Source organism: Trichoderma gamsii, assembly GCF_001481775.2.
Source record: "Trichoderma gamsii strain T6085 chromosome Unknown Scaffold_34.2, whole genome shotgun sequence".
Lineage (NCBI taxonomy): Eukaryota > Fungi > Ascomycota > Sordariomycetes > Hypocreales > Hypocreaceae > Trichoderma > Trichoderma gamsii.
In genome coordinates, this window is record NW_020171371.1 from 159,141 (window position 1) to 373,527 (window position 214,387).

Below are 214,387 nucleotides of genomic sequence, written 5' to 3' on the forward strand. Positions count from 1 at the left end.
ACTGAGAACTAACAAGCCTCGGAGTGTGGGCGTCTGCAAGCTTGCAGGTACGAAGTATTAGGTACTAAGTATGGGGTACATGCAAATTATGATGTACTTGATAGATAATAGGTAGGTTTCAAGCATACAATCTAAGCTTCCAAGGCATAGCACTACACGATCTACTCTGTACGAGTATACATTCACCTCGTGTATCTAAAACCACTCACTCCTCCAGCCTCCACCCCGGAACATCCGCTAGCCAATACACTACTAGTGGTATCAGAGCCACGCCCTTGTCCTTGTCCTGGTGTCAATCAAGTTCCCGGAGAGGTCCGTATGGCTGTCTTCCATTTCTGAGGTCAGGTTCGAGATCTAACTTGGACGCATTGGAGCTATCTAGAGAGAGGCTAGTGAGCTCTGTCTTGAGTTTTGCTCCCCTCCTTTGTTTGACCTTGCGTATTCCCTGTGCCTCATGATGAAACACTCACGAGACCCTCCAAGGATTATCTGCAACAAAGAGCTTATCTGTATGTTTATACTAACTCAATCAAGCGAGACTTGGCTTTGTCTGCTGGGTCCAAACCAATGCAATAGCAGTCGTATAATAGCTAACCTGAAATGACTAGATAGTGTGCCTTCTCATATGCCAAAATAGGACGATTGAGAGAAAGAAAGAGGGAGGGGGGGTCTAGCTTTTGATCTGCCCTCCCACTGTTGCCCCTGCTATACACTATACACGTTTTTGTCAAAATCGTCCAATGTACTTCTGCACGGTTGTGACCAAGAATGGCTATTTTGCTTAGCTCGGCTTCCCAGAGAGACGACGGCTACCGGTTCTCCCACGATAGCTATTTCGCGCTCGCCGAACCCCTGCCTCGCTCAGTGTATCATATCGGCGATTATATCACAGTTCTATATTTATTTACTTGTCACAAAGAGAGCAACACGCACTTACATGTCACCTATATATATGGCATCGCTTCTTTCTTCACCCGTTCAGCTTGCAACCACCACGGCCCATTCCCAGGACCTGTCTATCATTCAGAAGCTGTGGGAAGAACTCTAGAAGAAAACGAAGAAACAACCCCCACTCCTTCTACTTCTTTTTTCTTCTCTGCTACGTTCTCTCTTCACATTTCCCCTCCCTCCTTTTTACTCAGTCTCTGAGTTTGGCACCTATTACTTTGCCTAAACCTAAAGTGACCACTCTTAGCCTATCATCGCAGCCGACCCGTGTCCAGCACTCCGGAGTGACTTATACTCGACTGGCCTATCGAATTTCTCTCTCCGCTAGCTCACATCACTAAGGTCATTATCAAGGCCAACTATTGCACTCCCCTCTTGACTACCTTCGTTACACAACGCCTCTGCAACTACTTTCATTATCACCCTTTGCTAGTTCCGGAACTTCTCTGCCAGTTCCGCGGGAGCCAGTGGACCAATATCTGCACGGTTCTTCCGACTCGTTCCTGGCCGCCTAATAGGTCACTCAAATCTGGCTGGCACAGTTTAGGATCCGCAATTGTACTGCGTGGAACATACTGGCATCGTGTGCCCCAGATATTTAATCATTTTCGAGCTCCGGCTGAACAAGTTGGCTCCATCCCTGGCTCGTCTAAGAATAGCATACGTACATATATACCTACCTGGTATCCCATTCCACAAACCAATCTTACCTTCTTTTGTCACAATCATTGCATCCATTTATGCCTCTGGGTATTGAATCCAACCTCATCTGCCATCTTTCGTTCCACACAGCCCCAATTGGCTGAATCACTGCCGCCAGAAGCACTCAGACAGACCAAACACACTTCTCTGATACAGTCGTATGTCACAATGATCTCTCAGAGATTATTGTGCGAGCCTGACTTGCGACCATTTCGCTGCAAATGGGAGTCCTGTACCAAGGTAAGAGGAACAACTCACTGCGCGAGCCCAATTGTTTTACCTGGGTACTAATTTACTTGTAGGCCTTCAAGCGAAGATCGGATTTGACGAGACACTATAAAATCCACACGGATGATCGACCACACCCTTGCACGGCGCCTGGCTGTGAAAAGCGGTTTATTCAGCGCAGTGCTCTCGTTGTCCACACCCGGACGCATACCGGCGAGAAGCCGCACGAGTGCCAATACCTTGGCTGCATCAAAAGATTCTCTGATGTATGTTTCATGCAACCACAAGCCATTTGACGGATCCAGAAACTCATAGCAAGATCAGTCTTCGAGCCTTTCCAGGCATCGTCATGTACATGCCAGAAAACGCCCTCGTAGATGTGGGCATATAGAGTGTCCCAAGGGGTAAGTCTCTTCTCTCTCATCTTACTCTTAAAAGCGGATGCATAGCTGACTCCATTTAGCCTCTGCCGTAGGAAATTCTTGGTCAAGCAAGAAAACCAACTTCAACAGCGTAATTTTTTCCATGCTCCAAGAGGAGAAAGCATCTCTGATTCAGAGTCAAGCCGGTCGCCATCTACAACTGCTCAGCCAGATACACCCAAGCCTCTCCAGGACAATTCGATTCCACAAGTCTCGATATTCCAGGGAAGGGCAACTGCATACTCGCCGTCTGTGGATCCGATGGATGAGCAAGAATATGGCTATGACATGGACAAGTTGTTCGACAACAATGGATTATTGACTGCTGAATATCATTGCTTGACTGAGCAAGTGCGCCAACCTACGATTAACATGACGGGCTCATCTCTAAGCTTCGCCAGCACTTCAAATAGGGGAGCGACAACCCTACAAGGAAATCCACTATTCCATTTTGTCATGCCGCCATATGATGAAATAAGCCATGACTATCCTCTGTTAAACAATTTTAACACATCTTCAATGGAGCAACTTGAACGAGCAATGGTATATCCTCAACAGGCACAACAGTCGCAACATCAAATGTCAATCGCAGCACATCAGATTTCAAATCATACAATAGAAGATTATACTTCGCCTGCGCTAATCAAGTCCGAGCCGTGGTTTGGATTCGAAACTCTTTTCATCTGAGCGGTTTGTCGCCTTCTGGGACTGTACACAGTCTCAAGCTACTTGAACAAAAAAATAAGTAGAAAAAGACCCCCCAAAAAGAAAAAAAAAAATGGGCAACTTTCGGAAACATTAGGAGTCCAGAGGGAATGGCATGAATGTGTATGTTTTCATTGGGCCTCTCAAACGGCACCCTGTACAATCACAAACTTCAATGTTCTACTAGGCGGTAGCAGCCCTGTTACAAGAACATGTATATATACGCACGTATTGGTAATTCTATTCGAGGGGATCTTATGTATGAGTTATAGCTTTATATGAACGAAATGAAACTTATCTGTATTTGATTTCACCTCCCAGCGTGCTTTCCATCAAGTCATTCATTTCGCAGCTGTCAAATACAGAACCATAATAAAGCGCCAGATCAATGCTGGAGCTAAGAATTTCCTAAAACAGAACGACAAGTCGGCTTTCTATGAGCTTCTGTCATGTGACACGTCACAAGGTCCCTTGAGGGCGCTGACTAAGGCGCGGTGAAGGCTCGGAAAAGCTGGTCAACCGATCGTCGCCGAGTGCGCTGGGGCCGATTGAGTGGCAAGTTCTCTTCCATTCTCAAACGCGAGTCCAGGCGGCACGATGAGGACTTGGGGGTAGATTCTTGTATCCGAAAATCCCTTCATCCACGATCAACTACCACGTCCCCTTTCTCAACGATTGGAAAGGGCCACTATTTCAGCCTCAGTCTCCTTCGGCTTTGCTGGAGTAGGCGGGCCTCTCGATAGCGCCAGGTCCCGGCCGGACAGGCTGCTACACCACGTCATACGATAGGACGGCATTGGCTGTCACTTGTCTCTCTGTCTCTAGGTTTCTTTCATCCTGACTATCGCTGGGCTTGACATTCACCATTCAACTCTCGCCTTGATATAGGCGACGTCATTCGTGACGATGGCGTTCCACGGTGGTCTGCTGCCTGTAAGTACTTGCCCTCTCGCCTCTCGCCTCTCGCCATCCATCCCGAACTGAGCGCCCCTGAACTCCGAAATCCGAAGCCAGATGCTGACAGATCGATGAACAGTCAATGGCAGCAGCCGCAGCGGACACTTTGCCTTCGATAACCAGCACTCTCGCGAGGCCCTGGCGACCTTCGGCCGTGCCCCGCCAGCAAATCGATGCGACTGGTACAGCCGAGACTGCGCGATCAGAGTCCTCTGCTGAGAAGGTGGGAATAACCTCTTGCGAATCGTCTGTACGCACTCATAGATCTAACTTTGATTATGTACGTATCTAGTCGACGCGGATCCAGTTGCCCGACTTCCTCCAACAAGCACCTGCGTCCGTTCTTAAGGCTGCCACACCCAGCGTGATGGCGCCAACCGACATTCGCGCATCCGTCTCTGGACTGGGTCGGGTTGGTTTGCTCGCAGCGAATCCAATCCTTCGACGACCCTTCTTCCAGCCCATCAACACCGTCTCGCCTCCTCTGGTCAATCTGTTCATGCGATCTGCCCCCGCCGTCTCGACCCCGCTACGCGCAATGTCCACGACCCGGGTTCTCTCCGGAACACTCGGTATGCAGCACAGAGGCTTTGGAACAGCAAATGGAATTTCTCGCAGTCAATTGGCTTCTGTCGAAGAATCAGCAAACAGGAACCCCGGAAACGCAAATCTTCAAAACGCCTTCTACCAGCTTCTTCTGAGAGCAAACATGCCCGGCATCTTGGTGGAAAGATATCAAACTGGCCGTTTTGCGACGAATGCAGGCACTGACGACGCTTATAAAAGGGCACTGGCTGCTCTTAACAGCGGTACGAGCACCGTGGCTACGGCTACAGCGTCACCTGGGTTTGCACGTGGACAATGGGCAGGAAACGAACAGGCCATCGCCAATGCCGCTCTCAGTGGCTCAATGGGCGTCAAGGGAGAGCCTATCCATGTTGTCGTCCAAGAATCTACTCGGTCGCTTGTCTTTCGCTGGGTCAAGTTTTTCGCTACCTTCATCGTATTCACCTATCTGTGCTTTGCAGCCGTGACAATCCTGATTGAGACGCTGAGCACCTTTAGACGTGGCCCTGGTGCCAAGGCCGACTCTGAGGTCAAGGCTGAAAAACAGACAACTCGATTTGACGATGTCCACGGATGCGACGAGGCCAAAGAAGAGCTACAGGAGGTTGTCGAATTCCTCCGCAACCCCGAAAGTTTCTCCGACCTCGGTGCTAAGCTGCCCAAAGGTGTTTTGCTGGTTGGTCCCCCCGGTACTGGAAAGACGCTTCTCGCTCGTGCTGTTGCCGGAGAAGCTGGCGTTCCTTTCTTTTACATGTCCGGCAGTGAATTTGATGAAATCTTTGTCGGTGTTGGAGCCAAACGCGTTCGGGAACTGTTTGCTGCGGCCAAGGCCAAGTCTCCTGCTATCATCTTCATTGACGAACTGGATGCGATTGGCGGAAAGCGTAACCCAAGGGATCAAGCTCATTCCAAGCAGACCTTGAATCAATTGCTCACAGAACTTGATGGATTCGACACGGATACAAAGATTATCATCATGGCAGCTACCAACTTGCCCAAGCTTCTTGACAAGGCTCTTACTCGACCTGGAAGATTCGATCGACACATCAACGTGGATTTGCCGGACGTTCGCGGCCGCATCGCCATTTTGAAGCACCATGCCAAGAAGATTAGGCTGTCACCCGACGTGGACCTTGAAGCCATTGCTGCACGCGCTCCTGGACAATCTGGTGCTGATCTTGAGAACATGCTCAACGTCGCGGCGCTACGCGCTAGCAGGGCAAAGGCTCGCGAGATTTCTAAGAACGACATTGACTGGGCATTTGACCGGATCACCATGGGGGCAGAGAGAAAGTCAATGGTTGTGACGGAGAAAGAAAAGGAAATGACGGCATACCACGAGGCCGGCCACGCTCTTGTCCAACTATTCGAAAAGGAAAGCTCCAACAGACTCTACAAGGTTACGATTCTTCCCAAGGGTCCGTCCCTAGGCCATACTGCCCATGTTCCCGCCATGGATAAGTACTCTTACACTGCGGCCGAATACATGTCCAACATCCGCGTGCTCCTCGGAGGCAAGATGGCAGAAGAAATGCGATACGGTGATGACAAAGTCACTTCAGGTGTTTCCAACGTAAGCTTAGCTTTTCCCTACTGCCTTGACAAATATGCGTGCTAATCACTGCGATAGGATCTGGAGAGGGCTACTGATTTGAGTTTCATGATGGTCACAAACTTTGGCATGTCCAGCGCTCTGGGGCCTGTTGAATATGGCAGACGATATGAGAATCTCAGCTCCGAGACCAAGGCTTTGATTGAAGGCGAAGTCCAAAGGTCGCTCAGGAAATCATACGAAGATGTGAGAAAGCTATTGACGGAGAAGCGAAAAGAGCTTGATCTGCTGGCGCAGGCACTTGTTCAGTACGAAACGCTGGACAAAGATGAAGTAGAGAAGGTGATCCGAGGAGAGAAGCTACCTGACCGAACAATTGTGCCCAAGGGGCCCCTGACTCTACCAATTCCTGACGACATACCTCGGCCTCCTGGCCTGGGTGTTCCTCAACCTCACCCACCCATTACACCAGCTCCTCCAGCTTCTGCCAAGTCATCTGCTACATAAGAAGTAAGGTGGCATTGATGATGCCAAAGTGAAGATTATGGCCGGGTTGTGGAGGCATCATTTGGCATAGCGGAGCACAATATGGTATGCGATGAAGTGATAGATATCGAGCTGGGAAAGTGGGAAAACCACACTCCTTGTGTTATGTACATGGAGCTCTTCATTTCGCAGTGGCCAAAGGGATTTTGGCTATCGAGCAAGCCGAAGCGATTTATTACGTTTAATTTTTTTTTATTTCCTCAATCGGAATAATTTTCCTCCTTGGAATTACTGAAAAAGCAGATCAAAGCAGAACCGGTCCCAGCGGCTTGGGTGGCTTTGTACCCGTCTATTTCCTACCATGGTATGTGTTTGGAGGGAAGAAAAGAGCTACGTCTAACCGGGAAACGTATGGCTAAAGAGAGAGAGTGTGTGTTGAGCAGCGAGGCGTGGCCTGAAATGAACACATTTAAACCAAAAATTGGCTCTTGGAGGGTGGAGGAGGGTATTTCTTGATGACGAAATGCTACTGTATTGTATTACAAAAATCCTATCTTGTACATTTGATCACCGCCGGGCTTTCTATATACCTCGGAAAACGATGTTTCTCTTTTCAATCTATTCCATCTGTGAAGCATGCAGCTTGAAGCTTGAAGCCCAGTGAGGGCACGCACGTAGATGAAAAATCGATGAAAAATTGATGAGATTTGGATTTCACAAGATTGTACCTGCATAAGGCAATCCTTTCATCTATTACTATTTACTTGCATATAGGTACGGAGCATTGCCGCCGGGGATAAGGACGTTCTTAATCTTGGTTAAAGGATAATCCTGGTTAAAGGTGAGATCGCTCTACTCCTTCAAGATGCGTCCGAAGCGTTACTTTTACTGCTCCATACTATTATTGATACCAAGCAATAGTAACCATTCATCTTTGTCACTTTTATTCCAGCCCCGACGCCCGGATAGATGCCGGATATAATTTTTCTGCCTAGTCCACGGGATTATGTGAACTTTTGGCCCTCCATCCTACGGAGCACCGTCGCACCCAAAGTGGCTCCCCAGCCCGCACGGCTCGGAGACGCTGCTGGGGATCCTGGCCTGTGCAGCTTTCTCTTATACGCTTTTGGGTTGTAGATTCAGTCGGAGGTGGTGCTTGTTGGCCGCCTGTGTGTGTGACTACGTAAAGTCGGAAATATGTGTAGCTCTGAGACCTCGTTGGTTGGAAGTCTTTCCACCCCGCGATGATGCGACATGACGAGACTTGACGCGAAACTGTTTGACAAAACAATTGAAAGATGTGATTTGAAATCAGGAGTGTTTGTTTCTAACAATTCCGATAGATGTTGGAGCGGTAGAGGGAAATGTTGGTGGCTTTTTGTTTTATACCGGGCGTTTCTTCCCCGCTGGGGTTTTTATAAGTGCGAAGCATGCCTTTTTGATGAAGATTCTTTGATATATATATTCGACGACTTCTCAACAATTTTTTCGCGCTCTCCATCTTCTGAAAAAGTCTCAACTATACAGACACTGAATTCTAATTAAGAAAAAGGCATATCCAAAATGACCAAGGTTCTTCTCACAGGTATGTAGTTGCTGCGTATCCCTTATAATCCGTGCGAGTGTGAGTGTATAAGCGCAACTTTGCTAACACGTGAAGACAGGTGGTTCTGGCTTCATCGCCGGTATGTTTATTCCGTTGATACAATTTTCTTCAAACTATCTCAGTCCCAAACACCCTTAGTTTAGAATGAATCAGAAGAAGAGGGAGAACTGACAGATTCATCAAAAACAGCCCACATCCTCGAACAACTCCTCGCCAAAAACTACACAGTCATCACCACCGTCCGCACAAAGAGCAAAGCCGATCTCATCAAGGAAGCCCACGCAGACCTCGTCAAGAGCGGCCGCCTGTCCGTCGCCATCGTCCCGGACATTGCCGTCCTCAGCGCCTTTGACGACCTCGTCGCCAAGATCGCCTCGGGCCCCGACGGCGATCTCGAGTACGTGGTTCACACGGCCAGCCCCCTCTTCTTCACCTTCACAGACGCCCAAAAGGAAATCATCACGCCTGCGCTCAACGGCACGCGGGGCATCCTCGAGGCCGTCAAGCGGTCTGCGCCAAAGGTCAAGCGCGTCGTCATCACATCCTCCTTTGCGGCCATCCTGTCCGAGGACGACTTCACGAATCCCAATGCCACCTTTTCAGAGTCCTCTTGGAACCCAGACACGGTCAAGGACGCCAACCGCTCCATCGCCACCGGCTACCACGTCTCCAAGGTCGAGTCCGAGCGCCTGGCATGGGACTTTATCAAGAACGAGAAGCCAAACTTCGACCTCGTCACGGTCAACCCGCCGCTGGTCCTCGGCCCCGTGGCGCACAGCCTCGCGTCCGTCGACGCCATCAACGCCTCCAACGAGCGCATCGCAGACCTGCTGCGCGGCAAGTGGAAGGCCGAGATCCCCGAGACGGGGGCCGTCGACCTGTACATTGACGTGCGCGACACCGCCAAGGCGCACATCAAGGCCCTGGAGCTGCCCGAGGCGAGCGGCCACCGCCTGTTCCCCGTGGCGAGCAGGACGTCTAACCACGAGATTGCAAAGATCATCCGTGACAACTTCCCTGAGTTTGCGGAGCGGCTGCCTGGCCCGGAGGTCAAGGGCGGCGAGCACGTTGATGAGAACAAGGCGTATAAGTGGAACTGCGACGAGACCAACAAGCTGCTCAAGATTGACTGGATCCCTATCGAGCAGAGCATGATTGACACTGTCAACTCATTGAAGGACAAGGGTATTTAGATTTTACAAACGTGGGAAAAAAAAAAGACACAAGCTAGGACATGGAGCATTATGGTTAAGCTATAAATCGAAAGGGTTATATCTGTCTATCTCAAAGCTCGCTGTATAAGTCGACTTACCTGTTTCATTAGTCCTTCTCCTAAATCCACCCAACGTATATCTCTATGCTTATGTTTTCATGGATGATCTTTGCAATCTCGTGGTTAGACATCCTGTTCGCCACGGGGAAAAGTGGGTGACCGCTCGCCTCGGACAGCTCCACGGCTTTGATAGATCGTACATGTTTTTCTCCTTTTCCCCTAACACATCCTAGCTTCCGAGTAGATACACGCCACTTTATCTAGACGCACCTCATTCAACAACGGGCTCCTCACATGCCTCACCCTTCTCGGTGACTTCAAAGGCACCTCCATCGATCCCCTCGAGCCACTTTGGCTATTTCCTCCTTGCGGCCTCTGAAAGTCTCCATTTCCTTCACTTACACCAATAGATGATTCTGATATAGACTCGATGCTCGGCGAACCTCTTCGGGCCAGGCCGGTGGGTGACAGAGGCGGCTTCCAGGGACTAGCTCGGCCATCCAGAGGGAGACTGGGAAGCGCCCGAGTAGGAGGCGGCCCAGGGCTTGCCAAACGGCCAACGGTTGGCGATACTTCATATACACGCGACGGCAGCCTTGGAGATTCGGCAGCCGTGACACTAGTATAATTATTTGGTGCCGAGCTTGTGGATGCATTCGACGTGGCCCTGGCTGTGCTAACATGACTGAAGACGCTGGAAATGCTGGATTCTGACGGAGTGTCGTCCCTACGCGGTCTGGTCGGAGAAGTAGTAAGTGAAATCGTTGTCGTTGCCGTTATGCCCCGGCGCTCGCCTTCTCCGGGGCTTCTTCTCACTCTGGACACCGAGAGAGGCGAAAGCGGCGTCAACGGCATTCCGGCCTTATCCCGTACGGATACGTCTTGATATTGACGATGCTGATTGGTACGACCAAGGCTCAATGCGCGCGGAAGCAAGAAACGGCGCTCTTGAAGTCGTGCAGGCGGCGTCAATGGGGCCTTTGGCGGTGCGGTATGCGAGCTCGATGGCGAAATGAGCGGCGAGGCGGGAGGGCTGCTGGATTTCATAGGACGACTGATGCGTTTTTTGTTGCGGAAGCGTATGTTCATTCTCAGGTGCCACAGGATGAAGCCAATAATGACAAGAACCCCAACCATGACGGATATTCCGATGGTGACTTTCGTGGTGGAGGATACTTGGTTTGCGACGGTTGACCTCTGCTGATGCTGGTACTTTGAGCTCTCTGTTGGGGTAGCCAAATGAGTGGCAGAGAGGTCTGAAGCGGTCAAATCGGGTACTGCAGAAGGAATACCAGAGAAGCGGTCTTTAATTGTGACCGTATGGAACCCTTCTTTGACGGATTCTGACGGAGTTGCAGCTGGGAAAGCAACGGCTGGTGCAGTGAAAAGTTTCTCTGGTCGATGAATGTGTTCCTGTTCGTCATCTGAGACGGCGTGATCCTGATCTGGCGGTGCCAATTTGAACAGTTCATCGCTACAATCCACGTTAGCAATCGTGTATTTACCACATACATCAAAAGAACTGTACAATACCTTTCACAAACGCTGATAAGTCGACTGATGATGACTAACACAAGAGTTAAATTGATAAAAAGCATTCCTTTCACGTATTCAACGCACATTGTTGATCAGCGTCGTCCTTGCCGTTGATCTTGCATGGTTGTGAGCCGCAATAATAAGGAATATGAAAATCATCTCTTCCGCCTCCGTGTTCATCTGGGAGCGTCTGACATATTATTGTCTTGAGCATCCTGTCGCTGGATGCCAGCACAGTCAAAAACTGAGCTCGGCATTCCGCAGAACAACCAAATACATCTTGAGCGACATGAGAGTCGTCAATGTGAACAGTTTTGTCCATGATGTTTTCGTCTTCAAACCTCTTGAGTGCTTATCTATCTGAATGTCATAGAAGTTGATACTGTCGTCGAGTCGTAAAATTAATTACTGACTAATAAGCAAATTATAAAGAGAAGTCATGAGTCGATATCGTATAAAAGCCAAATGCCGTATATTGTATAGGAAGAAATACAATATTATATCAGTCAGCTCGTAAAGCCAAAAGCATGAATTGCAAAAGTATCAAGGCGATACATGACCTCGAGAGGCTCTGCGCCTACTATATATCCTGGACAAGTCCAAACTCGGTACGAGAAGGAAACACAAGTGCTAAGATGGTCCATGGTCTTTTTGGCAAGGGATACAGAGGAGTTCAAACCGGAAATGGACGAGCACCGGACGGGATCATATGCAGGTGGGTCTCACACGGCTCTGCGGCGTACCGCTCCCGAAGAGGCGGCCTCGTATGAGCTTTGGACTGGAGGCGAAGCTGCGTAGGTATTATTGCGGTTTAAGGGCCTAATAGTGCTCATGGGCTTCGGGGCCCATCGGATACGGCAACAGCGCTAATGCTGGAGTGGAAGCCATGCAGATACCATATTGGATGGCCTTGTTGGAGGGGAGTGCAGCCTAGGGGCCCACAAGCTGGCCAAGTTGTAGATTATTCGATATCAGCTCGCTTCCAGGAATTTGTGTATCGTGTGGAACCATCTCGTAGGGAAAAAAGGACCCCGGTAACGGATTATTGCTTCCTAGTGGCTTTCTCGACCCCTGTTGTCTCATGGCTTCCTCGTGGAAGATCGGAACCTACATGGAAGAAACAGAGATTCGAAGGCACAAACAGCCCTATGGCCAGTAACCCCCCTATTCTTCTGATTGTTCATAAAACGAATCGCTTAGCAATGTCAGCGTGATAGTCTTAGAGCAAACACACTAGACTATTTTGCTCTGTGAAAAGCCTGTGCGTCTTCCCTTTTCGAAAGATTAGCCGCTTTAGTTTGTTCTAGAGCTGAAGTTTTCATGTACCAATGCTGCCCAATAGCCTGGCAGCAAGCTTGTACGACATCAATCTAGTTGAGCTCGAGTTTGTCCTGCAGTTGCCGACGCTGCTTCACAAATCAGGCGACGCCTGGCAGAGGTGGTTTCTCAAACCAGCCAGCAGCATTCTCTCATTCGCCGCAAAATGGTGTATGAGAGAGTCATTATAAAGGAATCCGATGTTGTTCGGTGCAATGTTGGACTTTTCTGCCCCTCTCTCAGAACTTGCAATTGCAATTTATCCTGGCCTCAGCAAAAAGAAAAATCGAGCAACATCTATTCCTCTTCCTCTTGATCAAGAGATGAAATTCGTCGGTGGTAGGAAGTAGGACGAGATTAGTCACGCATCTCGTAATGCCCCAAGTTCAAGTGAGATGATTATTTGCGATAAGCAGGTATTGGTTCAGGAATAGGCGAAGCCTAGCAAACAAGAACCAACATTGCACGCTCGCTTCCAATCTCGCCACAGTCACTAATGAATAGCATGACAAGTGTTGTTCCATATGCGGCTACACCCTGGCAGCAGGATAGAAGCCACTTGGCTCGGACATAATGCAAATAGAATGCTGCCAAGGCCGCAATGAGGGTAATGGCAGAGAAGAAAAGAGTCAAGGTATCACCGACCATCAGGAAAGAAAGATAGCGAGGAACGGTGAAACCAACCCGTGTGCAGAACGACCACCATAACCCATTTTCGTCATCAAGAAATCTATTTTATCCAGCACCACTGAGAGCAAATGGAGGGAGAGACGCAGAGTCGATCGTGTAGGAGTATAGCCGCCCAAGCGGCTGAGATAGCGTCATGGGGGTCTCGAAACTTGCACGATGGTGCAAACAAGCTGAATGAAAAGACTCTCAGCTAGCCACGACAGCTTTCGTATTCGCTCAGCTGGCACTCATTACTCTCCAGTAACTGAAAGTAGAACTTTCGAGGTTGCAGCTAAGAAAAGCTTTATTCGTTGTACCATAGCGACTAAAACGGAAGAGGAAGAGAAGGAGAGAAGAAGAGATGTGACGTCTTCGGTAGCGATTTTTCCCTAGCTCATGCTGTCGGGGCCCGAGTCAAATACGTCTTCATCAAAAGGGCTGTCTATACATGGGCGTAGATGTACCCTGGAAGAGCTGGCGTTCTCATGCTGTGACCCCAATGAACGATGCAGGGCGTCCGTATACAGAGCTTGGCTTACGCGACCAAGTCACAGGCCAATGCATGGAGCCGCCACCGGGGCACACAATCACAATCCTCCAGCGGTGTGACAAAGTATGTGAAAAGGCTTGGGAGCAGATATCGGGCTTCTCAAAGGTGTAGTTGCAGGACGAGCACAACGTTAGCTTGCGCTGTAAACCCTAGCGCAGGCTCAATACGGGATCAGTGTCTGGATGCCCATCCTAGAAGAGTCTGGTCAGCTGAGCTCGTAGGAAATAGATGTGATTGGAAAACGAGCAGCCCTTGCATAAGTGCAGCTGTGTGTGAATCTAATGAGATAGACGGCGCTGGCGTTTGTTATGCACGATTAGGCCCTCGAGGAGCCAATTGGAGGCGCAGCTGGTGGAAGGAAGGCTTATGCTTCTCAGATATGTAGGCACTCTCGTATATGGAGCATTTTTTTTTTCTTTTGGCTCAGTGCATGCGCGTCTAGATAAAGCGTGGAACAAGGCGAATGATGGTGGTTGTAAAGCGTTGCTACAAAGGTTCCTCCTCTGGGTGCCTGAGGCTGATCCATGACTACCTGGTACCTGTACAGAAGATACAGGTCTCGCTTCTGCTACTGTATCCTCATCCAGGCGTCAGATATTCCTATATGCACTTCAGTGCTACTAGTATCTTGGCAGAAACAATACAGATATTTCGAAGCCTCTCTCTCCACTAACATCGCAAGATCTGATCCCCCTGTAGACCGTTTAAACATGCGGGGAGAACCCCATGCTCCACACCGAATCTTCGCTCAGCCAGCCTTAAGTCCTCGGCGCCCCAATGGCTGTGCCTCGGCACTTTGGCGGAGTCTCCTCTGTTCCCCGGAGTTGGATAATGAGCTTAGAGCAGCTTCCATGCAGTTTCGCTGTCAATTGCCGTTTACAAATTTCAATACATCATCTTACACTACCTTCTTTTTGAAACCTCGATTCCGCCCTCATCCATCTATATCTTGAAGATATACTTGCCATATCTTAACATACCCTTAACAACTCTAACGCGCTCAACTGCACTGGCTAAGATCCCACGCAGCCACAACTATCCTGTGCAACCTCTTCTCACTCAACCATGTCCTCTCAGCTCCCTCCCATTGCCAAGGTTGCGGCCGGATCCAGCAAGCCGCGAGCCCAAGACAAAGTCGTCATCATCACCGGTACGTGGCCCCTCGCTGTGTATGACAAGCTCGGTTCTCAGCGCTTTTTCTCACACATCTCTCTATTACAGGCGCCAACTCTGCGCTTGGAATTGGCCGGGCTACAGCTCATCAGTTTGCCGAGAGCGGCGCCCGGGCAATCTACCTTTGCGATTTTGACGCATCAAATCTTGAGGCTCACAAGAAGGAAATCAACCAGCTGTATCCTAATGTCGAGATTCAGACGCGTCAGTTTGATGCCGCGGATGAGGCCAAAGTCAAGGCCGTTGTAGACGACGCAATGGAACGCTACGGCCGCCTGGATGTCTTCTTTGCCAATGCCGGAATTACAGGCCCCAACGTAGTCTTTACTGATATCAGCGCTGAAGATTTTATGAACGTACACAAAGTCAACACTCTGAGGTCTGTTTCTCTCTTATAGAACCACTTCTTTGACATCCACACATCAACGCCTCATTCAGAAACTAACGTTCATTAAACAGCGTTTTCCTCGCAACCAAATATGCCGCCCCGGCAATGAAAAAGACATCTCCGCAGAAACCCAAGCCCAGCGGAAGCATCATCGGCACCGCCTCTGTTGCCGGCCTGCGCTCAAACGCCGGCAGCACCCCCTACTCATCCTCCAAAGCTGCGGTTGTCTCCCTCGCCCAGACAATGTCCTACCAGCTTACGGGCACTGGCGTCCGCATAAATGCCATTTGCCCCGGCATCATTGAGACGGGCATGACTGCACCCGTGTATGAAGCTGCGCGCGCTCGCGGCAATGAGAGAAAGATTGGCCAGCTGAACCCGACGAGGCGGGGTGGACATGCTGACGAGGTTGCCCGCGTAGTGCTGTTCCTGGGCAGTGATGAGTCCAGCTATATAAATGGTCAGGCTTGGGCTGTCGACGGAGGATTAAGTGCAGGACACCCCTTTGTCCCAGGCAAACTGGCCTAGGGTCTGGGCAGAATGCAGTTGGTTACAGAGTACATGTACATTAATTCGAGGTAGGAAATTCTGTATATAATCATCTTGCCATTTTAATATTGATAGCCAGTTGCCGTTTGGAACTGTTCATTGGGTATCATCCCCTCCACCGGCCTCTATAGACGCAGACAGCGCTGAAATGCGCCCTAATATGGCCGCCTTCCACGTCTCGTACTCCGCTCTACGGCTCTCGCTCAAGTAATCATACTTCTCTTGAAACATGGTATCGGCTCGCTGCTGCTGGACTGGCAGCTCACCATCCTCATATTGATTCTCGACCACGCTACCATCATGTTGGATGCCCATATTGATGACGTCTGCGATGCCATCGTACCAATCGGCCTCAAGCCAGCCGTTTTCGCGAACTCTTGACACCGCAGCATCAAAGTCATCGTCGGTAATATCGGCCCAGCCTTCCCAAAGGGCATCCGGCTCTATTCCTTTTACTGTGACGTCCTGGCGCGCTCGGCTCAGCTGCCCAATAATTTCGGTGCGGGTAGGGACGTAGTTTTCAGGCTGAATAGCTTGATCTTGATCGATATCCCTAATTCGCGTGGCGACAAAGAAAATCACAGCTGCGCATAACGCAGTCGCGTGCTCCAATGCCCACTTATCCTTTGTTTTTCGCCCTCCAGGGAGTAAAATCGACTCCATGCCCGCCAGCATTGACGGCGCCAGTTTCTTGTGTCCAGGCTCAACGCATAAATGACGAATGACGGGCTGAATCCAGGGGTATATATCCGACTCCCTGACACTTGCGTGCGCTTTTCGATCTGACTTTAATGCGGTTTTCGTATCTGAGCCGGATCTCTTTCGGAATTGGGCCAGACTGCTGTCCTTGCTGGGCTCGGGCCTTGAAGGGAGAGGTCGTGATTGTGAGGATGCCGGCGATTCGCCAGCATTTCGTTGTCTAGAGCTTGCTGTCCTCGTTCTACGCCCGCTCGCTGATGTGTTGGGGAGGATATTGTCAAGATGCGCATACAAACGCTTGTATACTCGGGGTGGGACCGGTGGGCGCGGCTCAATTGTCGGGAGATCTAGTGTAATCTTGAGTCTATCGCGATTGCAGCTGGTTAGCAGCCAGTAAATTCACAAGTGGCCCCGCGGATGCTATAGTCAATACCGGTTGCAGGCAATGTGGGCACAGGCATAGAGACGGGCAATCTCCTCGTCCGCCTTCAGCGTGCTGGCTAGATGTCGAGATTGGGCCAGCAGGGAGCCAGCGGACTCGACCAGGGTTGGTGGGAGATCGGAGCCATACGTTGGCATCAACGACACAAGAGCGAGCTCGACTTGCTTGCTCATTGTGATTGCCCCGACGCTGGTGGTAATTACGAGTTGATGCGCAATACAATCCTGAAAGGCTGGTTTTGGAATAAGCGGCTGGCTCTCTTACTCGATATTAGCTTGGATCTAGAAGATGAGACGCGAGGCGGGGCATGACGGGAAACGCGAGATCACGGGGTTCAGCTAATAGATGGCCCTTTAACATTAGCCAGGTACGGAGTATATAGCATAACTAGCGTAACGACTTTGGCGCTTCTAGGATTGCTTTACATCGATTGTTTATTACTGCATGTCAGCTCTACCAATTTTCTCATCAAAGGCAACCAAGTGGTAATACGGCTTTGTAAGATGTTATGGCCATGGTTAACATGGGATTGCATCCTTCTAGATAAGCCTAATCCGGCAACTAACTCTAGTGGGCGCTCCCCTGTTTGCGACCACCCCCGCCGCTAAAGCCAGGGCCTGCAGTCACCGCCGTTAGTGATGCCGCTATCACTGTGGCTCTGCAGAGTACCTGGCGGGACTCCATAACTGCGGCGGCCACCTCTCTTCCACCCGACGTCCTCCCATTGACATCCCGACAAGAACAGCACCTTTGTTGCGCCGCTCTCTGCATTGCATTCGCATTTTGTCGCATTGTATCTCAGCCTTGTTTTCTTTCATCGTCTTCTTACTTAATAAACAATCCCTCTCGCGCGACATCATGAGAGCGTTCCTCCTCTGCTCCGCCATTGCGGGCCTGGCCATCGCCCATGGCTCTCATTCCCAGAAGCCAATTGTCGATGCAAACGCCAATTGGATGACGAAGCACATGGCTGGTAAGTTTGTCTGATCACTTGTTTGTCAAATCACTTTGGCTATCTTTTGGGCCGTATTCCTAACAGAGAGATTTACGCACAGAGGAGCATCACGTCGACGGCTGGGACGCGGCCTCCTTTTTCACTCTCCACGACTACGACAGCGACGGCTACTGGAAAGGCGAAGAGCTGCTCCGTACCTACGGCCTCATGGACGAGTCCAACAGGCACGTCTCCTGGGAACGCCGCGACGACATCCTGCGCCAGCTGCTCGAGCTCATGGACCTGAATCGCGACGGCGTCGTCAGCCGCGACGAATGGACCGACTACATCTCACAGGGCAAGACTCTGCCGGACATGGGCACGGGTCCGGGCCACCACGGCGACGACGAATACGAATATGAGATTCACCATTGGGAAAAGTACCACGACGAGAACTCCAAGTTGGAAGACTTGAACCATCCGGAAGACATTGAGCATTTCCGGAAACATGAGCAGATGGAGGAGGAGGAGGAGAGGCTGGAGAAGATGGACCAGATGGCTATCATAGAGGAGAACATCCCTAAGAAATTTCTGCGAGGCAATTAAGGAATATGAAGACGATCTTCCAAGGACAGTGGGAAGAGAGGGATCAAATCTTAAGTTTATATGAGAGACGACGCCGAGAGATACGAAGTTGATGTAAAACATATTGTTCATGTACCATTATTAGATATACTACCGCCTGTAATACGAACGTCAAAGACGCAATGCCAGACCCCCGGCGCAAACGTCTTGACCTGCTCAACGTGCTCAACCTTCGGAGTCCTCAAATTTGCCCCCGAAGCAGCAGCCCACGTCTCAAAGGCCCCTTGAACCGATCCTCGCCGGGACTCAATGTCCTCAGCACCGACATTCTCGTGCAAATGCAACCATGCTTCCGGAGCAAGCTTTGTCACTTCCCAGGCGCTTTTCCAGACCGGCTCACTCGTGGGTAAGAAGCCGCAGTTGACATGCTCAATGTTCCTCGCGTTTCCCGCCTCCTGTATCTCCCCGATCCGCTCCAGCGCCTTCTCATTGCTCTCTAGAAAGACAATGATCCTCTCTTTTCCCGCTAAGAGTTGGTTCACCGGTAGTAGCAAATCATCTCCCTCAATAACTTTGACACTCCACTTGTTAGCCAAAGCACCTCGTCGAAGGCCCTCGACGCTCCAGGGATTGATCTCCCAGCACAAAACTCTCATCCCGAGCGCCGCATATGAAAACACAAAATACCCAATTCCGGCGTACAAATCAACCGCCCAGCTTTCCCCTCGTTCCTCTTTTGTTCCCTTGGTCAGAGAAGGACGTTTGAATGCCAACAGCCGTGCCTTCTCCTTCACGTTGCCACGAGAAAACATGGTCCATCTCGGCGCCCACGTCTGGAGTATCCCATTTTGCTTCGTGCCAACCCAAAAGGCGTCCTCAAAATCACTCTTCGTAGGGTGCTCACCCACACCTTCTGATGGTCCAAAGTCTCCAAAGAGCATCCTAAGCCCGCTTGGGCTCCTTCGTACATTCTCATCCTCCTCTCCTGCCTTGTGCAGTGGTATGCCCTCGTTGACAGCTAGATGTGTCACAACCCCCTGCCCAATTTTGGAGATTTCTTGTAAGATAGATTGCCACAATGAATTACAGGCAACTTCACCACAGACACCTAGAGTAGAGGCCCATGTTTCGCTTGTGAAGCTGCCAGTCGGGAGCAAGGCGAGAGGCTCATAAATGGTAAAACGTTTAGGCGCGGAATTTATAAGACTCTCATTTCGTGAATCCTGGCCAGCAGATTCCAACGGGGGAAGAGATACAGTGATCCAGCTCTGTATTGCCGCATTGATGGGGTTGACGGGTCGGGAGCGTGGCTTGAGCTTTCTGTGCGATTTTTTGTCGTCCAGCTGCCGAGACGCCATCGAATTAGAAGCTAAAACGCTATGCTTGGTCCGAAGTAGAGATTTAAGCTGAGATTGATGCGCATTTATGTATTTTTTCTATCAATTCGCATTAGGTATATCAGTGTGTAGACGGAATTCGTGTGGTGAAAGGTAAGGTAGGAAGAAAATGTTCAAAAAGCTTAGTTTTTTCCTACTCATCGACGCTTTTCATAATGCTAGCAATATGAGCGTAGCTTCAGCACCACCAGCTTCTAAAAAGCCCGACCATTCTAAATCACCGAAATATTGACAAAGCAAGGCTGTAAAACTTCTTTATCAAAATTTTTTTGCCCGCTTTTTTTTCTTAATTCATATGAAGTCATCACTGTTGTTCGTTTCCGCTAGCCAGATCTCCAGCCCATCCTACCTATAATCCTGATGCATTGTCGATTCTTCAAATTCATGGATATCTCAACCCGTGTGCTAGTTTACATGCAAAAAACCCATCCCAACTCAACCCAGTCTAAGTTATACTCTGTACGCTCTTCACGTCTTGTCTGCCTTTTCAGTCGAGGTAGCCAATCACAAAAAGTAGTCGCCCGGTGACCTTCTACTTGCGGGCACGTGTCTCTGGTCATCTGGTACAGCAGAGAAGATGCTAAACTTGGGAGCCAAATCATTGTCCACTGTCATTATTGACGCGACATTGCCGCATCGGTAGCAATAGTTGGGAGCTGACCATACTGTTACGACAGAATTCTCGTCGAAATGATACTGGGTTCCAGCGCATTAGTACAGCACTCCCATATAAGAAGAAGGGAAAAGGCATAGGGAAGACTCCAACTCACTTTGTATCCTTCATTTACAAGTTGATGCGCTCTGGCAATCAATTTCAAGCCGTTGACATGGTTAAACTCCGTAGCAACTTTATCTCCAAACAGCCATCCCGCTCCTCTTGGGCTCACCGCCCACGTATCTATGTCGTCGGGATCTGACCATACAAGGTCGCAAAAAGCACCCTCATGGGGAATCTCCTGAGCACGTGCGACGACTCGAATCTGATCGATGGTTCTAATCTCGGGGCTTAAGCCACCATGAACGCAGAGGAGCTCTCCGTCAACGATAGCAGCGAGAACGAGGAAGTCAAAAACGTGGCAGCATGCCTTCCATACGGATGCGTTGCCGTATTTCTGCTGGCATTCCTCGTAGAAGCCGTATACTTGTGTGATTTGGCGCGATTCGTGGTTGCCTCTGACGAGAACAATGCGGTCTGGGTATCTATACCGGTGTCAGTATCAGCACCAAGGGCATTCCTGGGCTGAGAAAGAGCAGAAAAAAGGGCGTTGGAGGTATCGTACTTTGCTTTCAAGCACATGAGCAATGTAAACGCCTCCAAGCTAAAGTAACCTCTGTCCACGTAGTCTCCAAGAAATACGAAGCGAGTCTCCGCGCTCTGCGAAGACGTAACTGTATTGATCGCGGGCACATCGTGATCTCCCTGCTTCTCGTCCTCTCTGTCCTCGTCCTCGTCAGCGTCACCGGAGCTGGCCCCGCCTCCGGGAGACTTTAGCTTCCTCCTCAGCTTCGGGTTTGTGATTTCCGTCGGGGGCTCGATGTCCTCTGATGTGATGACCGCGGTCATGGACTTTGGCGCCTGCACGTCAGTCTCGCCCGGCATGCCGCCGGCCACGCGGAAGAGCTCGAGCAAGTCGTAAAACTGGCCGTGGATGTCGCCGCAAACAGTGACGGGTGTGCAGACGGGCTGGATGTTGGACTCTGCGGGACTCATCGTGTCAGCGCCTCCATGAACTTCCATGTCGCCCGCTCCCAGCGAGGGCATCGCAAAAGGTCAGCTACAGGGTCATGGGCTCCGTACCCTCCATCAGGATCTCCTTAACCTTTTCGCACAGCTCCTTCATGGCTCGCTCAGGCAGATAGTGGCACTGCTTGGCCTCCTCCAGCCACTCGTCCAGGCCAGCATTTGGCCCCAGGTTGGCAGGGCCGGGTCGGGGTACGTTTGCCGTCATCTTGGGGATCGGAATATGGCAACGGCGCAACGGCTGGGTTGATTCAGCCCAACGCGATGCCAGTGCGTGGAAGGGATGATGCTTGATCAGCGGGCCAGAGATGACGGCGACTGAGGGCTTCGCTTGGTGGGGTTGGCCTCTCAACGCTTGTGGTTTCAGGGCGCCAGGGGCTGCGCTTCAGCGGGAGCCAGGCGCCGGATCTTTCTCGGAGGGGCCTGTGCGCTCGCTGTACCGGCGAGTGATGGCTGCCGCTGCGCTTATCGTTGATTTAGGCAGAGCGTTCTCCGATTCCTGCATCTACCAAGGTACTGGGTACCTATCCAATATGAGCGATACTGCGCAGATATGCCTACCATCAAGATTAAGACGTATGAAAGAACATATTATCTATTTAATGGACTAAAGCCGTCTAAATTAACATAACCTCGCTCTTGGATTCTATTTTCAGCAGATGTTACACATGCCATGATCGGCCTTGCAGTAATCCAACAGAACAGGCGGCAACAGCACGTTCTCAAATTCCATCGCCGCTCCCTCAACTCGGCTGCACGTGACTGCTCCATATTAGGTCGTCAACCGCCTCTTCGCCACAGAAAGGCTCGAATAAGCCGGCACTAACTCCGTCTGCCTCTGTTGCGAATTTGCTTTTTATACTCCAGCCAGCATTCAATACGCTGCCATTTAGTGGGCCCGTGCTTTCTCATATGACGGAAGGCTACGACTCTTTTGACCCTATCAAGCCTGGCTCTGACCTGGGCTTTGAAAACCGCGGCTGGCCGAGCCGGGACACCTCCATGCTCGTACATGCGTCTTTAGAACCCTGACGTTGCCCCCAAATCTGTACGATATGCACAATGTCGACTCAAGCACCGCAGGTCCTGTCTCGCAGGACAAACGGGGCGGCTTCCGCCGCGGCAAATGAGTCTGCCAAGGTGAGAGTTGAATGTGAGACGCCCATCCTGCATGGTTAACTGATATGTCGCCTTGCACAGAACAAATCCGTTGCCGAGGGCGGCGCGTCTCGTCCTAACAAGGGCAAAGGAGCGGCCGACAGGCAAAATGAGGCTCGGAGCGCCACCCACGATGCAGAATCGACAAAGGCTCCCAAGACTAAGACTCCTCATGAAGGTGAAAAAGTCATTATCCGCCGCCTGCCTCCGGGATTGACTGAGGCCGAACTTGTCTCCATTTTGGGCTCTGAATGGGCAGTAGGCAATGGCAAGGTTGATTGGTTTTCTTATGCCCCAGGCAAGGTTTGCAATGAGTATGTCCTTGGGATATCACGGCTAGATAGCCTTAACCCCTCTCTTGAACTTGTTTTGGAGCACTAACATTGGGCCACGCAAGGATTTCAAAGCCATCACGGCCCTCTAGAGCATATCTTCATGTGATGCGTAAAGATTATATCATGCCGCTGAGCGATATTGTCCGAAATGCGACGTGGGAGGACGCCAGGTCCACCTTCAATAGTCCTTCTCTTATTGGACCCCCTTCCCTGGAAATGTCCGTCTACAAAAAAGTCCCGGGGAATAAGAAGCGGCTTGATGCTCGCCAGGGAACTATCGATCAAGACCCAGAGTTTATGGCCTTTCTTGAAGGCCTCGCTAATCCAGTGCAGCCAAAGGATATTACTGAGAACGAAGAGGTCGAGGATGCAGCCGAAACCAAAGTCACTACTACCCCATTGATTGAGTATCTCAAGGAGAAGAAGGCAAATAAGCAAAAGGAAGCTGCTGCTGCTAAAAGTGCCAAACATTCTAGAGAAGGCGCAGCAACTAAGGGAAAGTCTGCGTCTAAAGAAGAAGATGGCTCGAAAAAGAAGGGCAAAGAGAGCAAGAGTTCCAAGTCTGAGAAAGCCGCTCCCAAGGAACCTGTTAAAATTCTTACCAAGAAGGCTACTGCTGTTGAACAATCTGCCGAAGCCGCTAAACCAGCCGCGAGCCAGGCGGCTGCTGCAGAGACACCAGCCCTTAAGAGTCGACGTGCTGGCGTCTCTAACGCTGCCCGCATGCTGCAGCGAGATCTTGGTCTCAGTCCAGGTAGTGCCTATCGGCGAGCCCGACAAGATGCTGCTAAAGCCGAATCCAGCTCTAAGGCGGCCACCACCGACGAGAATAAGGAAACATCTGGGGCGGGGAAGGAGAACCAGCAGGCCTCTGCATCGGCTCCAATAGAATCAGCGAATACCCAGGCGTCTGCTAAAGCTCAGCAATCAACCAATAGCACTTCCAAGAGCCAACAGCCAGCGCGTAAGGCTCGCAGTGGTAAAAACGCTGAAAAGACAAAAACATCAGAAAAGTCTGGGCAGAATGCTGCCAATACTCCGCCTGTGATCCTTAAGAAGAAGCCCGCTGTCAATCATGACACGGATTCGACCAAGGCTACTGCTGAGGCCGCTTCTGCCACTCAACAAAACAGCTCCAAATCTGCGACCGATGCGACAAACGGCCAAAAGGGCGGCTCTGCTAAATCTTCAACATCGCAAAAGAAATCTGCCGCGGCATCGTCTTCCAACGCCACTCGTGGCTTTGTGAAGCACGCCAACTCTTCTCAAGGCATCACCGAACCTGTTTTGAAGCAAGCCTTGGAGGTATTTGGTACCGTTACTTTTATCGAGGTAGATAAGCGCAAGGGCTTCGCGTACGTGGATTTTTCAGACCACTCCGGCCTTGCCAAGGCTATCTCTGCCAGCCCCATTTCTGTTGCACAGGGAACTGTTCAAGTTCTCGAGCGCAAGGATAAGAAACCTGCTCCGGCTGCTTCTGGTAGCAGCAATACTGCTGCCGCTGCCACCCCATCCAGCGCCACGAGCAATAGCGCTGCTCCTGAGAAGAGCTCAAGCAGCGGCCGTGGCAGACGTGGAAGGGGCGGTAAAGGAGCTGCTAAAACCAACAGCAATCAACCTGCTTCTGCTAACGGTACTCCTATTGCGGCAACGAGCGGCGGCTGAGCGATCCGCTGATAATCAACTCGACACCTTCCATCATTTTTCTGATTTGAATCCTCAGCGAACTCGTCAGCGCAGTGAACGTGCTTCCCGTGGTTGGGGTATCTCACATTGGCTTCGCTGAATCTTTTTCGTATGGAAGGAAAATGGTCAGCGTCCTAGCGAATACACCATAAGCAGCGATCTATACGAGCCTTGACTCCAAAAAGCGCATAACTGTATCAGAAATCAAAGGTTCCGTCACTAGAAGCGCAAAGCAAACCCTTTGAATGGACCGACGCCACTTTTTCCACGACCTGGGACCGGACCATTGAAGCCGTCTAAATGAGGCACAGCCCACCGCTCCTGCGACAAGGATTTTGGAAACGTCGTTGAAGCCCTTTGCGGGATAATATTGGTCTTTGACTCAAGCAATATATTATTACACACATATATATCTTGACCAAAAGAAGCATGGAGGGGGAAGATAGACTGTAAAATAAAATGCGTTTGCATTTTTGGGGGGAGGCAAACTCGCCGGAGATGATTAGCTACAGCTACTTATAACGTTAGTTTGGAAACATTGCAATTGCAAACGACAGGCATCTCTCTCGAAGCGGTCTACCAAATGTAGACCCTTGGTACGGATGTTTATTTTGGTGCTAATGCTTAGTATCAATGCCTTACAAGTCACTCGTTTAATAGACAATAAATGATTCTATAACAGATAGCCTTGTTTCACGATATCAATGCCCACTCCGAGCAGATGCAGATTTTGTCAACAGGAATCGTCGAAAGGCTTATCAATCATCGAAATAAAGATGCGAATGCTGTTAATACCAAGTCATTAATCAGCATGCCGCTAAGAAGAGCAAAAACAACAATATATTGCATTCAATATTCAGCGCTACCCGCAAGGGACCATTTTTCATAAATCTATGACTACCTAAGGAAAAGTTTTTGAGGGTAAAAAAAAGATATCGTGACTTGACATAACAGAACATGAGCATAGAAAGAAAGAAAAAAAAGAAATGGGCGAATATCATCAAAAAAAAAAAAAAAAAAAAAAAAAAGAAATACCCAAAGGAAGAAGGGGTATGTGAAAATAGGGTTGAAGAAGTCGAAGAAGAAGAAGAAAATGAAACAGAAGACAGCAAAAAACGCAAGCACAACCAACCCATCCCTCTATCTATCTCATACCATAACATAACGTTACAACACAGCCGTATATATCCCACGTAAATCTAATCCAAGGAAAACAAAATACAACAGAACCGCTAATAAAAACCCTGCTGCGACGGCCTCGCCTTCCGAAGCAATCCTTCGCAGCCTAGCCTTCAGGTCGCCCACCCAAAGCACCTGTCCGGCCTCACGCCTTGCCGCTTTCAACCCAGGAAGCCCATCGAGACTTCGGGTATTGTTCGTAACCTGATAGTCCAGCATCTGATTGCCTTGGGTTTTCTTGGTAGCCCAGGTGTCCAGCGTGGGCCGCTGTTCAAAAACAGAAAGCTCATCAAGTTTTTCGCCGTCCTGAACCCCCTCGCGAAGAATTTCATCAATACCTCTGGCAACGCCATTGCCTTCTTCATCATCTCCATCAAGGCTATAAAGACCTTTCTTCACACGTGGTACGCCAAATCCACAGCTCGTTTGAGTTTGCCAAATATCACAGAGAATGACGGCGCGAGCTCCATCAAAAACCTCTCGCTTGCCTTTGGCAACCTTGCGTATCAGAGCAGGAAAGGCTGGCTGATCCCACTCCACGACTGTAACACGACAGAAGAGTCGTAGGATTCGTGGGGAAGGACCAAAGCTCATAAACATGAGACAGAGGCGTCCGTTTTCGTACGCATGGGAAATTGTTTCACATCCAGACCCAGTACGATCAATGTAGGCGCATTGGTTGGGGCCAAGGACAGAAAAGTGCGCATCTTGTCCTTTGGGAGAAACATTGACGCGACGACCGTGGGTAGCAGCCGAGCCTGTGAAGAAGACGGGCTGTAGCTCTGCCCAGCGAGCAAGGTCATCTGAGAGAGAAGGGGAAAGCTTCATCTTGACAAACGGTCGCGGTGTGATGGCAGGCCAGTTATGTTGGACAGAGACACTGGTACCAGACACAAGAACACCACAACTTACAATAAATCCAGTGAAAAGTCAATCAAACAATTGACAAGAATAAGATGGGCCGTTGAGTTTAGTTGGCCGTTGAAAAGCAGAAACAGTTGTAAGAGGAGAAAAGGAAAAAGAAAGAGAAGAGGAAACCCAAAGGAGTAAAAAGCCACAAAAAGGGTGGTGTAAGCAGAGGGGACGGGCGCAACTCAAAACGCCAGGCCTGCAGCCGACATTGGCGACCAAGCAGAATGCGTCTTGAGAGTCATAGTATTTACTGTTGACAGCAGCCCAAGCGGGTCAGGATTGATGTGACTCCGTGGGTTGCAGTCAACAAAAAATACCGGTCTCGACACAGCCATGCAGCTAATATCCAATCTGCATGGCGCCAAGGAGTAGCCGGGTGGGTAAAAAGCCAAGCGGAGAAAGGCCTGGTCCAAGTTCCATTGTTTATGGGCCGAGAGCGGCAGAGGGCCGGTTGACATCCCCGCTGAAAATCCCGGTGGCGGAGAAGTGGAACCAGGGCTGTAAAGGAAATCTTGCGTGTGGCCGCGTCCAAGGGTCAGAGAGAAGCCAGGAAGTAAAGCCGAATGAGTCAAAGGGAAAAAAAAACCAGTAGGGAACACCATAATACAGTACAGATATAGCAAAGGAAAGAATAAAGAGCAACTAGCCCTGGCAACAACCGCTGCTTGCATAGCATTATCTGGATAGCAAGCCATGCTCCGTATAATCCACAATGGTCTGGCAAGAGCAAGTGGCCCCGGGAGAATAGAATTGTGCTTTTATCGGCTGATTGGGTAGGCATGATAGTTGCCATCCTCATAACTCCCGTCGTCATCGAACACGGCGGCTGTGCTTCCAGCAGCGCTGTAGATACGAGGAGTCATTGGGTTGGTAGCAGTCCGGGAGATGTTGGCATAGGCCGTCTTGTTGACAGGTGTGACAGCAGGCACTTGCGCGTGTCCATTGTGTCCAATGTGTCCAATGTGTCCGTTGGGTCCGTGGGGCACATGGGGTCCGTTGGTGTAACTCCGAGTGGAAGATCCCGAGGCTGACGACGTCCGGCCGGCGGGGCCCCAGCCCTCGATGAAGCTGTTCCGTCGATTTGTGATCGGTGGAGGTGGAGGTGCTGGAGCCGCCGGGGTGGGTGCAGGCGGAACCACACGCCGTTCTTCAAAGCGACGAGAGAGCCGTTCCTTTTCAGCTCTGTGCTCTTTCTTTTCCTTTTCCTTTACATGCTCCTTTTCCCTTTCTTTTTCCTTTTCCCTCTCGCGCTTGTCCTCCTTCTCGCGATCTCGAGACTTTTCCTTGTCTCGGACTCGACTGCGCTCCTCACGATCTTCTTTGCGCTCCTTCTTGCTGGAGGAGCGAGAGAGCTTGGGACGTTCCGGCATCGACCCTGACAAACCGTTGGGAGCGTTGTTGGAGAATGGCGGAGGAGCGCTGTTGAGTGCATTGAACTGATGAGACAGACTGCTGTATTTGGCCTTGAGCTCGGCATAGTCTTGTGCCAGAGCGTCATTCTCGAAGCCGAGCCTGTCGCTTTCTTCCTTACCACGCTGGATCCTCTCCTGCAGAGAGGCGATGGTGTCTTTCAAGTTCTGGTTCTGTGACTTGAGGTCGGTATTAGTGACGGTAACCTCGGCGAGCTTCTTGTTGGCCTGTTCGAGGAGGCCGAAATATCGGTCCCTTTCCGAGTTGGTCTTGTTGAGCTCCGTGTGAGCCGTGTTGAGGGAATCGAGCAGGCGCTGCTCGTAATCGGACGTCACTGCAGATGGGATTGAGCGATTGGGCACATGTGAGAAACTATGGGTAGACAAACCGTAAGTCGCCGAGTGCGAGACGGAGGCCCTCCGCCCGTGATTGGCGGATACTCGCTGATGGAGAGACATGGCTGGTAATGATGCGATGCAGTTTTTTTTTTTTCTGCCTTCTCTCTTTTAGAAGGCAAAGACGAAAATTGATTCGACTTCAGGAGCCACCGACTGCCCAATCGTAGTGGGATGCAACGCTGCCCAACGCCCGCTGGGAGGGTGGCAGGGGTGCAGAAGCAGAAACGAAACGATGTGGGCGAGCCACAAGCAAGGCGACAGCGACCGAGGCTTCACGCAAGGTTCATTCGTCAACCCAAGCGCGCTATATGCACCGAAGAGCAGCGGAATATGCACGTCGCAGGAAAAAAAAAACAGCTGAGAGAAATGTGTCTCCGAATGCACAAATGCCAATGTGCGTCTGCGAGATCCGCTCGCGATGGATGGGGTCGTCCTGGTATGGTAGGCCGGCTCTGCAAGGGCCAGATCGCCGAGCAAATGCTTTCAGATGCTGAAAGTGATGATGCGCGAGAGTGAAAGAAAGAAGATGACGAGCGAGAGATGAGTAGGAAGAAAGAAGATCAAGTAGGCAGGGACGAAAGAATTTTTTTTTTCTTTGCAGCCCCCGGCAGAATGCGGAATAATAACGTGGTATTATTATCTCAAGCCCAAGTCTGGTTGCCCGTCAGATAGAAGGCCCGTTCACACACACACTCACACACACAAACACAAAATTGATAGCAGAGGTGAGAATAGGAGAAAAGAGGGGGGGATGGCTGCAGTCATAAAATAGGAATTTCAGTCTGGATGAAGCCGGGGGATCGCTGCCACGGGCACCAATTCCTGCCTGGAGAGGGCACGCAGATGGGCGAAGCCGTAACGCCTGGTGTGCGCATAAGAAAGACTCTGTCACCGACGGCCACAGAATAAACACTATCAACACTCAGGACTGCTTTGACGAGTCGAGATGGAGGGTGGCGCCATGTCAGCAATGTACACACAAGTAGACGGTACGGGCAATCACATCAAAGTCCTAGACGCGCAATCGACACTCGTCGAATGGGCTTTGGCAGCGATTTCTGCTACCGTCCGGTCTCATCCATGCAATCCATGCAGCCTCTTTACGGCGTCGCTGGCTCATGTATCTGCTACAACGCCAAGGATGGGAGCGCCAGGCGCCAGTCCACCACTCGCTCACCCAAAAAAGGGGTCGAGACAGAAGCTCCTTCGCGGCGCAGACTCAACAAGAAGCCCAGCCACGAAAAGCGTCTGTCCCGGGTCGACGCGATTCTGCGCACACGCCGCCCAGCGATTCCCATTGGCCGCGCACCAGCAGGGCTCATCAAGGCATCGAAGCCGTAGCGGCGGCTGCCTCGAGTCTAACGTCGACAGACGCCCCTCCGGCCCTCCATCTTGTGCGCCATGCAGGAAGCCCAGAGGCCTGCGAGCCACAGGAAGCTTCGTCTACGGCCACTTTGGGCCGGCGCTGCAGCCTGCCGCGGCGTGCGGTGTGCTGGCACTGGCACTGGCACGGAGGAAACGAATCGAAGGCGGGCGATCTCGCATTCACTCGAGTGTGTGAGTCACACCCTTCGGAAATGCAATGTGATGCCAGATGGTGAAGATGCAGATAGATGGCTGTAGAATCACGAGGAACAGCTACTTGAACGAACAGATGGCTGAGGGGCGTCTCGTTGGTTGGTTTGTACTTGTTGCTTGGTCGTCTCTCTGTCTGTGTCAGACACATGTTAGGTAATGGACGACAAACAGATTTCTCTAGAGCGTCTTTTAGAGCGTCTGCCCACCATGCAGCTCCCCCCACATCCTTTGCTCCGTTTGATACGGGCACCTACTCATGCTTGTACCAACGAGGAACGGCCCGAGTCGTGTCGCGTGCGAGCCTTCGGAGCATGGAGCCGTGATAGCTGATGACGAGAGATTCTGCTGGGGGCCGATATTCACGAAGAGAACAGCAACAAAAAAAAGTGCCGACCACCTGCCCAGAACAGGTCTATGCGGGCATCGTACAGTAAGCTTAGCGAAGAATTCCGTGTGCTGCCCTCATGTCACCGCCCACGTTCGTATCTGCTCTCTGCCTTGTGTTAGAGCCAAGACATCAAAAGGCAAATCAGACTTTGTAGATGCGCTAGGGTGATGCAGAGATCAGGTCGCAGACACCTGCAGACCTATCACGACCACCTCAGCCACATCTCATTACGTCATGAGAAACAAGAAAGAGAAATAAAGGCAGAATTAGCAGACTTTGCTGCAGAGAATAACAGACAGGTCAAACATGCAAATAATGCACTGCTCCATCTGCCAGTCAGCTACGCATTGTTCATGCTGATGTTTCTTTCCTGTGCGATCCAACTAATGGAAGACAAGGAATTTGCATGTAAGGCCAGTCTACTTCATCAGGTGACAAGAGGCGTCAGACCAAGTGCTACCAAAGACTTCTGGCTGTCCTGTAGAAAGCCGAGCCTCGCTTCTGTTGGGAGGACAGAGGTGGTAGAGACGTGCCTCCCAAGTTGCTACCCAATGGTACCCAGGTACTTAGTAGTATGAATCACGCTCCATCAACAAAAAAGAAGCAGCTCGCACCTATCTCGTTATTAATTGTAGCTCTTATTACTCTTGTAAAAGCGCTCGAGTAATAGCTGTAGCACAGTACTGCAATGTGGCTTCGAGTCTCACGAGTATAGATACGGCAAAGTAAGGGCTAAGGGAGTAACACCCAAGCTGCACAAGGCACAGCAGTTTTTTACTAAATGCTTTCCCAATTCACAAAGAAAAAAAAGGCAAAACAATATGATACGTTGTTTTTTCATAGGTATTGACTACAGAACAGGATCTTTTTCTATAAGAAAGCGACACATTGGGAGGATTGTAGGGTAGCCATTTCGTTTCGCTGGCATAGCAGTTCATTCTTACTGTATATAAATATTGATAGATATATTCCTCTATATGTCTAGCACCAAGCGTCTTCCTTTATTGGGAGAAGGTCGTAAAAAGAATAGGTACCAAATCAAGCAGCCAACATGATCCTTTGCCATACATTGTTCCTGCAACATTGATGCCACGTGCATGTGGCACATCGACCCGCATTTGCGCACACACGAGGCCGACAGCGTATAAACATAAACAAAAGAGTCTATGAACTCAACTCATCCAAAGCAGCTTATATCAGCTGTTCATACATCCCAACTAGGAATCATATGTCCTTGTTGGACAATAAGGCTGTTCTGTCGCAGACCCTATTTTGATGAATCATAGCAGGGATTCCGCTGCCCCACGTCCGAAAGCAAGTGGCTTAATATTGATGTAGTATGTGGTATGAATCATAGACGCTGTAACCCTAAACGGGCAACATCATCACTGGATAAATAGCCCAGATTCCCAACTTTAATCAGGGTTAAATAGCAGTACGCAATAGCATACAAAATGTACTACTACCTAAATCTAGTAGGTACCGCAATCGATTCGAAAGCCATCCGTTGCAGCTAGTACGGTACCCGAAGCTTCATTAAGGCAGTAGTAAAGCTTTGGAAGGATTGGAAAAGATGAAAGATATTTGCCCTGTAGGCACAGCGCATTGGCCAATCAATCGCCAGCTATTTCCACTTCCATCCCCGATGCCCTGGCAGTTCTCGAATTTGATATGGCTAGCGGTTGGGAATCCCTGCACTGGTTTCTTATAGAGAGGGGGGGCTATGGCTGCCAGGATCGGAGACTAGTGCCAATCCGCTGTGTTGGCGTGGAGAAGCCTTATTTGATCCTGGATCTTGATGGTTCATAGCTTAAACCACACTTGCCACAGTAGCAATAGGAATGTTGCATTGATGGTAATGATGGAAATACAACCATGTTTTACGAAGCAAAAGGCAAAGAATCAACAGCGTCGATACGTATCCTTTGCCAATCCTTGATCTCCCTCTCTACTGGTAGACTGTTCTCGTATTTCAGTGGCAATATTTACTGGATCAGGGCTAGGTACTGCTGCTTACAAGCAACTATTGACTTGATTAGGAAATAGTGCTCGTACGATACGCTCTGCCTTAATTCGTGCTATTGATGTATGCTAAAGAGGAATAAAAATGCGATTGCCGCATTTCTGCATTTCTGCAAACAGACAAAAAGGGGGTCGTTGATGTTGAGGCTGATCCTATCTCGCGTAGCCCAGTCCGAGGCAAGTGGTTTATGATTCATCCTCAATCATCATTAGCAGTCTCTTCCATGTATATAAAGAGGCAGATGCCCCCAGCTCGTCCATTATCAATGTCCTGGTCGCTCATCTCGTAACCAGATCAGCAATTGTCACTTTGCCTTTCTATCTTCTACCTCTCTTCAAGTCATTAGACAACACACATAGATATCAACCATGCACTTGATCAACATCCTCCTTTGCCTGGCCAGTGCTGCCTCAGCGGCCAATGCTGCTCCAGTAGCCAGTGCCCCGGGCAGCAATTGTCGAGACAGCGGCGTCTGCGCAGGCATCGAAGCTAGCCTGAGCTCTGCCATTGCACAACTGAAAGAAATGGACCAGCACCAGCGATTCTCGGACGGACAGCACATCACTTGCGTCGACACGAACAGCGAGGGCAGCTCTTCCCTCTGTCTCTCTTTCCAGGGCACCGGTCGATCATGGAGTGTCTTCCAGGCTGCCTGGTTTGCTCAGTCGCTGATAGAGAAAGGCTGTCAGGCGTGTGGAAGCCTGTCCCTGGGCTCTGATCACAAGCACGGAGAGCTGACCTCTAGCGTTATCTCCAAGCCTGCTAGCGGTCTATGAGCCTCCGAAGCTCGTGGGATGGACACGGTTTATTTGGGTTCAAGATCTGAAAAGCAACTAGGGACGAAACAATAATAACAGGGGGGGGGGGTGCATGAGATGCGCAGGTTGTCACTGTTGTGTGGCTTCGGAGATGATTTGCCCCTTGTAAGAATCCTGCGAGAAAATCCCGTTGCCATTGCAGGCAGCCCGCATGGAACGATGTGGCAGTGTGCAACATGTTGCCACTTTTAGCCTACGGTAAGAGTCTGCGACTTTATTCGGAGACTTTGGACCGAACGTCCTCGGAGGCTTTGAGCTGCTAGCTGTTGAGAGGAAACCTTACGAGTAAGCATTTTGGGCGTTTTATTCGGAACAAACGGATTTTGCAGGACAGAAGAGTTGAATCTTTTGCAAGCTGTACGGTTAGCGTTGGGGAGTTGGGAAAGGGCGGGCACGAGAGGCGTTTATGTAATTGCTTAAAGATTGAGGAATTCAAATGGATGGAAGGTATGAGTTGCAGATGATTTGTTGGTGTCTTATCACGAAGGCTATGACACAGACAATAAACGAGTATTGAATAGAAACATGAAGTCCTCAAGGTTTTACTTCAAATGTTGTGTGCACAACCAGAAATAAGCTACAGGCTGTACCTGGCCTAATGGCCCTTAGCGGACTTGCTGGCGCTGCCACTACTGTAGAATGCTGTGCCTAGCGCCACCGGGCTAACCTTAGTCTCGTGGTCAACAAAGAGGGCGGTGAATATCAGCAGTGCTGGATGCCTTAAAGTGGCAATACAAGACAGTATATATGGAAGAAACAGAGAACGGAATTTAAAAGACAGATGGATCAAGAAAGAAGCATGAGTGATTTGACGATTTGTAACTTTATATTAGTGGTGTTGTCAACTTTTAAAAGTCCCAAGGTACAAAACATCATTGTGCCACTAAACAGCCACACCCGTCATTACCAGCCGATGCCTAAATGAACTGCATCCCTAGAATACCAACTGCTTCAACAGCCAAATGCTTTGTTTTAGCAGCGTGCATGAAAATCTCTAGGCCTATCAGGAAGGGGAAGAATATAGCAGTGGTGTAGTAGGGAATATGTTACCGGGTATTTAAAAAAAAAAGAAAAATGGTGTAAAAAGCTTGACCCTCGCCGCTCTCAGATCAGCCACTGTCCCGCACATGGCCCAAAAACCTCCCCTTGCGTTGTCTCCCGCTCGTTTTCTTTGTTAAACACAATAGCAAAGAACAAGCCAATCACAACTGTCCAACGCATCTTTCTTGCCGAAATCTATGTCAACGCACATATCTATAAGTAACTCCCCGCAACTTAATTAGTAAAAAGCCATCAACGCGCGTCATTATACCGCGCCAACAGCCTCATTTTTCTTATCCTTATGCAGTACGACCCAAGAGAAATGGACCCTCGCCCAAAGTGTGAAATGCCAACTCCACGCAAGAGTAGGGCTCGCTCACACCCCTCTCGGCTGCTATTTCCAGGTCTGCCCTCTTTTAGCAAAATTTACCTATTCTACCTAGTATTCTTAATGTGGCGCCTTTTCCCGCAAGGCTTTACGGCATCGCGTGATGACGTAGGTACATGCAGCTTCAAAATTGCTGATAACCAATAAGCTCACATGACGCTTCCAAACGAGCAAAACTTTGAGACTCGGCCCCAGCCGGATACATCACGAGGTGTGGGACGATAGAATGGTGCCTTTTTTTCAACATTTCCCAAAACTTTGGCTTTTCATGCTATGCATTCATGTATTTGTGCTACTCTAAAATAGGTAGGTAAATCTGCGGGCAGTCTGCAGTAATAGCGAACAAAAGGGAGCTGTGGTGATAGAAGCCAGGAGAAGTGAAGTGCTACTGATGGTCAAATAGGAAAAGAAAATAACGAGGGAATCAGAATAGAAAGAAAGATGTTCATAAATAATCCATCAAAATGAGAAGAAGAAGAAAAAAACAAAAAGGGCATTTGTGCATGCCCAAAAAAGCGACAAAGGAGAATGTCATAACCCAAGATATCCCAATAGCCCATCATTCATAATAACACAGGACAAAAGAAAGAAAAAAAAAAAAAGCTAAGAAACAAGGCTACAAGTGTGAAGCGCTGTCTGGTCTATGAGCGAAGAAGAACCAAAATACGTCAGTGCAAGCCTTCTACTCTAAGCCAAAATCCCTTTACATACCGAAAAGTAAATGAAAAAAAACCAAAAGTATTACAGCCATCGCAATCTCTCCTGTTGGCAGCATGATCGATGTGATTACACAAGCAATCTCAGGTTTCGCAGACTAGGAAACATAACAACAGAGAGACGTGGTAGAAGATACGAGGTGCAGGGACGTAAAAGACTTAGATCATCTCGTTTCGCCGTAGAATGTCTTCATATGCAGCCGCCTTCTCTTTGTAGGCCTTCATCTTCTTCGTCCGCGTCTCCATCAGGTCGTAAATGTCGTTGTAGCGCTTCAACAGCTCATTGTAGCGAGCATACCAGTGGCGGTAGTGGTACTTCCACGTGTCGGCCTCTGCAACAAGCTCAGACACACGACGGCTGAAGCTCTGGTCGATCTGCCGAGACAGGCTGCGGTTCTTCTCTCGCAGAGCGGCATTCTCCTCTCGGAGTGCCAAGTTGTCGGCCTCAAACTTGGCAGCCTTGTAGCGCAGTCTGTCTTCCTCGCGGTGGTGCTTGAGGGAGCTGTCGCCGGTCTTGTCGATGCTGCGACGCAGAGCCTCATTCTCGATGGACAGGGAGGCGATCTGCTTCTCGAGACTGGGGACGACAACCACGGCGAGGCGCTTAGCCTCAGCGTGGGACGTGGTCTTGAGGCGGTTGTTCTCGTCCACCACCGACTTGTTGATCTCTTCGAGCGTGCGCTCCTTTGCCACGAGGGAGTTCCATTCGTCGAGGCTGACTTTGATGTAGTCGATCTCACGGACTCGGTCTTGGTGTCCGGCGTAAGAGCGCGATCTCTTGACGGACACAAACTGCTGTCGCCCCTCCGGCGTGGTTTCGACAAACCACCGCTTGGTCATGGTGTCGTTGTTGTCGAAGGTCTTGCTCTTGTAGTTGTCCAATGCTGGCGTTGATGTTGTTTAAAGGTTCGTATGGGTAGTAGAGTGTCGAGTAAGTTGTGTACTTGAGAGTGTTTGGTCGAGGCAATGACGGTTGGGATATTCGACGATCAGTTATGTTAATGAAGAAAAGATGATAATGGTGTGTATTCACAAGGTCAGGGGATTCAGATAGATAAAAGTAATATGGTTGGGACAAGAAAAGCTGTCATATGAGTATGGGGTAGGATAGAGTATATATGCAAAGTGTCTCTGAAATAGCCCCAAGCAGCTTCGGTATGATTGCAGGCTACAGAGCCAAAGCAGCCACTCGGTCAGTCCAGGTGACTAAAAGCAGACAGACACCACACGCTTGTATCCGATATGATGATGGGCCCCCAGCCACAAAACAAAGGCAGTGAGTGTTCAATAGTGTGGATCTATATAAGCATCCTCCAGAAATAGGACTTTTCCTGTTGGAAGCACATGGAAGAGCACGTCAAAAAATGGCATGGTCTGGGGCGGGAAGACACACACGATTCACAAAAAGTTGAAATGCAGGGCTTTGCGCAACGGGAGATGACCACCATCAAGAGATGTGGCGTGAGTTAGTGAGGTGGCTTGCGCAGGAAGCCGTCAACCAGGGATGCGGACGTTAAGTCTGATGAGCGTAGGGGGTTGATAATGACATGGTTGCTCTGAGCTGTGATGACTTATTGTCAAGTCCTGGGGAGAAGATGGCAGAGTATATGAGAAAGAGAAGACGTAGAGCACGAGGCGGAGTCGCCTGACGAGTCACCAGGGATCCGCCATTTTAAAGAGCGAGAGAGAGAGAGAGAGAGATGTGAAAAATAGGATTCAATAAAAGCCTGCTAATATTAGAACTGCGTTGTGAAAGAGAGGCAAGGTGAAGAAATACAGAAGGGGAGGGACAAAGCAAGATACAGGATCAAGCATGGACAAAGCAGCCTTCCACTCGAGATGCCCAAAAGCATCCTTTTTCTTTCATGTGCAAGACGAACTTTTGTCATTTCTGCACCTAAAAAAAGAGAGTTAAACGGTCAAAGATGGATGGCCCTGAACTCGACCAACACATGCTCAACACCAGGTGGCTGCAGCACAATAAGCGCGGCATGTCGTGCGTGCAGTGGCGGCCGCAGCGGAGCAGCAGAAGCGACCACTGCAGGCACGCTGCAGCTCTCGGAAGCCCGATCGCCGGTATCGATACCTGCAGCGTCCAGCATTGGCCGCGTTCCTGAGACGATGCCAAAACCCCAGCAGCTGGGAGGCAGCTGGAAGGATGAAGACGCACAAGATGGTGGTGTGGAACCAGGCCTATGTTCTGTATCTAAGAGAAAAAGGCGTCAAATGTGGTAGGGCTGCCAGACGACGAGCGTGGCTCAGGCGACGCGGCCCGTCCACAGGGAGTGTCAGTTGACCCCCTCGTCGCCGTGGCGGCCCGGCACTGTGCAGGTGTCCTATTCCGGCAAGGCCTGCAGGCGAGCTGCCGCTCCGACAGGTGCACCGGCGCCGTTTGCCACTGTGCGGCGGGGGTGCTGCAGGCGGAGCGCGCACTGTGCCGCTACAGGCTGGGCGCATTGCAGTGCTTCTGACCTGCATACACGCGCGTCTGGCCTGGCGGACTGACCTCGCTGCGCGTGCGACTTTGGGCGGGAGGCCTGGATGAGGTGCGCTAGCAAAAGGTAAAGTTCGTCAGTACGCCGAGTATGTCATCCCTCGTTTTGAGCCGCATTCTGCTGCTCCTCTTTAGCTGCAGCCTGGCTGGCGCTATAGTTCTACGATTTGATGTTCAGCGCTTGATGTGCCTGCGCCACAGCCCACGGCCCCCCCCGCTAACTGATAGACCTGAACATCATTTCCATCGCCTGCTTGACGCTTGGCTCCCGCTTTGCGGCGGTGCTGATGCGAACCAAGCTTGGAGCTGAAAGACTATGTACACGCTAGGCCTTGAATCTCGAACTTATGGCTTGCGCTGGGCCATAGGCAGGGCTTTCTTCTGGCGCTGCTGAATCTGCATCAGACCCTTATCGAGCCGCCAGGAATAATAAGCGAGCATGCAGAACATGCTTGTCTCTGGCCCTGGTCTCTCTTGGCTTTCTGATGTCTCTTGCTTGCATCTTCAGATGTAACTACTACTTACATGTCGTTTACTTACACGAACGTACTAATCAACCAGAGACAAGCATCGTCTCATCAGCAATCCTATTGTCAACGCCATAATGGCAAAGAAAGCCCAAAGAAGAAAGCCAGCTCGTCGAATCCGCCTCGCGCTCCCATACTAGCAGATGTCATAAAGAGTTCATGTTACACACATGCATTCATTTCGTACTAGCTCCTCTCTGTCCTAACAATCTTCACCACCACCACGTCACGCTCCAAATGAGAAGAGGCAACCCACACCTCCACCAACTCACCCAACAAGTTGTCGATTTCGTAATCCCTCTGCTATGACTCCTTCCACCTTAGGCTCTCGCTTCTTCCAGCAAACCTCCTAGGGCCTCGCCGTTAGGCCATCTCTACTTTCGCATGTCACTTTTTGTATCTCTGTTACTCTTGTATGTTATCTGTCAAATACGTAACCTGAAGTTGGTGTCGTCCCAATATCAGCTCGTCGACAGGACTCACATAGACGCCGAAAACGGCGGCAACCAGCCAATCACGGCGAGGTGGCTGCCTGAGAGCCTTCTCTGAGAGCCTTCTTCTGATCATCAGATTTTTTTTTCTTTCATAATCATCATCATCTTCTTCTTCTTCCTGCATCTTTTCGTTTCTCTCCTCTTCTACAACGGGCAGTCCGAAAGTTCTGAACTATTTATGGCCTCGCTCTTACCAGGAAGACACACACTGGATGATAGGCATCTTTTATCACGAGGACAGCAGCAGACATTGCGCATGTATCAATACCAGCAGGCAGCTATGCGACGGCTTGTTGTTGGCTTCTGTCCTCAGCCAAGACTTGCATAACTAGAAACTCTTGGCTTACGAAAACCAGTTCGGCTGGAAGGATTCATTTACTCTTCCCCATTACGACTTGCCCCTCTTCATTAAAGCTATCTTGGACTTGCTCCTTGAATATAGTAGACTCGCGAATACGAAAAGATGGTACCTTTGTTTTTCCTGCCGCCATCAATATAGACAAGGACGCTGAGCTTCGTAATCGGGCTTGTAAGACAAAAGATGTTTATCGGGAACCCCGACATCTGCTGGCGCCGTGTTCTAGACTCTCCAAGGTAGAACGATATAGCTATTAATAAAACAATGAAGTGATTAATGAATATCCCTCGCCTCGAGAGGAAACCGTTTCTGATAAGAAAAATTTGGCCCTTTATTTGCTTCTGGCACAAGCCCTCGCATGATAAGAATTTCGTTTCTAATTAGAGATATCCAGCCCGTCTCCTTGCATTCGGTATAATAGCTTTGCTAACTCGGCTGAATAATTCATAAAAGTAAAATACACCAGACTGAGATCAAGTAGAAATCTTTCTCGTAACTAAAGTACTTGAGAACCAACGTAAACAAAACTCAGGCAGCTTGCGTAAAGCATCATCACAATTTAACAAGAGATATTTAGTCTTTTGCTAGCAACAACATCAAACCGAAGCTTACTTACCTTATGCTATATGCCAAAAGGAACTTTACGGAATGGCAAAAGAGCTAGGCAGGCTGCGGATAACACGGCCCTTCTACATCGCCAAATACCCATGAGCAACTAGCACAAGAGGCACATCAACATCACATGCACCAGAAAGGCCCAACTCCAAATTCAATATCTTTTATTCTACCCTACCATATCAAGTATAACCGACTTGCTTGGAAAAAACTCGCTCGTAACCCTGGTAGCTATCCATCTGTGGTATCATAAGTCCTCCCACTTCCCTTCTCCGCCACAAGCAAAAAAAAAAAAAAAACTCAAGAAAAAAAAATCCATATTGCCGCTTCCTTCTTCCTCTGTGCAAGCTCATGTAAAAAAAGTAAAGCCCATATATACATACACCTTTTCACCATCCTCTCAAAGACGCTGAACAGGGCTGAATCAAATTCCGAGCCTCCGAAAACAGCCTCCCACTACTCTCTCGCAAGTGAGCTTCTCTCAAGCTTGCTCATATAACACAAAACGATATATGTATATAGGTAAGGCATATATACACTAAAGAAAATAAAAAAGAACACCAACCGGCTTTTTATGAAACGCTTTCAAACGAACCATCCTCAAAGAGCGCCATGGCTGAAAGAAATGGGGGAAAACCCAATATTGATTAAGCCTGTCATAGCCTTTGAAAACACGATTGAACCAGTCATTCACACAGAGCCGGGTTATGAAGCCAGCGCCTGTGCGACAGCAGCTTGTAATCCTTCTATCAAAGCAGCTTCAGCAGCAGCCTCATCATTCTGAACCGCTACAGCCTCAGACATTGGCGCTTCCGGCGCTGACACAAATTTGTGTAGCTCTGTTTGCGCCGGCGTCGAAGGCTGCTGCGGCTGAGGTGAAAAAGCTGGTGCGGGCAAAGGCGGAGGAGGGGTCTGGATGTGCTGGGAGAGCTGAGTCGGCGTTGGTGTGGCAGCAATTGGTGGGGGAGGCGAAGGATGGGATCCCATTCCGTTTGAGAGCTGCATACTGGCAATCGGCGTCTCAGGCCGACTTGGCGTCGATTGTTGTTGTTGATGTGGGAGTGCTGGTGAATGAGCCGGTAGAGTAGGGGGGGAAGACTGCGGCTGTGAATGGTATTGTTGTTGAGATTGTTGGGGTTGTTGAGGCTGTTGCGGAGATTGGAGCGGTTGAGGCTGCAGTTGTGGCTGCGATTGCGGCTGAGACTGTGCAAGCGTCTGCGTGTGCGGCTGGGCTTGAGCCAGCGGTTGTTGAGCAGGTGTTTGGGGTTGAGCTTGTGTCTGGGGATGATGATGATGATGATGATGTTGTTGTTGTTGCTGTTGCGGTGAAGGCTGTATCGTCTGCGGCGTTGGCGTAGGCGTCTGCATCGGTGTCTGCGTCGGTGTCTGCGGCAGATGATGAGGCTGTATTGTTTGCGGTTGGGTCTGGGGTCTGGGGACCTGAGGAGGGAGCTGAGTTTGCGGTCGCGGAGGCTGAGGAGCTATCGCCGTTGGCTGTGAAGCAGCGTGTTGTTGTGCTGCTGCGTGGTTGTCGGGTCTGATTTGCGCCGTGTTGGGTAGAATCATCCCGCCACGGTTCATAGTAGGTGCTATGCTGGCTTGTGGTGTGGCTGTCATCGTCGCCGTGGGTGTCGTTTGGTGAAGGTGTGAGGCATGTTGTTGTGCTGAAGACGCTGATTGCGCCGCGCTGGCAGCCTGAGCGGGCGTTACTACACTCTGCCCTACCGCAGCCGCTACGGTAGCTGGTGGTCGGGGTTGATGTTGTTGAAGCTGTCGCTGCTGGTGTTGCTGAAGCTGATGCTGCGGGTGTTGATGGTGTTGCTGTTGTTGAGGTGGGTGTTGCAGTCCTCCGGCCAACGCCATGATGCCCTGCAGCTTAGCCTGCTCTTCCTCAGAGTTTAGTCGTGCCCTCTCCTCGGCCTCCTTCCTAGCAGCTTGGGTGGGAGCACGCGTCTTGAGCTCTCCCGTCACAGCCTGCAAGTAGTACGGCATTTCAGAGTTTGTCTTTAGGAAGAACAGCTTCAAGTTTCGTGCCTTGTCTTTCAGCTGCACTTGCGTCCGGTCTTTCAGAATATCGGATATAGTTCCGCTCTGGCCAAACAGGGTGAGGATCTGGCTCCAATGAGGGCCCTTGACCATATCGAGACCGGCCATAAGCGCCTTTTCCTCCTCCTGGGTCCAAGGTCGTCGAGTAGAGTGAAGTCCTTCTCTCCGCGTATGCGCCGACGACTTGGATAACGCTGCCTGGCGAGCTTTGTCGTATAAAATGGCGCTAGGAAACGTCTGATTTGGCGGCAGGTTATCGGGGGTCCCAGCAGGTTGTTGAGGCTGCTGCTCTGGGGGTGGTTGAGCCGAATATGAAGTATAGTAAGGGTGATGGGATTGGTGTTGATGAAGATGGCTCAGATAAGGTGATTGTGCTGCCATGGTTTCGGCTAAGTAATTGTGAGTAAATTTCTCTCATTTATTAATTCATTCGCAAAAGGGGGGCTTACCTGTGCTCTGGGGTACTGTAGGTTGGTAGGGAACAGCAGACAGGCCGTTGAGGGTCGTTTTGACATAATTCGACGTGCTCTCCGCTACCAGTGCCTCCAGCTCCTTATAATCCGAGATGAGATCCAGCTTGGGAACGCTAGGTTGAGCAGCGGCTGGTGGTGCTGGTGTTGTTGCTGTCGCAGCTGATGGTGCTTCTGAAGTCGGCTCGCCATTGATAGCCTCCACTGGCGTCTCGGTGTTCTCAGTCGTCGTAAGAGGCTCTTGTGTAGGTGTCTCTTCCGTCAGGCCAGCCAGCGCATTCTGCACCAGACCAGATGTTGTCTTCTCGAAGAATGACGAAAGGTCGTCCAGATCCAGTTCACCGTCGCCCGAGCTGCTCGGTATCGCTTCTTGATTCGCAACGTCGTTCAGCAGCGCCGAGATGCCTAGCTTTTCTCCAATCTCCGTCATAGATGCGAGCGTTGTCTTAACATGTGCCGAAAAGCTCTTTAATACATCGCCGGTGGGAAACTTGTCCTTCAGGGCGCCTGGTTCTTTATCCTTTGTCTCCTCAATAAGAACATCTCTCCGTGACTTGACCGCGGCCAATAGTTCTTGCTGAGAAGACGAACTTGACTCGCCGTTTGTCGCTGCCGGCTCTTCTAGGCCCTCCATCATCTTAGACTGTATAGTCTCTCCTATTGATGATTTATCTGCGTCCGGTATTAAAAGTGATTCGATTGTCCTGTGAGTCTTGATTCCGAGGTAAAGCTGAGAGAGGCCGGGAGATAGCTCCGACAGATGACATCGAAACACGGCATTGAAATGCGTAACGGCCGCAGCGAACGAATCCAGTCCCCCCTCGACCAACCACGTCCCAAACTTTGCAATGTTGGCCAATTCCAACAAGGTGCGGGCTTCTGCCTCTTGTATTTCCAGTTCATCGGCCGACAGCACCTGGCCGTCTGAGAAGAGCTGCCACGTCGCATCGAAAGATCGTTTTAACCGGCCGTACGAGCGTCCATAGCCCGAGTCTGCATCTCCCGCTAGCTTCGACATGTCGTCAATGGGCTGCTGTAGCAATATAAGTAGTAATGAAAGCGCCTATGGCAAGAATTAGCCTCTTCTAATAGCATATACAGGCCATTGGAGAAGGCCAAAGGTAATATCGGCGCAGCATCGACATACCAGATTGCCCAGCGCATGCGTGTTCGCAATGCGCACGTACTTCTCCGGCTCCGACAAGAACGATACGGGAGCCGGTCGCGCATCGGTTCCATGCGCGTCATCCACGTCCATGGGATCGCTGCCATGCGCCTCTTCTGGCTCCACGTTGAATCTGCTGACCAGGTCGCCAACATTGGAAAGCGCATTCTGCACCAGCAGCGCCAGTCCATCTTCAAGAGAAGACTCTTCTTCTGTGGTAGGGTTCTCTGTTTTGGGCCTTTTGGCCTCTTGCTCAGGCTCCTCGTGGTTGCCCTGCGTTACATCTTCGAATGGGCGCTTTGACGCGAGCTCGGCGAGAATGCTAAAGTCGAGGCCCTCGAGGCCTGTCGGTTCGTGCTCGCGTTCCTGCTTGATCTCTGTTCGACCCGAAAGATGGAACCCATACGTCAGTTACGTCTCTCTCTTATTGTTCCTCGCCCATGTTTCGCATTGCTGATAACAGGATCAAATCCCCCATCTTCGGCCATGCATCATCCTCTTACCTCTTGGAGAGCCGCTAGGCGCTGCTTGCAGCTGCGCCGGCTCAGCCATCGTGCCAATTGCCTCGACAAAGGCTCGTCAGGGGAGCATCTGCAAGTCTCGTTGCCAGTCGACCAAGGAGCTTCGGCGGCAGCACAAGGGAAGTTGGGCGGGGTTCGCGAGAATCGGTTCGATCGAGGCTCTTTCGCAAACTACAAGATCCAGACGGCGTTCGCAACCGATCTGCCAAATGCGGGATGATGGCGGGCGGTCGGCAGAAATTTTGCTGAGTCAGTCAAGCACCGATGCCCTTATTTCTTGCCCCAAAAAGCAGCTGCTCAGAGATACACAATGGGCACAGACTAGGTGGCCGGAAATTTAATTGAATGTCAAGAATTCAAAAATGGCCAAAAAGGTTGAGTAGCGGAGCAAGGCTGCCGTGCATCGATAAAAAAATCCTTATCCTAGCTTCTAGCCAGTAGCAAAATAGCGTGCAACGGTCACTGTTCGATTTTTTTTTTTAAGAGGCGGAATGGCAAAGCACTCATTGGACCGTTTTCGGTCGCTACGATAAGGCTTTGGTGGGTAAAGCCTCTTTTTCCTGCGCCTACGAGAGTGTATTGTAGAGGGAAAATTTTAGCAGTAGCGACACAGGCTTGCTTAGATTGACGTCTTACATAAGACAATGGAGATGTCACTCTGCGTTTACATTGTTCTCCAGGGCCCTCTATTGTGTATTGCTAAGACATATTGCCTTTTCAATGGATATCCGTTACCATCTTAGATAGTTGCTCAATCATGCTTTAGTTCTATTGATTCATGTCAATATTTATCTGAATGTCTACACTTGTTGCCTCCTCTCTAAGAAGTTCTCTTTATACGGTACTCCATATTGCTCTTGTTATCATTACATCAGAAATGCGGTCCTTCTTTCCAGTTAAAACTCACTTATAGTCCATAGTTACGCCAATAATCATGCTTGACACGCTAGAAATAATGAATGCTATACATAAAATCTCATCATTAGCCTTTAACCGACCCTACAAAAGCAATCCTGCTAATCTCTCATCGCCATTCCTGATATCCCTACAAAAGCAGTCCTATTAGATACTTACTTGAAAACATCAGAAAAACATCATGATCGACAAATCTCAATGCCAAACTCACACCCGCACTCCCTGGGGCTCAAACCCCCACCGCTACGACTACCGCCTCCGCTACCTCATGATGGGCCTCCTCTGTGTCTGCGTTCTTGCCGTCTTCATCGTCAGCCTCGTCATACTCGGCGACCGCGCCCTCAAAAACTACCAGATCGTTTCCTCTGGCGACGAAAGCCCCACGATAACGGTTGGGCCGCCCTTATCAACTCCTTATAACGCCACTATTACGAATTCTGTGGCAAACGTTACCACATATAACAAGAGCGGCAGGATTACATGAGTTTTACGGATTGAGGTATGGGAGGGCTGGGAGACAAACAGCTGTGCAAGGCAGCATAGCCCAAGAGTGGTCACAAGCAAAACAATGAGCTGGCACGAAGAGACAATTGGTAACAAGGTTTGTAAACATTAAAGGTATCACAAGAGCACTAAAAGTAAGGCCGTTGACAGCTGATGTACAACATATCTTCATGCATTAATATAAACACCGTCATGCCCCGTTACGTGGCACATGTCATGCAAAACGTCTCTCCTCTCCAATCATAGAAAGTCATAAAAAGAGCATTAAAAGAAGCAACAGTGATTTTTCTGCGTTCCTCTCTCGCCTCGCACCTTCCGCCTCTCGTCTCCTCTCTCCCCCTTGAGTAGACCAACTGTGCCCTTTATAAACAAGATGGCACAAACGCAGATAGCCATAGTAGCCAATAGGATTGGTCCAGCTTGACCAAAAGATCCATCTTGTTGCTGTAGCCATTTGAAATATTAATAAGCGAAGAAGAAGAAAAGCAAGATATTAGATGGGTATCTGATATTAAGTTGGCAATACAAGTCCCGGAGTAACATCATATGATCTTACAGCAGGATCGCAAAGGCGAGAACGGCACTGACAAGGCCAGCACCAAATACAGTGGGCCGGTTGTCCGCAGCAGCTCCTTTTTTAGAGGTTGTCGTAGCTGCGCTTGCGCCAGAAGTGGGAGATCCCGATCCATCAGTAGCAGTTGATGGCGGAGGGGTGATGGTCATCATGCTAGTCACGACACTCCCCGAGCTGTCCGTAATAGTTTCCGCGGTGATGACTGCTGTGAACGTATCGGTAGGTGTAGATGTGTCTGTGCCCAGAACCGCCGTAGTGGACTTGGGGCTCACAGCGAGTATCTGGCCCAAGGTAGGCAGTTTGACATCGCCGTCAACTTCCCACCAGCTGCCAGCAGAAGACTTGGGGCAGGCTCGGGTTGAGACACTGTCGGGGTCATAGGCGGATTTTTGGACGCCAGATGGGCTGATGGTCGCCCACTTCGACTTGAGGTTGGGAAAGTCGGGCGACTTGGGCTGAGGAGTGCCTTTGCGCAAAAATCCGCCCTCGACATTGGGGCCAGCTGGTTGGTTGGGTGGACCGTAGGTAATGATGCCGTACGAGTTTTCCTCCTGAATCCATTCGTAGACGATGGAACCGCTCCAGTCATTCACCATCTCCTTGCCAAAAACAGCATCCTGGTCATCCCAGAGGCGAGGACCGGGAATGATGCATCCAGTCTCGGAGAAGAAGATGGGAACGGGAAAGTCCTTGGCGTACTCTTCAAGCTTATTGTAAGTGGACCCAACATAGGTACTGGGGTCGCACCACGAATAAGAGTTGAGGGAAAAGAAGTCGACAATCTCAGACGAGTTGCCACCACAGGTGAGATAGTCCTGAAGCGCAGGACGGAGCTCCAGGATATCGGCCGCCGAATAGCCGACGGGGATCTCACGATAGCCCTGTGCGTCGCGGTAGGCCTTCATATCACGGGCGGCAGCCTTGAGATAGGGAGCAGTGGGAGAATCATCTTTAGTAGCAATGTTCTCATTTCCAATGAAGAATCCCAAGATGTTGTCGTACTTTTGAAAGGTGTCCATCACCGCAGCATAGCTTTGGAATTTGTCCTTGTCCCAGTAGTTGTTGTCCTACAGGAACACAGTTAGCTAACGGTTCACAGCTCATTCAAAGGACAAGCAGAGAGTGCGCACAGGAAGGATGTAGGTATCGAACGTGTCCAGATCAGCAAGGACGTAAATGCCAGCATCGTCAAATGCCTGCATGCAGCCGTCATGATCAGCCGTGGCATTGACGTGGTAGACGCGAATGGTGTTTGCTCCAAGCTCCGACATGAGGCTGGCATCACGTTTGCACTGGGCAGTATCAATGAGGGGATCCTGAGGGACAAGCTGGTACGCAACGCCTAGCGATAAAATCTGTTAACATGATACAATAGATTCAACATGCGGCAATAATGCAGTTCATACCCTTGATAAAAAACTGCGATCCATCCTTGTTGAAGAACTTGTTGCCCACGACCGAGACCGGATCCAGGGCCACAACGAAGGATTTGGCGCCAGCGAGCGCAATCGCAGCAGAAGCCCAACGCATCGCGAGCGACGTCAAAGCAAATTAACGATTTGAAAAGAAAGGCGGTAGGGTATCCGAATCGCTAATCAAGAATCAAAACAACCAAAAAAGAAGTTGTCAATGCCAAATGAAGCTCATGCAAGAATCTGCACCCAAAAAACCCCAAAAAAAAGGTCTGAGGCTGATAAGAAAATCTCGTCGCGCACGACCCAAAAAAATCTCAAAAGCAAGTCTTTCGATTAAAGAAAGAAAAAGCGAGAGAGAGAGAGAAGAGAGAGAGAGAGAGAGAGTTTGGACGCGGTGCCACAAGGAAAACCCCCAAGGCGAGCGAAAAGGGGAGCGAGTGAGGAAAGTGACCGGGGCGGCAAGTCAACGAGCGAAGTTCGCAGGCGGCAACGTCAATTGCTCCTACAGCTGCCCGCCAGGTTCGTTTCGAAAGAGCGAATTCAAGTGATCGATCAGCAACGACGGATGGTGCTCCGTGATGCAAGAAAGAGCGGCTGGGCGAGGCTTTGGATAGATATTAATTATCTATCAGGAGAGGCGCTGATCCTCCGCAAAAAAAGAGCGATGCGAGGAAGGAAAAAGCGAGAAGAAGCTTGATGATAAGATTCACTGCTTAAAGCATCGTCCACATCCACACGCCAGGCTGGGGGAGCACCCATGGCCCCCCATAAATCTGATGGATTCAGCACGCTCTAAACTGGAAAAGAACAAGGTTGTTGCGGGATCGTATTTTTTACGGGTAGCTTCTCTCTCTCGCTCGCTCTCTTCTATGGCTTCTCTCTTATTGTTCATTTCACCTAGGTTGTTTTACCTCTTGTTGGCTGCCAAAATGCGACTAGCCGTTTCGACAATGAAGGATGTGGAGGCGAGCCTGTCGTTTTAGTTATTTTCATGGGGGTCACGAGGCTAGGCCGATGCGAATCTATTTCCTTTTTCCTATAGTCCATGTCTGTTTTTCGTGTTCCGCCACGCTTGCCAAGCCTAAAAGCAAATTTGCTTTTGCTTTGAGGAAGAGGAAGAGGAGCCCAAGAACCGCAGGTAAAGATGCTTGTTGTCAAGAAAGACAGAAAAACCCGCAGTACGACAAGCATGCCCATGTACAATAGGATCAGTGCATGAATTTCATGTCTCAGTGACGTGTCTTAGACCTCATCGCAGCTGCAGCATGACATCTTGCATCGCAAAAAAAAAAAAAAAAAAAAAAAAAAAAGCACAGCAGCAAAACAAAAAGGCGAAGACGCTCCAGTCCCCGCCAGCCAATGGCGGCTCCAAAAGTGCCAGGCCCAAGAGCAAATCAGACGCCGCCTCGTATAAGTTGCAATCCCACGCGCTTGGCACTAAACAAGTCTCTCTTCTACGGTATCCCGTCATCGACTGCTGCTCGGCTCTGCGATATTCCCGCAGCCAGGCACTGTCCAATCGCAGCCGCCGCGACAGGGCAGCCCATGCCTCTCTTATCCGGCCAACCAAGACGCTCAAAGTCCGGGGGTGGCTGCGCTGGTGCAGATTTTCGGCTGCCCCTGACATGAAGCTGGCGGCGCTAAAGCAGTGCTAGCTAGCGGAGTGTGCCTCATTTCAGAGCGCGGATTCGCGCGTATACGCCTGGGGCGGAATTGCAATGCCATTGATGTTATGCTACTGCCTGGGTACTACTAGTAGGTGTCTAGGTACAGTACTGTATATATCAGCCCACTGGTAAGCATCATAGGTAGCGAAAAGTAAATTATTTTTGACGTTTGCGTCTCACGTGGCGGGCTTGCAGGGCACGGATATGAAGTGGCTCTAAACGACAGCCATGTGGCTCGGATCATCCCGAGGCGTGCTGACGCGATGATCATTTCGGCGATAGTTGACTGCACCATTTGCGCGGGCAATATCAATACGAGCGTGGTTCATTGCTGAGTCGCTTAGAACCGCCGAGATTGGAAGCTAGACAGTTTACAGCATGCTGTGAAATAGCAGGTCCATTTGGTGTTACTAATCGACAGCTTCAGACATCATCTCACAAGTCTCTGAGTAAGCTACAGCATCAGATGATACAACAGTAATTACTGCCCTTGTTCAATGGCTTAGGGACTTAATAATTTAATGAAATAGGGACATTCGAGTGTTGCATTTGATCAATGGCATTATGACATTGAGGAGAGAGTATCTGTACAGCGGTATATCATTATTATAGCTCTAAACATCCATCAAATCATCGTCATCTTATGATGATGATGAGAGAATAAGAGAAGCACGCCAGCGCCCTTTCTCTATATCCTTTAACCCTGGTGCTTCATTTTCCCTACTCAATTCTTCTCAGCCTTCTCAGAAGATCCCTTCCTGCCAATAAACGTCTCCATCCCCTTATCCACACCCGCAACCCTCCTCGCAATCAGCTGCAATCCCACCGGCAGCACGTTATAAATGTCCACCCACCGCGCGTAAAACGGCATCGCCGCAGTCACGCCCTTGCCGCCATCAATCGCCGCCACAATCTCCTTGGTCACGTCCACCGGCTCCACCACGGGCGCGAAGAAGCTGTTGGGCGTCTGCACCCCGTAGAAGAGCGGCGTGCTGAGCTGGCCCGGCGTGACGAGGACGGTGCGGATGTCCGGGTGAGACTCGCGCAGCTCGGCCGTGAGGGACTTGTGGAGGGCCGTGAGGCCGGCCTTTGCGGCGGCGTAGTCGGTGAGCTGCGCGGCACCCAGGTGGCCGATGACGGAGGAGACGTTGACAATGGTGCCGCCGCGACCGCCGCGGATGATGGCTGGGAGGAAGGTCTTGAGGCAGTAGAAGGGGCCGAGGAGGTTCGTCGAGATGCTCGTCTCAATCTCATCGACGGACAGATCGAGCAACGACTTTCCGACCACAATGGCAGCGTTGTTGATGAGCACAGTAGGGGTTCCGAGCTGTTGGTGAGAGTTCCAGTTAGTCACGGCATATCTTTCTTAAGAGCAAAGCATCAATACTCACATCCTTTTCAATCTCAACCGCCGCCTTGGCTACCTGCGCCTTGTCGCTCACATCGCACTTGTAGTACGTGACGCCCCTCGCCTCGGTATGCTCCATCTGGTTGACGTCCAGCACGGCCACGCTCGCGCCTCGCATGCCGTAAACCTCGGCAATCAGCATGCCCAGGCCGCTGGCGCCGCCCGTCACGACAATCACCTCCTCGCTGAGGTCCACCTCGCGCGGCCGGCCATGCGCAACAAACTGGTTGGCGGCGCCGGCGATCCAGCACAGCGAGATGAAGATGGCCCAGGCAAACGCCGCAATCATGGGCGGCGCCTCCCACTTGGTCGTCTGAGCGCGCAGGCAGAGCGGGATGAGCCAGCAGATGAAGGGGTGGAAGATTGTGATGTTGAGGACTTTGAGAATGAGGTCGACGGAGAGCGGCGCGAACCACGAGTCGCGCTGCGGCGGGCGAGAGTAAACTGAAGGAGGCATTGTGAGGGCTCCTTTTGGATGTATTTAGCGATGCCGTCGCTGAAAAGTGAGTGAGAGGAGTTGAATGAAATGCTGCAGTAGGGGGAATTGAAAGGATATCGATAACGATGCTAGAGTGGCCGCAGTGGAGGGTATCACATGAAAGAGCAGCCCCAAATCTACACCTCAAAGATAAAATCAATTTCAAAAAAATTGCCTGAAGAGAAGAAATAATAGAAGAAATGAAATGTCATTAAGCTTTGAAGAGAGAAAGAAAAAGAGGGATCAAAGACATTTTTATCTCCTCAGAAAAAATAAAGAACATGCCACCTAAAGTGACAATGACCACCTTCATGAAACAGTTTTAGCGCTCCCCCTTGGCTGTTTCGCGACGTGCCCCTAGGGGGCATCAGCCTTGCACGCCCCGAAGTTTCATTGGCCAGACGATCCTCTGAAATCACACTTGAAGATTTAGAGAGCGGGAAACGGGGAGACTTGAGATTTGGTAAGCGGAGATTTTGGGGGGTGAAACGCTCTGGCCCGCGTTTGAGCTTCCTGCGCAAAGAAAGGTTTATTTGTTTCACGTTACGGTGATGGTGAGCTTGGGATTTTGTTGAGCGCTCTCCTTGGTATGGAGTTAATCTCGTTAAATCGTTAATATTGGAGATGCTGTAAAAATATGCAGAGTAGTGCTGTACAAAATGTCCTGTGTGCAAAATCATGTCCATGCTTCAGATGATGTCGTGATATATACCCAGAGCAGAGTCAAGTCTCTCTATCCATGCCGTCGTCACAAAATTCATACCTCACCAGCTTCCTGTATTTCGTACACGTACAATCCATCCAATTCATCCCACAGAGCTGGCTGATATATTCCCCCAGCATCATCATGTCGTAGTCAAACATCACCACCCCTTTGTAAACTCCGTCTTCTTCCTCTTCCTCTTCTCCAAATGCGCCCGATACTTGCGATTCTCCTCCTCCTCCCACTCCCTCTCCCGCTGCGACACCTTCTTGCTCCATTCATGATAGCCCGGATCCCGCGCGACGCCCTCCACGCGCCACCTCTGCGGCGGCTTGATCCCCAGCGCGGCCTTTTGCTCCCACACCTGCTTGCCGCGCCGGAACCACCGCTGCTGCCGGTCCTCCTCCTCCATCGACGACGGCCGCCAGTGGCTCTTGATGATCCTGCGTATGGCCTCGCTCGAGACTTGAAACTTGTCTGCCAGGGCCTCCGTCGTGTAGATTTCGGGGAACTGGGCGTTGAGGGCGCGGATGCCGGCGAGGGCGTCTGGGGAGAGGCGTTTGCGCGGCTGCCAGCCTTCGGGGAATTTCTCTTTGAGGGCTGCTTTTTGGAGCTGCCATGGTTCTTGGTTCTTGCGCCTTGATGTGGGAGAGGCGTCTGCGGAGTCTGCGACTGGTGAATCTCTGGATGTCGATACAGCTTTTCGCTCTCGTCTTGCTATTGATGTCCTGTCGTGTGATTCATCCTTCTCGCCCATAGATGACTCTGCGTGATTCGAAGCAACAGCCCTTCTGTCTCTATGCCTATCCTTCTTCACCCGGGTTCTCTCAACTGGCTGCTTATCCGTCCCGACATCTCCACGCAGAGGTGTCTCGCCCAAAGGTTTCGTCGTAGCCGCACGTGCATCTTCCACAACTGTGCCCGTTCCCTGCGATTGCGATTCCACCTCTTCAATTCTTTCCACAACTACCGCCGTGGCCCCTCCATCCTGTCTGTGAAATTTCGAAGCCTGAATTCCGCGACTCTGTCCAAACGCTGTCACGCGACGATGGAACTGCGCTGCTGTCGAAGCTTCCGGTCGATGAATCTGCGCAAGGCCCCGGGCAAACGTCCGCCATGCGGCTATACGGCACGAGCAACTCATTGTTCGAGAAACAATGTTTGGAAGCACGGCAAAAAGATGACAAAGCCGCCTTGCAAAATGAAAATAAAACAAAAGTCAGGGTACTATCAAGAGCAAGGCTGCATGCAAGAGGAAAAATCAATTTGGGTGGGGTTTTCGATGTGGGGCTTGCCACACTACAGCTTCTGGCGCGAATCTTCAGGGTCTGACAGCTCAGCGCTAGAAGCAACCAAGGATTTGCGATCAGCAAATATTTGACAAAAGATCACTATCAAAGTTTGAGAAAGAAACGGATACTAATGTACTTGAATGGTTGAATTCATTTTCACGACTTCCTAAAGTCGCGTAATAGCTACTAATATTGTGCCCATCCAGGTATCCAGCAATTGTTATGTATCAATTCAAAGACGGGGATCTTCTTGATTTGATCAACCAACTCCCTGCAAGGAGATAAAACCAGTTAAAAAAGCAAACAACCCAAACTCCAAACCCAAATTAGGATGATATCACGAGAATGTCCACAGGCTCTGTAAACCAATCTAATCATGCATCGTGTGTCCACCAACGCCGACCGACAACCTTCTTCCTGCTCTCCAAAAGAGTCAGAAAGTTCAGAAAGAATAACGAAACAAAGAAAAGTCCATCATGCCCGCTCATCGTATTAACACCGTCCAGGATATCATTTACAAATCGTTCATCAGCTCGACAGGAGGTCGCGCAGTTTGAGCCATGATGGGCTTGGCAACATCAAGCGGGCTCATGGCAATCGGCTCGTCAGTCATGTCCTCGACAAACACGGCGGGAATGCCAGGGCTGGTCTGCGCGTCAGGCTTGTAGATCAGAGTCGAGCTGCGACTCCGGGTGCCAAAGTGCGGGACGCCACCGTCGGTTGGAGTAACGGGCGAGTCGTAAACAGGAACTGGGCGGTGGTGCAGCTTAGCCAGAGCCTCAGCAAGGTCATCGGCATGGACCTGCTTGTTGGGCGCATCTTCCAGGCGCATCTCCCAGCCGTGAGGAGGGCTCGCGGGCGGTGAGATGAAGAAGAGCTTGCCGGCGTCGGGCAGTTCGAGATGCTCTGGCCGGACCTCAATAGGGGTGGGCTGGCCAAAGTAGAGTCTGATGCGCTCGCCCATGATGGCCTTTCCGTCCCAGATCTGACGAATGGCTAATGAGGAGTCGATGTCGAAGAAGGAGACGATGATGCGACGGAAGGATTTGAGTGGCGCAAACGAGTGGATGGGTGAGACTTTCTCGATGAGGCCGCGGATTTCTTGCAGGTTCTCGGGCAGGAAGATGTCGAGGTTGTTGAGGTTGGTGAAGAGGAGCGTGTTGGACGGAGGAGTGGGTGGGATCAGCGGCGGGAGGTCAGAGAGATCAAGGCTGAGATTGGACTTGTTGCGAGAAGAGGTGGAAGATGATCTTGAGGGGCGAGGCGTAGGCTCCATGGTGAAGAGCTGTGTGTGGTTGTGGTGAGGTGGTGGTGTTTGGTCGTTGAGTTGTTATAGCAACGATCGCCGATAGTATCGCGTCAAGTTGTATTATGATGAAATCGTCTTGTAGTTGTGTAGACGTGCTCTTTCGAGTAGATTGAATCTGGATTGTGTGATATGAAGCGAGAAGAGAAGCCAGAAACGAAGAGGAGCCACGACTCTTATAAAACGCCCCCCCAAAACTAGAAGGCGGAAAGATTGCAGAAAAGGTTAACAGTTGGCCACGGGACTGAGGCGGTACAGGATTGGCGCAGACGCTGCCGGTGGAGCCGCGACCTGGACCCAGGACCCAATGCTTAGCGCCTGCGGTCCCCCGTGCAGCGCATTGCAAAACGCACCGATCAAGTGGCTGGTGACTTGCGGTGCTTGCATCTCGCTATCGCAGCTGTTGGTTTTAGTGGGTGTCCCGGACCAGGGTGCAGGGAACAGCGGACCAATTCGTAGGTACGTGTAGGAGGGCAGTGCAGCCACTCCACGAGTAATGCTTGCGGGCGAACCTCGCAACTCAATCAAGGACGCTTAAAACTTTTTCGCCCGTAGCCAAGGGAAGTGAGTTGCCACCGCTTTGCCATGGGGGGCGCATTGCGTTGTGATTACCTGATTGTTCATGAGCCGGTGGCTAAGACGATGCTCGTCAGTATCAAAGCCACCGCATCCATTGCAGATTACAAGCATGCGCGTTTTGCTCTGCCGGGGCAGCTTTGCAGGCGCCTAGAGGGAATGTCACATGGCGAGCGGGGGTACATGAGTGCATTAGGGAGCTCCTTGATCCGGATACCTGCACAGTACAGGCTATGTGGCAGATTATACGCTTGTACCTCAAGTACTGCTCAGGTTGCCTTCGAGAAACATCCAAGTACCGCCGCCGAAAGGGGAACATGCGGCATCTCCCCCGCCTTTGCTTTCGCAACCTAAGGGAGCCCATTCGGGGCTGTGCGACGTCGCAACGGTACAGCCGAGAATTGAACATTTGGCACTCCGGCTGAGGAATCTGGAATCTGCCAGAACCGCGAGAGTTGTACGCATTGATGCCAAGATGGCTCTTGTTTGCTGTTCAGAGACGTGTCCACCACCCATCCGCCTATCCCTTGTCTCCGGATTTCCCTCGCCTGCATCAAAAACAATGGCCGCATCAATGATGGCCTATCCCGCTGCGTCTCTGTTCCATCCACATCCAGTAAAACGCGCGACAAGTACCTGCATATCGATGCGACTGTACCTCCCACTCAGCTTTTGCTGCACGCACAGTCGGAGGTCACGGCGAAAGACTTCATATTCTCCTCGTCAAATCTCAGCTAACAGACCCCCGTCTGTTCCCGGGCGCTTAGATACCTGCATGGAAAGCAAGTGCTAATAATGCTTGCTTGGAGTAGAGCGAAGTAGGTAATCCTCCGAACACTTCAACGTAGCAAAGTGCATCCCGGTACAGGCCAATCACTCGTTCCCCGATGTTCCCTTGCAAACCAACTTCTGTAATCATTCCGTGCTCAGATTCCAAGCTGCATCGCTGCATAGTCTGATCGTGCCCGCTTTAACCCACTTGTTTTGATCCAGGGCGATCAAACACGGCGGCAGTGCAGCGTCCAAAACTTACGTACGACTCTCCTCTCTGCCATCACGTCCGTAACGTGGGCTGTGTCAAGTCATGCCATTCACCTTTGGCTGTCATTTTCTTCTCCTCCCTGCTACCTAGGTAGTCTTTGATAGCACTGGTAAATGCCTTGTCGCTCGTCCTTGATAGCTAAGTTTGCTGTGCTGAGCTGTGCCGTGCCGCTGATAATTCCAAACCCAGCCAAGCCCGAGACTCCCTCCGAGGGAACCTTTGTGCATGGTGCTAGTATCATTGCAGCAGTCTATTCGATCGAGTATCCATCTTGAGACAAATATCCCTCCCAATAGACTCCATGGTTTTTTTTAAACTAGGAATGCAGACGTATCTTCCAAGATAGGCATGTAGTGAAGCGGCTTACTGTATTTGTGAATGAAAGATTGCATGAGATGCTGTCAAGGCTCGCATTCGTTTACTCGTTTACTACTACTTGCATGTACAATCGCCCATCCGGGGCCCTGCGCTGACGTCCCGGCAAGCCCAGCCTCTACCATTACGCCATTACGTTAAGCTTTTTTTCTTCTTTTTCCAACATCCAGAAGCGACATACCATTTACTAAACCCATGTACAAGTAGAGCTAGAATGAGTAATGTCTATGCCGAAACAAGCCACGAGGCAACCTTAAAAGAGGGCTGCGTTTCACCTGTCCAGCCCGATGGGATGCCTCACACAACGTCATTCTACCAAGACACAGCTGACTCATCAACAGGGTCACTTGCGTATCGAGTCCAGCCCAGCCACATGCGGAATGCCTCTGTGGCTCAGCCTCACTCCCTCTCAACAACGTTCAACATGGCATAAGAAAGAACATCGTATGCACAGCAACACCTCATTTCGCTTAACCACCCCCCAACAATCCATTGTTCAGAAAAAAGTATCCCCCCGACTGTCTAAATCGTGCCGAACGTGCCGCAGTGCAGCGCTTTCTCTGCCCTGCCACGTCACCGTCGGCTCCGAATCCAGCCTTGCTCGCTGGAATTCTGGGCATTGAACAGAGCCTGAGCTGGCATCTGTGCTTGTCAAAGCGGCGAGGCGCAGCAATACCTACCAGTGGTGACCCTATGTATGCCCTGCTAGGTTGACTACGGGGCGCTTGTGGAAGAGTGTTCATCCTTTGTTCACCAGTAAACGTGTATTGATTACTCGTATATTCTATATTGCCGTATTCATGTAGCGTATTCGGAGGGCGTATACAGAATCGAGGCAAATGAGGTTCAAGATGGAGTATGTCTCTCGTGAGATTGGTGATGCTACTACTAATATAGTACAAGGTTGGTTGACAGGTTTGAGTTGGCATGTAACACACGCACATGCTTCATGTGATACTGACAACCAACACATATCGCGCTTGTTTCGAGATCTCGATTAAGCTCGCCAAGCTCAGCCCGGGGCTATTTTCCCCTCACCTCACAGCTCACTTCTACAGCCTCAGTGCTACTCCGGCATCAAAGCTTCAACAAGGGTTTTCGCTGCGGCGATTTCCTCCTTCGCCCCCCCTTTTCCATACACGTAAGACTAATTGATAGCGTGCTGGCCAAGCCTCACTCAGCCCCCCCCATTGATATGTACAAGAAAGCCAAAAACATCCTCCTCCTCAAATCATCGCCGTTTGCATTGTCACCCTTCACCGTAGCTCAACGCCAAACTTCTCCACCAGGGCCTCCCTCACCTTCTCGTGAAGGTCATTCGTCTCCTTGCCAGTCATTGTGCGCTCGAGGTGCCGGTAGACGATGCGGTACGCCACGCTCTTCCGCCCCGTCTTGGGATGAACAAACTCGTCAATGAGGTTCACGCTCTCAACCTCATCGCCCCCAATGCTGCGGACCAGCTCCATCACATCGTTCTCGTGGAGAATGTCCCTGTCGTTCCCACCAGCCGCAGACGACGTCGAGCGCATCCAAAACGACACGTCTCTGGGACTGGGCGGGTGCTTGGAAAAAGGCACGAAGCGCTTGAGCGTATCCAGGTTGGCAGAGACGCCGGTGAATTGAGACAGGAACCTCTTGTCCTCTGACCAGAAAAGCCGAATATCCGGGATCTTGAACAGCAGCATGGCGATGCGGTCGATGCCGATGCCAAAAGCCCAGCCCACCTGCGATGGCACGCCGGCGTTGATGTAGAGCTCCTGCTTGACCACGCCACAGCCCAAAACCTCTAGCCAGTCGCCTGCGTAGTACACCTCCAACTCCCATGATGGACTCGTAAACGGGAAATATGCCTCTACCCACCGCATCTTCAGGGGCTCATCCACGAAATCCGGGTCGTCCTTGATGGCTGCTGCCTTTGCCCGCGTGAAGATGTCAACAACCATGTTCTCAAGTGACCTCTTTAGATGCCTTCCCAAAGCCTCAGCCTCTGCTGCCGAGTGATGCGCATCCTGCAGCGGATTCCGCTCTGGGTGCATGGGAGGATTGGGATCCTCCACAACCACGTCGTGCTTCGGCAGGCGCTCGAGGTCCTCCATGACGGCGGCCGCAATGTCTCCGTTGGGCACCTTGTTCCGGTCCCATGACCGGGCACCCTCCATTTGGTGAAAGATTGGGTAGTGGCTGCGGTCGATGGCGTCTCGCCGGTAGACATCCGCCGAGATGAGGTATCCATCGCTCTCATTCGCCCTAAAGGTATCTGCCTGGTGTGCGCTGGTGTGTGTCCTCAGCAGCAGCTTGTCATTGATATAGTACGTGTCAGTGAGTGCTCGCCCTGGGTGATCCGGCGGAAAGCCCAGCGAGTCGAAATTTTGCTTCGTCGTCACCACTGGGCTGTACTCGTTGTAGTACTTGTATGTCGGCTGGGGGAAGTTGGACTGGATAATCTGCCGGGTGATGTAGACCGGGTGGTCAGGCTGAAGGTGCAGACGCCTGGAGGTCTTGGAGACGATGTTTGGCGGAACGTTGAACCACGGCTTGGCTGTAGGGTGTGTGTCTCCTCGGATAGTGACTGTTGATGCTGAATCCTCGGATGTGGTTTTTGAGGCTGGAAGTCGATGATAGAAAAAACAGATTAGAATCAGAACTCGATATTCTCTTTTATTTTTTTTTCTCTTCTCTCTTTTTTCGCCTTATAACATGACTTATGCGGAATTTGTCTAACCTGCAGAATAGAAGCGACAGGCAAATCCCTGTCGCAGCGGTTTTGAGCTCAATGAGAGCTGTCGAGCTCTGAACGAGGGGCCAAGCAAGCAGCGCATGCTTCCCACTCTAGCACACGCCATCTTAGCAGCAATAATGCAAGATACTCTCTTACTGCCTCATTGAAAGACAGCTGGAACAGCTCCCAAAAATCGCCGAGAGCACAGTCAATCGTGAAAAGCCGTCATCCAGTGTTCTCTCATTGATGAGTTTGGACGACTGAGCTCATGCCATCCCGCCAATGCCCGCTTAAACGCATATGCCGCATCGAAGTGGGGAATCGAAGAAAAAAAAAGCGATACCCTAGAGCTTGAGCTTCATAGGCGCATTCCGGTCCGTTGCCTCAATATCAAATGGATTGGCGAGATGGCCGAGTTGGTTATGGCGTCAGGTTAAGGCTACCTTAACAGCAATTCCTGGTGGAGCAATCCGCGTGGGTTCGAGTCCCACTCTCGTCAACTTGTATTTTTGCCATTTGCATGAATTGGCCTCGATGTACTTTTCTTCTTCTTGTTTCTTCTTTTTTCTTCTTCTCTATGTCTTGCAATGTTTGCACGAGTAAATTGTGTCTAGACGCCGGATTCATACAACATATTGACTAGAATCAGACGCTATATACTATGCATGCTACGCTATGCTATTTGACACCTTACTCCAGAAAAATGCTCTCCGTATACTACTGCTCTTTCATCAGTTGAATCCGTTAGACATCGTTCCCGGCAGTCTTGTTGTGAATCACAGCTCATGCCTCATCTTTTACCCTCAGCTCATGGTATTTCAACTAAGCACATGCTTCCACCTTTTAACACCCTATGCTCCAGGCATAAGGACCCAATACTCAAAACTTCGCAGGTCAAAATAACAAACTGCTCACAAATGATGAGAATCCCGTCTGATCATAGCCTCGAGGGCAGCTTCCGGGCTAGACCTCCACAGCGCCTGTGCCCGCGCACAGATTTTGAAATGCTTCAAATAGCCCTCTCGCGAGAAAACTTCACTCCAGGGTCTCTCATCAAACAGATCATTATACCCAAACGGAGGATTCAATCCAACGGGCTGCCCATCTTCTTTCCTCTCACAGCCGGCACATGAGATGCCGCTTTCAACCACCTGGGTCTGCGGATCATAGTATGGAAGTTCGCACGACGCCATGAAGTTGTGAACCGGGTCCCAAAAGGGCCTATGCGAATGGGCAGCCCCCGTCTCCAGCCGGTCTCCAAACTCCTTCATGGCTGGGAAATAGGGCACGAGTTTGATTCGGTGTTGCTGATAGGACCTTCTCATCGAATATAGGCCCTCGGTATACAGCCCCGGCAGCGATTGAAATGACCGCTGCTGGCTGACCTCGGTGCGCGAGAGCCGAAACAGCCTCCTCACTTCGGCCACCCTCACCATTCTTGTTTCCGGGTCCTCTTCGATGCACTCAAAGCAGCAGCGTATCCACGTGGGTAGAAAGACAAAACCGCCAAACTTGCCACAAAAGGCACACTCTTTGGAACACAGCACTCGGTAGAAATCCAGCAGCGTGACATGCGTAGCGAGGTTGGTTCGCAGCAGCGCGCAGTATGCCGTCAGGCCATAAGATACGGCAGCCTTGTACTCTTTCAGCGAGTCCACGAGCTGGCGGGCCCTGAGGTTGGTCTGGCGGAGGTTGAAGAGCGACTGCATATCCATCTGGCGGAGAGTCTGAAGCTGCAGCTCTACGGGGAGCTGGTCAAAGGCACCGAGTCCCGTCCTGGGAACGATGCTTGATGTCAAAATCGACGACTTCACGGCGCAGTGGTCGCTGTGCGAGACACACACAGTCAAGATGGCATAGTCCTCTCGACGGTAACCCGCGACTCTGATGATGGCGTCCTCCTGCTCCCGCTGGAGCGCGTCGAACGGCGATTCATGATGCGGACGAGAGACGACATCCAGGCCAACCGAAGCCATCTCTGGCCAGAGTCGTTGCGTGCCTTGGTGTTTTATATCTCGACGCCCTCTTGTGCCACGCCCTCCCTCACTCAAGTCACCTCATTCATGCAATATGCGGAGCCCAATTCACAATTTCACAGCAACGTAAGCATAATCACGAAATAAGCGGAGCAGCAACACGCGTAGCGAATGAAGATTGCCGAGCGCCGGAGGAAGAAAAAGCAGATGCAAAGAGTATGGATGAATGAGGAGAAACGAACGGTGAGGGCGGTCCGACAGCCGTCATGCGATTTTGTTGATGTCTTGTCCTGGCCTCTTTGGGAACCCCCGCCAGCCGCTCAATTCACCGACTAATAGCCTATGCTGTGTACTATGATTAGTGGTTCGCACGTAACAGCTGCAGAGAAAAAAAAGTCCGGCTGCGCTGCTGCTGCTGCTGCACCCTTGGATACGTAATAACGCAGCAAAAAAAATGCAATGCGCCTCGCCTGTCACAAGAGTAGAAAAGGAACTTGACAGGTTACCTGTCAGCCCATATCCAATTCCGCAGCACATGCATGGCCCTGTAAATTATGCCGCCGGTTTGCGCAGCTCGCCAGCTCTGACCGCCTTTCGGCCCGGCGCGGCAGTCCGCTCCGAGAGAATTCAAGGCTTTCAACGGACGGAAAACCTGCAAAAAATTAGCCGATCGCGATAAGAAAAATCAACGGGGGCTGATAAAGGCCGTCTTGCAAGTGCGAAGTACGGAGCATCAGCAGCTCAGACCCAGAAATCAACGGCCGACGACGCTGATCTTTTCTTGTGATTGGTCTCTTTTTTTTTCTCCGTCATACATCGTCAACTCTTTCTCTCTCTCTCGTCTTTAATAGCCTTTTAACACGGCTGTCGCTTTTCAAAGCTTTCGTCTGTCGGTGCACCAGTCGCCGTCTTCTTATTCACTTCTCTCTCTTCATATCTCTTCTTTACTACCATTCTCATCTTTTTGTCTCTCCCCCGAATCTCGGATATCGTGGGAAAACCAAGAAAAGGCGGGACAGGGGAAAAAGCTCTTTTGTCGAGATACGGGAAATAAATAAAGCCTTGTTTCTTTGCTCATTTTTTGAATGCTTCCCTCCGGCGGAATGTCCCCGTAGTTTCTCTCGTCGTCCGTCTCCTCTGCAGCAACTCTCTTGACAGACAACGCTTCTGGTGTTGCGCGCAACTTGCCCCCAAGATGACATCAGCAACACAAGCCGCCTCCTCGGCTCAGCTTCATGCCGGCGAGAAGAAGAAGACGAAGCAGAGAGCGCCGGCCATGCGGTATCCCTTTTGGTTTGGAGGCAGCGCAAGCAGTATGGCGGCTTGCGTGACACATCCATTGGACTTGAGTATGTTGCGACTCTCTCTCTTGTTATCTTGAACTCTCCCATGTCAATATCGCGCCCTTCCCCTTTCAACTTCGTGCTGACCCAAAAGATATAGTCAAGGTACGCAGTGTTTGATATGATAGCAGCAAGGATTGCGCCAGTGTTTGCGACTCCAAGGATTCCCAATCGCAATGGCACAATCCGAATTGAACATTCTCTTGATAAGCAATTCAACCTCCCATCGTCTCTAACTCCTTACCCCAGGTCCGCCTCCAAACGCGCAAACCCGATGCCCCCAAATCCATGAGCGGCACCTTTGCCCACATCCTCAAGAACGACGGCCCCCTCGGCCTTTACACCGGCATCTCGGCCTCGCTGCTCCGCCAGCTGACCTACTCGACCGCCCGCTTCGGCATCTACGAGGAGATCAAGCAGCGCTACATCCGCTCCCACGACGGCAAGGAGCCCTCGTTCCCGGCGCTCATCGGCATGGCCATGGCCTCGGGCTTCGTCGGCGGCGTCGCCGGCAACTTTGCTGATGTCATCAACGTGCGCATGCAGCACGACGCCGCGCTGCCCCCCGCCGAGCGTCGCAACTACAAGCACGCTGTCGACGGCATGGTCCGCATGGCCAGGGAGGAGGGCGCCCTGAGCTGGTTCCGCGGCTGGCTGCCCAATAGCTGTCGCGCGGCGGTCATGACGGCCGGGCAGCTGGCCACGTACGACACGTTCAAGCGCCTGCTGCTGGACTACACCCCCATGGGCGATACCCTCACAACGCACTTTACGGCCTCGTTCCTGGCTGGTCTGGCGGCGGCGACGGCAACGAGTCCAATCGATGTCATCAAGACGCGTGTCATGTCCACGTCGCATAAGCAGGGCATCCTCCATCTGATAAGCGACATCAACAGAGCCGAGGGCATTCGCTGGATGTTCAAGGGCTGGGTCCCCAGCTTCCTGCGACTTGGCCCGTAAGTCGACGAATCTCGTATACCCCCCCTACGTTTGAACCTCACTAACGTTAAAATCTTCGGTAGACACACCATCTGTACATTCGTCTTCCTAGAGATGCACCGCAAGGTTTATAGAAAAGTAAAAGGCGTGGATGAAAAGGCGACATAGATTCACCAGGAGATGAAGAAGAGAGAAAAAAAAACACATCTTGGATAAAAGGGGGAAACAGGAAATACATAAAAATTCCTCAAAGAGTGGCTGATGGGAACTTGTATAGAACGTGGCGGCGTTTTGTTAGACTATTGGGCGACTTGCATTTCTGTTCCTTCTATTTGCATACTCTTGTATCATTTTTTCTCATGTGTCATTTATAGTAGACACACACATAGCTATGTAAACACAAATAGCAGAGGAGGGGCCATGGTGCTCTCTCATGTAGTCATATTTCCAGCATAATCTCCGCATATAGATACAATGACAGATTGGTAGAATGAACAAAAAAAGGGTGTCACACAGACAGACGTGCAGACAGACGATTCAAAAGCATGATATGCAAATAGTATGATATTACTTTCTCCGAAACGTCTTTTCAAGTTTTTTCCCCCTTTCTACTTTTTGAGAAGAATGTTTTTGCACTCACCTCTCTAACTATTAACGCTGTCGATCCCAAAATATTGTACAATCCAGAAGCGTGAAAAAATAAATAAAAACTCATCCTTGCTTTATGCGAGAGTTGACAAAAAAAGAAAGTCCCAGTCATCCCATTCAAACGCCTCCCCCTAATCCGTTTACTGCCAAGAGCTGCCTTGGCTATAAGGTCCTGAGCCGTATCCGCCGCTACCCGACCCGGCCGCCGAGCCGCCATATGCTGTCGAGCTGCCGCCGTATGCCGTACCGCTTCCGTAGGCAGTTGCGCTGCCCCCATATGAAGTGCCTCCTCCGTATGCCGTATTACCACCTCCGTACGCCGTGTTGTTTCCGTAGGGAGTTGTGTATCCGCCATCCTGCCCCCATGGTGTAGTACCGCCGTCCATGTTCATATCCGGGCTCCGAGGGCCGTCCATGTCGGCATCGTCGCCGCCGTACTTTCTTGGGTCGAGACCCTTTAATAGCCCGCCAATCTTCTGCTGCAAAACTCGAATCCCCCCCTGGATGATCAAATCCGGCTCCATGGTTCCCGACGCTTCGACCTCAAAGTAGAATCGATTCGGCACAGCGTCGAAGTTGAAGGGCTCGCCCTCTTGGAGGGGTTCCTCCCACTGAGCATATTTGCTCTTTGGCCTGGAGCATACATACGTTAGATTGGTAATCTTAACTTACCTTTCCTTGGACAGAGGACGCAAACTTACCATTCCTTCTCTGGATCAGTGTTATTTTCAAACCACATATCAAGATGGTGCAGCTTGTTGTGAGGATCGTATTCAAAGCCAACCGCCGACGTAGGCATCCACTTCGCATGCTCCTTTGCAATTCCCTTCTTCGCAATGCACGTAATCTTCAGCTCTTGACCCTTCCGCAGCTTAGCAATCAAACACCCCAGGCCCTCCGGATCCGTGATGATGGGGTTTCCGACAGAGCCCGCATGTCGTCCATCCACAACCAAGTCTCGCGCATAGACCTTCATGATCTCGTCGCTGGTGCATTTTGCGTGAAGCGTCAGGCTGACGGAGCAGTGCTCACAGTACTGTTCGCAGTCGCAGTCACGGGAGTAGTTGAGCTCGTTGACGCCCTTTGAGTCGAGGGGGATAAGGCCCAGTCGATGTGCGATGAATTCGTCAGCCAGGACAGAGCTGTTGACCTCGATTTCTACCAGGTCGACAGCGATTGTCGGTACTTCGGCCTGGATGATTCGCCGCAGGGCGTTGGCGAAGGGCAGGTTCGTTCTTGAAAGCTCAAAGTCCACGCGCGTGCTATCGGCCTAAGGTGAGAGCAACATGAAAACGTTAGGAGATTTGATTCATAAAGAGAAGTGTGTACCCAAAGCTAGATTCTTCATACCGCTGAGATCTTGACCTGGGGCTGTTCCGGCTCCCCATCCATAGCCATCGGATCATAGTGCAAGGCATCCATCTTGGGGAAGAAGAAGAAGAAAAGCTAGCCCGACTCCGGGGGCGCGCGTGAGAGAAAAGCTGAAGAATTCGGTCCTTGCTCTCAAAATTTTTCAATCAAACAACAATAAGAATATGGAAAAAGAGGGGGTTTGCAGTGCTTTTCAAGAAACTCTGATAGACGTTTGGCGTGAGAGAAAGTGAAGGAAAGATGAGCCAGCAAAGTCTCCAATGCGCTTCAACGCACCGCTAGAGCCCCTGCAGCGGGCGCGCGCCACCCATATCGATTAGAGCTTTAGAGTCGGATCATTAGTAATTCCACGTTCTTTATCGGCCACCCATGCTAAGCTTTGCGATAACGAAAAAAATCTCCCCGCGAAAACACCAAACACTGGATATCGGAATAGTTAGTAGACGCATATACTACTTCTGTCAACTAAAACTAGACCCCCCAATACCTCTCGAAAAGTCTCAATTGTTACAACCAACAAACACCACGAGTATTACAAGAGAAATCAAAGCCCACAATGAAGATCAAAGCCATCAGCCGATCCGTATCGGCCCAGCAGCCCCCTGGCACCGACACCGTCAAGCAGCCCCGGAACCTTGACTCGGCCATCCACCCCTTTGAGCGCGCCCGCGAGTACAAGCGCGCCCTCAACGCCGTCAAGCTCGAGCGCATGCACGCCGCGCCCTTCATCGGCCAGCTGGGCCGCGGCCACGTCGACGGCGTCTACTCCATCGCAAAGGACCCCAACGCGCTCGAGCGCTTCTCCAGCGGCAGCGGCGACGGCGTCGTCAAGGTCTGGGACTTGACCAGCCGAGAGGAAATATGGCATGCGACGGCGCACGAAAATATCGTCAAGGGCCTCGAGTGGACGCGCGACCAGAAGCTTCTGACCTGCGCCGCGGACCGCTCCATCAAGCTCTTCGACCCGTACAACCTGCCCAGCGAGTCCGCGCCCATCTCATCGTGGCTCGGAGCCGGCGCTTTCACGAGCTTATCCCACCACCGCTCGCGCAATGCCTTTGCCGCCGCGTCGAGCGTAATCTCCATCTACGACCTCGAGCGCCACACCGCCGCGCCCGAAGTCCTGCACTGGCCGACCTCCACCGACACAATCACAAACGTCGCCTTCAACCACGTCGAGACGTCCGTCCTGGCCTCGTGCTCCAACGACCGCTCCATCGTCATCTACGACCTGCGCACCGCCACGCCCGTCGCCAAGTCCGTCCTCACCTTTGCCTGCAACCGCATCGCCTGGTCGCCCATGGAGGCCTTCAACTTCGCCGCCGCCTCCGAGGACCACAACGTCTACCTCTTCGACATGCGCAAGATTGACCGCGCGCGCAACGTGCTCAAGGGCCACGTCGCCGCCGTCATGGACGTCGAGTTCTCCCCCACCGGCGAGGAGCTCGTCACCGCCTCCTGGGACCGCACCGTGCGCCTGTGGGAGCGCGACCGCGGCCACGCCCGCGACGTCTACCACACCAAGCGCATGCAGCGCGTCATGTCCGCCAAGTGGACGCCTGACGCTAAATACGTCCTGTCCGGCTCCGACGACGGCAACGTGCGCATCTGGCGCGCAAACGCCTCCCAGCGCCAGGGCATCAAGTCGGCCCGCCACCGCCAGGCCCTCGAGTACAACGACGCCCTCGTCAAACGCTTCGGCCACATGCCCGAGATCAACCGCATCAAGCGCCACCGCCACCTGCCAAAGGTCATCAAGAAGGCCGGCGAGATCAAAAACGAGGAGCTCAAGTCCATCAAGCGAAGGGAGGAGAACGAGCGGAAGCACTCGAGCAAGCAGTTCCAAGCACGCAAGGGCGAGAGAGAAAAGATGGTGCTGGCCCGAGAAAAGTGAAAAGCGGTATTGGATTTGGGATGGTGGTTACTTATTACTTGTCAAAGATTTTCATACCAAAACGGAAAAATAGGGACTCCTTACGGTAGTTGCATGGCACGGCGTTCAGGATTTAAAAAGGGGGTTATTGTTTTTGTTCTACGAGATACATAATGGGCTGGACTATTGTAGCATCATATTTGCCAGTGGCACAGTAGCACTGACGGATCAAAAGATGATTCGTTAAAAGATATAGCAAGTCAGGCGCATCATCATGAAAAATTTCTCTTCAAGTCAAGCAGTCAATTCTGTGATGAAGATACTACATCATCTGTTCACTCGCAAGACAACCTAAATCTATCTCAACTAGACGCGAAGTAAAAAAAGACATCTTGCAATACTTTTCATTCTGTGCTTGAAAAGAGAAGAACAAACAAACATGAAAGACAAAAAAGTACATTACTTTTTTACTCGTCTAGTCTTCGTCGCAGGAAAAGTAACAAAAGTCGGCACACGAAAACCGACAGAGAAAAGAAGAAGAAAGCAAAAAACAATTAAAATCAAGTCCATGAGCCGGCTAAAGTTCCACATTCCTTCGTTCCTATTACCTCCCCGTAAACGCCACGAGCTTGCCTAGAATGAATCAAGGCAGCTAAAAAGGAAAAAAAAAAAAAAAGAAAAGTAAAGGTGACAAAGGAGAAAAAGACAAATAACAAAGCATTTTCAATGCCACAATTCACAGACAGACTTGTGTTCACCCGTGATCAACAGCTACTCTTCGTCGTCCTCTGGTTGAAGATTGAAAGAGCTGCAGTCGTTCGTGTTATGCTTGTGTGTCCTATTTCTCCCTGAATTTAATGCGTCCATTCCCCTGTAAACATCGCGATCCTTCCGCGTGTACCGTTCCAACGCCGAAATTTGTTTCCGTTAGTATTGTACAGCTAATGCATTGCCTGGCCTGCTTATCCCGGCGGATATCTTAAGAGACAGTAAGAAAAATAAAGGAAAAGAAAAGAAAGGAAAGATGGAGAATGGGGGAAAAAAAGGAAGCCATCAGACGCTGCCCCTAGCAGCCTTCTGAGGCCTGTAATTGGGAAGCTCGTCAAACCAGCCTCGCGACTCGTCATATCGGTAGGCATGGAAGGCAATACCGTAAGGCTTGGGCTCGATCGAATAAAGCATGCCCAAAGGCACATCCATATCGGTAATGTCCTCTCGCGTCAGGTCCATGAAGTAGGCCATCAAGACACGGCAAACAGACCGGTGTCCAATGATGAGAACGTGGTCTGTGATGCGCTCAATCTCCCGCACCATGTCGCGTAGGCGGCTAATAACCTGGAGATAGCCCTCACCACCAACGCCCGGGTAGATATAATTAAGCTTGTCCTGGGCACGCTTCTTGAACTCCTCGGGGCACTTTTGCGCGATCTCCTTATAAGTCATGCCCTCAAATTGGCCAGAGTTGAGCTCGTTGAGCATTTCCCAATTCTTGACGTCATAGTCGTCGTCGACATCAAAGTATTCGGCTGTCTCTACGCTGCGTTGCAGCATTGACGTCCAGACGCAAAAATTCTTGTCGTCGACGTCGCTGTACATGTCGGGGTAAGGGGGAGTGTTGTCGCCAGGAAGAGGAGGAAATTTCGCCTGCGCCATCTTGTTCTTCTGCTCTATGATCCACTCCTTTCGCTTCTGTGTGATGAACCGATGAAGAGCCTGGGCGTAGTAGTGGCCTTTCTCGGTAAGAGGCGAGTCACCACCTAACCTGCCTAGCTCATTATCTAGGCTCTGGCCGTGTCTGGTGATCCAAATTTGCCGAGGGGCGAGATTGAAGCTCGAGAGATAGGTGCTAAGCCCACCGCTTAAGAATCCCTTGAGCCTGTGCTGAATCAGCTTCCGGCCGACATCAACCATCTACAAGTCCAGGTTAGCGGCATGATGGAATAAAGGGGAACACAAAAGGTATGGATCTTGTTGTGCTAGCTTACCTGAATGTACTGCATATCGTGCTCCTCCTCGTAGTCTCCGAGGGGCTGGTATGCACTGGCGTAGGCGGCCACTCGAGCCTTGAAGTCCTCCAGCGACTTGATAGGGTCCCTATCCCGATAGTCCGGACCAGAAAGCTTCAGGCGCATGTTTGCCTCAAGCAGGTCTTTATCGTGGCAAATGCTCTCAATGAACAGAATGCCAAGTTTGGGTTCTCTCTGCTTGATGTGGTCAACCACATGCTGCCTTCGCGCAATCGTGCTGTTGGTGGCATCAAGAATGCCAACTGCACCGCCCTCATTCAGGAGATAATCCAACAACTCGTCCAAGGTGTCCATTGCCACCTGCTCTCTCATGGCTGCTGCCCTTTCGTTCTTGGGATCGAAGAATTGCGCCGATTGGTCATTGTCCTTCTGCTCCTCGATGGCTTGATCCAGATTAAACTCAGTAGGCTCGTCCTGATATCGGGGGCTCAAGCCGTCGCTGGGAGCCGGGAAGCCATTCAGCAAGATCTCGGCGGCCTGCACAGGAGGGTCCAGGCAATCGGGTTCTGGGGCCAACTTGGGGTGGATTGAGACTTTGCGACCGGCCGTCTTGCGTCGTCGGTTACCCACGTTGAAGATGCGCGATTCATGCTGCTGCCACGTCAGGTAGCGCTGCAGCTTCTTTGTGATGTAGGATTTTCCACGGGCGGGCAGGCCGACCATGACAATGACAAGCTTGGCTGCCACATCGCGCTGGGGAATTCGTCCGTCGGGAGAGACCTTGGACCTGGTCATGCCCGGAATGTTGAGCGTCGTCGCATGGGGCCGAACTCGCGGGGTCTGGCTGCCAGAGTTCTGTCGCTGGGGAGGACTATCATGCCAAATGTCAATTAGTAAGATGCCGTCATCGCACAAACGATACGATAAGAGATGGCGATAGTAGTAGCCAAGATAATGAGTGGTTCAAGGAAGAAGCCAAGAGAGAATGAGAAAAAAAAAAATCCACCGGGATATGCGGGGTGACGGCATTTCTGGGCACTCACATTCGCGGCGAGCTGGGCGCAGTCGACGTGACGCTCCTCGAGTACGGAGGCGTGTCCGTCAAGTCGTTCATGATGCGCACGGCATTGGCCATGGACGGGATGGGAGCTTGGAGAGGGCCGTAGACATCTTTGGTGGGGGGCGGCAGCACAGCCAGTTGGTGGGGATGCTGCTCCAGCTCGGGGGACGTGGGCGATGTCGACGTGGGCGATGTCGACGAGGGAGAAGTTGAAGGAGGTGACGGCGGAGATGCGAAGAGCTGGTTGTTCATGACCAGTTTGGCGAGTGCCGATTGCTTTGCGAGTCGTCGGCCAGCGTCTGTTTGCGGCGAGGGGCAGGTAAGTAAGTAGAGGCGCGAAGGAAAAAAAAAACGTAGATGGCGGGATGAAAGAGGGAAGAAAAAGAGATGATTAAAGAAGGTGGGCAGATCTAAGAAAGGGAAAAATAGAGTTTTGAAGAAAAGACTCCCCGTCGATGGGGATTGAGTTCGCAGTGACGAAAAAGTGAGGACTGGGCTACACACCTTCTCTTCGAAACGATATTGCGGAAGGCATCTGGAGAGTTGCAAGATCAAGGTTGGCGGCCAGATGCCTGTGTTTTGACGCAAACGTCGGGGGAGGCGAACCAGGAAGGCGGCTCGCACTCGCAGGAAAATTAATGGCCTGCAGCATGTGTGCGTCCAATGGCGTGTTAGCGTTCTGCGAGACCGGCTCGTGGGTGGACGAGTGGGCTGGAGCGCCTGGAAGGGGTGGCTGAGGTTAACGGGCCAGGGCCCTGGGAGGCTGCGATTCGGGGGGGGGGGGTTCGGGGGTGTCAGCGACCGCTCCAGGGAGTAGCCCAGTGATGGAAGTGAAGCACAGCGCGTGGCGACGGGGCCGGTGCGGCGAGCTGCAGGTAGCGGTACTTGGATGTTGGGGGGTGGGGGCGTGCGCGCTGGGGGACCGATTTGGAGGTTGTAGCGGCTGGTGATGCCTGTCGCAGCGGGAATGGCAGGCTGACAGAGGAGCGAGGTACTGGTACGGTTGCAGGTACTGGTACTTTGCACTGTCTGTTGGGGTGGAGCCGGCTGGCACTTTTTGGGCGAATCCGGTGCGAGCAGCAGATCGTTGCCCTCTTGAACAGGGAAGATAAGCTGGCACTAGACGAGAGACGAGTTTGGGAAGGGAGACTGAGCGAGATGCTGTAATATATGGCGAGGTCGTCGTTAGAGGTGAAGGCCAAGCGAGTGGTGATGCCGGCAACAGCCAAACGCAAATAATTATATAAATATTGCCAGACCTGTGTGATGTATATCGTTAGCATCATGTCGCTACTCGTGTGCATGAAATTGAATCAATAAGAGGCCCAAAGATAAGCTGGGATCCATAATAGGGCAGCGGGCTCGCCTCATACAACGAAATCGCCAGCCAGCCCACAATAAAACAGCAAAAACCACAGGTGATGGATCAGGTGTGAGTGGGAGCCAACATACGTCAGAAGCCCGTTATATGGCCACCAGGAAAGGAGTGCTTGACGACCAAGGAGACGGGATTGCTTCTAATTTTGGGTGTTTCGACAATACGAAGCCGAGCCGCGAGCCTCAGATATGGACGAAATAAGGTGAGGTGAGGTAAGGTGAGGTGACGTTCTAGGTTCGTGGTTCGCCCAGCTGATGGGTCGGAGATACTATACTGGGAACAACGGGCCGGCCGGTACCTGACTGAGCTGGTCGATCGATAAAGATGGCGTGAAGTAGATACGGTAGGCAAAGGAGCGAATGGCGATGACAAGGCCTATCAGGTCAAACCTTGGAAACGGGACAAGACGCCTGTGAAGCCCCGAGATAGACACCGAGGTATACCTATAGTATAGGAAGGGGATCGATTGGCTAGTTGTAAGTTGAGCTTGCAGTATCAACTATCAAGCAGCCACCTCGTTCAACGAGATGCAGAATGAAAGTAAGAGTAGGGTGAAGAAAAGTCCGTGGTCCAGCAGACAATGCAGCATCGACGGGGAGAAACAGAGCAGGGCTTTATACAATATGTACGGTCCAGATGACTCTCGAGCCCCCCAAAAGGGCACCAAGCTGGCTACAGAACGACTCACCTGGCGGTCCCAACTCCGTGCATACATACATGTACTGTCCATCCATCCATACCTCTGTAAACACACATGTACCAATCATGGATCATGGAGCTCCGGATGTACCACGGCGCACCCAAAGGCCCAGTCCAGCCCACTCTGCTCTGCTCGTACACACATGTAAACCGACCTGCCAGTACCGTCCACCACTATTTTCTCTATCGGACATATTCCTCTCTCCCCTCCGCATCCCACTTCCCATCTCCATCTCGCATCTCTCATAGCAAGGGCGCCTCTCGCAGAGCGTGTGGGCGGCAGCAGTCCGTCCTAAACTTCTTTGGCCCACGCCTGCAGCCACAAAAGCCACCGCGGAAGAAGCGGCCCTAGTAGCAAAAACAGAAGAAAGTTGGGAACGCTTCTTTTTCCTTCTTCACTCTATTAAGCACCGAAACCCTCCGTGGCGCCTTTAGTGGCCCTGTAGACTGAATTCTGGGTCTCTGTGATCGGACTCGCGCCGAGAGATGGCCGGTCCCTTGAGTGGAGTAGGAGTAGCGTACTGTAGCAGCTCTCTCGCTCTTTGGCTACATCCTTTGGGGGCGTGCTTCCTGGGGGGCGTGTATCCTTTTCGGTGGCTGTTGCAATCTCCCGCTATCCGCTGCTATTACAGCAGGCCTATGACATGAACCTGCTGTAGGTGCTGGTTGGTGATGGTCGCGCAGCGGGAGTACAACCGCCTCCATCGGCCGACCTTTGCTTGTTTCTCTTTCTCTCCCTTCTTGACGGTATTTTTATCTAATGCTTGGCGCTCTTGGCGGCTTTCCCGTTAATTCCTCTCTTCATTGCCTTGTGCCTGTGCTCACGCTTGTGCTTCCTTACCTGATATGCTCATCCTCCATGTCTCACCAATCCTCCTCTGAGCCTCTTAGCTCCGGCCCCCAGTCCCAGTCGACCTCTTCCAAGGATCGATGTGGTGCTGCCTTGGATCTGTCTCCCTCCTCCCCCGCGATTTACATTAATAGAAGCGTGCCGCGCGCAACCACCCAACCGTAAGCCTGCCTGCAAGCCGCCGGAAGCTCCAGTGCCGGTGCTGCTCAGCTGCCTCTGCGTGGGAGCTGTCTCTGTGATCATATCGCCGCTATCATATGGCCCACCTCTGCCCATCACTGCTAATCATCGTTAGCCGCGACACGCTGCTGCAGCGAAGAAAGGAAAAGTGAAGGAGGGCTGTTCTAGAGAGATGTAGGGAGATCGGTTGCAGCTACGTAATTTGCGTTCACCGACGCAGCAGCGCGACATGACTAGATGTCGACGCTGATACAGCCAAGCAGCGTAGCAGATGATGATATCGATGATGTTGATCGATGGAACAGCGATGATCCCTTCTGCTGGTTTTCCTTGGCCTCGCCACACTCAGGTCTCCTCCAATCCACTCTTCCCCGTACAGCTAGTGACAGCCGCAAAAACACACCAAGATGGCTTCTGCCCTTCCATGAATTCAACCATTCCTTTGGATTGGAAGAAACCATGGGAGTGGGTGTGTCCATCCCGCCCCAACTCACGGCAGCCTCTGTTCGCTAACACGTGCTAGCTTGCGCCGCTCCCTTTATCTGACTGGCTGCAGCGGTCTTTTTGCACCAATTAAGGCCAGACCCCCACGGGGCCTGTCTGGCTGGTGTCTGTCTCGATCCTCTAAAGCCTCGAGTCGTGCTCCCTCTGCTACGAGAGCACGCCTCGTCGTGTTTGTATGCAATGGTTCGTAGTCTTGTCATGCTCCGTTGTTCTCCCTGCATGGCCGAAAATCAGGCATCAGCGGTCGATACTTTGCAGAACCGTTTAGAAATGCGACATACTGCGCCTAAACCCATGTCTTCCAGTATCAGTGGACTTTGCCCAGAACACCAAAAGCCCCTCATTCAATCATCTCTTGTGTCGTGTCGCCGATAGCGGCGTCCAGTCACACCGGACGCCACGGATCAACTCTCTCAGGGCACGAAAGTACATGTCCGTCGTCAGCTTAGGCACCGTGATTAACATGCTAGCCATTACCCTCCCTCTTCACGTAATAGGCAATGGGTGTGAAATTTGCATGCATCGCAAATCTGATAAATAATAATGGGTTGTCACCGCACGGCTCGACGTGATACAGGCGTACATGCGCCAAGAAGGGCCGCGCCAGCCTTGCTTGGCTCGCTTGACGATGCTTGACCCTTCCTCTAGCGCAAATACGAAGCATCTCGTTTATCTTGCCTCTTTCACTCCCGGACTCTTTGGCCTCGCCTTAGCCTGCGGGCGTGACCTCAGCTAGTAGCATTTGAGACGAAGTGGAAGATAAAACTTGTTGAGCCCTGTTGTTGAAAAGCCTGTTAATGCATTGCATCGCTAGTAGAGGCTGGCCGACGTCATACAGGACTAGGACTAGGGAGAGACGCATAACAGCTGTGCGTGCTAACCTTGGCGTGCTGAAAGTATCGGTACTACGCATCAGGCTTTGCCAGGCTACCCAGCTCGTATTGATACGTAAGTAGGAGTGCTGGCACTCTGTTGCAGCGTTGGGATGGGATTACTTACCAGCATGCCTTTCACACCTTAGTGCTTCCTTCAGATGAATGGTGAGGCGGATGGTGTTTACAGGGGGGCTTCACACACCAGTGAGCTGCCAATATCGAGCCAGAACAGCACCAGGCCCTTTTCGCATTACACAGTGCTAGTACGAGTACGTGGCTGCCTGAGCCTGCGCCGTACTCGTTCCTGTACCGACAGGCACGGGCCGCTGGCCTCCAACTCCAACTCCAACTGTCCAAGCCCACGCAATAGCTGAGACATGAAATTGGCCTCAACAAGCCAAGTCGTTGAGATTAAGGTGAGACCCGTAACACATGCTTAGCAGAAAGCAGCCTATGAGATGAAGGAGGGGGGACTCAGACAGGCCAAAGACATGGCTGCGCATCGCATGCTTAATTTGCCAGTTCGCGCCTCCTTTTAACCCCGTCCAGCACCAGCTGTCTAGCCAAGTGGTTTCACGCCATGGTAATATCCCAAGACATTGATGCCTCAGTGGACGGCAAGTGTGATTTGATAACCCAAGCAGAGGCGTGCCACATATCTCACCATTTCTTGGCAGGCCTGACCGACCATGATGGTCCGGCGACTCAGCCGTAATCCGTAATACCTACCACTTATGGCAGTATGATTGATGCTACTGCCCCCTTTTGGCCAATGGCAGCGCTGCACTCTTGGGATCTGCCTCTGCCAGTCATGAGACAACGTGCACATCTGGATGGCGAAGCAGGCCTGACAGCATCACTGCACAGTCGTGTCAGGCGGGAAATGCTAGCCATTCCAGCCCCTTGATATGCTTGTGTCCATCGCATCGATCGCTGCGCCATGGCGATGGTGCTGCTGAACGGCACATAATCATGTGCCGTGCCGATGAGCGAGCGCGCAGCTGAAGACTCGGGCTTGTGCTGTGCTGGCACAAAGCATGCGATTTGATAAGTCTGGGAGGTTCTGGCGATGATACCGATACTCCCTGCCCTCAAACCAGCGGCTCGCGCGGAGCATTACCCGGCCCCCCAGGGCTTGTTCCAGCTCAGAGAGCCAGGCCAAAGTCTCATGGTGTGCTAGGCGTCGTATGTCGCAGATGAGCAACGCTTATCTCGGTGACGGTACATACGTAGGAGAACATGTCACCGTAACATGCCAGCTCTGTTGGCCAACATCGCCACAATCTACAAGTAAAGATACTTCGCACCACGCTGTGCGCTAGGCTCGACAGCAAAAGCGATGCTCTTGAACGGATTTGGAGCAAATAAGCACGAGTTTGTAAGCCGTGCTGTGTATCGTGTGTTTTGTGTGCTATCGCACGCTCCTTGGCTACCTTGGATATTGGACGCCAAGCCGCAGGAAGAATCTCTGCTCGGTGTTTCTAGTCCGGCTTGCATGGCGAGCTTTCCAAAATCTTCCCAGAAGGAACCAGGGTCGATATTTTGCTTAGTATGCACTTGTAGATCAGTTTACATGGCTGACAAGACAGAACAATGAGCTGTAATTTTTGTGAATGCGTGCGCTTCGGACTCCGAGTGCGCATACAGCATCACCGGAGCATTTGCCGCTGGACGGCGTCCCAAGCGCCCAATTTGCCAGGCCTGGTCCCCGTCGTGAAAACAGCCCCAAGCGCGAGATGCGCAAAGCAAAATCAGCGCAAGACCCTGATCGTCAAGTCTAGACGATCTCGGTGGGCTCGGCAGGACCACCAAAACCAAACGTTGCATCATATATCCATTAGCTAGACGGTAGTCTGCGGAGCCTTCGTTATTACTACTGCCTACTACTCCGCAGTGTTCCTGTGCCACTTACAGAGCACGAGCATGAGTACAGCTAGCTGGTGAGATGGTGCGAGTGTCGCTTAAGCGTCTTTCCCCCATCATGCCCCGCGCAGTGCCCCAGGTATGAGAAGCCATTGATCTGGAGCAGGCGTTGCGTACTACCCAAATAGAGCCGAGCGGATAAGAGGTTCTTGTGACAAGCGTATATTTGCAAGATGCAAATGAGGGGCCAAGCTCCTCCAGCACCCAGGGCGTGGGGGCACGACGCCTGCTAGCCCCGAATTCCACGAACCATCAACGTTCCTGCGTTTGAATCAGAGCCAGTGAGGCGATCGGGGCAAGGCTGACAGGGGAGGTCAAGTTCCGAGAGCGCAGCGTGCAGCAAGCATTTGGTGGCGTCGCCCGATATTAAAAAACATTGCTGGCCAGGACGAAGGCGCGTGAGAAGAGTGATGGGGTACGGCAATTGGTGTTGCGGAGGTCTCCATTGCCTAATTGGTGCAGAGAAGTCCGAGTTCGAGAAAGAGGGAAAAAATAGTTATGGCTGGCATCTAGTACTTGGTGGCGGCAAGCATGAAATGGTGGATGAGGCGATGGCGCGGATGGCGTAGATGGGCAGAAAGAAGTGGTTTCTAGAGGCTTTTGTGGCCGACGTCTAAATTTATCACAGTTATGTAGACACAGAGCAGCTGCAGTGGCTGCAAGATTCAAAGGCGGTGGAGGCCGTTTGGCAGGAACTGCCGCTGTCACATGAACGGCTGCATGTCAAACGCGACTGCCATCATCTATCAAAGTCAAAGTTGATCATGGACCATGCAAATAACCCAGCTAACAGATGCATTTAGGCGTGTCTGCATGTTTCGGGCGGCTCTATAAGAAGATATTTTAGGCATTCAAACAGAAGTTTCTGCATGTTTATGCATTGATGCAAGCACCTTGCTATTTCATCCTCTCACCAGCGTAGATCTGCTAAAAAAGTCAAACAGAAGTGAATCCGTCATGAGATGCAAATAGAAATTTTAAGTGGGGCGTCCTGCCTGCCGATGCTGTGGCCAATCAGCGCCTGCGCTTTCCTGGTTGTTCTCCACTGGTCCTCAACTTCAATCTTCAGCAGCATCGTAATTATCTGATTTCCTCAAACGCTCGGAGTTCAAGATCCAACTTACTTTGGTCGTTCTGCAAATGCAAATCTTCTGGCGCATCTTCGGTAAGTTATTCGGGCCTTGTCTCTTCTGTTGCCCCCAAACCTTTACTTTTCGCGATTATTCTCTATCGTGCACATCATGCAGTAACATGCAAATTTCTGCCGTCCTCAGTTCACCAAGGATAGAACGTCGACTGCAGATCATTTTTCTAACGAGGACTCCAGCAAGATTCTCCCGCCAACCATTCTAAACTGACAGGCGGTCTCATCCAAGTCCACTATTCCGCTCAAGTGCCTTTAGAGAGCAGCTCTTTAGAGTCTGGGTTAAAAGGTTCTTTCAGGGCAGCCTTACCCCGTCCATAAGAGTTTCGCTGCTAGGCTATCTCAAATCCACACCCAGCATCGCCCTCTCCCAGCAAGCAAGCGATCATCGTCGTCGCCTTGGAAGGCAAACGGGGTTTAGCCTCAAGTTGGCGAAGTAGCCGCTTGGCCATTCAACAAAGCTATTGGCTCCTTCCTCTCAGACCTGGCTAGGATTTATAAACATCAGACTCTGTGGCAACCTCAACTATTGCTTGCTGGCTGCTTCTTTCGCATATCAAAGACGGTCAAAAACGTCACCATAGCAACTCAGCCGAGACAAAGCTATCTTCTACTATCGTGTCGTCAGCATCGCCAGACATCCATCGAAACTTCAACTCTCTCTGTTGTTCAGCGAGATTGCTTTGATTTGCTTGTCATCAATCATTCCCAAAACTTCAATTTCGCTTCCTTGACGGAGACGGTTTTAGCTTTACTGGAGCAAGATGGCTGTTGAAATAGATGACTTCTTTGACGAGCCGGCCAACGCGAAACTTGAGAATTCAACCGCTAAAGATGTCCGTTTGGGGAGGCTTGCCTTGCCTAACCCCATAATCGATGATCTCAGAGCTCAAAATCTCCCTCAGGGTGTTCTGATTCCTCTCAAAACGGACCAGGAAGTCTATCAGGATCATTACATTTCCCATGCGTACATCACTCGAGTCCCGACCAAGTCTGCCAATAACTTTGTCACGTAAGTTCTCGGTTCTCTTTTTCTCTTTCAACAGTTTTCTTGCCGAAACAAGGTCATTTGATGGACAGTGTACTGACTGGGTTTCAGACTCCTGCGCGACTTGAGCAATGCCGGTAACGCTAATACCTTACCGCATCTGCGAAGATGTGCAAAGCCAGCGGACCTCCCGGCTCATCTGAAGACACAGCTGATGAATGACACACCGACTGGTCGGCAAATCCACACTTCGAAATCGACCTGGATTTACGTCGTGGTAGGAGAGTCCAAAGACTTTTCCCGCGATGAGCTCCTTGCGCTGCTTTCTGAAGTAGAAGGAGTCGAGAAGGAGCCATTCTTGAGCATTATCCCTGTCCCAATGATGGCACCGACGTCTCAAATCCAGGCCGCTATGTGGAGTGCACAGTTCTGGCCAACAGTCTATCGCAAGAACAACCCGCTGGGCCCTCATCCGGGCATGTTCGCCCGTGGCACAGAAGACATTAAGAATGACGCACCGATTTGGATCGCACTGGCACATCGTGTAGCTCTTCAGGCCAAGGAAGCGGGTATTGGAGAAGCTATGGGGGCTGTGATTGTTCAAAGAAATGAAAAGGGCGCAGAGCTTGTTGGGCTTGCCGGAGACGCGAGACATTATCAACAAAATGGATTCGGTTTCGACAACAACCCAATGTCGCACTGTGTCCTGCGTGCTATGAGCATGGTGGCTCAGAAACTTGTCCGGTACGAGCGAGCGGTTGCTGAACAGCCAATGGAGCGCCCCATCTTGGAATTCGACGCCTTCCAGGACACACCTATGCTTGAGCTGGAAAAGGAGTGCTTCGAACAAGAGCACCCGAACAAAGATGGGTACTTGTGTCACGGACTGGAGCTCTATTCCACCCATGAGCCATGCGTTGCGTGCTCCATGGCTGTCCTGCACTCTCGCATGGGTAAGGCAGTGTTCTGTTGCCATATGCCTCGGACGGGCGGCCTGAGCGCAGATGATCGTCCTGATGGAGGTGGACGAGGATTGGGTCTTTTCTGGAGACGCGAGCTCAACTGGAGCTTGCTGGCATGGGAGTGGGAAGGTGATGGTGTACCTGACCTCCCCCTTGTCGACCCAACCACTCACGTTTAGGATTACCACCTCCAAGGACGATATAAGACTCAGTACTGCCATTGCTGGCTAAGGCAGTGCCGGACAATAAAGCTCCCCCGGCGATACTGGCGCGCCCTAGCTGCGTGGCGTGCTTTTGATATAGGTATGATGCGCTATTGTTGCTGCTGTGGACAGCTGCATCTTTTTGTACGAATAAATTATCATGGAAAATGCATACTACTACAACTACAGTACTGTTGGCGACGACGACAAAAGGGAGAGCTGCAAGATACAGAAGAGGGGTTAGACAATCCTCTAATCGCTGAAGGGACTCGGTACGACATACTTGGCATCGGGTTGTTTTGTCAATGGAAGATTTGTGGCTTTACTGGCATGGCATGGCACGGCGAATGGATTATGGACAGATTGGAACTTATCAAGCTGTTTATTAAGGCATGTAATTATGAAACGGAAACAAGACAGAAAACAGAGCAAAGACTAGAATATGAATGTAATTCGTTGGTACGGTGGCAAACAAGGGACGGTGACTGGCTGATAACTGGCAACCCATTACGGCTTGACCGAGGCAACGTGATGGCTGGATGGATGGCAGCACTACTTGTAAGCTTGAGTACATGTATCGGCGAACTGGGAGGTCCCTTGGTTATAGTAGTAATCCAGAAACAACCAGCCTCTCTAATATTGAAACGGAGAGTTTGAAACACGGACATGTCACCTACCGTGTTGATCACGAACAACAGTATCCGATGGCCAAAGAGCTGCAGCAACAGACGCATCCAGCAACACGCACCCGGCCCCGGGCCTAGGCTTGGAGGGCTGAGCGGCAGAGGTGCCCCAAAGATACCCTAAACACCGAGATCACAGCAGGGTTCGGCGCCTCACTCTGCTGGGGTTGCATCGCGGCACATGCGACCAGGCGCTATGCGGCGGCTCCACCGCGCTGTGCGGGAAAGCGGGCAGCAGCGCTGCCCCTCCTAAAGTTTGCGCGAATCACGCGGCCGGTGGGCGGCTGCTCTGCCTTGCTGCTGCTCCAAGGGCACAACCAAGAAACCCCCCAAACGCAAAAACCCCCCCTTTCGCTTCGTTGCCTCTCGCCTCTCTCGCCGACTGTCCGAGCGCAGACCGTCCGCGCCAGCTCCAGCGCCAGCTCCAGTTCTTAAGCCCCGGCCGGCCCCCTCGACGTTGGCGAAGCGCCATGCCATTGATGTGAAGCGTATGCGACCTCGCCCTCAGCCTTGTGCGAACAGCATCGCCAACGGCATCGCCAGCGCTTTCGTCAGGATCACGACTGCCGCCACCCGCCGCTGACGGTACCCTGTGGTGTGGCAGGCCGTGGTCAGGCCGCCATCGCAATTGACTGCAGCGCCGACCCTGGCGCGACAATATTATGAGCTGAGCCCCAACTCGCCTGTTTCTGCTTCCGCGTTTCCTGGCCCTTTTGGTGGTGTATCCGATACCACCACCACCACCACCACACCCGACGCTATGCCCAGCAACAAAAACAAGCGGTCGGCCCCAAGCAGCGCTGCGACGCCAAGCGCCTCCAAGAAGAAAAAGATGGAAAATGTTCAGAAATATTACGCCGTGCAAGCGGGCTTCGTCCCTGGGGTGTACTTGACGTACGCCGAGTGCCAGGCTCAGACGGCCGGGTTCAAGGGCGCTATTTGTGAGTGGCCCAATCTTCAAACAAACAATACAAAACGAGTCACTACCAATGCTGGAAACTTATTCTACGAGTGAGAAAAAAAAGGGGGGGGAAGAAAAGAAAAGTATAGCTAACCGTTGTCCCTCCTCTGCTTGTAGTCAAATCCTTTCTTTCAAGAGAAGACGCCGACGCCTTTGCTGCTGGGAAGAAAGTCGCAGTGGCAGATGAGCCCGATAAATTCTACGCGGTTGCTGTTGGCAAACCGACGGGCATCTTCACAGACTGGTCCGAAGCTCAGAAGGCCACCACGGGCGTCAAGGGCCCCAAGTACAAACGCTTTCCTACTCGAGCAGAAGCCGTGGCATACATCCGACAATTCGGCAATAGGGAGGCAATAGAGGCATTGGGAGAGAAGGTGGAGCCAGTGGAGAAGGTGGAGGTTGAAGAAAAGCTTTTCACAATCCAAAAGTTCACTCCTATCCTCAAGGACAGTGAGGCCGATACGAAACCGCGAGAGGATGTTCTCGACATATATACAGATGGGAGCAGCCTGGCCAACGGCCGAGAGGGTGCGCGTGCCGGACTGGGCGTTTATTTTGGAGAGAACGATCCTCGCAATCTGGCTGAAAAACTGCTTGGCGAGAAGCAGACTAACCAAGCCGCAGAGCTCATGGCTATGCTGCGAGCTTTGGAATCTGTGCCGGCTGCCCAGACGGTTCGCATCAACAGCGATAGCCAGTATTCCATCAAATGCGTGACTGAGTGGCCCATTGGCTGGAGTAAAAAGAATTGGAAAACAGCCAGCAATGAGGATGTTAAGAATTCTGACATCATACGGCCTATCCTTAAAAAGATAGATGAACGAACCAAGGCTGGGGGCAATACCTACTTCCAGTGGGTAAAAGGTCATGCCGCGAATCCTGGCAACATTGCCGCAGATCGGCTGGCCGTCATGGGCGCTAACCTTCCACGATGAGGCATGATGAGCGCATACCGACATTGCGCTTCTTTCGCCGTGGATGGAGATGATGGAGATGAGTGTCAAGTTACGGGTGTGCTCTGTCTACCTATCGACAGGCGCAGCTACAGTGTATGAGCTACGAGGGGGAGATGCGGAAGTCCTACGACGAAGAAATAAAAGCATACCATGGAGTTGGGCATGGGATACTAATGATTGTAACGGCAACTGGATGGAGCCCTGGATAGGAGTTTTACATTTTACACATCTTTTTCCTTTTTTCGAAGGATGGTGATTGATACCTCGAGGCTTGTATTTGGTAAATACAGTAATACTAGCTTATTCGGCAGTAGGTTTAGCAGCTTCTCCTATTCATACATATACCAAAGCAATTTATTATCTTTACCATTAAAACAGACTGGATAAGATCTCGATTGTTTTGACCAAGTTTTCTCTTCTCTCAGCATCTATCCGCCTTTGTGCAAGTTTCCGGAGAGTTGCCGCACTCTCTCGCCAGCCTTGGCCTATCACACGGAATGTAACTCAGACCCGATATTCAAGATAAAAAAAAAATTTCGAAATCCTTCGCCAGCCGGCCCCCAATATGTGCTCAGTTGCTTGTGGGGGAATTTTTTGCGCTCACCGGTTCGACGCCACTTACCGGGGGATGCCAAGTTCACACCTCTATTGGCTAATTGGACTCGACAGCCCTCTTTTTTTTTCTTCTTTTCCCGCCTTTTCAATATCGACCCGCCGCGGAACTTGTTTGCGTTGCTGCATGCGAGGCCGATTGGATAGCCTTTTTGTTTTTTACGTCCTGCGAATTGATTGCCTGTCTCTAGGGGAAGTTGGGCTGCGTTGTCTGGGATACTAGCTGACAGAATCCGATCCTATTGCGTCACTCAGTCGGATAAGGCTCTTTGGGATCTACCTACGGCAAAGGGATTTCCTAATAGAGACGGACAGATTTCTCTGCGAGTTGTCAAGCTGAGAAACTTTTGAGAAGAAATGATCTTTGCTGTCTTTGTTACTACAGCAGCAGCAACTCGATTCTCGCGTTGCTAACATTCAGCTGAGGCGCTGTCGTCGCCATGGCTGATAACATCTGGGCTGTGCCGCTGGCGCTGTCGAATTTCAATATCGTGGTTGCTGTTTTGGGGGGGTTTATATCGCTGTTTGGGCTGGTGTCGTATCTCTTGAAAGAGAATTACTATCTATCTGAAGCTCGTAAGTTTTCTTCTCGTCTCTTATCTTGCGGGAGGGGGGAGGGATATCACCTTTGCCTTCGGGAGAGTTGCGTTTATTTGCCTGCATGAGCAAGGTGTCTTGCACTGTTCGAGACATGAGTCTTCTCGATAGCCAAGGATTCCATTCTCTTTTCTAAGCTCGTCTAGTAGCTAATAGTGCGCATTGTAGTCATATCTCTTTTAATTGGGGTTGCCCTCGGCCCTCATGGCGCCAACTTCATCCGCCCAGATGCCTATGCTGGATGCAGCACGTCTGCCATCAGCGAAGCCGACTGTATTGACCAACGGCTGGGAAACATTACGCTCAATTTCTCCAGGCTCGTCCTTGGCGTCCAGCTGGTCATTGCTGGCGTTCAACTGCCTAGCAAATACCTCTGGAGAGAGCGCAAGTCTCTCATGTTGCTGCTCGGCCCTGCCATGACATTAATGTGGCTTACAACGAGCTTTCTGGTCTGGGCCCTTGCCGGGATGCCAAACTTCTTGCATGCCCTGGCCGTGGGTGCTTGCGTCACGCCCACGGATCCTGTGTTGTCTGCTGTTATTGTCAAGGGAAAGTTTGCTGATAACAACATCCCCAAGGAACTGCAGAACCTCATCGTTGCCGAATCTGGCGCGAATGACGGGTTGGGCTACCCTTTCCTATTCTTTGCCTTGTATTTGATCAAGTATGTTGGTTCTGGTGCTACTTCTGGCGGAGCTGGGAATGCCATGGGGCTCTGGTTCGCTTATACTTGGGCTTATACCATCATCCTGAGTGTCATCTACGGCGCTGTTGTGGGATTGGTAGCAAAGGAGCTGCTCCGTTGGGCCGTGAAGCGCAACTATGTCGATCGAGAAAGTTTCTTGGTCTCTGCCGTATCTTTGGCATTGTTCGTTCTCGGTACGTGCGGGCTAATTGGCACAGACGACGTTCTCGCCTGCTTCATTGCCGGAAATGCATTTACTTGGGATGATTGGTTCCGTCTCGAAACGCTGGATGACTCGCTGCAGCCTACGGTAGACATGCTCCTCAACGTTTCCATCTTTCTGTGGTACGGGGCCTACTTGCCGTGGACTGAGTTCCGCTACAACTCCCTGATCCCTATATACAAGCTCGTGCCGCTTGGCATCCTGGTGATGCTCGTGAGGCGGCTGCCCTGGATCTATGGGCTGCATAAATGGATCCACCAAATCACAGAGAGGCACCAGGCTCTCTTTGTGGGATTCTTTGGCCCCATTGGCGTGTCGGCGGTGTTTTATCTCTTCATTACTTTGGAATTTATTGAAAAGTACTTGAGCGATGAAGAGGGGAATCCGAGAAGCGATGTCAAGGATTTGGGCGAAATGGTCAGGATTGTGGTTTGGTTCCTCACTGTTTGCAGTGTAGTGAGTCTTCTTTAGGACCCTCATTCCTATCCTATCTTGAAGCTCGCAGTGACTAATTGTTTTAACTTGTTTGTTAGGTCGTCCATGGGCTGAGCATCCCCCTTGGTAAAATAGGGTACCTCATGCCTCGGACAATCTCTCGAGTCTTGAGCGAAACCGTCAGCCACAGTGGCGACAACTCGCGCATAAGCTCACGCATAGGGTCACGCATATCTTCCGTATCCAAGTGGCTATCTAGTAAAAGGGGGGACGCCGAAGCCACAATCGATGCTCCCGATGGAGGACATCCCCTGACTACCACAACTGTTTCTGGCCCGTCCAAGCCTCACCCTATGCTTCATCCCGTACCTTCGAGGCCCGGTGCCATTGAAGAAGATGCTCTTTCGCACGATGAGGATTCAATGCCGGCTCGCAGACGCGAGATTCGGTTTTATGACGAGCCGGAAGTTGGACCGGCTGAGTGGGCGGTTTCGCAGTCTGAAGCTCCACTGCGTAACGCGTCGCCACCTGGGCATGGTCTTGCTGAGGCTGAGTCTGCGAAGATTCGGCCGCTGGGAGATGTTACATCAAAGTCAGGAACTCATTCGCACTCGGATTAATGTCGTATGGCCCATCTTTTTAGTTCTCGAGTTCTTTCAAAGCGTAATGGATGATAGACTGCAGAATTGAAGGTTTACTTACTGCGGTCTTATACACGCGTCGTCGTCTGTAGTACTAAGCTTCTAGACAAGTTTGATTCAATAAATAGCGACCAGGCCTCGTTCCTCCGGGTGGATTTACTTGACTGTAATTTCTAACTCTCCAAGAATAGGAACCTGAGCTGAACTAAATGCCCCTAGCCCTATATCATACATATCATATCATCCCGGTTTCCAGCAATTGTATGGTATCATCAAGCCTTGCCAAACAAAGAAGCCTGTGAAATAACTGTCGTAGATCGTCGATAATAGAAAGATCAAGTACAACAATGTGATCAAGAGGACATCTACGAGACATACAGTGCGACGAACAGCCCTTGAAACGATGCTGTTGCAGGTCTCCAGCTTAAGCATAAGCCAGTCAAACTATAATCAGATTTCTCTGGGCCGCCACCCCCAAAGGGCAGGGTTTCACTGGGTAAGGATGAAAGAATATCCACGAGGCTTAATCGTGGCTTAAACCTACCTACTATATGCAGGTACACGTAGATGCAGACATAAGAAATGCTCGAAGATGGCTATCGAGTAGCTGTAAGTAGCTTGATACAGTTCGGTAGTCGCGCAGACTGCCCTGGCAGAGTGCATGAATATGAAAAAGTCAATTCAAAGGCAAAGAGAAGTTTGGTATTTCTGTATTTAACGTTTCAAATTTCATGTATGTAAGATCGATGGCCGTGATTTTTGACAAGCTTACAGCCGGATCACCTGAACCTTACTGTACTGCAGGGCACACGCCGCTGGCACACGCCCGCATCGGTCATACGACAGCAGCAACATTTTACAGACGAGCATCGTCTCTCGTCTCTACACGAACAACAAAGCGGCTCTTCCGCATTTCGTTTTCATTTCTGTGACGATATTTAGGCTGCAGCGTCCATGAGGTGGAATCTGGGCATTTGCTTTGCAGTGTGGCTGTGAGCAGGAGGGGTTCATGGTTATTGATTTTCGTTGGGGATATCGTGGAAAACATGTAGAGGAGCGAGCTTCGCCTGGTTGTTGAAGTGCATAATGGTACGGAGTCGGTACGGACATTATGCTGTAGTTACAGTGGCGGCATGAGGTAGCGCGTAGGTACTTGCGGTTGAAGAGCGGGTGTTCCTGAAACCCGAGAAGAAGCGTTGAGGTGGGCGATTCTACTGGTCTACTGGTACTGGTGCAGTATTATTACAGGTCAACAGGAAAGGGTTCAGTAATGCTACGCTACTGAAGAGGGACAGCGTGAATGTGGGCCCAGCTGCTATAGTATGCAATTTTCGAGTAAGCATTCAAGGTTGGGATATATCGTGAAAAACGCACGAAGCATGTTTTGACTCGTGTTCCGTTCACCTCCTCGCGTGAAGGCGCGGGCAGAAGTTTAAACGGCCTATCAGTGGCTTGACAAGTGCTGCAGTTATAATTTGACGGACATCTTTCTAGGTGATTCAAAGATAAAAGATATGGGCAAACTGAGCGTGCGGCTGGTGGCTGTGGGGTCACGAGCCCAAAATGGGAAAGCGACTCAGGTACGCACAACATGCGTACTCCGTGTGTAGTTTTTCAGCTGCAGGACAGTGATTGGGGCGTCCACACCCATGATTAGTGACTCAAGGTCCGAGTTGCTGAGCTCAAGAGACTTCCAGTAATAGCTTCAGTATTACGAGGCACAAGCAGCACTCAGGGACCTCGGCTGATGCTAGAGGTGGATAGAAGACAGCTGCTGTCAGATCGGCAAACCCGCGGTCCCCGTCTCCGTCTGAGTCCCGGGCAATCGGAGGACCGGGGCCGGGGCTAGTTTTGGTGACAGACAGATTGTTGGGGAAGAGACAGGCTGGTTGGAAGGCTGGAGAAGCAGCAACTACATCATTCATCAGGCAGCTGTGGGCGTCGTGTGTTTGTCATCGATTGCGCAGTGAAAGAAGAGGACAGCGTGTCATAAGTTTTCAAGGTTGATGGGAGTATGCTACCAAGATACGTTGGTCTATTTGCTGGCAGAGCATTCTGGCTTTGTACTGTAGGGAGCAAGTACCTGCCTCTACCCATTCGCAGATGCCATATACAAGCACTTGGCTGTAGAGGTGCCAGGAGACGTGCTACGTATTGTGGATTGCAGCATGGAGGTGAAATGATATAGGAGGGCGAGCTACATGCGCTACCCAGCCGTACATGGCCCTGCCTCGTGATCATTGGTCAGGCTGCGGTGCACCCTGGCGAGAGTGACGAACGAGCTGCATTGCAATCCCTGGCACTCGCTGCACCGACTGTGTCAGTGAGAGGCCTGACGCCCATCAGGTACTGCCACTGCTGCTGGATTGACTTTATAAAGGGTGCATATGCAGAGTTACCTCCATGTAGTCAAGGGCTCGTCTCAACTAGACAGTGCGAAAGTGACCGCAGAAGACTCGCAGTCTACACGCAGCCAAGTTCCCTACTGGCTGCACCGCTTATCAGAGCGCCCAGAGGAGGCGTCCGTTGTCGGTCCCTGAAAGCCACCAGACACTTCGAGTACTTGGAAGGGGCACGAGGCAGGACAGACGTAAGTATGGCAGCGTTGCAGCAGAAAAAGTCACTGAATGTAGATTTCATGCTTGGCAAAAGGGAAAAGTAACCTACATGGCGTTTGCACGTTTGCTTGTGAAATCACTTGCGAGCACCTGTAGTTCTTTGCGGCTTCTGGCCTGTCCCGTGCCACAGCATTGCGAGCAGTAGCACCAGCCCAGAGCAGCGGCGCCATCTGCATCTGAGTGCCAGAAACCCCGTATGTTTCCCTTCTAGATAAGCGCAGAGAGATGCAGATAGAGCCAGGCGCATGCCGTCACCGCAGGGAGCTTGTTGCCCTCTCTCTGCCAATTATTGGCACGTTCGGAGAAACCTACTCCGTGCTGAGTTTACTGTGCAGTCCAGCGCACCTGCAGTGCTGGCCACCCAGAATCGCGGCCTCTCCACAGGCCAAGCCGCTGCGCTAGCCTAACCCCCGCTAGCGAGTGCCGCGTGGAAAAAACACCCACTTGCGTCTGGCCTCCAATAGTGGCACCGCCAAAACTGTTTCTTCCTTTTTCTACGTGCCTCTTTTAAACCTCAACAGACGCCGCCATTCCTTGTCTCGACACCGCTCAAAGCCCACGAACCGGAAAGCCGCATCTTCACTCGATTACGACCTCGGCTTTCGCCCCCCTTGTATCGCTACAGGGCGCCTTTCATTCCGCGATAATTTTTTTTTTCTTCCGTTCGGATCTGCACCGCATTGCACGAGCCTTCCCTGGCTTTTCGCCTGCGTTTTTTTCCCTCGATCCCCGACTTTCTTATCCGGAGACCTAGGGAGGACCCTTATCTGTCCCTTTGTGCTTGCGCCTTCGATTGTAAGACACAGTCTCCACCTGCAGGCCTGATGCTATCGTGACCCCGGCGCTTCATCCGCGAATCGCACTCCTGACACACGGGACGGCAGCCAGAGGCGACAGAAAACAACATTAGCGACCGAATCGAGCCTCCCTCCGACTCTTCTTTGCTCGGCAAAAAAACAACCTTGGCCTGCATTCGATATATCGCCAGACGTGGCCAGTCGACGCCCGCTGGCCATGACCCCGTCTGCCCAAAGCGGCGCCAGCAGCCCGCTCATTGCTGGGGCGTCACCAATGCAGAGCGACGGATTGCAGAATCTGTCCGACGATGAACTGGCAACCTCGAATCTGTTGCACTATTTCCCTGCCCCGGACGACCTGCAAAGCCTGACAAGCCTCGGACCCGGCCAGCAGAAGGCCTTCTTGAATCCGCAGGAGCTCATCGCCAACGTTGGCTTCCCCGACTCACCGAACGGCTCGTTACCGGACTCTTCCTCGGACTCTACCGCATCCATTCAGAGGACAGGAAGCGCCACGTCCACACAGACGCCAGTAATGACAGGCATGACAACGACCGACGAGTTGGACGACGGCATGGATTGGAGAAACCGGCATATGCCCGGCTCCAACGACAATGACTCAGCCTTGCCGTTTGTTCGTCAAGATGAATCCTTGAATCTCATGTTTCCTAGCATTGACAATGACGGCGAGGATGCCCTCATGAACCAGTTTAACTTTCCATCAGCTTTTCCAAGAAGTTTCGATACCATGCCCAGCAGCCACATGAACATATCTTCCCCCAGCATACCCAGCACCGAGACCAACAGCTCGGCCAACGTGGATCTACCGAATGGGCATCAGCAGAACAATTCGGTACGTGAATGCAACTTGGATAACCTTGCTCATCCAGGACTAACAATTCTCCCGCAGTATTCAGCCGCATCCGCAGGAGGACAAGCCAGAGAGGCGTCGCGAGAATTGTCGCCAATGTCGAGCATGGTCGCCAGCCATGGTGGATCGCCAGCGGGCGCCGTATTCAATATTCCCTCTCCGTCTGGTCCCAGGTGGACGGCATTGCTGAACTCTCCGCCGAGCATCTCGGACACACTGTCCAGCAATCCCAATTTCCAAATGCCATTCATTCAACCTCCTGTATCACGCTTCAATAATGACAACACCCCTTTTAACGAAAATGTAAACAACATCGGCTTCTTCGACGGCTTCCGCGGGCACGACACTACCACCAGCATTACCAAACCCGCCACATATAATTTTACCCGGGGATACGAGCTCAAAATCTACCCGACACCCACCAAGTCTCGCGTGGAGACGCAGATTCCCATAAAGATGGCACTGAATCCGCTCCCACCAGGCATCACCAAATTGCATTTGCCACCCCACACAATTTCCAAACCCAAGCTCATGGCGAAGCCCGCCGCGCAGAGGTCTCCCGACACCCTCGAACTTTTCGTCAGCTTAGTTTGCACTAGCGCCATGGAGCAGAAAGAGGCGAGAGAGAGGGCTTTGGAGAGGGCCGCTACGAATCCTCAGGACTACCTCCCGGATCTGGATGATGACGAAAACTCTCCACAGCGTGGAGGCGAAGTTCGCATTTGCGCTGGTTGTATTACAAGAGAGCGCAAGAGAGCGGCGAGGAAGAAGGTCAAAAAACCTGAGGAAGATAGATTGTGGAGCGCGGATGAGCATCGCCGTGTCGTTGTTTTCAACACCTCGGAGATCAAGGACTGGCAGCCCATCAGTGCTCTAGACAATAATGGCCGGCCAGAACAGAGCCGACACGCTCGCGCCATGCAAGTTGACGCGCCTATGCGAATCGCCTGCTACTGCCGCCATCACAACGAAAAGGCGGGCTTTAACGTCATATTCACCATCAAAGACTGGAAGGACAAGGTCATTGCGCAGGCCATGTCGAAACCCATCATGATTACAGATGATCACAAGACCAACTCAACGACGCAGCCGGCAATGTCAGAACCGGTTTCGAGCTCTGCGCTGCAGCAGTCCATGGATGTAGACAATAATCTGGCGATGCAAACACAGTCGGGCTCTCCCATGGCATTTTCCCCTAATGGCCAGGCTGCCTCCTACGGACCACCATCCAGCAACGCCGCTGTAGGAGTGCCTGGGCGCCCCCTATCACGGCCTCCTTCGCCTAACCAGGGCGGGCCTGCTAAGAAGAGAAAATCGAGTGCTTCTGGCAGGGTTCCCAATGGCTTAGCCATGACACGTATGGATGTCGCGCAAAACATGCCCGCTCAGAACCATATAAGCCAGCACGTTTCCGCCGCAACCTCGCCCTTCTCACCTAATCCACACTCTTTCCCGACGCCCGAGGCAATCTTTGGCACCATGGTCAACCCCCAAGCCCCGTTTACGAATGGATCTACCACGCCCAACGGCAACGAACAAGTCCCATTATTCGGCAGTAGACGCTCCGAGAGCATGGATAATGTGTCCATGGCCCAGCTTTATTCTGCCCCGACATCTGGCCATCCTAGCCGTGCTCCTAGTCCAAGCGGGCTCCGGAATAGTGTCAACTCTGCGGCGCTTTTCCCACAGCCCATTGGCCGTAGCCTCTATGCGATGCCCCCTGCCTCAGTAAACGAGCAGCTGGCAATACCCATCATCCACAAGGTTATCCCCAACGAGGGCCCCAAGGTTGGCGGCATCGAGGTTACCGTGATTGGAGCTTCGTTTGTCCAAGGACACGAGGTTTGGTTCGGCGGCGCCAAGGCTATTACCACTACCTTTTGGGGACCGCAGGCGCTCGTGTGCCTCGTGCCTCCTTCTGCGGTTGCGGGCTCCGTGCCCGTAACGATTGGGCGACAAGAAGCACTCGCTTACACTCAGCCTCAGATGTTCAAATATATCGACGATACCGAAGACAAATTGATCCGTACCGCTCTTGCTGTACTGGGCCACAAGATGTCCGGCCGGGTTGTCGACGTGAATGAGCTTGCACACAGGATTCTAAACAATGGCGGCCCAGGCTGGGGCAATGGGCCATCTTCTGGTGGCTCAACAAACAGTGGCTCCGGCTCCGGCTCCGGCCCCGGCTCTGTATATCACCAGGCGGCGCCGAACGAGACACACCTGGAATCTCAGCTTCTCAAAGTTCTTGACCTCATCGATCTGGATGAGAGCCCTCATAGGGCGCAACTGGACCTGAAGGGATCGTCTGGCCATACCATGCTGCATTTAGCCTGCTCCCAAGGTTATCACCGCCTGGTTGCTGCTCTCCTCGCCCGTGGCGCAAGCCCTTATGTCCGCGATAGAGGTGGCTTCACTCCCTTGCATTTCGCCGCTCTCTATAATCACCCAGAAATCGCACGACGACTGCTGCTTGCCCGAGCCGACCCGACAATGCGAAGCTTATCGAGCCTTACTGCCATCGACGTAGCTCAGTCGAGAGCCGTTATTCGCACCATTCGTAGCACGCAAAGGCACAACCGCTCTCGCAGCGGAGGATCTCTTCGGAGCACTTCTAGCAGCGCCGCTTCTCTGCGCTCGCTGTGGGAGCCATTGACTAGAGCTCAAACTCACGAAGAACCCATCTCTGTGGATCCTAGCGAGGAGAGCCCCGAATACACAACTGATGACTTTGAAGACGAAGACTCTGACGATAATGACATCCTCCAGATGAGGCGACCAAGCGGCATCGCACTGGACCAGGGCGTTGTGCTAGAAGAAGTTGCTGGTGCTGTTGTCGATGATGCTAATAACAGTGTAGCAGCGCAGACCACAGCATTGGCGGCTGCACTTAAGAACCAGGTTCAAGAGCAGCTTCAGCAGTTCCAACAACAGCTTTCCCAGCAGCTCCAGAATTTTACACACCTCCCTCAGATTCCTCAAATGCCACAGATGCCACAGATGCCAACGTTTGCCGGTATGCAAGCTCTGCCCGACTACCAGGCCTACCTTCAGCAAGCGCCTTTTATCCGCAGGGTACAGCAATTGATGCCCAACATGACCGGTAACCGCCCAGATAACCAAGGCGACAATGAGCCAAAGGTAGATGGTCGTTGGTGGGATCTCTCGTCGTACATGAATGGTGCATCGGCGGCACCTCCTGCCTATGCAGACATTTATCCCGAAGCGGACAGGGACAGGAAGATTCAGTCGGCAGCTCGAGCGGCTCTTGAAGCAGAGGCTGACTTGAAATACTCGAAACTATACGACCACCAGCAGCAGCAGTCATCAGTGACTGTTGCCAAGCAGTCTCTCACTACGACCGGAGCTTCAGTTGCGACTTCAGCTGGGCGCAGTACCGAGATTCCGGAGATTCTTGAGATTGGACGCAAGCATGCCATCACCAAGGAGCAACAAGAAAACTTTTTGCGGGCTCGGGAGCAAAAGCTAAAGAAGATTAGCAACGATCGAAACCTCTTCTTCATTTGGGTAAGTCATGGGAGAAGCTTTCTATTTCTGCTTATGATAGGAAAATCTAATTGCTAACCAATTATACCTCCCTTAGATCCCTCTTCTCCTTGCTATGATCTGCGCGCTGCTTTATAACTGGTTCCCTGGGCTTTTTGTTCTAATCTGGGACACTATCCGGGCTATTGTTGTAGCCGGACGTACTTTTGCCTCGCGCACTATCCGCGATCGATCTGCTCATGAAATTCACGCTGGCCTAACATGATGGCGACTATGCTGTTGATTCCCCCGTCTTCTTTTCTCTCTCTCTCTAACTCTTCTTCAATCTTTTTTTTTTGTGGGATGGTGGCGGATTGGCGCATAAGTGGAATGAATTGATGTTACATTCGTTCTTGGGAAGGAGTTTGCTGCGTTTGAGATATTTCCTTTTCTTCCCAGTTCTTATTGACGGCCAATTTGGCCCTATATGGAAATTGTTTGTTTCACTATCATCTTTATTAAAGCATCTCTCAAGTGAATCACCTTTGTTCTTTTTGTATTATTTCATTCGCTTGACTTCAAAACAGCAGGTTATATGGGACTAGCATTTGTGATGGAAGAATGACGGATATGGATATGGCTATGGATATGGGATTTCCTTACTTCTTCTTGTTCTCTCGCTTTTTATTTTCTCACATACGCCCTATTCTCATGCTCATTCAAGTTGTACAGACTATGAATGAGTCGCCATCATTTGCATGAGGAATAGCAAGGGTGATGATATTTTCTTTAATTTTTTTCTAAGCATCTACCCGAAATGGTATATGGATGGCAAAAGACCAAATGGGATCTATGGAGGAAATGCACTTGATATAGACGGGGCTGTCTGATGGAAGGAGACGATCAGAGCAGCTAATTTTGCACCCGAACTTGAAGAGATGGTTTGATTTTTGTTCCTTTTTTGCTTAGGATGGAGATTATGAATGGGATATATCTCCACTTGTGGTTATTATTGGACTCTTTTTCTTTTTCACGTTTCTCTATCTGCCTCTAATTCTACGTATGGTTGGATATGATATTTGGGCAGTACATGGTTAGATAGACGCGTAGTATAGTACTAATTCGGTATTCTCAAATTTGGTTACGAAACTTCAATGAAACCGGATCTTAATATCATTACTCTAAGGAATGACACAGCAGTTGCTTCACCTTCTGTTTTTACTTACACGCAGCTAGAGCTTTAAACAGCAGTTGAAGCTTTCCATGGCAGTTAAACATGGGCCGGTTTTGATATCACTGCTTGCCCTCCTCAATGCTTTTTATAGAGGTATTTACAGTAAGATTCTTCCGTCAAGCGGACTATGAGTCTCGAATTAAAGATAATCAAGTCACAACAATTGGCACAGCACAAATTGATTGATGTAATGTCTCTTGTCATTCATAAAATAAGTTATAAAAAAAAAGCAAATACCCTATTAGTACAATCACCCCTCCTTTCCTCATCCCCCTACGAAAGTCATTATCTCATCATCAAGATCTCCTCTTTCTTTCTTTTCCCCAGCCTTTTATATTCCCGTGTCGAGTCGATCAACGTATTATCATCGATGCTTTCTGTAGGAGAATCATAACCCGGCTGCGGTCTAGAAAACCAAGAAGAGATCCGAATATGTAAACGAATGTTAAAAAAACGAATAGCAATGGTTTCCTTTTCTGTTTTCCCCTTTGCAAAACTTGCGAACTGAAAATCAAAAAAATTTCAAAAAGCAAGCAAACCAGCTTTCGAACAAGGAAAATATCAACCCTAAGAAGGATAGGAATTTCCCAGTCAGAAGGAGAAGAACGAAATGCCCACCCCTGTTTCTGCGCAATCATTTCAGAGAGTGACAGGCAAAGGGGGGCTTTTCTTTCTCTCATCTTCGCCTTCTTCCATCGTGTCTCCCCATTGAACCTTTTCAGTAGTGTTGATCCTCTTCCCTTGTTTCTGTCGCTGCTTGCTGCGTATTGGCACAAATGTCGTCAAAGTCGTATATATACGTGATTTCTCATATATTGTTCTCCTTCTGTCGTGACACATGACGTAACAAAGCACAACATCCCCTTTGCAAATGAAGACAATGTTTTGTTAACAACGAAAGAAAAAAAAAAAGAAAAAATCGCCGTCTGTGCTGCTGGGAAGCAAAAGACGGTTTGTTGGATCATTACATCGGTGGTTGGGTTTTTTGTGTGTATTTTCTTCCATTTTTTTTGGTGTTTTCTAGAGATTTTCTGGTCGCCCTCCGAACGGATGGGGTATATGCGAAAAAAATAAGTTCGATAAAAATTCATATCATATCTCGTGATAGAGAGAAAGAAAATTCGTTAAAAATTGAATCCGGATGATTCAAGAACAAGCAGATTTTGAGATGGAAAAAATGTGGCTCCGACAACGCCCGCAACAAAAGTCCAATAATAGTAGTTAATGCGAATAGGAGTCTTCACCGTCTCAGCCCTCGCCAGACCTGTCCATTTTCTCGATCTTCTCCAAAAGTATACTTGGCGGGAATGCTTGGAACACCGGGGATTCCTCGGTTTGCATTGGGAACCACCTTGAGAGCCTCCGCTGCATCAGCATCAGCTTTGCTAGCAACGCCAGCCTTGGACGCAGGTTTTCTTGGTCGAAGGCCCCGAGAGCTCTTAGAACCAGAACCGATGGCCCGAACGCTATAGACGCTGTCACCACTCTCTCTCCATGACGATGTAGAGTCAATGGAGCTCCGAGGCGATGAACCCGCAGATGATGGCGCCGCACACAGCAAGTGAGAAGATCGCTTGCTATGCTTGGAGTCTCGACTTGAGGCGCTGTGACTATGATAGTGATGGATCACCACAGGCGTGAGACTAGCGTTGCCTTGGCTTTTTCGGCGATTCGATCGACTGGCCACGAGTTTCCGTGTAGATTTAACGGTACGAAGAACGGGAATAGTGAAATCTTTAGAAGTACTCTTACGGATCTTCTTGCGCGCTTCTCTAGGAATTTCCGGCTTGCTCCTCTCGCGGCTGTCATCCCTCTCGTCTTGGTGGATCAGGATATCCTTGTTGTTGTTGGGGCTTCCAGTTACGGTCCGTTTAGTGCCCCTTGAATCGGCACTCGCCGCGGTCATGGCGCCCAAAGACGTCCTATTACTCCTAGTGCTCCGGGGCGTTTTAGGTGTTTTAGGGGTGGTGTTGAGAGGAAATTTCAGAGGCGGAGGCAATGAAGGGGGAGCTTGGAGAGCCTGCTGTCCTTGCGGCGGCGTCGACAAATTTGGCGAGACAGAAAGCATCTGATGGCTGGCGCTGGTCGCTGGTCGCTGCTTTGAAAAACCGGGCGGCGGAGGCTGTCGGGTAGACTGAATGGCATGAGAAGTGAAGAAGCCCGACTCAACCAGCAAATGATAACTCGCCAAGGCCTCTTCTCTAGTGGGCCTGTCGTCGTAAATATTTGCTGTTGCCGGCTTCTTGGGCGGGGAATCTGCCTTCTTCGGTTGTTCAGGGGATGGGGCTTCTTTTTTCAGCTGGAGCCGACCTCGAACGCCATCCCAGACTTTGCCCAGCATGCCCTTTTTCGACGGAGAGGATGTGCTGGTGCTCGGAGCGACACTCGGAGCGACACTTGGTGCAATGCTTGGAGCTTGAGACAGCCATAGCTGAAGCTGACGCTGAGTATCTTGTGACCGGCGAGCGTTTCGTAGATTTAACTGATGCTGCTCTAGTTCCACCTCCAACGGTCTCTCCAGCGATTCTATCTCCCCCGGTCCAAGGAAATGTTCCGGTGGCACGGCGGACACGCGATCGTTCATGGAACCCTCGTGAAAGCGGCTGCGATTCTGCGGCGCCGTGAGGCCCCTCGTCTTCGGGGGGCCCATTGCAGGCGGACGGGCGAGTGAAGCAGGTGTGTAAGTGTATATAGACGCAAATAACGTAGAGACGACGGGGAATCAAGGATCAGTGAGTCGAAGGAAAAGAATTGTCGGCCGCAGATGTCTGATTACGGTCTCGTAAGCAGCAGAGCTGATGCCGAGATTGAGTGACGAGGTCAAATAGAGGGACAAGTCAAGCAATCAGACAGCGTTCATCTCCGACATCAATGGTCTCGTCACTCTTTTGCTTTCCGTCGTTACTTTCTCTCGTCTCTGACGCCACCACCAGCGAGGGATTATGTTCCTTCGCTGTCGACACTCCAAAACAATGGTATGACCAAACAACAAAACAAAAACCAAACCAAAACACAGACCAGCACCCTCCCTTCTTGAACGGACACGGGGAATGCTCTCAATTATACGCAGTAGGTCTTCGGTCTTGTTGTCTCGCCGGGCGCTCGGGGAAATTGACATGCACTCCGCAAGACCTTTTTAAGGTTTAATGAGGGATCGTAGCTGGGGCCATTGTTAGTGAGTGAGGTTTGGCTTGAGAAGTCATTTGGTGTGTGTATGGTGTGGCGCTGATTGTAAGAGAGATAAACACAAAAAAAAAAAGGAGATGGTGAAGAAGGGAGGAGTTATTTTTGTCCTCCTTCGCCCTTTTTACAACTTACAATCAATCTGGAATCCGGAAAGGCGTGTCTCGTCCTGCTTCAATCTGGATCTGAGAGCCACCAGAGAAGAGACAGCAGCACCGCTGGGCTAGAACGGGCCCAGTTCCTGCACTTGCAGATGGGATCATGTACGTTGGCGGCCTGGGGAGCAGAAATGCGCCCGACTGTTTTGGTTTATGTATGGCTCCGCGGCTGGCCCATTCACACCGCAGGCCGGGCATCCTGGCTGCACGTGACGGTTGTTGTGGCAACGCGCAGGGATGGCATCGTCACGGAGGGGCCCGGCAGGGATCGGGGCCTGGTCGGGGCAGGGATGTTGATTGTGTTCCCCCGTACTCGTATATTGCTAGCAGCAAATAGGACGGTGGCCGAGCGAGCTAGCACTTACTTGCCGGCGCCTCCTCCGTGCTGGCTGGCAGCGTCTGCATGCTGCATGATGGTAGCATCGAAGGGATGTTGAAGAGTCGGCAGAGACAACGGCGGCTAAATCTGCATGCACCAGGTATCTACTCGCTACTCGTCACTCGCTGTGCAAAAGAGACAACAGCATCAAAAGAAAAAGACATAACCAGCTAGTTGCATTTGACGCTCCAAAAGTAGGGAACCGAGTTTCCTTTCCCTTTTGCGCCAGCCACACAATTATATACCCAGGTCACAAGAGAGAGCCTCTAGCGCACCCAGCCCCCGGTCTCTCACCTACAGTACTCATTTTAACGGCCCGTTCAAGTCAAAGGGCCACTCTGTACTCGAAAATACCCTCACAAGTTGACCACACTTGGCCGACCCGAGGGTAGCATTTCACCGATCTCTTTCTCTCTCAATTTTTTTCCCCCCCTCATTCATTCTCTTCCTCCCACTCTTTTCGGGAGGTTAGTTGTTTATCAATGATCTCTTTAGGCATCTCGCTCCGGCTCATTTTTTTCTTAGTCTGAAGCAGGTAGAGAGTTTTTATAAAGTTATATTACTTGGGTCGCGGCAACTCCCTGGCGGGACTGACACTACGCTCTGCGGCTGTGCTGGCCTGAAACGAGCAGAGCACGAACTATACAGTACGGGTGATGCTGCATGCTAGAATTATTCAACGATTGTACAAGTCCATAGCGCGTTACCTATCGCATTTAAATTCACCACCAGACACAAGAGAAAATTTTGAATGCCAGATTTCTGGAATCCTTCTCAGTCCCTTCTATTCTTTGTCTATAATAAGTATCCCGTCCATTCCGAATCCCAAAGACACAACGCGCTGCCTTTTGGTGCCTGTCATGAAGCTTGTGTTGGTGAGCAGCCCCCCCCCCCCTTTTTTTTTTAGCAGAGTCTAATTCAATATTTAGAGAGACGGATATTCATGAGAGACAAGTGTAGTTATCGAGATTTCTTTGCCTCTGACTCAATCTTGTATGATCTGTTGGTCCAGTAAGACTACGCAACGACGTTGATGAATTCTGTGTGTTCTAATCCAGGTTTTTCGAGAAAGACTCGAGAAGTCAAGCGATTTTTTTAGGCATATGAGTAATTACCTAATTCTACTAGCTTTCTTATTCTTTTTATACAAGGGCTGCCGACCAATGTTGTCGAATCAACATTCTTCCAAAATCCCTCTACACCAAAGAAAGTCAAGAAAACAAAAAAAACTGGAAAGTATTGTTCCAATACGATTCAAAACAATTGAACAATGAAAACCTCCCAAAATCTCAAGAGTTTGCCTCCGTCAAGTTCTCCCGTCTCATTGAAAATACAGCCCAGTAATTCATTTATTACACTGGTAGTCACAAAGCCAAGCTGCCATGGAAAAGGAAAAGAAAAATTGAAAAAAATTGTTGCATACATTATCCAGAATTAGCAGACTGATAATGAATCATATTTTTAAAAGTAGGAAAATGATAAGAGACAGTGACGTTCAAAATAATAAAATATGGGGGACATTGTCCGTTATAGAGAAAAATAAAAGAAACAACTACTTGTGCTAATAGATTGCATCATTCGAATGAACAACAGATATAACAGAAAAGAAGATCCATCAGAAAAATAGGCAACTATAATGAATGATAGTTACAGCTAAACAGCGATGCCGCCCTAAATTAACACTAGATATGAGCACTGAATTCAACGTAGAGCGTAAAATAGTAATCTCGTCGCATTCACGTCTCTCATTTTTTGTTTCGGCAATCTATGCGTGGTGCAACCTGTTGGAGGAAAGAATCAAGAATAACCATGATATATATGTATATAAAGCGAAAAAAAAAAAAAAAAGTTGCTGTGTTCTGTCGAGCCTTCTTGCTTTATAAAAGCTTCAAGCTACTTGTCGTACCCCAACTCCATAAATCACTAGCCCATTCATGTTGCCCTCTTGCGAAATAATAAAGAGGTATTTAATAGTCGATACAAGCCCCAGAACGCCCATGAGAAATCTATCACACATCAAAATGAAATGCAGATGATACTCCAATAATTTTGAGCCACTCATACATCGGAGTCGAGTTTGCAGCATGCCGAGAAGTTTATATCTGGTATTGGTTGAAAGTAACAACGCCGATGTGGCCGTCGGCTCTTGAGTATACACCCTGATCAGGCTCGGGGGTGACTCCACGGTAACCGTGACTGAAGTGAGCATCAATTTGTCGCTGACCATTGTACAACGGCTTAGTGCTCTGGGAGAAGACGTAGTCGTGCTTTCTCTTGCCCCCTGTTGACATCATTGGCGGAGGAGGAAGTGGCTCCGTCTGGGCTTCGATGGGTGGCAGGGGCGACACCAAAGACGCAATCCTGAGGGGCGCCAAGGATGATTGAGTCGACGACTCCCGTCTAGGCAGCGGCGGTGGAAGAGAGGGTGCAGAGTACGGTGCCGCCGGCCCAGATGGAGGGTAAGAAGCGTGCGAGGGTCGCCTCTCAGTCGATGAGTATGGATCTGAGGGCCGACTATCGTAAATGGCGTGTCTCATGGGTGGAATTGGGGATGGGCTAGGCGCCGGAGGTCGAGCACTGTAATTGTACGGCTGCGAGTCTGTCTTGGCATACGGAGATGGCGAGGCTGCCGTTGGGTATGGCCCAGTAGGCGTTGCAGGAGGAATTGGAGCGCTTTGCGGCTGGGCATATGGGCGAGGAGGAGCAGGCGCTCCATATTGCGGCACTACTGAGTCGCCAAAGGCAAGATGGCCAGGACGAGCAGATGGCGGCGGTGCGTCATAAGAGGGAGGAGGAGGCGGCGGCGGCGGCGCGTGGTGCATTGAGGGAGCATGGTAGCTTTCAGCAGCAGATGGTCGTCGTGATGGCTCTTGTGGCATGTAGGGCGCGCGGTGCTCGCTCGCGTTGCTGACGGATCTGGCCCGTAAGCCGTGAGGATCCTCGGCGGGAGCCGGCGTGACAGTCCGACGCCGAGCATACTCTTCTTCGCGTCGGTCATAGCCGCTACCCTTGCCATCACGCTTCCTCATGCGCACATCACGGCGAATACGGACTCGGCATCCTTGGTCGGCAACAGTCTTGCTGAGGGGAGTGCTTTCCATCAGTCCAGGGAACTTCTTGGCGCTGAAGACGTTGAAGGGCTGCGTCTTAATTTCCATTCTCCAGTCAACACCCGGGGGAAGATCGGATTCTGTAGGCTCCAGATCAAAGTCCTTGGCCTCCTTGGTCGTTTCGAACAAGCTAAAGGAGAGGCGGAAGTAGCCCTCGTGTCGGACGGAGAGATCGGGGAAGATGAAGTATCCAGCCTCAGTAGGCCGGTCGAGATAAGCCATGCCAGACGCAGGAACACCAGTCAGGATGGGAGGGTTGTTGGTAGCGCCATTTTGGACACGGCCATGGGCAATGGGACGGGCCTGCTCTAAGCTCGCATAAAGGAAGAAATTGGCGTTGTAGTCGAAAGTGATGTCCTTGCCTTCTTCAACGGAGGGACCCTCGATAATGCGAAGTTCAACAACAGGCGGCGGATCAACGGGTCGTCGGTCGCTGTTTGCTATATGGGAGTAAGCAAAAAAGCATGACTTTTTGCAAAACAAGAAGGAGATGGAGAAGAGCGATGCATCCATCCATCTGCCACACTCAAAACCGTACCTTTCATTCCCGAACCACATGCACGAGCTCGCTCTGGCTGCTGCAGAACCGTCAACTGGTACCAAAGGTGACGGTTCTCTCTAGTCACGCGGTGAATGCGCTGGATCATGTCCCGCTGGCCTGTTGAAGAGGCCACACTGGACGGCGTCGCCATGATGTCGCGTGGAAAACGTATAATTGGGTGAAGAAGAATATGAGTAAATCAAACAGAGGCTGCTTTGTCGTGTTAGTGCTACAACTTGACTTGGCGGCCATGACTTAGGAGACCGAGGAGAGGACGGCAGCAGCGACAAGAAAGAAGAAGAGACATGTAGCTCTGTCTGCTGAGGAATACGCAACTCACCTTCAAATGACTCGAGGCAGTCTCCGGCCGCCAAACCGTCAGGGCGGGAGAGCAAGGAACCCGCTGTTCAGCCCAGAACTACAGTACGCGGGTAGTCGAGAGTCGTATAAGCATAAGCATGTATAGCAGCGACAACAGGTTGTATCGAGAGCGACCGAGTTGATCGTGCTGTCCTGTATCCTCCTTCGCTGGTCTCGTCTGTCGTCTCTCAAGCCTTGGGCGTTTCTCGAGGTTGTGTGCGTGAAAGGTGCAAGAGGAGAGAAGCCAGCGGGAGGACGAAAGAAGTGGATGTGCGACCGTGTAGGTAGTAAGAGCCAAAGAGGTGAGAGACGCTGGCCAGGGCTGGACAGGCGCTCCGACTAGAGCCAGAGCCACATTTAATGAGGGAGGGCCCCGGGAATCTGGGACTAGAGGAGCGGGTCGCAGCTGAGCCTGGCATGTCCAGGACTTGGGCCAGGACCAATCAGGTAAGCATTGGCCGAAAGGACGCAAAGGGTTTCGTTTTTCCCTTTTTCTGCTCTGCTTAAAGGAGCGTGGAGGGGTGGCTGCTGGGAGGGGGTGAATGGCGCAGAGCAGATGGCAGAGGGGTGTGGAGATTCGAGAGAGCCCGGATGGCGGTTGGGTTCGTTCGGGAGGAGCAAGAGGAGGAAGGATCGTCTCCCCAGCTTCTGCTTGCTGGTACCGCTACCGAGGGCCTGTCTGAGTTATACGGCACGAGCACTAAAACGCCCACTCGGAACCGCTGTAATGCTCGTGCCCGCAGGGAGTTGCTGGTTCTTGTGCCAGGACGGACCGCTCCTGGACCCTGCCGGTAATGTACAGTACTTGGTGCGTACCAGTGCTGGTGCCAGAGGGACTGCACCTATTAATGGGACAAGCTAGCCAGCTTAGTGCAGCTCGGGCCCCTGTAGTGGTATTGCTATCTGGTGCCACAGCGCTCTGGGTATTTGAGTACCTAGGTACTGTACTTTGCAAGCGACGAGACAGGCTGCTGCAGCTCGCCAGCCAAGTACAGGTACCGTGCTTCATATGCTCACCAGCACGGGCACACATGGGAGCACATGGGAGGAAGCAGAAAAGCCAAAAAAGAAACACGCTGTCGCTTGGGCTTCGTGCTGATGAGAGGCTGCAGCCCTGGTGACTAGAAATCTATTGGTTGCGATACAGGCAGAGGGGGTGGCTGGCTCGGCTTCTCCACGCCCGGCCTTTTTTACTTGGTTCCCCAGCGGGTTCCAGACGGTCGGTCGCAGCATGTTTGCTTCGCCAGCAGTGCGTGTAGCTTTTTTTTGACAGTGCTGATGCTTGTGCTTGTGCTGGTGCTGCTACTGCAGCAACCCCCGTTCCCGTGTTTGACGTTAAGATTAAGAAGAAGAAAATTGGCGGCTTGCGTTGCGGGCAAAAAGAAGGAACCAGGCAAAGCGAGCGGGCAGATGCATGGCCTGAGTCAGGCGATGGGCTGATGGCATGAGCAAGGATGATGGGCGATGTGGTGGTTTCTGGGCGCCTCCCGGAAAAAAAAAAGAAATGGAAAAAAAAAGAAAAGAAAAGTCGCCGGCCAAGTGAAGGTACCTACAGGAAGAGAAAAAAAGCAATTCAATGATACGTCACAGGCCCTGCGGTGCGGGACCGTAGCACAGGTACCTACTGTGCCTGCACCACGCGTGTGGCGTCCTAAGGTAGTGGATGGTAGTGGCAGCTCCTTAAAGCTATCAACTTGCCGCTCCGCAAACAGCAATGCCGCTGCTTAAACAGCAATGCCGCTGCTTAAACAGCAATGCCGCTGCTTGCCCGCCAAAATGCACAGAATTGGCGCCTTCGAGCTACCGGCACAGAGCACTTGCCGGTTGTCCCTGGCGAATCCAGAGAAAGTATCTGTACGAGCTCAAGCAAGCAAAGGTAAGGTACTCCAGTCCATCGCTCACCTTCACACATTCAATCCGCCCACAGGAAAGCCAGACGGCTCCACTACCTACCTGTCACTCCGTCCAGGCAAGCAAGCAGCATCAATCCAATAATGTAGGCCTATTCGATATCGCTATTGGAATCACTGCGGCTTCGGTGGCGCAGACCGGACTGCTCTTCAAGATACCGCCTTGCAGCAGCCAGCTCAGCTGAGTTTCCCTCTAGTGCTAGTAGTTATCCCTCAAAGTCCGAAGCCCTGGCAAAGAAAAAGCAAAGAAGAGGGGGGAATAGCGCCTCCATATCTTAGAGAGAAGAAGCAGAAGAAGAAAAGAGGCGCCAGCCGCCAATGGCTTGGAATCTGTAGCGAGCACCACCTTCCTAGGTAGAGGTACCTACCTCAGTTCGCTGGGAGGCACTCAAGCTTGGGACAAAAGCTTCTTGGACCACGCGGCGTCGCGGGCAGCAAGAGCGTGCCTCGCGTTTCCTGGCGACAAGAACCTGGGCCACGGAGCCGGGGTGTGCGCCACATCCCAAGGTTTCCCATATTGCGGTGGATCCAGACCCGAGCAAGGGACGGGCGTCTCGCACGACTACCATTGGCACGGCATGCGGGCGAAATGGCGTCGGTGATACCAGAGCCGCTCGCCTGTGCGTTCTGACTGCGCTATTTTGCTGGGGCTGCTGGCCGGATGGTACTCGCTGGGACTGGCTGGGGCGCGCAACCAGGGTTTTGGAGGGAGGGCCAGGCGCCGTGAGTGGCCCGCGGGTGGCCCGTGGGTGGCCGTGGCCCGTGCTGGACTGGCATCCTGTTGCCGGTATTGATTGTCGCCCACTCGCTCGCTGGTCCTTTGCCGAGTGAGATTGATGGGAGCGCTGTTGGATGCGTCAGTGATTTGCGCTTGACGGGCAATGGGGAGAGCGATCCCACGGGTCTGGCACCGGCCCTGGGGAATGACTGGCCATTGGATGGTGTGTCGATGGAACGGAGGCCCGTTTTCGCAGCAGTCATCTGGCCCAGCTTCGTCAGGTAGGCACATCAATGGTATTGTTGGTAGCTGGCGGCGTGCAGAAGGCAGGTAGCTGCTACAGTGCCGCTCGTGCTAGTGATGCTCGATGACACAGTCCGGACGACAAGCCAGATCGCCCGGCCACCAAGGTAGGTACCGGGTGCAAAGAGAGACCGTCTGTGAGACAGCCAGCATCCGCATCGGGTAGGCTGCCTAGTACCACGTTACTGTACCAGCATGGCCATATACTGTAGTGTACAGTATTGTACCGCTACTGGTACCACGCACAAATGCCTTGCTTTTCTCTCTCCTCTTTCTCCTCTTCTTGCCAGCGCCTCGTGGACGACTGGGAGTGACCCGAACAAGCCCCCCCGGATGCTGCAGCGTCCGTCCAATCCCAGCATCCCGTTGCCTGCGTCTCAGGTCTAGCCCTCAGAAGATGCCATCCGTCTGGTATCCATCTGGTATCCATCTCTGCCCTTCTCGGCCGCAGATGCATACGGTACAGTACGAGACACTGACAGAGCGAGCTACTGCTACTATACTATGGTAGCTAGCAACAGCCGCCAGCTAGAATACCCAGAACCCGTTGGATCTGCTTCTGCTAAGCAAGCTTGACCACTCGGCCGACGCCGGCCCGCCATGGGTCTGTCTGCTAGTCGCCAGCCCTGCCTCCCTTTTCCCTTGCTGGCACATTTCGCAGAATCCTAGTCAACTTACCAGTTGCGGTCAGTAGTGCTACAGCAATCTCCATCCATCGTCAGCCTAGACTAGACGCCCCAGTCTTCTCTTGACACATGGTTGTCCCGCCCTATCCACCTCGATAGAAGAGAAACGGGGAGTATCGTTTTTTTTTCGCTGGCGGCTTGTCATCCCCCAGAGACCCGTCGCCCATTCATTTGCCCATTCGTGACTAAGATCGCACAATGAATCCGTTAGTCTGGCGCTCTTCCAAGTGTGTGTCTGGCTATTGGCAGTAGGGGATTCTTCCTCCATCTCTCCAGCCATCCGCCTCTTTTGAGCACGGGCATCGCAAAGTCGCACAAGAGAAAGGAGAGAGGAGCTTCAGTCTATGCATACCTATACCTGTACTTGTTCGAGTGCTGTACTGTACGCTGCAGTACAGTATTAACAAGGCTCGCGAAAGAGACAAAACGAAAAATCTTGCCGGGGTATGGGGGCCACAGAATGGACTTGTGGATCTCGTGCTTCGGTCCCATACGAGGCACTGCCGTGTCGGATCATGCAATCTGACATGTCATATGTAGGGCCATTTACTGGACATCCACCTGCAGCAGTTGTGCCACGCTTTTTTGACGCACTCATCCGGTAGCGCTGCTGTGCCTTGGGCGTCTATCCCCTAAAGGGCACGCATTTTGCTGCGTGCTACCTCGTACGAGCACTTTTGCCTCTCGGTGCATGGTGACCTTGAAACCCCCTGTAAACTTGCAACGAGATCATGTACCTAGGTATATACCATCAGTTCGTTCCTACCAGTAACAAGTGACGCATTTGGGATTTGCCAAAACGGTGACACAATTTGTTGCTTGTACTTGTGATCAATCAGTCAGTCATGTCGTGGGGAACACAATATTGCTGTGTTGCCAGTAAGACCCGGGGCGTTTTGACGTACAAGCAGGCGTAAATGGGCCTCTTGTATCGTAAGTATTGACAGTATGGAAGAAGCGATACCACGGAGCATGTCCACATGCTATTCCTGCAGGTCGCTGTACTTCCGGTAGACGAGCACGTTTTTCTCACGAACATGCTGCAAAAGTATTTCCGCCTGCGGCGTTAATTCCTTCAAGGCTGCGGTCTATTTTCATCGCCACTGGCAATGCCTGCACAACATGCTACTGGTCGACGCTGGTAATCGCAGCTTTGCCGTTGCAACCCTCCACCAGCGGCTCCCCACGCAAATACCGTCATAGTCGCTCTCTGTACCCCGTAAATGTTATCAGGCAAGGCACGGCAAAAGCCCCGGAGCGCGTCAAGAGGCAAGAAAAGAAGCACGGAAGTGCTCCGAACGCTTATCGTGCCTTTTGGACGGCATGTGCGCTTGGTGGCCTGAGCAAACCTAAGAAAAGAAACAAGAGTAGAGGCACAGGTCCGATGGTGCTCTGCAGATGGGCAGAATGCAAGATTCCGTACCGTGCAGTACTTGAGAACCTACCTATGCTAGACGCCACCACCATCGCCAGTTCGTTTGATGTTCCTGCTGCTCAGAATTTCCCCGCCAATCCTGGCCGCCTCCATAATTTTTTCCCCGCTGAGATTGATCTACAGCGCGCCTGGCTTTGTTCGCAGGAGAGTCCCAACGAAGCTATTGCAGGCAATAGGTATCAGACCGATGGCATCATTTTGACTGCAGCCAGCAATCTAGTGCTTCGCATGTACCGTACTGTAAAGTCGATTTTCTCGAGGCAAGGTCGTGCAAGAGTTTTCGATGGTGTGAATAATGACTGTCCCGTTGAAAGCTCTGCGTCTGTGCTCCAAGCTCTGCGTCTGTGTAGTACTTGGTAAGAATATGCATCTCGAAATAGCAGCAATACCTACCATCCATACAGGACACATGGCCAATAACGGCGAGGCTGCGTTATCAGTAGCTGCCACACAAGAACAAGTACCTTATTCCTTCCTACATCTCTCTTTTCTCCTGTAACGCCGTGTGCTTGTAACACTACAAGCAGGCTCGTCTCTATTGCACCGAAAATCGTACCTGTTTGGTGGACCTTGCATGGCCCCCGTTATGGAAACGCAAAGACATGATCAGCTTCAGAGCAGGCACCAGGATACAACGGAAGCCACTCCGAAATTAGGTGGGTTTCAAACGTCCATGTGTTCCTTTTCTTCTTTTCTTCGAGCCACGACAGGCCACAATCTGGCAAGCGAGCCGTTACATGCCATTCCATGTCATGCTTAGTGCTGCATAAAGTTATCAGGGCCACGCGGCATCCGGGAGTGAAGGGATGAGCCCAGTACCTACATGCTGCAAGGAAGATGGTTTGAAAAGGAAACGTTTGGTTTTCTACAAGACATGTTTGGATTCCGGCCCCGTTCCCGGTGCTCAGACATGTCGTAACTGCATGGGCAGAGGCAAGTTATGGGCTACGTCGTACTCGTTTGGATGCACATCGAGAGTGGGAAAAGAAGAAATTGTGAAGGAACAAGCACCTACTCTCACTGCGTACTGGCAGGGAGCTTGTTCCTACGAGCGTGCTGCTGCCGGCGAGTTTTGCGGCTACATTTTGCTGCTACATTTTGCTGCTGCAGGTACCTGATGATACGAAGCTACTACAGAACGTCGCTGCCTCGGCAGGAAAACACACGACGCTCCAGCTCACAAGGGCAAGAGCATCGGCTGGCCGTGCTCCTATTGACTTGTTCAAAGCACGTAGCCCGTATGCTCCTGCTGGTGTATTCATCTTCGTGTTAATGCTTGCGGCAGGAGGTGTCCAGCCGAGGCTCTTCCTCAGCGATAGCTTCCTCTTCCAGAAACTCTTGGACATGGAAAGAGAAAGAGAGAAGAAGAAAAAACTTTACTATGCCCCTGTTCAACTCTTTCATTTCCTTGCTCATTCATTATCATCTACAAGTACGATCCCCTTCCTGTCAGATGCAGCGACGAAACGCTTTTCCAGGGGGGGCAGATTCGTTCTATTTCAGTCAAGGATATGCTTCCAGGCGGGTGCCACGCCGCTTCAGCATTGGATGAAGGTCAGCAACCCGATTGGGCGTGTCGGCCGAGATCATCTTGCGGCCCTATTTACCAGATCGCGTCCGACTTATTAGCTTCGCACCCCCTCCAAGTCCTGCCCGTCCGAAAGCCCGTCCGTATATGTGGTGCTGGAACTGCTGGAGCCGCTGGAATGCTACCCTCAGAGCTACCCTCAGAGCCTATCAGCGTCGCCCGGCTGCACACGACCGCTGTGCCGCGATGGCCCCTTACCTCTAATCTTGGTAGGCGGAACAGCAGCTGCGCCCTCGCCTCTTCCAAGTCTTGGGCTCCGCTCCACCGTCACCTCTACTCAACTCGTCGGGCCAATTGGTGTCTCGCATCGTGGCGCTATAGACAGCTACAGTAGGCTTCCGAATGGAATAGGCCCTGTTTGCAGAGCGGCCTGTCCAAGGCTGTGTGCCCTGCGAGCTTGCCCCACAGCCGAATTTTCTCGAGGCCTATTCTTTGTAAGTGATTGCTCATTTACTGATCTCGGCTTGGCTCCCAAGGGGCAGCAAGCCTTGTTCACGGCCAGCACGTATTAGGCGTCTGTGCCCCAACGTGTGTAGCACCAAGAAGTAGCACAGGGAGTTATTGCTAGTTTGGCTGCTAATTTTGATTGCAGTAGTAGTACCTACAGGCCTACTATTCATCACAGCTTAACCCGACGGTTTTGACTGACAACCGCTATTGACGGTAGTCGATAGGAGTGGTACAGTATACTAGAGTATGTAACCACGAATCCCCGACTGCGTGGCACCAGGGCTCGCAGCATGGCACGATTACATCCCAATTTGCCTTCTCAAGCCTGGTCTCCTCCGAACCCGCGGCACGAAGAGCTCGAGTAAGTAGCGGCAACACTCCGCAGCCACAGACTGGCCAATTCGTAGTCCCAAGCCCAAGGTCGAGGTTTCGGGCGTCTACACGCAGTGCCGAAACCGTCGATACCAAGTCCATGGAACTCTCTCTCAGCTGAGCATTCCAGCAAACAACACGGCTTCCAACAGCCACCAAACGACTCGTGCACCTATTCGCCACCCGGCCAATGGATCGCGAGGTCCCCAGCAGAGATCCTGTAACCGGTCGCTGGTACTTGTGCCAACATGGCGGCCCAACAGGCATTCACAAGTCAGCGGGGGTTTGTTCGCACAGCTCCGTCCGTAACTGCGTTGGCACAAACACGCCAAAGATTTTAGGGATGCTATAATACGTCTTCTTGCCCTCTCGCCCACTGCCGACGGCTCACGCCAAGGTGGCACCATGCTTTGGCGCAGGCGGCTTCCATGTTGGTCGCAAAAAGGTGTCGCTGCCGGCTTGGCCGCCCAGAGCACGAGCGTTGTATATGCGCTACCTGATCAGCACTAGCAGGTCCCATCACTGTATCCGGCATCATCTTTGAATTTGGACAATTGAATGCCTTTGCTTGGCTTTGCTCGCAGAGTCTGTGCTTGCCAAGGCTGGCGTTTACTGGGTGCACATATCTGCAGGCCACGCCGCCGTCAGATGGTCAAAGCTGCGGACACAATTGGCATCATAGCCTGTCCTCGAACAAGTGCATCATCGTTCGTGCTAATGCAAGTTTGCAGCCCGCAGATCATCCAACTCTCGTCCAGATCTGTATAGGTAGGTATATGGGGTAATTACCTTCTACTGTACTGTGCTACGTACTCTCATTCCTCATACTCAGACACGTTTCCAGCACCAGACGGCTTCTAGCCCAGGAAGAAGGCAGCTAAGGCAGATCTGCTCGAACGCTAGCACTAGCTGCAACTCTAACCTCAGCTGGGACACAGTTCCTTGAGCATTTACCACCAGCCACTCAACTCAACCACAGGAGAAGCAAAGTTCGCATCCAACCGCAGTATCCATTTGTTTCCTATGGAATCCACGTGGAACGCGCTCAGCTAGGAGCCGGAACTGAGCGCTAGACCACATACATGAGAAGCCAAGGATTGACATTTCACTAACATGACCAAGGACCGTCACCTACTATGCATGTCTCATTCATAGCGTCGTTCAAAGTTTGCAAGTTTCCGGCCCCCTACTCATGTCATCTAAGGATCATCCGGGAATTTTGTGGCACTCGAAGCGGTGGTGGTGGCTGGACTAACAAGGCCCTGTTGGTTGGGCGTATCGTCCAAATGGGCGTTTCTGATTCATCGAGTCTCCTAAGGCTAGTCGCGAGAGCCGTGCTAGATGAGAGGTATTGGTGCTTTGCCAGTCACCGCCAGGGCAATTTCGTCACGGGAGCACATGGTCCAAAGCCCACAAGCAACAAAGCTCTGTTGGAGTTACATCCAGTGGACTTGTACTAGCTTGAGACATGGCATATCTCGTCCTCTAATAGAAAATAAGTACTACCCGGAGATTCAGAGACAGGCGCTAGAGCAGCGAGCTCCATAGGAGCAAACAACTGGCATAACCCATCATTACCGTACCCCCCCGCCATGGGCTGAATCACCTAGTATTACCACCTGTCGAGTAATACAAAATGTGCTCCACAAGGGGCCATCCGGGTCTCCAACCCCCGACTTAGTGCCAGCAAGAAGTCTCAGAGAAGGCTCTGCGTGTCTAAGAACATGTCGAGATACCTCACTACTACTACTGCCATCGCCTTGGGGGGTGACTGAGATGGTGGCACAAACAGTTCTCCCTACGCCTTATCTCCAACTATTGGACGCAAAACACTCCGGCGACATGCTGCCTAGTTTCTCTCTGTCTTGCCGCTGCGTTTGGAGCCTTACTGTACATGTGACTTGGTCCCCCTTTCCGCCCTGTGAACACGTTTAATCGTTACAGAGTGAAATCTTGCAGAGTCTTATCTTGGGGCTGTTGGCTGTGCCATCTGTGTTCTAAACAAGACTCTTTTCGCCTTCTTCTTGATCGGCAGAGCTATGCCTCTTCTTAGCATGCCGCATACCTGTGCGCGGACGGGCGATGGCCATCCGCAGCCCCTTTTTCCAGCTCTCTGTCAGTTATAACACTAGATCGAAGGTTTATCAGAATATGCTTTGGCCCAAATCGTTAAAGTTAAGACGTGATTCTTTTTCGGTAAATTGATCCGTAGTGTCTGCTTGTGTGAAAATGCTACAGATGGATAGATGGATGGTTCGCTCATCAAGAAGTTGAGGTCATAAAAGTGTGGGATGTTTTAGTCCCCACAAACTATGTATCTTGAAATTGAGCTTGAGAGTATAACGAATATGGTCTGCGCGATGAGACGAGACACTGGTCTCTAAGCTTGCGGGTGAGATTAGACATCAAGTTTATACCGCTGCTGCATGTTGCTAATATTGGCAATGTAGATAGTACTACTAGATGTCTGGGGGGGGCGTATCTGCTTTGCCTCTTTCGAGTCAAGAATAGTATCAATTTCTGTCTCAGCGAAGACAAGAGGACTCCATCAAAGGGTCGTGGTAGCATCACTCTCTCTCTCTCTTTCTCTCGCTCGCTCTCTCTCTGATTAAACTCCGCCTCCATATCTCCTCGTCGAAGAAATAACTGTTAGTACTTCTCCATCTTCATTAACAAATCGCGTGCGCGCGTATACGTGTAGGGGCATAGGTATAGGCATGATCCTCTCTGTTGTTTTCTCTTGAATCTTCTTTTTGCCTCCCTGCATTGGGCTTATTTCTTGTTTTTGAATGCAACACGCGAGGACTCAAATTACCGCCCGTGAATAGGCGGCATATACTATCTATTCCTTGTTGTAGCACTAGAACCTTTTCTTTCTTTCTTTTCGGAATCGGGCGTTGTTGGTTGGGTCAATGTGTGTTTTGCGTTGGTGACATGGGATTTTTAAAACTTGCAGATTTTCTGACAGGGGTTCTACTGTGTTTTTGATCACGACCCAACGGAAGATAGTAATATGTACTATTTGAAATACTAACATGTATGAGCGGACCAACGTGCATGACGGGGGGCTATGCTTTCGTCGAAGAAAAGTAAATATAGAGAAAAGAGTGAGTGGTATATGTAGTGGACACTGATATCGTCGATGAGGAAGCGTGGATGGAGTTTGTGTTTATTATAGGGTATGTATGATGAATATAAATAGAAAAGAGACGCGATGATATGCCAATCGGATTTTAGTTTACAGAAATGGCCTGTGTTTAATGTAGGCAAGGCATCTTTTTACAAAAGTTTGTGAATCTATTATTACTGTGAATATGATGCGTTGATACTTTTTTGAGGAGATTCCTATTAAGCTATAGATCAGTCGCCTTCTGGTCATTTGCTAATATTTCATTCTGATGAAAAATGAGACTTAGCGTCACTATGCTCAGAATTCCATTTTGAGATTGGACACCTTCAAGACATGCCATGCACATATGAATCAGCTTCAGGGAGAATTACTCGAACCCAAGGGTAAGCAGCTACTACCCTACTCTGGTCCCAACGTCACGAGCCTCTAGACGAAGCCCACCCAAATAGATCTTAAGAGAACGTAACATGCATATCTCAAGAAAGAAGAGAATGAAGAGAAAAGAACAAATTCGCTGTTGTCATTTTTGAGCAATGTACGATAGTCGCTTTGTAATTAAACATGCCCTGTTCCACCCCTTTCCTCTTTCTTTGCTTTTGGGGTTTTTAGGTTATAAAGCCGTTACTCCCAATATCCATGCTCGTATCAGAGAAGTAAGCATACCAAGAGATTAAGAAAAAAAAGGACAGTATCAAAGCAAATCCAAGAGTATCCCTCCCCCTCTTTCATCTTCATCGCTACCTTCGTTCTTCCACCACTGGCGTCAAACTGAATCCCAGCCCTTGTCGGTTGCCCATTGCCGCATTCTTGCTCGAGCGAGCCGCCTCTCCTCGATGTCACTCCATCATCGAGGGTTATTACTAGTAGTTATACGTATAGTTTCCAGTTTCATCATCACCTGCCAGTCCGCTTTCAGTTGCGCTTTCATGTTCGTTATCGTCTCCATCCTCATTTTCGTTTGCACCTGCGGCCATGGTTGCGTCTCCATCTTCAACTTCGTCCTCGTTTTCTTTATCGGATTCCCTTGCGGTTTCATGTTCAACTTCAGCTTCGCCTTCACTAATGACGTATCCGTCTCCATCTTCGGCTCCATCTCCATGTCGGTCATCGATTCTCATTGAATTCAATATACTCAATGAACTCAACAGGGCTGGATCATCTTCATCTCCAACGTAAAATTCAATCGTTTCTTCGTTTGATTCTTCCCGTTTCTTTCTCTTATTTAAATCATTCCAAGCCTTTAACCAGGGTGGTTTTCCATTCTAATAAGCAAACGCCTTGTCAAGCTGGTATACTGCCGTCTTGGCGCGTTCTCTCACGTCGAGATCTCTGTCGTTGTGTTTGAGAAACTCCATTCTGGTGTGGAATCCTAGCTTCTTCAATTCGTTGGCCCTCATAGACCATTCTTGCAAACTCTCGTCGTCGTGGCCTGTAAGGTTTATGATGAAGTGGCACACGGCGACACGGACCTCCTTGTCTCGGTTGCCAATCTGCTGGTAGAGCAACTTGAGCAGATCTGTCTGCCTAGCAACTAGCTGTCGATGCTGGTGTGTGCTGGCTGCTATGTGGACCAAGATGTAGATTACCGGGATGATGATTTTCGCATGAGGGTGGATGAGTCTTGTCTCCTGTCCCGGCGTTGGCGCCCGTCGAGAAAAGGGATGAAGCACCTTGGCTTGTAGCTTTGAGGACAACAGGTCAAACAGCCGATCTTGGCCAATGGTTCTGAACAGGTAATCAATCATCTCTGTCGTATCATAAGGTGACTCCGCAGAGGCGCCCACCCCGAGCCCTACCAAGTTCCTGATGAGCTCTAGACCCTGTTCTTGAACGGCAACTTCATCATTGCGGGATCTCCTTTGCGAGTTGAGCTCAGTTTCACGCAAGCTGGCGAGCTTGTCTTCCGCTTGGCGGAGCTTGGTTGATCTCGAAGCATCCAGCTTTTGTGGATTGCCATTTGCTGCAAACATCCATTTCACCAGTTCGTCAGAGGGCGAGGCATCCATCTCTTCATCCACATCCACATCAACATCATCGCCCGACGGCTGGCTAGGCTGGGTGTTATATGAACCAGCACCCTGGCCATCATCACAAATAAGTTGTACCAACCAATCCGGATCAAGCTGCTCCAAGCAAGATCGCTTTAGATCGGAGCTCACAGCAATAACCAGGTGTTTCAGAGCCCACAATGCATTAAGCCGCAGAGCAGGGTTATCAGAGTGGGCGTGTTCACAGAGGATCTTCATAACACCATTTTCGGCCAGTAGCTAGTAACTGTTAGCTTGATAGTCTTGTATTGTGGGCGGCATTGGCTCTGAAAGGAAGGAGAGAGGATAGATGCTATTGTAAAAGGGGGGAAGAAATGGGATTGACAAACTTCGCGGACTGGGCTAGCTTCCAACACTAGGTTACAAATGGCAGCTGTGGCAGCAACCTGGACATCAACGTCTGGGTGCCTTAAAAATTTGAAAACTGGCATGGCAACCGAGTGATCAACCAAAGTCGTTCGCAATATGCTGATGGATCGCGAGAGCATCCTGATAACATGACATGCCGCGACGATGACGGACAATGGATTGGCGCCATATGCTGATGAGACGTTGGGCTGTTGTTCAGTCTCTCCGCTGGGTTTATCCTTGAGCCGGTCTTTGATTTGTTTGGGGCGTTTGGGATACTCAGTGAGGGACTCCATTACATAGGGAATGAAGTCTTCTTCAACCAGGGCCTTCCGATAATCTTCCTTTCCAGAGGCTACGGCGCCAATGGCTTTGAGTGTAGATTCTCTTAGCCTTACACGATGCGAGAGCAGCGGATCCTGGCCAAGCTGTCCCAATTGTGAAGATGCAGACGGACCCTCAACATCCATATCAGTATCAGGCTGGGGAGACCAATATTTCGTCGCCTCCAGGATGGGCACAGAGCGATAAGCCCGCCTCAGAAGTTTTGTCAACGTCTTGACTGCACCACAATCGTAAGCGGCTTTTTGGAGCAGTTCACTGTCAGTGATGAGACGGGCTAATGTTGCCGGTGCTTTCTCCAAAATGAGCTGTTGGGATTCATCAAAGGTACTTTGTGATTCAGCCTCCTCCTTGTCGTTTTTCGTAATCAAATCGAGGAGAATTGGCACGACTAGCATGGCAAGACTGGTTTCTCTCCATCCTTTGCGTCCGAGTCCAGCTTTGAAGAGCGCTGTCAGAATAGTGACTGCCATGAGTCTCCCATAGCCAGACAATGATCTAGCTTGTATAATCAGCCAGGGGATGAAAGGGCTCTCGACCTCATCTGATGAGTTGTCTAAACCCGACTCCAAGACAGCAGGAGAGACAAGCCTAAGGCCGGGCGTTTGGCTTGGAGTTCGAGATTCAGGGCGGTCTGGTGTATTAGTGGAAGAATGGTGATGAGACTGAGGCGGACTGCGAGCGTTGGAAGAAGGAGGAGGAACCTGAGGCAGCAAGTAATCCATGACCGTCGAGCCTTGGATTTTGGCGCCGCTCAGATTGCTGGCTTCAACGGCGATGGAAGGGAAAACAGCGAGGATGGCGGGAGAGTTGATGAGCCGAGTTGCTCTGTATTTTGACTCTCCAAGAATGGCTGCGACCGCCGCAAGCACGGGACCAATTTGTGTTCCATGAGGAGCTTCTTTAGGGAAAGCCTCATATAACCCATCGCTGTAAGCCTGTGCCTCAGCTCCTGGAACAACATGGCCTTGGCTGACGGCGAAGCTGGCCAAGCGCGACGCGAGCATATCCAAGACACCAGACTGGATCAGAGCCTGCTGGTGTCGTTCCTCTGTGCAAATGCGAGATATCAAGCTGGCCACAAGCTCAACCTGGGTCTGCTGCAAGCGGCTTGATGACGTAGAAGCAAGTATGAGACATAGAGATTCGAGATGATACGGCGACATGAATATTGCGTCGGCAAGAGCAAGGCTATCGAGTTCTGATGACGGGGATGCCAGAGCAGCTGCATCTGCAATGCCGCTAACGGCCTTGAGAGCGGCAACGACGATTTGCGGCGGGTTGGCATTGGGAGATGTGCATGCGAGGATGGCTGGAAGAGCCCGGGAGGCGTGGACGGACGGTAGAAAGGGAGGGCCACCTGTAAATAAAGTAGTATCACACGTCAGTATCGGCTGTTTAAGTGGAGGGGGATCGAGCAAAGGTGCAGGGGTCTTGCAGGAGTTGACGTGACGGATCTCGGGATGCATACCCTTGGCGAAGCTTGTGATGATCTGCAGGGCTTGCAGCCTCACATTATCTTCCTCTGACAGAGGCCGGCGACTCGACACCTGTGGCCTAGCATCTTTGCTTGTGCTCGACTTGGCCGCAGGACGAGCCGAGGTCAAGGTCCTTATAACGGGCTCCAGCACACCCAGGCTGACCCACGTCTCCTTCTTCTGGTGGTGTCCGATGATCTCATTCTTCAGAGCTTGTAGAGCTGTCGACTGCTCGGGGCACGTTTTGGCGTTTCGCAGCTGAGCTAGGATCGGGGAGTTCTGGGGTCGCGCCATGGGAATGGGAGTGCCGGATACACAAGCGGGTAGCAGTGGGATCTATAGCGGAGAATGCCGAGAGGAGCAGAGCGCCGGGATCTCGTCTGGTGTCGACTGGAGAGACTGAGTCAAGATTGGCGATTATGCTTTGCGTGCAGAGCTGCGCATGAGCTGTCGGAGCAGACTATGATGCCGATACAATCGATCAAAGCAAGAGAATCCCGAACCAGCTCCGGCGAATTCGGCTGGCAGAGCTTCGTGAAGCCAAGTAAGACGTGGGCGCAAGCAAGCAAAGAAATACACAAGAATCGTGGCAATGATGCGTCCGGAGCAACAGATGACAAGCGCGTAAGTAGATGATCGGAATAGCGATGACGGCGCAGAGGCGTAAGTAAATTGGCGATGTCAATCCATGGATACACCTATTCAATGTCGTTGATACGGCGTCTCTGGTGTCTTGCAGTCTGACGAGATGTCACGCCAAGGCAAGTCCGATGCCGTGGCACGTGCATTATGTTATCTTATCGGATCTCTGCTAACCTACTTTCTTAGATGTCTCCATAAAATGGCGAGATTTGCCGGCTACCGCTTGTGGCCAATTAGTGACGAAAGCGGAGAGGAGGTTCGCTATTAGGTAAGTTGGAAAATGGTAGTGGAAGAGTTCTAGAAGAGTTGGTTACACGGGGTAATGGGTTTTAATATCTTGTGAAGGATTGGCGGCCACCACGGCCATCACGGCCAATTATCTTGAGATAAGCCAAGAGCTTTGATGTGCCTGTTAAGAACTCAAACTCATGGTTGGCTATGACATCTGCCGGCCTGTATTCAAGAAGTAGGTACACATGAGATCTCCAGGCTTTGGGTCAAAGGTCCACGAATGCGTGCATGTACCCATAGAACTTGGCAACTGCTCCGTTACCTACTAGAACTTACACTCCATCGAAGACTGACTGCAAACATCTCCCTACAATTGCAGTTTCACCAACGACTGTTACATCTACAGTTATCGGTGTTGTTTGAGCATATCGATATCAAGCATCGACAATGAATGGTGCACTGCGCTTGATTGGGCAAGGCTTTCCTGACGCAATCAGAAATACCGCGGACCATCCGCTCCCGTCTGCCGGCATCGAACTCCGGAACGAGAAGCTCGCCTCAGTTCTTGTGCGGCATTTTCCCTCTTCCGCCTCAACCACCAGCCGTTATCGTCAACTGCGTTTAGTATAAATACTGCGGCGAAAGTCTGTAAGTTTTCATAAAGCTAGATATCAAAGGACCAAGCGAGCTTTCACACGTGAGAGCTATCGGGACACGCAACCCTGGACCCTGGTCCCTGGTCCGCATGTTAGTGCTCCATACAAACACGCCGGCAAAACGAAACATGATCTGGTCCGAACGGTGGCAGTGGCAGTGCCAGCAATAATAAGGGGAGACGTTATCCAGCACCCCAATTCTGTTATCCAACCCTCCAGCTTAGGCGTGGGCTGCTGCCAGTATTATTGCTATTGCTACTGCTACTACTGCTACTACTGCTACTACTGCTACTACTGCTACTACTGCTACTACTGCTACTACTGCTACTACTGCTACTACTGCTACTACTGCTACTACTGCTACTACTGCTACTACTACTGTTACTGCTGCTACTGCTACTGCTACTGCTACTACTGCTTTTACTGCTGCTATTACTGCTATTATTAAAAATAGGATTTAGCAGTTATGCACATGTATCTTAATATATGGAATAGCTGCCTTGTAACGCTACAGCTGGGGTGTTGGATAATGAGATTGGGGTGCTGAATAACGTCTCCCGTGATAAGCAGCGTAGCACGGTAGCACCAGTAGGGCAGAGAGCTCTCTGTTTCCCCCCTGCTACATAGTTCTTGCAGCCGCTACAAATCATAAACGAAAACTCCCGCTGATATAAGACATGTCTGAAATCCGTGTCTTGGACTCGGGCCACTGCCGCTAACGAATCACCGGGCTTCTTTGCACCACGAGCTGGCAACAACAGGTGCTCGTTGAGCCACGACCCTGCAGCACGCAAACGACAACTCATCTCTTTTTGTGCTTTGATCCCGCAAGATGCCCCTCGCTGGCGTGGTCTGGGGTCAGTCTGGGGTACTGTAATTGCTGCTACTGTAGTAGTTTCGTCTAACAATAGGTAGCCTGTAGTACCTTAGTGGTGGCATCTACATGATGGTTTGTACCTGGTACCAGATAAACATCGTGATAAAGCCCACAGTGATTAGACGAGAGGCGCCTTCTGACATCCGGACCGGCGTACTTGTACAAGCGATGCGGGACGCACGCGAGTCAAAAGGTGCGGTCAGACTAAGAAATAGCAGAGAGACGGAGAGGGAGCGAGGTTGTCAGGTAAATGTCTGGTTGTTATTACATAGTTGAATATTCTACTTTGACGTTATAAGAGAATTGGTTGGGATGCACGGGTTTGCTGTTTGCTCTATACGCTGTTTTCTATAAGTTAATGACAGTCGACGACACCGAATCAATTCCGTTTTCGGAAAGCAAAGAGATTTTTCTCGCAGTGAGTTTCGCGACTCTGCTCCACCGGCGCCAAGTTCGTAGTACCGATACTTCTGGGTCCCAGCCAAGGATGAGCCGCTGAATTACTCGGACAGGCCGATTAGGTCAATACCTTTGTAGCATTGCATGCTCCATCGTACTTTTTAGTTTTGGTTTTAGGTCTCAGAGAAGCAGTTCTCCGAAAAAGAGGGACAAACTGGTTAGCAATTTTTTTCTTCCCTCTCTTTTTCGCTTTTGCCTTGTCTTTCTCTCTCTCTCTTTTCTACCCTTTTCATGCCAGAACAGCCACCAGCGTTCCGGTCCCGCCCCCAAGTATCCCGGTCGGAATACTGCTAGAATATTGACCAATCACCGCGGCGAGGTTCCGATCCCGAGTGCTGTTGCAGGATTTTTGATGATGGGGATCCGTCTCACTGCTGCTGAATCTGCGTATACAAGTACATATACCGGCGAGACGGTGCTGCTACAAGTGGCACAACTTGATTGAACGGAACACCTCTTATAACAGCCTGGAAAGCAAACGAACGTCAATACGTACCCCCTCTCGCGGTGGCATTCAGCAAGTCTACAGTGCGATAAAACAACACTTGAGAAGCAAACAGCACTGGACACTTGCAATTCGAAGCGGCTCTGCTGGCCCCCAATCCCACTCATTTCTCCCGAGGGTACAAAGTATCGCTACTTACCCGCTAATCACCCCCTCCGTCTTTTCGCCCTGCGTCCGTCCCGCCGCCGGCCGATTCACGCCATTCGCTGGATCGCCCTTTTAGACCTGCGACTATTACTATAAAATCTTCCTGGCTCGGTGCTTCGGTGAGCCTTTTGGGTTCGCTCCAAAAAAAAAAGTCGAGATCTGGCTGTTGCACGTTCTTCACGATTGCGTCTCACTGCATTTCGCCAGCAAGCCGCTGCCCGGCTGCCTACCGCCGGCTGTTCCGATTTAGGACGGCTGGTGACCTTTTTTCTTGATATCGGATCCCGCCAGTCGAACGTCCTGGTCGCCGCTTCTCCCTCGATCGCCAGCATCGCAGCGGCAGTCCAGAAATTGGAGGCGAAATACAGAACGGACAGAACAACCGCCACAAAACCGCACCAACGACCAGAGCACCGCCGCGCCCCGATGATGCGCCGTAGGAGACCATGCTGAAGACGTCCCCCATTCTCTCTCCCTCCGCCAACGCCTCGCCCGCCGGCTTCCGCAATGCGCCGTCGAGATCCTCGCAGGAGTCTGCCTCGTCCCACCCGTCGCAGCTCCCAGCCGTGAGCCCCCGGCCCGCCTATCTGCGCCGCCGACTGTCGACAGAGTCCGAGGCCGTGTCCGTGTCGGCATCCTCGTCAGCGCTGTCGCCAGGCCGCTCACGCCGTACCGGGGCCTCGACCAGCGATATGCGGTCCCCTGCCCGCGCCTTTTCCTCCTCCTCTGCCTCGCCGCTGGCAGCTCCCACGACTACAACCACCAAGACGACCGTGACGACCTCTACGAACATGGGCATCGACGACTCTGAGAGCCCGAGCCGAACCTCGCCCGCCCAAACTCGGCTGTACAATGCTTTGTCGCCTAATAAGCGTCGACTTGCCGCCACCGCTGAAGCTTCTTCTTCTCTGGATGCATCTTCAACGCCTGCTGCCGTTGCTTCGAGCTCCGATGCGGCTCAGGCTCAGGCCGAGGCCCAGGCCCAACGATCTGCATCTCCTCAAGCACCGAAACGAGCCAGACCCGAGGAACAGCCTCCCCGTGTTTTGCCCAACAAATATGAGTTTTGCCCGGTCGAGCACATGGTCGAGCTGATTGCACATATGCTGGGAGAGCTGATTGCCACCAATGACGCAATTCGCATTTCAAGCGGTGGCCTCACACGGTTTCACTCGAGGTATGTAGAAGTTCGGGGATTTTCCCATCATTCTTTTTTTGTCTGTGCGTGTCTAACCTGTTGCTCAGAACCCCCCCTGGCATCTCTGTTAGAGACTATCTCCATCGGCTGGCTAGACATGCCACGCTCACGCCACCGCTTCTTTTGGCCATGGTCTACTACATTGACCGACTCTGCGCTCTTTACCCGGAATTCACCATCAACACCCTCACCGTTCACCGCTTCCTAATTACCGCTGCCACAGTTGCTGCAAAGGGCCTTTCTGACTCGTTTTGGAACAATACGACCTACGCGCGAGTAGGCGGTGTGCGTGTGGCTGAACTGCGATTACTTGAGCTCGAATTCCTCTACCGAGTGGATTGGAGAATCGTGCCGAATCCAGAAATCTTGGTGGCTTACTATCAGGGACTTGTCCAGAGGGCTCCGGGATATGAACTGGAGTCTGATGGATCGAGCGATGATGACGACGACGAGATTGACGACGATGACAACGAAGAAGATACTGCTCAGCAGTAAGAGCGGCAGAGGGGATTGACGAACACGCATTCTGAAACCTCCCTCTAGTCGAGCTGGGCCGATGTCGAGAAGCGGCTTATATCAATGATACCCACCTTTTTCACCACTGCACCTTGATTTTTTTCTGTGTTCACTTACTTTATTCTCTTTCTCTTTTTCTCTCGCCAACCGTCATCTCATTGGCCTCTTTTGCTGCTTCATGACATGCATCTCGGGTCACACAACTCATATCTCCTTGCATAAACTTGTGGAGTCAAAGTTTATAGGAAGTGAAAAGGGCTTTATCTTTTGCAGTCTCTGATTTTAACACTTTGTTAACATACATATACACGTGTAACTCGGATTCATTGTTCGGAGCATGGTTGGTGGGAAGGGGGGAACCACGGTGGAGAAAGGGAATTGGCGTTTTATGGGTGTTGTAAACGGAGCATTTTTTTTTTTTTTGTTACTCTTGCATATTGGATACGGGGCGAGGTTTTCGTAGAGTTCGAGGTGAAGATAATGCATGTGTATGTATATATGAATTGAATATTACATTTTCTGTGTAATATTGACGTGTGCCGGCAGTGAGGTCTGGCGGCACAATGGCACTGACCCAAGTGCCTTCTAAGCTTTCTACATCTTCCAGCGTCACGATCGTCATCAATCCATTGCAAATGTTTTCGTCTATCCATTTATATCCCCATATGCTCCCACACAAATGTCGAAGCCTTGTGCTGGCGGCGCATTGTGAGACCTAAAAGAGCAAAGAAAGGAACGGAGTATGGAAAGGGGAGGCGAGGAAAAGAAGAAGCCCTCGGATGGACAGGGTCTAATCCGTACACTTCAGTGATATCTAGAGAGGATGTTGGATCCGTAAAAGAAAAAGAATCGAGAATCCTAAAATAAAATAAAAATAAAAATAAAAAGAGAGAGAGAGAGAGCGAGAGATACCTATACATAAGAGGAAAAGGACGATAAACCCTACCAATGTAGAGGGACCAAGAAATCCTCTAGTAGACTCTAACATAAATAGTCTAATCATAGCATAGAAAAGGCGTAAGAGGTCGCTGCTGAGCTGCTGAGCTGCTGAGCTGCAACGATAGCTTTGAGATTTTACGTATTTGACTACCTAGGTAGGTATATGCAGGCTGAAGAGTTGCCTACACGTAGCCCAGCCAGCGGCATGGCGAATGAGCTGCGAAAGTCCGCATATTCGGCTGAGCTAGAGATTCCATGCTACCTAGCCCAATCGCCGCCGTGCCCTACGACGATTGGGTCCGGGTATAGGTCCAGGGAGACTTAAATCCTCTGAACCTTGCTGATCTTGGCGCGTGGCTAGATAGAGAATTGTAGCCGTCGTAGATAGTGGGAGGAACAGGATGGCTTCTGCAAGGCTTGTTTGCAGCGCAATCATAAATGATAGCCATACCTGTAGAGGGTATAGAAGAACTCGGGGGCGATTCCTGGATATTTTGCAGTTACGGTCAGGTATATGTATAGCTACACTACATGGTCAAAACAATGTTTGTACTTACTGTATAAGAAGCCTGTTGTGGAAAAAGACGAGTGGAGTTCCAGTTAGACCCCAAAAGAGCAGCATCCTATTTCAGAGATAAGCAGTTTTCCTTTTTTTCTTTCTTGGAGACAGTGCAGGAAAGGCAAAATTAAAAGGAGAAGAGAAGAATAGAAGAATAAAGAGAGTACGGGGCGAAGAAGAAGGAGAGAAGGAAAGCGAGGAAGATAGGGCCACCCACCCAAGTGTTATCGTCGGGGCCCAAGAAAACTTCTCTTGCTGGCTTCCCGACAGAAGAATCAACAGCGAAAAGCAAAGATTAGCTTGTAAGAGCCATCTTTGCATTGTAGATGATGAAATAAACACCATCCGCCGAGTGAGCCACGAATAGCAAGCCAGAGTGGATATTCTGCTGGTGAGAGCTGCAAAGCCACCCCGATATCTCCCAACGAAACGATGTCCGGGTATACAAGAAAAAGATTGACCTCACGGGAGAGTCAGATGGCCAGATACCATAGAGCCTTAAGAAGGGTCCTTGGGTTCCAGAGAAGTCTTTGGTTTAACAAAGGTCCTCAGCACGAGAGAGATCCACGGCGGAAGGGTTAACGAAGAGACACCATAAATGGTAGATATTTTGGTTGAGTTTTTGGTTGATGGAGAGAAAAGGCGAAATGCATGAGGCGAAAAAAACAGCAGCTAGTTGATTCGAAGACTGTATTTTGCATACAATGGCTATAAGCCAGCCGAATCCTTGAGTAGTAAACGGCCGCAAAACAAAATGTAATAGGAGCAACTCGTTGGCAGCAAATTTCAGCGAAACGGTCAGACGGTGAAAGAGCAGAGGTTTGGAGGTTCAAGGATTAGAAGAAATTGCGACAACTCCGTGGATGTAGTAACCTCAACCATACATTAAGAGGGAGAGACCCTTCAGCATAAGGGAATGCACTCGGGCTGCGCCCCATGGTGAGTTTTCCTATAACAATCGTCATCTAAGACGCTGTACGCCTATCGGTTGTAAATTTCATTTTAGCGTCATTACGTTTGCCAGCGCATGCATTAATACAAGCAACGTGTCGGCCAATATGATGCAAGCGCCTTCAAAACATCCCTCGCAGGTGAGTGGAGGCGTCCAATCGGACTGTGAGTACTCCGCCAGGCATTGTCGTCGACCTACCGTTATCAGCCCTCAGAATAATGAATTTCAGAATTAAGTAAACCGGAGGCCTCTCCGACTGTGTTACATTGCATATATGACAATTGGCTGTGAAAGCGTGGCTGACAGCGATTGGCTGCTGATAGTCTTCGGTGAGTCAGGCTGCGAAATCGACCTCGATCTATAAAGACGAGAAAGTAGGCAAGATAACACAACACGATCAACACATCTTCTGACGCCCTCAGTATCTTCAAAACTTAACATAGTTCAGCAACAGAAATTGTTCATCTAGCTGCTGTCTCGTCTAATGCAAATGCGAACATATTCCTCTGAATGCTGGCCAAAAATGACGAGTTTGCTGTTCAAATTGCACATGCTGCCAGTGCGGAATGGGAGATTGAGCCCGACGCAACTCCCGAAAATGCGGCTCAATATAAGATTGTTACGGCGTGTTTTACCACGACGGTGTTAAATATCCTCACTACTTGGTTCGAAAAGGAGCCTGGCAATACACGTTGGAAGACATCTCCTGTAAGCCAGACAAATCCATATACCTATGTTATACAAGTTATTTCATTTAACAAAGAGACTACAGATATGCGATGGTTGGGGATTACAAGAGCGTGTACGCTTAGTTATTCCCACAGGAGAGCATAACCTATGTGAAATATGTCTTCTCGCGGTCGCAGTCTTGACTTGTTTGCACTGGAGCTGCGTCTTTAGTCTTTTTTGCCAGCGCCGGTGGCAGGACAATTTTTTACCCGGAACTATCGTCGCTACATTTGTCACACTTCTTCCTATCGCAACGTTCGTTCAAGATCAGACTTGGGTATTTCTTGGGGTTTTGCCAATAGTAATCGATGTCTTTATTGCAGCTTGTGCTGTCATCGATTACATCGACCAAAAAAGGTTTTTTCCGAAGGCCTCGGACACCAACATCATCTGATTTCATGGAGCAGGAGGACATACTGCCAAATATCTACCAGAACTTTTGTTAGGGCACTGTTACATTTCTTTGTCGTCTCTAGGTGCTAATCTTCAACCATTCGTTTACTAGTGTTGATGGGTCTTTTTTTTCTCTTATCATTTCTATTCCCCTCGCCCCTCTCGATGGGGTGCGATGGGCTGTGATGGGCTTCGATAGCTGCTGCTGGTTCAGTAAGGTCTGAAAGCTGGGGTATTAAGATAGATATCTTATTTTAGCAGTTGGATGGAAATGGTCTTAAATAGTAACATGAGTATTACTAAATACTCGGGGTCGCCGCTGCCGGCCTCGGTGCCCTATATCTAGATAGGTAGGTAGTTCTTATATTGGAAGCTATTCGGCTTTGGCTACAACTGGACATCGATCATTTTCTCATGCATTCAGTTGAAACTCCCTTCCTCTCTCTCTCTCTCTTTACCGCCTCCATCCCTTCACTTACGAGTTGAAAAAATTGCAAAGTGTAACTTTGACACTTTAGAGGCTGGCAGCCCATGTTCAAATGTAGAGTCTGCCTAATGCATCCCCAACACTCAAAGGCGTGACGAAATAGATCTACGAGGCAGACATTCGCAAGCATCTCAGATCGAACGGGATGACCTTGATCAATTCGATCAATTTGATCAAGGTCATCCCGTTCAATCAAGGCCATCCTGTTCAATCAATTTTATCAAGGTCATCTGGCTTGTAAGTTGCCCTACTGCCTAAAAAAATAGGGAGACGTTATTCAGCACCCCAATCTCATTATCCAATACCCCAGCTGTAATGCAATAAGGCGGCCATTCCACATATTAAACTATATATACACAACTGCCAAATACTATTAATATATTAAAAATAGCAGCAGTAATACTAGTAGCAGTAGTAGCACTAGCAGCAATAGTAATAGTAGCAGCAGTAGCAATAATAGTAACAGTAATAGCAGTAGCAGTAGCAGTAGCAGTAGCAGTAGCAGTAGCAGTAGCAGTAGCAGTAGCAGTAGCAGTAGCAGTAGCAGTAGCAGTAGCAGTAGCAGTAGCAGTAGCAGTAGCAGTAGCAGTAGTAGCAGCAGTAGCAATAATAGTAGCAGTAGTACCAGTACCAGTACCAGTAGCAGCAGTAGTAGCAGTAGCATAGTATTTATAAGCAGTAGTAGCTGTAGTACTAGCAGTAATAGTAATTATAATACTAGCAGCAGCTTACGCTTAAGATGGAGGGCTGGATAATAGAATTGAGGTGCTAAATAACCTCTCTTAAAAAGAAAGGCATTTTACCCTTATAGCCTTCTATAAAGCGCTATGATAAGAAAAAAACTGTAAATATACTGTAAACATACTGTATATATACTGATTGTTTCTTTAATCTCGATTTATTTAATATAAAGAAAATTAGAATTTTTGCACTCTTGCACACCTATCTAAGGTGTCACCGTACCCAATGGCTATTATTTATGCTGACCGTATTCACTTTACGTCGTGTCACCACATTTGACATCACATCTGTAGTCATGCTAGTATCTACTGAAGTGTAACGTAATCGAATTATTGACACGCTATTCATACTCCGTGCTGAATACAGAATAATAATCCTTCATGGGTTATGTACTCAAAAAGCTATATACAGTTTAAAGTCTTTCATGTACTTTTGCAAATTCTTAATAGCAGAGGGAAAATGTAAACAGCCGGCCATGTTATGAGGTGCAGAAGTGAGCTGCGTATCCGTCATTTGATGTAAAAAAAAAAAAAAAGTCAATAGCTTGTAATCCAGACGTCGTGAAAAAGATATCAGGATTTCTCTTGGAATTCTGAAGTCGGTGTTGAAAGAAAAAGAAACGTTCTTGATCTTTATGGTTTGTGATGCATCTTTGTGCAGAAAGGATGCGCTGAATCACAGCAGCGCTATGCTATACAGTATTCGTAAAGGTGATGATTTTGAATCATCATGTTCTTTCATTTGACGACGTGTAGTCTATTAAAAGTAGATCATATTATTGCCACGGAACATAGAGGTATTAAGCGCTGGTAGACACATCGTCGTGGAGATATTGCGGCTCGACCGTAGAGAAGGCATGTGACATGTGATGACGCGGCTTCCAGTTGTTCAAGGACATGTCAAGCTGGTTACAGGTGTCCTGGTATCGTAACTTGAAAAAAAGTACGCGGTGCCAATCTTCGGAGGCAAACAAATGGCAAGGGCCTCCAGGAAGGGTCATCACCGGTGCGTTCACTGGTGTTTCTCCTGTGGCTGTGATGTAGTGTAGAGCCAGCTCAGAGTTGAACCAAAGCGTTTTAGACGAGCTAGCCACAGATGTAGTTCGAAAGAGGATTAAAGCAGCGAGGCTAACTCCGACATCTTCTCATCGTCGTCAACAGCGTACTGCCATCAAAGTGACCACCTTGAAACCACTCGAGTTGATAATAGGCTACGCAAAGCATAGTCCTCTGGGAATGATTGAGACTTCGCTTCATTCCATCACCACAGTGTAATCGATTTGCTAACGAGATTAATTCAGTCAGTCAACGCCAGTAAGGCTGGGTGTTCTGCCAGCATGGCCCAACCAACTGCGATGCTAGCTCGAACATAGATGTAAGTCGCTAGGACCAGTGTATCGGATTGACGACTGTATGGGATTGTCTGGTGACATGAGGAAAGCGCTCATAAGGACAAGGTATAAAGTGCGACAAATCTTCGGATCTTCATATCGTTCGTACGCATTGTCCAAGAGAGCGGCGAGCTGTGGCTAAAGGTGGAGCAGCTAGTAGGTTGGCTGCAAGCCGAATACTATGAGAGTCGCCCATAACTCCGTTTGATCCAATAGCGAAACGGACGCCTAAATCATAAGACCATATGATAGGTGAACATGCCGTAGTCAGGCGACTATGCTATCGATATTAATGACTGTTATAGAGCGTGTATAGAGTACTCCTTAATACTGTTTCAAGTACGTGTAATACTGGAGGCCATGCGCGTTTATAAAGCGGCGTCGGGCAGCCTAAACTGGTAACAAGCGGTCGCAGTAATTCAGAAGATTGACGACGACCGTATCTGTTGGATACGTATCTTAGGTAGTGAGGTTGACAGACTAGGCGCCTTTTCTGTAATAGAATAGCTGCTGCATAGCATTCGGCCGCGCCTGTATAGCGAGGTGGTGGTAAAGGCGGCCCACGGATGGAGGCCTTGTAATACCAATTTCGAGAGCCGACGGCCTAGGCTTTTCGTCAACAAAGAGCATCATGCTCAGCCGCCGTATAGTACCATAGTCACGAGATGGGTCACGAGATGTATGACCGGAACTCTCGGTCTCGAATATCGTCGTCCTCAATCGCCATCCTGTAACTACCTAGGTCTCCTAGGCACTCAATCCATGCGTCTTCAAGAGCTGGAACGGTCTCATATAAGAGAGCCATCATAGTATGGGCAAGATAAATGAAGACAAGCATATGCTCAACGTATTAAGGCATGTTATGGCGGACCAGCTCAAAGAACGTATGTATGCCGTGGCGCCACATGCGAGCTGGCATTGCATACTTCTATGCTAGGCGCCGCAGTGCGGGGTTTGCTGAAGAATGCTGGCTTGCGAGAAGAAAGTCATGGTGCTCGTGGAGAAGAGTGCTCTGCAGCGCAATTAGACTGTGCATATTGCTGTTATATGGAGCAACCTTCGACTCGTTATGCGAGGCTTGTTCTTTGTCAACTTCTATACACTTGGTTTCAACCATAACAAACCCGGCATATATGCCCTTAACCAGAGAGTTGGTCATATTTTGGGTGAATTGAAGCGGACATTCGCTCCGTATCAACTGTTGGTGTGCGATTTTGGCGATTTTATCACCATGATAACGGTGAGTTTCATCTGTATAGTAGTTGTAGAGATATAAGAACTCTTGGTGCTTCAAAAACTTTGGCCGCTTGGTGGGAGGGTGGCTCGGGGGTGCCGGTGGTATCGTAGGCTCCGCGGCCCAGGAACTGGAATGGGAAGCTGTAAATTGTCGAGGGCTTGGTTGCCCCGCGGTGCTGCCAGGTACCTATATTATGGCGGCTGTGATTGAGAGAGGCAAAAGCAGGATGGCTTCTGCAAGCGACGGCTGTAATACCATCAAAAATGGTAACCACACTTGCAAGGTCAAATAAATCACCAGCCGAGGATTTCTGCAGTACAAATTAGGCAATCTATCGCTATTTTCCGTTATATGAACAGTAATATCCACACAGGCAAACTCACCCTAAGAGATACCGCTTGTGAAGAAAAGCGAGACAAACTCCAGTTATACCCCACGCGGCCAGTATTCTATTTATTGCATAGAAATCAGAAAGGTGATGAAGTCAGAAGAAACGAGGCGATGAAAACTTACGCAAATGTCGCCGCCGGCGCCCAGGAAAGGTATTTTTGTTGGCTTCCTGGTAGGAGGACCAACGCCGAAAGAGAGATATTGATCTGCAATAACCATTGTTTAAAGACCATCGCAGATACTGGTCAAGCTATCTTGTTTGGCTGCTCCTGTGAAGAAGATCGAAGACTGGTGATCAAAGAAAGTTACAACAGATGAGGAGGTTGAAGGGATATCACAAAGGCGATGCAGAATATGCTACTTTCGACACAAACAAATGATGGTATGTGAAGCACCACGAACCCAAAAGATGAAACCTAATACGCGAGGTAGCTCAGAGAAAATATGAATAAGAGTATTGATAAAAAGATGCAAGTAGAGAAGCGAGGCCAGACGGAAGATGGAAGACGCTCTTGCGGGTACATGTATGAAGAAGGTTTTGAAAATGGGTGGACGTGAAAAAGAAAAGGAGACGTTGATAACGAGAGATAGAAAACGGGTCAAGTATCGAGATGACTTCTTGCCCGTTGCCAGCTTAAAGCCCGAGAGCGGAGAGAGGGGGGAGGGGTGGTGTCTTGAGGGCGGTGTCTTGTAGTCGGGTGTCTGGCGGGCTTGTCCATGGCGGGTTGGAGGGCGAGTTGGATGGGGGTTATCCCAAAGCAGTTCGTCTCGCATTACTTTCCCAGCCTCCTGAAATAAGTTGGACACCCCCTTGATGAAGTAAGTTGGAAACAAACAAGCATGGTACGCGGTCAAGATGTAATGGAGCAAAGGGTGTAAGGCAACTAGACGTAGCGTGGTGGCTGAGACCTCAGGATGATCGCCTCACTCCCATGGCCGGCTTGGTTGGCTCTGAATCCTACAGGAAATGAGGGGTATTCCGGCAAGGCCCCCAAACAATCTTGCACTTGTTTTGTATTCGTATGGAGGCCTGGTGATTAAGAAAATACGTTAGCCTCTTCTTTTTCTTCTTTGCGACACTCAATGTACATTACCAAAGTTTCGTACGATATATCTTCCATCATCTTTCAATGAGAAAAAAGACTCCAGCCTTAGTATTAAGCCTACCTCCGATACGTTTTTGAGGCCTATGTTTGAACGCCATGAGACAGACATCTCGTACCCAGCGGCCACAGAGCAAAAACAGAGGGCGCCAGAAGTTCATGCAACAGTTGAGCATACGACAGACGACGAGAATCGCAAACATTATATATACCACACCGTGGCTGCTTGGGGGTTAACAGCGACTCTGAACATCATCCCAGAGCAAGTCAGGAGAGGATCTGAGATTGGGGGATGTTGGAATATATATCCAGTAGGAACAGGCGCTTCCAACCATTTCCACCTCTGTGAGCTAAGATGACGATAGATATGTGACGCCGTTGCGCTGCGGAATCAAAAGCACTTGCTTTGGTTCGGAAATCGAGGGCATCCCTGCGAGATTTTCCTGATACTGGTCGTGACAACAACGCTCATTCACTGGTACTGCGTGCTCCGTCTTTTCAGCCAGCCAGAATGGAGGAACAAATACTTGTCGCAGACTATGATGGCAACATTCATCACTCTTATAGCTTTGGGGGGAATCATTCAAGACTCGGCCACAGTCTTTCTTCGCGTTTTGCCCGCCGTCATAGACGTGTACGCCTCAACATGCCTTGCTCGGGATTATTTGGATGGGGGGTCATAAGGAATATTGGAGACCTTGGCAGTTTCTCAAGAAAGGCAGAGGCTGCGCAGCGAGGCGACTCCTCTTTTCGCAAGTTTCGTGTTGTTTCGTTTTCACTTAATTTTCCATATATGCGGATATATATCGTGGTTTTGTTTGTATCGTCGCCATAGCTGATTGAAATAAGTAGCTAATGGACCAGATAATGTACTTTTCATCAATATTATTATACCATCATCATCATATATTTGCCATGCACCAGGCTGCGCAAGTAACTTATTTCCCTTCATTGGTTTGTCATCTTGTCCAACTGCGGATAAGTTCGCGCCAGCTGCTTTGGTACAACGATAGCACTTCCGAGCGAGGGTATGCAGATATGATCCTTACGATCATCTCTCTATAGAAGAGAGGCGAGTTGGAATCAGACTCCCCAACCTTAGACCAGCGCTTGCTAGCCACAAATCAGCTCCAAATCAAGCGACTTTACGGATCATGGAGCGCATTTCTGTTGACGACGACACTTGTTGGCCACAGAATCATCTCGGCAGTCCAGGCGTAGGGGGGGGCCGATGTCTCTCTACGGTGCAGAATGTCGCGATCTTGCTTACTCAGTGGGCGATGTAATACCAACTGCTGTATTCCAACCAAGATTCAGCCCACGAATCTGCAGAAAGCCTTCCCATATATGCAGGGCCGGTTAGGGTGAATCCTGGGGGCGCTCATTGCAGCCTGATAGAGCAACCCATGAACATGGTGCAACGAGATGGCAGTGATGGCACACCTGTTAGAACGCATTATTGGCTCTAGGCCAAGCCATTTTGGCCGCGAACGCAAGCTGAAAGGGGCGTGTGCATGCAGCCACTTGGCAGGATGAGGAGAAGAGGCCGGGGGCCATTACCCCATGATCATAACTAGAGGGATATCCCATGTTTTTGAGGCGGTAAACACGGGATGCCGACCGCCTTGCTGGCTGATGGCTGGGATGCTGGGGCAAATCGTGATGCGTCCTTCTCGTGGTTGTGTGCTTGTAGCTGTTGAGCCAGCCTTGAACAGCTTAGGGTCGTTCTATTGGCGTACCATTTTCGCTACTAGCACGGAAGGGGTTTCGTACAACTGGTTGCCTTCTTTGTCACATGCTGGAACCTCATTGTTGGGACAAAGATTACATGTAGCAAAGAAAACAATCTTCTTTGGCCGGTCCGTACTGCTTCGTAGGGTGGAATCGCATTCTAGGCCTACCTTAGATGCTATATGACGTCCCAATGCTGGGACCGCGGCACGTGCTGGAGAAGCCCACCATTCTCCATCTGCCAGGTACCTCGCCGCATTCGGTACTGAGCGAGGTACCTACTAGTACCTTACCTTGCAAAGCTCCACTGCGGCGTTACCTTATCGCAATCAAGGCCAGCTAATGACATTGTGCGGTCCCTGACCAGACCTCAGCTTGAGCTCCAGCAATCCGATCTCTCCGCCATTCGCTTCAAGTTGCAACTCATCCGTGCAGATATCATGCGCGGCATAGCTTTCTTGTCGGCCTTGTGCGCCGCGGCCCTTGTCCAAGCCAACTTCCACACCGCACACATCTACGTCCAGCCCGTCGAAAACTCCGAGTCGCCGACCCTCCTTGCAGAGCTCGCATACGATCCCAGCATCACCACGTCCTCCTCAATCATCTCCTACGAAGCTCCTGAAATTCCAGAGTCGACACAGCTGGTCCGCGTAGGGCTGTACGACCCAAAGTCTTCGCGCTGGATATCTGGCACGACTGTTGCTTCGGTAGACAACTTTGGCAAGGGCTTCTCTCCCAATTTGATACTGTCCATCGATGAGAATGGAGAGGTGTTGAGTGCCTCCCTGAAGGGAGTAAGGATCGATGCGGGCCAGACGAGAGATTTTGGGCCGCAGGCTGTGGTGCTGCCGGCGCTCAAGGGCAAGCAACCGGAGCTTAACAAGCCAGTCGTCCTGTCACCAGAGGGCAAGAAGGTTGAGGAAGAGGAGAAGACATTCCTACAAAAGTACGTTGTATTTCCCATCCCTGGAGCGGCTTATGAGTCTAACCCAGCACAGGTATTGGTGGATGATTGGTATTGTGGTGTTCCTAGCTATGAGTGGAGGAGGAGGCGAGAAATAGAGTCGCCAATTAACGCGTCTACTAGATCGAGCAATGAAATCTCGGTTGCAGAGCATTGACTAAAACTGTGCTCCTGTGAACTATTATCGTTATGTCGGGGACGTTGTCCCTATATGTCGACGCCTAAAGCACCCAAAGTTAACACAGTAGTATTGTGTTTGTCGTATCCATCGCCTCCTTACCTACCTAGTAGATGCTAGAATTCTCCGTAGTGATATTATATTTCGTAATGCATTCACTCTCCAGCCACCCAGCAGCAATTGCCCTGCCTACCTACCCACTCCGTGCCTATATCACCCATGTCTTTCTGCCCAGCAACCTCAGATCTTGATCCAGATACATGCACGTGACTGGTGGATACAAACAACATCAATGGCTGCTAGTGCTGAAATGGAGTAGTCTGATTACTACGCACTCAGATGCGCCTCTCCATTGGTTGGCGCCTTGATCCAAAAAATAGCTTGGAGCAGAACCCGGTCCACTTCAGGTTTACTCTCTCCTACTTATACTCACCAAGGCACTCACCGTTCACCCTGCTCATACCAATTCGTCACACAGCCATTTCCCAAGCTTCTTTCTTACCAAGACACTCTCACAGACTTACCTGTGCTCAAAATGTCTGACGGAACTGGTGTCACCAACCCTCACACTGAGGATTCCTTTGCTGAGAGCAAGGGCAAGGGAAAGGCTACTCAGGATGATGCTCCCCACCCCATCGCCATGGATGAGGACGACGACGACGACGAGGATGATGATGAGGATGAGCTTGAAGAGGATGTAAGTTGATGAACCATCCAAGCCTCTACCATTGACGTTTGCATTATCAGACAGCTAACATAACACGCTTGGGCAGAATGCTGAACCAGGTAAACATCTACCACCTCTCTACTATTTCCACCCCAAGGAAGATTTGACTGTCTAACCCTTTTACGCAGATGAGGATGGCTTAGAGGAGATTGATCTGAACAACATTGTTGAGGGCGGACGTCGCACTCGCGGTGCCCAGATTGACTACGCCAGGGCTGCTGAGCAGACTCCCATGGACGACGATGAGGACGAGGAAGACGACGACGACTTCCAGCCTCCCAACGAGGACACCGAGATGGAGGGTTAAGCTATCATCCCTCCAAATTTTCTGGCTCAGTCGAGTCGTCATTCGGTCTATGATTTTATGTTTATGGATTCACCAGGATTTTTCACCGCGCAGGTAGGCGGGGAGCCCAGAGCGGGATTGATCTGGGTATTTTAAGCTGGGGGCATGTAACAATGATAGGCCGCTATTTGCTACATATTTGGGACGTGTTATATACCATGCGGTGTTTGAGGGAACGGAGATAGGTAGCTGAAATTGCACGCACATGCTGCCACTGAAGCCATCAACAGTCTGCTGGCATTTCGCGTTCCTGGAGCCTTGTCCTGTGCAGCAGCCCGCCATTCCCCACACTCGAGAAATTGTGGCCCACCAGTGCTTTAAGCTTCATGTCACCTTGTCTTTGTTCAGGCTCTGGCACATACCCTGGAGATGCAGCTGAACAGGCGGGAATTCGGCAAGAATGTAGCTTTTAGGCAAAAAACTGTTTTGCATAGCCAAGTGTCAAGAATATTCTCTTCGTTGGGTGTTCTCAGATTCATCCCCGCGGATATAAAATGTCTTTCCCAACTCAAGCCACGTAAAGCGCTGGTTGAGCCGCCACCACAGTGGCTTGGGTACGTACCTTCCCCAAAAAATCACTAACGCCACTCTTCGTGGACATGGATCAAGACCACCTAAGCCATAAAAAACGACTGCATATAACATTTAACTTCTTCCAAGGGGCATTTAATTTTTCAACAGGAGTGACGATCATATTGCCCACTTCATTCTCTTCGTATAACCCCCTTTCTATACACTGATTGCTTTTCCCACTGCGGTTGCGTGAACTCTACGTATATCACTATCATGTCGCAAAGGTAAGTTGTCATTGATTCAACCTACCCTATTCGAATATCTTGTCGCGGAGGCAACTTTTCCACGATGCGCGCGCTCGACGACTGCCCCCTGCTGTCCCTTCCAAGACAATCTACGGATCCAGATCATCCAGCTAATCAATCTACCATGGCAAATCATAGATTCGGTGCCTCGTCTCTCCACCAGCGCGACTCGCGCAGCGCCCTCTTCGCGGGCTATACGGGCGATCAATCCCAGCGAGGACGACCCAGCCCGTCTCCCTCTCCCAGCGCCGGCATAGGGGGAGGATACGGCTACAACAGCTACTCCCCTTCAAATGGAAACTCCTACGGCGGCACGCCCTCGAGCGCATACCGAACCGCGACGCCGAACAAGAAGGGGCAGTACAGCGACGCGGTGCTGAACGAGCTGGAGAGCCAGAACGATGAGCAGGTGGCGGGCATTCTGGGCAAAGTCAAAGTCCTCAAGGATGTAAGTCAGACTATGACACTATCCTTTTCTGCATCTTTATTTCACAGCGCCTTTGCGCGCTCAGGACAAGAGAACAGAGAGGGGACAAGAGATAAGGGGCCATTGCTAACGTATCGGGGCTTGCGCCAAACGATAGATGACCGCCGCAATCGGTGACGAAATCCGCGAGTCGTCCGCCCTTGCCGAGAAGATGAACGACACCTTTGACTCGACGCGCGTGCGCCTCCGCGGCACCATGAACCGCATGCTCATCATGGCGCAGCGCAGCGGCGTCAGCTGGAAGTGGTGGCTGCTCTTCTTCTTTGCCGTTGCCGCGCTGTTTATATATGTCTGGCTATTCTAAGCAAACGGATTTCGAATGTTTACGAGGGAGGCACGATAAAAAGGAATATTCTCCTATCCTCCGCCGTACAACATGCTTTTTTCTTTCTTTTGTTTCCCATACGGATTTCACGCGATAGCGATGACGTTTCTGTCTTAGCCCCCGTGGCTACGAGCAGAAAATAGTGCATATTTTCTGCTCTTCTTCTTTTTGGCTTTCTGGCAGACAATGTTTTACAAAGGAGCATCTTGGGCAGGCGTTTGTTTGGGGGAATTTTTGCTGCTGTTTCTGACTATCCTTTCTCTCTCTCTCTCACTCACTCACAAAGGAGTACAATGAGCTGCATGGTTTGAACGGGGGGAGGTCTTGACTGTGACATAAAAGCGAGTGGATTTTGTTTTTTGATACAGATTAAGAGCTATCTATATAAACCATTTTAATATCATCAAGAAGCTTACTACGAGGCTGCTATTATTCATCATATATTGATTCACTTTTTTTCCCATCAATGCTGATGTTTCATCCATTTGTATGAACTAATTGGAACATACATCGTAATAATCGCACTTGCTGAAGATTTAGTCAATTTCCTTGTGCGACAAGAATATAAAAGTTCCATAAAACAGGGGTATCTAAGCTATGTTTTCCTACCTACAACATACAATAAAACCAAATAACAACAGTAATAACGGTAACAACAACAAACATCTCATTTCCGCTGGCCTTGCCTTCGTCCCCTCGCTGCAGGGCTGCTCGCCATCGGCGTCATAAAGCTGCTCTCGTCCTGCAACAGCAGACTGCTCAGATCCATGCTCGCACGGGACCTTCTATGAGAACCCTGCCTTGTGTGAGACCCCGCTTGGCGAGGCAGCGTAGGAGATCCAGGGGTCTCAAGGAGCGTGGAGCGCGCCGGCACAAAGCTGAGGTCGGTGGAATTGCCCTCCTCTTCCTCGTTTTCTTCTCCATAATGAGCGCTGCTGCTGACGTCGGCTTCGGAGTCTGTATGCTCGTACCCGCCGTCATCTGCTTCGGGGATATCGTCATCAAGATCAGCGTCCATGTCGCCCGCCATTCCCTCGTCCAAGGTGCCGTCGTGCGCAAAGTCGTCCTCCTCGAGTATTTGGCTCCTGCTCTCGTCGTCTTCTTCTTCTGCGCCGCCGTATATGCTGCCGTCGGCTTCGGGATCGCCGCGGACGAGGGCTTCCCGGAAGGCGTCGTCTGTCATCCTCATACGTGCAGCTTCCAGCTCGTACACTGTTTCCTGCCGTACGGTATCTTCGTAGACCTCTTGTTCGTCCAACGCCTGTTCGTAGTACTCTTCGTCATCAACATCCTCGCCATCGTCGTCATCATTTTCCTCGCTGTCGTCGCTGCTTGGGTTAAAAGCATCGTCTGCATCCGGAATGTCATCGTCTAAATCTTGCGCTCCATCCAGCTGCACGTCATCCATCATGCCTTCGTCCATTGTGCCGCCACCTTCCGCCTCTGCTAGTTCCTGAGCAAGTTGCTCTCGTCTCATAGCTTCTTGGTGTTCCTCTTGTTCGCGCTTCTCCTCTCGCATCTGGTGCAGAGTCTTGGGCACTCCAGGAGGCTTCAGCCAGGTGCTTCCAAAGTTCTGTACATTCATCCGACGACGGTGCATTTTTTGTTCGTCCGTAGCGAGGCGCGCGAGGAGTGTTCGCTCCATGAGCTGCCCGCGCTGGCGTGAATGCGCTGGGCCATGGTGACCGCTGTTCGGATCCGCATGTAGGTGATCGACTGGCCCTGGAGGAATGAAGGGATTCCTAGAGGATGAGTACCACAGAGAGTGCGACTACCACGATACAATTGACAGTCAGCGCACAGATTTGGTGTATTGGAATGATGACCAAAATATCCTTACATCTCGCGGTGTAAAATCTGGCAGTGTTGTAAACATTGAGGTGCATCAGAACGCAAATCCCGACAAGTTATCAATGCTGAGTCTAGGATCGTGAAGTTGAGCATTGTTGATAAATACGTGCCGTGATAGGCTTAGCCCCGCAGCGCGCTTGTAGCGTCTAAAGCGTAAGCGCGCTCTAAGGGCAGTTACAGACAGTATGCTCGAAGCCACTACGAATCATCTTATCCATAGGTAGGTATGCCAACCCAACGGATAGTTCTTTGATGAGGCTGCGAAAAAATTGTTCGGTTAAATTGCTACTGAATGCTTCTGATATGCTTCTGGAAACTAGCTGTTCAGACTTTACAATACGGCTTTGCTTCGCCTATGCCGATGGGAGAAGCGCTGTCAAGCAGGGAGTAGGTATTGCCATTCCCTCGGTATATAGAGTGCTGTTACTTGAGAATGAACTTGAAAGACAATCGGACAAAGCAATGGGCTGTTTCATCTGTTTTCTGTTTGTCCTCTTCTCGGCGCTTTTCAGACAAAGAGTCATAGAATAGCCCTCATCCCTCAGAGTGGATATCGGGAGAATTCGGGATGACCAGCGGACCCCCATCCTCATTTTTCCTGCTGTGGAAAGTCGCAAAATGGGGGCCCTCGTTTGTAACTCCGCCTTCGGTGAACCACCAAGCATTCTGACGGAGCTCAGGCCGTGAAAGGCGGAATTTCGCCGGGAAAATGCGAGCAACAGCGACGGGCAAGGCAGATGGATTTATAATAGGAAACGGCGGACTAATAACCTCTCCGAAAACACTGATACACGAGGCCTAGCCTGTTGCCCTAATTCCTTTGGATCAGTATAATCGTAGAATAAATTCCCAGAAGCTCCTTTTTCGGCGACTTAGACAGTCGTACGACAAAGCAGCGGGCAAATTACCGCTTCGAGTCAGTTGTAGCTGCTTATATCCTTCGAGAGCTGGTGGCAGGATCAGCACCTATACGCAGCTTGCAACAGCAGCCACGATGACCGACTTCGGTGGTGGGCATTCTTCACCAACGTTCCATTCTCAGTTTTGCTGCTGCCGCAAAGAGACTTCTCCGCGTTGATATTTATAAGAATTCAAAAGGCGCCTGCACACTTGTGATGGAGTTGACCAGTGATCTGGGATAAAGGCCACACCACACACCCCCCCAAGCCCCGCCATCTGGTTCGGGAAAATAGGCCCTGGTTGATTAGGGACTAGATGACGGAAAAAATGGCACTAGCACGAGTAGACGCCGTTGCATTTTACCCTGAGAAACGAGTTTATGATGCACGTAAAGAGTGGGTTTTGACCTGGTTAAGATGACACGTTCTGGATTACAGAACATCCAAATATTACCTTTGTCGGAAGTGGCTGGCTTAATCGTGAGCAGGTAGCCATAGCAGCGGTTGGTGGCATAACTGAGATGTTAACCATATCCTTAGTACGGCTGTTTGCATTGTCTGGCGGTGTCCGCTGTGGCTGGAGTTGGAGCCTGCGGTTGAAAGCTTGTCGTCTTCAAACAGAGAGCCTCACAAAAGCACAACTGGTGCACCTTGGGGTACGTGCAAGTGGCAGGACCATCACCTCATTTCGGATGTCACCATGGCTTGTGTGAGTGCAACCATAGAAGTACCCTAGGCTGCCGGCCAGAGCCACTATTGCAAGGTAGCAGCAAACATGTCTCGAAACCAGACCATTTCACTTTTGTGGCGAGGCTCGTATCAGGTTTCGAGTAGCTCCAGGCTATTACTGCCGCTATCTGCAGCGCCAAAGATTCGGGCAACGGGCCGGCAATCTTGGTTGGCCTGAGATAAGGGCGGCAGGCCGGTGGCTGGGATGCTGATTGGCTGCAGGCGCCAGTTTTCTGATGTCGATTTTTTGAGTGAGCACGGCCGAAGTACCACCACCACGCGAAGAAGATGGGTCGACGTTCTTGTCTGCGCTCGCTAGACTGCAAGAATGTCGTAGCAGGCCAAAATGGGGGTGCATCGCAAAGAGTAGGGTCGCCATAATCGAGTCCCTCTGCGACGCTACGCACGCTGGTGCTGCAGGCATCGACGACGCTTGTGCTTCATTGGCTGATGAGGTTTCTTTTCAAGCTGCCGCTCTCCTTTGGACTCTCTGTTCTCAACCATGGCGCCGCTGGCGCGGGCAAAATCCATAAAAGCATCTGCGGCCCAGCACCCCCGGCCAGTGTCTGCATGTCCGCATGCCCAGCCCCGGCTTTGCACCCTCATCTTGTCCATCTTGCAGCCAGAAACTGCAACCGACCTTGCCGTTTAGGCATGTCAAAGCACGGCTGAAGAATTGTGGCACGTGTGGCCATGACGACGTGAGGTATCGCAGGCTGATGGGCGTATGGGGCCAGATTTCTGGGAGGGGTTGCCATTGTCTCAGCACAATCTCGCACCAGTAGAGTAGCCTCGCAATGGTGTTGCTGTCGATAGAAAATTGCAGCGGGTGCTGAAATCGTTTCCTCTGCTGGGTCTCTCTCCGGACACCAAATCTCTCTGTGCCATTTTAGGGTCCCGTCCTGGAAGAGCATGCTTCGTTGGCGTTGAAGCTTGAGCGCGACATCGGCCACGCAGCGACCGGGATTTGGAAAAAGGTCGCTTGTGATTGGCTGCACTGCTAAGCTCCAAGCCGTCAGCCACAGATCCTCGTGTGCATCGGTCGCAGGGTCCCTACCTTGGAGTCTGGGATGATCCTGGCAAGGTAGCAGAGATGCTGTGGGGTTGGCTGCGAAACCCTGCCGCATTCGGACAATATTAGCTCCTCGCTCTCTCGGATTTCTCTTACACAAAGCATGTTGCAAACCGAATTTCTCGACGACTGGATAAGCGTGCTGCTAGCCATCTGGCCATCTAGATAGGCGCTGAGATGAGCGTCAGCTTGCCTGGAGCCAACCAGAGGGCCGGGAATTTAGTCGTCGCATATTACTGTGACAGCAACCCATGAGGCGAAGATTGAAGGGAGGGGCCTGGCTGTGGTCAGCGGTTGTAAGAAGAAGCGACGGGGTTGCAAAGCCGCCTTGGTGCAGCCGAGTACTGTGCTCGCAACTATTGCTCGGGGAAATTACCAGTCCATTTGGACATGCTGGCCTCAACACCGTCTGTTCCGCTAGAAAATTTTCATGATTTTTGCAAGTAATTTGAGGGTAATGCAAATACAGCAGCGAGTTTCATGGGGGTAATAGAAAGGTTTAATGGGGGTAATAATTTGGTTTTTGAGGGTAATCGATAGCCCGATTGGGAAATCACGATAAGTCAGCGATGGAGCTGCCGTTGCCTGAGGCCCTTATTACGTATGGCCACGTTCTAGACGGAGCCTCAGCGACTTCGACGAATTCCGACTGCTAGGAATGCAGTCGGAGAGGATCGGGTTTGGAGCAACAAAGTTGATGCTTAGCAATTGGCTTTGCTGCTCAACCGAGGGCCAATTTTTGCCTCTGTTGCCGCAAGAGGAGGGTGACGTACTCGGCCGAAGATCCATCAGATGCGACACAGCATAAACCAACGTGATATGCTTGTCGTACTACCTCGATACTAGATGCTACTGGAGCTCTTTGTTTGCAAACCCAAGGCTAGCGCGGCCTTGGATGCCAGCTTTAACGGATTGACATCAGCAAGAGACGAGAATGCCTGCACTTGGAGGGGCCTCAGTCTCCGCACATCGGCGCCGTCGTTGTGCTACCGACGAATGAAACCTCCCATCCCGCGTCCCCGTACTCGCTCGACGAATCGAGACACCATGGTATGAAATACAACCAGCACCATCAAAGGGAAATTGCCATTGGCACCCCCCCGGAGCTTGCGGTGTTTTCTGACATGTGCTTTGGAGGGGCAGATCGGCCCGCTTAAAAAGCAATGCCAGTTCGTCGCTGGGAGGCGCCGCGCCAGTCGCAGCGCCGCATTTCAGGCGGTTGGTTCTCAAGCCCCCCACTGTCGGCTGCGACTTGGTGTTTAGTCGTCCGGGCCTATATCACAAAGCGACTAGCATGCCGCTTGACATGTACTACTTGTATTTCTGCTCTGCGGCTGCTGGTATGAAGACTCTAGTCCTTCTGCTCGGACCACTTTCTTGAGATCCATGCCTTGGCAGAGCCAAGTTCTGAGCAATAGACTCGGACAACTGGAGACTCTGGACGCCTCCTCTGTCTATAATAAAGCCTCTCCGCTGCCCATCCTCCCTCCCTCCCCCCTCTCTTCTGCTTTACTTGCTTCACTTTCTCCCTCCCTCTTCTCTTCTACTCTCCCTTGTGGCGTGTTGTTCATACTTGCAGAGCGCAAAGCGTCTCATTGATAATTGATACCACTTGAACTTCATAAGCCGGTAAGTTGTTCGACGCTGATGATGCCTCTTCCCATCTCCCGCCATATAGGTAGTTCTCCAAATCTCCCTCAAGTCCCCTAGTCTCCTTACCCCAAAAGCAAGTGCGAAAATTCCACACACAAGGTTCGCTGCATCTGCCGGCGCCAACTCTACTTCTGCGAGATGGGGAAAATCGGAAAAAGCAGTCGCCCATGTTATCAGGATTCTGGCGGCTTCTGCGGATGGCTCGCAACCCACCAAAATCGATAATAGATGCTGCTTGAACTCAATTGAGGCCGAGAACCACGACTGCCGAAGAGAAAGAGGAGGAGGAAAAGAAGAAGAAGAAGAAGGGGAATTGAGATTGACGCTTGGGTAATTCGAGATGCTTGCGAATTGGAAGACAATGTTTGGACTCCAAAATGCGCCATTTGGCTCTCATTATCGCGCCCACATCCTCAATCCACAACTTCTCTCTTATGAGCTCATCGACTTGGTCTGGCGACTTTCACCCATCTCGCTTCTCCTGGAGTCTTGCGATGCCGCTGGTGGTGCAATATTATGCCCGCAATACAACCAATGCTTTTACCATCCCAATTTCAATCTCAGCAAATAAACGCCAAAAAAAAAAAAAAAAAAAAAATTAAAGATCGCACCCAGCAACCTGGCCTCATTTGCTCTCTGCCGATGACGGTGTCGACTGCGCAAGCAACGCGGGCAGGTCTGAGACACGGGCGCCAAGCGGACGCAATGGGCAAATTATTGTGGGCATGAGGGGCATCGTGGGGGAAAATCCCGACGCCAGCGTCATCGTCTCACATGCTGTTGGCCGCGCAAACGCTTAAAAATTGGGATTCGGCTGCTGGGGCTTAGGGCTGCCAGTGCTAAGTCACAGTGAGACAAGCCCCCCTGCAGCGCTGAGGCAGGGTCCCCACCCACTGCTGGCCTAGGCGTTTGCAGCCCTGTCTTGGTGTGCGACAGTACAATCGAGGCTTCTTCGAGCTGTGCACCTCATCCAGCGATGACAATCCGGCACCAGCGGAGGCTGTCACCCAGTCACGGCATTGGATTTTATCAGTTCCCCCTTCTTTCTTTTCCCCGCATTGTCCACATTCTTATTCTTATTGCTTCCGTCCTCTTCCCGATATCTCCTCATTGATAGCTTCTGTGGGCCGTCAACTAACTTCAGATTGCTTCTCTAGATCTGTGCTGAGCGCAGAATTACACTCTTCCAAGTTACGATACGACACAGCTGTGAGCAAAAGCTCCCTCGTCAATCGTACCCAACCAATATTTAGCAAACGGAGCCTCGCCTAGCATGGGCTATCTCGAGGATTTCGACGACCGACAAATTGAATTAGACGCTGAAAAGGAGGAATACCATCCGTATGAGTATCAGGATAAGAACAATGACTCATGGGCTGGTGCCCTGCCGGTGAAGCAGGGTCTGTATGACCCATCCTATGAAAAAGATGCTTGCGGTGTAGGCTTTGCTTGGTGAGTTTTCTCTTCTTGACGTCTTCTGGCGCATAGTATAATACGATCTGCTAACCTGCCAATTCTAGCCACATTAAGGGCAAGCCAAGCCACAAGATTGTTAGCGATGGTAAGTTGCTACAGATGACTCGGGGGGAATTTCATGAAGAGAGACGAAATTGCTAACTTTCTCGTCAGCACGAAACCTACTGTGCAACATGACCCATCGTGGTGCTGTGGGATCCGACGCCCGAGATGGCGACGGTGCTGGTGTGATGACATCCATCCCACACAGGTTCTTCATCAAGAACTTCGAGAGAGAGGAGAACATTAAACTGCCTCCTCTGGGTCAGTATGCTGTAGGAAACCTGTTCTTCAAGCCCGATGAAGAGACCTTTGAAGAGTCCAAGAGGCAGCTGGAAGATGTTGCCGAATCGTTGGGTCTGCGGGTTTTGGGATGGCGACGGCCTCCCGTCGACTCCAGCTTGCTCGGCCCTGCGGCCAAGTCCCGCGAGCCCATCATTGCTCAGCCTTTTGTTGTCCTTGCCTCTGCATACGGCACCGGCAATGCCCCAGAGACCACCGACCCAGCCCAGTTCGATGAACGGTACTTTGAGCGACAGCTGTACGTACTGCGGAAACGCGCCACTCACACAATTGGCCTGCACAACTGGTTCTACCTTTGCTCCTTGTCGAATAAGAACATTGTTTACAAGGGACAGCTTGCCCCCGTCCAAGTGTACTCATACTACCATGATTTGGTCAACGCCGATTACGAGGCTCACTTTGCTCTTGTTCACTCGCGTTTCTCTACAAACACCTTCCCCTCATGGGATCGTGCTCAGCCGCTGCGATGGGCTGCCCACAACGGTGAAATCAACACCCTGCGAGGCAACAAGAACTGGATGCGCGCTCGTGAAGGCGTGATGCAGTCCGACATCTTCAAGGAGGAGCTGGAAATGATGTACCCTATCGTCGAGGACGGTGGATCCGATTCCGCTGCCTTTGACAATGTTCTCGAGCTGCTCACCATTAATGGTGTGCTCTCTTTGCCCGAGGCTGTCATGCTGATGGTGCCCGAAGCCTGGCAGGGCAACGACTCCATGGACCCCAAGAAGGCTGCCTTTTACGAATGGGCTGCCTGCCAGATGGAGCCCTGGGACGGTCCCGCTCTCTTCACATTCGCCGACGGCCGCTACTGCGGTGCCAACCTGGATCGAAATGGTCTGCGTCCCTGCCGATTCTATGTCATGGACGACGATCGCATCATCTGTGCTTCTGAGGTCGGTACCATCCCAGTAGAGCCGGAATCTGTGATCCAGAAGGGCAGACTGCAGCCTGGTAAGATGTTGCTGGTTGATACACAGGCTGGACGTATCATCGACGATGCAGAGCTCAAGGCTGCCGTCTCAAACAGATACGACTTCCGCTCTTGGCTCGACAGCGAGTTGATCACCTTGCCCAAGATTGTGGAGACCTTGGAGGCCAAATTCGACCTGGCTGCCAAGCCTGATGCGGCTCGCTTCCAGGAGGACCCATTGATGCTTGCTTTTGGCTATACTCACGAGCAAGTCAGCTTGCTGCTGGCTCCTATGGCTGCTGACGAAAAGGAAGCTTTGGGTTCCATGGGCAATGACGCTCCCCTGGCTTGCTTGACCGATTCCCCGCGCCTTCTCTATGAGTACTTCCGACAGCTCTTTGCTCAGGTCACCAACCCGCCCATTGACCCCATTCGAGAATCCATTGTCATGTCACTGGAGTGCTACGTTGGACCTCAGGGTAACCTGCTGGAGATGGATGCTTCTCAGTGTGGTCGCTTGCTTCTTCCCAGCCCCATCTTGTCCATCCCCGAATTCAATGCCATCAAGAATATGTCCTCCATCCACCCTGAGTGGACTGTCAAGACAATTGACCTGACCTACCCCAAATCTGAGGGTGTCGAGGGCTACTTGAAGCATCTGGATGAGATCTGCAAGGAGGCTACTGCGGCCATTGAAGCGCGTGACCGAGTTATTGTTCTGTCTGACCGAGGCCTGTCCGCTGATCGCGTTGCCGTATCTGCACTTTTGGCGTCTGGTATGGTCCACCACCACCTCGTCAGCAACAAGTGGCGATCAATGGCGGCTTTAGTGGTCGAGACTGCTGAGGCTCGTGAGGTCCACCATATGTGCGTGCTACTCGGATATGGTGCCGATGCCGTTAACCCTTACCTCGCCATGGAGTGCATTCTCAAGCTCAGCAGAGAGGGTCTTCTTAAGAAGAAGCTAACTGAAGATGAGCTCATCCGTAACTACAAGCACTCTTGCGACGGTGGTATCCTGAAGGTCATGAGCAAGATGGGTATTTCTACCCTGGCCTCTTACAAGGGCGCTCAGATTTTTGAAGCTCTTGGTCTCGATGAGTCAGTTGTTGAGAGGTGCTTTAGGGGCACGGCTTCGCGTATCCAGGGTCTTACCTTTGAGCTCATCGCTGAAGACGCCTTCCGCTTCCATGAACTTGGCTTCCCCTCCCGCTACACTGTCGGCATCAAGGCTCTTCCGGAATCTGGTGAATACCACTGGCGCGATGGTGGCGAGGCACACGTCAACGACCCAACTGCCATCGCCAACCTTCAAGATGCAGTCCGTTCCAAGAATGACAAATCATACGAGGCTTACTCACGGAGCGAGTATGAGCAAATCAAGTCTTGCACTCTGCGTGGTCTGCTAGATTTCAAGTTTGACGATTGCAATCCTGTCCCCATTGATCAAGTTGAGCCATGGACCGATATCGTCCGCCGCTTCTGCACTGGTGCCATGTCCTACGGCTCTATTTCCATGGAGTCTCACTCTACCCTTGCCGTTGCTATGAACCGATTGGGCGGCAAGTCCAACACTGGTGAAGGTGGTGAGGACCCGGAGCGATCCCAGCGTCTCCCCAACGGCGACACTATGCGCTCTGCTATCAAGCAAGTTGCCTCTGGTCGATTCGGTGTCACCTCTGCTTATCTCGCCGACTCCGACGAGCTTCAGATCAAGATGGCTCAGGGTGCCAAGCCCGGTGAGGGTGGTGAGCTTCCTGGCCACAAAGTCTCCAAGTCCATCGCTCGCACTCGCCACTCTACCCCTGGTGTCGGACTTATCTCGCCTCCTCCCCACCACGATATTTACTCCATCGAGGATCTCAAGCAGCTGATTTATGATCTGAAGTGCTCTAGCCCTCGTTCTCGCGTGTCAGTCAAGCTGGTGTCTGAGGTTGGCGTGGGTATTGTCGCTTCCGGTGTGGCCAAGGCTAAGGCCGATCACATCCTGATCTCCGGTCATGATGGTGGTACTGGTGCTTCTCGATGGACCGGTATCAAGTATGCCGGTCTCCCCTGGGAGTTGGGTCTTGCCGAAACTCATCAGACGCTGGTTCTCAACGATCTTCGTGGTCGTGTCGTGGTCCAGACTGATGGTCAGCTCCGAACTGGTCGCGATGTCGCCATTGCTTGTCTGCTCGGTGCTGAAGAATGGGGTTTTGCTACCGCTCCTCTGGTTGCCATGGGCTGCATTATGATGCGCAAGTGCCACCTTAACACCTGTCCTGTTGGTATTGCTACCCAGGATCCCGAGCTTCGCGCGAAGTTTAATGGCACTCCTGAGCACGTTATCAACTTCTTCTACTATGTAGCCAACGAACTCCGAGCCATCATGGCCAAGCTGGGTTTCCGAACCATCAATGAGATGGTTGGACGCGTTGAAGTCCTCAAGATGCGAGACGATCTGCGCACCAAGAAGACCGCCAACATTGACCTGTCTCTGTTGCTGACCCCTGCCCACAGGCTGCGACCTGGCGTCGCCACCTTCAACGTCCGCAAGCAGGACCACAAGCTCTACGTCCGATTGGACAATAAGCTCATCTCTGAAGCCGAGTTGACTCTTGACAAGGGACTTCCCTCCCGAATTGAATGTGACATTGTCAACACCGACCGTGCTATGGGTACTTCGCTGTCTTACCAGATCTCGAAGAGATATGGCGGAGAGGGACTGCCTCTTGACACGGTTCATGTCAACATCAAGGGATCTGCCGGTCAATCTTTTGGTGCTTTCCTCGCACCAGGCGTCACTCTCGAATTAGAGGGTGATTCTAACGATTATGTTGGCAAGGGCCTGTCTGGTGGTCGCCTGATCGTCTACCCTCCTCGTTCGGCTGTCTTCAAGGCCGAGGAGAACATTCTGATCGGTAACGTCTGTCTGTACGGCGCTACTGCCGGAACTTGCTTCTTCCGTGGTGTTGCTGCTGAGCGATTCGCCGTTCGTAACTCTGGTGCTACCGCTGTCGTTGAGGGTGTTGGTGACCACGGATGCGAGTACATGACTGGTGGACGGGTTGTCATTCTTGGCAGCACTGGCCGCAACTTCGCTGCGGGTATGTCTGGCGGTATTGCGTACGTTTTGGATATTCACAAGGACTTCCACACCAAGCTCAACACCGAAATGGTTGAGTATGGCCCTCTCGAAGATCCTACTGAGATTGCCTACGTCCGCGGCCTCATTGAGGATCACCATCACTACACTGGATCTGAGCGAGCGGCTCGTATCTTGGTCGACTTCAACCGTGCTCTGCCTCGATTCGTCAAGGTTCTCCCAACGGATTACAAGCGTGTCTTAGAAGAGGAGGCCACCAAGGCTGCCGAAGCCAAGCGTGCCGAATACAACCTTCCTGTCGTTTCTGGTGTGCATGGCAAGAAGGACGACAAAGCCGCCAAGCTCCAGGATATGGAAGAAGCCATTGGAGACAACTCAGCCGAGAAGAAGAAGCGGGCTCTGGTGCTTGACAAGACCAAGGGTTTCATGAAGTACGCTCGCCGCACGGAGAAGTACCGCTCCGTTGCTACCCGAACCAAGGATTGGGCTGAGATCAGCTCACGTCTCGACGAAGATGAGCTCAAGTACCAGTCTGCCCGCTGCATGGACTGCGGTGTTCCCTTCTGCCAGTCTGATACCGGCTGTCCCATCTCCAACATCATTCCCAAGTGGAACGAGCTTGTTTTCCAGAACCAGTGGAAGGATGCTCTCAACCGTCTCCTCATGACCAACAACTTCCCCGAGTTCACTGGTCGTGTCTGCCCTGCCCCTTGTGAGGGCGCTTGTGTGTTGGGTATCAACAGTGACCCTGTTGGTATCAAGTCAATTGAGTGCGCCATCATTGACCGCGGTTTCGAGATGGGCTGGATGGTGCCCCGACCCCCTGAGGTCCGAACAGGCAAGAACATTGCTATTATCGGATCTGGTCCCGCCGGCCTGGCTGCCGCAGACCAGCTCAACCGAGCTGGCCACACCGTGACGGTGTATGAGCGTGCTGATCGTCTGGGCGGTCTTTTGATGTACGGAATTCCCAACATGAAGTTGGACAAGCGAATTGTCAAGCGCCGAACTGACTTCATGGCCTCCGAGGGCATCAACTTCAAGACGGGCGTAGCCATCGGTGCTGAGGGCCAGCCTTCACTCGCTGATCTCAGGGCCAGTAATGACGCTGTTGTCATTGCTACCGGTGCTACCGTCGCTCGCGACCTCCCTATTAAGGGACGCAACTTGGAGGGCATTCACTATGCCATGGAGTTCCTGCACAAGAACACCAAGTCTCTTCTCGACTCCCAGCTCGCCGACAACTCCTACATTTCCGCCAAGGGCAAACATGTTGTTGTCATTGGTGGTGGTGATACCGGTAACGACTGCATTGGAACCTCGGTTCGTCACGGTGCCAAGTCTGTCACCAACTTTGAGCTGCTGCCTCAGCCTCCGGATGAGCGAGCCAACGACAACCCTTGGCCTCAGTGGCCCCGAATTTACCGTGTCGATTATGGCCACACGGAAGTCCGTCAGCACGACGGCAAGGACCCTCGCGAGTACTGCATCATGTCCGAGGAATTCCTTGACGACGGTAGCGGCAAGGTCAAGGGCATCAACACCGTCCGTGTCGAGTGGACTAAGAACCCCAGCGGCGGTTGGGACATGAAGAAGATTGAGGGCTCTGCGCAGTTCTTCCCTGCTGATCTTGTCCTGCTAGCCATGGGTTTCCTCGGACCCGAGGCGCGCGTTCTGGGAGACGAGATTGAGAAGGACGCTCGCAAGAACGTCAAGACTGCTCCTGGAAAGTACAGCACCAACGTGGATGGCGTGTTTGCTGCGGGCGATGCGCGCCGCGGGCAGTCGCTCATTGTTTGGGGCATCAACGAGGGTCGCATGGCTGCTCGTGAGGTGGACTTGTATCTCGAGGCTTGCACCAACTTGCCTGTGACTGGTGGTATTGTGAAGAGAACTGCTCAGGAGATTTTCACCAAGATTGCGGCGCAGTAAGGGATGGGGTATAGGTAGATTCGGTGGGAGGCAAAGCCACGAGTTTACGAAGCATACTTTTATGATGCAAATAGTTACTATCTAGGTTTTGCATGTTACCTTTTTTTGCTAAATTGTTGAGCAATGATACCATAGCATTAGTTCTTATAAATAAAATGTCTGAATAGTTTTATATATTCCCTTATTATACCTTCAAAGTTATTAATGCAACTTCGCAATTCACGCCCTGCAACAACCGCCAGGATCTTCTTTCATCGGACAGCGGCATACGACAACGCAACATCGTATCATATGCGGTGGAAAGCTCCCTGTAAATTGAAGGAGGCTGGCAGGCATCTCGTAGTCGAGCATGGCACAAATTACTCATTTTGAAGCTTGTCCAACATCTTGGGCTTTCAAGGCCAGCATTACTGGCTTGTTGTCTATTTGTAAATCTTTTGTATATGCTTTGAAGAGCAGCTGAGAATGTCACACAGGAGCAACGTCCCTTTAATCTCACTTGTTGAGCGAAGCTTGCATTAGGGTGTGGCATGCAGTGTGCTAAAACAAGGCAGGGAGCAAAATAGCTTCATGCCATTCCGCGTTCATAATTTACTTTATGTTAACAAATTACACAAGGATACTAATTTGGAATACTATTGATATCAGGGCCACGTCTCACGAGGCCTTTATGCCGGATAAGTCGTTGTTCGTAATTGGATTGTTTGAGACAAAGCACAGACACGATCTCCCACAAGCGCTTGGATGTCATCCGAAATAGTACATGCTTAATTAAATGTATGATACACAGCAGGAGACCACTTAGCTTATATATAATGGTGACTTCGCCCTCGACTTTGGCATGCATTTAATAGACAATCCACTAACACGACACAAGCAAGTTATTACGAACAAGTGCGATTTGACATTATGAAATTCTCTTCAACATGCTTGGCATACATCCTTCCCATGAGTACTCATGTGCTTGGACAGAATTTTGCGGATTTGTGCGACAATATCACTCTTATTGAACCATATACTCTCCAAGCAGATTGTTTAGATGGTGAAGGTTCTCAGGTTCGAACCTCCACCGTCGATCTTTATAATTGCCTCGGCAATGTTAATGGGATGTTGAAAGTGAGATGTCTTATCTCAATAGCTTTTTGAAAATGCTTTGATACTAATCCTTTGTAGTGCTATGCCAAGTAAGTCATGAACAATATCTTAAGTATCTTTAGGGATATACTTATAAGCATCAGCGGCCGATTTGGATCAAGCTGCAAAAGCTGCGTTCTTCAGGATGACACGATATTTGTATGCCAATGTCGTAACGCGCAGCAACAAGCTGCTAGAACATTTATTGATCTTAGTGAGTTTTGGGTCTCTTCCTTCGCAATTGGGTTCTAAGAGTCTGCAAGTGGTTTCTAATACAGACTCTTCGCTAGATTCCTGCATTTATAATGGCAATGGAGAACTGAATTGCTAGCTAAGGGCGCTGAAGGAGAGCAAGAGAGTAATAGACATATCCAACATACATTTCGCTATCGTGGTATGAATACTGTGGCTTGAGCTCTTGTTCTCTTTGGAATATTTTCCTCGAGCATGGCTTAGTATGAAAGATCTACACTAAATGTACCTACCTGGATAGATTTTCAGAGGGAGATTCTGTGAGACAGAATGATAGAAGGCGTTGAGTAAATATATTGGGAAAACTGCTAAGAAAGTTACACTTTTACGTGCATTTAGGAGCTTGGAGTACATGTGCTTTTCCAGCTCTCCATAGTGCCGCTGCAGAAAGGCAATTGACATTCCATTTTAGCAGTAAAGGATGTAGAGTATTTTTTTTCTCTCTCGCACCGCTGTCTAATTGCCTCTCCACGCTACGCATACAAGAATCCTAGACTTCTATTATTTTTCCTGAAATAATCCTCATGTGATGATGAAGGTTGATCCGTCCAACGGCGTATCCCGAAAGTACATTTACTCGAGTCAGACGCCCTCAGTTGACAATTGATTTCAAGGTTGATTGATACCACAGGGGTCCTGCATGAGATTGTGGTCGTGTTTCTATTCTAATAGGTTCATACACGTTATCAAGCCTCACCATGCATCGTAAAACAGCCTCGACTATCTGCCTGCGAGTATGTGCCTTTGCAATTTGAAACATAGATCTAGTCTTCAGCTCGTTTCTGAATTTTTTCTTTCTCTTGTTCAAGCTTCTTTCATCTCATTTTCCTATTCCTGATGCCCAATCGGTTCAATTGAAACTTTGCTTGCGGGGCGGCCCTGCGTCATTTTGCTTGTATCCTGGCATCTGGGTCCAGCAGCTGCTTGCAGTAGCATCAACATTGAGCCAACACGTGCTGGTTAGCGGGAGGTGATAGGCTCCAGAGCCCTGCAGAAGGCCTGCACCTAGCGGAAGCCCACTGAATGCCGGTACAAGTTAGCCGCATTTGCTCGTGGAACCGCAGCGGCAGCCAGCTCCAAGTGGGGGGTTTCTTTTTTTTTCCTGCTTCGGCGCGCCGGATAGCGAGGCTAGTGGCATGGACGAGATGAGTATAGCGAACTTAGTGGATAATGGGCAGAGCTTCAGCAGCCGAGCCGGCAAGGCCTAGAAGCGTGTTGTGGGCAAAGCTGTACTCCGTATTTGCCTTGCTTCAATTGGAAAACAAATTTTGGCCTACTCCGAATCAGTCGGGACAAAAACTTTGTTGCTTTCTTTTTGCTGCACCTCCGCTTCGACCTTGTCTGGTTCCTTTCTCTTGGTTTACTTGCATCAGCCCTTCTGCTGCTCCCAGCTCAATTCGCGATTCACCGCTGCAGCTTCCGGCAGAAGCTTCAACCTTGGCCGACACGATCGTCGAGGACACGGGTTGACGATTGTCTTCCCCCCTTTAAGGATTACCGACGACAAAGGGCATCAAGAGATAAAGCTGCGAGATGCGTTTCGGAAAGACGCTGCGCGAGTCGATATACCCGCCATGGAAGGACAAATACGTCGACTATGGCAAGCTCAAAAGCCTCTTGCGAGAGGATAAGCGAGACGACGAGACTGTGTGGACCGAGGAGGACGAGAGCCGCTTCTGTGACGAGATTTTCAACGTGCAGCTCGAGAAAGTCGCCCAATTCCAACAGGAGCGCTTCGATGACCTAAAACAGAGGGTTGAAACTGCGTTTGAGAAGCTCAAGGAGTTCGCGCCGCCTGCCGAGTCCAACGCCGAGGCCGAAGGCAGCGGCAGCAAACCGGATACCGACCGCGAAGCAACCGCCTCAAAGCTTCGGGAGATCGAAGCCGAGCTTGACGAGATCACAAATGAGGTCAAGGCCCTGAAGAAGTACAGCAACATCAACTACACGAGCTTCCTCAAGATTGTCAAGAAGCATGACCGCAAGAGGGGCGACCGCTACAAGGTTAGGCCGATGATGCAGCTCAGCCTGGCCCAGCGGCCCTTCAACTCGGAACAGGGCTACTCGCCTCTCCTAAACAAGCTGTCCGTCATGTACTTTGCCATTCGACAGCAACTAGAGGAGGGCGACCAGGTTCCGCTCGACCTGGACGCTTTAGCAGAAACGCACAATGGCGAGCGGTACACCGCCCATAAGTGTGAGTGACATCTCGGACTTTGTTTTATATAATTCCCTTTTTGGCCTACTAACATGCAGATTGGCAGTTTGGGTACACCCCGACAACTTACTCGAAGTCAAGACCCTGATTCTCCGTCGTCTTCCCGCCCTGGTTTACAGCGAGCAGTCTGCTAAAGAACTCGATGCTTCCGATTCGCCTTCCATTACCTCCCTATACTTTGACAACCCCAAATTTGAAGTGTACTCGGAGAAGATTGAGCAACAGTCGGAAGTGGCTTCTCTGCGTTTGCGATGGTACGGTCAACTGAGCTCCAAGCCGGAGATTTTTGTGGAACAAAAGTCAGCCGATGCTACCGGCAAGAGTGAGGAGCACAAGTTCACGATCAAGCCCAAGTACATCAAGCAATTCCTAGATGGGGAGTACACAGCCGACAAAACAGTACAAAAGATGGAGAGGCAGGGCGAGAGCCAAGAACAAATTGAGGCTTTCAGGTCGACCGTTGCTAGAGTCCAGGAGTTCCAGCAGAAGAGAAAGCTGGCGCCAGTGTTGAGAGCTAACTACGTCCGCACTGCTTTCCAGAAGCCCGCTGATGACCGGGTCCGCATCTCGATCGATACCGATTTGGCCTTCATCCGCGAAGACACTCTGGACAAGAGCAGGCCTTGCCGTGACCCTAATGAATGGCACCGCACTGATATCGACAACAGCAACATGAAGTACCCGTTTCCGAACATCAACCAGAGCGAAGTATCTAAATTTCCCTACGCTGTGCTAGAAATCAAATTAAAGGAGGACGGCAGCCGCAAGCGACCAACCTGGATTGAGGATCTGATGGGCTCCCACCTAGTGCACCCATCCCCTCGCTTCTCTAAATTCGTTCACGGAGTTGCCTCTCTGTTTGACGACTACGTCAACAACTTGCCCTTCTGGCTTGGTGACCTTGAGATCGATATTCGCAAGGATCCCCAGAAGGCTTTTGAAGAGGAAGAGCAGCGCCGAGCTCAGCGTGCTGACGATGTCATGGCCGTAGGAAGCCTCATCGGAACAGTTCCAAGCTCATACAAGGCGGCACAAAGCTCGCCTGTTGGAAAATCGTATTTGGCGGAGCGCATGGCAGCGGATGCCACGGCGTACTTGTCTCGCTCTCTGAGACAGAGGCCCCAAGGGAGAGATGGAGCACAGGACGAAGAGGGCGAGGGCAGTTCTTCGCAAGCACAACAGAGAGGATACGGCACCCTATCGGCAGTTCTCCCTGGATTGTCTCTCTCCAAATACGCCAGAGCTAAGCGCGCTCAGAAGGCTCGTCTCCCTGAAGGCGTCGTCGAGCCGACACAATGGATCAAGAACACCGGGGAGCTTAAGGTTGAACCCAAGGTGTGGCTGGCCAATGAGCGAACTTTTCTCAAGTGGCAGTCCATTGCCATCTTACAGGGCACACTGGCTCTGGCGCTGTATTCGGCGGCCGGTGACAATGCGATTGCGCAGTGGATCGGCATTGCGTACATTGGCATTGCGGCGTTTGCGGGCATCTGGGGCTACAGCATCCAGCAGGTTCGCAGGAGCATGATTGTGGAAAGGAGCGGCAAGGATTTTGATAACATGATTGGGCCGATTATCATCAGCGTGGCCATGATGATTGCGCTGATTGTCAATCTTGTTCTTCAGGTAAGAAGGCGATGGTCTGAATTTAACGAATGAGCATGCGGCTGACATTGTACGCAGTACCAGAAAGCATTTTCCAAGATGAAGAATGTCGACTCGGACATGCCAATGCCCATTACGGACGAGTAGATTTAGAAGAACATACGTATGTATACTATACTACCTGTATGTACGTGTATACATGCCGTGTATAATAGCAGCGAGGCTGGAGAAGTTCAAAGGGCCGTGTTGAAGACGTTTGGACAAATTGTCATAGTCGATGCATGCCTACCTCTGCTTGTAACTTTTTACATCACCAATGCTGTAGGCAAAGGTGTAAGTGTTTCTCAGCGATGTCGATAGCCAAGGAGTGAGCTGTGGTTTAATTTAATTTAATACTTTATTGTACAAGGTGGACATGATGCGATGTTTTAGTATAGCTATTTTATCTATATTTGACACAAGCAATTGATTCAACAGTAGTTGTGATTCAATTAGCCAACAGCGTGCCGACCTCGGTAGCGGTAGCGGTGATTGGGACTCGCATCTCAAAGAATGGCCAGGGTGGATGGTCACCTGGTCTCATTCCGCAACCCATGCTGCACTAACCCCGTCCCATGTCTTTCTTTGTTCTTGTCATTTTCCCATTCAGCGTAGCAAAACTCCATATTTCTGTCATATGCAGCGCTTATATGCAGTGTGCGGCATGCAGCATGCAGTTGCATTTGGTACCGAAAAGGCTATGCGGAGGACCGCTGTCTGATATGGATCACAGTCACAATCACAGTCACAAACTTCCATCGCCATTCCATCATGGCTCTACTCATTAGCTTCGCGTTCTTTTGCAAGTCTAGAATATTGCTCGTTGTGATTTCAAATTTTGCAGAGAACAGGGAGAATAGCGTATTGTGATGGGCATGGTATGTGGGGAATTGTATTGGTGCAGACTGGAGGGAACAATCGCAGTAAGACAAAGGATGGAGATTGCTGCAAAGATGTACAGAGAGACAATAGCTGTTGTCGAATTTGACAATGGTACTTGGCTTTGTTCTTTTGTCTGTTTAAAGTCATTCAACCGGTTGCAAATTAAGAAACACTGTGTAAAAGCAAAAGCCTCGCCATTCGTTTGCCGTGGGTGCCAGATGCTGGTCACCGGTAGGCGCGGGCGGCTACCTATTGTGGCATGTTGTACGTCCGTCCTGCCTCAACACCTCGCTTTTCTCGCCCTTCCCTTTTGCGACTTTCAATTGCTTTTGACCACCGCCCTCTATTTTTTTCTCCCTCATCGCTCGGCTGTCTAGTGATATTCGACTGTGACTACAAATATTAGGATTACGCCTCTGGAAGAACCTCTCACGCATCAAACGCAGTCAACTAAGATGCTTTCGCTACCGACGAAAAGCTGAATAGAAAAAGGAAGAAAGCTGGCTAGCCATGCACCACAGCATTCGCGCCAACCTGGGGAGATTGACCGACTTTTCGTGAGAATTTTTTTTTTAAAGCTACCGTCTCTTGCCCAAGGGCGCTTTTGGAGAAAGCGTATAGTGAAAGTAGACGAGTGGGTTTTCCGTGAGGAGAAGCGATGGCCATGGAGCAAAGGAAAGAAAAATCCAAGTTTTGGGGAGGGCTGCTACGCGGGGAGAGCTTGATGAAGAGAGGGTCTAGGGTGGTGCGCAAATATCAGGATCTGCTGCTGCGCGGAGAAGCGCGAGAAGAGGCCGACCCGGAGTGGGAAGACTACAGCGAGAACCGCGAATTCCAGCCGCCGCCGCAGCTACGGGAACAGCAGGATCACGACGGGCAGCAGGTGAGGCAGCAGCGCAGGATGAGCGAGGGCAGCAATAGTCTTGTTGTGTCGCGCCGTGAGCTGGGGCTTCACCCACGCAGGCGCCGCACCATTGATGGAGGGGGCGATGGTAGTGACATCCATGACATCCATGGGCGCTCGCCCAGAACATCGGCCACGAGGCGGCGGCCGGACGAATCGCTGTCTGGACGGCTTCAATCGAGCTTTGGCAAGAGACGGGGAAGCGGCGGTGACCTCGACTACAACAGCCACAGCAATAGCAACAACATTACCAATACTACTGCCGGCTACAAGAATCGCGAAACCCCTGCGGCGCAGGCGACCAATGGAGGCGAAGCAGCGCGATGGCCTCCCGCCACCACATCAGACCGCGAAGAGCTGTCACACCAGGACGCCCTCGAGCTCATTGCGCGCGGCGCGCCAACCTACAAAGGGCGCAAGAAATCAATCCCCTACACATCGGACCAGCATTATGCGCTGTACGTGACGAGCTCCAAGAGTCGAAGAGGGGGCACGGACGTTGCAAAGCCGCATGATGCCATGTCGCATCTCATGACAATGAAGATACAGGCGCACGGGCACGTATCGTACCCCTGGGAGACGATTGAGCAGCCAAGCTATGCCTTCTTCTATGGTCGCATAGGCGGCACTGTGACGCTCAACCAGTGGGCAGCAGCAGCAAGCAACATCCCGTCCAAGATTGCGCTGCGAGACTCGGGTGTCCTACCGCGGGCGGTGACGTTGGAGCACATCTTTGCGCGACTGCAAGACTTACAGCAGCTGGGGCTGGAAGATGATGACTTGGGCCTCTTGTATCGATCTTTGTACAAGCGCTTCTTGCGGGATCCTGACAAGATACTGAGTCCACACAAGACGCTGGATAAACAGATTGCCGACCTAATTATGGCCCTGTCACGCCCAGACTGGATCGATTACACAGAGCCAAAGAATCAGGTTGTGACTCGTTTCATTTTCAACGGCATAAACGAGGAACATCGAGAGCAGTACCACAAATTCTTTCATCAGCTGCTCCTCAGCCTAGAATTAGAGCTTCGTATTCACTCGCGGCATCACGACGACTGGGCCAAGGAGAAGCTGTTACAGCAAATGCCTCCTACAATCAAATGGAACCTGGCGCTCGCAAGACGGTGGCGGGAGAATGTTCGAGTTGAAGAGTATGGCGATTCGCCTGCACAAGGTAAGTGGCATATTTTGTTTCCTGGTAGCCCTTTCGATGGTGGAACAAGAAACAAGATAGGAAGCCGAGTTAGGGTGCACAAGAGCGCGGGAAGCACAAAAGCTAATCGCATGACGTCTAGTAAAACTGCGGTATAAGCTGAAGAAGCGCCAAGTGAAGCAGCTCAAAAAGTTTGCCCAAATTATGAAGTGGCCTAACCTGAGGGAAACAATGGAATGCCTGAGACAGAAGGACGAAGATTTCGCTCTGGATTCCATAAGCTCGGATGCGTTTGCCTACTTTAGCGGCCTTGTACTTCCTGGCGTAAGTAAACTCCGGTGCAGCAGCCCAAGGGCACGTAGCCAAGAGGAATCAGAGCTCAGAGGGAATATCTTGCTAATTGGATGATGTGATAGCCGACATTCTCGTTCCTCATTATGAACTCACTCATAGATCTAGACCCGGATCCGGCCACAAATGAGCTTGCTTTGCTGTCACATATGCACCCACAATGTGGCTTCCAGTATCGTAATAGTCATACGTACTGGTCGGCGAGCTGCATTGTGGGTAAAGTGCTGGCACCGACATGCCATTCGGTGGCAGGCTGGGTTGGCCCTGGTAGGCCTACGGTAGACCTTGGCAGGTCTCAGATTGCTCGTATCCGAGCCCGGCAGCCGAAGCAAAAAATGGCCCGAGAGGACGTAGAGAGCATGAGCACAAGGTCCGATGCATTAGGGCCACGGGCAGATACATATCCTGTGCGCGAGTACAAACTACCTACGCTTGATAGCACGAGGTACATGGTCGACGCGGTGCGGATGGAGCTATTGAGCTTCAAAGCCGTCTCTACGGCAGCACACGAAGGCAATGCCGTAGGCCCTCGGCTCTTTGATGCTCAGGTTCAATTCGCCATTGATGGTGTTTCCTGGCCGCTGAGATTAATGTACGACGTGAGCTTTGTCTCGGCGTGGCCCTGCGCGGAAGGCCCACACCCCCTTTTTTACGACTACGAGTATCAGCTCATCAAGGCAGACGAGATTGTAAAAGTGCGCAATTGGGGCGGCTTGTACGGCGATGGTCAAGTTTCTGGGCCTAGTAGCACAGCTTCGAGCCCTCCACCGGCGGCGGACGTGGCGAAAGCCATTGTCGATAGGGACGTCGACGACGAGAAGGTGCTTGTGGTAGATGCAGTGGGAGTTCGAGACAATGAGGTGCTGGCAAGGGCTTGGTGCGCTCATTGGGGGCTCAGTGCAATAGTGGCGGATGTCCACAACACATGGTATGTCTCACGATACATTGCTTTTATTCTTGGATACTGAAACTAACTTGATTTTGAAGCATGGCGTGTGCTATCAGAGAAGCATATGCGGCGACACTGACGGTTGTGATACTGGTCGAAGACCATCCACACGTTATTAACGAATAATGAATTACGAATTTACGGATGATATGAACTAGCTTGCGTTTGTTTCCCTGCTCGATTCACAGGGTGTCGATTTGGAGAAGAGCAATGTGACCGCAAGTGGTTGGTGGATGCGCTTGAGCACAGCTTGCTATCTATATGAGTAGGAGGGAAAAGTTGAGGTTGACTTTGTAGCTATACCGTCGGAGGAGTGGTAAGGAAAAGATTTGGCACAGTCATAACTTGAGGATGGAGCTGGCTCCTGAGCTTTGATATTCACTTTGAAGCGTCATCAGTTACAATATGCCATTATGCCATGTATAGGAACATTGACCAAGGAAGTTGATATCACAAAACAACATCATTGCGGTCTTGGCGCAATATAAGTCAGGTAACAGACATAAATTAAAATTGTTACCATCACCAATGCCGTTGATATCCGTCCAATATCATTTTGCTGGTGATAACGAGTGTTGGTTGAACTCGCGGCCGCGTACAAGCCCACCACGTCATCTTGCAGAGGCCGCTCGCACACAGACCGCGCCCCACGCAGAGAGATTCACTGCTGAAAGGAGAGATGTTCGTTTTGTCTGAGACAAAGTGAAATCATGGATTATTGAACCTTGACTTTTAGTTTACCGCTTTGCTGCGATGGTGAGATGAGTTCTAGATTCGCAAGTTTCGATGCTGTAAATGTGAGCACAAGTGACAGTCTCTTTGCCGGCGTTTTTCGTGAGACATGCGTTGTACATGCAAGTGTCACTTTAGAAAACAGGTGTTACATGAGACAGACGCACAGAAGAGAGGGAGGCGAACAACAACAGAGGGCTTTCTTGTTTTGGGAAAAGGTTTCGTGGTAAGTTGTTGTGATGTTGTGTTGTGTTGCGTTGTGGGAGTCGTGTGATTTGCTGCTTGCAGCTTTTGTGAGACAAGACCGTTGTTTTTTTCTTGGTGTGTGTAAAGGGATGTTGGGGGATGTACAACTGAAGTATATATAAATGAGATGTTCTCGAGGGTTGTGTCTATGGTGTTGGACGATTGTTTAATTAGAAGAACTTGAGAAAGAAACAGCGTCTAGTCATTACACCTTATGAAGCATATCATATCACATCACTCAAACAATCACAAGTAATTGCATGCGGACTTCTTCACAATGGCCGCAAATCGCGCCCATGCCCTCTCCAGGCGGTATGAAAAGGCCCTCGTCATCTTCGTGGGCGAGTTCTGCGGCACATTCATGTTCCTGCTGCTGTCCTTTATGGGAGCGCAGGTAGCTCTCGACAACAACCCAGCTACTGATGGCCAGAAGCTGGACCCGGCCACGTTGCTGTACATTGCGTCGTCGTTTGGGACGGCGCTGGCGGTGAATGTGTGGGTGTTTTACCGCGTTACGGGGGGGATGTTTAACCCTGCGGTAAGAATTCCCTAACCAAGATTTTTGTCGACATGTATGCTAATATGAAATAAAATAGGTCACGCTGGGACTCGTCCTCGTCGGAGCCGTCAAGCCTTTCCGCGCACTCATCATCGTCCCAACCCAAATCGTCGCGGGCATCGCCGCCGCCGCCGCCGTCTCGGCCCTGCTCCCTGGCCACCTCGACGTGACAAACAGCCTCGGCAGCGGCACCAACACGGCGCAGGGCCTCTTCATCGAAATGTTCCTCACGGCACAGCTTGTGCTGACGGTGTACTTCCTCGCCGTGGAGAAGCACCGCGCCACGTTCCTCGCGCCGGTGGGCATCGGCGTCAGCGTCTTCATCGCGCACCTGGCCGGCACCAATTTCACGGGCACGGGCATCAACCCGGCGCGGAGCTTCGGCCCCGCGGTGGTGACGGGACGGTTCCGCGGGTACCACTGGATATACTGGCTGGGGCCGTGCCTGGGCGCGCTGCTGTCGTTTGCGGTGTACTCGCTGCTCAAGGGGCTGGAGTATCAGATTGCGAACCCGGGCCAGGACGCGGGCGATCCGGAGACGGCGAATGAGGAGGCGCTGGCGGTGGAAGAGATGGGCACGGAGGGACTGGCGATTGTGAGGAGCAGGACGAGGAGTGGCAGCGCGGCGAGTGAGACGAGGCTGAAGAGGGATGCCGCGATGAGGAGGGGGAGTGCGGTGGATGGGGGCTCGGTGAGTGCGGCTGATGCTGTTTGAGCGTCGTTATCGTTGTCAATCAACAAGGGGTATACTATGCAGAGGTGAGAACAAAGAATGTCTGAGAGGTTGGCCGTGTAGATGTTTGTGAAGCATCGCCATCATATGATGAAGAGGATTTGGGTATATTGTCAAGAAGGTTTGAGAGATTGAAACTGCAAGTGTTTGAACAGCATCGCCATCATTACTACGAAGAATGGCGTATCATACGATGAAACTAAAGCCAGACAGATCGTGTTCTTTTGCCCTCAGTCTCAGTCTGTTTCACAAGAATAAGAGGTCGAACGTTTAGCCTACATGTACTATACGCCATGGACAAAAACCGTCGGTTGATTCTCGTCTGTTCCGCCAGCGTTCTAGAAACGCTATCCCGCTGTGCCACCGCAATCGGAGCTCGTAGGTTTGGCTCCGGCGTGGGATGGCTTCACACGGGAATAATCTGGTCCAAGATTAATGAAATTAAAATTACGCGACGACAACTTGATTCTTCTCAGTATCAGTTTCTCTTAAACGCCACAACGGGCTGAAAACCGGCACTTGATAGGTTGCGGCCCCAGAAAAGCGGAGGACGCGAGTGAGGAGAATAGAGGATCATCTCTAGGCAGCAAGTTAGGAGAAAAAACTGCAAAAAAGAAACTATCGTGAAGGACCTGCTGACGGCAAGAAGTTTTTTTCCAAAAGTGGGTGCTTGCTTCGAAATGTTTTCTGTTTCTTTGGATCAGACCCTTTCTTTTCTTCGGTAGAGTTCGGTTTCGGCAGATGATCGTGAGTTTCCACAATGAGATCATTGATGATGCCAGGACCAGTTTTTACCCTTTTCTTTTTTTATTCTTGTAAACCAAACTTGTGCAAGAGATTCATCCGCGACTCAAGTGGCAAGGTGATCGGCAATGTCTCTGCTCGTTGATCGATTGCTGTGTTAGCACACATCTATCCAAGTCTGTAGCGCTCAAGCCCTGGATCTGAGGGGCAAAACAGGGTCTTGGTAGCGGGGCAATGGGGTAAGTTTTAGTGGCCTTGCGCTGCAATAGCGGGCAGCTACAGAGACGCCCCCCGCAATGCTGAAATGCTGGAGCCTGCGCTGGGTCTCTCCATCTGATAGCCCCAATCCAGCGACTTATCGTCGTTCCGCGACCACCGACATGCGCAGCGAACCGACTGATCGGCTCCAATTGGCTCGAAAGGACCTCGAGAACTTCAATTGGGGGGTGTCTCTCCAATCTGGCGAGTTCTAGGGGCCAATGGACGCTGCCGCACGCCCCTAGGTCTTTCGTCTTTTGCCCGTCAAGGCGGTGGAGGGGCCGTCGTTGCGCCTCTTTGTCTATATTCCGGCCCTCCTCTTGCGTCCGAACCCCTCGATACAACCACCATCTTGCTTCTGCTAATACTCTTTTGTCTCACCACCACCAGCCTGACTTAGTTCGTGGCTGCTTCCGTGGCTGCTTCCAGATTCGAATCCATCGAGCCACCATAATCAGCGGGGAAAGGGCCCAGAGGGCTTGCTCGGGAACAAGAAAGCAACGAAACCGGACATCGTCATGTACGCGTACAATAAGCCCATCAAGGCCATGGAGTGAGTCTCTGTCTTTCTTTGTATTTCCCTTCGTGTTATTTAAACTCTTCCGCACCCTCCGTCGAATTTTCTCCAATTCTGGATTGCAAGTTATTTTGCTAATTGCTTTTCTTACACAATGGATAGGCCTCAACATATCCAGGTAGCTAGCCCAACTCCAATGCGCCAGTCCAACACCTTTGCGGCACATCATATTACAGAATTGGCAGAGACGAAAGCCTTCACCACAAAACAGACGATATAGGATGTTCCAAGACTAATTTCAAATCAATTGCAGGACCACTACATCGGCATTGATGTCGGCACAGGCTCCGCCCGCGCTTGCATCATCGACGAGACCGGTGACATCAAGGCTTTGGCCGCAGAGAACATCAAGCTGTGGCAGCCCGAGAACGGCTACTACGTGCGCATTCCCGATTGTTAAGCCCTGCTTACATGCCGCTCAAGTCTAACGTCTTCCCCAGGAACAATCCACAACAGACATCTGGCGCTGCATCTGCGAATGCGTGCGCCGAGTTGTGCAAGAGTCTCTCGTCAACCCCAACCAGATCAAGGGCATTGGCTTCGACGCCACCTGCTCTCTGTCCGTCTTCTCCAACGACACCGACGAGCCTATTCCCGTTACCGGCCCCGACTTCTCCAACGATGGCAACGACCGCAACGTCATTCTCTGGCTGGACCACCGTCCGGTCGAGGAGACAGAAAAGATTAATGCCACCAACCACAAGCTCCTCAAATATGTTGGAGGCAAGATGAGCATTGAAATGGAAATTCCCAAGGTTCTGTGGCTCAAGAACAATATGCCTCCCGAGCTGTTCGCTCGCTGCAAGTTTTACGACCTGGCAGACGCTTTAACTCACCTGGCTACGGGCAATGAAACGCGCAGCTTCTGCAGCACAGTCTGCAAGCAGGGCTTCGTCCCTGTGGGCGTGGATGGCAGTGTTAAAGGCTGGCAAGAAGATTTTTACCACGAAATTGGCCTCGGTGACTTGGTCCAGGATGACTTCAAGCTCATGGGAGGCGTCGACGGGGTGGTGAGCCTATTTTCTTTTGCGTCTAAATTCTTTCCTGCTGCATATCACCCTTTGCATGCAGCAATCTCCATTCAATTTTGAACACTCTAGCTAACCATCCCATCATTCATTATAGAGCGGAAAGTTTGCCAGTGCTGGCGAATGCGTAGGCACACTCAGCCGTCTAGCCGCCTCTCAGCTCGGCTTGCCAGAGGGCATTGCTGTCGGAAGCGGTGTCATTGATGCCTATGCAGGCTGGATCGGCACAGTTGGTGCCAAGGTCCAGCTGACTGAAGACGAGCTCAGGACTGATGTTCCCAAAAACGACGTTAGCCAGGCCTTTACTCGCTTGGCTGCCGTCGCAGGCACCTCAACATGCCACTTGGCCATGTCTAGAAATCCAGTCTTTGTCCCTGGTGTCTGGGGTCCTTATCGAGATGTGCTGATTCCAGAATTCTGGATGGCTGAGGGTGGCCAGTCAGCAACAGGAGAGCTGCTACGGCATATGCTGGACGTCCACCCGGCGTACAACGAGACCATGGCTCTGGCCAAGGCCGAAGACAAGCATATTTACGACTTCCTCAACGCCCACCTCGAATACATGGCGGAGAAGCAAAATGCTCCGGCCGTCTCTTACCTTGCGCGCCACTATTTCTTTTACGGTGATCTGTGGGGTAACCGCTCGCCAATTGCGGATGCCAACATGAAAGGCACCATGATCGGTCTCGACAGCGACAAGAGCACCGACAACATGGCACTATGGTACTACGCCACCATGGAGTTCATTGCCATGCAGACTCGCCAGATCGTTGAGGAAATGAACAAGGCCGGTCATGAGATTTCTTCCATCTTCATGTCTGGCTCACAGTGCCAGAATCCAATTCTGATGAATCTCCTGGCCACAGCATGCAACATGCCAGTGTTGATTCCCAAGTACGTCAACGCGGCAGTCGTTCACGGAGCTGCCATGCTGGGAGCAAAGGCAGCCAGCCATAACGTCCACGACGGCTCAGAGCCCGAGACGCTGTGGAACATCATGGACCGGATGAGCAAGCCCGGCCGATTGGTTCAGCCCGGCACTGACGCTGGCGAGAAGCTTCTGCTGGACGCAAAGTACGAGGTTTTCCTCGACATGTGCAACACACAGCAACAGTACAGAAAGAAGATTGACGGCGCTGTCGCGAAGTGGGGCGCCTTGTTTGACGAGTAAATGATGACCCATGAAGCAAGCGTGACGAACGGATAGAGGATGAAGAGATATTTTGGAATAGAATTGTCCTTTGAAAGGAAGCGATTTTAGAATTGTCCTTTGAAAGGAAGCGATTTTGGGCTTTGTAATGTAATGAAATTATGCATTTACTTTTCGATAGAAAGGAAACAAAGACAGCGAGATTTTGACCCATAGACAATCTTGCCTCCTAGTGATATTCAACGCGCGCTCCAATCGGTCTAGATGCCCTGTCGCGGTATATTCTGAAGACATTAACATGAATAGCGATAAATAATCTAATTTGGGAAAGTAATGGAATAACATTTATCAATTGGTTGAGGCAGTTGTAAGAGTAAATTCGATCGCTGATTGGTGGCCGTCCTTCAGCCGCGTCAGTCATCTGCGCTTCTGATTGGCCCGAGCTATCTGTTGCCTAGCCAGGTCCTCAGCCTCGCCAATTCAGGTGCCAAAATTCTAAACCTGCGGGAAGCTAGCTGCGCGTCTGCCCACCTTGAAACTTTCAAACGCGAGAGCACCTCTGCCTTTCCATTGCCTGCGCGCGGTGCCTCTCTTTTCCCATTCCTTCTAGTCCCCGTGGCTCTTTTTTTCTGCTTAATTTTTCCATTAACTGCCTAGTTGATATTCCTTCGATAGACCGTCGCGATGTCTCTTTTCGGCGGACAGACGACTGGCTCATCGCTGTTTGGCCAGCCCGCGCAGCAACAACAACAGGCCCAGAGCAACACCACAACGACAGGTGGAGGAGGTGGATTGTTTGGCGGCGGCGGCGGCGGTGGCGGCATGTTTGGAGGCGGACAACAGCAACAGCAACAAAAGCCTGGGGGTCTTTTCGGAGCAGCAACAACAGCGACACCACAGACTGGAGGAGGTCTGTTCGGAGCAGCCACGACAGCGACACCACAGGCCACCACGGGCGGCCTATTTGGACAGGCGGCGACGACCCAGAACCAGCAGACTCTCACATCCGGTGGCGGCCTATTTGGAAACACCCAAAATGCGGTCGCGCAGCAGCCAAAGCCTTCGCTGTTCGGCGGCTCAACACTGACCGGGCTTGGTGGTGGCACTACAGCCGCGAAGCCTTCTCTGTTTGGGGCTACAACAGCTGCACCGGCTCAGCAGAGCACGGCCTTGCCTTTGACAGGCGGATTTTTGGGCGGCCAGGCGCTGACTGCCCAGAATAACAACACGACGAGCGCGGCAGCCCAGCCCGCGGGCGCCTACTTCGACAGCCTCTTTGCGAAGACCCAAAAGGCCGGCGTCGTTAATGCAAACATGGAAGATCTCCCTAGCCTGGAGCTGGGCTTGGGCGACTTGCGCCATCGGCTGAGAAAACTGCAGTCAAAACAGACCGAAAGAGCTGATGGAAAGGCTCACTATCTTCTTGCCGCCTCGGGCGTGGATCCTAGCACTGCGGCTAAGGACCTCGGTCTGCTCGATATTCAGGGTGCACGAACCGAACGACCAACACATGGCTATCCTCCAGCTGATGTCGACGTCGAGACCTACTTGTCGAACCTGCAAACGAAAACGACCCTCAGCATGATTCAAGATGGCTTGGAGCGATCATTACGCGATTTCGACAACTTTTTGGAAGATAATGTGGCTATGGAATGGGATGCGCAGCGAAAGCGTATTTACCAACACTTCGGCATCAAGCCTAGAGAGACCTCAGTTACGGCTGGTCGCGAATCTCAAGGCGGATTTGGAAAGTCTCGACGCGGAAAGACCCAAGGGAGCACTCCACGCGATGCTCGTAGCAGCACATTTGGTACCTCGACTTTCCAGCGATCGGTTATCGGAGCGCGATCAAGAATTGGCGCTCATCAGTCTGAATTCTCCGATGTCGAACGAGCTACAGATGGCGTCAGCAAATCGAGAAATGAAGACCAGGCCCTCCGTGAGCGACAGTCGAAGCTGGCTGAAAAGGTTCGCAGCCTCAACGCCTCACGTTTGGTTGGCCGGCCTTACCCCATCTTGGCCGAACTGGCAGAGATTGAGCAAAAGTCCCATGAGCCTCATGCACCTCACATTGTGGAGGCATACCGCGCCATGATTGAGATTGTTGGCGAAGATGCCGATGCCGAGACGTCACTCAACGGTCACACTGCCAAGGAGCGCCAGTTCGCTGAGATGTATCTGGATGAAAACCCCAACTCTCAGCTTTCAGTTGAAATGAGGAAGCGCATCTTGAGCGGCGCCAATGCTTTCCTCGAGAAGCAGTTCCTTCGTGAGGTGGAGTCTCTCATTGCTAAGCATCCTCACGAGGCCAAGCTGGGTGGTCTGCCTGATATCACTAGTAAGATTAAGGCATACATCCGCTTGCGATCAGCTAGAAAGGACTTGGTTCCGGACAACACTGAGCTTCAGCAAATCCATGGCGAATACGTTTGGGCCATTGTTTTCTATCTGATCCGATCTGGTCATGTAAATGATGCTGCCAAGTATGTCAACGACAATAGCAACCACTTCCGAGGCATCGATCGCACGTTTTCAACGTACCTCAACAACTATGCCGCCAGTGAAGATCGCAGAATCACTAACAGGAAGCTTCTCGACCGTTGTACAAACGAATACATTCAGCGATCCCGAAACGCCCCAGAGAACACAATCGACCCCTTCCGTATGGCCTGTTACAAGGTCATTGGTCGGATTGAGCTGAATAACCGAAATCTGGATGGTCTTAGCACCGATATTAACGACTGGATTTGGCTGCAGTTCAACTTGGCTAGAGAAGGTGACAAGGCGCTGGAGATGGCTGGGGAATCGTACGGACTGGCAGATCTTCAGAATAGTATCAAGGAGATTGGCCAGAAGCACTTCCCCAAGACTGCCTCTGACGATAACAACGGCAGCTGTGGCATGTACTTTTATCTGCAGATTCTATCTGGCATGTTTGAGGACGCTGTTTCTTATCTCTACCCATTTTCCTATGTCGACGCAGTTCACTTTGGTTTGGCTCTTGGGTTTTACGGCCTGCTTCGCCCTAGTGACCCGATATCTGCCTCCAATGACTTGCGCACACACAGCATCAAGGGTCTTCCACAAATCAACTTTGGCCCCATGATCGGCTACTATACTCGAGATTTCCGAGCTGCCGATGCTGTGTCTGCGGTTGACTACCTCACACTGATCTGCCTGAACGCGGATCTTGGTGGAGAAGCTGGAGAGCGCCATAGCAGCCTTTGCCACGAGGCATTACGAGAACTGGTGCTGGAGACACGCGAGTTCAGCAAGCTCATTGGAGATATTCGACCTGACGGCCGGCGCATTCTGGGTGTTATTGAGGGCCGTGGTCCGTTGATTGGCCTCGATGGCCAGGACGACTTTGTCAATACCGTCACTCTGCAAGCCGCCAGCTTTGCCGATGAGAATGGCCGAATTACTGACTCAGTATTGCTCTATCACCTTGCGGGCGAGTATGACGCAGTTGTGGCCATTGTCAGCCGTGCTCTTAGCGAGGCCATCTCCCTGGAAATTGGAGAGGACCCAATGCGTCTGATGCCCGTTAAGCCTAGGGGCGGCAACAATCAGGAGCCAGAGCAAGGCGGCAGCCTTAGCTTAGCGGCCATCGATGACCCTGTTGAGCTAGCCAAGACGATGATGACCATGTATGAGCGCGACGCAATGTTTTACCGCAACATCCAGGACCAGAACAAGGTTGCTTGCCGCGTTTTGCTTGAGATGAGTGGCATAAAGAGCTTGGTGGAGGCTAGCCAGTGGGCTCAATGTCTTGATGTAAGTTTTAGATCTATGGTCTTACAAATATTTCCTAATGCTAACATGTTTCTCACCAGAAAATCCGTGGCTTGGACATCCTCCCTCTCGAGGCCGGCGGTGATGCCAGCACAATCCGTGCCTACGCTTCCAAATTCTCCAGCCTCTCGCAGCCAGTCTCGATTAACGTGCCTAATCTGATTATGTGGACCATCATCAGCTGCGTCAGGCAGAGAGAGCAGCTGGTCAATGGCCAGTTCAGCGGCAACGAGGGTACCAGGAAGATGATGGTGGAGCAGCTGAAGCAGATGATTTTGGATTTGACGACGTACACGAGTCAGCTGCGGTACAGGTTCCCGCCGCATCTGCATGAGGCTTTGGCGAGGGCATCTGCGGAGTAAAATACGGGAGGGAAAAGATAGATGGAGCAGCATAAACGAGAGAAAGAAGAGACTGATGATGACTTTTGTTTGATACACTTATGATTGGGCGGACTTGAAGTGAGCTGTGGGCATGAGATGGATGTAAGGAGGGGTCGATGGGTTATTAATGGGAATAAACAGTCTGGATCTATTCACGCTAGGTACTTAAAGTAATTGAAGATGGACTCTTTGAGTTGTTAGTATGGATTACCACTACTTTTAGGGAAAAATTATCCAGCACCCCAATTCTATTATCTAGGTCTTTAGCTATAGCGTCTATATGTAATATGCATGTAGGTTATTAAGTACTACTGCTGCTACTGCTGTTGTAATAGGCGGTGCTAGCCTAGGCTGCTAGCATTGATAGATCTTGTTGATTATTGATGTAGTTGGTGACTAAAGAATTCATTATTAGACGATAAATAAGATTTTAGAATATTTAATTGTGCATCCTGGTTCTTTTCTAAGTACTATTTGATACTCACCTGAAACGGGACATATTTTCCCCTCCAGACATGGTGTCTACTTATGCCCATAGCAACTCGTAGAGAGAGCATGTCGAGGTAAAACACAAGCTACATGCAGATCGCGTATTAATGAAGCATCTCTTGGCAAACAAGCTGTAAATTGCAGACTTCCACGTACCTGCTCCATGTCTTCCCATAAATGCTCTCTTTTGACTTCTCCTGCAAATTCTAGGTCTTTTTCATCTTTTTTATACTCACGATCAAAAAGTCTCAAAATCCCGGTGGGTATATTCTTCAATTTTGCTGCGGCATGCCTGTTCCACGCAAAGCCCTTCTCGAGAACCCTGGCTGAGGCCTTGAAGGAGGTAAGTTTCGTGTACTATATGGAGCATTTTTTTTGGTTTAGATCGATACATACACAAGGAACGAACACCGTGCTTGGCGATTTGCTGTAGAAATCTATAAATCTTTTGATGAAAATGGTATGCTGAAACGCGCCATACGAATCGTGAGCTAATCATCGTGAACTCGAGTCAGTCTGATATATTTTAGAAAGAGCAGCCGTCACTTACTGATGTCTACGGGCATGCTGTCTAGGCCCCAAAATCTGATCGAGCTAGGCTGTCCATTGATCAGTGAAACATTAGCTGGCAACCCTGGGTCTGAGTCTGTGCCAGCTCCATACAGTTTTCCACCAAAGCGGAGCAGTACGTTTGCTGTAGACCATCTGCTCACGTTAATGGCCCAGTAGAGTGGCATTCTGAAACACTTATCCACTGCGTTGACGGCACTGCCATCAGCTTGCAGTAGACATTCTACGACATCTTCGTACCCACCTTCTACAGCCATGATGAGCGCTTCAGCCTCCACTGGACCGTTTATTGAAGAGTTGTTTCCAGCGTGAGGCTTGGCTCCGCGTTGGAGGAGCATCTTTGTCATTTTCAAGTCCCCAACCTGAGCGGCCACCAGTAATGGAAACATGAAATAGCAAGAGCAAACCCAATCCTCGTGATGAGTGCAGACTTTTGCCTCGGGATTGATTATAGCGCCAAAGTTGTCATCTCGTAACAGGTCTGCGGCTACCCCCATCCCGTTGTAGATCGCAAAACCTAGTGAAGACCACAGTTCCTCGTCGGTAACAATGAAAGCTTCTTTTGCTCCTCTTCGCAGTAGGGCCTTGGATGTATCTTCATGTTTACGCACTAGTGCAAACCATAGAGCATTCTCCCCAGCCCTCGTCGTAGCATGAATATCGTGGCCATCGTTTAGGCAGGCGTCGATCATACTGGTCAGCCCAAAAAAAGCAACGAACTGCAGAATCGTCATTTCCTCTGCGGACTGAGTTGCATAAAATTCGTGGTCATCGAATTCATCTATTAGAGTGACCACCATTTCGTTGCCTAGAAAGATTGTGATAGTTTCCACCATGCTAACAGGAAGACTCATCTCATTGAAGCCTTCGCGCCAATGGCGAGCCCAATGGTATATCGTATACTCAAGAAATGGATATACATCTAGGCTCTCAAGTGTGTAGTAATTGTCTGGTGTCAATGAAGACCGGATGACTTCGAATGAAAGATATTTGATGCATACTTTGGCGATGCCTTGGTGTACTTCTTGCATAGCACATTTGGAAGATTTTGGAGGCAGAAGACGAGTCTCTACAGTCTCTGAGTCTTCCAGGCTCCATAGACAGACCATGTTTTCTTGTAAGTATTCGAGGGCTGTGTGATGAAGCAGTCGAATGACGCGGCTTTCCCCCTCGACTAATACTAGCCCCATGCAAACCTTGACCACGAAATTGGTACTTTCAAGAACTTCTTCACTTGGTAACGAGCTGCTATCATCTCTGATTGCCAAAGCGTGACGGAGTTCCAAAGCTGTGATTTCTCTCGCAGCACAAGCGAGCCACTGGAGAGTACGTTTTGCTAGCTGCTGATGCTCACTCGGCTGGCCGCGAATTCGGATGATGGTTTTCTCGTATGCTTGTTTATATGCCTCTGGACCCCTGGGGAGGTCTTGGAGCGTTTTTCTGATCTGGTCGAGAGTTGTTTTCGTCAGGAGTGAATCAACGTGAAATTTCGCAAGAAGAAAGCTAGGAATGTCAGTGACCGACAGAAGTGATATCTAGTAGCACCAGCCAACTTACATGCCATCAATCGCACTACTGATTTGTGTTACAATCTCTCTTTTAAGGCAGACTTTGAGCTCTTCGCGAATGTCGTCATTTTCATCACTCAAGACTGTGAACTCTGGCAGGCGGCCATGAATATAATCTTTTACATCTTCAGTGGATGCAGAAATGTCAAGGAAGAGTCCGCTCTTGAATTGTTCCTTAACACCCCCGGTTGGTCGAGTTGTAGCGAAGAGTTTTGCTTCTGTATCCTTTAGGACTGTGAATATATTTTCCAAAAAGTTGTTGCTATCTTGGCTTTCATCTAGTGCGTCGATGACAATGAAAGTTTTTGTGGATCTGTCGCTTATCAAATGTTTGAGGGCCTCGGAAAACTTCTTGATATCCTTGTCTGAACGCGAAGAAGCCGGTATGGACTTGTATTTCTTTTGGAGGTCTTCGACGGCGGTGGGCAGACATGGCTTGGCTCTAACCAGCTGTTTGACAAGACTAGCCAGGACATCGATAGTTCTCTGGCTTTCTTTCCTGATGAAGTCAAAATATATGAAAGCCAAGCTCACTTTAATTTTCGGGGTATCGCGAGAGGACTGCCAGTGTTGAAGATGGTCGATAACAGCAGATGTAAGGATTGTTTTCCCTGCTCCTGGGTTTCCCTGGCACAGCAGAGTTTTCTCATCTCCGTTTAAAAGCTGCTGGAAATTCGGATGCTCCAAAAGCCATTTCCCTGAATCTGGACGTCTTTTACTGAGATGCTCATGATGCTGTGCGTCATAATTAACCGGCGTGAGCCATTCAAGGATTTCGTTTCGAGCATGGCGCTCCTGACCCTGATGGATTTTTTTCACGCCTTCGGATATTTCACTGATTTTACTGGCAATAACTAAAAAATTATTTGTTAGTATTGATATTTTGAACATGATTCAATAGGGCTTAAGCTAGCAACACTGGTTCTCATTCCCGGCTCTCCTCAAAGCTGCCGACTGGCCATCCATCATGTGATTGCTTATCCTCGATTCCCAGAGGTTGGGTCTTCTCATAGGGGTTGATGCTGATGGAACAATAGTTGGAGGAATGAAGCTCCTTACTTTTGATACCTTCCATCTGCTCTACATCAGATGCAGGAATTATTGAGAGAAGTTCCTTTGCAAACGCAGCGGCCGTAGCTGCCGCATATCCTTGCCAGTCGTCGTTCTTATAAGAGTCTGCATAATCGCATATGCCTCGAATAACAAGGCAAGGGAAATTATCCATCAGTCCTGCTGCTTCCATCTCCACACATAGAGCATGATGATTGAGATTGCCATTTATCCTATCTCGTAGAATGGCATCTTTGATAACCTTGTTTCCAGAGGCAATAAGTCCGTAGTGAACCTTTACATCATCTCTTGGCTTTCGTTCAACAGTTTTCGTGATGTCGTCTGATGCGAAGAGGATGTCCTCCATTGAATCAAGCCGGCTGTATTTCTGTTTTAATTTTTTCCATTTTCTTGTCATCTGCTCAACATATCTTTCTATTTTGGAGCCTTTCATTTCGTGTCGTGTCTCCAAGCGTTGCAGTGCTGCTAACAAGATATTTGGAGGGTTATTCAGCGATCCGATCCGCTCGAAGCCGCCGCCCTCTATTGCTTTGCCCAGATCCAATTGAACAACACCAGGAAACATGCTTGTTGGTGTGCTGACGACAACATCTCCCAGTCGAATATCGTGATCTTTGGTAGGGATGCCGCCTCCAACGCCAATCATCAACCCGAATCTGATTGATGAAAACGACTCGAGCATTTGAGTCGCTACAACCGCTGCGGATGTAGTCCCCTGCTTGCCTTTTGGCAGGCAAGCAACAACAATATTGTGCTTTCCAATGGAACCAAGCGTATAGACGTTTTTATCCCCGGGTGGATTGCTGGGCAGCTCATGCTCTGAGTCTAGCATGGCCGTTGCCGCTGTCAATTCTGTTGAGAGAGCGCACACCCATCCGATTGTGTATTCATTACGCGGGAGGGCAGGAGTGGTGGATGTCTCAGAGTCAGACATCTCTCAATTGATGTAGAAGTTGTTACTCGATGTGTAAGGAAATATATTTCGAAAAGAGGCAAGAAATTCAATTCAATTCAAGTGAAAGAGAAAGGCTGGGTTGAACTTGATGCTATCCATCGCTGGAAACGCGCCGGATATTCCAGTCTGAGTAATACCGGGAAAAAGAAGAGTAGGGCTTCCGCCTAACTGCGGGGGATTGAGGCTATTCATGCAAGAGAAATTGGCTCACCAGATTGAACGCCAATAAGAATCAGGCTGCGAGCTCGCCGCCAAATTGAGAGTGCCTTGCAGCAGTAACATGCGTAAGTAAATGTATCTACTCTATGAACAAACGAAACAGGATGGAGCTTGCAAACGAAGCTGTTTGAGACATATAAAAATAGAGAGAAGATATCCAACACCCTAGCTATAACTTAATAAGGCAGCTAGTTTCTGTAGAAAATATATATAAGCAGTTATTCAGTATACTTAATACCTTAAAATAATGGTAAAAGTAGTAGCGGTAGTAATAGCAGTAGTAGTAGTAGTAATAGTAATAAGAACAGTTATAGCAGTTATAGCAGTAGTACTAGTAGTAATAATAATAGTAGTACTTATATTCAAAGTAGTAGTAGTAGTAATAGCAGCAGTAGCAGTAACAGTAGCAGTAGCCTATGCTATATATGGAGTGCTAAATAACAAAACTGGGATGCTGGATAACTTTTCCTTATATTATAACCCAAATGCAGTAGACTTCTCATCAATAGCACTTGAATAGCTCTCGAGATACAAGAAGCAGGCCAAGCCATGTAAGTTCTGTAGGATTCATCTTTCATAGTCTAGTGCCCGCTAGCTCTACGGCACGTGCCCGCTGCAGCCACAGCCAACCGCTAGCGGCCTTCCTGACTCGCAGCATGGCTCTGGCCACCCGCCCACCTGATTCAGCAAGCGGCTGTTCATAGGCCAGCCGGAAGGCCAGGAGACCAACCACACTCCATCTCCACCAACCAGCCCCATGCAAGCAAAGCCCGTCCGTGTCTCGCGACGCCCCTTGCCGGCATGCCATTGCACAGAGTACGAGGCCCAAGTACATTCAGTCCGTTTTGCCTTTGACGCTGCAGCCGGAGCTGAGGCTAAAGCAGCATCCAGGCCGGATCCGTTGGTTCTGAGACGCTGGGGTGGAGCATCTGGCGGTGCAATCTCACTCGGCAGCGCATCGCGATCGGCTCATTCAGCCCTACGGCGCATTGCTTGTCTCGCCAATGGTACCACTACACCACTAACACGCATCTATCGACACCCACTCGCAGGTACCGGTGCCGGTACATCGGAGCCCCGAAGCCCGGGTCCTTGTCGTCGGGTCCGGGACAGGCTCCGGCCCTTTGGCGGACGCGGAGCATGGTTGGCCGGCCCGTCGTTTAGCTGTTACCCAAATAGTATCACCACCTATTCTTAATGGACACCCGGTCCTCTAGACGGGGCAGGTCAAGTCCCGTAGTAGGAGACTCGGTCGAGAGTGCGAGCCCCAGCGCCATTGAAGCCATCAAGCCCGAGTCTTCGGCCACGGTATCACCCTTAGCATCGTCAACAGCCGTGAATCTCAATGGCACGGCGGCGGCAGGGGCTTCCGAGCCCATGGAGACGACGGAAACAGACGAGGTAGAGAATGTGACCAAGAAGAGGAAAACCGGCACGGGAAGCAGAGGCGTTGCAAACTTGACGCCGGAACAACTGGCCAAGAAGAGGGCAAACGGTAAGTGTGTTGCTGCATCTCTCCTCCTCACACCTCGGACCCTTTGCCTATTATGGAATATTTCTTTCCATATCACTACTACATGCCATTTTTGGCACTACTGCATCTGCATGTGTACTCATTTGATCATATGACTCGTACATCTACCAGCTTGTTTTTTTACATTGTTACACCTATATGTCTACTTAACTGCTGTGTCACTTATCACTGACGAGTTTGACCTCATCATCATACAGACCGTGAAGCGCAAAGGGCCATCCGAGAACGGACTAAGAATCAGATTGAACGGCTCGAGAAGCGTATTCGGGAGCTTGAAAACCAGAAACCGTACCAAGATCTCCAAGTCGTGGTGCGTGCCAAAGAGGCCATACAGGCCGAAAATGCCGAAATCAAGAGGCGGCTCGCCACCATCATCACCATGCTGCAGCCCATAGTTGGTACAGGTAAGCTCTTACCTTCATTTTCATTAATCTGCGTGTGCGCATACACTCGGTGAGATCTAACAAACGCAGGTGATCCTGGTGGAGCATCCACGCTCTCATCTGCTGCAGTGCCTCCAGCTGTTCCAGTCACAAGCAGCGTCCCTTATCATCCCGCAGCTCCAGCGGGAGGAGTGGCCGATCCACAGCGCCAACCCGCTCAACCGCCTTTACAGAGCTGGTCAAGTGCTGGCAGCAGCTCATCGCCACCACCGCATCGAGCTGGCCTCGCTGGGGCCGTCGACGAGGGCACACGGCTTATGCTGGAGCAGCAGAGCCACTCCCTTCGACACGGGTTAGATTTTGGGTCTGGGAGATTCGATTTCAACGTCGTTCTTGACCCTATTCAAGCCATTCCGAAGCTTCAAAGGGGCCGTGACGGAGCACAAGATACTGGCGAATTCCACCACGTGGCTATGAAGCATGACTGGACACAAGTAAGCCAAGAGAATGCACGGCCTACATGGGAATCGCCCCTTGCCATTCCCTCACCGGGCTCCGATCCAGCCTCTGGAGTACTGCCGAAAGCTGTTACGAGTCAACCAGCGTCCAGTTCTAGCCTGGGCCTTGACGGCGCCGTTCCAGATATCCCACCAGTTCCATTTCCTGACGCACAGGCTGCTAACATCGCAGAATCTCTCCCTCTATGGGCGCGGCCTTTAAGAAACTGCGAGCCTACCTGTCCACTGGACGCTCTGCTTCTTGACTTTCGCAGCGAGCGTCAGCAGCGCGCCGCTGAGGGGTATGAGCAAAACGAAGTAACCGGCCCTCGGTATCCATCTGTTTCTTCCCTTCTCAATCCGGCCAACAGCCAATACAGCCACCCGGTATCCAAGGTCTTCACAGACATCGTTGGCAAATTTCCCGAAATATCCGGTCTGCCCGAAAAAGTGACCATTCTCTACCTCATGTTCATTTACATGCGATGGCAGATATCGCCCACAAAGGAAAACTACGAACGCCTACCGGAGTGGTTCCGGCCATTGCCATGCCAGCTCGACATACCGCACCCAGCGTGGATGGACTATCTGCCGTACCCAGAGATGAGAGAGAGGGTCATTCTGGCCAACGATCCCTCAATTTTCTACTTTGACAATTGGTTTCTCCCGTTTACGTCCACCTTTACCATCTCATGGCCTTATGAAGAGGCGCATACTTTGCTGAGGAATCCGGATAGCGACGAGATTATGATTAACCCGGTGTTTGAGAGCCATATGCGCAACTTGGATAATTGGAAGGTGGGGAGGGCGTTTGCCGAGGCGTTCCCCATGCTGGTTGATACGTGCAAGTTTTGGGACGGTACGAATCAGCAGCAGGGCCCTGAATGATCTCTTTCATTCAACATGAACGTACTTGGATACAGCAAGCGGAATAAGGAGGATAGGGCTGAAAGATCATTGGACTAAAGAATTTTGCTACGAATCTAGGTATATCCGGCTTATTTGGGTTTAGAAACTTGGGTGGATCTCATGAGAATGGCGATTGTGGCATTGGCGCATCCTGCACACATATACATATTACTAGTATATATAGTCACGACTCTCATGCATTGCAGCATGCTTAATGTAAATGTTTATTAATGCCTCATTACATCATACAATCATGATTCCAACTCCGTAGATTCGTACATGGTAGAATCTTTTTTTGTTCTTGTGACCTCGCAGCCCAAAGCCCTTTTAGGTACCCAGTGTTCAAGTAGATATCTTGGTAGCAATTTTATCAACAACCGGGTGCAAACCAGCACATGCGACGATAGAAAGAAGATAGAAAAGACCGCGGAAGCGTAAACGCCGGCTAGAAAAAGAGAGCCATGGCTATAAAGAGTAGCAAAGCTCTTTTCGTATTCGCAAGGAAAATCGTGTGTCAAATGTCCGCTTAAATCGTTCTGATGCTGGCGAGTGACGAATTGCAACAAAATTGAGGATATAAAAAGAAAAAAGAAAAAACAGAAGCGAGAAAAGGGAAGAAGAAAGGTTATATGATGCGCTCGGCAATGCGATCGGTAAACTGATTAATCTTGACCGGCACGCGCATCTCCCGCAGCACATACTGCAGCGACCGCAGCTTCACCGCATTGCCCACCGACGCCAGCAGCTCGCTGTTGGATATATTGGGATTGCTGCTCGTGACCGTCTCGTAGATTTGCTTGCGCTGCTCCTCGCTCAGCTTCTTGGGCTGGCCCGGCCGCGACATGCTCTTGTTGTCATGGCGGTCGGCTTCTTTCTTGATGGTGTAGCGGATCGTCGAGACGGGCACCTCGGGATGCATCTGGTGGATGCGCTTGTAGCCGTAGCCGACGCTGTGGAGCTCGCAGATGCGCGAGCGCAGCGTTGGGGAGAGTTCTTTGCCGCGGCGAGGCATTGCTGTTGGTGGTGAAGTTGGTGTTGAAATTGTTTTTGAAGTTGAAGCTTGGTGATGTTGTAGGTTGGAGGAAACGATAGGGCGTCACTGGGATGCATTGATACCCCAAGGGTAGTACTGCCTAATAGGCGGGGACACTTTATCTTGCGAAGAGAGGCCTTGGCAGGGTTACAAAAGGCACCGCGGAACAAGGTTATCGACATGCCAAGTACTAATCCAAAATCCTTTTCTATACCGTGTTTTAAATCTATCCTTGGCAAACGGGGTGCAGAAGTGATGAAAACGCAGTTATAGATGTAGGTAAGCTTCCTCTTCGTCCCTAGCAAGGGCTGTTAGCTGCCGCTGGGATGCAGCAAAGTTGGCAGGCATTAGCATTAGCCGCGGGAAATTTATTTTAAACTACAAATAATTGTCCCGGCCCCGAAAGAAGGCACCTGCCGCAATCGTTCGAACGGATAAGAGTTTAGGCAGGGCCTGCGAGCCGCAAGAAGCGTATAGGAGCGTATAGGGAGCGGTTTAGCTGGAAGAGTTTATGTAGAGTAGTAGTAGTATTATTATTCTTGCTGCATTTGGTCATTCTCGTATAGCCTGCTATTCCTCCTTAATTGTTTAATATGGTGACTCGCTATTGTAATTCGCCAAGAGATCGGTGTACATGAGGCCAGCGAAGAAAACGCTAATGAAGATGATTTTCCTTTTTCGACAGAGGTTGTAATATTTTCTTACTGTACAGCCCGGATTTCTTTTTCTCCGTCGTATACATCGTTTAGTACCAAAGACCCCCCCGGCCGGCGCCCCCGAAGGGCACATAGGGCAAGTGCCCGATCCCGTTAGCTGTCATCTTTGATGTAACCACACTCTCACGATGTTGACGTAGCTTAGTACTGCATTTAGTATATACTCGATTTAGGGTATAACACTGGACTGTTTTAGCACAATGTGTTCTGAATCTGGCATATACTGTATAGTTGTTGTAGTAAAAAAAGGGGGGGAAGGGGGTGTTATAAGATGTCTTTTATGCCTACAAGGTTCGCCCAGCTGCAGCACGTTTCTCTGCACGCCGAGTCTGAGCTTTTGCTGGCATCAACAAAGTAATTTGCCTTCTTACAAGTAAACACAAAGCTGCACAAGACTTCTAGATGCCGTCCAATTGATAACCCGCCCCAGAAAAATTGGGAGTAGTTAGCAACTGCGTATCTAATGTCCTTTTACCGTTAAAAGCCACTACAACCAAGATTTCGTCTTGAGGGATGGGGAAATACTCCCAAATTTATCTATCCAACATACGATACAATCTCTAGGATGGAAAAAAAGATGCCATTCTCCTCTATTTCATTGACGCTACCGCAAGTAAAGCTGAAGGGAAAAATATTTCGTAATAAGAAAGGTGCAAGCTTAGAGTACGGTCAGCTTAGCTAGTACTAAGCCAGCAACTGGGAGAAACTTCATCGGCCCCTGTTCAACTTCCACGATATAGTATCTGTACCAGCGTTCCGCAACGTTTCCAGCTTTGGCAATGACTATAATGGTATAAATATAAAAATAGCGCTTCTCAATCGTTGAATTTATCTCAACGTAGCCTAGAGTGGTAGCCTAAAGTGGATGATTTCTTCAAGTTGATCGACTTTAATCTCAAATTCCTTCGGTTCCTGCGGAAGTCCCATCCGCTCAGCCTCTAGATTACATATCCCAGCAGTAAATAACATGAAAAGTACTCCGTGAAAACAAAAGGCTAGTCCTTAAAACTCACCAATTACTCCATACCCATATCCGGCCATCCGTAACAATAACCAACCAGTTCGCCAAAATCACAGAACCCAAAATATATCCTTGCAACCAATCAGACGAGAAAAAGATTGGGAAGAAACCAATGAAGCAAGGTCATCATCAACCCATCATTCGTCAAAAGCGCCGATTGGTGCGCATCCAAACTTCTTCAAAAGAGGCCCCCTGGCCACATACAAACTCGGCATCTTCTCCCCAGGCAGCGTCTGAAACATCATTGCCTTTACAGGGTTCTCGGCCCGAAGATTCTCCAGAGCGCTTCCAGCACGCAGGATCCGGCCCGATTTGAGGGAGAAGAGCTTGACTGTGCCGTCATCTTGCGCCGAAGCCACGAGGTTGAGCTCATTGCATACATCCCAGCCAATATGGTATCGCGCTTCGTTGCGATAATCAGGAAAGTCAAGTAGCGGAGAGGAGATAGTCCGGCCATGAGAATTGGTCTTATTAGATTGGAAGAAGCGCGTGTCATAGATTGACATTTGGTTCTGCAGGCCTGCAACAATCACTTGATGCGGATTGATGCTGCGGACGTGGGCAATGGACGAGCTGTGCTTAACGTGGCTCCATCCGGCCGTCGGTGCTCTGAGATCCGAAATCCAGAGCTGAGGCTGTCGACCGCCTGCAAACAGCACGTTATGATTGTCGATTTGAAAGTCTTGAGAGAAAATCTCCTGGGGGGTCCAGGGGCCAAGGCGCGCTCTTGCCCGCTTGCCCGGCCTGTTCCTACGGCCATTATCGACCTTTGTCGTCGGGTCGATGCTAGGCGGAACGTCATTGGTAGTGATCCAACCAATGCTTTCATCAGAGCGAACGCGCAGAATGCCGTTACTGGTGCCCACAACGCAGAGGAGGTTGGAAGATGCTGGTGCAGGTGTGCTCTGATGCACATACCATTGCGGATTTCCGGAAGGCTGAAATAGAAGTTTACAATAGCTATCAGCTGTCGATGTAATGTCAGTTAGATAGTTCCACGAATTTGATACGAGAATCATATGATATCAAGGAGCAACACATGTTATTGGGAGGGGAAAGTGCGTGACGTACCATGGGCAAGAAGCCAGTGTCGTGCACCCTTATGGTCAGTAGCAATCGTAGGAGAGAATGTAATCAATGCAAGTCCGTGGCCAGGCTCTCGTGAGGTGAAGAGAAGCTTGTGAGATGGTTGGTGATATTTGATGGAAGACATCTGCGGGCAGTGAACCATCTCTAGGTGCAGTCTCGATGGATCCCGTTGAGCAGCTGGTATATTTACCAAGCTATTAATGTCCATCGTCAGCATGCATATCTATCAGATAATGTTATATATTAGATAAGAGAGGATAGAGGCACTCACTTCTCATTTTCATCAGTGTCCAAGTATTTTCCCATCAACGTCTGCTCATCAAGAGCTAAAAATGTTCACTTGCTTAGCTTCCACAGCCAACTCAGTCAATCATCACCAGCCAAGAAAACTCACTAGCATATGCCACAGCAGAATCGGTGCCGCACTCCTGTCCGCTCACATAAATAGACGGCATATGAGGATACGTATTCCACGTCATGCTCGGCGCAAAAGCAGACTGGCCCTTGTCCGTCAGCTCCCGAGCCCACATTGCCGCCGCGACATCTTCATCTTCAACCCGTCCTCGTCCAGACTCAGCGGCCCTCTGGTGCCCCGTCTCGCGAGCAAATAGCCCCGAGTTGACAATGTCATGTCTCAAGACACTGCGCTTAATGTGATTCTTGACCAGCTGCGCCCTGTTAGATGCTTCCTGGGCGATTTTGGTTTCAATCTTGCGCCGCTTGACAGACTCAGAGGACCACTGGGCGGAAGAGGGCGCAGTCTGGGTTTTTTCAATCTTGAAATACTTCTTCTTTTCTAGATCTTTGTCTCGGAATGTTAGCCGATGAGGAGTTCGGGAAACGATAGTAAAGCTAAAAGATGGGATACAGGGATCTCACCATAGTAATAGCCCGGTATCTCTGCCGGAGCTCGAGCACTCATAGTCTCAAAGACGACGTCGTCCAGTATTTGCAGCAAAGAACCTTATGGACTCGGGAACAAAAAAATATTAGATTGAGAAGCAGTGAGCACAATATTCAATGTTGATCTTTATAAATTTGGATGGAAGTGAAAAGTTTGGTCGGTCCTTTAAACAATATGACATTGACGCTGCAAAGAAGCTTTTAATTCTTTCTTTAGCGTATGAATGAGGCAACTTGCCAAAGTTGAAAAAGTGGGTGGATCACGTGCTATTATACCACACCACCGTCAATGGCAACATGAAGACAAAGACGCAGATTCGAGCTTTATTAGGCATCGCTTCCAAACTCATCCGTTAATTCACAGTTAAACATGTATTGATCTATAAGCTTCACAGCTCCCAAAAAATAGAAGCAACTCTTCACAATAAATATTTGTCCACATTACATCAATTTCATCGCACACATCAAGGTGACATTTTACTTTGTCTTCATTAGCTGTCTATTAGACCATCATAGGGTACGAAGTTTGCCTCCATCCCAATCCAGACGAGTCCATCTTTAGATACGACTCATACAGTACATTTAAAACATTTAAAAAACGAAACATGCAAGACAACTAGGCTTGCGGGTATGTAATAGTGTATTTACTGAGACTTTTCGTGCTGGGTAGAGACACGCTGCAGAGAAACGACTGTAGGAAATGAAGAGTTAGCGATCGCGTTACATGCAGTCAAGGGTATATGGATATAAACTTACCAAAATCTTCCAATGATCGCTGCTTCTTGTCCGTCTTGGGGGACTTGCCATGCATGAGGTTGTCGAAGCCTGAGCTTCCCTGGAGGAAGTAGTAGAGACCACCCATGATGGAGAAGATACCGAAAGAGAAAATCCAGACACGGACAACGGCAACAATGCTGGTCTGCTCGCCGATGAACCAACCAAAGACACAGAAGAGAGTGGCCAGGATGTCGACAACCAGGATAGCACCGCTGAGCTGCCATGAGGGAATGGAGGACCAGAAAGGACCGTTGGCACGGGTGATGAAGATCAGCCAGTTCTCAGTGAGGGAAATCTCAAGGAAGAGGACCTCGTCAATGTTACCAAAGTTCTGGACGATACCGCCGTTCTGGCCACCAGCGTACATGGTGGTAAGCGCAATCCAGGTACCGACAGCAAGGACGGCGCCGAGAAGAACGGACATACCCCAGAGCTTGGGAAGGTTCCACTTGACGGGAGTCTGGGAGTAAGGGGCGTTATCGTAGGCAATGGCCAGGGTAGCGATATCGGCAAAGATGGCAATGAAGACGACCAGCTCAATGTTCAGAGATCGGTTGAGGATGGCAATCCAGAGACCCAGGAAGATTTCCATGTGCAGAGACAGAGCGATACGGTAGACAACGTAGGCGTACATACGGTGGAAGATTTGACGAGAGGTCTTGAGAGCGTCAATGATGGCACCTAGACCGGGAGCAAGGAAGACAATATCGGCAGCGGAACGAGCAGCATCGGAGGCACCCTCAACAGCAATACCAGTATCGGCCTTCTTCAGGGAAGGAGCATCGTTGACACCGTCACCAGTCATGGCAACGAGGTAACCACGCTGCTGGAGAATCTCAACGACGGCGTACTTGTGCTGGGGGAAAACTTCAGCGAAACCATCAGCAGCCTCAACAAAGTCGTAAACCTCGGAACCGGGCATGTCACCGCCGCCACCGAGACCAAGACGCTCAGCGTTGTAGACGTTGGTGCCGAGACCGAGCTGACGAGAAGTCTCACGAGCGATACCGACGGCATCACCAGTCAACATCTTGATGGACAGACCAAGCTGCTTGGCTTCGTTGATAGTGCGGGCAGTGTCGTGACGAGGAGGGTCAGAGCAAGGCATTATACCGAGAATCTCCCAAGCACCCTCACCACGCTTGCGGGCAACACCAAGAGAACGGAAACCACGGGTAGCAAATTCGGCGACACAGTTTTTGTAGTCCTTGTCAATCTCCTCGGGGATAGGGTGGTCCTCCTCAACAGTCTTGAGAACGAAAAGAGGGGCACCCTTGACGCAGGTGATGCGCTCGCCCTGGGGAGACTCGACAACAGCGGTAACCTTCTTGGAGACAGGGTCGAAGGGGTGGAACTCGATGACCTTGTACTTGGACAGAACGCTCTTGGCACGGGGGTAGTACTTGAGGGACTTGAGGAAAGCCTTGTCAATGGCGTCGATACCCTTCTTCTTGCGGGAAGCAGCCAAGCAAGCAGTGAGCATGAGATCATCGGGGTCAACGCCCTGGACGGTGTAGGGCTCAGAGAGAGAGAGCTTGTTCTTGGTCAAGGTACCGGTCTTGTCAGAGCAGAGGATCTCGACTCCAGCCAGGGACTCGATAGCGGAGAGCTTCTGGACAATGGCCTGCTTCTTGGCGAGGTAGGCAGCGCCGACAGCCATGGTGGTGGTGACGACAGCGGGCAGACCGACGGGGACACCAACGATAGTAATAGCCAGAGTGAAGCGCAGAATATCGACGATGCCGTTGGAGCGGTAGAATGAAGAAATCCAGACAACAAGCAGGGTCAGGACGACCAGGATCAGGAGAATTGTACCAATGCCGTTGAGAACCTCAGTGAAGTGACCAGTGCCACCAGCGGATTGAGAAACGAGAGCGGCGGCGCGACCAACGAAAGTGTTGTCACCAGTGGCGGTGACGACCACGAAGGCCTCACCACGCTTGACAGCAGAGGAAGCATAGCAGTTGTCGCCCTTGTGCTTGTCGACAGCGAGAGACTCGCCAGTGATGGCGGACTGATCAACCTGGAGGAAAGCGTCCTCAGTGACAATGCGACCGTCGGCGGGGATGATCGTACCCTCCTCAACCTGCAGGATATCACCAGGGACAACTTCGGGGGCCTCAATCTCCTTGAGGGTACCGTCACGGAGAACGACAGCCTTGAGAGCGAGAGTCTTTTTGAGTTCTTCGACAATGGAACCAGCTTGGAATTCCTGAATGAAACCGACAAAGGCGTTGAGCAGGAGCAGAGCGCAAATGACACCGAAATCAACCCAGTCCTGGAGACCGGCGGCCAGAACAGCGGCAGCCTGTAATGCGTAATAGTCAGCACATGAATACACGTATTCGTAAACAACCTTTTAAGGTGTTTTTTTGCGTATCGGCGATCGACGGACGGAGGGAAAAAGAGTGGAGCGGGTGACATCTTATTGAGTGGATCGGCATTTCTTGCCCCCACAATCATAATATTTGGAGCACAGGCAAAATGGCCCAAAAACAGCTCGACCAAGCCAATTGGGCCAATGAACGCAAAAGCCGACCACAGCTGGTGTGGAGCAGCAATCTTAAGCTCAGAGCCAAGCGCGGAATAGCGAAAAACAAGGCATTGGAGGAAAGGGCAGCCCGTGTCGGGGGAACACGGTCTGATAAGTCGGGAGAGAGTGTGGCAGTGTTGGCGAGAAAGAGGGCGGGATAAATCGTCGCAGTGGAGAAAAACAACCAATAGAACGCATAGGACCATGCAAATGAAGAAAAAAAAAAAACTCACCTCCATGACGAATTGAATGGGACCAACGAAGAAGCCAAGGAACTTGAGCACCAAGTTCTCCTTCTCTTCTTTCATTTGGTTAAGACCGTACTTGCGACGGCGAGCGACAACCTCAGCCTCGGTCAGACCAAGTCGGCTGTCAGTTTGGAGCATGTCGTCGGGGACGACACGTCCACCAGTGCTGGGACTGGTCTCTTCCTCTTCTTCTTCAAAGGCATGGCCATCCTCGGATTCGAGATCCTCGATCAAGGCGTCAATGTCCTCGTCTTCTTCCTCGTCTTCAGCGGAGGCATCCTTCTTGGGAGGGACGGCCTCGGCAGGGGGCTGAGCACGCTTCTCGTCGAAGTTGCCCGATTCTATGTTCATGTCGAGCGCGGGCGCGCCGACGGCCTTGTCGTCCGCCATGGCCAAGGATCAAAACGATGGAAGCGCTCTGGTGCGAATGCTGACTTATGCGATTATACTGCAAGGTGCTGAAGGAAAAGGGCTGGCGAGGGATTATAGGAAGAAATGACGCGAATATCCCTCAGTCCTGTAGGTGACGCTTGAGGGGATTGTATTATTATTATTAGGGGAAAATAGTAAAGTAGTAAGGAGGATGGAATGGAGCGGAGAAGGGAGAGAGAAAAAATGGCGTGTAACACCGCACGAAGAGAGGCCTGGGGAGACGCTTGAACTCAACGCATTCGTGGGTGAAGAGGGAAAAGGGAAAGAGAAAGCGTTGGCAGACCCGGGGCGAGAGCTTCTTTTTCAATGGCTGCTCTGTGACTTTCCCAGGGACGAGCAAGACTCCCGGAGCAGGCGCTATGCGAGCCCACAGTTTTCTGTTTTGACGGGACCCAGGCACGGCGGCGAAGACTGGGGCACGCCAACGGGCCCGTGCTAGGGCGAAAGCGGTACCCTGGAGCTACAACGCACGCAGCCGGCGACAGTGCGCGTGATAGCAGGCGCGCACTGGGTCCACTTGGGGGCTCGGCGCGGATACGTACCAGTCAGTCTGCAGAAGCTCCCCTGTCGCTGTCCCTTTTCCACGAGCATGAATCCCAATGGAAGAGTCTGCTGCCTGCATTCATACCTGTTTGGCACAGTACCTGTAAGTCGCTTGGCGTTGGCTCTCCCTCTTCTTGGCAATGCGCAATCAAGGCATTGAGGGATATAACAGCATTGGAAAGCAAAGAAAACGAAAACCTTGACGCTGCAAAAGCAGGCAAGCGAGGGACCAAGCAGCATCAAGCCTTGGCTGGAGATCTAGCCGACCCCCCTTACTACTAGTCGGTATAGCGCTCTCGCTCTATCGCATTCTCCCACCGACTGCTCATGCTAGCACTCAATATGGAGTACTTGCACATGCAGACGTGCAGCCGTCCATACGAACGACCCGCCAGCATGCACTGTAAATGTCGGTGGCGGCTGAATGGCCCGCTACAGTGTCCATCAAGGCCTCACCGCACTCGACAACACGACAGAGGAGACCTCAGTAGCCCCAGCGTAGCTAGAGATTCCTTGCTAGCCCAGCTGGCGGGGACGGTGCTCCCTTTCGGAAATGCCTTTTGGCGCTGACTACGACGATAAGTGCTCAATGGCGAGACACTCGGCCTCATGTGCTACCGCACTGGTGCTTGGCACAGTTTTTTTTTTTCCTTGTACTTGTATGAATAATGCTACTTATGGTGCTGGCGCTACAGTTTACCATTGTCCAGATGCTGCGTATTGCTGTATACACGCGCGAGATATCTGGTTTAGATGCTACCGGATTAAGTGCGTAGATGCCCCAATGTGAAAGTGCACGAGTTTCTATCCCTCAAGGACCGCTAGATCATCCAAAATTCACCCGATAGAGGCTTTGATCGTCGTTGGGTATTCCAGATGCCGAGCTGGAAGAGCCGATATTAGTCGTTCTGCTGCTTGTGCGGCACATGCGCCAATTCATTCCAGTTACAGCTACGAGTGCTTGCTCCATTCACCTGGAGACTAGCAGTAATAATAGAATTAGGTAGTATTCGTATATTATTGGTATCAGCAGCAGGCCACAGCAAGTGAAGAGCGCAATCACAAAAAGGAGATTGGCCAAGAGAAGATAGTCAAGCGCTGACGAGAGTGTCATTGTGATTCCCAGGCGCACGAAGACCTAATCAAGACGATTTACGCGGTCAATTAAATGACTGTACAAAGTAGTATTCTCTCAGTACCTTATCCCACACTCTAATTTCTTCCTCTCTTCTGGTAGATAGGTGGATATGGGGATCGGCCAGCAATGATACCCAATTTCAGGTGGGCTCGCCCGCCCTCAAACCTAATGCTCAACTCTACTTGCAATATCCGCCTCTAGCATCCCCCGCTACGGAGCACTACCGCCGCTACTAACGGTCCTGGCGTTTTCTTGGCTGAACCAATTTTGCTGCGTCGGCCGCTTGGCAGTAATTTGCTCTGCAGCCTAGAACCAAGTCTTTTTCTATCAATGTTTTTGGCTTATGTTGCCCTTCGCTTGCTTCTTTTTGCTGAGGCATTTTTCCAATTGCTCGCTTCCCATGATGACAGCAACGCCGGGCTTTGACCTCCCTACTGCTGGATCTTTTCCCGGTGGGGGTTTGCAGTAGAGGCACTCGGCGGTCAGGCCCTTGGCGAGCTGCACCTTGTTGATGATCCGTGGGCGTTTTTTTGGACCCAAGCCCCCTTGGTCATGCTTGGGGCCAGGCTTTTCGATGTTGCTTTCCGGCGTTTGTTGCTGTTATCTATGGATGTTTTGCTTTTTGTTTGTTCTATTCTTTCATGTTCTATTTTTTTATGGTCAATTTTTGGGCTCTTCTCCTCTTCTTGCTCAGTGCCCCGTGCTGTTTCTTGCCACCGCAAAAAAGCCGTTTGCGCAGTCTCATCCGGGCATGATAGCAAAAGCTCCATGCAAAGCCCAATTTGACTTAATCCCCCCAGCTTAGCCAATGATAGTCGTAATGCGAAATGCGCAATGCTGTTGGTTCCCTTCAGCGTACATGTATCCAAGTGTCCAATCGGCCGACAAACTAAAGCAGGTACCTGCATTTACCGCAACGCTGCTCTGCACTCCTGCGTACCCCCCACCCCATGGGGGACACCAGACGGAGCATCGATATTGGCACTATCTGGGGCCAAAGAGCAGGAGATGGACCGTCACCGCCAGCTTCTTGCGGTAGCGCAGCGGTAAAGTGGAGGAGCGTCGTATGCATCCGAGCTTCGAACGCTGTTCTTCTGCGCTGGCAGATGGATTCCATGCGCATACTCGAATAGGCTGCTAGATTCTTTTCTTCCTTGATCCCCAGCCACCTGCGTTGTACCAACCGGCAGTGCCCATCGGTTAGAACCCTTGCGCCTCGTAACTCTACCCAGCCGATCGGCTTTGTTATCGTCGCTTTGATTCGCCAATCAGGCCTGTCGGCTCAGGATGATCAATGCGGCAATGCCTCCCGCAGTATCGCGGCACTGCGGCTGTACCAGGAATTACCTGCAATTGCTCCCTGCCCAGGCCATGCCAAGCCAAGCCAGCGGTATTTACGATCAAAGCTGCTTCATCTAAAGCAGCCGGCCGAACAGCGCTTCCACTAACTCTCACGCCTCTGATTGATGTCTCTTATTCATGATGCTTGCTTATACTAGTACATAGCTGTTTCATTTCATCAGCCGTGAATCATTTCCCATTCTCGGGCCCTTTTCATTCTTGCCAAGAATAGACTCGTACAAGTCCATTTGATACATGCCACGGGTCTTTGTAAGCTTGTCCAGCTGCTGTCCTCTCATTCCTGCGACACTGTCTCTCTTTCTGTGTGTATACATGTCTTAGCTGACAAAACGACAAGAAAGTAGGAACATGAAGGAATTTCGGCAATGCTCCCTGCTTTACCGTACAGTCTGACAGGCCGTGCGCGCGTGGCCGACCGGGCATGGAGCAGTTTTGCGCCGGCAATCGTCGCTGCCAGTCCGTCCGCCAAGCCCTTGTTTTGATTCATGTTGTTGTTTTTTTGTGTGTTTGCGAGTCCACATGATTGCTCCCTGCGCTCGCAATTTCATTCTTGATTTAGATCAGCTATCGTCATACACTGAGCGAAGCACCGATCACGAGTTGGAATAAGTGCTATTTTTGCGACTTTACACCTTGGCAGGGAACGGCATTAACTGTAATCTATGTCAGTCATCCATACCGTCCATACCAGGTACATGGTTCTAGAGACAGCAACGCAAAAGCTGCGAGGATTATCCGTGCCGTCTTCACACTCACTTGTCACCAAAAAAAACAGTGGCTGGCCTCGGGAACTGCCCGGCCCTCAGTGCTCGCTCCCCTGTGGCCTTTCTAGCGGCCTTCCAGCGCCAAACGGCCAGGCCTAGAGCACCGTACGCCACACTGGTCCGAAGCAAAGCCGACAATGTACCCTCAGGTACGGCGCCGCGGGCCACGGCTGAGGCAAGAACCTTTTCTTGGGGCCCCTCGTGTTTATCTGTGCTGCTTAAACTTTGAGTGTGTTCCGTAGCACGCTAGCCTGAAGGAGCGTTGAAACAGGGCACTTGGCGAAATTAATTTGCTCTCGCAGTCAATGTTTACTTGCAGTACTTGGCATGTTTCTGATCCCCCAGCAATGCAGCGCTATTCTATGTTTGCTTTTCTTAGGTGATGCAAGTAAGGTCGGTGCCCGTTATGGCCGTCTCCGGGCCTCATGACGACGACAAAGTAGGTAGTACCGCTGCCGTCATTGAAGCTGAGGGAGGGTACTAGTACTTCTGCTTGCACACCTCAACGGCTAGGAATACGCGTAGCTTTACTTGTACTTGGCTGCTTCTGTCTTAGTCCAGCAGTAGCACTATGCGAGCATTGTAGCTGATACGATGTACACGTACTCCGTATTCCAGCCCAGAAGCAGCTTGAGCTCTTTTGCACGGTAGACGACATCTATACAGCCATGTACTTATGGCACTTGTATGATCCGTCCCATTCAACTCCGCGGGCCGTGGTTGGCAATGCCAGCAACTGCTGTTTGCGATGTCTCGCTATCCCTTGAATGCCCCTATGTCAATGCGGCTCAATTACCGTGGCATCCGAAAAGTGCTTCAGGATCTGAAATATGCTGTACAGTACGCACACTATTCAGCCGATAGCCTCAGTGGACTACGCAAGTCGAAGCCAAAAAGAAGCAAAGATAATAGGTACTACTACAAGCGGTAAGGCGAGGGAAGGAAAGGAGCAAGCAAGATACCGAGATCTCTGACCCGTAGACCCTCTCTCGGAGTGAATTTGCGGAGGTCGCCGGATCCAAATTGCCGGGAGTGAGGGCCTAGTACACAGTTCTACCGTATAATGCATCGTGGACTACTCTTGATAGTAGCCAACAGCTCTTTATCATGGCTAGCAACGTATCTAGACATGGTGTAGTTGCGGCATTACTCTACATATACTATATAATAATAGCACAGCCAATACGTTATCTGAATACTCATCTACAAGCCACAAACTTGCAGGAATACAAAAATCTCCAGCAGCCGCGGGATACTTATCGCGTGTCCTCATCAGCGTCATGGGCACAGCTCGCTACGTCATTCAGATGCAATACAGCTGTATCTGCTGTTGCCTCTTGTGGTGATTGCCTCAAAGTAAATCACGCATTCCGCGTCCAAGACATTCTACTCGCATTCTAGAACTCCGAAAGGATGGCAAACCGCTCCTTCTCCATGCACAGAACGAGCGCCCGCCTACCCTAATAACGCTGTAGGAATGGCAAATGTTACAAGGCTGCAGGTGCGTCGTAGCACTGACTTACCGCTACTGCCGCATCTTGGTATAGAATTAATGCACGTAACTAAGGTTGACCGGCTTGCATCTTGACGATGATGTCCCGTAGCTCTATTATCAATCCTAGGCAGCCATTCTACTCCGGCACCAGCACCAGCAACAAAATCTCGCCTCCTTGCATTACCATCATGCAATGCTTCGGGTCCTACGACATGCTGCCCGGTGATGTTACAAGCGCCACGTTACGTGTGAAGATCGGAGCAGCATACGCCGGCCACGAGGCAGCAGTGGAGGTGATATACACGGCATTCGTGCAGCGAATAACATTGGCGCTTGTAGCGTTGCGCCGCTCACCGAGAACTTGAAGCATGCTGTTGTCTAACACAAGAGATGCAGATGATATCAACTGTGGGCCGACACAGACCGGATACAGCGAATACGATTCGACCGTGGAAGCCACATGAAGAAGCCCAGTCGATTAGTTACTACTCGCACGCCGTATCGGTTGACGAACGCTCTCAAACAGCCGACAATTTGTTTTCTCATCACTCACGGCATACAGTAATGGCATCCTCGCAGTTTCTTACCAATAAAGCATTCACTGCGTCGGCTAACCGAGCACGGTTGGGCACCAAAATAGCCACCACGGCCCCTTCCCACAAGTGTTGACCGACGTCTTCCCCCGGCTACACGAGGGCTTTCCTCGGGATTCCTCCTTAGATCGTAGGTGGAACCCACCGTGGCTATTATACGACGGCCTTGTCCCGAGGCCAAAGCGCGCATATCGCACTTCACTCAGACTGAGCAAACGGAGCATTCCATACCGCCAAGATGGAAGAATCCCGCCACCCGCGCTCCATACTTCGCGCTACGACTACAGTAAGAAGGAATCCACAAGACCTCAGCTGCTGTACTGGATCTTTATTCCCCAATGTTATGCACACTACAGGCGCTACTACTCTATCTATACTTGCGTCTCAATGCGGCTGTCGCCAAGACGGAAAGGGGTCAGGCATGATGAGCCGCAACAAACAATCATTCGCTCTTTGGCCTCAGTGAGTGACTTATAGTTTGTCCGTCCAAATCAATTCTGAAGGTATATACGGCTCATCTTTATTGATATACAAAGGGGTATCAATGCTGACTTATACATGCGATCCTAATCCTGTATCATTTCGGCCATGTCACTAACAGTGATCGTCCATCACCGCATGCGGCACCTGCGATATGGAGAAAATCGTTTTGCAGTCATGGTTCAGCCCGGCTAGTATCCGCACTCCCCTGCTCATCGTTGGGCTACGAAAATGGCCACTGTGTGGTTCTCAGTCGCCCGCTACCTGGCTGTATTGCTGGTCCCCTAGTCATGATGCCTGGCAAAGCAAGGGTCTGGGCTCACTGGATGGTCCTTGCGCAACGTGTGCTGGCCTTTTGCTTGTGCTCTCCTTCAACTTTACTCCGCGATCGATCAGAGAATGGCCTGGGTACAAAGAGGCAGATAAATGACGATTGACGAGAATTGCAGCGCCATTGCACGCAAAATTGCTCATAAATTGGCTAGCAAAGGTGTCACTGGCACCACCGTCATACATAAATTTCATACAGCAGCGACCATTATAAGCGAGCAACTGCAGCGTCAGCGTCTGCATCGCTCGTGGCGAGTAGTTTCCAGTACGCGTCGCCGCAAAGAGACAACGAAGCGCAAGCCGCTCCAAACAGCGTCTGGTGGCATGGGCGGTCTGCCTTGGTTGCTGCGTCATGGCCGTCGTCGGCCCAATATACACCACCTGCCCGTTTTCAGCCTCTCCTTTGCTTCGCTTCCTAGTTCTCCTTTTCGTTCATTACCTCATCAGCCTAGCTCACTTGGCCGCCCCATGGAAAAGCCGCTGCCAAGACGCCGATTGGCCATCGAAAATGGCACAGATTTTCAGGGATATTCTTGTTACTGCATTGCCAACCAGCTCGCGGACCGTGAGCCGGTTCAGCAGGGACCAGCAACAAATTGAGCGACGCTTGAGCCGATCGGTAATAAGAGCTACATACTTGTACTAGTATTTGCGTATGGTACAAGTAGCAGTACAATCGTGATACTAGACGGCATGCATCGTTAGCCATTACATACAGGAAGCTTGATCCCGTGACATTTACATGGTTGCTTGCGGCTGACTACCGAATGGCGATGACGGCTGGTAAACGGGCTGACAAGGAACCTCCGTATCGAAGCGGCGTTGATTGGCTCTGAGTCATTAAGCAAAGCCAGGAAGAAAACCAAATGCCCTTTTCAGAAGTGCTGCTCCGTCTATACACTGTCACCCCGGAATGGAGTCAACGTACACTATGGGGCTTCCTGCTCTACCCTCTTCGCCTCTCCACAGGGAATACGGAGTGGCCTGAAATGTACTCTTCATTGTTCTTTTCATCCGCGTCAGCCACGCTTCTCCTTTTGACAAGGTCCACCAATTTTATACCATGTACTCGGCCTGTGGCAAAATGTTCGCAGTCGAGCAAACCCTCTTGGCGCCACTAGTAATAGATAGACTGGGCGCCTAAGACGCTCTAGAAACCCCATGGAAGCCGCCACCTCGCTTCTTGCGGCTTTCTTTGTGAGGACAGGGCCATTTGCCTCAAATGGAGTGGATATCTGATACCGCCTTTACGTGTAAACCACATAATGAGGTTGCGCTGACACTGTGTCTAATAGGATAGGAAGGTCTGGGATGCTTACTTCGCGAGCCCGAATGGCCCTTGCTCAAATGGATGTCTATGTTTCCCATAGCATTCAACGGAAGTAGAATAAGTTCAAGGAGCACCATTAACTGGTAATGCATTCCATTCCCTCGTTGCTGACCAGGCCTTGACAAAAAATGAGTCTCTCGGATGCCAAGATATGGCCGGACTGACTACAGTATAGCCATAAAGACCTCACCACTACAGAATGGGTCTTACCTTGGCCAAGAGGTTAAACACTGTCGTACACGACACTCCTCTTCTAACAATTGTTGAATGAATGGAAAACTAAGCTATGAAATGAGAGGCCGTGCCAATCCCCTAGCGCAGTTGAAGCCAAGCGGCACCGTCCGTGATTAGCCTGGTTCTCAACATCGATTAACCCAGCACGACGGCGTTTGCTGATATTGAGAATTCCTTGGCTGTGTTTCGTCCTCTTTTTATTTCTCTCACTTGTTACGTGTTACGAGCGTTTGTCTGCTGGCTGCTGCCTAACGCCGGTCAGTTGTTGAGTGGTAGTACAGTCAAACATGTTTGCTTGAAACCTTCGGCTTCCCCGGAACTCCACATCCGCCGCATCTCTTTTCTCCCAAGTACACGGCACCAACATCACCAATTGCTCTGTCCCAGCTCTTTTTACCCGGCCTGCCCCTCCCACCCATACCGTTTGACCCACGAGTAAAAAATTAACTCTAAAGTTTACTCACGCGTATTCCTTTGGAAAGGAGCTACTACCACCCTGTCTCCACCCTTTTCTACGCTCTCAAACTCGTGGGCCAAAATACCGACGAGTGAAATAGCTGGAATTAGCAAGATGGATGAGATGAGATGTATCCATAAAGCGAGCGCGATGATGTCTTTAGAGGCGCCAGCTTCGTATAATATCCATGTGTCGAATTCTTTCTAATAACTGGAGTAATAGCGTAGCAGATGGCAGCAACCGTGGAATTAGCAGCTGAAATTCTCATCATGGGAGATGTAGTTCTTATAATTATCATCGTGTTGTTAGATTTGCTCTGGTCTCTACTATAACCCATCATCAAAAGTTGCAAAAGAAATCATATACATTCACCGACAGAGTGTAAGCTGCAATATTGTTGATAGGACACTGGTAGGACTGATGTAAATTCTTCTCCATACCTAACACACTATGCCTATGGAGTGCAGGGTGAGCAACAATAAACACAGGAAAAGTTAATTTACTCGCTGAGAACACACTGTTTAACATTTTATAATACTTTTTGGAGTTTTCAACAGAGATGGTCTGTGTAATATTACGTCTTGGCCTCGTGTCATGAAACAATAGCTGCTCCCATGCTCTTCTTGCGCTTGCGTACTCACAAGTTTTGTTTCCGTTGTTTCTGCGTTTTTCTTCCCATTCGATTCATGACTTTTCCAGCCTCGTCTGTAAATGAGTACTCCTGATATGCTCCTCTAGATCCATCTGCGACCGTAAACTTGGTGTCTGAGTTGGAGGCAAACCAGGATATGTAAAAGATTGCCCTTCCAAAGCGGTATCATTATGAGAGAGGATCGAAATTACTCAGGAGTACATTAAGTTAGTACTTAACGAAGCCAAAGCCTCTCCCTGACATTGGAGTATAATCTGACATGAATCAGCGCCTGCTAAGGGTACTTGTTTCCGCTGCCGACTAAACGTTGAGCTTTGTATTGTGCGCAAGGACGCAAAAGAGCCGAGTGAGGTTTCATTTCACGCGATGTTTCTGAAGCATTCTGATCCATTGCGGCAGGAGTTTGTTGGATGCTAGGGCTGCTGGACAGTGATTGCGATTTATTCTACCCTTTTCGAACAGGAGATGCACGTCTTCGTTGGCATCATCTCATTATTCTTTTCATCAAAAGCGTGGCATGGCACTGGCTGTAAAGATATGAGACTATTGGGTGACTGGTGCGAAGTATGAAGGAGTGAATGGAACGGTAATACCGTAATTATCTCATAATGTACAATTGAGCCTACTGCATGAGTACCTCTATATTGCGGAACACTACATGTAACTGACATGCTGCTCTGACACTACACAGAAACCATCACAGGTGAGTCATGGCAAGCAGAAAGGTTCTGAGTATTACATGTCATTTTATGTATCTCATCTCTAGAGTAAAGATGGATTATATACACTGCAGTTGACCTGTATATGTCTTTATTTGCTAAAGTTAAAGAGAACAGAGAGTGTTCATGGCATCAAGCAGCCATCGGCAGCATCGTGTTAGACGCATTCAGTAAGGGCATCGTATAGCACACGAGGCTATAAGGCAGACAATTCAATTTTACGATTTTGTAAATGAAGATGAACAATATATACCAAAGGCTCTTTTTGAATGAGCCAGCTTTGCAATTTACGACGAAGGCATTATTCCACCCTTGCTGGCATTGACTCAACTATGTTGTCAAACTACCAGGACAAGAGTTATATGAGCTGAGATGAGAACATCTCTAGCTTCAACTTCGTATACGTTGGCGTCACCTACTAAGCAATTCAATATCACATAAACCACAATTCACCAGCACAAGACGGCTCATAAATAGATAAATTATAAAATTCAAATTAACTTTTAGTCATGACTAAGTACCTAGGTATCCGATTACAGAGTATCAAGAAGCCGCCGCCCAAAACCAGAATGATAGAAATTGATAACAAAACAACAGAAAAGAAAAGAAAAGAAAAGAAAAGGAAAAGCATGTATAGTTTCTATCACCAATGACGAAATTATACAACCCAGCCCAATGAGGTCAAGGAACAGTCTCGATTTTCCCAAAGGAGGCCACCCGATCGCCAGACGCCGTTTACCCTATGCTTGATTGATGCCGCTACTGTCTTCAGCCTGAGCCATCTGGTTAAGCTTCCAAGGCCGTTCTATTTGAATTCCATCCCCGCATACGGATACCCTCTTCAGGTCCTTCCAGCAGTGTTGGGATCTGGGAATCGAAAGCCCGATGGAAAATTGGGCATGCCATTTGGCAGAGTGCTGAGTCCAAAGGGAAAGTCGGCCATGTTGTTTTGCTGTCCGGCGTTGTCGTGGTCCATTTGGTCGTGGCCCATTTGGTCGTGGCCGTCATCACGACCACGTCGCCAGCGACCTCCTCCATCATCCTCGCGATGGCGCGTGGACTTGGGGCCGTTGCTGCCGCCCTTGTCCGTCTGCATGCGGCGGCTGATGGCCTTGGACGAAACACCGGCGCCGATTTCAATGTCCGGCTCTTCGACGGAGAGGCCTGTTTCAATTGGCCGGCCGCCGCTTCCGCCAAAGGGAGCCGTAAGCATCCACTTTCGGTCGGCATCCGTAAGCTTGTGGATGGGAATGACACTAACACCGGTCGAGTAGTCGCTGCAGTCTCTTGGACCGAAGCCAACGCCCCATCGAGTCTGCGCACCGGTTAGCCTGTTGCTTATCTCATAGGTAGTATTACTACCCACTAGCCGTGTATCGGGAAATATGGACTTACTCGAAGGGGATATTCAAGACCTCTAGCATCTTCCATGCCGTCCTTTGCGCGGACAGCATCCTGGCGCGTCAGCATCTTGACAAATGCATGGCGCTTGTCCTTGTTGACGATGCAAGTCTGGACAGTGCCGTAGCGGCCAAAAATGCCACGCAGTTCGGCTTCGGAACATCTAACACTGGAGTTAGTACACGATCGATATGTCTTATTTAGCCGGTAAGGCTGATGAGCCTTGTTGGACTTACGTAACGCCTCCCACGAACAGGGTACGGCTTAGAACTTTGATGTGGCCAGATGGGATTGATGGATCAAACTCAACCCATTTCTCCTGCTGGAAATCATTGGTGGGAGAGGGGCTTCGCCCGTGGCGTCGAGGGCTACGCTGGCGGTAATCGTTGCCTGCTCGGCCATTTCGGTCTCGATCATCCATACGGCCTCCTCTGTTGGGAGGCGAGTTACGACCATAGTCACGTCCACCGCGCGGAGAGCCGCGAGGACCCCAGCCGCGCTCAGGTGATCTAGAGCGTGAACGACCGCGATATCTAGGAGATCTTACGCTGTCCTGGTAGCCCTGATCTGGTGTTGGGCCTGAGCCGGCTGCTCCCCACGGCTGTTGAGCTGGTGGAAAGGTGCCCTGGGCGGCAGGGATAGGAGCGGGAGGCTGTGCTCCGGGATATCCTCCAGCCCCGGCAGCAGTCATGCTCTGGATCAGAGCCGGAATCTTATCAAAGGGAACGCCTTGATCGGCAAGGGCCTTGATCAGCATTATCTGCTGCTGTACGTTCGGATCTAGACCAGCACCGCCGGCTCCGGGAGCAGGAGGCGCTGCGGCCGCTGCATATGGATTGGGTGGGTTACTCGTAGCTGGAGGAGCATTCTGACCAAGCATTTGCGTCAACGAGAAAGGCAGAGATGACACATTTACGGGTTGTGTAGTCGGGGGATATGATTGATGAGGCTGTGGGATCGATGAAGCAAGGGCCTGCGATAGCCCGGGGGGAGTAACAGAGGCTGGGGGAGCATTAGAGGCAACAGGAGGCATGCTATACGCCGCGGCGGGAGCCGGGATAGATTGGCCGTTTGGTGCAGCCGAGGTGTTTTGTCGAGCCATGTTAGCCAAAGCCTCCAAGATAGACGAACCAGTGGGTGGTGCCTGGTTTTGAACAGATGCTGCCAATCCCGGAGGCGGGCTGCCGGGGGGAGTAGTTGATTCTGCAAGCATGTTAGAAGGGCTTATTCTCATAGATAGCATCTACAACTAAGCTGGCAAGGAGCACCATGTCTCTCTGAAGAGAATTGTGCCCAGCTGGAAGAGCGTTTTGAGGAGACGTACTGGGTGGCGAAGGAGCGTTGACCTTCTCCTTGAATGATTCTATCATGGCTGTGGGAAAGGTCTGTCCCTTCTCCCAGATATCAAGTAGCTTTTTGATCTTTTCCTACACGGCGAAAAATAAAGAGTGAGTTACTAGTCCTTCAGATACGGTGTCATGTGGATGATTCCTAGAGGTGGCCGATGAACCGTCCGCAAGTACTAATGACCTTGCACACTTAAGATTCGATTCTGAAGATGAATGCAAAGAGGTCTTGCTGCTGGTTCACCAGATGCAAGGGATGTCATGAAAAACGAAGCGCACGTTCAGACGCCTACGAGAGGGAGCGCTGCTCTCATTGTCTTGACCAGACTCATACAGATTAAACTCGAATATCACGTACCTTTTGGTCTTCTGGGGCGGACTGAAGAATGTCATTCATCAACACGGGCATCAGTTCCGTCACTCGGTGAACTCCGGCGGCATATGTGCCATCCTGGGCAGAGCTGTTTATAGGCTGGCCTTGAGACTTTGCTTGCTCAAGCCATTTGCGGGTTACAGAGTCTACTACGTAGAGGACCCCCAGTTTGTGTGTTCCGGGAGTTTTCTTGAAGTGGGTGTAAATTTTCTGGATGAGGACGGATTCGGACTGCAAGGGAGCGAAGTCAGCAAGACGAAGGCCACGCTCGAACAACATGCGTTGATAGAGTAAAACTATCCGATGAGAAATTCCTTACCTGAATGTTGGCCACGCAGAGGGATGTGAGGCTAGTGATACGAGAACCAGATACGCCAGGGGGCTTCAAGTTGAGCATGGCCTGGAGGCCAGCTTCCAAGTCTGTTACTGCGGACGCCATGGTTGGGATCTAGCAAAATTTCCTTTTGTGTTCCTTTGAACAAATCCTCCAGGGCACGATGCCAGCAAGAAAGAGCCAAGTGCTAGTGTACGAGTATATCTTTGAAGTAGACAAAGGCAAAACAAGCTGTCTCTTATGTCCTTGCTTGGCTGCTTCGGTGAATCACTTTTGTGCGATGAGATTCTTAGTTCAATAGAAAAGTCGTACGGCTGATGTCTAGGCTGCCTCTCCACCGATGTACTATCGATCCAATGTGCCCTTACGAAAATGAAACGACGCGATACTGTACGAAAGAGAATATTTTGTCGTTTGTACGAAGCGAACAACGTCCCAAGTGTACAATGTACGTTGTGCTTGGAGAAGAGCGCGCGAGGAGAGAACAGAAAAAAAAAAATTCTACTGCCCGCAATGGACCGCGTACACGCGAGAAGGGAAGAGAAAGAGGATCACAGAGGCTGGAGGCAAATGCCCACAAACCTGGCCGAAGAAGATTATTATGATTATTTCGGTCGGCCTAAAGGCGGTTGGTGTTGCGAAAATACGATGAAAATGGCGAGAATGGTGATGGAAAGAAGATCCGAAAGCACCTTTTTGCGGGTGGCGATGGAGATGAAGGAGGAGAAATTGAAAGGAGGGAAGAGGGGCGGGTCGCGCGAAATTTAGCTGAGAGCAATTTCCACTACTGAAACTCTGCTGGAGGCTGCCGCGTTTGGGCCTAAGAACGGCTTGAGCCTGACGTATGCGGTACGAGCTAGTAGCAGGGGAGTACTTATGCGCGCTACATACAAGCGGCTCTAGAGAGCGTACAACTGAGCTATAGAGAGGTAGCAGTACCTTGCTTTCCCTTATTCAGGTCATTGCGTCTGGAAGTCACCAACGCATTTTGAGGTACGTACCGGGCCACTGCTTGTTTGCTTGAAGGCAAAAAATTTTCTGCCTTTGATACAACGAGATAAAGCGAGGTTTATCCGCGTTGTGAAGTTTTACTATCTCATAATGATGTTTGCTCCAGGAGCTAGAAAGGGCGTATTTCTACATAACAATTACTCACAAACAGCAAAATACCTAAGACAGCACAAATGAATGACGATGACGCACTCTTGGGCTTGCTGTTTTTGCTCTACGGATAAAAGGCTCGCCGGCAATCCGTGGCGGCATTTACCATCACATGACGTCCGTCGCCCTTTCGGGAGAATGGAGAGATTGAAGCGCAACAACTTACACGGCGGATTCGGCAAAGCTGGACGCTGAATGCAGCGATGAAAGCAACATTGTAGTCTATAATCGTTGCCATTTAACGAATCCGAATTTTCCCTTGTGTTTGTAAATCGGGCACGCGCAAGGGCCAGCGCGACTTTACGGTGGGATTTCGATGCTGGCATGTGCCCATTCGCCAATTCCAGTCGTGTACCTAAGCACTGACATTGATTCCGTCGTTATTATTAGAGCACTGCGGACGTCATCGCGGAGAGCCCTAGATCTTAACATTATTCGTCATATTAGGCATTTATCATTTCATTTGTTAGATGTGACTTTATATTCGACCACATTACCCATTTCAACTTGCCTACGTAGCAGCAGCACTGAGCTCCAGAGCCTTTGCAGCTCGGACTCAAAGCATCTAGCTACCAGTAAGTACTTGATACTGCATGTAATGCATTGTGAAACCCTGGTGCGTCTATTCCGAGGTCTATCTGGCCTCTTGTCGGGGAGATGGAGATGGTTGGGGGGAATGTACTTAGTCGGTGGGGGAAGGGGCCGTCCTTGCGGCATTAGAGGCCGTTTGTTGGCGAGCTGGTAGCTGATAAGTCACTTCGGCCGCATTTTCAGGCCCTAATCGTGAGGTACTTTTCCCTTGTAGCAGCCTTAGCAGCCTTAGCAGCCTTAGCAGCCTTAGCAGCATCTGCGGTGATGTAACTGCAGCTTTTCCCAGTTCCGGTGCTAAGGTCCACGGCCCCAGCAGCCGAGCTTGCCAACCTTGTCAAAGGCTCCGAGGCTGGCTAGGAACCGCCGGGCCTAATTTTTTTTTCTGCCGTAGTAACGGCGGCGAGCGCTGCGCTTTTTATAACCTCTGCCACTCCCACCCATTCCGACGTGCCCTCCTTTTTGCCTCTTTTTCCCCTCCATATACCCAAAAGCTCCTAACAATGGCCTCTGTCACTCGTCTCAGCAACTCTGCCCTGAGGGCCTCATTGCGCGCCCCCGCCTTCAATGGCGTCGCTTTCAACGCTTCTCGCTGCTACTCCGCGAAGGCCCAGGTGAGCATCATCGCCGCGGCGCAAGCACATGACGATATCTTGCTCTCCTGAAGCTCACTGGCTTCAAGGCAAAGATTGTTGAAATGTGTGAATAATCAGGTGGGATAGCAGCTGACTGGAAATTTATTCTTCCTCTATATAGTCTCTGAAGGACCGCTTCGCCGAGCTTCTCCCCGAGAAGATTGAGCAGATCAAGGCTCTGCGAAAGTAAGTGAAACCCAATTTTCATGGCCTGAAACCGCGCCGAATGCAGCCTCTCTTCCATTTTCACTCTGTTCGCGTCGCTGACGTTGCTTCTTCTCTTCACAGGGAGCACGGTTCCAAGGTTGTCGACAAGGTCACCCTCGACCAGGTCTATGGCGGTGCCCGTGGCATCAAGTCCCTCGTCTGGGAGGGTTCCGTCCTCGACGCCGAGGAGGGTATCCGATTCCGTGGAAAGACCATCCCCGAGTGCCAGGAGATCCTCCCCAAGGCTCCCGGTGGCAAGGAGCCTCTTCCCGAAGGTTGGTGACACAGCACACTAGTCGTGTATGAGTATCTGAGTTGGAGGGACTAAAATCCTAATTTCTTTGGCATATAGGTCTCTTCTGGCTTCTCCTGACCGGTGAGGTCCCTACCGAGCAGCAGGTCCGCGATCTGTCCGCCGAGTGGGCTGCCCGCTCCGACATCCCCAAGTTCGTCGAGGAGCTCATCGACCACTGCCCTACCGACCTCCACCCTATGGCCCAGTTCTCTCTGGCCGTCACTGCCCTCGAGCACACCTCCTCTTTCGCCAAGGCCTACGCCCGAGGCATCAACAAGAAAGAGTACTGGCACTACACCTATGAGGACTCCATGGACCTCATTGCCAAGCTGCCCAACATTGCTTCCCGCATCTACCAGAACGTCTTCAAGGGCGGAAAGGTTGCCGCCATCCAGAAGGACAAGGACTACTCCTTCAACTTTGCCAACCAGCTCGGATTCGGCCAGAACGAGGACTTTGTTGAGCTCCTGCGTCTGTACCTGACCATCCACACCGACCACGAGGGTGGTAACGTCAGCGCCCACACCACCCACTTGGTCGGCAGCGCCCTCAGCTCTCCCTTCCTGTCTCTGGCTGCCGGTCTTAACGGTCTTGCTGGCCCCCTGCACGGTCTCGCCAACCAGGAGGTTCTCAACTGGTTGACTGAGATGAAGAAGGCCATTGGTGACGACCTTAGCGACAAGGCCATCACCGACTACCTCTGGTCTACCCTCAACGCCGGCCGTGTCGTCCCTGGTTACGGCCACGCCGTCCTCCGCAAGACTGACCCCCGCTACACTGCCCAGCGCACTTTCGCTCAAGGTATGTTGGATAGGTAACCCCCTTTGTTTGGGAAAAAGGAAAAGAAAGCTAATTCCTCTATAGCCAAGATGCCCAACGACCCCATGTTCCAGCTGGTCAGCCAGGTTTACAAGATTGCCCCTGGTGTCCTGACTGAGCACGGCAAGACCAAGAACCCCTACCCCAACGTCGATGCCCACTCCGGTGTTCTTCTGCAGTACTACGGCCTGACTGAGGCTAACTACTACACCGTCCTCTTCGGTGTCTCCCGTGCCATTGGTGTCCTTCCCCAGCTGATCATTGACCGAGCTGTTGGTGCTCCCATTGAGCGCCCCAAGTCCTTCTCCACTGACAAGTGGGCTGAGCTTGTCAAGAAGTTGTAAGGGGTTTTACGCTGAGCAAGGGAGGAGCAACAAAAATGGCGGCGATAGAGGGAGATTTTTTTGGTTTTCTTAAGGGGAGCATTGGAAAATTAGGGAAAAGCAAAGATTGGAGCCCTTGGGGCGAATTTGACAGCCGACTGGGATATAGACAGTCTGTGGATGACACAGCGACGGCCAGAACGGCGCTTAATTGTACAATATACGGAACTGTTTAGTTTCCAATTGATGTTAATGACACGAGATGAGCTCTGGTGATTTGAAGAGAAGTGATGCTTATATGAGTTGTAAGTGATAGCACTTTACATCAATTTGGCAAGCCAACATTAAAGTGCCATTGGCCAACAGCTGCGGCCAAGATGGTAACGGTTAGACCTGTGTACAACTATCATCCGACAACGCGGACGAGAGCTTGTATATCAACTCCAGTCTACATAACAGCCGGAATAGAATGGAAGAATCACATAAGAATCACATAACCAAATACCATCCTGACATTTGCCATCTGAACGCTTTGAATGAATCCCAATGGGATAATTACTCGGATAGGCAAAGCTTTGTCGAAAAATTGGAGGCCCGCTGCATGTAACTATTCTTGTTGTAGTCCCTCTTATTCGTATTCGATGGAGGCGCAAGGTTTTGATGCTCTGTGGAGATGGCGCTCGCCGTCTGTGGGAAATTTTAGCGCTCATTGGCTCCTCCCTTTGGCAGATCTAAGCTCAACAATCGCAACCTGTTGAGATGGCCGAAACCGAATTCAGCGGAACCTGGGCGCCACACGGGCCACAGCCCACCGCAAGCAGGACAAGGTGTAAGAAGAGAAGCGATTGTCTTCTTCGTGTGTTTTACTAAGGGATTGGATTATTTGGGGATATTCCGTGGCTACATGTAGCTATAATCAATTGATTACGGGCAGTATTACCTGCATTCTAATCTCACGCGGACCGATCCTGTGGGCTGTAGTGCCTATAAGCAGCGCTCCCGCAGGTACATGTGATTATGTACCTACATGGCTGTGAAATCCCCAAGTGGTGGCGCCAGGAACGGTCCCAACGTGGGGAAGACGAGAGGAACGGGTTGAGGGGGAGCTACAACAGAGTAGGTGGTAGCAGTCATTAGAGATAGAGATGGAGATGGAGAGATATCATCAGTCTCACTTGGGGTCACTGCTGTAAATGAATGATGCACGTAGACTCATATCCTCCAATGCGGAGAATTGCCAAAAGCACATGCTAGACTCTCACCCACCACTTTTTCGGACAATCACGGTTCCAGAGCCCAAGGCACACCCCATTCGGTCCTCGGCCCGGTTCCTATCCTGCCCGAACGCTGCCTTTTGCTGACCTCCCTGGCCGAGCACCGCCTATCTGCTTTCGCCAGCGCCCCCCAGTAACCCTCCGACACATGCTCCGATCGTTCAACGACTGCCAGTTAGTCAGCGAGCTAAGCCTTATCGCGCGCAATCCGTCGCTCCCTCTACAAGCAGTACAAGTACACCAAAGCCTCAACCCAAACCCCCCCCTTTTCTCTTCTTCTTCCTCTTACAACTTTCTCCCCCTAGGAAACCAACATTCCTTCCCCTCTCCTCCACGCCTTGCGAAGAAGCACCCTATTCCCTTGGTCAGGGCCCCCTACAGCAAAACATCCCAGAAGTCATGGTCGCCGCCGCCGCTATCGAAGCTCCCGTCTCGGGCAGCTCGCTCGAGAAGAAGCCCATCAAGTTCTCCAACCTGCTGCTCGGCGCGGGTCTGAACTTGTTCGAGGTCACGACGCTTGGCCAGCCCCTCGAGGTCGTCAAGACCACCATGGCTGCCAACCGCGGGGATGGCTTCTCCACGGCGCTGGGCCGTATCTGGGGTCGAGGTGGTCCTCTCGGCTGTAAGTAAACGCGAAATCAGAGCGCAATGGCCTGTTGCGCGAAATTACCAGTTTCATTCGGCTAATCGTTATTTTTTCTCTAATTGTACAGTTTACCAGGGTCTTATTCCCTGGGCTTGGATTGAGGCTTCTACCAAGGGCGCTGTGCTGCTCTTTGTTGCCTCAGAGGCCGAGTTCTACGCTCGCTACATGGGTGCTTCTGAGTTTGGCGGTGGCATCACCGGTGGCATCACCGGTGGTGTTGCCCAGGCCTACGCCACCATGGGTTTCTGCACCTGCATGAAGACGGTCGAAATCACCCAGCACAAGCTGGCCGCTTCCGGTGTCAAGCCTCCCTCCACCTTCCAGACCTTTATGAACATTTACAACAAGGAGGGTATCCGTGGTATCAACAAGGGAGTCAATGCTGTCGCCATCCGACAGATGACCAACTGGGGATCCCGCTTCGGTCTCAGCCGACTGGCCGAGGGCTGGATCCGCTCGGCCACCGGCAAGCAGCAGAGCGACAAGCTCTCTGCCGGCGAGAAGATTCTTGCTAGCGCTCTCGGTGGTGGTCTCAGTGCTTGGAACCAGCCTATCGAGGTCATCCGTGTCGAGATGCAGAGCAAGAAGGACGACCCCAACCGACCCAAGAAGATGACGGTCGGTAACACTTTCCGTTACATTTATGACAACAATGGCGTCAGGGGCCTCTACCGAGGTGTTGCCCCTCGAATTGGTCTCGGCATTTGGCAGACGATTTGCATGGTTGCTGTCGGAGACATGTAAGCTCTCTTTTCACTCATACAAATTATACTTGCGGCTACAGCTTTGCTAACAATACTCGTCTTGTTCAGGGCCAAAACTTATGTGGAGAAATTGACCGGTGACAAGGTCACGGCTAAGCATTAGACGGCGTTTGGGAACAGGGCTCGATGATTGGCAAAAAATATCATGTTTTCAAGATTTGGGTTCTTATGACAAATGAAATGACGGCGGAGGGCATGTGATCTTTTGCAGTGGGCTTGTCCGAAGTCTCTGTATTGCTTCCTTTCTTATATGTGTGTGTTGATATTGCATGCACCCATTCTATTACTATTTTATCATTATTATTATAGATCTACTCTAGCTGGGAACTGATAGAGGGGAAGTGAATGAATAGATGGCGTTGACCATCCACAAGTTAAAGTGTATAATTCGATGTGCTAGGTTTGTTCATACGGGATGGAGTGGTAAGTCGATTCAACCGATTGACGGACCGGCGCCGGTCATGTCCTGAATATCGGCATCGGCCACCGGACACCGGAAGAAGCTCCGAACAGTGATCCGGAGGCTCATCTGCTCATACGCTGAAGGAGAGGAATAGTGACTGTCTCTCACATGTCAGATTTATGTGGATGCCAACGTTGAGTCAGGAACGAGAATACGTGAGAGATTATTCGTCGGTACTTGATGCTTAGGAATAGAGTTAATAGTCTGTTGAGTAGCTTTACCATTAGACTCAGGGGAAATCCAATTCAACGTTTCAAGTTGTCTATCATCTACTTTCGCTGCAGATGAACTACGTTAAGATGTGAGGATTCCAACATGGTGATGTATAAGGGCTCATGATATGCTGCGGAGTAACACTATGGAATTAGCTGTTTGAATACTTTATCTTAAGGCGAATTGTTAATGTTTTCTGTGAATTAAACAAATGGCGCAGTCGACTATTACAAATTTAAATAATATGACGACAGTATATTATCTGTTTCTTAGAGAGCTGCCTCTATGCGCCGATCAAAGGAGTATTGCCCAATAGGCCTGATGATTCCTGGCGGCGAGAGCGATTTGTTGAATCCGTGGCAGTGCACGGCCAGTCCTCCCATGTGGCTGTGCTCGAGCGATAGAGAAGTATCTGGTGCCTGTACTGTACGGATAGTGCCTGATGCTAAGGATGCTCTGAGTGCTGAGGAATACAATCGCAGCGTGCATTAGCGGGGACTGGATCTGCGCTGGAGTCCCTGCCAAGAGATGGGAGACCCTGAGAGTGACATGCGTTTGAGGTCGATTTAACGAGGAGGATTTGATTGATTTTGATGCCATGAAAAGCCATGACAGACGGGAATTGTAATGAATAGATCGGTGATGATGTCTGGTGCATTTAGAGCAGGCACATGTTCGCTTTAAGACGCTATACAGGAGATTGCTAGCAGGTATTACAGGCGCACGCACTATCTGGAATTACCAGCAGATTCCATGCCGGGCTGCCGGGTCGCAAAGCCATGCGCTCTTGTTTTCCCACATACGTGGTCGCCCCGACTGCGCCTCGCACTCCCGCCATTAGCGGACTCGCCATGCGTCACGAACGGTAGAGCATGTGCTGTGGCGGTTGGCGGCCGCTGCGGCGCATGCATCTTATAGAAGGACCCTGTGTATATAAAGTAGAAAGCCTCTTTGTGCTGTTGAAACCAGATCGTCTTTTGACCGGCCAAACCCGGCGAGTTTACCGAATCTACTCTTTTACTTGATACCCCCGACCAGCAGCTCATTTTATCCGCCACCCGCAGCGCTCAACTGTCATCGCCAACAAACCAGCTAGCTAGGGGCTCGCACGCTAAACCACCCCTCCTCCGCATCCCCTCTCACTCACTCCAACTCTCTTCCTTTCTTCTTCTTTTTTCCTCTCCTCACGCATCCATTAGGAAGCACATACCTACATAACCTCTACAAAACATCTCTGTCCATGTCCGACTTTGCTCCCCCGACAGGGCCTCCGCCGCCCAGGGCTCCTGAAGTCCCTTCCGGCTGGACCGCCCGGTGGAACGACCAGTATAAAGAATGGTACGTATTGGCAATATTAATAATGTAGTTTTTGCGCAGCATCACAGCACAATCATCTCTCTTGATACAAGATTATTTGTTTATCAAACTCACTAACACTCTTAATCTAGGTTCTACGTAAACATCTACACCAAGAAATCCCAGTGGGACAAGCCTACGCACCCCGTCTATCCCGAGGGTGAAGCTCCGCCTTCAGATCCGCCTCCAGGCTACGAGGGCCACGGCCGCAACTCCCCCTATCCCAACGATTCCAAGACGAACCCCTACAGCAACTCAGGCAACAACGCGGGCTCTTCATCCCGAAGCCAGCAAGAAGACGAGGATGCTCGCATGGCGGCCAGGTTGCAGGCCGAGGAAAATGCGCGAAGCCGTGGTGGTAGCTACAGCGGGGGTGCTGCCGACTCATACCGCCAGGGACAGAGCACCAGCCCATACCCTCCACCTGGAAGCAGCCCCTACTCTCCTCCCCAGCAGCAGCAGCAGCAGCAGGGTCAGAGCGGCGAGCGAGGCCTGCTGAGCAGCCTCGCCGGTGGCTTCCTCGGCTCCAAGCTGGCAAACAAGAATAGCAGCAGCTCGCACAACGCCTCTCCCAGCGGCTTCCCCGGCGCTCCTGGTGCAGGCCCCTATGGAGGCTACGGACCGCCACCACCGCAAGGCTACGGACCTCCCCCGCCACAGGGATATGGCCCTCCTCCCCCCGGATACGGACCCGGCGCGTACGGCGGCGGCTACGGCCCTCCTCCTCAGCAATACCAGCAATACGCTCCGTCTCCTCAGCCGGTGTATGTGCAGCAGCAAGCACCGCCTAAAAAGAGCGGCGGCCTTGGAACTCTTGGAGGAGCTGCTCTTGGTCTCGGTGGTGGTTTGGTTGGCGGTCTGTTGATTGAGGATGCCATTGATCACTTTGAGGACCGAGGATATGAGCAGGGTTACGATCAAGGATATGATAACGGATTTGATAACGGATACGACGATGGTGGTGGTGATTTCTAAGAGAGTCTAAGCGATACGAGCCAAGTTAGTTAAATGATTGCTATAAAATATATAGTTTCTTTGCATGGAGGAGAATTTCCTGGGTGAGGGTAATGAATCGGGTTTTCCTTGTTTCTCTATTTTGTTTGTCTTAAGAGCTACATACATATATCAAGACAAGATTGTAGTTATTTGGGCTGGGACTGGGACGATGGCGTACCGGAATAATGCCAATTACACACGATTGATGGCACATTTTCACATGAATTTGGCTGTGCTCACTTGTGCCTTTGTTCCAAATTAGAAGCATATACTATAATAGCTACAACGACTTTGCTCCATCAATATCCTAATTATCTGCCAGTCTTTGTATCTATCTACATTATCTTTTTTCCCTTATCAAGCGCCAAAGACCATCTCACCTCTTCACGCCCTCTTTTTTACCAGAGCCCGCAAGGTAAGCCGCCATATCAAAGTTGCCAAGCGGGTTCTGTCCGGCCTGGGCATTGCCCATGATGGCGTTGAGGGGGCTTTCCTTTTGTCGCTCTTCGAATTCGGCGCGCAGCTCGGGGTCCACTGCTCGTTGGTGTCAGTTTCATAGTCCCATGAATATGATATACCGCATATATATACATATAAGGAGGAGCGGGAGCGGGAAAGGAATTGAGAAGTATACAACGTACTGTTATCCATTAGGTACGGCATGCCGAATACAATGCCCATTGTGACGATACCCATTAGGATCATGGGGCTCTTGAGGATGCTCAGCACAGAGACTGTAGGACACTCCGGTTAGTTTTCCATCAAACACAGCAAAAAGAATATAAAGCCAAAGAGCCAACAACTCACAAGCAGGTCTCTCCAAAAAGAAAATCTTGCCCCCCAGCGCCTTGACGCTAAACCCCCTCCGACTCTCCCCCTCGCTCTTCACAGGCACCTCCTCGCCTTTATTCCCCCACTCGTTGCCGCGGAACGTCTCCCAGGCCTTGACGGCGCCATCCTCGCCAACGTCGACCCGCAGCGGCTGGAAGGTGTCCGTGGCGCAGTGCACGTCGAGCAGATACGAGTCGGCCGAGACGTTGTGGAAGTTGAAGGTGTTGACCGTGGTCAGAGGGGCGTCGAGGCGCTTGTGCAGGCTGGACAGCGTGGCGTGGGTGCTGGGCGGCAGGAGGAAGGGGTTTGGCTTTGCGGGGAGGGAGACGGCGAGGGAGATTTGCGCGGCGGAGGCGGAGGCGCTGAGGACTGCGCAGAAGAGCGTGAGGAGGGCTGGGAGCTCCATTGTTGGTGGTTGTGCTGGTTTGGATGACGATGGTGCAAATGGCAGCTACTGATGGCTGAGGTGTAGTGATTGATAAGGCTTGGAGGGGGTTGTTTGGGGCTTAGTGCGTGTCCACTGAGAGCTGTGAGCTTGGCGCTGTGAGGCCTGTAATTGGCTGGCGTGTAAATGCTCATACTCGTTTCAATGGAAAAAAGATGCATTGTATGTCGTTATTTTTTTATTCATCATTAACCGCTGGATACGCTGATCAAGACATGCATCATAGCACCATAACTACGCTTGAGACCCTCCTATCACCTCGGCCCCGGGACTCCCTCCCCTGCCCAGCATCTCCAGCGTCTCGTCTCTGCTCTTGGAGTTGCTCAGCCTAAAAACAACAGGTCTCCTGATGTCCCTAGACGACCTCGAGATGCCATCATCTGTGAATCCAAGCTCACTAAGTCCATCCAGCTCGCCAGCCTCAGCCGCCACTTCCGGCGGCGGATCCGCTTCAAAGACCGCCTCGATGTCGCCATGGGGGTTGAAGCCGGTGAAGCGCCATCTAAGCAGTTGGTTCGACCTCTTCCCTCGGCTTGATTCACCGATTCTGAAAAAGCTGCGCTCGTACAAGCTTATGAATATGAGGACGGGGAAATTGAGAACCCGTACAATGGCAACGTGGATGGAGTGGAAATCGCGTGCCGAGACGAGCAGCTTCAGGGGCAGCATCAACATTAGAGCCAGCATGTTGGATGGCGGCGGGTAGGCAAAGATGGCGTCGCTCCTCACGCACTCAAACGTGAGCACTGCGCGGCGGAATTGAATCTCAGCGGCCTCGGCGTCGACGATACGCGAGAACGTGTTGGTAAGCACGGCGACAAGAATCGTGAGGAACAGCGTGTTGCCCAAGAAGGCAAAGGCCACGATCAAGGCTGGGCCGAGCACGACGTGGAACTGCACAGATTCTTGAATGCCCGTGCCGTCGAGTCCAAACCAGATCCATAGAAGCCACTTGGCTACGGTGTACCACTTGGGATCTGAGCCTTGGCTGGTCATCAGGAGCCACTGCAACGCCAGGAAGAAGCCTCCCACGCACCACAGCGTGAGGAATGTCAACATAAGAAAGTCTTTCATCATGGCGTGCAGCGAGATGAAGACGATATTGTCCGGCATGAGACTAAATGCAAATCGAGTCAGCAGTACCGGTGCTGCAACGCATAGGATATGCAGTGCCAGAGAGTCTGTGCCGTCCAAGCTATGGGCGACAGAGATCCAGATATCGTACACACGCACTGAGAGATAGGCGCAGAAGATGATGGTAAAGGTCACGTCCAGGAACGCCCACGTCTTCTGAGCATGCACCGCCCATCCATGCTCAATGATAGCCGCAAACTCGTCTAGGATCCATCCCGCCGAAAATATGGCAAACAGGCTCTCATAGAGTCTCTGAGAAGCCGGATTGCTTCGGTTCACCATGGTCAGGATGTATAATCCCAGCAATATCATGAACTGCATGGACTCGAGCAAGTTCCTCCATTTCGGAACAATCAACCGATAATGGTTCAGCAGCGGTGCTTTGCGCGGATCATATAACGACACTGGATGATATTTGTAATGATCCGGCAAGATATCGACAAAGGATATCGGCGTGTACACCACCTGCCCCTCGTTCACGGCATTCACGACTCGCAGACACGCGGGTGAGCTCATCAGCGTCTTGCTCTCCGACAGGATCGCCAGTTCCAGCGCCGTGAGCTTTCCCTCTTGGCCGCCGCGCTCTTGCACCGGCCAGTGCGTATATCTCCCAACGCGGATGACATCTTCCGGAGCCCCTGAGAAAGGATCGAACCCTTGGACGAGGACATTGGCCAGGCGCAACAGACCAGCGGAGCCCGACCTCTCGGGGGTGTTGTCCTCGTGGAACTTGCGCAGGATCTTGGTGGCGACGACTTCGCAGAGGGTGGCTCGCGCGCGGCTGACGCTCTGATGCTTGGCAGCGGTCTGCTCTTTGAGGAACTGGATGCGGTTGGCGAGGAGGCAGTATACTAAAGGGAAGCAAGGATTGCTATGTAAGCCATAGTGATTCAAGACTCTGGAGTTTCTCGCGTGCTTTATCATGAATACATATTTACACAAGCACAGGTACAGGTACAGAATGCGTCCCAAAGAGACACGAAGACGCGACAGAAGCAGAAAATCACACAAAAGCCAAGTT

General features: G+C 50.8%; 60 protein-coding genes across 60 annotated transcripts; 32 read left to right on the plus strand and 28 right to left on the minus strand.

Moving 5' to 3' along the window:
• Positions 1 to 1,818: 1,818 nt before the first annotated feature.
• Positions 1,819 to 2,987, plus strand: TGAM01_v208297 (hypothetical protein; the record flags this gene model as incomplete). Its single annotated transcript, XM_024550297.1, has 4 exons — positions 1,819 to 1,890; positions 1,953 to 2,144; positions 2,203 to 2,282; positions 2,342 to 2,987. 4 exons carry the CDS (start codon positions 1,819 to 1,821, stop codon positions 2,985 to 2,987), a joined length of 990 nt encoding a protein of 329 aa, XP_024404954.1.
• A 1,885-nt stretch (positions 2,988 to 4,872) lies between these two features.
• Positions 4,873 to 6,147, plus strand: TGAM01_v208298 (cell division protease ftsH; the record flags this gene model as incomplete). Its single annotated transcript, XM_018807943.2, has 1 exon — positions 4,873 to 6,147. The coding sequence occupies one exon, from the start codon at positions 4,873 to 4,875 to the stop codon at positions 6,145 to 6,147; it is 1,275 nt and encodes a 424-aa protein (XP_018658848.2).
• A 1,983-nt stretch (positions 6,148 to 8,130) lies between these two features.
• Positions 8,131 to 9,366, plus strand: TGAM01_v208299 (ketoreductase; the record flags this gene model as incomplete). Its single annotated transcript, XM_018807942.1, has 3 exons — positions 8,131 to 8,152; positions 8,232 to 8,252; positions 8,363 to 9,366. The coding sequence occupies 3 exons, from the start codon at positions 8,131 to 8,133 to the stop codon at positions 9,364 to 9,366; spliced, it is 1,047 nt and encodes a 348-aa protein (XP_018658847.1).
• A 351-nt stretch (positions 9,367 to 9,717) lies between these two features.
• Positions 9,718 to 11,304, minus strand: TGAM01_v208300 (hypothetical protein; the record flags this gene model as incomplete). Its single annotated transcript, XM_018807941.1, has 4 exons — positions 9,718 to 9,801; positions 9,849 to 10,920; positions 10,980 to 11,013; positions 11,067 to 11,304. 4 exons carry the CDS (start codon positions 11,302 to 11,304, stop codon positions 9,718 to 9,720), a joined length of 1,428 nt encoding a protein of 475 aa, XP_018658846.1.
• A 3,279-nt stretch (positions 11,305 to 14,583) lies between these two features.
• Positions 14,584 to 15,607, plus strand: TGAM01_v208301 (3-oxoacyl-(acyl-carrier protein) reductase; the record flags this gene model as incomplete). The annotated part of the gene is made up of 3 exons (XM_018807940.1): positions 14,584 to 14,668; positions 14,740 to 15,070; positions 15,151 to 15,607. The coding sequence occupies 3 exons, from the start codon at positions 14,584 to 14,586 to the stop codon at positions 15,605 to 15,607; spliced, it is 873 nt and encodes a 290-aa protein (XP_018658845.1).
• A 117-nt stretch (positions 15,608 to 15,724) lies between these two features.
• Positions 15,725 to 16,942, minus strand: TGAM01_v208302 (hypothetical protein; the record flags this gene model as incomplete). The annotated part of the gene is made up of 2 exons (XM_018807939.1): positions 15,725 to 16,706; positions 16,761 to 16,942. 2 exons carry the CDS (start codon positions 16,940 to 16,942, stop codon positions 15,725 to 15,727), a joined length of 1,164 nt encoding a protein of 387 aa, XP_018658844.1.
• A 685-nt stretch (positions 16,943 to 17,627) lies between these two features.
• TGAM01_v208303 (hypothetical protein) lies at positions 17,628 to 18,309 on the plus strand (the record flags this gene model as incomplete). The annotated part of the gene is made up of 2 exons (XM_018807938.1): positions 17,628 to 17,742; positions 17,825 to 18,309. The coding sequence occupies 2 exons, from the start codon at positions 17,628 to 17,630 to the stop codon at positions 18,307 to 18,309; spliced, it is 600 nt and encodes a 199-aa protein (XP_018658843.1).
• A 107-nt stretch (positions 18,310 to 18,416) lies between these two features.
• On the minus strand, positions 18,417 to 19,646 carry TGAM01_v208304 (hypothetical protein; the record flags this gene model as incomplete). The annotated part of the gene is made up of 1 exon (XM_018807937.1): positions 18,417 to 19,646. One exon carries the CDS (start codon positions 19,644 to 19,646, stop codon positions 18,417 to 18,419), a length of 1,230 nt encoding a protein of 409 aa, XP_018658842.1.
• Positions 19,647 to 20,189: 543 nt separating this feature from the next.
• On the minus strand, positions 20,190 to 21,634 carry TGAM01_v208305 (protein phosphatase; the record flags this gene model as incomplete). The annotated part of the gene is made up of 4 exons (XM_018807936.1): positions 20,190 to 20,381; positions 20,456 to 20,885; positions 20,966 to 21,383; positions 21,484 to 21,634. 4 exons carry the CDS (start codon positions 21,632 to 21,634, stop codon positions 20,190 to 20,192), a joined length of 1,191 nt encoding a protein of 396 aa, XP_018658841.1.
• Positions 21,635 to 22,488: 854 nt separating this feature from the next.
• On the plus strand, positions 22,489 to 24,584 carry TGAM01_v208306 (hypothetical protein; the record flags this gene model as incomplete). Its single annotated transcript, XM_018807935.1, has 3 exons — positions 22,489 to 22,566; positions 22,627 to 22,898; positions 22,982 to 24,584. The coding sequence occupies 3 exons, from the start codon at positions 22,489 to 22,491 to the stop codon at positions 24,582 to 24,584; spliced, it is 1,953 nt and encodes a 650-aa protein (XP_018658840.1).
• A 1,188-nt stretch (positions 24,585 to 25,772) lies between these two features.
• On the minus strand, positions 25,773 to 26,612 carry TGAM01_v208307 (hypothetical protein; the record flags this gene model as incomplete). The annotated part of the gene is made up of 1 exon (XM_018807934.1): positions 25,773 to 26,612. One exon carries the CDS (start codon positions 26,610 to 26,612, stop codon positions 25,773 to 25,775), a length of 840 nt encoding a protein of 279 aa, XP_018658839.1.
• An 842-nt stretch (positions 26,613 to 27,454) lies between these two features.
• Positions 27,455 to 28,564, minus strand: TGAM01_v208308 (hypothetical protein; the record flags this gene model as incomplete). The annotated part of the gene is made up of 1 exon (XM_018807933.1): positions 27,455 to 28,564. One exon carries the CDS (start codon positions 28,562 to 28,564, stop codon positions 27,455 to 27,457), a length of 1,110 nt encoding a protein of 369 aa, XP_018658838.1.
• Positions 28,565 to 29,450: 886 nt separating this feature from the next.
• TGAM01_v208309 (hypothetical protein) lies at positions 29,451 to 30,065 on the plus strand (the record flags this gene model as incomplete). Its single annotated transcript, XM_018807932.1, has 1 exon — positions 29,451 to 30,065. The coding sequence occupies one exon, from the start codon at positions 29,451 to 29,453 to the stop codon at positions 30,063 to 30,065; it is 615 nt and encodes a 204-aa protein (XP_018658837.1).
• A 2,796-nt stretch (positions 30,066 to 32,861) lies between these two features.
• TGAM01_v208310 (hypothetical protein) lies at positions 32,862 to 33,269 on the plus strand (the record flags this gene model as incomplete). Its single annotated transcript, XM_018807931.1, has 1 exon — positions 32,862 to 33,269. The coding sequence occupies one exon, from the start codon at positions 32,862 to 32,864 to the stop codon at positions 33,267 to 33,269; it is 408 nt and encodes a 135-aa protein (XP_018658836.1).
• Positions 33,270 to 35,615: 2,346 nt separating this feature from the next.
• TGAM01_v208311 (hypothetical protein) lies at positions 35,616 to 36,296 on the minus strand (the record flags this gene model as incomplete). Its single annotated transcript, XM_018807930.1, has 1 exon — positions 35,616 to 36,296. One exon carries the CDS (start codon positions 36,294 to 36,296, stop codon positions 35,616 to 35,618), a length of 681 nt encoding a protein of 226 aa, XP_018658835.1.
• Positions 36,297 to 40,649: 4,353 nt separating this feature from the next.
• TGAM01_v208312 (hypothetical protein) lies at positions 40,650 to 44,177 on the minus strand (the record flags this gene model as incomplete). Its single annotated transcript, XM_024550298.1, has 4 exons — positions 40,650 to 42,379; positions 42,440 to 43,523; positions 43,608 to 44,002; positions 44,129 to 44,177. 4 exons carry the CDS (start codon positions 44,175 to 44,177, stop codon positions 40,650 to 40,652), a joined length of 3,258 nt encoding a protein of 1,085 aa, XP_024404955.1.
• A 1,065-nt stretch (positions 44,178 to 45,242) lies between these two features.
• TGAM01_v208313 (hypothetical protein) lies at positions 45,243 to 45,545 on the plus strand (the record flags this gene model as incomplete). The annotated part of the gene is made up of 1 exon (XM_018807928.1): positions 45,243 to 45,545. The coding sequence occupies one exon, from the start codon at positions 45,243 to 45,245 to the stop codon at positions 45,543 to 45,545; it is 303 nt and encodes a 100-aa protein (XP_018658833.1).
• Positions 45,546 to 46,117: 572 nt separating this feature from the next.
• On the minus strand, positions 46,118 to 47,669 carry TGAM01_v208314 (1,3-beta-glucanosyltransferase gel3; the record flags this gene model as incomplete). The annotated part of the gene is made up of 3 exons (XM_018807927.1): positions 46,118 to 47,206; positions 47,270 to 47,481; positions 47,546 to 47,669. The coding sequence occupies 3 exons, from the start codon at positions 47,667 to 47,669 to the stop codon at positions 46,118 to 46,120; spliced, it is 1,425 nt and encodes a 474-aa protein (XP_018658832.1).
• A 2,276-nt stretch (positions 47,670 to 49,945) lies between these two features.
• On the minus strand, positions 49,946 to 51,086 carry TGAM01_v208315 (hypothetical protein; the record flags this gene model as incomplete). Its single annotated transcript, XM_018807926.1, has 2 exons — positions 49,946 to 50,548; positions 50,613 to 51,086. 2 exons carry the CDS (start codon positions 51,084 to 51,086, stop codon positions 49,946 to 49,948), a joined length of 1,077 nt encoding a protein of 358 aa, XP_018658831.1.
• Positions 51,087 to 51,970: 884 nt separating this feature from the next.
• On the minus strand, positions 51,971 to 52,954 carry TGAM01_v208316 (hypothetical protein; the record flags this gene model as incomplete). Its single annotated transcript, XM_018807925.1, has 1 exon — positions 51,971 to 52,954. One exon carries the CDS (start codon positions 52,952 to 52,954, stop codon positions 51,971 to 51,973), a length of 984 nt encoding a protein of 327 aa, XP_018658830.1.
• A 662-nt stretch (positions 52,955 to 53,616) lies between these two features.
• Positions 53,617 to 54,378, minus strand: TGAM01_v208317 (calcipressin; the record flags this gene model as incomplete). Its single annotated transcript, XM_018807924.1, has 1 exon — positions 53,617 to 54,378. One exon carries the CDS (start codon positions 54,376 to 54,378, stop codon positions 53,617 to 53,619), a length of 762 nt encoding a protein of 253 aa, XP_018658829.1.
• Positions 54,379 to 57,657: 3,279 nt separating this feature from the next.
• TGAM01_v208318 (phenylalanyl-tRNA synthetase) lies at positions 57,658 to 59,244 on the minus strand (the record flags this gene model as incomplete). Its single annotated transcript, XM_018807923.1, has 2 exons — positions 57,658 to 59,006; positions 59,124 to 59,244. 2 exons carry the CDS (start codon positions 59,242 to 59,244, stop codon positions 57,658 to 57,660), a joined length of 1,470 nt encoding a protein of 489 aa, XP_018658828.1.
• A 787-nt stretch (positions 59,245 to 60,031) lies between these two features.
• On the minus strand, positions 60,032 to 61,096 carry TGAM01_v208319 (hypothetical protein; the record flags this gene model as incomplete). Its single annotated transcript, XM_018807922.1, has 1 exon — positions 60,032 to 61,096. The coding sequence occupies one exon, from the start codon at positions 61,094 to 61,096 to the stop codon at positions 60,032 to 60,034; it is 1,065 nt and encodes a 354-aa protein (XP_018658827.1).
• Positions 61,097 to 62,291: 1,195 nt separating this feature from the next.
• On the plus strand, positions 62,292 to 63,546 carry TGAM01_v208320 (hypothetical protein; the record flags this gene model as incomplete). The annotated part of the gene is made up of 4 exons (XM_018807921.1): positions 62,292 to 62,445; positions 62,534 to 62,544; positions 62,689 to 63,395; positions 63,462 to 63,546. 4 exons carry the CDS (start codon positions 62,292 to 62,294, stop codon positions 63,544 to 63,546), a joined length of 957 nt encoding a protein of 318 aa, XP_018658826.1.
• Positions 63,547 to 64,166: 620 nt separating this feature from the next.
• Positions 64,167 to 65,448, minus strand: TGAM01_v208321 (DNA-directed RNA polymerase II subunit RPB3; the record flags this gene model as incomplete). Its single annotated transcript, XM_018807920.1, has 3 exons — positions 64,167 to 64,659; positions 64,728 to 65,296; positions 65,377 to 65,448. The coding sequence occupies 3 exons, from the start codon at positions 65,446 to 65,448 to the stop codon at positions 64,167 to 64,169; spliced, it is 1,134 nt and encodes a 377-aa protein (XP_018658825.1).
• Positions 65,449 to 65,953: 505 nt separating this feature from the next.
• TGAM01_v208323 (hypothetical protein) lies at positions 65,954 to 67,291 on the plus strand (the record flags this gene model as incomplete). Its single annotated transcript, XM_018807919.1, has 1 exon — positions 65,954 to 67,291. The coding sequence occupies one exon, from the start codon at positions 65,954 to 65,956 to the stop codon at positions 67,289 to 67,291; it is 1,338 nt and encodes a 445-aa protein (XP_018658824.1).
• Positions 67,292 to 68,323: 1,032 nt separating this feature from the next.
• Positions 68,324 to 70,549, minus strand: TGAM01_v208322 (6-phosphofructo-2-kinase; the record flags this gene model as incomplete). Its single annotated transcript, XM_018807918.1, has 3 exons — positions 68,324 to 69,181; positions 69,256 to 70,108; positions 70,281 to 70,549. The coding sequence occupies 3 exons, from the start codon at positions 70,547 to 70,549 to the stop codon at positions 68,324 to 68,326; spliced, it is 1,980 nt and encodes a 659-aa protein (XP_018658823.1).
• An 8,065-nt stretch (positions 70,550 to 78,614) lies between these two features.
• Positions 78,615 to 82,582, plus strand: TGAM01_v208324 (hypothetical protein; the record flags this gene model as incomplete). The annotated part of the gene is made up of 6 exons (XM_024550299.1): positions 78,615 to 78,862; positions 78,950 to 79,937; positions 80,193 to 80,275; positions 80,942 to 81,236; positions 81,291 to 81,627; positions 81,765 to 82,582. 6 exons carry the CDS (start codon positions 78,615 to 78,617, stop codon positions 82,580 to 82,582), a joined length of 2,769 nt encoding a protein of 922 aa, XP_024404956.1.
• Positions 82,583 to 83,655: 1,073 nt separating this feature from the next.
• TGAM01_v208325 (hypothetical protein) lies at positions 83,656 to 85,775 on the plus strand (the record flags this gene model as incomplete). The annotated part of the gene is made up of 3 exons (XM_024550300.1): positions 83,656 to 83,791; positions 83,981 to 85,176; positions 85,254 to 85,775. The coding sequence occupies 3 exons, from the start codon at positions 83,656 to 83,658 to the stop codon at positions 85,773 to 85,775; spliced, it is 1,854 nt and encodes a 617-aa protein (XP_024404957.1).
• A 3,653-nt stretch (positions 85,776 to 89,428) lies between these two features.
• Positions 89,429 to 93,854, plus strand: TGAM01_v208326 (hypothetical protein; the record flags this gene model as incomplete). Its single annotated transcript, XM_018807915.2, has 3 exons — positions 89,429 to 90,064; positions 90,122 to 93,610; positions 93,687 to 93,854. The coding sequence occupies 3 exons, from the start codon at positions 89,429 to 89,431 to the stop codon at positions 93,852 to 93,854; spliced, it is 4,293 nt and encodes a 1,430-aa protein (XP_018658820.1).
• Positions 93,855 to 96,042: 2,188 nt separating this feature from the next.
• On the minus strand, positions 96,043 to 97,452 carry TGAM01_v208327 (hypothetical protein; the record flags this gene model as incomplete). The annotated part of the gene is made up of 1 exon (XM_018807914.1): positions 96,043 to 97,452. One exon carries the CDS (start codon positions 97,450 to 97,452, stop codon positions 96,043 to 96,045), a length of 1,410 nt encoding a protein of 469 aa, XP_018658819.1.
• Positions 97,453 to 100,618: 3,166 nt separating this feature from the next.
• On the minus strand, positions 100,619 to 102,324 carry TGAM01_v208328 (hypothetical protein; the record flags this gene model as incomplete). The annotated part of the gene is made up of 2 exons (XM_018807913.1): positions 100,619 to 102,072; positions 102,171 to 102,324. The coding sequence occupies 2 exons, from the start codon at positions 102,322 to 102,324 to the stop codon at positions 100,619 to 100,621; spliced, it is 1,608 nt and encodes a 535-aa protein (XP_018658818.1).
• Positions 102,325 to 104,793: 2,469 nt separating this feature from the next.
• Positions 104,794 to 105,424, minus strand: TGAM01_v208329 (hypothetical protein; the record flags this gene model as incomplete). The annotated part of the gene is made up of 2 exons (XM_024550301.1): positions 104,794 to 105,288; positions 105,344 to 105,424. 2 exons carry the CDS (start codon positions 105,422 to 105,424, stop codon positions 104,794 to 104,796), a joined length of 576 nt encoding a protein of 191 aa, XP_024404958.1.
• A 763-nt stretch (positions 105,425 to 106,187) lies between these two features.
• On the minus strand, positions 106,188 to 106,295 carry TGAM01_v208330 (hypothetical protein; the record flags this gene model as incomplete). The annotated part of the gene is made up of 1 exon (XM_024550302.1): positions 106,188 to 106,295. One exon carries the CDS (start codon positions 106,293 to 106,295, stop codon positions 106,188 to 106,190), a length of 108 nt encoding a protein of 35 aa, XP_024404959.1.
• A 3,111-nt stretch (positions 106,296 to 109,406) lies between these two features.
• Positions 109,407 to 109,768, plus strand: TGAM01_v208331 (hypothetical protein; the record flags this gene model as incomplete). Its single annotated transcript, XM_024550303.1, has 2 exons — positions 109,407 to 109,607; positions 109,766 to 109,768. Coding segments are annotated over 2 exons (204 nt in total), but the record flags the coding sequence as incomplete, so codon positions are not given.
• Positions 109,769 to 114,387: 4,619 nt separating this feature from the next.
• Positions 114,388 to 117,635, minus strand: TGAM01_v208332 (hypothetical protein; the record flags this gene model as incomplete). Its single annotated transcript, XM_018807911.2, has 2 exons — positions 114,388 to 115,392; positions 115,503 to 117,635. The coding sequence occupies 2 exons, from the start codon at positions 117,633 to 117,635 to the stop codon at positions 114,388 to 114,390; spliced, it is 3,138 nt and encodes a 1,045-aa protein (XP_018658816.2).
• A 3,669-nt stretch (positions 117,636 to 121,304) lies between these two features.
• TGAM01_v208333 (phosphate system cyclin PHO80) lies at positions 121,305 to 122,551 on the plus strand (the record flags this gene model as incomplete). Its single annotated transcript, XM_018807910.1, has 2 exons — positions 121,305 to 122,035; positions 122,104 to 122,551. The coding sequence occupies 2 exons, from the start codon at positions 121,305 to 121,307 to the stop codon at positions 122,549 to 122,551; spliced, it is 1,179 nt and encodes a 392-aa protein (XP_018658815.1).
• A 2,981-nt stretch (positions 122,552 to 125,532) lies between these two features.
• Positions 125,533 to 126,145, plus strand: TGAM01_v208334 (hypothetical protein; the record flags this gene model as incomplete). Its single annotated transcript, XM_024550304.1, has 2 exons — positions 125,533 to 125,730; positions 125,795 to 126,145. The coding sequence occupies 2 exons, from the start codon at positions 125,533 to 125,535 to the stop codon at positions 126,143 to 126,145; spliced, it is 549 nt and encodes a 182-aa protein (XP_024404961.1).
• A 5,433-nt stretch (positions 126,146 to 131,578) lies between these two features.
• TGAM01_v208335 (hypothetical protein) lies at positions 131,579 to 132,175 on the plus strand (the record flags this gene model as incomplete). The annotated part of the gene is made up of 2 exons (XM_024550305.1): positions 131,579 to 131,803; positions 131,858 to 132,175. 2 exons carry the CDS (start codon positions 131,579 to 131,581, stop codon positions 132,173 to 132,175), a joined length of 543 nt encoding a protein of 180 aa, XP_024404962.1.
• A 1,488-nt stretch (positions 132,176 to 133,663) lies between these two features.
• Positions 133,664 to 134,285, plus strand: TGAM01_v208336 (hypothetical protein; the record flags this gene model as incomplete). Its single annotated transcript, XM_018810411.1, has 2 exons — positions 133,664 to 134,169; positions 134,222 to 134,285. 2 exons carry the CDS (start codon positions 133,664 to 133,666, stop codon positions 134,283 to 134,285), a joined length of 570 nt encoding a protein of 189 aa, XP_018656395.1.
• A 615-nt stretch (positions 134,286 to 134,900) lies between these two features.
• Positions 134,901 to 135,399, plus strand: TGAM01_v208337 (hypothetical protein; the record flags this gene model as incomplete). Its single annotated transcript, XM_018810410.1, has 3 exons — positions 134,901 to 135,062; positions 135,139 to 135,151; positions 135,221 to 135,399. The coding sequence occupies 3 exons, from the start codon at positions 134,901 to 134,903 to the stop codon at positions 135,397 to 135,399; spliced, it is 354 nt and encodes a 117-aa protein (XP_018656394.1).
• Positions 135,400 to 136,380: 981 nt separating this feature from the next.
• Positions 136,381 to 137,047, plus strand: TGAM01_v208338 (blocked early in transport 1; the record flags this gene model as incomplete). Its single annotated transcript, XM_018810409.1, has 2 exons — positions 136,381 to 136,704; positions 136,841 to 137,047. The coding sequence occupies 2 exons, from the start codon at positions 136,381 to 136,383 to the stop codon at positions 137,045 to 137,047; spliced, it is 531 nt and encodes a 176-aa protein (XP_018656393.1).
• Positions 137,048 to 137,735: 688 nt separating this feature from the next.
• TGAM01_v208339 (hypothetical protein) lies at positions 137,736 to 138,944 on the minus strand (the record flags this gene model as incomplete). Its single annotated transcript, XM_024550306.1, has 2 exons — positions 137,736 to 138,839; positions 138,909 to 138,944. 2 exons carry the CDS (start codon positions 138,942 to 138,944, stop codon positions 137,736 to 137,738), a joined length of 1,140 nt encoding a protein of 379 aa, XP_024404963.1.
• Positions 138,945 to 144,545: 5,601 nt separating this feature from the next.
• Positions 144,546 to 151,023, plus strand: TGAM01_v208340 (glutamate synthase (NADPH); the record flags this gene model as incomplete). Its single annotated transcript, XM_018810407.1, has 3 exons — positions 144,546 to 144,724; positions 144,793 to 144,833; positions 144,902 to 151,023. 3 exons carry the CDS (start codon positions 144,546 to 144,548, stop codon positions 151,021 to 151,023), a joined length of 6,342 nt encoding a protein of 2,113 aa, XP_018656391.1.
• A 2,919-nt stretch (positions 151,024 to 153,942) lies between these two features.
• TGAM01_v208341 (VTC domain-containing protein) lies at positions 153,943 to 156,379 on the plus strand (the record flags this gene model as incomplete). The annotated part of the gene is made up of 3 exons (XM_018810406.1): positions 153,943 to 154,606; positions 154,674 to 156,253; positions 156,311 to 156,379. The coding sequence occupies 3 exons, from the start codon at positions 153,943 to 153,945 to the stop codon at positions 156,377 to 156,379; spliced, it is 2,313 nt and encodes a 770-aa protein (XP_018656390.1).
• A 1,432-nt stretch (positions 156,380 to 157,811) lies between these two features.
• Positions 157,812 to 160,639, plus strand: TGAM01_v208342 (hypothetical protein; the record flags this gene model as incomplete). The annotated part of the gene is made up of 4 exons (XM_024550307.1): positions 157,812 to 159,234; positions 159,356 to 159,537; positions 159,630 to 160,492; positions 160,552 to 160,639. 4 exons carry the CDS (start codon positions 157,812 to 157,814, stop codon positions 160,637 to 160,639), a joined length of 2,556 nt encoding a protein of 851 aa, XP_024404964.1.
• Positions 160,640 to 161,768: 1,129 nt separating this feature from the next.
• On the plus strand, positions 161,769 to 162,765 carry TGAM01_v208343 (hypothetical protein; the record flags this gene model as incomplete). Its single annotated transcript, XM_018810404.1, has 2 exons — positions 161,769 to 162,029; positions 162,088 to 162,765. 2 exons carry the CDS (start codon positions 161,769 to 161,771, stop codon positions 162,763 to 162,765), a joined length of 939 nt encoding a protein of 312 aa, XP_018656388.1.
• A 1,538-nt stretch (positions 162,766 to 164,303) lies between these two features.
• On the plus strand, positions 164,304 to 166,561 carry TGAM01_v208344 (hypothetical protein; the record flags this gene model as incomplete). The annotated part of the gene is made up of 5 exons (XM_018810403.1): positions 164,304 to 164,338; positions 164,465 to 164,480; positions 164,616 to 164,741; positions 164,803 to 165,372; positions 165,488 to 166,561. 5 exons carry the CDS (start codon positions 164,304 to 164,306, stop codon positions 166,559 to 166,561), a joined length of 1,821 nt encoding a protein of 606 aa, XP_018656387.1.
• Positions 166,562 to 167,224: 663 nt separating this feature from the next.
• Positions 167,225 to 170,697, plus strand: TGAM01_v208345 (hypothetical protein; the record flags this gene model as incomplete). The annotated part of the gene is made up of 2 exons (XM_018810402.2): positions 167,225 to 170,317; positions 170,377 to 170,697. 2 exons carry the CDS (start codon positions 167,225 to 167,227, stop codon positions 170,695 to 170,697), a joined length of 3,414 nt encoding a protein of 1,137 aa, XP_018656386.2.
• A 1,052-nt stretch (positions 170,698 to 171,749) lies between these two features.
• TGAM01_v208346 (hypothetical protein) lies at positions 171,750 to 175,350 on the minus strand (the record flags this gene model as incomplete). The annotated part of the gene is made up of 4 exons (XM_024550308.1): positions 171,750 to 173,280; positions 173,335 to 174,199; positions 174,405 to 174,775; positions 174,887 to 175,350. 4 exons carry the CDS (start codon positions 175,348 to 175,350, stop codon positions 171,750 to 171,752), a joined length of 3,231 nt encoding a protein of 1,076 aa, XP_024404965.1.
• A 1,437-nt stretch (positions 175,351 to 176,787) lies between these two features.
• On the plus strand, positions 176,788 to 178,892 carry TGAM01_v208347 (hypothetical protein; the record flags this gene model as incomplete). Its single annotated transcript, XM_024550309.1, has 3 exons — positions 176,788 to 177,085; positions 177,322 to 177,528; positions 177,598 to 178,892. 3 exons carry the CDS (start codon positions 176,788 to 176,790, stop codon positions 178,890 to 178,892), a joined length of 1,800 nt encoding a protein of 599 aa, XP_024404966.1.
• A 646-nt stretch (positions 178,893 to 179,538) lies between these two features.
• On the minus strand, positions 179,539 to 179,925 carry TGAM01_v208348 (hypothetical protein; the record flags this gene model as incomplete). Its single annotated transcript, XM_018810399.1, has 1 exon — positions 179,539 to 179,925. One exon carries the CDS (start codon positions 179,923 to 179,925, stop codon positions 179,539 to 179,541), a length of 387 nt encoding a protein of 128 aa, XP_018656383.1.
• A 4,394-nt stretch (positions 179,926 to 184,319) lies between these two features.
• TGAM01_v208349 (plasma membrane ATPase) lies at positions 184,320 to 187,623 on the minus strand (the record flags this gene model as incomplete). Its single annotated transcript, XM_018810398.1, has 3 exons — positions 184,320 to 184,366; positions 184,432 to 186,760; positions 187,219 to 187,623. 3 exons carry the CDS (start codon positions 187,621 to 187,623, stop codon positions 184,320 to 184,322), a joined length of 2,781 nt encoding a protein of 926 aa, XP_018656382.1.
• Positions 187,624 to 194,466: 6,843 nt separating this feature from the next.
• On the plus strand, positions 194,467 to 194,970 carry TGAM01_v208350 (hypothetical protein; the record flags this gene model as incomplete). Its single annotated transcript, XM_024550310.1, has 1 exon — positions 194,467 to 194,970. One exon carries the CDS (start codon positions 194,467 to 194,469, stop codon positions 194,968 to 194,970), a length of 504 nt encoding a protein of 167 aa, XP_024404967.1.
• A 3,633-nt stretch (positions 194,971 to 198,603) lies between these two features.
• On the minus strand, positions 198,604 to 201,321 carry TGAM01_v208351 (hypothetical protein; the record flags this gene model as incomplete). The annotated part of the gene is made up of 6 exons (XM_018810397.1): positions 198,604 to 199,077; positions 199,158 to 199,326; positions 199,400 to 200,366; positions 200,488 to 200,590; positions 200,868 to 201,113; positions 201,202 to 201,321. 6 exons carry the CDS (start codon positions 201,319 to 201,321, stop codon positions 198,604 to 198,606), a joined length of 2,079 nt encoding a protein of 692 aa, XP_018656381.1.
• A 2,147-nt stretch (positions 201,322 to 203,468) lies between these two features.
• On the plus strand, positions 203,469 to 205,265 carry TGAM01_v208352 (citrate synthase; the record flags this gene model as incomplete). Its single annotated transcript, XM_018810396.1, has 5 exons — positions 203,469 to 203,579; positions 203,722 to 203,786; positions 203,889 to 204,082; positions 204,160 to 204,903; positions 204,967 to 205,265. The coding sequence occupies 5 exons, from the start codon at positions 203,469 to 203,471 to the stop codon at positions 205,263 to 205,265; spliced, it is 1,413 nt and encodes a 470-aa protein (XP_018656380.1).
• A 1,652-nt stretch (positions 205,266 to 206,917) lies between these two features.
• TGAM01_v208353 (hypothetical protein) lies at positions 206,918 to 208,031 on the plus strand (the record flags this gene model as incomplete). The annotated part of the gene is made up of 3 exons (XM_018810395.1): positions 206,918 to 207,140; positions 207,232 to 207,904; positions 207,977 to 208,031. The coding sequence occupies 3 exons, from the start codon at positions 206,918 to 206,920 to the stop codon at positions 208,029 to 208,031; spliced, it is 951 nt and encodes a 316-aa protein (XP_018656379.1).
• Positions 208,032 to 209,844: 1,813 nt separating this feature from the next.
• Positions 209,845 to 210,935, plus strand: TGAM01_v208354 (hypothetical protein; the record flags this gene model as incomplete). The annotated part of the gene is made up of 2 exons (XM_018810394.1): positions 209,845 to 209,942; positions 210,053 to 210,935. The coding sequence occupies 2 exons, from the start codon at positions 209,845 to 209,847 to the stop codon at positions 210,933 to 210,935; spliced, it is 981 nt and encodes a 326-aa protein (XP_018656378.1).
• A 397-nt stretch (positions 210,936 to 211,332) lies between these two features.
• On the minus strand, positions 211,333 to 212,193 carry TGAM01_v208355 (hypothetical protein; the record flags this gene model as incomplete). Its single annotated transcript, XM_018810393.1, has 3 exons — positions 211,333 to 211,490; positions 211,598 to 211,690; positions 211,764 to 212,193. 3 exons carry the CDS (start codon positions 212,191 to 212,193, stop codon positions 211,333 to 211,335), a joined length of 681 nt encoding a protein of 226 aa, XP_018656377.1.
• A 273-nt stretch (positions 212,194 to 212,466) lies between these two features.
• Positions 212,467 to 214,290, minus strand: TGAM01_v208356 (nonselective cation channel; the record flags this gene model as incomplete). The annotated part of the gene is made up of 1 exon (XM_018810392.1): positions 212,467 to 214,290. The coding sequence occupies one exon, from the start codon at positions 214,288 to 214,290 to the stop codon at positions 212,467 to 212,469; it is 1,824 nt and encodes a 607-aa protein (XP_018656376.1).
• Positions 214,291 to 214,387: the final 97 nt, after the last annotated feature.